The following is a 281,701-nucleotide window of genomic DNA, read 5'->3' as shown; positions in this document are numbered from 1 at the left end:
CCTCAGTCATCTCAATGAACTCATTTGCAAATAGGGGGTAAGAATAGAGCCTACCTTGAAGAATTGGGTGAAGATTGAATTAGATAACATATGGAAAGCAAATAACATTCAAATAATAAAACATCATTCCTGGAAGCTATTGCATGAAGACCAATACTTTATGTCCTGCCTCTTAAGGACTTCTTCAGTCTGTTTCCTCTGAAGATCAGACTACTTTCTTGAGCATACACCCCTTATAGGTAAGCACTCAGGCAAGTAAGTGCACAGGAAGAGAATAATGAGTCTAGAAAAGGTTTAATCAGAAAAGGGTGGAGGTTCCCTTCAAGCCAAACCTTGAAAGCAGCCCAGGATTGGAACTAGTAGAGGAGAGGCAGCAAGGAACATTACAAAGGGGAGGGTGTATGGTGAGGACAGTCATGGGGCCACAGTTCTTAACTCCCATTTCCTCTCAGAAAACCCATCTCATTCTAATTCAAACTCAGCGCTCACCTGCAGTTCTGTGTGCCTGCCCTGTCCACTCCCCTCTATAATTTGTACTGAGAAAATTATGCACTTTCTTCACAGGAAGGCATCTTCAATTTATTTTGTTCTCTTCATTTTATTTATTGTCATTATAAGTTTATCTCGGAAGCTCATATGTGTCTTCTTTTCCCATAGTGATTGTATATTCTTTGATAGCAGAGGAGTGACAAGATGAAGAGGATGTTTTAGGCAGATTATTAGGTAACAGAGCGTGGGGGACGGACAGAGGCTGAGGGTGAACATTTATGGTCAGCCAGATCAGTTTAATGTCTGTTAAAACATCCAGGCACCAGGAGATAAGGGTCTGGGTGGGAAGAAAGGCAAGAAGATATTCTGAAAACTGTAGGCCTCAGTATGGTACAAAATGCTGGCTCTGGAGCCAACTGCCTGGGTCACAATCCTGGCTTTCTTCTTCAAAGCTCCTTCCTGTGACCTTGGGCAGGTCATTTCATCTGTCTAACCTCACACTTCTCATCCACGAAGTCTGATAATAAAGTCCCTGCCTCAGAGGGTTGTGAGGATTCATTGAGCTAATACTAGTAAAAATGCTTAGGATACTGCCTGAAACACAGCTGCATTTAGTAACAACGCCTGGGCATTGGCATCTAGTAAATATTTGCAGAGCAAACAAATGGGGCAATTTAAACAGACTTGTGGAAGCTAAGGGTGTGGGGTGCTTCGGGCAGAGATGATGAGTTGTGGTGCCTAGAAGTTCAAAGAAGATGGAAAAGGAGGGACATCTGCTAAAAAGGGAAAACAGGGCCAAAGGAAGCATTTGGTCAGCCAGGAGAAACCTGTGCTTGTCTGACTGTGGATGAGAAATGGAAGGGAAGATGCTGTAAAGGACAACGCTTCTTGAGCCGGGAAGGGATGGGTTCCCTGGGCTGGACAGGGTTCAGAGGGATTGTAGGGGTGGGTGTCCACATAACAGCATCTGAAGTCACAAACTGTCACACCACAGCAAAGGCTGGGGTCTTGGTGGCTGGCTGTTGAAAACAACCTTGTATAACCAACCCTTCATGCCCGCAATGGCCGTTTCTGTTGTTACTGTGTAAAGGAATCCTTCTTCCCTGTACCTTATACTACAATAGAATAAAAACTAAATCTGTTATCAAGGAATTTTTTTAAATGTTCCCCCTTACCAAGTAACTGACTCATAGGAGGTAAAATTCACAACCCCCAACTGATAAGCTATTCAGGCAGTTGATTTGACTTATTGATTTGGGTGGCTTAAAAAAGTCACAAGTTCATGATCTCATCTTGTTACCTTTGCCCTGCCTTTTGCCCATTTCTTTTTTACTGTCTAAATCAGACCCCATAGCCGAACAGCGTGAAAAACAGTCTCCTAAGTTTTTCTAAAAACCTTCCCCAGCCCCAGGAGTCATCATCACCTTTCTCCAGATGCACCATAGATTGTACTTTTCTTCAATTAAATTAAGGAGGGAAAGAACTCAGGGTGCAGATGTTCACAATGCACCACTTCAAAGTGCTGGTAAAGGGAATTTGAATAACTTCAGAGTTCAACAAAGACAATGAAAGTCACTGAGCAAGATCTGATTTTAAGTACCCTGGTCCGGACAACAGAGGACGTATAAAGAGATAATATAGACAGATGTAACTCTGTGTTTGTGCCCGTGAGTGTGTACATATACTCACATACCCACAATCCCTCAGTTCACCTTCCAGCCTCCCTTGGTCTCTCACTTTCTGTCTGATCCTTTCGTTTACTCTTCTTCCTCCCACATAGATCTAATGAGCTAGTCTTTGTAAAGTACTTAGACCAGAGCCTGGCACAGGGTAAGCTCTCTGTACGTTGGCTACTGTTATTATTACATCCCAACTGACAGCATCTCCCAGGCTCAATCTACCCCTGTTAGCTCTTTACCTCTAAATACCAAATCTTTAATCTTCAACCCTTCTCTCTCCCCAGCTTCTAGTCTATGAGGCAGCAGGCTGCTGTCCCTGTAACTTGCCATGTGACACTCCTAATCAACCCCCACTGCACCTCTGCCACAGACGCATACACACTCGACACAATCAGCCTCTCCTTACCACTTCCCTATTGCTTTGGTCCTTCTGAGATCAAGACTTGCAGACATGACCAGGGAAACCCCTACAGAAGATGGAGTTGTCTCAACTCTGCTCACACCCATGCCCCTAGTTCTGTGCCCATACACTCCAAGGAGTTACATATCCCACACACAAGCATTCCTGGGCCAAATACTAGGAATATGCTATCACAAGCTGCAACACCTTGGAAAGGACAATTGCCTCCTTAACACAGAGATACTTCCCCAAGGCCAGGCCAGAACTAGGCTCTCTATAGCCTTTGCAAATGGCTCAGTACCAGGGGCTAGGGTAGAGGAAGAAATGTGTATGTAGACTCTGCCAGATGGCAAAAGGATCACCTTAAGGGCCATAAGTTCAGATCCTGCTCTATCACCAATATTTCCTACCTCCCCCCTTTGAAAAGCAACATCTTGTGAAAGGTGGCTGCAGAGTGCCTGCCTATAACAGGGCTCCATGCCCTTTCCCTCCTTGTCCACAGTCACCATTCTAACTTCATTCCTGAGTGCTGTTCTGGCTATCCCGCAGACCCACAGGGCATCCACACTGGGTGACACCTTACCAATTTGGTCCTATGCCCTCGCATGACTTGAGGGTCTAAAAGAAGCAGCCACCTGCCATTTGTTATCTGTGCTTCTCTTGTACAGTTCCTATTATCTCATGTGAAGCTTTTGGCCCCAAACCTGCTTGTGGGTTCTTCCAGGATGTACGAAATCCTGCCTCATTCCAGTTCCCCAGCACCTTCCACAAATGTGCCTGGTATTCAAGAAGTTTGAGAATGGTGATGCTATTGTGTTGAAATATTCAGTGGGCTAAGGTTTGTGGGATGCTCTTAATAACTTTAATAAATCTAACATGGGAGAAAATGGTGTCAAGAAAGTCTCGTGTAGGTGGTACAGTATGATTGGAAGATCTGGTTGAGGGAAGTAGATCCTGGAGCCAGACTGCCTGAGTTCAAGTCCTAGCTCGCCACTTAAAAGATGGTACTTCAGGCAAACTACTTAATTTCCTGGGCCTCAGTGTCCTCATGTATAAAATAGAAAATATACACACACGCTCCCTTCCAGAAGCACGCCCACGCCTTTCTTCCCCCACAGGCACGCATCTCCTAAACTCCAAGGGTCCCCATGAGACCTGTAACCAGAGGAGCAATGGGCAGCAGCAGCTCATCCGGGCTAATTCCCTGAACCTGTCTCCGAGGTCCCCTTTTCTCTGACTTTCCAGTAAACCAAAGAAGCCCCATCTACATCTCTCCTGTTGCTTCTTCTGTCCTAAGCCCTTCCTTGTTTCACTGTCCCCAGCTTTAATAAATTATACTCTCCCATACCCTGGCTGGGTAGCTCAGTTGGTTAGAGCATCATTCTGATACACCAAGGTTGCTGGTTCAATCCCAGGCCAGGACACAAGAATCAACCAATGAATACATAAATAAGTGGAATAATGTTGATCAATGCTCTTCTCTCTCTCTCTAAAATCAATTTAAACAAATAAATAACTCGAAAAAAACTGAAGAAGAAAATAGTGCCTGCCTCATGGCAAAGTCATGAAATAATGAAATGATCTAATAAATTAGAGCACCCAGAACAATACCTGGTACATGTGTGCTCAGTAAATGCTATCCCCCTAGTATTTTGAAAGCAGAGAGAGACCGTTTGGAAGATGTGTGGAGATGGCCTTCTGGAACGTGTTTAGGAAAAGGAACGTAAAGGGCACAGAAGCAAAAGAGAAAGGGATAGCTTGTGCTCATAATGGAAGAGAAGCAGTGGTTGAAGTGTAAGATGGGGTGAGTGGGGCACATTTAGGAGACATATATGGGCCCCCTGGAGGAGGAAAGGCCAATGGTGGTGTCAAGAATCAGCAGCTATGCCCTGGCTGTTGCGGCTCAGTGGATTGAGCACTGGCCTGTGAACCAAAGGGTTGTGGGTTTGGTTCCCAGTCAGAGCACATCCCTGTGGTGCAGGCCAGGTCCCTGGTTGGGAGTGTGTGAGAGGCAACCATTGATGTTTCTCTCCCTCTTTCTCCATCCTTTCCCTTCTCTCTACAAATACGTAAAATAAAAAAATAAAATGAGCAGCTATCACGTTTGGGGCACTTAAGTATTCCAGATACCTCAGACCCTCATAGGACCCTCTCAACTACCTTATTACGTATTGTTTTATAGATGAGAACAGGGAAAAGCAGAGCAGTGACTTGCCCCGTATGACACAACTGGTGAGCAACAGGGCTGACTCAAACTGTCAGCGAGCACTAGCCTTCCCCTGCAGCTCCAGCGTGGGAGGGTGCCAGGCAGCAGAGGTCCCTCAGGGGGCTGGTTAGCTGGGCTGCACCAAGAAATGCTTCCTTTAAAAGGGCAAGGGAGCTAGAAGGAAGGGGCTCCACAAAGGTTCCATGACTGGGGAAGATGAGGCTGAGGGCAGGAGAACGAGGAGGTACTGCTTCAGTTCGTCTAACTCCTGCCTACAAAAGTCAGCCATTTTCCTACCAAATATATTGCTGAAAAACCATTTTCCTTTCCATAGGCCACGGCTCACAAGTGGGTCAGTCTCTTAGGGGGGGAACAGGCTGGCTTTGCCTGTGCCCCTCCCATTCTTTACACATACACACACACACACAAAATCAGTTGAAAACACACCCTCAACCCCTCTCCTTGGCCCCTGCCCTCCAGCCTACAAAGTGTTTCTGGAATATGTTCTTCTTCCCCAGAGGGAGTGAAAGCCCACCAATTTTCTGATCTTGTGGACCATCAATCCAGAAGCACTGAAGTCCTGCACGGCTACCAGTATTCCGTGCTAGGCTGGTGTCCCCAAGTGCACTCTTCATTATCAAATGTAATCCCCAAGTTCTTTTCTTTCCCCCAGTCGGCAGCCGTCCGTCTCGAGAGAGGATGGTGTAGCTTCTTAAGAGTCTATCTGCACCGCCGAGAATGGCTGTGCAGTCCGACTCGGGAGTGACACGGTATCTGTCTCCTCCCGTGTTGAATCGACATCTTGTGATGACGCTGAAGCTACAGAGCCTGGGCAGGGTGATATGGAGGGTCTGCTGTTGCCCATGCAGCAGAAGGGTCCAAGGGAAAGACGGAGTCAATACAGCTTGGCTTCAGGTGCGCCGCAGGAGTTGCCGGTGTTGACTACAACGTCGAACCGCCTTAGGGACTCCGGCTCCGGATTTTCTGTCGGGGTTTACTCCCTTAGCCTTTCCCCTGAAGAGGTATGCCGCAAGGCAGCGGAGGTTTTTTGGAGTCAGAGTTTTCCTTCTCTGATGTGCCCTGACTGGAAGATCGAACCAGCGACACTTAGCTCGCAGGCCGACGCTCAATCCACTGAGCCAAATCAGCCAGGGTTTGACTCTCAAACCAGTAGGAGATAATTAACAGATGAATCATGGAAAAGGGAGGAGGAAATGACATTCCGCAGCTCCTCATATCTCTGGGATCTTTCCCCCACCTCCCACCAAAAAGCCAAACCATGCTCCAAAACAAAAAACAAATTTATTCAGCAGACATTTTAATTAAGAAATCCTATAAATCAGGACCACCACAATTTCAGACACTCCGGTGCGAAGTGTACGTCAATAGCTACATCTGGAGGATGACCGAGCCATTGAATCTTTTTTTAAAAAATGGGTTTAGCTACCTTAAAGTCTGGGGTCAGGGGGCGGCACCTTATTTAAAATGCCATCAAGTTTCACAAGGGTAAAGCCAGCGGTTTCTCCTCTTGGAGAGTCACATTTTAAAAATGGTTTCAGTCACTTACAAAGAAGGTTGGTGGCAGGAGGAAACTGAGGGGTGAGGACCCATGGAGGCTCAGGCCCACGGATCCACAGAGGGCCAGAACAGAGCAGAAAAACAGCCAGGGTCACATCCTGCCATGCAGACACCAGAACGAGTGGATTAATAAAGGCAGAATAGGGAGACTGGAGAGAGACTCAAGGAGATTGTTTATGACCATTACTGAGAAAGCTCATGGCATGGCCAAGAGTGGCCTCATGGGAGGAGGAGGAGGAGTTCTGGAAAGAGGAAAGCACAGAAAAAAAACAAATAACTCTTCCCACAAGTCCCTCTCTGCCCGTGTCTCCCAAAAGGCAGGAAAGCATAGACTGGGCTCGTCTTGGAGCAAGAGAATGGACGAACCTGGGGATGAGTTAGCTCTCCCAGGAACCCCACAGCCTTCCACGTACAGCAAACTGTGACCTTGAACCACAGGTGGCAAGGTCAAATCATTTAAAAGTCCAAATTCAACTCTGATTCTACCCACCTTCAAAATTCTCCACCTCCTTCCCACCCACTAACTGGACTTCACATCTCCCACCTCGACCAGTTCGGTGGGAGGAAGGGGACGATGCCAACCACCCACCACCAAGCTTTTACATTCCCCTTCCCTCCGGAATTTCTTTGCACAGCAATTGTAGCACCATTTTCACTAAGCTCCTCCACCGGAAAAAGAAAATGTACGCGTGTCATTAAGTTTTCAAGTATTGTTCTAAAGCCCTCACGATTCCCGCCCCCTTGGGGCCCTATCTTTAAACAACCCAAGCACACGACGCCCCCAAGGGTTAAGTCAGGTACAAGTCAATAAAAGTAGCTGCCATAGTTCTCCCAGTTTATCCCAGGTCCTTGACCCCAAGGTGGCCGGGAAAGTTCTCATGCGGCACAGACGTGTCCTGGCCCGTGCATTTCTTCACGTTCAAGTTTTCTCCGACAGCCTCGATGGGGCCGGTAACTTCTCAGCTGGAGGTCTCCCCCCAACACGCCTCCCTGCTGCCTAGGCGGTCGCTCCCAGAACAGCGACTGCGGCTTCAGCTCAGGGTGGGTGAGGGCAGGATGCTGATGGGTCTGTGCAGCAGCCTCCTCTTCCTTCTTCAGGGGCCCCATATCAGTGCAAGGCGCCCGAGGGCTGCAGAGCGACGGGGTCCGGTCCGCTGCGGCTGCTCCCAGTCCCGGAGGTGCTGGCCGGCCCTGTGGCTGCAACTGCGGCAACAGCTCGCTGGAGCCTCCGCACGGCCTCCTTGATGAGGTTTCCCGAGAGCACGAGCTGTTGCAGGAGCCGATGCGGGTCGTCGTCGTGGGCGCGGGCCCCGGCTGGGGGCCATCGTCGCTGCTGAAGGCGCCGGGAGGCTACAGCGCCCCGCAACCATCCTCGCCGGCACGGCCCGGGCAGGGCGCTGTGACCTGCGGCGAGCTCGGCCACAAAGTAGGGCGCAGCCCGGCCTCTCACGCGGCCGCGGTCCCCGAGGGCGCAGCGAAGGGCTCCCGGGGGCACTGCGCCCACAGCCTCGGCCGGAGCGGGCGGCAGAACCAGCGGCAGAACCGGGGGCCGGGCCTTGTCCGCCCGCACCGGCGGCCCGGGGGGTGCGCACGGGGAGGTAGGGCTGTCTTGCGCCGCGTCCAGCTGCAGCGTCTCGCCGATCTGCGCCACCAGCAGGTCCACCTCTCCTGAACCGCCCAGCGTCACAGACCGCTCCAGCAGGAGGAAACTGTCTTCCTCTTCCCCTTCCTCCTCCTCCGCTTCCTCGCCGGCTTCCCCTTCCTCCTCCCTCCGGCACGGCATGGCCCCCGGCCCGGGAATCTGGAGCTCTGCGGGCGTCGCGGGCGTCGCTGGCGGCTCGGTGGGCCGCGGCGGGGCCGGGTGCGGTGCGGAGGCCGAAGCCGGGGCCCGGGCCGGGGCGGGGACGAGGACTGAAGCGAAAGTCGGACCGGCTGGCACCCTTGCCGCCCGTTGCAGCAGTGGTAGCCGAATCCTACCGGCTTGGGTTGATTTGTAAACAATGGGTGACGTTGCGGCCGAGCCCTACCATCGCGCCGGGGCGGGAGGAGACAAGCGAGCAAGTACCGGGTCGCGGGCCATCGGGGGCAGCGCAGGGCCGCAGCTGGAGCCTCCTCTTGTCCGCTCTCAGTATCCGCCTATAAGAAGATTCTGAGCATGGGGAGACCTTCGTAGGTCCTCGGGCGGACGAGCAACACCAAAAAATGGAGACTCTGAGGAGACCTGGGTTGGTTTCTACCACTTGCAGAAACACCCACCCACACGCCTAACCCCTCCTCCTCCTCCAACACTCGCTCCCTCCCCACGTGTCATCAACGCTTGAGACCGCCCAGCTCCTCCCGGGTAAACCCGCCGTCACCCAGACGGGGAGTGGTGGGGGAGGGGCAGGCCCCAGTCCGACTTCCGAGAGGTGGGGGCGGGAAAGGGGAGAGAATTGGGGGTGCTGAGGAGCTATCCCAAAGAGGGGCGGAATCGATCTGAAGTGGACACTGAGCTTTTTTCCTTACACCCAGTCCTCGAACACTGCGAGAAGGACGCGCCACTGCCTGGCTAAAGAAGACTTGACTTTGTTCATTAATAAAAGAAAAGATTCAAATAGAAATATAGGGCGATGAAAAAAGTCTCTCATAGTCACAGGACTCAAATGTGATTAACATTAAAAACATTTTTTCTTTCTAGTTTTTTCTATGTAAGTGTTATACGACAGCCACATACACAATGTTGTACGCTTCTCCATTTGGTGTTACACCATAAACGGTGTTTTTGTTATTGCATGCACTTTGAGAACAGAATGATTACGTAAGTTTCCACCAAGTGGCTGTACCATAAATTATTAAACGATTACTTTAATGTTTACTGTTTACCTAATCTCACCGTTGTAAATAAGTTTGTGACTGATATTTTTGTGTGTAAAACCTCCCATGTTGATGACTTTTTTTAAGTACATATTCCCAGGAATGGAATTTTAGGTCAAAGGATGTGGATATTTTAAGGTTTCTGATAAATGCGCCAAATTGCCTTCTAGTTGGGCAAATTTCCTCTCACATCATTAATGTGGGAGCACACATTATTCATGGCATCTTCACTAGTATTTGAGTACTACTGTTAAAAACTTCTTTTGCTGGTTTCATAGATGAAGCTGATATCTTTCAATTTTTATTTCTTCTTTCTTTTTCCTTTTTTTAGTTCATTTTCACAGAGAGGGAAAGGGAGGGAGAAAGAGAAGGAGTGAAACATCCATCGGTTGCCTCTCACGCGCCCCAAACCAGGGACCTGGCCCACAACCCAGGCATGTGCCCTGACCAGCCAAACCAACAACCCTTCAGTGAATTCACAGCTAGTGCTCAATCTACTGAGCCACACCAGCCAGTGCTCAGTTTTTACTTCTTTGATTTTACTTAGGTACAGCAGTTTTAGAAATGTTAACCAACTATATTTTCCTCTTTTGTGAATTGTTCCCTAAGTTTTCCCTGTTGAGTTTTCTTATATGCATGACTCCCAGGAGTTGACTCTTTTCTTTCATATTTTAGTATGAACATTTCAGGGATTTTTGTTGTTGTTGGCTCTGTAAAGGTTTTTTTTTTTCACTAACACGTAACAAACTTTAATGTAGTCAAATCTATAAAAATCCCTTTCTTTGAGACTTCTAACAGTTCTAAATTTAGAATCTTCTTGCCTCCAGAAAACTACTACTCAGTTCAATTTTTTTTTTTTTTTAAGATATTTTTCAAATCCATCTGGATTAATTTTGCTCTAGGGTGCAGGGAGAGGATATAAAATAATTTTTTTTTTCCCCAGAGAGCTTGCCACTCAGCGCTATATTTTTCATTAGGACAGAGGTGTGTGGGCAATATAAACACAAGTTCTGTGGTGGTGAACTCCCAGCTGCTGATAAACTGATGAACGTGAGGACTGGGTGGGGCTGGGAATATTTTGATCAGTCTGTGGTGTAGAGTCAAAAGAACCCTGAACAGGTTGTACAGAGACCTAGATTCAAGTGTGGTTCCTGCCTTGTCTGGGGTGTGTGGATCCTGGCAAATCAGTTTACAAGTGTTTTCACTTGTAAAATGGAAAAAATAATCCCTGCCCTACCTCCCCCTGAGGATTGCTTTCAGGATCAAATGAGATAATGGGAATAGGCTTTGTTAGGCATTACACAAATGTAATGTGGGATTAGCTTCAATGTTTACTAACAGAGGCCTGGCTCAATTCCAGCGATTCCCCCAGGGAAACAGCTAATATAGTAATAACAAAGGTTTCCCCTTGCAGCCCACTAAGTAGAACATATTCTAGAGGCATTACTTCCTTGAACTTGCTCAGTGCCTTGTATTCTGCCTAACCTCTACCCTGATTTGGGATTGTTTAAGGCCCTCTTGGAGTCAGCCCAGAGGCTGCCAAATCCCAAGGTGTCACCACAACCAGTTCTGCAGGTTTTGGTGACAGATCCTTTCCTGACAGGCAGCCTTCCTCCTTCATCTCCGTGGAGGGCTCTTCACACAATTTACTGATGAAGATTGGAAGCCATTCCCCCCAGAGAGAGTGATTCTCATTTTCATTCTGACAGTACTTACTGGAGAATTTCAAGGGGAATGAAAATTAGGGGAGGTCTATGGATTGCAACAGAGTTAAATGGTAATTTTTTTTCCTCCTCTCTGTAAGATGATGCTGCCTGTAAGTAGAGAAAAGCAGTTTTATGCTCCATTGACTTTAAACATTAATGGGGCTGGTGTTATTGTCTCTAACCCAGCATCCCTGGAAGTCCTTTTTGTCTTCTTGTCAGGATAATTCCCATAGTGTTCTTAGTACCATAGGAAATGGAGCTTTTAGATGGCATTCTTTTTAAAGTCTTTCCTTTGTAATGTTGCTTGTGTGCCGAGATTGCTATGTAAATATGCCTGGAACTTGGAAATTATACTATTCATTATAGAGATGAATTCACTACAGAAGACCAACTCCACATTCTGGGGGCACTTCTCGAAAGCTCTGAGAGAGGGAAGAGCTGTGTTAGACTAGTGCAGGCAGAGAAATGCCCTGGATTATGAATCAAAATATGAGATACTCAGATGCAATGAAAAGTAATGAGAGGGTAGCCCTAACTGGTGTGGTTCAGTGGATTGAGTGCTGGCCTGCAGACCGAAAGGTTGCTGGTTTGATTCCCAGTCAGGGCATATGCCTGGGTTGCAGGCCAGGTCCCCAAATGGGAGTGTGCAAGAGGCAACCAATTGATGTTTCTCTCCCTCTCTCTCCTTCCTGTCCCCTCTCTTTAAAACTAACTAAATAATTTTTTTTTTTTTTTAAGTAATGAGAGGGTATCAGAAAGGGAAGCAATGAGAGCTATGTGCCTGGCATTCTGGCTGCCTTTCTGGAAAGACACAGAGGGTGTTCAGAATTACCGGTGGAAGGACACAGAACTCAAAGATTTTCTCTATTAGTCCTGGCTGGTGTGGTTCAGTGGACTGAGCACCAGCCTGTGAACCAAAGGGTGCCAGTTCAATTCCCAGTCAGGGCACATGCCTGGGTTGTGGGCCAGTTCCCCAGTTAGTGGTGTGAGAGAGGGAACCGATTGCTGTTTCTCTCCCTCTCTTTCTCCCTCCTTTCCCCTCTCTCAAAAAGTAAATAAATAAAATCTTTAAAAAAAAAAATGATTTTCTGACTTCCGGCCAAGATGGAGGCCTCGACAGACATGCTGCATCTCCCTCCATAACTAAGAAGGAATACAACTACATAAAAACTAGAGACAACCAGAAGTTCCAGAAAATCGAGCTGCATGGAAGTCCGACAACAAAGATATAAAGAAGAAATACTCATCCAGACAGGTAGGAGGGGTGGAGCCAGGGCGGAGAGGACATAGTGTGGTGGACGCAGTGTGGTGGCAGCAGCGGTGGCGGCGGCGGCAGTGGCAACGGTGGCAACAGCAGCAGCAGCAGCAGGCTGGTGGAAAGCACAATCACACATTTTAAAATGTAGGGAGGGACACCTGGGGAGCTCTCCCAGCACTAGACCAGACCACACAGCCCACAGTTTCAGCACCAGGGAAAATAAAGCCTCATTGCTTCTGACTGAAAACCAGTGGGGGCTGGGGCAGAGGAAGAAACTGCCAGTCTGTCAGCAGAGTCCACTTATATAAAGGGCCCCCACAGTCCTACAACGTCCGAAGACCCACCCACTCTGGGAACAATGGCCAGGGCAACAACTAGAGGGGCGCCAGTCCCATACAGAAGTGGGAGAAGTGCCTGGAAAAGAAGCGAGTGATGAGTGAGCACCATTGTTCCCTCTCAGACCTCTCCCCCACATACACACCACAAAGTGGTGAAACAGGTCACCCGTACTGATGAATACCTCAGTCTCTGCCCCTTACAGTGTAACAGGTGTGACAGCTCTACCTAAGACACAGGCAAACACAGGAACCTGTCAAGATGAGGAGACAGAGGTATGACCCAAAAGAGGGAACAGATCAAGGTTCCAGTGGGAGAACTAAGTGATGAGGAGATAGCCAACCTAACAGACATAGAGTTCAAAACACTGGTGATAAAGATGCTCACAGGCTTGACAGATGTGCTTAAGTATGGCAAATGCATAAGGGAAGAAGTGAAGGCTATGCTAAATGAAAAAAAGGAAAATCCACACAAAACCAATGGTGAGAGGAAGGAAACCAGAGTTCAAATCAATGATTTGGAATATAAGGAAGAAAAAAACAGTCAACCAGTACAGAATGAGGAAACAAGAATTGAAAAAAATGAGGAGAGGCGTAGGAAACTCTGGGACAACGTTAAACGTGCCAACATCTGAATCATAAGGGTGCCAGAAGAGGAAGAGGAAGAAATTGAAAACTTAGTGGAAAAAATAATGAAGAAAAAGTTTCCAAATTTGGCAAAGGAAATAGACATACAATTCCAGGAAGCTCAGAGAATCCCAAACAAGCTAGATGCAAAGAGGATCACACTAAGACACATCATAATTAAAATGCCAAAGGTTCAAGATAAAGAGAATCTTAAAAGCAGCAAGAGAAAAGCAGAGAGGTACCTACAAAGGGGTTCCTTTCAGACTATCAGCTGATTTCTCAAAAGAAGCTTTGCAGGCAAGAAGGGACTGGTAAGAAGTATTCAATGTAATAAAAAGCAAGGACCTACAACCAAGGTTACTCTATCCAGCAAAGCTATCATTTGGAATGGAATGGCAGATAAAGTGCTTCCCAGACAAGGTCAAGCTAAAGGAGTTCATCATCATCAGCCATTATTATATGAAATGTTAAAGGGATTTATTTAAGGGGAAAAAATCAAAACTATGAACATTAAAACAACAACAAACTCACAACTATCAACAACTGAATCTAAAAAGTCAAAACAAAATCCAATTAAGCAAACCAGAATAGGAACAGAATCATAGGTATGGTTCTCAGCTGGGAGGGAGGAGGGGGAGAAATGGGGAAATGGTGAAGGGATTAAGAAGCATAATTGGTTGGTACAAAATAGACAGGGGGAAGTTAAGACTACTATAGGAAAGGGTGAAGCCAAAGAACTTATATGCATGACTCATGGATATGAACTAAGGGGGGTGGGATAGCTGGAGGGAAAGGGGTTACTGGGCAGAGGGAAGCGAAGGGAAAAAATTTTGGGAAAAAATTTTGGGACTACTGTAACAGCATAATCAATAAAATATACTTAAAAAAATTTTTTTAATGATTTTCTGCATTAGTTTAGACTGCACTGAAATTTTTCCCAAGGAGTTTGCTTTCCACAATCACTTTGTTTTTCAATTACCTGCACTCAGAGATGCCAGCTGCGGTCAGTAACGTGAACACTAGGTTTGGATTCTCACCTGGATCTAGTCACTTCACCCTTCTATGCCTCAGATTCCAAATCTGTAAAATGGGGAGAGGGTAATCCCTTCTTTACACAATTGTTATATTACATGAATGGGAAGGCTTATCACACAGGATGATATTAGAGTTAGGTTCTGGAGAGTAAAAATAGTTTTGAAACTGAAAAGCCAGTGTTGGTGCTGCCTGTCATCTACCAGACCCAATACACAGAGACAGGGATTGAATTTTTACGGGCACTTTATTCAGATAGTCCGTGGTCTGAGAAGACAGCGGGTTTGTACCCTAACAGACTGATTTCAATTCCATTGTAAACGGAATTTTTTTTAAGAAGAAAGGTGTAGGTAAGGGGTTTGGAATTCAGGGAAAAGGTTAATCAGATAAATGCTGCAGCATTCCTTCATCTGTGTCCTGGGCATTGGTCTTTCTGTCCTGGGCGGTGTTCGCCTCACCCTGGAGCACAATGGCTTAGATACTGTATTGATTGCTTGCAGTCCTCCCGAGGCACAAAGGTGGAACTGCTTATGGTTTCTTGGAATCAAGGTGGGTCATACCTCCAGTTCCTGAAACAATAGCTTTTTACATACATTGATTACTAAGCTTATTAGCTGTTAGATGAAACTAAAATTTTCCAGCATTTGCGTCCCCCATCAAATATACCCAAATATTTTCATCTCATTTGAAAGGAATGAGTTCTCCATAACATGAGGTTAAACAAAAAGTAATGAAAAGAATATAAGTAATTGTTCTGAAAGATGGTGTTCTTGAGGCTCAGTGGTCCATTGTTCCTCTGGTGCTTTCTTTACTCTGGTGCAATGAATCCAAGGCTTTATTCCTGCCAACTTCACCACAGTGGGGGTGGTGAGAAGTACATCCCAAGGTCCAGTCCACTTTTCTTTTAGTTGGCTTTCTAAAAATCCTGTCTTCCAGGTCTTGAGTAGCGCCTTATCTCCAGGCTCAAAGATCCGTAGCGAACCTATAGGGGAGAGGCCTCTAATACAAGCAAGGTCATTAATTATAGCTCAGGTCTGACTTAAAGGCTGTACATTTTCATTACCCATACTTCTTGGTCTACATACATACCTCCCAACCCAATCAGAGCCTGAAATAGTCGCCCATACACAATTTCATAAGAACTCTTCCTCCCTTCCCCACTCTCTAAAAATAAGTAAAATCTTAAAAAAAAAACAAAACACCCAAAAACTATGGTATACCCATGCACTGTAATATTACTCAGTCATAAAAAAGGAATAAAGTACTGATGTGCTACAATGTTATGCTCAAAAAACATGCTCAGTTATAGAAGCCAGGCACTAACAAGGCCTGTATTCTGATTCCATTTATATGAAATGTCCAGAATAGGTAAATCCACAGAGACAGGAAGCAGTTTGGTGTTTGCTTAGGTCTGGGGGCCTGTATGGGGGAGGGTGGCTGCTAATGGATATAAGGTTTTCTTCTGGAGTATTGAAATGTTTTGGAACTTGTTAGAAGTGACACAACATTCTGGGCCACTAAATTGTACACTTTAAAATGGCTAATTTATGTTATGTGAATTTCACCTCTATAAGAAAAATTCTATGCTGTTTCTGCTACTTGATCTAGTTTTCTTTCTCTCTTTGTAATTGTGACTGTCATCTCTTTGCTGATGTGAAGTAATTGTCTTCACTGCGCTTCCAAAGCAGCTCACTGATGTATTTCAACTTTGAGGTCCTCTGATTCCCTCACTCCGTTTCCATGGTTTTCTGCCTGAGATGGATGGGGTCGTTGTTGTTCCTCAACACGGAAGTGAAAGTAGGTCCTGAGGCAGCCAGTGGACCACAATGGGCCTGAGGAAGATCTGCAGTATTCTTCCCATCCCAAAGTTTTCTTTCCTGGTCACCTGCTCCTCTCCTTTGTGCTAAGAATGTAGGTTGGGGAAGTGGCTACAATATAATGCATAAAGGGAAACGGATTTTTTTTTTAATCTTTACTTAATTCAGGAAAAATGGAGACAAACCTTTTTTTCTTTAAGGTTTTATTTATTTACTTTTAGAGATGGGAAAGGAGGGAGAAAGAGAGGGAGAGAAACAGCAATGTGCAAGAGATACATTGATCGTTGCCTCTCACACCTTCCCAACTGGGGACCTGGCCCACAACCCAGGCATGTGCCCCGACTGGGAATCAAGCCAGCAACCTTTTGGTTCTCACTCAATCCACTGAGCCACATCAGCCAGGGTGGGAGTCTTTTCAATAAAATTATTACCTAGGTAATCATGATTAAAATTTGCCTTGGAGAAAATTATTGGTTCAGAAAACAGATTAGTGGTTGCCAAAGGTTAAGGGAGTTGGGGAGGCTATTGTTACAAAGGGAACACAGGTAAATTTGGGAGGGGGCAGTGATGGGACTGTTCAGTATCTGATTGTGGTGATGGTGATACACATCTATACAGGTCTTAGAACTATACACAGAAGCAGCAAAACAAACTGTCAACACACACACCATATATTGATAATGGTGGTGGTTGCATAGGTGAATAAATTTGTCAAAATGCAATGAATGCATAAAACAACAAAAAGAAAAAACTCAATGAACACTTATAATGGGTGAATTAATTATTTGTTAATTATACCTCAATAAGGTTTTTTAAAATTTGCCTTGAAACATGAAGGACACTTGCCCTGTGAGTTCTCTGTAAGTCACATTATTTGGGGAAGTAGGAAGGATGACAAAGGGGCTGCTGGCTACGTGCCAGACCAGGCCTCATGGGAGAGAGAAGTCCTATCAGGGACCCAGCTTCAGAGGCTGTAAATCCACTCATGCTATCACCCAACATTGAATGGTACCTGCACTATCCCAAGGACTGTGCTCACTTCTAAGACCACAGCAAACAATGGAGGCCATCCTCACAGAGCTTCACAGTCCCTGGTGGTCAAAAGAATGGCCATCTAAAGATGTCTGCGGTCTAATCTGTGGAGCCTGTGAATGCTACCTTACATGGCAAAAGGGACTTTGCAGATGTAATTAAGTTAAAGGTCTTAAGATGGGAGATGATTCTGGATTATCCAGGTGGGCCCAATGTAATAATGAGGGTCCTTATAAGAGGGAAGCAGTCAGGTCAGAGTCAGAGAAGATGTGATGATGGAAGTAGAGGCCAGAGTGCTGTGGCTGCTGGCTTTGAAGATGGGAGGGGCCATGAGCCAAGGAATGTAGAAAACTCCTGGATGCAGGAAAAGGCAAAGAAACAGATTCTTCCCTCAAACCTCCAGGAAGGAACACAGCCCTGCTGACCCACAGTGACTATAACCCAGTGAGATCCACTTCAAGCCTCTGAACACCAAAGCTGTAAGATAATAAATTTGTGTTGTTTTAAGCCACTAACTTTGTGGTGATTTTTTATAGCAGCAATAGGAAATTAATACACAGTCTAATACAGAAAAATGTGTTGTCGTTGGCAGCCGTCCGTCTCGAGAGACGATGGTGTAGCTTCTTAAGAGTCTATCTGCACCGCCGAGAATGGCTGTGCAGTCCGACTCGGGAGTGACACGGTATCTGTCTCCTCCCGCGTTGAATCGACATCTTGCGATGACGCTGGAGTGTCCTCTCCAGTGAAGCTGAAGCTACAGAGCCTGGGCAGGGTGATATGGAGGGTCTGCTGTTGCCCATGCAGCAGACCCCCCCTCTCTTCGCAGCTGAAGGGTCCAAGGGAAAGACGGAGTCAATACAGCTTGGCTTCAGGTGCGCCGCAGGAGTTGCCGGTGTTGACTACAACGTCAAACCGCCTTAGGGACTCCGGCTCCGGATTTTCTGTCGGGGTTTACTCCCTTAGCCTTTCCCCTGAAGAGGTATGCCGCAAGGCAGCGGAGGTTTTTTGGAGTCAGAGTTTCCTTCTCTGATGTGCCCTGACTGGAAGATCGAACCAGAGACACTTAGCTCGCAGGCCGACGCTCAATCCACTGAGCCAAACCAGCCAGGGACTAGAAAAATGTGTACATAACCAGTTATTGTACCTTACCTTAAAAATGGGTTATAAAAGGATTTGGTACCAAGTGTGATCGTTCAAAAAAAAAGGAGTAACTCCACCCACTCATAATGAGTTAGGGAATACTTTTTGAGAAAGTGACCCAGGCTGACACTTCAATGATGCAGTGGCAAAATGTTCACAAAAACCTATTCCATCTTCCCTGGGAACACGGCTGAAATGTTTCCCAGTCTCCCTTGCAGTTCAGCTCTGCCAGCGACTGACTTCTAGCCAGTGAAAAGTGAGCAGATCCATAAAACCTCCTATGATCGTCCAGTTCTCTTTTCTATTGTGCCACTGGGGTGTCAATGCTAAGGGCAGTCTTGGAAGCTGCGTGTGGAAGATGGCACCCCTACCCCGCCCCCATTGCACAACATCTAGAAACACCAGTACAGAGTCTTAGCGAATCTGAAAACAGCTGAGTTGAGCACTGACAATTTGAGATGTTACAGCATCTAGCATAATGCTAATAGGGATGGAGAAAGGTTAACAGGGCAAAGAGAAGTGAAGCCCTGGCTGCGGTGGCTCGGTGGATTGAGCGCTGGTTCAATCCCTGGTCAGGGCCCATGCCTGGGCTGCAGGCTGGGTCCCCGGTTGTGGGAGGCAACTGACCACTGTTTCTCACAGCTGTGTCTCTTCTTCTCTTTTTCCCTCCCTTCCCCTCTCTAAAAATAAATAAAATCTTTATTAAAAGGAAATGGAGAGAGGGTACATGCCAAAGCAACTTGATAGAACTCAGTGTGGCTGGAACAGTTTCTGGGGGAGGTGAAGAAAAGGGGGTATGTGAAGGACAGGGGTGAAGGCTGAGCTGCACTGGTAAGTACTAGGTTGGAGTGTGAGCACAGGTGGGTATGGGGACCTGATTTGCATTTTAAAACAAGCAATATCCCAGGGGTACCATGGCCCAGAGGAGGCCAACCCTGAAGAAGTGAACATAGTGGCCAGACGCCAGTTCAGATTCATGGTGAAATAGAGGCCTCCCTACAATAGAAGGGCGCCATGGTCTGATGGGGTGTAGCCCCATGCCTCCCTTCCCACAAACCAAAGGTGGGTTGAGTTATCTCCAGCCTGCCTCCTTAGCTGCCCACAACTGTTTCCTGAGTCTCACAGGCCCTCTGTTTCATGCAATCTTGGTGAGTTTGTCCTAGAGAGGGCAGGTTGCTTCAATTAGGTCCTTCTGAGTTTTCCTCCCCAAGTAGTTTTGCTTCTGGTTTCTTGGGGGTGGGGATGGATAGGTGAGTCCATGGACCTGTAGACCCCGACAAGCAACTACACTTGAGGCCTTCTCTTTCTCATTTCAGACTCCTGCAGGCAGACACCGGGGATCTCCTTGGAGACAGTGCTGTTCTCAGCCGCAGAAGAACCACATGGCCTCATTTGGGAAAACATAAAACCCTCCCACCTGCCTGCCCATCTGGAAATGCAGACCTGAGGACATGGAATACATTATTCTTACCTATAACAAGCCTCTGACCTTAGGCCTAGTGAGCCGTCTGTGGCCCACAGTCTCCCTGTGTAGTCCTGACCGACTTTAGAGGGGCCACTGGGTGAGAGCTGGGTGACCCAGGTTCTAGTCCTCGTTCCTCTGGTCCCCAGATGGTGGGAACAGCAGTCCCCATTCTGGGCCTCAGTGTTCCCATGTGCAAAGCCGCCCTGAAGGCTGCCCTGGCTCTAAGATGCCGGGAGAGAGCAGCTTGGCTGTTATACCCACACCCGTAATTTGTAGCCCTCTCTAATATTCCTCTCACGATTAGGAAGCCCAGTCCCAAAAAAGTGGACAAGATGCCATGAAGACTTACTCTGTTTCCAGCTCTGTAAAATGGACATAATGGAAACCTCCAACTCAGCAGCTGCTCTCAGCAGGGGAGATCAGCTCTGCAGCCCAAGTACACCAGGGTCGGCCCTCTTACTCCAGGCCCACCGCCCACACACTTCTAGAAACCTATTAGCCTCAATTTGGGGGCTCACACTTTTCTCTTATACATTATGTAGTTTTAATATTCTCCTTTCCATCAGTCTTGCTATATATCTGGCTTTTATTTTATAAATTTGTGGATAAAATGGACTATGCAACTATGCATTTAAATAAATAAAAACTGCTGTCTCCCCAAAAGAACAAACCCTGCAATGTTAAATTAGATAAGAATTCAGGTAATAATGCCTAACATTTATTTGTAGTTATTACATGCCATGTACGGAGCCTCCTGTCAGTTCTTTGGAGAGGCCAAACTCCTTCTGGCTCAGGGCCTCTGCACATGCTACTCCTTAGTCTGGAGCATGGTCCAAAAGTGGGTGAGAGAAGCTTTAGCAGCCCTCTCCCCATCCTCCCACAAACATACAACCTAAGTTAAAACAGTGAGCTTAGTATGCAACAGGGCGTCAAGACTGATCCCTGCCAGAGCCCACTTTCAATCAGATCACTACCCTTACTTAGACCCTGGGGATCTGGAAATTTTGGAGTCTTGGTTGTTTAGGCAAACAACCTAACCTAAAGCCTGCTCACTGTTCTGGTCTTCGAGGCTCTCCCACCATGGCCTCCTTGAACAAATCGGGTCCCTTCATGACATCTGCACCTAGCCTTCATAGCACCATTTATCTGTCCCCTCCTCAGAAACTTCGTGACGGCAAAGATCCTGTCTGATTTGCTTGCTGCTGTATCTCCCATACCTCATAGGATGTTTTTCTTTTTTTTTTAAAGAAGTCCTTTGCTCAGAATAAATGCACAACGCAAGTGTGTGTGTGTGGGGGGGGGGTGGGCAGATAAAGAATATGGAAGAAAACGACATAAAGGAAGAAAGGAAAGACTTGTGGCCCAGCTCCATCTCCCTCCATGAAGGGAAAGAGAAAGCAATGCCCAGCAAGCAGCCCCACCCCTCCCTGCCCTACCCTGCTGCCCAGCCCCTTACTGTCCTCAAGAAAGTCATTCCGGGGACAACTCCACCCTCCTCTCACCAAGTACAAAGAAACCTGTTGTGTAATTGGTTTTAGTGCCTGTTGCAGGGCTTTAGGGGTGAAGAGACTGCAAGAGGATGAACGGGAAAGGGAACAGACGCCAGTGTCCCAACTGCACCAGGTGTTTTGAAATTCACGGCCAAGCCTCTGCTCCGTGTTCTCCGGGGCTAAGTTGCCTAGGGTGCAACCACGTGGGCTTGTACTCTGGAGGCCTGGGAGCTACCTTATGGCACTTGCTTAACTTTGCCTTTAGGTTCTCAGCTGTCAAGAGGGGTCATGTTCATAAAAACCACAATCAGCCCTGGCTGGTGTGGCTCAGTGGATTGAGGGCCAGCCTGTGAACCGAAAAGTTGCCGGTTCAGTTCCCAGTCAGGGCACATGCCTGGGTTGTAGGTCAGGTCCCTGGTTGGGGGCACGTGAGAAGCAACCGATCGATATATCTCTCACACATTGATGTTTCTTTCCCTCTCGTTCTTCCTCCCTTCCCCTTTCTCTAAAGAAAAATAAAATCCTTTATAAAAAACCACACAATCATAATGTGATGGTCGTGGGGATCAAGAGATGATGCATGTGGCTGTATTTGGTAAATCAGAGGGCTCTGTACAGCCTCTGTACCTGCACAGGAGATTTGAATCTGATAGGTGTGGATCAGGTATGACTGGGCCCATGTTAAGTCCTGAGGGGTCCACATGGTAGTCCTCGTGTGGGCAAGAGAGGATTTTGTTAGAATAAACACTGGATGTCAGCTTTGATCGTTATTTGTTTTGGAGGTGGGCCCCACCCATTTGCCAGGAGTTGGACAGCCCCTGGAATGACTAAGGCATAGAGTTTTAGATAAGTATTATCTCACAACGACCCAATCAGTTTCCACAGCCGTGTAAAATCGTTTGGGGACTACTGCACCTCATCATGTTTATGAGCATATTTACAACTGAGGGCTGGTCCCAGGCTATCGGCCTGGTATGTACTTCAGGCTCAGTGGCCTCAAGTCCAAAACGTATGGCACAGCAACTGTTCTGGTTCAAAGCAAGACTTCTCAAGTGCTTACAAAACCTGCAGAGGAGCCATAGGGACTGTACAGGCTATTGCTGGCACCACTCACAAATCCATCTCCCTGTCATCAGTGCCTCAGATCCTCCCTGAAATTCTGATCTAAAATCCTATCAGCTTTCCAACTGGTACCTATGGGTCTCCAGGGCAACATCCCTGGAATCTGGAAATCAAGCTGCCCTGTAGAAGTTAAGCCCCTCAAGTCCACACATGATGAATAGAATATCTGTACAAGGTCCCAGGGAACAGGATATCTTCCTGGTGAAAGCCAGAAGAAGAGGGCTCGGAAGTGCACTCCAGGCATGCCTGCCTGTGAAGAAGCAAGAGCCAGATGAAGCCTCAGAAAAGCTTCGGGACAGCAGCAGGTAAGTGGCAGCTCCAAAGAGCCTAGAAGACACCAGAGGGGTGGGATCTGGCCAGTTCGGCAGCACTAACCAGAATAAAGGGGGACCCAGAGGACCTAGAGCTATTCTACCTCAATGACATTTTAGATATACCACTTGTGTATTTCCCTTTGCCTTGTTTCATGTTCACTAAAGCCTTGAATTTGGACTTTCTATGTGGGGGAGAATATATACACAGCTGTCGCCATGACACCAAGTCTTGGGCCCCTTGGTGGTTATATTTCTCATTACAAATTAATAAATTGCCATTTTGACTAAGCCTCCCGGGAGTTGTTTTCCTCTCCAAATGTGACCAACTCAGATTTTAGACTTCCAAAGCTGGTATCCAGATGGAGCCCAGAATGAATATGTAGCCTAAGTACATGTTGGCAGGGGACACACCCTCCACCCACATTCTTTTTTTATTTTAAAAAGATTTTATTTATTTATTTTTAGAGAGAGGGAAAAGGAGAGAGAAAGAGAGGGAGAGAAACATCTTGTATGTTTGCCTCTCATGCGCCCCCAACTGGGGACCTGGCCCACAACCCAGACATGTGTCCCTGACTGGGAATCAAACCAGTAACCCTTTGGTTCGCAGGCCGGCGCTCAATCCACTGAGCCACACCAGCCAGGGCCACCCACATTCTTAAACCTACTGATAATTGACCACAGCCTTAAAATCCTGTACTAGGCCCTTTCCTGACCAATCATGAGATTCGGAATGGGAGAAAACCTTCTGCCACCACAGCTATGGCCCTGGATGACTCAGCTAGCCTCTGACAGGTTGGTAAATGTTTCTAATGGCACTAACAGCTACACTAAGTATGATTACAGGAAATTGCAACCAGCTTATACTGCCCCAAATCAGGGTTGTTTTCTGGAGTACAGTTCTCTATCTACCCATAATAATGTATACCAATAATAGAACAAAGAGTAGTCATCATGTCATTTTCTAAATATTGCTTTGCACATGTTCCAGCATCTAGTGATGGCATTAAATTCCTGTGTAACATACTTATGGACTCAAAGATTTCTTTGTAAATAACTAAGCCAGGTCCACAGGGCCGCTGTTTAAGCCGGGCCTTTGAAAACAATGTTTATGAAGTATGTACACTGGTAGGGTAAAAGCTTTGTGAGAGTCAAATGCAAATTTAGAATATAAACTTGTATTTTAAAACTCTATGTTTTGTATTTAAAAAGAGAAAAACGCCCTGTTTATAGAAAAAGAAAATAGAGATGAAATATACTAGGGTTAACAGAAGAATCTGGTAGGTTTCCAACCCCTTTTATTTAAGTTTTGTCCAAATGTTCTGTGAATCTTTATTACTTTTATAGTGAAATACAAAATACATTCTAATTTTCTAAGTTATCCTTTGAAGAAGCATATGTAACCAAGAGGAATGAAAACAGAGACTACTTCAATGTCTTGAGTAATTTTCTTACTTGATGCAAGCAATACAGAGAAACCATGACTGAGCATGTGGACCAAGGATGTGGACTGAGGCAGGCTCGCAAATAAGACAGTAGACCTAACATGACAGCCTCTGCAAGGGAAGGAAGGAACTGTAAGGACAGTTACCACCAGGCCTGCTGCCCGGTGCCTGGGGTAGGGTTGGCTTAACCTGACCCACCAGTGTCCAGGCATGCCGTGAGCAAATTGCCTTTGCAAATCCCCAGTGTTGACCAAATCCTCCACAAACACAAGGGTTGCTGTTTTGGTACCGTCAGGTGCGGTACTGTCTTTCATTTCTGAGAATGAGTGGAGATGGTTGCCAGAAAAGAAAGCCTGGAGAAGTCTCTGAGTCCGGCATTGCCAAAAGCACAAGGAAATTAGAGGTAAGTCTGGATTGTAGTTGCCCTGAAATGGAAGGAGCCTTGCGCGAACGCTCCCGATTCCCTTCACCCCCACTGCTCAAACAAAAGCAGCACTGACTTCCACAAGTGTTACAAACACCTGAAGTTCATGGGACAGGTTAATTCCTGCCTCTGCAACAAGATAACTTGCATTTGAAGTCTACTTCCAAAATTGAGTTCAGCACATCACTAACACCAACCTTTCTCAGTCACCTGCCCCTCCCACCTTTGAAGAAAACAAAGCTTCTTAGAAAATATGCTATAAGCAAGTTGGCTTTTTCTTTTTTTAAGACACCAATACTGGGCAACCAAAGGACCCATGGACATGAACAATGGTATGAGGATTGACTACGGAAGTGTGGGTGGAGGGCAGGGTGGAAGAGAATGAAGGGGGTAAAAATGGGACATCTGAAATAGCATAAAAAAACAAACAAACAAACAAACAAACAAACAAACAAATACTGGCCCTGACTGGTGTGGCTCAGTGGGTTGGGTGTTGTCCTGCAAACCAAAGGGTCCCAAGTTTGGTTCCTGGCCATGGCACATGCCTGGGTTGTGGGCCAGGTCCCCAGTTGGGGGCATGTGAGAGGCAACCAGTTGATGTCTCTCTCACATATCGATGTTTCTCTCCCTCCCTTTCGCCTTCCTTTCCCTTCTCTAAAAATAAATAGAATCTTTTAAAAATTGTAAAGGGCTGGATAGGCTTAATTTGACCCACCTTGTGTCCAGAAGTGTGACATGGGGGCACAGGTAGACCACCTTTGCAAATCTCTAGTACCACCTCTTTTCACCTTTCTTGTTTGCTGTCCCATTTCCAGACTGTGGACAAGGAATGTAAACAGTGTCACCTCTGGGCAAAGTGTGGTTCCTTTAAGCTTCCTAGCTCAAAATCAGCAGGAGAAAAAGTCCTAATTTGGGGCCAGGGGATTAAGACAAGACCTGAGTGACCTCCGAGGATGAGTGGAACAGTGCCCAGGGCCTCCTGGGAGCATTATCAGACCCAGAATGGAAACCATTAAGCAGTGTTTATGTGGTCTCATCTCAAATGGGGAGATCCTGAGAAAGGAAAGCTATCAATCAAATGCCAGGGGACAAAGCATAATTCCTCCTATTCTGGGACAGGGATTAGCCCTGGGTTCTTTGCTTCCTGATGTCTGCTGGGAAAGCATACACAAGGGGAACCCTGCGCTGATGGACAAGCGACCTGAGGAGCAAGGGCGGTCTGCACCACTCCCTTCTCTGCTCCAGACCAGCAAAGCTTGGGCAGAAGGAACCACATGGCTCTTTGTACCACAACCTGATCCACTTGTCTGAAAAGAGAATGTGAAGATCAGACAGGTGGGTGATCGGGCTGCGCTTGGCAGATGGGTGGACTCATAAACACAGGTGAGTCAGTGAACAAAGTGGCTGGGAGAAACGTGAGCCCATGGGCAGCCCAAGCTGTCTGTCGCTCCCTTCCTAGTCTGAGTCCTTGGTGCTCAACCACAGCTCCACAGACCAGTCCTGGAGCATTTGCTGCCTTTCCCAGTCCCCTAAATGTCACTTCTGACTGCAACTGTGAAGTGAAGTAGGGGAGACCTCCTGGTACAGTTAGATGTCCCGAGCAAGATCCAGAGCCTGATCCAGGGCTGTCATGCTGTGCCCCAGACTGAATGCCAGGATTGAGAAGAAGGGGTCATGACTATGATGCCAATGACCAGACACTGTTTTTGTCCCTGAAGGGGGTAGGTAATGAAACATGGGACAACGTATGGTGTGCATGTTTATTCTATGTCTGGTCGCAGCAAATCACACACAGACAGCAGCCAGGCTGAGAATGCCACGTGGCTTCAAGCAGCTGGAGAAAAAGGAGGACCATCTCCTCTGTTGCACAAGGGCATGCTTGGCAGAATGCACAGACACCTCACTGGCCACCTCAGGGGCACCGAGGCCATATCGCCATCTCCAGGTCCCAAGGACATCTCTGGAAGACGATTCTCATTTGGAACTTCCAAAATCCTGGGTGTCTCTCGAAATCAAGCCCTGGTTCCAACAAGTCAATCAAGTCCAGGCTCTGCCACAGACTGGACCGCAGAGCAGCCCTGGCCCTGGGGTTCAGGGCCTACGATCCTTTCTGCGGAGTTTGTGTCCCACCTGGGATCCCCGCTGGGCAGCTTTCACTAGGCCTTTGAACTGTCCCTGTAGCTTCATCTTCTTCCTGCAGGGACAAGGAACAGAAGGGTCACATTCACTGAGAACAGGCAGCCCTCTTCCCCATAATGTCAAAAGATGGCTCCACCCACACCGGCAGGAATAGGAGAGCGGGAGTGCTGCCCGGCAGTGGGCCGTATGTGATCTGGGCAGACCATGTGTTACCTACCAAGTTTAAAAGGGCAGTTCAAGTTAACTATCCATGTAGGTACCAACTACACGAAATTTCGTGTTAAAAAGTAAAAAGAATAAACTGGAAGAGATGAGCAATTGCGCGGCGGGGTTAATGGGAACAAGGCCCCCCAGAGCACAGGTCCCCACCCACAGCCCCACCCTGAACAGCCCCACACCTGCGGTTCAGCTTGGTTCTGTTGAGGGGGATGTAGGCATAGGGGTCGAGCCGGCCTTTCTTCTTCACGTCACCCTTTGCTTTCTGCTCAGAGAAACAGAGTCAGCTAGGAGTTTGCGGTTCCCCTTCTAGCCCCTTCCCTGACTTGACAGACCCCACATCCTTCCTTCCCTTCATTCTCTGCCTTAGGTGGCACCAAAGACTTTCTGTGGCTCTGGGAGGCCTGGACAAAGGCCTGGACTTTAGACGCTAACAAGTCCTCCTTGTGCCCCTCAGTCTGGCTTCACAAAGGTGCCTCTGCGGCACAGGGATGGGAGCAGGTTCCCGTCCTTTCCCAGATGCTCTGCCAGGAGACCCCTTGCCTCCACGACAGCTCTTACCTTGGCCTTGTATTCAGCCCCAGGTGCAGCCTTCTTGCCCACAGGGCGATGGATGCCAGAGCCCCCAGCTAGAGGGAGAACACAGAGGCCAAAAGTCAGACAAAGCCCGTGCAGCCTTCTCCTGGAAGAAGGCAATGGGCACCTTCTCTTCAGAGAGCTGCTGGGGAGATGGGTCATGGCCAGGAATCTGGCTCTGTCCTCTAACAACCAAGGACAAAGATCTTTCTCAGAAGGACTGCCCACTGACTTGAAAGACCACTGGGTTTCTCAGACTGACTCGAATCCAGAGGCCTCCCTGTGACCTCTGGGAACACCTATTCTCCACTAACATAAACTTCCCTCCACTCTTCAGTGCTAAATCGGCCTCATCTGGTCTACAGGCTTTGCAGTCAGAGAGACCTGGGTTCAACTCCCAGCTCCACGTCAGGCAAGTCTCTTAACTTTCTGGAGCCTCTTAAGCTCTTCTGTGAAATGAGGCACTACATATAGGCTTTCTCTCCTTCAGGCTTCGCACCAACATGATGAGACAGAAGGGCAGCTCCTATTGCACCACACAGACGTGAAAACTGCAGCTTAAAGAGATCAGACACTTTCAAGATCAGTGTCATTCCCCAGCCTGTACTTCACCACAGCTGTGGATGGAACCCTACAATGCTGACTTGGGAGGACATATCAGCCAATTTTTGCAGATACCAACTGAGTGCAGCCAGGCCATGCAACCCCATGGCTCTACCTGCAACAAACCCTTCCTAATACAGGTGACAGAGAACAGAGTTCCCAGAAAGAAGAGTGGAAGCCTCACCTTGGTACTGAGGGGGCATCTCCAGCTCCTCCTCATCATCCTCTTTCTGATGCTTGAGCTTCTGGTGTTTTTTCTATAAAGGGGTAAGCAAAGTTTGTGAACAAGGGGGTGTGAGCATCCTCACTAAAGGTAACAGTAAAAGCAGTCATAACCTGCATTAGCAGGAAAGGCCCCCTGCCAAGCACCTGATCTCCTATATACAGACAAGAACCCGGAGGCTCAGAGAGGGCAGGTAACTGTCTAAGATTATACAGCTGGGCAGCACAGAAGCCAGCTTCCAGCTCAGGTTCTCATGGCTGAGCTCGTCTCCGCTGCTCCACTGCTCTGCCTCTCACACTGAAGCCCTCCCACAGCGCGACAAGTGCCCATCTGGGTACCTTGACCTCAGCTTAGCCTGTCTTCCTAGCAGGGTCAATGAGGTCCCCAGTCTCTTTGAAGAGAACAGCTTCACCAGTTCTTTGCTTTACATGAATTCCACTCTGACCTCCCTGGGAGTCAAATACTCACTGATCCCCTACTAAGTGCAAGGATGGAGACCCAGGGCACAGGACCAACTTCCTGTGGTCCAAGGGCTCTCAGGCAGGTGGGAGACCCCTGCTCATGCCAGTCATCCCAGTCCCTCAACAATGCTACTGTCCCGGGAGCTGTGAGCACAGGGCAATGAGATAAGTCACCTCGCCCAATTATATCCAACAGGAAGTGACTCAGCACTTGCTACACGCCAGCACTGTGTTAGGTACTCCAAGCCAGAGAGGTGGGTCTGGCAGCAAGCAGCCTGCCCACTGGGAGATCTGAGCCTAGAACAGGACAAGCAGGCCAGGCAGAGGAATGCTGTGCAGGAGACCTCAGATCAAAGGGTCGGCTGCCATGCTGTGGTCTGTGCCACAATGCCCAGAAGCCCCTTCAAACTACAGGTTCCTGGGGCTCAAGCTCCCCAGGGGATCCTCAGGCCCCTATTCTGAGGAGCATTCACTGGCTTAAAGGACAGGTGGAGTGGAAGGTGTGGTAGGTAAAGGGAACAGGCTGGAGTACACACAGGGTGTGTCTGGGGGACGGGGGCACCAGTTCCACTGGCTGAGGCCCAACAGAGTGGACTCCTAGAGGAGAAACAGAAACTGGCTGGAAACGGAGCTCTGGCGGAATCACAGAGGGTGACAACTCAGCTTGTTCTTGGTTCAGCTGGCACCTGGCAACAGCTGTGCCCACTGGCAGCTGCAGTTGTCAGTTATACCCCAGGCATCTTAACATTGCCATAACTGCAGGCAGAGGAGTGGGCTTCAGCAACTGCCATGCACAAAAGCGTCTGGAGATCTTGATGGCAGGCGATAATCTGCCATGAGCCAACCCTGGAGTGTGGTCACCCCAGGTCCTTCCCGATGCCTAGGGATAAGGAGCCCAGTCCTGCTGTGCTGGACTGCTCGCCAAGAAGGCGAGTCGGCTGTGGAAGGACTGCAAAGCCACGTGTTAAGATGTCCTGAAGCAACCAGGGAGGCTTTGGCCAGAAAAAGATTTCCAGGAAACATGCAGTAATAAGAAGAACTTATTATCACACACTTTCCATATAAGCCAGGATTTGTTCAGACCTGAAGACACAGACTTTTAACCACCCCTATGACCTTGGGCAGAATACTTATCTTTTGTGAGCCCCTCTGGAAATGGGGATAAGTCTCCCCCATCTCCTGTGAGGTAATTCGTGGGGCCCGCAGCACCCCACAATGGTGGATGCCTCCACCACATGCAGGAGCTAGCCCTGTGGAGCATGCAGGCCAGCTTGCTGCCCTCGCAGCCTGCACAGCACTTGTCCTCAAGGAGAGATGAGGGCTTTAGCTTTTTCTTCCTTCAGCTGGACAACCCAGCCAACCCTGAAGGAAGCGCCAGAGCTTCTGAGCCCCACAGAGAGGTTAGCCACGACACTGCCCCAGCACACGCCCCCACACCCCATGGACGGCCTGTGTGCACATCCCTGCAGCTCTGCTGAGTACACAGCGAGCAGTACAGGTGACACAGCGAGAAGCTGTCAGGCCAAGGCTTAGGTCTGAGGGCCCCGGCCCTGCATTAGCAGGAATTACTCACGTTCCTGACGCCCAAGTCTTCGATCAGGTCAGCCATCTCCTCATCCTCCCCTGGAGCCAAAAGGAAGAGCACTCAGAGGTCTCATTTCCCCAGAGCTCCCCCCAATATTTCATCTTGCCTCCTCCTGGCTCATCAAGCTGAGGAAGCTGCCAACTCCAGACCCAGAAACCTGTGTCCTTCTGTGGGAGACGAGACCCCCTGAACACTGATTCTTTCTCCTTCCCATACTAGGTCCCAGGGGCAATAGCCCTTTAAGGAAGTGCTGATCCCACTGCTGGCGTAAATACCGCTTCCTCTGCAACTCTAAGAAAACTCCAGGTTTCCAGGCAGCCAGGCACTTCCGCAGCCCCACATACTCCACTTAGCTGGGAGCACTGTTTTATTCTCCTACCTGGGAACCTTTTTTTTGCCCTGCGCATGCTGGGCATTCTGTGGGGATATACAGAAGTATGAACCAACAAATTCGTTCTACATCAAGAAATTGTACTGCATTAAAATTTTAAAGCTTCTGTGTGTCAAAGGACACATCAACAGACTAAGAAGCAACTATGGAATGGGAGAAAATAGTTGTAAATCATACATCTGATAAACGGTTAATAGCTGAATATATAAAGAAACTTTATGACTCAACAACAAAAAATAAGCAGTTTAAAAATGGGCAAAAGGACTTGAGTGGACATTTCTTCAAAAAGATATGCAAGTGCATAACAAACATAAAAAAGATGCTGAACATCACTAATCATTAAGGAAATACAAATCAAAACCACCATAAGAGACCATCTTACAACAATTAGCATGGCTACTACCAAAAAAACCCCAGAAAATAACAAGTGTTGATGAGGATGTGAAGAAACTGAAACCCTTGTGTCCTGCTGGTGGGAATGTAAAATGGTGCAGCTGCAGGGGAAAACAGTGTGATAGTTCCTCAAAAATTAAACACAGAATTACAATATGATCCAGCAATTTCACTTCTGGGTATATACTCAGACTGAAAGCAGGATCTTGAACAGGTATTTGTACATTCACATTCACAGCAGCATTATTCACGATAATCAAAAACAATAGTCAAAAAGTGGAACTTCCAGTCAAGACGGAGGCATAGATAGACACACTTTGCCTCCCCACTCAACCATAGAAAGAATTACAACCAAACCTCAAAAACAAATAACCAGAACTGTCAGAAAATTGAGCTATATGGAAATCCAACAACTGAGGATTTAAAGAAGTCACACTCATCCAAATGGGTAGGAGGAGTGGAGTCATGGAGACAGGATGGTTTTGCAGTGTGGGTCTGTGGCTCTGGACAAGCGGTAGCACTGGCAGCAGGGGAATGGACGGTCCCACATTCATGTGTGGTAGATAAAAACCAGGAGGGATACCCTGGGAGCGAGCGGTCTGTGCCCCAGAACAGACCACACAGCCCATGGTTCCAGCACCAGGAAGATAAACCCCAATTCCTCTGCCTATAAAACCAGTGGAGGTTGGGGTGGCAGAAGAAACTGCTGGATTTTCCCAGCTTAAAGTGCCCACACAGGCTGGCAGAAGAAACTGCTGGATTTTCACCAAAGAGCCCGCATGGTCTTAGAACATAAGCAAACACCAGGGTAGCAACTGGAGGGACGCCAGTTATGTACAGGAAGTGAAGTGACTAGAAATGGGGTGAGTGCTGGGCAAAATGCCAGAAGCCAGACAACGGCATTGTCCCCTCTCCGAACTACCTACCACAGAGCCACAAAGCGGTGAAGCGGGTGGCCCCACCCTGGCAATTACCTAAGGCTCTGCCCCACACAATTAACAGGTGTCTTTGCTACACAGGCCACACTACTAAGACAGGGAGTAAAAGCAGCTCTACCTAATACACAGAAACAAACACAGGGAGGCTGTCAAATAGAGGAGACAAAGAAATATGGTCCAAATGAAAGAACAGAACAAAACCCCAGGAAAAGAACTAAACGAAACAGAGACAGCCAACCTATAAGATGCAGAGTTCAAAACACTGGTGATTAGGAAGCTCAGAGAACTCAATGAGTATGTCAAAAGCATAAGGGAAAAAATAAAGGCTACATAAAGTGAAATAAGGGAAAATCCGTAGGGAGCCAACAGTGAAGGGAAGGAAGCTGGGGTTCAAATCAATGATCTGGAACAACAAGAAGAAATAAACATTCAACCAGAACACAAAGAAGAAACAAGAATGCAAAAAAACGAAGAAAGGCTTAGGAACATCTGGGACAACTTTAAACGTACAAACATCCAGATCATAGGGGTGCCAGAAGGAGAAGAGGAAAAACAAGAAATTGAAAATTTAGTTGAGAAAATAATGAAGGAAAACTTCCCTAATTTGGTGAGCAAAACAGACATACAAGTCCAGGAAGCACAGAGAGTTGCAAACAAGTTGGACCCAAGACACATTATAACTAAAATGCCAAAGGTTAAAGATAAAGAGAGAATCTTAAAAGCAGCAAGAGAAAAGCAGAGTTCCCATAGGACTGTCAGCTGATTTCTCAAAAGAAACTCTGCAGGCAAGAAGGGAGTAGCAAGAAGTATTTAAAGTGATGAAAACCAAGGACCTATGACTAAGATCACTCTATCCAACAAAGCTACCATTTAGAATGAAAGGGCAGATACAGTGCCTCTAAGACAAGGTAAAGCTAAAGGAGTTCATCATCACCAAGCCATTATTACATGAAATATTAAAGGAACTTATTTAAGAATAAGAAGATCAACACTATGAACATTAAAATGACAATACACTCACAACTATCGATTACTGAATGTAAAAAAACAAAAATAAACTAAGCAAACAAGCAGAACAGGAACAGAATCATAGGTATGGGGATCATTTGGAGGGTTATCAGCTGGGAAAGAGAAGAGTGAGAATGAGGAAAAAGGTGCAGGAATTAAGAAACATAATTGGTAGGAACAAAATAGACAGGGGGATGTTAAGAACAGTATAGGAAAGGGAGAGGCCAAAGAACTTACATGCACGACCCATCAACATGAACTAAGTGGGAGGACTGCTGGAGGGAAGGGGGTACCAGGCAAAGGGGGGCAAAAGGGGAATAACTGGGACAACTGTAACAGCATCAATAAAATATACTTTAAAAAATACACACACACACAAAACAAAAACCACCCCAAACAAACAAAAAAATTAAAAAGTGGAAGCAACCCAAGTGTCCAACAGATGTGTGGATAAACAAAATGGGGAGTATACATACAACAAAATAAGGCCAGCCTTAAACAGGAAGGAAATTCTGACACATGCTACCTCATGGATGAACCTGAAGGACATTATGCTCAGTGAAATAAGCCAGCTGCAAAAGGACAAATACTGACATATGTATGACATACAGAGATTCAATTCATATTTAAATTCAGGAACCGTAAGTAGAATGGTAGTTGTCAGTGGTTGGTGGGAGAGGAAATAGGAAGTTGTTTAATGCATACAGTTTCATGTTTGCAAAATGAAGAGTTCTGGAAATTAGTTGTACATCAATGTGAATATACTAAACAGTGGTGATCGTATACTTAGAAATGGTTCAGATGGTAAATTTTATGTTATATGTATCTTACCATGATTTTTAAAAAGCTACCAGTATATTTTTTAAAAACAAAATGAAACTGACCAGGTAGAGGGAAAACAAACTCAAATAAAGTCAATCTACAATCAAATGATGTCAGAAGAGAGCATGTGACTAAGTGCTGAAGACTGGGCAGTCCTTGGACTTGCTAAGAATTCTGAGGCAGCAAGGCCTGAAGGCTGAAGGGCCAAGAAAAGGTCGTAAAGAAGGACTTGAGCTGGACCTTAAAGAGCGGGGAGGGTTTAGGAAGGAGGGAAAGAGGAGGGGCATTTTTAGCATTGGGATACATGTACAAGAAGGGAGAAAGAGACAGGAATTATCAAGGGAGAGAGGGGAGCTGTGAGGAGACCATACCAGGCAACAATGTGGCCACATTTGTCCCTGCACACACAGTGCTGTTCAGGTTATGCGTTTCATCTCCACCATAGCCCTCTGAGGCAGGTACTGGTATTAGACCCCTTTTGGTCCACAGCCACACAGCCTGCAGGCAGAGGCAGGGGCAGGGGCAGGGGCAGTGGGAGAGCACTGTTTAGGAGGCTGCAGTGAGTCAAGGGCCCAGGGATGATGGCAGTGGGAACCCAAAAAAAGAGAAGAAGCAGATCTATTTTAGAAGACCTAGGCTTCTGTGATCTAATGGACGATATGCGCAGAGGGAGCAGGAAAGACAAAGCAGTACCCGGAGAACTTGCATGGCTCCTGGACAACAGAAGACAATGGAATCAGAGACATGGGAGTGTCTGAGTCTGGCTCTTTCTACCTCTCAGTGAGATTCTGGGCCTCAGTCAAGTTCACGCTTTGTGGGGAAAAAACAGAAGGAGAAGAAAGGGAAGAAAAGAAACAGAACAGAATACAGACCAACAGAGTGTATCACACACGGTAAAGGGAAGTACTGCGTTTGGAAAGTTTTGTTAGAATTATAGAATTGTATAAATGGCTGCATTACAACATAAAAAGATTCCTTAATGTGGTCAAAATGGTTTGAGAGACTCGACAAGTTTGAGAAAGTTCTCTTAGATACAAGCTGTTAGTACCTCTGCTCCCACAGTAAGTGATCTGAATGAACAGTGAATGAACAGGTGAGTGAGTGAGTGAATGAGTGACCGAGCGAGTGCAGCTGCATTCCCAGAGAGGGCAGGCGGCCCCACCTTTAGTGCCTTCCTCTTCCTCCATCTTGGTGGTGGTGGCATCCTCTTCCTCCTCCCGGATGATCAGCCGGCCATCGGTGCTCACTTTGAAACCATGGTCCTTCTTGCGCCGGCCAGTCCCAGGCTGTGTGGCTAGCATGACAGAGCCGGGCAGTGAGGAGGTGGAAGGCCAGTCCTAACCCACTCAGACCTTCATCATAACCAACAAGACCATGTCTGTGCCCTGGACAGGTGCTCACTGGCTTCCATGGAAGTCACCGTCACCCACCCATCCTGTTTTCTGACCTCACGGGCCAGCTGCTTCTTGCTTACCTAGGACTCGCTGGGCCACCCTGGGGTCCAGGAAGTTGAGGGGCTCGTCCCCGCCACCCTCCTTCAGCCACGCCCGGCTCCTCTGCCGGGTCAGCCTCCGCTGTTCCTTGCCCCAACCCCTTTCCTCCTCCTCATCATCCTCGTCCTCGGAGTCGGCCAAAATCTCCTCGATGCTAAAGACAGAGAAGCCCCAAGTCAGGGTATTCCCAGGATGGGCAGAAGCAGCTGGGCACTGTCTGGGCAGGCTTCAGGCTGAGGGAGACCAGACCACCAAGACCCCATCTTGGGTCTCACCTGTCACCTTTGCCCTGGGTGGGCTCCTCCTCCTCCTCTTCCTCCTCTTCCTCAGCAGCCCGGCTCAGAGCACGGTGCCTCTTGGCCCGGGCCTCGGCTTTCCTGATGTTGGCCAGCACTTTGTGGTACTCTTCAGGCAGTAGCCCCTTCACCAGCTCAAACCTGTGGGGGCATCAAAAGGCAGGTGAGGTGCACTGGCCAGAGCATGCCACCCAGAAATAGCAGGTGTGCAGCCAGAGCCCTTCCAGCTACAGGGGAGAAACTGGTCCCCTGGCTCAGCTCCTTCTCTGCAAGGTTTTGGTGGGATGAAAACCCCTCAACTCCTCCCCTGCTTCCCCCCATTCAGCTCACAGACCCAAACTTGCGGGTGAACTTGATGAACAGGTTCCGAAGCTTCATGCGGAAGTGCCGCCGCATGTCATCTGAGAGCTTCCCGATGGCTTCCATCTGCAGGACAGGGTGCCAGGGTCTCAGGGGGGTGGGTGCCTCCCACCCTGCCTGCCCCTGCACTGCTGTCCAGAACAGGGACATGACGGGACCAAGTCTGCTAAGGGGTGAGGGCAAGTGTGGCCCTGCTCCTGGCTCGGCCCTTGGTCCAAACAGGCTCCACAGTCTGGGCAGCCCCCCCCCCTTTCCCCTAAACCCTCCTAGGTGATAACCTCTGACCACAATGCCAAGGTTACAGCTTTAGAATCCTTTGAACACTGTTCAGCACCTAACATGCATTATCTCATTGCATCCTTAGAACCGCCCAGTGAGGCAGATATTATCATTATCCCCAATTTACTGAAGAGAAAACTGGGGCAACAGAGAGTTAAATGGCTGCTAAGTGGCCACAGAGAAAGGAGTCAGCCCAGATCTATCTAATTTCACGGTCCGTACTTTGCCCCCAACACCACCAGGTTTCTCTTGGTTCCATATGTCCCTTCTGTCGCCCTGAGTTAACCTCTGACTGGACTGCTCTCAAGTCTTCACGCAACCTGGTCTGGGAAATGTGTGAACGGCAAACATTATCTACAGTGTTTCTAGGTGCGGCGGGGGGGTAGGACCCCATCGATCCTTTGAGGGGCTTTTATTAATTCTTGTAACTCCAGAACAGACCCTCGCTCTGGCTGTTCTCCCATCTTTGGTCTCCGGTTAGGCTGCAGGCTTTTGCAGGTGGGGGCAGGCTACGCTGACTCGCCTTAACCCAAGACCAGGTACAAAGATGACAACCGAGAGCCCCCTAGAGGTCTGAGGCAACGTGACCCAGCAGGAAGAGGGAAACAGGCATCGGCCCCTGCAACTGCAGCAAGAGGGCCTGAAAGAGCCAGCTTGCTACATTCCGCATGCCCGGCAGGGGGTGGGGAGGGAAGGGGACCCGACACCAGAGGGCTCCCAGGCCCCTCTGCCGCCAGCAGGGGTGTCCAGAGGAGCCTCCTCAAACCCAGAAGGTCAGAATGCAAGAGGCAATAGAAATGAAAGCCCTGCTGGGGAAAAGCTCAGAGTCTCAGTCCTGAGCTTGGGTTCTGTGTCCAGAGCTGCTCCCACTGGCACTGTGACCTGAGGCAATCTCTGGCCCGTTTCCCCATCTACAAAATGGGGGATCGCCCTGTCCACTGGCCTTTGCCCTGTAGAGCCCTTGCTTCTGTGGAGGGGCTGAGAAGGGGGTGATAAGAGGCAGCCTGGGCACTGTGTCCCTTCCCCCACCAGCATGGCATTCCCCTACTGGTCCCTTTCAGGGGCTCCTGTGTGACCTTTTGTTGCACAAGATAGCATGTAGCTAAAAAATAGAAACTTTTTGAAAGTTGCTGGCCTTGAGGTTTGTTGGTTCCATGACAGCAGCCTGGAGGCCATGTTGCCACCCACAGAATGGAAGGAGGGCACTTACCACCAGCTGCACATGCTTGGCCAGGTGAGCCACATCCATGACAACCACGGCCACCTTGATGAAGCCCAGCGCTGACTTGACCACATCACGGGTACGGGAGGCCAGGAGCAGGCACACATTCTCTAGCAGCTGCTCCATCGTGTTGGTCCCCAACAGACCTGTGGTGGCCAAAGGGCCACTGTCAAAGACACCCAGAACCCCACCCAGACCCAAGGCCCTACCAGGTCACATGGTAAGAGCTAACACTGGGGGACTTCCATGTGCCTGGCACGGTTCTGGTCACTTTCCATGGAGTATTTCCTCTGGCCCCTCAGCCACCCCAGGAGGTGTTGCTTTTCTCCCCAAAGAGGATCCTATAAACTTGCTGGTAAGAGGGAGAACCAGGACTGAAATCGGGCATGAGACCCACCTCCTCTGATGCACTCCGAGCTGGGCAGCAGAGAAGGGAGGTGGTGGGCTTGGTTCCAGCTTTTCCATCCTCCCTTGACCTTTCCCCTATCTGGGAACTACCCTGTCCTGATCTCCTCGGCATTTTCCTATTCTGAGGGCCTCCCAGGCCTTCAAGACACAGCATTTACCTTTAAATTCAAAAAGGAGGTGGGTCAGGGCCAGGATACTACAGCTGACCATGGTGACAGCGCCGAGAAGGCCAGGGTAGATCAGGACAAGGTAGCGCTGCAGGGCCTCTGGGAGGGCAAAGGGCAGGACAGATTGCACCAGGTCAGAGCTCAGCCCACACGCTGCATCTCAGGCCCACCTGGGAGGGGGATGCTGGCCAGAGCGGAGTAGCCTGCCCAGATCCAGAGCCAGCAGTTCTGAGGGGTGCTCCCCAGGCCTGGAGCAGAGCGTCCACCCCAGCCCTGCGTCACCCAGACCTCACCTTCCTGACTTGGGCCAAACCGAAGGAAAGCGTGGCCCATCTCCACCAGCAGGGCGAAGGCATTTTTCCGAGCGCCCACTGACACCTCCTTGGTACACAGGATCACCTGCCCGGACAGTCCCATAAGCACATCCTCCCAAGTTGGCCACCCTGGGTGGGGGCTGGGGGGGTGGCCTGAGGCAGAATGGGCAGGTAAGGGCACCAACTCTCCCGGGCAGTGAATTGAGCCCACCCCCAGGTCCAGTACTGCCCTTCCCTGATTTTGACAGGACTTTAGGAGCCCCACTCCAAGAAATCCCCAAAACACACATACCCCACTCTCTTGCACTCCTCACCTCTGGCACAAGGGCAGTGATGAACTCCTCATGCTCAGCTGTGAGCTTCTTCACGATATGTATAAGGCACTTCAAACGGGGCTGCAGGGCAGCGGGGACAATGGTCAGGACCCCTCAATGCCGCCCTAGCCCCTGAAGCCCACTAAGCATCTCCACAGTGGTCGTTTCCTGCTGTCGCCTGTCCTCCCTCAGGCAGAGTGGGCCTGCCCCTGGGGTCCTCACCCTCTTGGCAGGAGAGGAAGTGGTTTGCAGTGAGTCCAGCAGGGTCTTCTTCAGGTCATCCAGGTGGCTCTGCACGAAGCGGGCCCCGGGGCCCTGAGGGCAGGCACACACCTCCTCCAGCACGCGATAGGCCTTCTTCTGTACCCCATGGGCCTTGCTCTGGGAGGGCACATGGGGCAGAGGGATGGGTGAAGAGGGCTGGCTAGGGCTCCACCACCTATCTGACGACATTCACAGAGCAGTCACCGTGAATGGAGGCTAGCACTGGAGGGGATTCAAAGAAGCTGGCCTTGCTCTCTGGAGCTCATGAGGTCTGACAAGAGGGCCAGCAAGAGGCTAACTCTGGCCCTGGTTGGTGTGGCTCAGTGGGTTGAGCCCCACCCTGTGAACTAGTTAGTTCGATTCCAGTCAGGGCACACGCCTGGGGTGTGGGCCAGGTCATCAGTTGGGGGCGTGCGAGAGGCAACTGATCGATGTACATCTCCACATTGCTGTTTCTCTCCCTCTCTTTCCCTCTCTCTAAAACTAAGTAAATAAAATGGGATTGTTTAAAAAAATATATTTAAAACAATTTTTTTACAGAGGCTAACTCTGTGCCAGGTGGAGATGCTGCAGGGGGAGAAGCCAATCTAGCCTTCCAGTCCCTTCCACTGGCCCACCTCTAAGACCACCACGCAGCAGCACAAACTCTCAGTGCCTGGGATGCACCAAGCCTGTTGTGCCTGCTCTTCTTTCTACTCTCTCCTTCGTTGCCTAACCCCTTACTGTTCCTAAGGCAGTCACTCCCCCACGACACCTCTCCTGAGGTTAGGTGACCCTGCCCTGGACTTCTAGGTCTGTCTGCATGTTCCTTCCCAGAGCACCTCTCACACTGTTGAGTGACTGCTTATTAAACTGTGGCAGTGGTGACAGCTTTCAGGAGGTCCCTGCTGGCCTGAGTTTTGCCTGGTGACTAGCCACAGCATACCAGGCAGAGGACCCAGCATGTGCAAAGGCACAGAAGGGACCCATTATATCTGGAACTCCTGAAACAGTTTAATGAGGCCAGAGCGGTGGTGGGGAGATGAGGGGGAACAAGGAGGATGGGAGTGACTGGAATGAAGATCAGGCTGGGCTGGGCTGGGCCAGTGAGCATCCATGCAAAGGAGTATGGCCTCATTTCTACCAGACGTACCTTGGCAGGTGAGGCCTGAGCACGGTCATGCATTTTAGTCACTTTGGCATCTATGTGACAGACAGGCTAGACAGAGTACAAAGGGCTGCCACACCATGAGAAAGCAGATGAAGACCTGATCTTGGGCAGCAGCAAGGGATGAAGAAAAGACAGGCCCCACCTTTCCAAGGAGCCCACTCCTCCCCCACGTGTGGCTGTGTGGGGCTCCTAGCCCCAGGGCTCACCTCTAGGTAGGGCTGGATGGTGAAGTACAGCTTGCTGATGGCAGCTTCGTCAGCGTGGGGAGCCAAGGCCACAACTAGGTCCAGGACAGACAATCTGCTCAGGGCCAGGAGATCAAGAAGCAGCTTAGCGAGGGCAGGAGAAGGGCACAGACTAACAGTGTTTTTATGTCTACTGGGTGAGCGGCAGGTGGGAGAAGTCAGGAGGAGGGCAAGGAGCCCCCAAGGAGCCCCCACAAAGTCTGTGAACGATGATCATAGCTGGCGCCTAACTGAGTATTCATCAGGTATCAGGTGCTTTCCCCGTGTTAACCCCTTCAATTCTCACAGCCACCCTGCTGCAGGCACTGTGAGCATGTCCACAGCACAGATGAGGACACAGAGGCAAAGAGTGGGTAACTCATCCGAGGCCACACAGCCTGTGGGATCTGACCCAGACAGTGAGTCCGCAAAGTCCTGGCCTTTCCATAGAAGGCTATACTGCTGCTTCAGGAAGGAGGTGGCGCAGGCCTCGCTGTAGAGCTGGGACAGTCACTATCTCAAGCCTTTCCTAAACTATTCCAGAGAGAATCCACACACCCTCTAGCTCCCTGGGCTGTCCCAGCTCAAGTGGGGCATTTTACCTGGTGAAGTCAGAGCTAGCAGGGTCGAGCACCTTCTCACTGGCTTTTTCGAGGAAACCATTCACCAACTGGCAGCCCCAAGGGACGAGAAGGAGGGAGTTGTTGAAGAGAGAAATGCAGAGCAGCAGCAGTCACAGAACTATACCTCCCCCCTCCCAGTTAGCAGCCTGAAGCCCAGGCATGCTGGCACATGGTCTCCTGTTCTCCAGAGGCACATGTGCAAGTGGGCCGTGGTGAGAAGCGTCTGGGCCTTCCCAGCACACCCGACCCAGCCCTCGCCACCTGAGAGCACTCCTTCCCTGATCACCGGCTCACCTGAGGCTCGGTAATGGTGAGGTAAGTTTTGATGGTTTCCAGCACGGCCCGGCGAGGGGCTGGGGTGTCCCCAGCTACAACAGGCTGCCCATACAGGTTGAAGAGAATTGGCAGAAAGTTCTTGGCAAAACGGCTCACTTCGGCACGGTCAGCCTCTGGCAAGAGGACCAAACTTTGCATAAAAGGGGCAAGAGGTGACTCCGCAGGCTGCAGCCCAGGGTCATCCTTTCGGAAGACCCGTGACAGCACCATGGATGTGGGCCTTCTGTGGGACAGGAGAAGCTGAGGCCAGAGCAATGACCTACGCTCCCCCATGGTTCCTGTCCCTGGAGCCAGTGCAACCCTTCAATGCTGACTGGGTAACTCCTCAGCTGTCAGCACGTTGGGAGTAAGGAGAGAAAAGGGGCAGTTTTGGGATCCCTGGGTCCCCAGCAGAAGCCCCAGGTCCTTGCAAAGGATGAACTATGGCCCAGGCAATGAGCCTTAGCAGGCCAGGAGATGGGGGTCAGGGGACTCCTGCCATCACAGTCATCCTCCCTCCAGCCCCCGACCCCAGAGCCCACACGTACCCGCCTCACAGCCCTTGGTGATGAGAGTGCGCAAGGCCTGGCACACTGTGACCCTCAGGTCTGGGCGCTCGCTGATGGCTGTGCCCAGCGTCCGTGCCAGACCTTTAAAGGAGGCAGCCACATCTGTGGGCCTCGTGCAGAACCCAGGCAGGAGGGTCCAGATCTAGGGAGGGAGGGGACAGTAAAGGAGAATGACAGCCAGCAACCCATGTCCCTGCACTGTCCAACCCATGTTCCCGCAGTTGACCCCATACCTGCCACTGCAGCGTATCGTAGATCTTCGACTCCACCATGCTGCCCGCCTGGGCCAGGTCCATTGCTAGAGTGCGACGGAGGATACAACGTGACCTTGGGTGCCCTCCCAGCCACCAGGCCACATTTTCACCAGTACCAAAAGCCCAGTGATGAGGACATCGGTGATTCCCTCCTCCCCATAGATTGACCTGTTCCTTCTAACAACCCGAAGAGCTGTATAAAACGAAAGGCAATGTCTCCCCATGACCATCCTCCCCCAGGCCATGCCACTGTCTCCTCTGACATACATTTCTTTAAACAAACATACACTTTTAAAAATATAAACAAGGTTGTACTATATATATATATATATATATATATATATATTGTTCTGAAATTTGTTTTAATTGGCAATTAAGTTGATAACAATTTATGGAGCAATTTCCATGTCACAGGCTATATAAGCCCTTAGATGATTATTTCATTTAATCCTCATGTAGTAACTATAATCCTCATTTTACAGATGAGAACAGACCCAAAGGCATTGAATAAATTGCCCAAAGTCAACAACCTAAAGTGGACAAGCCGAGATTTGAATCTAATCTGTTCAATTCACCATCTACTAAGCATGCCCATGTAAGGGCTTTTTCTCTGTAATCACCGCATTGTGTTCCACACTGGGCTTCACCGTAAGGAACTTCACTGAAACCCCACCGACAGATACGTAGGTTGTGCTAGCATTTTTGCTAGGAACCGCTCTGCATACATATAAATCGCTGTGTGCTTGTGTGATTACTTTCTAAGTGGGAGAGGAGGTCAATGTCTGCTGCCACAGGGCTCCACTGAGCTAGCCTCTCAAGCACTGGCTGGCCACCTGTTTGACAGAGGTCGGTTGCCAAATGTCCCAGGGCTGGGACGCTGGACAAGGAGCCTTTCCTGGCCCCTTCCAGCTGAGCTCGAGGACTGCAGTAGGCCCCATACCTTTGCTCTTCAGGGTATTAGCCAGGGGCAAGAAGTAGGTGGTGAAGAAACCAAGTCGAGTTTCCTGAACATGGTCCCGGATGACAGGCAGCAGCCAGCTCCGCGGGAAATCCAGAGTCTCTCTAGGAGGAGGCAGGGAAGGTCCAGTGAGGAAGAGGTGACAGTCTGGAGGGCAGAATACCTAACAGAGCATCCCCTGATGAGTGGAGGAGCACATCAAGCCCTGCTCTGGCCTCCTTCACTGACCCCCGACATGGCACGTGGAGACTTTACCCGAAGAAGTAGATATGCTCCTGGGAAGAACAAGCCATCTGACCCGTCTGGGCTCATACAGAAACCAGCCAGGGTCACACTTACTCAGAGCCATCAATTTCCAGAGGCACAGCCTGTAAAACCACCTCAGGTCCCATGCTGGCCACCGCAGCCCCCACGGCCTTATCCAGAGCTGCCGTGTGGGGAAAATGAGGGGAGAGACGCAGGTCACACAGGGACTGCAGACACTGGTGCAAAGAGATGAGAGATGACACATCAAGACATGCTCACAGGACAATCACACATGGTTGAGTCTGAGCCAGAGTCTCCAAGATGATGGGGTCAGGAGCATGGGCCCAGGTTAAGCTCTGGATCAGAGGTCACCAACTAGTAACCAAATGTAACCTATTGATGTGTTTGAACACTCCCCAATGCCCCAGGATTAAAAAAAATTCTGTATTTGTTAGTAACATATAAAAGTCAGGAGACCTTACATAAAAATGTAAATTTCTAGTTTATCTTGAAATCTGAATCTGGCACAGACAGACCTGTGTACAACACGTAGCAGAAGAACAGGCACCAAGGAGTGGCTGGCCCTCGAGGCAGAGCTGCACATTTCGGTTCAGCTCAGCTCCCAGAGCCCCCTGCAAGCTTCACTCCTCATGGACCTCTCGTAGAAAGCCAAGTCTGCCCACCTCACCCACTAAGAGCCCAGGCCTGGCCCCCTGAGGGAGCCTGCCGTCCTAGGTGAAGGGAGCAGGCTCAGCGCGGAAGGCACCATGAGGCCTGCCGACGCGGTGCCTGCGGCCTGTCCTCGGGTCCCACCCTCTCCCTAAGCTGATGCCTGATCCTTAGATGGTTGCAGTCACCTCCCTGACACCAAAGGCTGCTTAAAACACTACACTCATTCTTTACAGAAAATTTAGAACCCTGGCTGGTGTGGCTCAATGGACGGAGCATCAGCCTGTGAACCAAAGGGTCACTGGTTCGATTCCCAGTTAGGGCACATGCCTGGGTTGTGGGCCACATCCCCAGCTGGGGGTGTGCAAGAGGGAACCACACATTGAAGTTTCTTTTCCTCTTTCTCCTTCCTTTCCCTGCTCTCTAAAAGTAAATAAATAAATAAAATCTTTAAAAATAAATTTAGAGAATTAAAAATTAAAAGATGAAAGTAGTAGTGAGAGAATCACACTGGTTCCTATTTAAAACCATCAACTCCAGCCAATGCTAGCGAACACTACTGAGCAGATGTGGGGGCTCCTGCCCCCCTTCTTGCTCCTCCCACAATGGCCCAGCCACCTTCCTGAGGACACAGTACTGGACACCTGCTACAAGCACTGTGGCAGTGGGCAGAGCTGAAGTGCAGAGATATCAGAGACACAGGCCTTCTCTAGGAGCCCAGAGTCCAAAAATCCAAGTGCCACTTCCCGCCCTGGCCCCAGCAGCCCCCTAACTCACCTTCTTCATCACAGGATGAGCCTGCCTCCCACACGTCTCGAAGAAGACACATAGAAGCTGCAACACAGAGCTCCAGGACGCGTGGAATTTGTACGTCAGGCCCTCCTCCACTGCCCTGTCAAGGGAGCAGGCAGTCAGGCCGCAGCTATGCCCCTGGGCCCCCACCAGGAAGTCAACGGCTGCCACCAGGGGCTATAGGCCACCAGCCACCCACTAAGGTAGGGCCCCAGGAAAGTCCAAGGGAAGAACTAGCATTTATGGAGTACCCACATGGCTCCCTATGCTAAAAGTTTAATTTATGTAACTCTCGCACGTAAAGGAAAACAGGTAGGTTATTTCTTCAATCTTCAGACGGTGAGACTGAGGCTCATCAGAGATGAACCATCCTGCCAGGTTTATCTGCTGGTAGCCAAACTGGGCCTCTGAAACCCATGCTTCGTCACTGTGCTGTGTGTTCTTGGCCTGACCCAGCATGGGATGGCAGGGTAAGAACAGGTGGTCTAGGCATAACAGGGAAACTGCACCAGGGACGGCTGGCCAGCCACCAGCCCTGTCCAGCATGTGCACTCGCTGGTCTGCTCCATCTCCTAAAACCTAGCCCCGGGAGATTTTAGGCAAGAATGGCCAATAGGAGTCAGTGTGGGAAAAGGGACAGGCTAGGGGTGGGGCAGCTTTATTCCTATTTTCCTGAAACTTCATTCCAAATGTGCCCACAGGAAATGGGCCTATTTCCTCAGGAGGTGTAGTACCCAAAGCAATACCTTGGAGCTAAGCAGAGGGACCCAGAAGAGACACCAAGGATCCTAGCCCATTTCTTGGGACCAGTCAGCTTGGTGCTCCAGGGCTCCTCACTGTCCACCAGGAGAATGGCTCCTCTTGGAGGTGTGGAAAGCAGGCCACATGACTAAGAGTGGACTCTGCGATCAGGCTGTCACTCACTAGCTGGTGACCTCAGCTTGTCCATCTGTAAAATGCGGTCAGTACATATCTCTTAGAACAAGGACTACTAGTAGGTTCTATTTATTGAGCACCTAACAAAGCACCAGGCACTGTTCTGAGCACTTTACACATTATTACCTCATTTAATCCTCACCTGCGTTAGTCCCCTTTAACTGATGATGACCCTGAGATATGGAGGGGGAGGGACGAACCCCAGATGACTGGCCTGAGTCCACACTCATGAGCACCCCATTATGGCACCTGGCACGTGGCCAGTGCTCAAATCAACACCAGCTGCTCTGGCACTGTGCACATGGCCCCAAGTAAGGGGCAAGCAGTAACCTTCTACAAGGTGCACCTTGTGCCTTCTTATCTCAGATGTTACGGTCTCACCTGAACATCTTGGCGACACACTGGGCAGGGCCTGAGGCTGAGGAGGTCACGGAGCCAATGTCTGCCATGTGGGGTGCGACACATTCCTTCAGGATCTCCTGTAAAAAGAGGCTGCAGCTGTCTGGACCCAAGGTAGCCCCCCAGTGCCACGTGGCCCTCCTAGGTGCCTGCTTCCTGAAACTTTCAGGAAGCCTATGCCACCCCCAGAACCTCCTCCCCAGGATGCAGCTGGAGGTCTGGGGTGAGCTCTGGGATAGACAGGCAGCTGGCAGAACCACTGGTGCTCTCTGCTGCTCCCCTTAAAGGTGGGGCTCGGGGTGGGGGCCTGCAGTACCTGAAGGCTCTGGGTGGCAGCTGTCACCACCTGCGAGTGGGGAGAGAGGAGGCAGGTCGTTGCAGTTCCAAAAAAGCGAGGGAGGTGGCCCAGGCCCAGGTCCCGCTGCAGCCTATCAAGACAAGACTTCTGTGGGGCCTGCCTGGCCCTGGGCCGGGGGACCGAGATGGCCCAGGCCCAGTGACAGTCACTGGCCTTGGGAGCTCTAAAGGGCCCTTCTTGTCAACAATTTTAAAAACTGCTGCCATTCAAGTAACAGCTACGGGTGGTAAAAAAAAAAAAAAAAAAATCCAACAGGTCCTCAGAGTGTAAAATAAATGTCTCCCTTACCACATCTTTCTCCCAACTGACCCTTAGATGTACTTCCCAGGGGAAAATCAAGGTTAACTTTCTCAAGTGCTCTTTCGTAAGTTTTTATACATAAACAAGCATACAAAATAATAACAATTGCCAACATCTATGTAACATTTATCACATGCCAAGTGCTGATGTAACATGCATTAATTCATTTAAAACTTGCAAAAAACCCCCTTATAAAACAAACAAAAAAACAAAACCTTGCAAAAACTGAGATGAAGTCTTATTACAATTCCCATTTAGTAGGTGATGAAACTGAGGCACAGAGAAGTCAAGTAACTTGCCCAAGGCCACCCAGCTCGCAGAGGGAGAGGCCAGGATTCACACCCTGGTAATCTGGCTCCAGAGCGTACAAATAATCACCACCCCTGATGCTCTGCACTTCTGCTTTTTCTCAGTACATCTTGGAGGTCTTTATATCAGCATGCACACATCTACTTCAATTATTTCTAATGGCTGCCTAGTATTTCACTGTTTGTATTAACCAGTCCCCTCCTGAGGCACGGTTAGATTGTCTCTAGGTTTTTTGCCATTACCTATGTGCTACAACATCCTGACACATTAGGAGTCCTTCTGTAGGCTTAATCCTGAAAAGTGGAGAACGAGGCTATTTTGCCATTTTCCAGCACCTCCAGGTGACAGGTGATTTAATGCAGGAAAGACGTGGGCCTGGCAGACTTGGCTGTGCCCCTTAACAGCCTCCTGACTAGCTGGCTTGCAGTGCTTCTGGTTTACGAAATGGATAAGGGCTCCTTCATGGGGTGGGGGTAATCACGGTGACACATGGAAGCACAGAACCCAGCACAGTGGGTGCATGCTGGAGAGCAGGCCAACGGGAACCCTTCAGTGGAGGGGAGGACAGACACACCAGGGTGGAGTCCCGAAGGCCTTAGAGACCCTTCCTCCAGGTGAAATGCAAGTCACCAACTGACACACCTATTTCCTTCTTAGCCTTAATTATCAAGAAGCTACTGCTATTAAATGGCCAAGTTCAACTGGGAGTGTTATGACAGAGACACAAAGGAGAAACTGGGTTTGCAGGACGATCCCAGAGGAGGGGACTGTTAACCCAGATGGGAAGTGGGGTAGAGCTGCAGAAAGTGGATGTGGAAAGAGCTGACAAGGAAACCCACTGCACAGGATAACAGCCAGGGGTGACAAGATCAGGATGACAGTTGGGCCCCACTTGAGGGGGCAGTACTCTTGGTGGCAAGGCATCAGCTCCGGCTAACAGAGGCTGTGCTACCCAGCTCTACGCCTCAAAAAAACAGGAGGTGGTCTGTCGGACACTCAACGTGGAGCTGCCACCATCCCCAGGGGATGAAACCCTCTCCAGCTTGCAGATCATGCCCTTCCCATCTGTGACGCAGGGCGGGTAGTTTGCCTGGCGGCCCTGGGATGTTCCTCCACCTCGCCTCACCTGAGCAGGCTGCTGTGTGCTTTCTCCATGACCTTAAGCCAGGCCAGCAGGGGCTGTAAGTCATTCTCACTGGGAACGTAGTCGTACAAAGCCTAGAGATAAGGCAAAAATAAGCAGGTGTCTGAGCAAGTGCATTCAGCAGCAGCCCAATGGCAATGACCCCTCTCATCCCTAGGCACCAGCATGTCCCAAAGACAGGCCTATACAAGCAGCCTTGGAACTCACAGCCCCTTTGCCTGGCCTTCCCAGCTCCATGAAGCCCCTCTAGTTCTGCTTCTACAGAAAAAAGTGTCTAGGAGCTACCGAGTTTAGTAACTTGGGTCACACAACCCATTGTGAACCTGACAAAAGCCACAGAGCCCTTCTCCGGAAAAAGACATGTGATCCCATACACACATTTTGCAAACAATTTGGGGGAGTTCTGCACCTTTCTCCAAATCCATTCACAGATCCCTAAAGGTTGAGAACCCTTGTTCAAAATACCATGACACCATGCTGGAACCTTCTGTTAAAGTCCAGCTCCTGTGGATGCTGATGTGGCTTTGGTGGCCAGTCTCCTGGCTGGCTGTCTACTGGTCTTCTGCAGTGGGGCAGCCCAGCCCAACCCATTCAACCTCACTCTGCAGACAAGTAACGGCACCATCCCACGTCAGCCCAAAAGAGCCAAGCACCACCCCCACCAGGCCTCACCGTGATGATCTGGGCATTGAGCTCTGCAGGCAGGGTACCAGGGCCAGGCTTGGCATGGAAGAGGCTGTGAAAGGCCTGCATGGCACAGGCTGTCACCAGCTGGAGAGGACACAGAGGCTTAGTGGGCAACCAGCAGAGCCCTGGGCTCTTTAACCCCCTACTCCAGCCAGTGGGTGGGCAAGAGACCCAGGCCCCTTGAGACTCAGACATGCTCCCCACGCTGGGATACTCAGGGCACTGCCATTTAGTCAATCTTGGCAGTCAGTACGAAATTCAAATGATTTAAGCAAAGACAATCAAGAAACATGAGCAAAGTATTTTTCACGGTAAAGAGCCAAGGATAAAAGAAAAGGCTATAAATGGCTTGCAAACTATAATTACAGCTGTATTTCATGTTTTTATGTACTTTAGTTTATCTAAGGAGAAAATGTCTAAAAGGATACATAGCAAGTTGTTGCTATTTACCCTAGGAAATGAGACTTGGAGAGAAATGAAAGACTTGTGTTTTTTACTTTATATGTTTCTGAATGGTTCTTTCCTTTTAAACAAGGATCACGTTATAACAAACACTACAAACTTGGAGCGGTTAACACAACATACAGATAATATATTATAGAACTATACACCTGAAACCTACATAATTTTATTAACCAACTGTAACCCTGATAAATTCAATAAAAATGATTTTTAAAAAGCACTATAAGAGAATATATAAAAAGTAACAGAATTGTGCTAGGATGGCAGAAATGTAGGGGATCATTTCTCACTTTTATGTGTCTCTGAAGTCACTGCACAGATGTAAATCAGGGAAAAAAGAGAAGTAACCGTGACTGTGGCTAGAGTGGAGCTCGAGGCAGGGAGAGAACCGGCGCTTCACCAGCCCTGCCATGGTTCCACCCTCACTCTGCCCTGTTCTCTGAGAAGACAACTCCCAGCTGGACCAGGACTTGCACCAGGGCCCAGCCTGGCTGATAGCAGGGATGACGTGGCGTCCTTGGTTATAGCTAAGTGCAGAGTAAAGGCAGGGGCACTCAGGACCTACTTTTGGCCTAACTAGGGAGTTCCCCAAGAGCCAGCACCATGGGCCTGCAGTCTGCAGCTACCCACCCCCACCCTCAGTGTGCCTTTGCTTGGCGGCTCTAGAGCCTGTGCTCACCACATGGCCCAAGGTCATGACCCTGAGGAGAGTCTCACTGCAGTTCTTCACCAGGCCTTCCGGGAAGCAGGGCAGCAAGTCCTTCAGCAGTGTCAGCATGTGCAGCGTGGTGGTGGCCTCCTTGGAGCCTGGCAGACAAAGGGGAGCTGAGATTCCAGCCCACTCTCTGCAGCTGGCACTGTCTTCCCCCGCCAGCCCCTGCCCACCCTGCCCTCAACCTGGCCCTCACCTCCAGACTTCTCAATCTCCTGGATACAGAACTTGGCCGTGGAAATGGTAGCAGGGTGATGGGCAGGAGCCTTCTCACCAAACATGAATTCACTGCCCTTGATGACGGAGCACACTCCATGCTGGGCAGCCTTCCGGATCTGAGGGGCAAAGTAAGGGGATCAGGACGGGGTCAGCCTTCAACCAGCAGCTTGGGTGGTTGGCACAGCCGCCCACCAACAAGCAGTGACCACACACCTTCCACATGTCCGATGCTATACATTGGGCTTTGAGTGTACACGCCTGGGCTGTGGAGTGAGATAAACACTGGCTCCAGTTCCTGTTGTCCTCCTAACTCATCAAACGGCCCTAAGCAGGCCAAACAACTTCATCTCTGAGCTTCCATGTCCTCACCTTTACAACAGGGATCCACTCACTCGTTCAATCACCAGCAACACTGAGTGTCCACCTAGCCAGCACTGTGGCAGTGAACAGAGCTAACAACTCATGTTCTAGTTGGGAGGCAGGAAACAGACTACTGTCCACCACAAGGTAACAGTACTTCGCAGACAATACAGCAAGGACCTTATCTCTTATATGATAGTCAGAAAAGTGTCACTGCAGTAAAGTGACATTTCAGCAGAGACCGGAAGTGAGGGAAAGATTGCGTGGATACCCAAGGAAAGAGGCATGAGCCACCTAGGATAACAGTGCTCGATACAATGAGCAATTACTATGACTGTTACTACTATTACATGCTCCCTGGACTAAATCTCAGGGGAAAATTATGGCCAACCATCACTTGCTGAGCACGGGCCATGAGCAGGAACTGCGCAGGCCTGTGAGGAACACCCGAGTCTCCCTGTCCCCTCACAGCAGGTTGGTATTATTATCCCTCTTTGACAGCTGGGAAACCGAGGCTCACAGACTAAGTAACTTGCCCAAGGTCAGAGTACAAGCTGTGAGTCCAGCGTCCAACTTAGGCCTGTGTGGCTCCAAAGCCCCCTCCGGCCTCCCCCAACCCTTCTGCCACTATAACTAACATGTCACTATGCAGTAAGGCAGCGGAGACTCAGAGGGCCTGACCGGGAACAACTCTCCCGTAGGAGGAGCTGCCCCACACCTCCTGGAGCTAAGCACATCGAGCCTTAGAGGGAAGAAACAGAACCTTGGGGCAAGAGCCCAGGACTCCAGGCCAGCTTCCCATCCCACTCAGACAGGCCAGCCCAGCCCTGCCTCTGGGAGTGACTGGTCCATTCCCATATTCTTGGGGCCCCGCAGCCTCACCTTGGGCTTGGTGTGCACAGTGAAGCTCAGCAGCCCGTGGTACACCTGAAGAGTCACGGGGTAGCCCCAGGCCTCCAGGTCCTGCTTCCGCAGAAGGGTGGCCAGGCACGAGAGAACCTTGAAGAGGAGAGTCAGAGTCTCTCAGTTCTACCCTCTTCAACCAGGTGGGGAAAAAGCCCAGCTTCTTAGTGACTCCAGAAAATCCCAAAGGGGTCCATCTGCGAGTCCAAAGAGGAGAAACTGAGACCGGACTACTAACCCATCGGAGGGCAGAGGTGGAGCCACTGCTGGCCTGGGCCGACATGACATCCATGAAGGCCTTGGAAGTATCGGAGAACTTCTTAATGAGCACAGGGCTGGGCACACTGCAGGAAGAGAACAGAGCAAGTTAGAACCCCAGAGGGGCCTCGGAGAGCAGCTGGTGCAGTCCCAGCCCTGGTCTGAAAGAGGAAGCTGGACAGAGGAAGGCAGCGCTGGCCTGTCACCTCAGCAAGTTAGCAACAGTCAGGACAAGAACTCACCCTTCCTGACACCCAGTATGGTGAGTGCTCCATGGCACCTGAGCTCCCTGCTTCCTTCCCCTCCTCCACTACCCATTCCTGTACTACCCACAAGACGGGCCCTTATAAACTCATGCCATCCTCTCCCCACCTTCCCCCTGCTGGTCTCCAGACAGCCTGGCACCCACATTCCACCCCATCCCTCCCACCCCATGGACTGAACCAGGGCTGCCCCTTCCCAGGCCCTTGCACCCACACTCAGTCTACAACCTCGCAAGCCACAACCCCGAGACTGAGGCAGAATGCCACCCGGTACTCTAGAATCTTTTCATTCTTCTAACAGTTCCCTGATTCTGTTCCTCCCATCCACACTCCCTTCTCCTCTCCACAAAGAACCCTGGGATTCAGAGAAGCCAGGACTCACCGCTTCAGGACGAGGTTCAGCAGGTAAGCCACAGCAGCCAGAGACTCTGGGGACTCCACCACTTCCATTGTTGTCATCTGAGGGCAAAATCACAGGGTGTGAACGGGAAATGTGCCATGCTAAGCAAACTGGGTGCCAGGGAGCACCATGTGCTCAGCAGAATGATTATACCCAAGAAAGTGTCAAAGGATCAAATCCCAGCATTGCCACTGTTTGTCTTTGGCCAAGTAACTTAACCTTTCTGTGATTCAGTTTCCTCATTTGCAAAATAGGGATAACAGTACTTACCTATAAGTTGTTGTGAGATTTAATTGAATTAATATATGTGAAACAATGAGAGTATTGACTGGCACATGATAAAAACCCTGTATTGCTATGTAATTTAGCTCACTATTCTAGAGCAGAAACTGGCAAATTCTTTCTGTATAGGGCTAGATAATAAATAATTTAGGCTCTGCAGGCTATCTGTAGTCTCTGTTGCATATTCTTCTTTGTGTGTTTTAATAGTCCTTTAAAAATATAAAAACCACTCTGAGCTCACAGGTTGTACAGAAACAGGCCACAGGTGAGATTATGCCTTTGGGCAGTAGTTTGCTAACCCCATTCTAGAATAGTGGTTCTCAAACTTTTACACCCTTAAAAATCACTGAGGATTCCCTAAGAAGGTTTTGTTTATGTAGGTTATACCTACTGATATTTACCATAGTAAAATTAAAACTGAGAAAAATTTAAAACACAAGAATATGCAAGCACAATTTCACAAGCTGTCAAAATCATTTCATCGGACATCACATAATTCTGGAAAACTCTATGGGACACTCATGAGAGAGAGAGTGAAAGAGGTATATGATGTTCTAGTATTATTTAGAAATAATTTTGACGTAGCCAACTCCTCAGAAGGGTCTTGGGGATCCCAGACCACATTTTGACCTATGAAGTCTTAGTCATCTTCATAGATCAAGGGGATTAAATCCAGAGTAGTGGAATTTTCAAAAACATTTTATTTTATTTTTTAAGAGAGAGGGGAAAGGAGAAATAGAGGGACGGAAACAGTGATTGGTTGCCTCTAGCAAGCCCCCCAACTGGGGACCCAGCCCACAACCCAGGCATGTGCCCTGACTTGGAACCGAACCAGTGAGTGACCTTTCGGTTTGCAATCTGGAGGTCAACACACTAAGCCACACCAGCCAGGGCCACAGTAGTGGGTTTTTGTTTGACGTGAATAATGCAGCAAATACCACCTGTCTTATCAAGCCACCAGAGAATGACTGAAGTACTTACATGTGTTCAAGGCAGCCATTCCCTCCCCACATGCTAGAGGCACTGGTCTTCTCCCGACAGCCTGCATAACCTGCTGCTCTTAATACCCACCCCCACCAAGTCACGCTCACTCACCAGTGCTGCAAAGTACTCAGTCTCAGTCTCCTTCCCTCCCTGGGAGCGAATCACCTCTGTGACAGCAGCCAGAACAGCACAGATCTGCACAGGAAGAAGAGGGCACCTTTGACATCTATTTTAGATCTAACCCCACCTAACAGCAGCTTCTTTTCCTTGCTCCTTCACAAATTAACCTTTGGACAGCCCAGAGACTGACAGGATGAGCAGCATTCAGAGCCAGGGGTACACACCACAGGGCCACAGGCATAGGAAGCTCAGAATATGTTTGCTGAAATTCCACCCCTAGGATGCTATCTCCTATAGAAACACCTGCACAAATGTGCAAGTATTTATGTACAAGTGTGTTCACTGCAGCAACAAATTGGAACAACCCAGCAGCTACCAACAGGAGTTTAATATTATACTATTAGTTAATAAATAATGATACTCAAATACTATGTAACTATTGAAAAAATAAGGAACAATTATGTATATTAACATAGAAATACTGTTCACTGGGGGGGAAAGTTGCAGAATACTGTATATAAAATATAATCGTGCTTTAGTAAACCTAAACAAAATGCAGATAAAATTATATCAAAAGGTCTAGAATAGTAATGTTGACAAGAGATTTCTGTGCACATGAAATCTGGCTAGTGTGACTAAGGAACTGAATCTTTAACTTTAAATTTTAATCAATTAAATGTAAAAACAAATACCTGATCCAGTTATTGGAAAACAGAGATTTAGAACAACTTGGGTGTATCAATCTATTTTTGCAAGTATAAGTTTTATGAACTCTAAATACAAATCAAGTATTTCTAATAAAGATATAGCATCCAAATGGAGATGTTAAGGGTAAAAATACATGCTAGATTTTGAAGATTTACCATGATAAAAATAATGTAAACATTTCATTATTTTTTATATTGATTATATAGTGAAATGATATTTTGGATGTATTGGGTAAAATAAAATATATTATTAAGATTAGGTACAGGAGAAGAGGAAAATGTTTGGAATATATTTCTACAATGAAGGGCTTTACACTTGAGCGGGGGAGATGCTGTTAGAAAAAGCAGAAAGTGGACCTGCCATAAGACAAATAATAAGTAGGGGACACAAAGGGTAGGAGAGGTGACTCATCATCCAGAAATACCAGCTGCTGTCATCACACAGCAAGAAAAGAAAAAACATGAGTCTGTCCCCTCTTCACTACCCCACGCCCTCCTGACCCTCCGTGATACCTCTTTGTGGGCAGCTGAGTTGGACTCCCAGAAGCGCTGCACTTTGCTGAAGGTGACATTAGTGCAGTCGGAGAGACCGCTTAGGAAGGTGGCCGAGGACCTCTCCGTGAGAGCCGGCACCTCCTCTTCTTCCATGGCCGCCTCCTGGGCTTCGCTTTTGCCCAGGCGCAGGGACCCTGACTGCAGCTCATTATGCAACTTCACTGCATCAACTGTCAGGTCGCTCTTTCCTGAAAACCGGAGGCACAAGGTAAGACCTTCACTTCTACTCTTCTGGCCAAGAGGAAAAGAACCACCTCTCCCAAAAGAACCGGTGGAGTCCAGGCCCCCAACCCGAGAAGCTGAATCTGCACGCGGTCTTCCTCATCAGCCCACTGTATGCCTAGAACTTAGAAAACTCAGAAAGGGAACCCTTCAAGCACAAGTGTCTGCTTCCCTGTCCTGATGGTATAAGAGCCGGTAGGAATCGTCTGGGGGCTGCATTCAGGGGGCATGGAAAATAAATGAAGGTGAAAGCGCTTTGAAAGAGCCGCCAGGTTAAGGATAGTCGAGAGCCCTAACTCTGATACCCCCGGACGAGTCATTCTCCTACTGTGGACTCAAGCGGGTGGACCTTTACAGCAGGCTCCAGATCCGACGACAGTCTAAGAGAGGAAGGGTCCAATGCCTGGGCCAGAGAGACCCAGACCCGCCCAGAACCCCGCTGCCGGCCGTGCCCGGGGCTCGACCCTACTACCTGAGGGCCGGCTGAAGAAGCGGCTGCGGGCGGCCTGGCGGTGGCGGCAGATGGCGGGGTTGCTGTCGCTGCTATGGCCCTTCTTCCAGCGCTTCAACTTGGCGGAGACACCAGAGGGCAACTTCCCGGAGCGACCCATGCCGACTAAGCTTAATGGACCGGCTGTCAGGGACGCAGACACACGCGCAGAACCCACGTGGGCCCGTAGGCCGCCTCACTTCCTCTTCCTCTGACGCCACTTCCGGATTTGCGTCCGTTGCTTTGGCAAGAGTCTACATCCGGTTTTATGTTTCTTCCAGTCTCAAGATGTCTGAGGGCCTCGCTCGACCTCGGTCGCTTGGGAGGAAGATGGGTTGCTTGGGCTGCCCTCGGCTTTTACCCCAGAGCCACGGTTCTTGGCCACAGGAGTGAGCCATATAAAACTGGAACTCCTTTTCAGGTCAAAAAACGAACGAACTTACATTTATATTATATCTTACAATCTAATTTTCAAAGGTTAAGCATACAAATTTACTTAAGTCAAAACCTAGCCAAGCCTGAAAAAATCAGTTTGGCCTGAAAAGAAAAAAAGGTAGCAAGTGATGCTCTAAACTTGCTTAGTTCTTTTTTTTTTTTTTAATTAATTTTTTAACAAGGTTACTGTATTTTATTTATCTGTTTTGAGAGAGAGGGGAAAGGAGAAAGAGAGGGAGAGAAACATCAATGTGTGGGTGCCTCTCACACGCCCCCAACTGGGGACCTGGCCCGCCACCCAGGCATGTACCCTGACTGGGAATTGAACCAGCGACACTTGGTTCACAGGCTGACGGCTTAGTTCTTTTCATTTATTACTGGGGATACCCAGTTGCTAAGCCACCCTTGCCTGATGAACAACACTCAGTTGACTCTTGTTTATCTCCCAGTTCTACTTCAGAACTGGCAACCAATCCAGAACTCATTCCCCATCCCCTGCAACCCTCCCCGAAATCCTATAGCCAGGACCCAAACCTTACAAAAGAGCTTCCCTCACCTCTCTTGAGAGGAGTTCCCTGCCATGCTTCAAATGAATAAATCAGATTTTTACAGACTAAAGCTTGATCCTCGTGGGTTTTGACTGGTTAGGCTTTAAACATTCATTTTACAATTTGTTTTAGCTTCCATTAATAATACACTTCGAAAGTCAGTCTTCGAAATCAGCAATTTTTATCTGGTGTGTCACAAGAGGCACACCACAGAATTTTTAAAACATGCAGTACCATCTGACTATTTAGTCAGGGGCACTGACCTCTTTCCCCTTAGATAGTCAAATAAAAAATGACAACAGCCAACATGACAATAACCCTCTGTGTCAATGAATCAAAATTATACCAGTTTTTTTGTCAGGTACACCAAAAAAAATTTTTTTTTTTTTTTTTTTTGTGTGTGCCGCAGAATTTTAGTAATTAGCCTATATGGGCCATGAGATGAAAAAGGTTGAAGATCGCTGCTCGAAAGGAACCAGGAGTTAATAAATTTTTGCACCCAACTTTTTTCGCTCGATACAATGCAAGATTTCCCCCTTGCTATGATCTAAATGTTTGTGCCTTCCCCCAAATTCATACGTTGAAATCCCAACTCACAAAAATAACAGTATTAGGAGGTGGGGTCTTTGGGAGGTAATTAAGTTGTGAGGGTGGAACTCTCATGAATGGAAATAGTGCCTTAGAGCCCAGAGAGATCCTTAACCCCTTCCACTATGCAAAGACACAGTGAAAAGACACCGGCTATGAACTAGGGAAGAGGTCCTTATCCAACCATGCTAACACCCTGATCTCAGACTTCTAATTGCCAAAACTGCAAAAAATAAATTTCTGCGGTTTATAAGCTACAAAAATGAATAAACTAAAGCTGCCATACTTCAGGCACATCCTGGGAAGGCAAGGTTCTTTGGCAAGACAATGATGCTGGGAAAAATTGAAGGCAGCAGGAAAAAAGGAAAACCAAATACAAGATGGATTGACTACATAAAAGAAGCTATAAGCACAAGTCTACAGAAGCCACGCAGGGCTGTTGAGAACAGGACATTGTGGACATCACTAATTCATAGGGTCACTAGGAGTCGGAGTCAGAGCCAACTCAATAGCATGTAACACATACATAGCTGTCCAACCTGTGGTATTTTGTTATAGCAGCTTGAACAGAAGAGACATCCCTTGTTTTCAAATACCCTGCAACAAAGTTTCTCACAATTGGTTGCAGCTGATCTATGTGGAACTTGTGAAGAACACAGACTCCTAGAATCCTCTCCACAATATAAATTCCACAACAACAGAAATTTTGTCTGTCACTTTCATTCTCAGCACCTGGAAAGTAGTAGGCATTCAACAAATTACTGTTTAATGAATGAATGTATGAATGAGTCTATGTATGTTGTGGAGAGAAGAGGGACTAAAGGGCACAAATGATAAAAATTCAAGAATAAATGTAAATACCAATGATTGTAATTAGTCTTTAGACAAACTGAGATAGTCTTTCACCTCACAGTTTGAAACTGAAAGCTCAAAACATACATTTCTGAGGAAGTTATGAGATACCAAAAAATGCGTTTTGGTCCAGGAACCAAGGAGCTGGGAATGGAGAGTAAAGGGGAGAATGGAGTGGAATTCATGAAACTACATCTAAGTAGAATAATTGGTGCTGGAAGCAGGCATCTGAGGGGTCATCTAGATCACAGGTCACATGCTGGTCAATATTTTCACTGTTCCACAGTAAAATAAGTCCAATATAAAGATGCTGGTGTTCAAATGCCTTTTCTTCCATAAAGCAATAGTGAGACTAAGTGGCAGGGTTTTATCAAACACTATAATTTGCCAGAATAAAGAAGAGTTGGCAACCTTTTGTCAGGCACCTCCTTTTTAAAACAAGTTTACTAATATATGAAACCACAAATTATCTGTAAACCAAATATTTATTTGAATATCTGAACCAACTGTTCATTTTTCCAAGTCCAGAAAAGGTGAAGTGACTTTCACAAGTCCCCACAGCTTGGTAGTTTATTCAGTGAGACACAGAAAGTGCTGACCACGAAGGAAAAGAATGGTAAACTGGGATACATTACATGTAAGAGAGTCTGCTCACGAAAATACACCATAAAGAACATTTAAAAAGGAGCCAAAGAGTGGGAGAAGATATTTGCAGTACATATAACTAATAAAGTACATCAGAATATATTTTAAAGCCCTGGCTGCTGTGGCTCAGGGGATTGAGCGTCGGCCTGCGAACCAAGTGTCACTGGTTCGATTCCCAGTCAGGGCACATGACTAGGTTGCACGTCAGGTCCCCAGTTGGGGAGGCATGAGAGTCAATTACACAGTGATGTTTCTTTCCCTCTCTTTCTCCTTTCCCCTCTCTCTAAAAATAAATAAATAAAATTTAAAAAATAAATAATTTTTAAAAAAGAATATATTTTAAAACTACAAATCAATAAGAACAAGGCAGACAATCCATTAAAAAGAGTGGGCAAGAGACATGAAAAGGCACTTAACAAAAGTGGATATCCAAATGGTCAACAAATGTATGAAGAGATGCTCAATCTCATTAACTAACAGGGAAATGCAAATTAAAACCACAATAAAATACCACTGCACACCCACCAGAACAGCTAAAATTAAAAAACAAACAAACAAAACACAGCAATACTGCCCTGGCAGGTAGCTCAGTTGGTTAGAGTGTTGTCCCAATATGCTAAGGTTGCAGGTTCATTCCCCGGTCAGGGCACATACCAGCATCAACCAATGAATGCATAAATAAGTGGAACAATAAATCAATGTTTCTCTCTCTGACTCTCTCTCTCTCTCTCTCTCTCCCTCCCTCCCTCCCTCTCATCCTCTCTCTCTCTCTCAAATCAATTTTTTAAAAAAGACTAGCAATACTAGTGTTGATAGCAGTGTGGAACAACTGGCCATATGTACTACTGGTGGGAGTACAAATTGATACAACCACTTTGAAAAACTGCATGGTAGTAGCTACTAAAACTGAAAATGCTAATTATACTCCATAATCCAGCAATTCACTCCTGGGTATATACTCAACAGAGATGTATATTTATATGCATAAAAGACATATATGATGACATCTATAATAGCCAAATACTAGAAATGACCCCAATATCCATCAACAGTAGAATGGGTAAATAAATTGTGGCATATGGGTAAAATGGAATATTATAGTACTCAGCTGTATACAGCAACGAGAGTGAACAAATGACTGCTAACACCACAGCAGGTATGATCTAAGTTGAACAACTCCAGACACAAAAAAGTACATATTGTGTGATTCTACTTAGATGAAGTTCAATACCAGGCATAACGAATCTATAGTATTAGATGTCAGGCTTGCAGTTACCATGGTGGTAATACTGAGAGTAGGCACAAGGGGTGTGGTAATATTCTAATGTTTTATTATCAGAAGGGAGTTTTCATGGATATATTATTCACTGTGTGATAATTTGTTGAGCCCTGCACTCATAATTTGTGCACTTTTTGGTTTACTGAAAATAAAAGCGGTCCTCACACATGGAGCAGAGAGAGCATCAAGATGATTAATGCGAGAAAGTGTCACTGCAGAGGAATCAGAACCCAGTGCTGACACAGAACCCAGCCCTTCAGGCCACCAGAGTCAACACCTCCACCCTCTGGTCGGGCTCCACTCCTGGGACACAGGCTGAAACCTGGCCAGTAAGACGGAAAAAGGGAACTGGTGGCCTGTGGAGGAAGAGGAAGCCGAGTTTGGAAACTGTTGTAAGCAAGCTGGTATTCATGACCAGAGATCTAGATGTGAGGACAGTTGCTCAAAGTAATGGATTTGAATTTGCACTTTACCGCAGGACACTGAGCAAGGGTTTAACTTCTCCGAGTCTCCATTACACATTCTCAAAAGTGTTGATAATAATACTGACCCCACTGGGCTACTCTGAGGATTCAGTATGAAAGTGTGTGTGTGTGTGTGTGTGTCAAAATATGCATGACTCCAAAAATGTTAGTGATACCTTGTGAAGTATGCAGTGGTGCATCTTTGCCACGAGAGGGAGCTCTACCAACAGTTAAGGCTAAAATCCTACAAAGAGGCAGCAATACCCGCTAAGCAGGCTGGGACTTTGCAAATCAGATGGGGAGATGTAAAGGCCCATGGTCATGGCATCCTTCCCATCCTTTTCCTAGGCAGTAAACACCTGCTGGCCTCCAAGTGAGTCTCCTCCAGGAGGTGTGTGGTGGGGGAACAAGAGCATCCAGATGGCCTGAGCACAGACTCTCCCAAACCTGCACCACAGGGTTCACCTTGGTGAAGAACCAACCTCCTCATCCCTGAATTCCAACAACATCTTCCACCTGGAGGCATTAACCTTCTGCATAATTAGCCACTCTGCATATGGCTAACGAAGACCACTCACATCTGTACGGGTCCTGTGGTTATACCCTCTGGGTTGTAATCCAAGGACTACCACTTGCAGTGTGACCTGGAGCAAGTCACCTTCCTCTCTGAGCCTCAGTTCTCCTCATTGGTAAAATGGTGATAAGAAGCCTGTCCATAGGGTTTATGAGACCTAAATAAGATAACACATGTTAAGTACGCAGCACATTGCTTAGCACATAGCAAGCAGACAATAAATGTGAGCTAATTATTATCTTCCAAAAACCTCTTCTTGAGATCCAAAACACCTTCTCACCTATTATCTAAGTGAGAAGGACAATTCAAAGGTCCTCATTTCACAGATGGAGAAACATGGGGTTCAGTGACACCCCCAAGGTCACACAGTCGGTCGATGGGCAGAAGCCAGGAGATCCAACCCTTAGCCCAGGAGCCCCCTCTGTAGCACTGCTCTTAAAACCATCTGTGAGGCTCATGTGGAGGGAACAGGGGTGCTGCACCCAAAGCACTGAGCCCAAGGGGAGCAGGAAGACCATTTTTAGGTCAGTGGGGCTGTAATCTGTTATGACACTAGGCAGGAGGAAGGGGAATTGAGGCCTAACCTCTTGCCCCAAACAAAGAGGAAGTGGATGGTCTGGGTGCCCACGCTCTGGGGGAGGGAGAAGAGCTTTATCACCCTGGCAGCCCATCATGATCAGGTGGTGGAGTTGCAGCTGCTCCAGAGGGTTTCCCTGACTTCTGGAGCTGTGCTAAAGCCCTGGCTTTGGACTTAGGCAAGCCTGCCTTTGGAACCACATCCTAGGTGTGACTGGGAGCAGGTGGTTGAACTTTCTGAGCCACAGTTTCCTCATCTAAAAATGGGGCTGCTGTTCCAAGGCTAAAATGAAATAATGTGTGCAGAATGGTTAGCACCATGCTTAAGACATCACTGTTGCAGAAGACCATGTGGCCCTCAGCTTTGAGGCATTAACATTCCATTCAGCCAAAGAAGAGCTTCTGGTAAAAGAGCTGGTTTTCTAGAGTAAGTCTGAGGGAACGAGCACATGGCCTGATGGGCTAAAGAAGAAGCATGTTTCCTTCCCAGTGTGGAAAGGACTGAAATCTGGGATTGGCAGATGTGCTCCTGTTCAAAGGCCGAGACTCTCCCCAAGGTGAAGTCTACCCTTATTCCCACCTGACAGGAGGTATCCATAACTGGCAGAAGTGTGTCTGGGTGAAGAGAAACAGCATGATCACCACTCTAACCTGGCATCCTGATGCTCAAAAATTCACCCTTACCCCAAAATTTAACCTTTCTTCACTTACCACTGCAACCCTGCCCCCATTCTGGTCAGGACCCTCTGTTGGTATGGAACCGTGTTCAGCTGCTATAACAGAGACCTGGCTCCAGTGGCTTACACACACAGGGTTAATTCTTCATATCCAGGAAATAAGGTGGTAGATGGGATGTTCAGGATGGCATGGTGGCTCCACAGTCTTCAGGATCCTGGGATTCCTCTACTTTTCTGCTTTGCTGTCCATGCTGTGTGACTTCCATCCTCAGTGTCACCCAGTGTTCCAGAGATAGACTGCAGGAGCTCCAACCATCATATTCACAACCAGGCTTATGTCCGGACTCAGTCAGAAGGAAGGGAGGAAGAGCCAAAAGGCTCACTGTCCAGCCAAGTTATATCCCCTTCAACAAGTTCCACTTACAGCTGATTGGCCAGAAATTAGTAAGTTATCTGAATTTAGCTGCAGAAAGGGCTGGGAAATGAAGTCTTTTAGTTTAATACATTGCAGCCTTCCCCCATCTCCTCAAATGAAATCCAGTCGCCACTGGGGCCTTGTCTAGAAGAAAGGTTGGTACTTTTCTAATTCACCGATGACACGGTAGAGGCTAGCAGTAGCCCTAGAAGTGAGGATAAATTACTCCCAGGAAGGCAATGTTCCAGAATATGAGTGTGTCTGAGGAAAAGACCACCTCTCAATATGTGAAAAAGCTGAATCTATTACTTAAGGAGGCAGAGCAATGCCTATTAAATGCAATCTCTTTGAGCAGAGGAAAACAGTGATCTGGGTGTTGGGAGGTGTGAAGGTCAGCGGTGGGCACATTCAGATGAGGGGAGTTTAGGGATTGGTTGATAAACCACAATGTGGCTGTTGCTGATTGGCTGGCTTACAGTAGCATGCCCACTGAGGCAAATTGTGATTGCTCAGTTAAAAGATGATTTGTCACTGATTAAATGGTTTAAAATGTGGGGGTGATTACTCATTGCCATGGTAACAGGAAGTCTTTCCTTGGGTATGAGAACTTTTTATTTTTTCTCAAGTGTTCGCTAGCTCAAATCATTCACCCTCCCACGGTTACTTTAACAGTGGACCATGTTTGCTCAAGGGGATAAATCTCCAGAAGGATAAGAGGCTGCCTGGGGTGGTGAGGCACCTACCTGGTCCAGGCTGTGGCAGTAAGCCCCAGTTCCTGTCATCTCCCTCCAAGATCCTGGGGTGGAGGGTTCCCAATACAGGGATCAGGGAAATTCATTTTATAGCAGGGTAGGGCCCTGGCCCAGGGTCACATATCAAATCAGAAATGGGACCTAGGAACCTAGACTCCCAGTCACTTGTCTGGGAAAGAGATGTAAGGCACCACCAGACAGAGTGTGGCGCCCAGACGTCACAGTCAGTTTTTGTCCCTGCCTCCACTGGGGCCTCTTCTTCATCCCTCCTTCATGTCTCTCCCTTGGCTCAGCAAGAACCACATGTAGAACCATGTGTGCTTGACTAACTGCACCCCCAATGGTCACTCCTGGAACCGTCTGGGGAGATTCGAGCTGTATCAGGACTGGCACTAAAAGGAGACAGCCGTTTTGCTGCAGCACAGCAGCCATTTTAGATCCCTCAAAGCTCTCCGCCCACACCCACCTCCCTGCCATTGAGCAATGGCTTCTGGTGGCCAGGCTTATTTGGTTTTACTGTTTTTTTTTCTTTTCTTTTCTTTTTTTTAAGTAATCTTTAAAGCTTTTTTAAAAAACTTTATTGAGATATAGTTCACATACTATCTACTTCACCCACTTAAAGTGTACAGTTTAATGGTTTTTAGTATAGTCACAGATATGGGCAATCATCACCACAGTCAATTTTATTTAATTTAAAATTTTTTTCTTTTTTTTTTAGATATCTGAAGTACAACTTTATTCTGATTCTAAACGAAAAGGAATAGGAATGACAGTAACAAACAAGGTTTCACCACTGAATGTTGTGATGTGGCTGCGGCGGTCTTAGAGCTGACGCTCAACGAGGAAACAACTGCACTCCAAGACAGCTAAGTGTGCAACTCCAACAAAGGAAGGTATTTCTAAACTGCCACATTCACTCAAAACCCATTCATCTTTCAGCATTCCAAAGATCAAGCACAGGTTCTGCTTAGCGATATAATAAAGCAGCAAAGACTCAGCACCACTGACATCACAGGACAGTTGCCTATAAAACTAGACTTCTGACGCTGGGCTCCAGTGTCCCATTCTCACAGGTCGTCATCCTCACCTGGGAGAGCAGTGGTCTGAGCAACCTCGAGGTTGTGCTCCTACTGTGCTGCCAACACAGGGTCCACGACAACTTCTGGTGGGGTAAGAGCGGGCATGGTGACAAACTCTAAGTTAGGGTCTCCAACTAGTTTTCTAGCAAGCCAGAGGAAGGGCTTTTCAAAGTTGTAGTTACTTTTGGCAGAAATGTTGTAGTACTGAAGGTTCTTCTTTTGGTGAAAGACAATTGATTTTGCCTTAATCCTTAACTTTTCTGTCCTTGATGTCCACCTTGTTGCCACACAGCACAATGGGGATATTTTCACACATGCGCACCAGGTCTCTGTGCACACTCTTGTATGTAACTCTTGAAGTGACATCAGACATTATGATGGCACACTGGACTCGGATGTAGTAGCTATCGCACAGCCCATGGAACTTCTCCTGGCCAGTCGCGTCCAACACGTTGAACTTGATGGGCCCTTGGCTGGTGTGGAACACTAGCAGGTGCACCTCCACACCCAGGGTGGCTACATACTTCTTCTCAAATTCCCCCGTCAGGTGGTGCTTCACGAAGGTGGTTATCCCCGTGCTGCCGTTACCAGCCAGCACAAGTTTGAACTGAACTTGGGGTTCTCCTTGGGTGGCCATGGTGCTGGGACTTCCAGGAGCATCTCCGAGCCCATCTGACTGAGACTTTTATTTTTATTTTTAAATGATTTTATTTAATTTTAGAGAAAGGGAAACGAGGGAGAAAGAGAAGGAAAGAGACATCAATGTGCAAGAGAAACATCAATTGATTTTCTTTCGTATACCCTCAGCTGGGGACCTGGCCCACAACCCAGGCATGTGCCCTGACCAGGAATCAAAGCAGTGACCTTTCGGTTTGTGGGACGATGCCCAACCCAAGAGGCACACCAGTAAGGACACCACAGTCAATTTTAGAATATTTCATCATGTCACAGAGAAACCCAATATTCTTTATTTATCACCCCTCAACCCCCCAGCCCTAAGCAACCACTAGGCTACTTTCCATCTCTATAGATTTATCTATCCTGGATATTTCATGTAAATTGAATCATACAATATATCACCTTTTGTGTCTGACTTCTTTTTTTTTAAATTTTTTATTTATTGATTTGAGAGAGGGAGAGAGTGAAAGAGATCAGGGAAGAGAGAGAGGGGGAGGGAGAGAAAGAGGCAGGGAAGAGGTGAGGGAGAGAGGGAGAGAGAGAGAGAGAGAGAGAGAGAGAGACATTAATTTGTTGTTCCAATTAGTTATACATGCATTAGTTGACTTTTGCATGTGCCCTGACTGGGAATGGAACCCACAACCTTGATGTATTGGGACAATGCTCTAACCAACTGAACTACCCGGGCAAGGCATGTCTGATTTCTTTTACCAAGCATATCTTCAAGGTTCATCCATGTAGCATTTATCAGTACTTCATTCTTGTTTATGGCTGAATAACATACCACTGTATGGAGATACCACATTTTGTTTATCCATTCATCAGTGGGTGAACATTTGGGTTGTTTCCACCTTTGGCTATTGTAAATAATGCTGCTATAAACATTTGTGTACGAGTTTTTGTGTGAACGTATGTTTTTGTTTCTCTTGAGGACACATCTAGGAGTGGAGTTGCTAGATCATATTGTTACACATGTTTAACCATTTGAGGAACTCATGATGGTTTCTGATGGTTTTTCTTTCTTGCCCATGTTTCTTAGGCTGGACAAACCACAGTGTGGCTGTTGCTGATTGGCTGGCATCCTGATGCCTAAAAATTTATCGAGGTCCTGTTGTCACCTACAGGAGACAGGCATTTTCCTCCACTGCAGTCAGAAATACTGCCCTGACTGGTGTGGCTCAGTAGATTAAGTGCCGGCCTGCAAACCAAAAGGTCACCGGTTTGATTCCCAGTCAGGGCACATGCCTGGGTTGCAGGCCAGGTCACCAGTTGGGGGCATGCAAGAGGCAACAAATCTATGTTTCTCTCCCTCTCTCCCTTCCTCTTCCTCTCTCTAAAAATAAATAAATAAAATCTTTAAAGAGAAAGAAAGAAAGAAAAAAATATAACGGCATCCTTGCTCTACTTCTAGCAAAATCCTTAACAGGAATATTGAAAACCTGGTCACCTTGCTGTTTGCTGACAGTACCATCAATAGCTTTCCTCAGGGAATAATCACTAAGTGCTGACCTACAAACATTCTGACAAATTTATTGAATGTACTTGTGGCAGCCATGAGAATATGTCCCTAGGATCTCAACCAGCTGACTGACCAAGGGCCCCAGCTGGGTCACTCTGAAACCCTTCATGGGATTTAGACAGAGGTCCTGATGCCCAAGAGCTGTCCAGCCATGACTCAGTAGCCCTACATCAAGGATACAAATGCTGGCCTGGTCATGGGAGACCAGGGCCTGCTCTGAAGGGTGATTTTGGCTCAAGGATTCCCCCAACAGCCTGGCTGAATCTCCCTCAGAAATGCACTACAGCCTAAGATGCTTCCACACACCCAACCTTCCTTCCCTCCACCCTTCACTTGGGCCACACCTACTCTGCCAGCCCTGTCTTATTCCCTCCCCATTTCCTGTCTCAGGCATTTCCTGGAATACACTTTCTGCAAATTCTGTCTTGGCAACTGCTTCTCAGAGATCCTGGACTAATACATTACTAGTTTCCCAGCCGTTCCCTAAACATAATACAAATTATTCCCAAATAACAAACTGTCTACCTGTTTTGTACTTAGAATTAAATTTTTTAAAAATGTAGACTAGGAAAACAGTTTTATGTGAAGGAAAGTAGAAGAATCAAAAGGGTTTGCTTATTGCCCAACTTTGAGCATTTTTATCATCACAGTTATCACATGCAGGGTCAGGAGGCAGAAGGCCCAGAGTGTCCCTGATGGTTTCTTTTTAGAGACTGAATGAGTTTCATAATCCAGAGAGAAGGGCTTGTACTATGTATGGCTGGGCTAGGTTTTGTGTTCAGAACAATGTGGCTGGGTGGGTGCGGTTGTTCTCAGCAGAGTCCTAAGAAGCCATAAGCCTGCAGCTGAACTCCCCTTTTTCTTTTCCAGTAGTATCAGTTCCATCTCGGTTTATCTTCAGGTGGTGACTGGAGAGGGCTGGAGTATGCATTAGACCTCTCCTTGAAGCATTTCTTTCTTTCCTAGGAGCTCAGAGGCTTGAGGCCTAAGCCACCATCATCTGGAGTCACTCCCTCTCCAAGGTAGAAATCCTCTCCTCCTCACACACCCAGGAGATCCGAACATCAGGCAGCGTTTACAAGATGTTCAACAAGTAAAGACATGTGGTGTCTTGACAGGGAGTCCTGTGTGTGGGCTGAATGGCAGCTGCCCCTCCTTCTGCTCAACAGAAGACTTGCTTTGCCCCACTGCAATTCTGAATTGGGTCTTTCCCTCAATGTTTGGCACTTGAAAAGGAAGATACTGTTCTGTGGCAAAAATAAATGGGAAGGGAAGGCTTAGAGGGACCTTTATTGTTTTAAGGGATAGTGAAGGGTAAATAGTCCGAGGGTTTTTTTTTTTTTTTTTTTTTTTTTGCTGCTTAACCAATAAGCTGGCTGAACGCTGTTAGAGTCCTGGGAATTTCCCTGAGGCCCAAAGAATTAGAGCACTGAGGTAGAAGGGGAGCTATCTGCCTGAAGGGTTTAGAGGCTGACTGGAAGCCCCTGGCAGAGATGAGGGCTCCTCATGCATGAGTGCCTCTGGCTCAGGAGATGACAGCTAAGAAGACTCTGAGAGCACAGATACCCAGGACCACACGCCATGCAATAAAGGGACTTATTGGCTACAGTTGCTCCCTGAGGAAGGGCAATGACCTGGTTAGGAGTCTCAGGCTATTCTGTGATCAGAGCCTCTTGCACCTGCTTTGTTCTCAGACTATGTGAATGTGTCTGGAAACAGCCCAGAAATCAGCCTTGACAAATGTCTGTGTGTCTTGTGTTCAGTAGAGATAACAATTAAAATAAAATAAAATAAATTAGTGGCAGGCAAAAACACACTGGTTTATCCTTACCCTTACTGACATTTGAGAAATCACCTTGGCTTTCTAGGCTCTAAGCTTCTTCCCAGATTTGTGTTGCTGTGATAGATGCTGAATGGAAGCCCATGAATCCTGACTTCCTGCTGCAAAGCCTTGATGGTCCTCACAATGGTCCTTCTTATCCCTCTCACTCTCTTTATCTCCCCGGGGTCCTGCCTCTCTCTTCATGACACAGAAAGCCCCAGCTTAGGGGCCCTTCTCTGCAGATCATCTCTGGCTTCTCACTGATGAACATGGTCCTCTTCTTATCTCCTTATTTTCTGAGGGGCTCACCTCACTTTCCTCATCTGTTACATGAGAACTAGGGATGCCAAGAGGTGGGGACTCACAGTTGAGAATTTTCAAGGTCTCTTCCAGTTCAGACCGTCAGGGATACTGAAGGAGTCTACTAAGGGAAAGGCATCATGCTAAGTGCATGTGCCCATCCTCAGTGAGTTTCTAGTCGAGTAGATCTGATGCATACATTAAAACAAAACACAAAAAACAAAAAACCACCCACAAAACTCTAATGATCAAGACAGATATCCTGTGAGGCTCATAAAATTATCAGAGTTCCTTGGAATTCCAAGGAGATGATAGACTCCTTCAAGGCAGAGAAGGTTGGTGAAAAATAAAATAAAATAGGATTCCTGAACTCCTTCCCAAGACTGATGGCACAGATGCTCTTGGCCTCCTGCCCAAAGTATCCTAATTATCCCAGTTACAATCCCATTGAGCAAGCCACCCCCTTCCACCCTGTTGGCATGGAAGTCTGTCCATGGACCTCCAAACTCATACCCTTTTTTAAAAAATTAATTAATTTTTAAAAGACTATATTTATTGCCCTGGCTAGTGTGTCTGAGTGCATTGAGCGTCAGCCTATGAACCGAAGGGTTGGGTCACTGGTTTGATACTTAGGGCACATGGATGTTTCTCTCCCTCTCTTTCTCCCTCCCTTTCCCTCTCTCTAAAGATAAAATAAATAAAGAGTTTTTCTCAAGACTTTATTTATTTTTTAGAAAGAGAGGAAGTGAGGGATAAAGAGAGAGAGAGAAACATCAATGTATGAGATATACATCAATTGGTTGCCTCCCGCATGCCCCATCCGGGGACATGGCCTGCACCCCAGGCATGTCCCTGCCTGGGAATCAAACTGGTGACTCTTTGTTTCACAGGCTGGAGCTCAATCCACGAACCATACCAGCCAGGGCTCATGCCCTTTGAAATGGTGCCCTTCATTAAATCTTTTTTGCCTTCTTGATCACAATATATTTATTTATTTATTGTTATTTATATATTTATAAATTTATATATTTGTTATTTATGACTATTTGCCAGGCACAGCGCAAAATGCTTCCCACACACATCATCTCATTTATTTCTCACAACAGTGCTTTAAGTGGATATAAATATGCTTATTGTCCCAATTTACAGAGGGCAAAACTGAGGATGAGTAGCTGAGTGACACATCTTAGGCTCCACAGTTAATCAGAAACAGAGGCATATTTGAACTCAGATCTCTCCTTTCTCACACTTTCTACTCATTGGAGAAATGTGAGACCTAGCTACACAAGAGCATAGAAGTCTTGAATAGAGGCAGAGAGTAGGGCAAGGAGAAAGGAGCATGGCAGGAGTTAGACTGGGAGCGAGGCAGGGGACAAAAAGTACAGTCTGAAATGCTAATGTTAAGCTCTCCCTGAGAGGGCCTGGACATTAGGGTTAGGAGGGCCTGGGCATCAGGGTTGGGATGACCAAGCAGCAGAAATGACCAGAGGGAGACCTTCGTCAGAGGAAGTCTTTCAAGGACTCTCATTTGGGCCACACCTGGAGTTTGAACATGGAGTCCTTCCAGCACAGTTCTTGCTTTGCAGTCCTGGACTTTTTGTATGGCTATTAGTGCTGAATTCATCCCAGTTACCTCTCCAGTCATGAAATAGCAATTTCTCCCAGCTGCAGAGGACAGAGGCAGTGGAACATTGTGATTAGAGCCCTGGTTTGTCATCCACTTCTGAGCTGTGACTTTGAAGAAATTATTACTCTCGGTCTCAGTTTTCTCATCTGTGGAATGGAACTGTAACAGGCCCTACACTATATGAATTGTTGGAGCGTTGAGCTAATGCATTAAAAAACTTGACACACTAAAGAAACAGTAGCACTTATTTTGATTTATCTACAAGCCAGTCTTCTGTGTTTTGGTTCATGTTGTTCCCAAAGTGCCTTTTCTCTGCCTCTCAAAGCCTTCCCACTCTTCAAAGTCAACAAATGATTAAAATGTGGAGGCCATAGAGAGTAGCAGGTAAGAACATGCATGGATTTGGGAGCCAGTCAGCCTAGGCTTGAATCCTGGTTCCTGTAACCTTGGACAAATGACCTCATCTGTTTCCTCATCGGTAATGAGAAAACCTGCGTCATAGGATCATTACGATCATAGGAGTAAATGAGTTAACATTTGCAAAAACACTTATAACACTGCCTGGCACATAGTAGTTACTTCATGAATGGAGGTTAAAAACCGTTCTAGAATCTCTGTGAAAATATATCACACAACAATTTCATTGTGGCACAGGCAGCACAGAGCTGTCCACATAAGCACATATTTAAACTGCTGATTGGGTGGAGGAACAGGCGGAGACTCTCCTTTTTCTGGAATATTTGAAGGGTTCTAGGGCTTCTCTGTTGGAGACCCAGGAGGTCTAAAAGCTGTGAGAGGCTAGATGTGGGATAAACAGCTCTGCCGTTGAAAAGCATGGCTTGGGAACCAGCAGTCAGCGCCAGCTTTCTTATGTGTAAAATAGATCAGTCCACTGAAATGACATCAGTACAACTATTTACCGAGCATGTTCCAGGTGGACGGGCACGCGCTAAGTATTTATGCTGTCCATTTTACAGATGACGCTAAGCGAGGTCTTACGAACTGCTCAAAGATACAGAGCAAATAGAATGAAAGCGTGAAGATTCGCGTTTGAATCAAATTCTGCGTGTGGCGGAGCTAAAAGCGATTCAAGTGACAAGGGCTATTACAAAGAGAGGCTTATGAATGATAGCCCGTACTAGAAGGGCAGCCTGGCTCTGGAACACTCTGGCCGGCACGCGCGCCCCAACGTAGCCCAGAGGTCCCGCCGTCCGGAGCGCTTACGTGCGCTCCGTGACCGCCGTGGCGAACGCCAGGCCCACGGCAGAGGTCGCATGCGCCTTGGCGTATCACAGCTCACCCCCTCCCTGCAGCGGCCCCATTGCCTGCACAGAACGCATGCGCACATCCGCCGGGCGCCCGTGGTTCCCAGCGACTGGAAAGATTTAGGGCTAGCAAGTGTGTTCGAGCTGGTTGGCGGGGCGCGAGTGCGCAGGCGCGGCCGGGGACCGGGACAGGCCTGCCACTCCGGAATCTCGGCAAGCCCTAGTCTGCATCGCACTGGGAGCTGCCGCCATGGCCGCCTACAAGCTGGTGCTGATCCGGCACGGCGAGAGTGCGTGGAACCTGGAGAACCGCTTCAGCGGCTGGTACGACGCCGACCTGAGCCCGGCGGGGCACGAAGAGGCGAAACGTGGCGGGCAGGCGCTGCGAGGTGCGGAGCGGGCCGGGCTGTGGGTGGGGGTGCGAAGGCCTGGGCGGGCACCGTTCGGTCAGGGTCTCCTGGCTCGTTCCCGCGCCCTCCCGGAGAGGGTCCCTAGAACTTGGGCTTCGTCTCTCCAGCAGTTCATTTCGCAACTGAGAAATTGGGTCCTGGGTGGGGGCATCGACTTGCTCAAGGTCACCTAGTAGAGTGTGAGGGGCCGCGCGCCAAGAAGTGGACCCGGGGGGACCGCCTCGCAGCGGGTTGCTCTATTCACGACACCGCCTTGTGAAATTCTCCTTTCTAGCCTGAGCATTTAGTAACTTGGGGACAGGTTGTTAAATTGGATGCCCGATGTCTTCCAGAGTCTGTAACCAAGCCTTTTTAAGAGGCTGCTGCGGATCCTGTGAAGCGATAGGCCACACGCTTATCTCCCACTGTGAAGGGAGTTATGCGGGGCTGGGAAGGATTCAGCAGACATTAAGATACCAAGAAATCCATGTTCTTGTGTAGGCCTTTGCTGCTCAGCAGCATTCCACAAATCTGTGCCCCACATGTATCCGCAAATGTAATTGAATGAATGAATAGATTGAGTTGATTCTCTCCGCAATCCCACGAAGCATACTACAGATTTTTGCCCCTCCCCATCTCATTCCTTCCTGGCCCTCTTTAATAGTTGGGATAGTGAGAATTGGAAAGATTAGTTGTCCCAGGTCATACGCTCTTATTCCTAGTCCAGTACCTTGGGCTCAGTTCTGGGGTTGAGTAACGGTAGGTGTGAGAAACTGGTAGGCTGCAGGCCAAGGAGCTGGGCAGAGGTGGAAGTGGCAGTGAGATAAGCTTGCCTAGGCAGGGTTGCTCCCTGTCGCAGACAGGTCTGTGATTTTGAAATGCTAATTGAGGGAGCATTTCCTGCTGCCAGCAAGCCAAAGAATCTTTGGACTGAGGAGGCGCTTTGGCCAGGTCTGGCCCTGCTCCCTTCTAACTTCTGGACAAAGAAACAGTCACTTAAAAGGGTCACTGATGCCTCGTTGATGTGGAACCGGTATTTGGCCCCAGGTTGCTCTCTAGCTTCTTGTCTTCACTGCACATGCTTCTGAAATAAAGCAAAGGTTTGGAAAGCCTGGGAAATGTAATCTTGCTGCAGGTGTGTGAATGCTTTGGGATGGCTGGTGCGACCTCACACTGTTTAGGAGAGGCGGGGAAAGGAAAGTGCTGGGCAAGGAGGCCATTTTCTTTCCTGCTGCCTGGCAGGAAGAACTGTATGGGTATGCGGTGGCTTCCTGACGGCAAAGAAGTTGTAGCTGTCCTCTAAGACTGATCAAAAGTTTAAATCTGTAATCTGTTAACATAACAGACCCTCTTTCAGTTTTTAAGTAAATGTTGGTAGCATTAGTTTTATTTTATTTTTTAGCTAGCATTACTTTTAAAAAGTCCCATTAAAAATTTTAATACCTACTAAAGGCATTACAGATGTGTATATTAAAAAATGAAAGAATAAAAGCAAAAACCGATTAAGACCTTTATAGATAATCTAATATAAAGACCTTGCGCTGGTTGGTGTGGCTCAGTGGATTGAGCACCAGCCTGTGGACCGAAAGGTTGCTGGTTCGGTTCCTGGTCAGGGCACATGCCTGGGTTTCTCGGTGTGTCCTTGGTTGGGGGTCTGCGGGAGGCAGCCAATCAATGTTTCTCATATTGATGTTTCTCTTTCTTTCTCCCTCCTTTCCTCTCTAAAAATAAATAAGTCTTAAGAAAATAAAAAGAATTGGCTCAAATACATTGTGATTACTTAAAAAAAAATGTGTAAGACCTAAAATACATTAATTCACCAGAGCTTTTAAGTGATAGTAGGGTTTTTCGACTCTTGAATCTGATTTCAGGAGGAAGCTAGTGAGAATTGAGTTTTCCCTTGCAATCTTGCTCCTGGGGGAGGATGGAGTCCCTACCACACCATACTAGCAAATCCATCCCTGGGAGTGTCCTAGACTATGCTTGCTTTGATGGGCAAGTTAAAGGAAGAGGCTTTAGAGTTCTGTTAAAAGAGTCCTAAGGGAAACTGCTTTTCTCCTTGGGGACCTACTTGTGTATCCCATTTTTGTATTCCATTGCAAGTGGAAATAATTATGGTGAAAGAACCAGTGGCTTTTCAGCCAGCATGGGAGCTGAGGCTTGCACTATGGGCCATTGCTTCCCAGTGACTCAGCCTTTTATTGGGGCTCTTTTCCTCCCCTTAAGGTTAGGGAGGAGATGGTAGCTGAGTCTACCAGGACTTGTCCTGAGGCTCAGTGATGAGCTCTGTCTTCTTCCCTTGTGGGTGGTGGTGGTTTCCTGGTGATTAATCCTTTCTTCTCTCATCAGGGAAATTCTTATTGGCCTCATTCTTAGTTGAATGGCAGGAGAATTCACTTCACATTTCATTAATGACTGTTGGCAACCTCAATATGAGGCAATATCCAGGAAAGTGTGCTAAATTTCAAAGAGGGCCTTGTAGCCTCATGGAGGAAAATAGGACTGCCTTCTTGGTCTAATACATAAGGAAGGGCCATATCCCCCTTTAAAGTGGGAGGGAGAATTTTTCATGAAACATGAACTGAGGTTAATCGTTGTAACCTACTGGTTGGGCCAACATAACTTGACTGCCACTCCTCAGTACCTGCTGTGTGGAGATTTGCTTTTAAGTGAATCAGACAGGGCGCAGCATTTGCTCTCTCCATTGAGTGGATTCTTTTAAACTTGGTTTATTGACCTACGTATGTATATTTCCTCTCAGGATACTAAGGAACAGGCTGACACTTAGACTATCGCAGAGAGGAACTGTGGATGAAGAGATTGTGATGGGAATTCCACTCCATAGTAAAAATATAATTTCATGCAACAAAGTTTTATCAGCATCCTCTAGGAGCCCTTGCTGTGTCCTAATTATTGGGAGTTCAAAAATCACATTTACCCTAGACCAGAGGTTAGAGAGGACTGAAATATATTAGTAATTATCCATCAGAAGTGACAGTTCTATCTAAAATACCAACATCAGGATCCTTAGGGTTTAGGAAAATATGAAGGTAGCTAGAGATGGTGGTTTTTAGTTGGATTTTGGAGTCACACACAGCCTGGGTTTTAATCTCTTTAAGATAATAGCTGTGACTACATAATTTGCTTAACTCTTCTAGTCTCTATTTTTCTTATCTGGTAAAATAGGTTTTAAGGATTGTAACCTCAGGATTGTTATGAAGACTAAATAAAATACAAGTACCTAGTCCAGTGCCTGACCGATTATAAGCCCCCTATAAATATTATTAAAAGAGATTCTAAGTTTTTAGGCCTTTTCTTGAAAGAACTGAAGCCAAAATAAATTCTTAAAATGTGTTTAAAGCACAGCATTCTGGGGATTAGGGAAAGTTGCACAGAGGGCAGGTTAGTTAGTTGACAGTACATTTAGGCCTTGGGTTAAACATGTTATTGGGGAACCATTGGGAGGTATGTCGTCAACTGTAACTAAGTCAACAAATTTCGTCTTCCCTGAAGGCACAATATTGTTTTTCCTACTGGAGTATACAAAGTTAAATAGTTAGCCCAATATTTTTCACTTCGACTACTTGTCCAGATATTATATGTAAGAAAATTCTGACTCCAGAGTGGACCTGATTAACTTAGCACTTTGAACTTACAATTTCCAGATGCCGGCTATGAGTTTGACATCTGCTTCACCTCTGTACAGAAGAGAGCAATTCGGACTCTCTGGACAGTGCTGGATGCCATCGACCAAATGTGGCTGCCTGTAGTGAGGACTTGGCGTCTCAATGAGCGGCACTATGGGGGTCTGACTGGCCTTAATAAAGCAGAAACAGCTGCCAAGCATGGCGAGGCCCAGGTAAAGATCTGGAGGCGTTCCTACGATGTCCCACCACCACCAATGGAGCCTGACCATCCCTTCTACAGCAACATCAGTAAGGTATGTAGTACAAGTATATATACAGTGAGGTTTGGCTCACTCAACTTGGGGCCAGGGGTGAGACTCTGGGCCTCACTCTTTAGCTTTTATAAGTGCAGCCTAGTCCCATTGAGTTTGTAATCCCCTCTCCAAGGAATGGCCTTCATTTGTTAAAAGATTTAATTGATCCAATTATGTTACGTAAAAACAACATATCTATTTATTTATTTTTAGAGAGAGGGGAGGAGAGGGAGAGAAACATCAATGTGTGGTTGCCTCTCATGTGCCCCCAACTGGGGACCTGGCCCACAACCCAGGCATGTGCCCTGACTGGGAACCGAACCCGCAACCCCTTGGTTCGCAGGCTGGTGATCAATTCACTGAGCCACACCAGCGAGGGCGCAATATCTCTTTTTAAAAAATATCTCCATTGCCATATTGTGTACAACCCCTCTATAAGATAGGGCCTTCCTAAGCATAAGATAAAATCAATTGGGAAGAGTCTTTTTCTTTTTTTCTATGTTGTGTTTCTTGTGAACTGTTAGTTTTCCTAGTAGTGGGTGACGGGGGAGAGAGGGGCAGGGTAGTAAGGATCTCTTTCCCAAGCTCTCAGCTTCATTCTATGCTCTGGGGAGAGAACTTTGCCTCTCATTTTGATCCGTTAGGGGGTGAGGAATGGGTAGAACAGATACAACTGCTAATAACAGGTGAGCCTGGGGTTTTTGTTGTTGTTTAGGATCGCAGGTATGCAGACCTCACTGAAGATCAGCTACCCTCCTGTGAGAGTCTGAAGGACACTATTGCCAGAGCTCTGCCCTTTTGGAATGAAGAAATAGTTCCCCAGATCAAGGAGGGGAAACGGGTACTGATTGCAGCCCATGGCAACAGCCTTCGGGGCATTGTCAAACATCTGGAGGGTATGTACATTTTTTAGAGGGGTCCTCAAGGAGGGATAAAGTAGAACTGCCACTAATCAGAGATTTACTTACATAGTATGAAGGAAACCTGGAAAGGGCTGGACATATTGTTAGCCTTAGAGATAGTCTGGATTGATTCCTAGAGGAAACACACCCCACACCCTTGTTTCTCAAAGTGTCTTCTGGAGAAGCAGAGGTGGCCAGACCCCCTGGGTACTTGTACATGCAGAACCTCCCATCCCACTTCAGACTTGATTCAGAAGTTGCATCTATTACCCAAGTGATTCAGATACACATTAAAGTTAGAGATGCCTACCTCTGGACTGGGATTGCCAGTTGAAACTGCTGATAAAAATCCTCCTTAATCACACTTTAATCACAGCCTGGCACAATTTCACACATAAATCTCAATTTGTATCTTTAAAAAAAATCCTCACTGAGGATATGTTTAATATTAGAGTAAGAGGAAGTTACGGGGGCTGGAAACAGAGAGAAACACAAACGTTAATGTGAGTGAGAAGCATTGATCAGCTGCCTCCCATATGTGTTCTGACTGGGGATTGAACCTGTAATCTCTTGGTGTGCAGACGATGTTCCAATTAACTGAGCCACCTGGCGGGCTCCAATTTGCATCATTTTTGTTTCACCTGAGGATCTAGAGGCCAGATGTGCTGATTTTTGGCAGCCTGAATGGACTACACAATACATTTGAGATACATTTAAGTCCTTCTCCACTGTGGGCTTCTGGATCCCACTTTGGGAGATAGATCTGTGGTACACACTTTTCATACTTTTTCCTGCTTTTCAGTGGCTGAGAAAAAAGTATTGGGGGCATTCCTTGGTGATTGATCTATATAATACAGATCATTATTTCAAATATCAGAAAGGGCATCTTGTTTTAATTCCCACCAAGGCCTTTTGTCACCTGGAGGATAAATAGTAAACTTTAAGGGGTGCTGTGGAGTTATATCTTGCTTGGCTAATCATGGTGGGCATTTTCAGGTCTCTCTGAAGAGGCTATCATGGAGCTGAACCTGCCGACTGGTATTCCCATTGTCTATGAATTGGACAAGAACTTGAAGCCCATCAAGCCCATGCAGTTTCTGGGGGATGAAGAGACCGTCCGTAAAGCCATGGAGGCTGTGGCTGCCCAGGGCAAGGTCAAGAAATGAAAGTGAACAGGCAGACTACTTTCCCAAGGGCACCCTCCCTGCCCATCCCATTCCTCTGCATCTCTCCTGTGCACATGTCACACTGACCACATCTGTAGGCATTCTAAGTTGTAGCTGCAGATGGGACCAGTGGCTCCTAATTTCGTTTTAGCCATTTTGTCTCTCACACCTACTCCCTTCATGCAATCTAGTCAGAATGGCACCTCTGGGGCATGGATCCTCAGTCCAAGCCGAGAGAACACTTAATCAAGAGTCCAGAAGTAGTAACTGATTTTTCGCTAGTGCTTTTTTTTTCTTTTTAATTACTAAGGACCTGCTTGAGTAGAGGGATAGGGAGGAGCTATGCTAAGGCGTGACCAATGAGGAGAGGCAAGAGAGCCTTTCTGTGTTCCCAAGAGTAGTCCTGTGCTATTCTGTAGTCAGGTGACTGACTGGGGGGCTCTAGTCATTCCAGTGGAAGATGAATGCATGGTGATTCACAAATGTTTCCTCCCTGGTCTCAGAAAAGCTGGCTCCAAAAGATTGGGATCAATCCTGAATGTTTACGTGTTGCATTTACTTTTACAATAAAAGTGTATATATATATATAGAATACAAAAACCCTTCTGGGGTTTCTAGTGGCGGTTGAAATATTCCCACATGTGATCATCACAAAGTAAGCCATTCCTCACATCAGGGTGGGATAAGCTCCCTGACGTGTACAGGGTAGGAGTTCATCCTGCTGTGTGTTTTAGAATTCCTCCCCTGCCTTATTGTTTCATGGCAGTGAAATGTCTCCTGATCATGTCCATGTGTGTCTTTCACTATCTGATTTCTGAATCGTGTTCCAGTTGCTTGGCCCTGCCCTTTGGGTGCAGCACGCATTTTGAGCATAACTACTAAATATTTTCCAGACCAGTATAATAAAGGAGTCATGTGCAATATTTTCTGTGTGATGTGTAGTATCTCTTGTCTGAGGAAATCAGTTTGAACATTCAACTTGAAACGGCTCATTACTCAAGTCCTTGTGTGACAGATGAAGAGCTTCAGGACAACCAGTCACAACTTTCTACAGCCTCATCCAAATTTGTGTATCTTATTAGGTTTTCTACCTCAGGCTGGAAAGCTGAGGGTGAGGGTGGGCAAGTCTTCCTGGTTGAGTTCTCCATTCCTGTAGCCTCTATAGCTCTTGCTCAGTGGTGCTAGTTACCAGATACTCCTTGACTGTCAAGTCAAATTCTGAAACTTGTGCCCTCTTTAGAGTAAGGTAAAGGCTTGACCAGGTTTTTCAAAAAGCCAATCCTTTTCTATTAGTAACTTGTAGACTTGATTTGCATCTTTTGGCCCTGGAAGTTTTAACCCTGTCAATTAACATCCTCAAAAATAACCACCTCATAAAATGGCTTGATGCAGGAGAATTACATTTTACACACAACTGCGGAAGGGCATCACATTTACTTTCTCTCAGGCCTTGAAGAAGTTGCTGGAATATAAGGGCCCATAAGGATTTTCTCTAATCTTACTAGGAAGAAGAGATGTGTTAAGCTAGAATGAAGTTTCCCTGTGCCAGCCACTGGGAGAGACATGTTACAAAATAATGCTGACAACCACTGAAAGGTCTGTTATCAATTTACAGAAAACAGGCTGAAAGAGATGTAGAAACTTGGCATAAGGTATACTACTAAATAGTGAAACCAGGGTGAAAAATGTTAGTTCCACTAAATCAAGGTCCTTATTCTGAAATTTAAATACTTTTAAGCATCTTGCCTTTTAGGTTCAGTTTATCTGATCTATACAGAACCTTAGGAAGACTTTGCGTAATTTAAGTCTCCAACAGCCTGGTGGGATGTTAGTTTACTTAGCCTGTACTGGACCTTATATGAAGTTTGTAATTTTGTTTGATCAAGTGCTCTTCACCCAAGTCAGACATGGTCATCTTGGATTAATATTACTCTTATGTCCTGACATCTCTTGAGCCTGCTGTAGAGCAGTCCCCATTCCTTGCAACTTAAAAGAGATTCTCACTTTCACTGCCTTATGGGCGGGAAATAACAAAGCCTGCACCATTTACTATTATCACTAGGACAACTTCAATCCTTCCAAGATAGTGCTGCTTAGCTAGCACATCAAAATCACCTGTCGAGCTGGAAAAAAAAAACCTAACCACCTGCTCTGGGTTCATCCTGTGAGATCACCCTGTCCGATGAGAAAGCAGAGCTGGGGCACCGGTTTTTTGTTTTGTTTTGTTCGTAACCCCCTTTAGAGCTTATAGGCAATTAAAAAAAATTTTATTTGTTTATTTTTAGAGAGAGGGAGAGGAACATCCATGTGGTTGCCTCTCGTGCACCCCCAACTGGCGACCTGGCCCACAACCCAGGCATGTACCCTGACCAGGACTTGAACCAGAGACCCAGGTCTGCGCTCAATCTGCTGAGCCACACCAGCCAGGGCTTTATAGGCAATTTTGATGTTCACCTAACCCAGGCTGAAAACGACTTCTCCAGTATCCTCCTTGTTTCTAGAACCAATTTTAGATTAGCAAATATCACCATCATTAAACATCACTGTTTAGGCACGGTTCAGTCAGCTCTGAGTACACATCAACATTTTTTATTGAGTATTTGCTGTGTGTTAATCATAGTACCAGGAACTGGAGGTTCAAAGATAGATAAGAGGACCCTGCCCTAAAAGCTCGCGCTGGGTAGGGAAGACAGGGACATAACTAATTTGTAATACACTATCGGATAGTTAAGGATAAGAACACATAGTCTGCACTATATCAAAGAAGGCTATTATCCAATTACTTCAAATCCTCTTCTATAGGACACTTAAAAAAACTGTATAACATTTGCATTAGTTTCTATCTCTGTAAAATGAAAATGATCGCTACTTTCCAGGATCACTGAAGTTCCAAGATACTGGGTTGGCCGAAAAGTTCATTTAGTGTTTTCCATATTGATGGCTTTAGTAGTGCTTAGCTGTCTTTAACTTCATTTAAAAAATATTGTTAAGACTCTATTGTGACAGCTGTCGTATCAGCACGCATTAAAAAAAAAACCCAAAACTGGTGAATTTTTGTAAAGTCATTTTAATATTGAAGATGGAAGAAAATATGCAATATTTTGGCATATTATGCTTTATTATTTCAAGAAAGGTAAAAATGCAACTGATATGCAAAAAAAAAAAAAAAGATTGGTGCAGTGTACAGAGGGTGCTGTGACTAATCAAACATGTCAAAAGTGGTTTGTGAAATTTCTTGGTACTATTAACATTTTGGCCAAATAGTTCTTTACTGTGGGGCTGTCTTATGCATTGGAAGATATTTAGCAGCACCCCTGGCCTCTACCCACTAGAAGCCAACATACTCAAAATATCCAAAAAATAAAGTTACTGGTGAAAATTAAAAACGTGTCTTTAATTATTTTCAGAGAGTAGAAGGGAGGGAGAAAAGGAGAGAAACACGATGCATGAGAGCTACATCGATAGGTTGCCTCTCACATGCTCCCAACCAAGGACCTGGCCCACAACCCAGGCATGCGCCCTGACTGGGAATCGAACCGGTGGCCTTTTGGTTCACAATCTGGCGCTCAATCTACTGAGCCACACCAGACAGGGCTGTGTCCTATTTTATGGAAGAAACCAAATGGACTTTTAGGCCAACCCAATAAGTAAAATGGCTAACACTGTTGAGAGAATCAATTGGTAGCATTTTTCTGCAAGGCGATAGGGAGAACCTAAACAAAATTAAAAATGTGCATATTCTCACCTTGACTGATGTGGCTAAGCTGGTTGGGTGTTGTCTTGCAAAGTGAAAGGTCATTGGTTCGATTCTCTTTCAGGGAACATGCCTGGATTGTTGGTTTTGTCCCCAGTCAGGATACATATGAGAGGCAACTGATTGATGTTTCTCTTACTCGATGCTTCTCTCCCTTTTTCTCCCTCCCTTCTCCCCTCTCTAAAAATAAATAAAATCTTTAAAAAATGTGTATATTCTCTGATCCAGCATCCCACTTCTAGAAACCCATTTTGTGAAAGAATCAGGCATACACAAAGATATAGGTGTTTTCTCTGCAGCATTGTATAAAAAAATCTGTAAAGTTTAAAATACCTATTAGTAGGGTAGTGACTAAATAAACTATACCTAAGTGTCCAGCATATGGCCTGAATTTAGTACACTTCATAGAAGGCAATAAGATACATAACAATACTATTGGCATGTACTGAACACTTTTATGCATTTCTTCCTCACAATAATCCTATGAGGTCATACTATTTCATGAGAGGAAACAGACTTAAATAAAAAGTAACTTGTTCAAATATCAATGTCACCACTCTGATTGTTATAATTTTGCAAAATATTACCATTGTGGGAAACTGGGCAAAGTGTACAAGGGATCTCTCTGTATTCTTTCTTTTTCTTCCTTTTTAATTGAGTCCAAAGAAAGGGGAAGGGAGAGAGGGAGAGAAACATTGATTGGCTGCCTCTTGCACAAGCCCCAACTGGGGACCAAACTCGCAGCCCAGGCATATGCCTGAAATGGGAATCAAACCTGAGACCCTTCGGCTTGCAGGACAATGCCCAACAAACTGCACCACTCTAGCCAGGGCCCTGTCTTATTCCTTAAAATTTCATGTGGCCCTACCATTATCTGAATAAAAATTTTAATTAAAAAAACAAAACAACCTAACCTGCTCAAGGCTAGAACTAGAGGCTAGACCCCAAAGCCCACCCTTTAACCACTGTCACTACACAGAGAAAATGTGGGATCCTCTAATTAAACACCTCAAAAAGTGACATCTTGTGTATTGAGCATCGGCCTGTGAGCCAAGTGTCGCTGGTTCGATTCCCAGTCAGGGCGCATGGCTAGGTTGCACGTCAGGTCCCCAGTTGGGGGCGCAAGTGAGAGGCAACCACACAGTGATGTTTCTCTCCCTCTCTTTCTCCTTTCCCCTCTAAAAATCAATCAATCAATCAATCAATAAACAAATAAACTTAAAAAAAAAAGTGGCATCTTACAGTTCATTGTTCCATCCATTCCCTCTGCAACCACTCCATGCTTAACCCTCATGCCTTCCTCCCCCTCAAACTTATGTTTCTATTTCTGTTTCTACGTTTTTCTTGGGCTTCCCCTGACTTGAATATCTCCATTTATCTAAGTTCTTTAATTCCTTTTGTCTCGTGCCACAAATCTTTTCCTGACCTCCTTACATTAGCACCATGTCCATTTCCTAGAGTACGAACTCTACCAGTAACACTATGGTTACCAAGTAACTTTCAGAACTATTCATATGCTACCAGAATTACCACATGTGTCCTATAATTTTCACTAAACCATAATCTCTCTAAATGAGGGGATGTACATGAAGTGCTTGACCTAGTGCCTCGCACATAGTGAGTACTCATTTAGAGGTACTTAAAAAAGAAAATAAAAAATATAAAGAAGTCTTGGCTGGTGTGGCTCAGTGGACTGAGTGCCAGGCTGCAAAGTGAAAGGTCACTGGTTCAATTCCCAGTGAGGGCACATGCCCAGGTAGTGGGGCGTCCGTGCAAGAGGCAGCCAATCAATGTTTCTCTCCCTCTCTATCCCTTCCCCTCTATTTGGACTCAGTTAAAAAAAAAAAAAATTAATACAGAGATCCCTTGTGCACTTTGCCCAGTTGGAGGCATGTGATCGATGTCTCTCTCACACTTCGATGGTTCGCCCCCTCTCTTTCTTCCTCCCTTCCCCTCTCCCTAAAAATAAGTAAATAAAATCTTTTAAAAATATATAAAGATGATTATAGAGTTTAGGCATTGTCCAGAGTAAGCATGCACTTAACACATGTCAGTTAATGGAGGCCACCAGGCAAATTCCTGCTCCAAATGTCATGACACTGTTTAGATTCCTTTCCCTACTTAAGACAATAGAAACCATAAAATCCTTTTAATAAAAATGTTTTGTGACAGCAAAAAAATATGTATTCATAAGATTGTCAGGAGAAATAGGCTATTCCTAACATTATACAGTTTGTTTATGGAGCCCCCAAAAGAGAAATTTATCACTCATGAGAATGAAATCCACGGAAAGGGTCACAAGAAACATGTCCCACCTACAGAGTAGCTTCTGGCAGACTTTTCTGGAACTGGTTGCAGCTGACCCCAGGTATATCAATAAAGACAATGGCATCTTACTGTAACTTTCATACATGTACTCTTGGAAACAGCTTACCCCCCTCCTTGGGGTCAAATGTGGTTTTTTAGGTTTGCAAGAATTCGGGCTGTACTCGGGCCACTTTCCGGAATTCTTTAGTGTGGGTCTTAGGGCACTGCATCTCACACCAGCTGATGGGAATCATCTGGAGACCTAAAGGGAAAAGCCGGTGTTGGAACTGGTACCCCAAATATTTATCTGAGACCCTTCTCTTTTCATCTGGGTATGAACTGAAGTATCACCAAGGTACCTAGTGAACCTCCTCACATACAGAAAAAAACCTTGTTTATCCCACTGACGTATGGAGGGATAAATAGGGGTTATTCCCTTTTCCTTAGATTTATATAAGGAGAATCATTCTAATCTTAGCAGTACGTACCTACATTCACAATGTGTCCTAAATAATTATAAAACAAAGGAAATGAAGGAAAATAATGGGTTAATTCCAAACCATAAAATCCAGGAAAAGGTAAGAATTAGAAGCATGGCCCCACTCACCTGCTTCACTGTGGGCCACCACCACCCCGAGTTCATTTTCAGCAGTGGTCAGGAGGTAGTTGGACTGTGCATCACCTAGGGAGATCTAGTCACGTAACACTGGTGAAGGAAAACAAAGGGTTATAAGTCTTCCCTCCCATAGCCTCTTGAGTTGTTTCTCTACATCCATTTCTTCTTTTCCCAAAGGACCACAAGTCTGCTGGGAATAAAGGATACCACTTTGGCCAAGACGATGTCACCTGGGCGAAAACTCTTATATATTTCAACCTATAAAGAAGGACCAGAAGTGTTAAATGAAAGCTCTAGATTAGGTCTACAAGAAACTATTAACCCCTCTGGTAAAATCAGTCTACTTTCTAATCCCAGAGGGTAGAAGTCATCATTACTCAAGTCAACCAATAACTTTTATTGCTTCTACAGTGCCATCATATAAATCAAAGATTTTGAATCCAGTAACCTGACCAGGAATCTGATTTGAGCAAAAGGTGGCTCTGAACAGGTCCAAAGTAAGTCTGGGGAAATTGCAATAAATAAATTCCAGTAAGGACACCTTCCCATTCCTTGGACCCCACATTCCCACAAGTCTTTAAAATTCATTGGAATAATGTAAAAGGATTAAGAATCCTAAGGCCAAAAAAAAAAGAACCAACCAACAACCTTGTCTTTTTCAGTAGCTCGAACATCTTCCTTGCTATAAAAAAATTAACAGAAAGATTAATTACCTGTGAGAAAGAATTATCCTACAGAAGCCTCGTAGACAAGGAACTGTAAAAGCCGAGATCAAGTCACAATTAGGACCCAGCTGCCACCCAGAGGAGTGAGGTTGAGAAGCATCCCCAGGCCGCACAAGAGGGGAGAAAACCACATTTCACATTCTTGGATCACACAGAGCATCAGTATCAATACTTCTGACTAGAGAAACGCTGATCAGATTTGACAAGAAAGGATAAGGAACTTTGCTGCCTTAGGAGAGTTTGAACAGAAGCAACAAAGAACCACACAGAATCCTGAGGGTAGAAAAGGCCTCAGAAGTTTAATTAACCTGGCTCACAAAATTGTTTGTCCCTTTTCAAAGAATCCACAGGAAAAAAAATCTACAATTTTATCCACAAACCTTTGTAATGTCCTATAATCCGTGGGTTTGACCTATATTAAATTCAAGAAAGGTACTTCCTAAAATGCTTTCTATTTTGATATGAATCATCCCACACTGCTAATCTCTAGGTCAGCTCAATTCTTTTTGCTTTATCCTTAAGCCCTACCTCATTAATATTTTCCTTTTGTCCTAATTCATACATTACAGTATTTTCTTAGGACACTACCTGGGGCAAATCAAAGCACAAAGAGGATAGAAATAGGCAGGAATGGGAATTGCAATTGCTCCTAAAAATTCCAAACTTATTCCAGGTGCTGAGGCAAATGTGAAGACAAGAATACTTCTTACCGAATAGTTCCTCGAAAAGAGTTCTTAAGTGGTGTGGACCCCACATACAGGATGTGTACTTTGGCAAAGCGTGAATTGATGCTAGAGACCTATAGAATAGAGAAAAGATCAGCATTAGAGTATTAGCAGTTGTTAGCTTAAGGAGGCAGCAATAAACTAGGAATTACCAGGATTTTAGTCCAAGCAACACTACTAAGTATAGAATTTAAGACAAGTTAACTCCTACTTGTCCCTGCATAAGTGATCTATGCAGAGTGGAATTAAGAGCCACTCTAGCCAATGGAGTTACTTTAGGAATCAAATGAAATAGTATGATACAGATTTTGTAAAATATAGATGTCTAACATAAGTAGAGGGCATTATAGTAAATCTAGACCTTTAACAGATCTTACTAAGAGGCCTACATAGTGGATGTACTTTAAGTCTACATTTCAGCTGCTGCATAATATCTGGATCACTGCCTCTCCAGTTATTTTCAGTTACACATAGATTTTCCTGCTGGAGCAACTTATAGAGAAACTAAGAGCTCCAAGTTAATGTAACCTGGCAGAGGGTGGGATGATGTATTATAGCTACTGATGAGTTACAGCATTAATTTGTACTTCCCATATAATACCCTAAAAGACTACATTTAACAGGAATGCTACAGTATCTTGCTTCTCTGTAGAAAAAAAGTCCCACTTCAGATATTCAAAGATAGGCCTCCTTAGCACCCTTTGGAGCCCTGTTTTCCAGATACAGGTAAAACTACATACTCAGGAAACCTGTTCTGTGAAAGAACTATGCAAACCTGAATTTCCCCTCCTTGATCATTATCCTAGAAATCTCCAGACCAGCAAATTCAATGAAACTTTCTGGGATAATAGAAAGGTTCTGTGATGACCAATATGACAACCACTAACCACATGTGGCTGTTAAGCACTTGAAATGTGGCTAGTGGAACTGATGAATTTTAAATTTTACTTTACTTAAATCTATATGGCCATATGTGACTAGTGGCTACCATATTGAACAGTGTAGTTTTACCATGATCATGGATTTTAGCATTGGATGTGAGTATCCTAAGTAGGGAGGTTAGGACCAACTTACCTTACAGGTTACAATAGCTCCCACATCTGGTAGTAACTGGGACTCTGTTTCTCTCATCACAGACACAACAGGAAGCTGAAAAAACAAACAAACAAACAAAAAAACCAATAAAATGTGAGTATTCTGGCTAAGCCTTGGGTAAATGTATTTGTGAGTTGAATGTAATACAGAAATGCCTTGGACCACAGTTGAGGCCATGAGGGCAGGCGGACTGCAGATTTATTTGTAGCCCAGAGCATAACGCCTTTGAAATTTTAAGAAATAGGAGGGTCACAGGAAGAATGCTGCTAGAAGACATAATCTAACCATTTCAGATTAGTTCTAACAAGTTGTTTTTTGTGTGTGATTTTCCTGGAATTTCTTGCTATCCAATTTCTTGCCTGTAATCATGGATAATTTGACTCTTTCCTCCAAAGTTATACTCCTTCTTTCTGTTCCTCATTTTATTGTATAGGCTAGAATATCCAAATAGATGTTACGTAACAGTGGCCATACTTGTTTACTTTTTGCAGTTTTCTCTTTGAGCATGGTATTGGCTATTGGTATAAAATAGATAATTTTTTTTTCAAAAGACAGTATTTTTTCAACCTCATCTTTTATTAATCTCTCCCTTGCTCACTGTGTTTTGGCTCTCCTGGTCTTCTTTCTGTTTCACCAACTCAGTAAATTTCTTCCCATTTCAGAAGGTCTATTCAACCTGTTCTTTACTCTAGGCCTGAGCTCTCCTTATTTATCCTTTAGATTGGTTAAATGTCACTTCCTCTGACTACGGTGGGTTTACCTATGACATGTTCTCATGGTACCCTGTAGTATTCCTTTCAAGCAGGCATTGCATTTGTAAGCATACATTTATTTGAGCATTTATTTATTTACAGTTGTGTCTGTGTCCCTTGAGAGCAGAGACCATGTGTATTTGGCTCACTATCATATCCCTAGAGGTCAGCACCAAGCCTGGCATCTGAACATGCTCAACAGATATCTATTAAATGAACAAATTTTACAATGTCAAGGACGTTCCCCAACTGAATAAAAAGTCTCTCAATTTACAGATGAGGAAGAACCTGAAGCCAGAGAGCGTGTTTCTTACTTAAAGCAGAATTAAAGTTTAGTTAGCCAATACCTAAGTGTTCTAATTCGGAGTCCTCTTTCTACTGTGCTACCTGTTTTTAAGCTGCTCCTTCAAAGACTGCTTATCTGATCCTCAGTTAAGGCTGTGTTAGGCTCTGGAACTGGGGAGGATAGTATTACTCATGCATTTAACAAGTGTTTATTGAGCATTCCCGCCTTGTGCTAGGCAATGAAGGTTGGGTGGTGGGGCCTGCTTTCATGAATCTTAAAAGTCCAGTAGGGGTTAGAATCTAGTGGGGAACATAGAACTGAACGTTTAATATATGCTGAGGTAAGTGCTTGGAAGAAAAGGAACACAATTCTTTGTCTTTAACAAAACAAACAAAAACCGCAATTCCGTTCCTCAGTTAGTGGGACTAGGAGGGCTTCTCTGAGCAAGTGATACTGAGGCTATCTGAAGGACAGGTAGGAATGAAATGGGCTGAGGGGAAGATGTGTTCCAGGTAGATGACGTGCGTCTAAACGCCCTGTGGCAGGAGAGCTTGGCGCATTAGTGACGCTGAAAGAAGCCTGCACGACCAGAGGTGGAGATACGGATGAAGCCAGAGAGCCGGCATTCGGACAGGATTCATTCAGCTCAATAAAGGGCTGAGTTCGCCTCTGCTCTTCCCGCAACATCCTTCCCCGAGCGTCAGCCGCACAACCAAGCGTGCCCAACACTGCTGGTCTGTGCTGGCTAAATGCCCAGTAGCAGGGACCACAGCTGCAAGAAACTCCAAGACCAAGGCCTCCTGGTGAGGCATTCAAGACGCGCCCACAGTGCGCTCGCCTAAGGACCGCGAAATCAAAGGCAGCCTAAGAGACATAGGTGATGGGAGGCCGCCCCCTTTACCGCGCCGTTCTCGCCGCTCTTCGTCACGCAGCCAGCAAGCGATGAAAAGATGTAGCCGTGACGGGTGTAGGTGCCGCTGCCTGGGCTGCCCTCCTCCAAGTTGCACAAACGTTCGCCTGCAGGAAAAAACGCTGCATCAGCCACGGCTGCCCAAAAGCTGTTGGCAATCGAGCTTGCCTGCCTCTGTTCCTATCCAGGACTCGCTATGGGTTCCATTCACTCACCGGGAACGCAGTACCTCACGGGTGGCGCCATGACTGCCACTCTTCCAAGCCCAGAGAAAAAGGAAGCCGACTTCTCATTGGCCAAAGTCCAGGAGCAGTTTCTCAATAGGAAACGCACCGATTGGTACATTTATCACGTGGCCTCCGCGGTGCTTTTCTGTGGAGGTAAACTACATGTCCCAGGTTGCCCCGGGCGAAGCCAGGGGCGGAGCTCCTGGAAGCCTGTACTTGCGCTTGCGCCTGCGGTTGAGGATGGGTTGGCGGAGGGTCCGGGTCTGCAGGCTGGCTCTGTGGGCAGCGGGCCATGGTTGGTTGGATTGAGCCGTGCCGGCCTGGGACTTTGAGCTGGAGAGGGTGGCAGTGAGCGGAGGCTGCGGGCTAAATTTGGCTGATTGGGAAGTCGGCAAGAGGCAGGTAAGAGTGAAGCCGCGGCCTTTCCCCCTTAGTTCTGTCCCTTTTCCTAGGGTCTGGACCTATTCCGGGGCCTTAAGGCGAGCCCGGATTCCTGCTATCTCCTCGCCCAGCCCTGCACGTCCATGCTGTCCTCTAGCCAGGCGGGGCACACCTTCCGGGCAGCCGTAACGCGCGAAGCTGGAAGGGAGCCAACCAACTCATCTCGCCCATTTCACAGATTTGCAAGCTCAGATGCAGAGATAAGACTTGAATTGCCCAGTGTCTCGAAGATAGTTTAAGGTAGAGCCCAAACCGGAACCCAAGGTTTTTGATTTCCAGTCCACTGCACTTTGACCATGCCACCCCGAGAAACAAAACCTTTTCCAGGTTTTTGTAACTAGCTTCCGATCTCGATCGAATAGTGAGATTCTCTCAAGAGTCGTCTGAGTCCATCCGTAACTTTTTCTCTTCCTATTTTTCGCATCCTATTTGTCTGGAAGGGAAGTCTGCACATGAATAAAATGATGCTCTTTCTGATGATTGACACCTGTTGCTTGAGATTGCAAACATCCTGAGAGCAGCATCTTTGTCCGGATGAGATTTGCCAAGACTTTCATCACAGTTTCCTCTGCCTTCTGGTGGCTTTGAAATCCATCTTTCCCGGTATACGTCCCCCACCCCCAATCCAGTTACCCTTTGGGAAACAGATGGTGACTTAGAGCCTTGGGAAGAGGGGATTGCCATGGCCTGCAATCCCCTCTAATCTGGTGGCAGATGTCACTATGGCTTGTAGCTACTACCGAGGGATCAGAATGTTCAGGACATGTGCTCGGGGTGATAGTGAAGTTATACTTTGCTCTGTTTTCTCCCCTGTTCACTCTGACATCCCCCCTTCTCCCACCCCAGCCAACACAATATTTTGAGTTCTGTTTTACCTCAATTTCGTGAGATGAAAACTCTGTATTTTCAGTTGCTCTTCCCTGGCCTCCCCATAGTTCTCAAACCCCAGTAGATAAAATGAGAGGAGACTCGGCTTCAGATTTTGTTCACTCAAATCTGATCTGTTGCTCTCTGCATCTACAAGCTATTTACCTATTTGGGTTGATTTCTGGTTGAATTTGTTTTCTAAAATATCTTCTAACTCTTAAATGCTATGATATTTGACAACGAAGAATGATAGCAGCAGACACTTATCTAGTGTTATCACATTGGCAGGAATGCCCTTGCTGTTATTTGTAGGACAGATAGACATCTAACCAGCCTCTCCACTTCTGCATCCCGGGTCATTCATTCAACAAGTATTCATTGAGCACTTTCATGAGCCAAGTATTGTGCAAAGAACTTTATAGACATTTCATTTATACCTTACCAAGAATGTATATGGAATCATAAAGGGTTAGAGGCTAGAAGAGACCTTATCATTTACTCCTACATCCTCATTGAATGGGAACACAAGAAAATTGAGTGCAGGCAGGATCTGATGATTTGTCCAAGGTCACAGAACCACTTAAGGGCAGAATTGGACCCTGAGTAGTCAAATTATGAGGCAGATTAGAGTTGGTAAATCTAGTTCTTGAAGCAGGCATTTCCTGTAGAGCTCAAGTGGGAGGTGGTTGAGAACAATCCAAGAAGTTGAGAATCTGAGAAGGAAGTTTTTTGTAGACAGGAGAGATAACATATAATTCATGTTTAATAAAGATGACAAATGCATTTTTAAAAAGATTTTATTTCTTTATTTTTAGAGAGAGGGGAAGGGTGGGAGAAAGAGAGGGAGAGAAACATCAACATGTGGTTGCCTCTCACACACTCCCAACTGGGCGCCTAGCCCACAATCCAAGTATGTGCCCTGACTGGGAATCAAACCAGTGACCCTTTGATTCACAGGCCAGCACTTAATCCACTGAGCCACACCAACCAGGGCGAGAAATGCATTTTATTTGAAAGCTATGGCTATAAAATGCAAGCTATGGCTATTGTGTTTTTAGCAAATAGGAAACTCCATTAGCTATATTAAGGGAGGAAACAGTGGTGTGGACAATCTAAGTCACTTGGATTTGTTGTGGGGTAAAATGTTTTGTCCCACTCACATTTGATTGTGGTGACTATATATACTATTTTGGAAATTGATGCTTTAAGTGAAATCATGGTTCCAAACAATGGGAGTCCAACTCCAAGGAGGTAGGAAGTTTGAGCTTTTCTTTTTTCTCTCTTCTACACTGCCTTTTAATTCTCTAGCTTCTAGGGGTGATATGGGAATGGCCATTTCTTTATCCTGGTGCAGAGAGTAGGTCCCCACTGAATCGTCCTTCTTTTTCTCTGCTGGCCTTGTCTGCTGGACTTCTTTTTCTCTTAGGTCATGGGGCTTGTGGAAGGAGGTAATTAAGTGTTTTCTTTGAAAGGCTTTTTGTGGTGATGAGCCAGGATGCAAGGAGAGTACCTTGCTCCAGTTACTGAATTGAAACCATCTCTACGGTGGAGCAGCCTCCTCCAGTTTCTGGTAGGTTCTGAGCTGCCTGTTAAATAAGTCAATGGAGCTGCTGAGGATAAAGTAGGTCTAGGGGAAAATCAGGTAATTTCTTTTCTGGTAAGGGCTTTAATCTGCAGAATTGATGAGATTATCATCAAGGGAATCTGTGTCTTCTGGGCATTGTCTGGGCAGCTGACCTTCCATGGCTGTTGAATGAGGTAGAAACCACATAGAGGAGACAAAGGCACTTGCCGAGGAACCATGACAAGGGCTGAATAGCTGGGAAGGCTGGCTGGGATGCTTGGGGCCATGGGCAGCAGCTTAAGAAAAGGCTCCTGTCTGTTCTATTAGAACAGGCAATGGAGACTCAGTGGAAGGGCAGGCCTTCTGGTCTTCATGAGTCACCAGCACCGAGGCTCCCCGCCCACTGCCAGTGTCTTCCTGCCTGTGGTGCTATTGTCTGAATACCCGAAGTTGTCTTGGTTTCTGTATCCTTGGAGTGGGGCTGGAACTGGAATTGGAGACAAAGCAACTTATGTCATTCAAGGGGTAGCTGAGCTGTCCTGACAGGAGACAGGGACTCTCGTGCTACCCGGTTGGGTCTGGTGGCCTGTAACATCAGCCCAGAAGGAGTAGGAAGGATGAGTATCTTTTACCAAGACTTAGATGGCACCAGGGAGGATCCAGGTGCAGGGTCCACATGCTATGCACTCATCCCACCACTAGCTTTTCCTTGGTGAAGAGCAATTGTTAGGAGGTAGGTCACTGCGCCAGGGCAAGGACGTGGGGAACCCTCTGCCACGGTGGCCATGCTCACAGACAGTGGGCAGCTCTGTGCATGTGGCTTTGCTCCACCCAGTGATCTGCCTACACAACAGAACTCCAAAGACCTTGCTTTGTCTTGGAGCCGCCTACCTCTCTTTTGCCCCTCTACCGTGGCCCTTTACTCTAGGCATGTATCATCTTGGATTTGCTGTGTAACCATGTTGTGTAATAGCGTTTCTGCTCAATTTGAACCTCCAGACCCTACCCCCTACAGTCTGGTGGGGACAGTGGCACCCCACGTTCTGTAGAGAATTGCAGTGACTTTCCTACTGCCCGCAGCTGGTAACTGGCCCAGCTGGGCCTCCCCACTGGTGGGCTAGGGAGGGACAGAACCCAGGCGAACCCCTCACAATGCTGTGCTCTCCTAGGAGCCATGCGGGGCCAGTGGAGCCTGCTGCGGGGCCCCGCCCGCCTCTGCCTGCGCCTGCTTCTGCTCCTGGGCTCCAGGCGCCGCTGTCCCCCTCTGCTCCGGGGCCTGGTACAGCGCTGGCGCTATGGCAAGGTCTGCCTGCGCTCCCTGCTCTACAACTCCTTCGGGGGCAGTGACACTGCTGTCGATGCTGCCTTTGAGCCCATCTACTGGCTGGTGGACAACGTGATCCGCTGGTGTGGGGTGGTGAGTGATGCTGAGGGAGCAGGAAGAGGGATGTTTTGGGGTAGCAGAGGGACATGCCAGCCCTACCCTGGGGATATTCTGGAGTTACTCTGGGCATTGGCATGCTCTCTCACTGCATCTACCTGGCCTCACTGGTTTTGGCAGGTGTTCGTGGTGTTGGTGATTGTGTTGACCGGCTCTATCGTGGCCATCGCCTACCTGTGTATCCTACCCCTCATCCTCCGAACTTACTCAGTGCCACGGCTCTGCTGGCATTTCTTCTATAGTCACTGGAATCTGATCCTCATCGTCTTCCATTACTACCAGGCCATCACCACTCCACCTGGATATCCACCCCAGGTGGGTCTCCACAGGGGGTGGGGGCAAGCAGACGGTTGTTGGCTAGGGGAGACAGTCCCAGGAGTGGGGAGAAAGAGTGCCTTTGTACCCTTTAAGGTATGAAATTGGTGCTGCCACAGTTGTCATGATGCTTTCCTCTCTCTGTACAGGGCAGGAATGATATTGCAACAGTCTCCATCTGTAAGAAGTGCATCTACCCCAAGCCAGCCCGAACACACCACTGCAGCGTCTGCAATAGGTGGGTCTTGGCTTTGTTCTCTGTGAACCTTAGGTCTGACCCTTTGGCTGTAGTCCTAGGGCAAAAACCTAGACCTGGAGTTGGGTGAGATGTTTATGAAGCACCTGTCATATGCCAGACAATGTGCCCTCTCTTATCATGACACATGGTCCTCAGGATGATCCTGTTAGTTAGGCATTATCACCACTTGTAGAAACTGAGGTTCAGAGAGATGAGTTGGCTTGTTCAGTATCATAGAGCCAATGAAGTAGGGTTTGAAGCAAGGCCTGGCTGTCTTCAAAGTCTGTGCCTTTTCCACCTCAGCAGGATGCTGGTCCTTGTAGGAAAGGATTGGCACTGACATCTCAAGAACCTTGGCCACCGTAACAGAGCCTGTGTCCCTCCCTCACAGGTGTGTGCTGAAGATGGATCATCACTGTCGTATCCTTTTATTATCTCTTCTGCCTGAGGCCTCCTTCTTTAGCTTCAGAGCACTGCATGGGGGTAAGGGCCACAGACCTGAGACTTATAGCATCACCCTGCAGAGAACATTGGGCTCATGAGAAGTTAGTGGGAGAGTAGTGGTGGGGACTGACCATCTAGGGGAAGCAGGAAGCTCTCTGGAACAGATCTTGGAGCAAGGCATCTACTCCAACAGCTCTTTCTTTTGTAGACTGTCATGCTAACGTCTATTGGATAGAGAGAGATGCTGGGCTTCAGGTGGTTGCCCAGATAGAACCATGGGTTTTCCTTTTGCTGTCCAATACAGATGTCTGGTTAATTGTAGGTAGGTCGACGTATTGGCAGATTCATTTTAATGAAGGGTTTCAATTTTCATGATTTCCGGGAGGGACTTGTGAGGGCTCTGGAAAGCTTTAATACTTTCACCTCAACCTCTGGAAAGTCCCATATTTTCCTGCCTTTGGAAAATAGTTCTTGGTGACTGGAAGCCCTGGGCTTGGATGATGTCGTCATGAAGCAAGAACGAACCAGAGAGGCCCGGACATACCCTGAAGTTATGTGTTTGATCTTGTCCTTAATTCTTCCCCCACCAGCCTGGCTAAACAACTGTGTGGGCCACTATAATCATCGGTACTTCTTCTCGTTCTGCTTTTTCATGACTCTGGGCTGTGTCTACTGCAGCTATGGAAGTTGGGACCTTTTCCGGGATGCTTATGCTGCCATTGAGGTGAGTCCATAGTTAGGAGCAGGGCTGCTCAGTAGAGAGTACTTGGGGTGTGGAATCTGTCCCTAAGGAGCAGGGCTGGCAGCAGCTTCATGCTAGAGGCCTGAGAGTATAACCAGCACTGTTTTCCATCCCCTTAGAAAATGAAACAGCTCGACAAGAACAAACTACAGGCTGTTGCCAACCAGGTGGGCCGTCCCCACCCCACTGCCTCCTGCTGCTCAGGCCAGGGGTTATAGAGTTGCTGAGGCAACTGGGGCCCACCTGGTAGAGTTGTAGAGACTGGCTGAGGGGCTGCTGGAGACTGGATCAGTGGTGTTCTGGGAGGCTGTCTCTGTGGGCAGACTAAGTGATCTGGGGGCAAGCTGGAAGTCCCTGGTATGTGAGTTTTTGGCTCTCTATCCCACGATCACCTTCTTTGGGCTGAGTGAGGACTCTGCCTTGGTGATGGCCTGAGCAGCAAGGAGTCTATGTTAGTCTGTGTACTGGGGCTCCAGGGGACAGAGATCAAGCTGGGCCAGTCTGATCATCCTTCACTCCTGGTCTGTCTGCATCTATATCTGGATCAACCCTTCTCCCAAGCTTTTTAGGACTACTTATTCTGATCAGATCTTGGACTAATGATTGTACCTCTGCTGCCCTTTCTGTCCTTAGTGGAGCTCACAGTTCTCCCCTTGCAGTCATTCCATTCTGGGTGTGGCTGTGGGCCTGGTCCCCTCTCTTGGGGATTACAGCCACAGGGTGAAGGAGTGCTAGCTGGGGAATGGAGTGGCTTCCCCTGGAGTCCCATTTGTGTTGTCAGGTCTAAAGGTCCGGGGTCAGCTCTTCCTGTGCCTTGCCATCCTGTCTAGACCCGCTCTGCCCAGTGTTTGTCTACATGATGCTGCCGGGCTCGGTCCACCCATCTGGCTGCTACCCTGACTCCTCTGTGGCTTAACCCCCTATTTTTCCATCCTGGGCTTGGATCACTTCCCTGCCTGAAGTTGATGGGGGCTGTGGTGGAGACCAGCACAGCAAATGAGCCAGACTTTGCTGTTTTCTTTTTCTAGACTTATCACCAGACCCCACCACCCACCTTCACCTTCCGAGAAAGGGTAACTCACAAGAGTCTTGTCTACCTCTGGTTCCTGTGCAGGTATCTAACTCTCATATTTGACAACTTAAGGGAGAGGCAGCTTCAGAAAAACCTTTTTAGGTGCCCACAGAGACACCTCCCTGTGTGAACTGCTGCTCTTTTTAGTCTAATTTAGGTTGGCAAAGAGTAGGCATTTAATTTTCTTCAGCATTTTGGTGCAGGGAATACTAAGGATACTGGCATTGTTTGTTATGTGCCAAGGTTAAATTAAACTCCTACCTAAATGGTAGGTGACTACATTTTATAGATGAGGAAATCTGAAAATTAGAGGGTGATTTGTTCCACAATACACAGCTAGGAATGAATGGTAGAGCTGGAGTCTGAATTTTGTGCCATCTCATTCCAATCCCTGGTGCTTTCACTCCCCTCTGCAGTCTCCCAAGTATGGATAAGAAATACAGAATAGTTTTATCACTAACACACGTATTCCCCCTCCTTTCCACATAACTTATTCTTAGCGCACCTAGAAGCATTTTCATTGATGCTTTTCATAGACATAGTGAAGTAAAAGTTCATTTGGATGTGTAGGCTGGGAGATAAGGAAGACAGGCAGTGAGGTCCCCAGCGAATCATTCTCGCTCAGCTTAATTTCACACATAGCCTCGAATCCTCTCTATACTCACCAATCTCTGCTGCTTTTCTTAGTTCTGTGGCACTTGCCCTGGGTGCCCTAACTGTATGGCATGCTGTTCTCATCAGTCGAGGTGAGACCAGTATCGAAAGGCACATCAACAGGAAGGAGAGACATCGGCTGCGGGCCAAAGGCAGAGTGAGTAGAGCTGAGGGCCGGGGTGGATCACTGGGAGGGTAACTGAACTGGCCATCCTGTAAACAGGCTGTGGTCAGGGCCAACCAAGGCAGGCGCCATAAAAGGCCAGAACTTGCCTCACTGAGCTTTGCCTTAGCTAGCTTAGGGTCAGAAATTGGAAGGGGATTAAGTAAAAGGGGTTTGTAGAAACATGTTTTTCTTTGGTCTTAGGTTTTTAGGAATCATTACAACTACGGCTGCTTGGACAACTGGAAGTTATTCCTGGGTGTGGACACAGGAAGGTAAAGTAAAATACCTAGACCAGTGCTGTCCAGTAGAACTCTGTGATGAGAAAAATGTTTGTACCTGTGCTGAGACATTAGCCACTAGCCAGCCACATGTGGCTACTGAGCACCGACAAATTGGATTTTTAATTTAATTTTTATTTTCACTAATTAAAAAAGGCACATGTGGCTAGTGGCTACCATATTGGACAGTAAAGAACTAGATTCTAGAGTACAGATCATTGCTAATTTGAGCCAATGGAGCTTAAGGCCAGCATTATGTGGTTTTAGTAGCAGATGAGGCTGACAGATGACAAAATAAAATTCCAAGAAAGCTATTTTCAAGAAGGGACTTCTCGGTAGAGAAGGTGGCCACCAGTCACCTCTCATTTGTATGGCAGTGTCTGGATCAAGCCAAAAATTTCTGGGATTTAAGTAATCTATTTGTGACAGATCCTGAGACAATAAATGAAGCTAGCTCCTTTCACCCGAGAGACATGGGAAAAATCATTTTTCAAATTGCAGTGACTGAGAAGGCAGTAATAAGGTGACCATAAGTACCTGCCTGCCTCCCTTTCCCATCCCCAGTACATTCCTGGCTGTCACCACTGTGCATGCTGTGGACCCTTAGACGTGTAGTTGAAAACCTCTAAAGGCCTTCAAGACACCAGACACATTTATTGGACAAAATTAGGACTTTTATTCCTTTGAAATTAATGCCAAGGTAGCTTCCAGGTAACTTGATGTGGCCTTACTGAGGAATGAGGATCAGGAAGCCCAAGAACTCTTGGAACTCAGAGATATTTCTATCTTCTCTTGTAGGCACTGGCTTACTCGGGTGCTGTTACCTTCCAGTCACCTGCCCCACGGGAATGGAATAAACTGGGACCCCCCTCCCTGGGTGACCGCTCAGTCAGCCTCTGTGATGGCAGTATGAGCTGGATTCTGTCAGCCACAACTTGAGCATCACTCTGCTTCCTGCATTATCTCAAGGCCTCCAAGGGTAGCTTCTTGGAATCCTTGAGCAAAAAGAGCCAGTGGGCCTGCCTTAAGGTACCATGCAGGGACAACTCAAGGACCTATCCCCTGGCCACTGTAGCAGCAAGGCACGATGTGGAAAAATCCTAGGTCTGATGTTCCTCAACTCAGGCAAACAGAAGTTCCAGCCACACTGGAGATTAGGCAGCTAGCAACCCTGCCGGGTGCTGACCCCAACCTCCAGATTATAGCACTGGAGTTGGCCACCACCTCTTCTACTTGCTATCTGAGAAAATACCTGTATGGTTGAACTGAGATCCTGGCTTCTCAACAGGGCAAAGGTACCAGGCCTGCTGCTGAGGTCACTGCCACTTCTCACATGCTGAAGGGAGCAAAAATAAAGGTATTTGATTTTTAAAGATCTGTAGCTACTTACTCTTTGTCACTACTTCAGGGCAGGGAAGGGGAAAGTAAGGGTCAAGGCCTAGTGGGTAGGTGTTCTTGTCATGCCACCTGTGCTCTACTTGGAGGAGTTGGATGCCCTGAAGAATTTTTGGCTAATCCGTGTCATTTTTGTTCTTCTAGCTTATACAGTGACAGATACTTCTGGTTATGTGCTACTGAGGCACAAGTGGGCACAGCAGTGGGGGAGAGAATATCTTGACAGTACCATTATCAAAAGAAATCTTTATTCTCCAGCAGATATACATACAGGCACCATCAGGGCCACACTCATTTGCATTCACCCCTCAGCAGCATCTCTCTTTTTCTGACATACAGATATGGAAGAGCCTTAAGATCCTTCTTCAAGCACAAGTAGTCTCACACTCAGTTACTTCACAGGTCCATTAGAAATCAGGAGTTCTGTTTCTTGTACAGCCGTGCAACAGAGGCCCAGCATTTATGCTGTATCTGGGAAAGGCAATCAGAAGCCAGTGGTCTCTCTGCCTTGGCAAGATGGCTCAGTAGTTAGTAATTCCAGGTTAGATTGTCAGAACAGTCTAAGCCAGGACTGAGGGCTCAGGTGCCAGGGCTTCCCAGCAGAAACCTGTAGGCAAAAATAATGTTGGCAGCATTAGTGGTGAGGCTCATTTCAATCCCCTCTCCCCACAACCTAGCAACTCACCATTCTCCCCTGGCTGACACTGCTTCCTTGCGCACCAGTCTTTTCTTGTCATCCAGAGGTTTGGCTAAGGCCCGGATCACCTGTGGTTTGTACGGCAGCAGCTATGGAGTAAAAGGAGGTAATCTTAGCCTTGTTCAGCCAATGCAACCAAAAGAACCCCTTTTCTCTGACTCTACAACTAATGATTTTCCTATTTTTCTTTAGTGATTCCAGAGGATGCTAGGTGGCAGATGACCATCCTACTGTAATATATTCAGGCAAATCCTTGCCTATCTGTATGTACCTTGCAGTTCATACTTCAATCACACAGCAGGGTGGCCCGTCATGACTGACTAAGACAAAAGGTACTTCTCTGATTCTTAGAAGTTTCTGGGCGGAGAGGGACATGTGAGGTACTCACCACAGGGGTGGGCAGGTGAGTGAGCGCATGCATACACTGCAGTGCAGCAATCCGGACAGCCTGCAACACAACCATAAGGAGGTGAGGGGAGACCCAAGAAGGAGAGCTGCAGATGCCAAAAAGTGGCTGGGGCTTGCCCTGGCCAGGTAGCTCAGTTGGTTAGTGTTGTCCCAATACGTCAAGGTTGCGGGTTTGATCCCGTCAGGGCACAGACAAGAATCAAACAATGAATGCATAAATATATGGACAACAAATCAATGTTTCTCTCTTCCTTTCTCTCTCTAAAATCAATAAATTTTTAAAAACATTTTTAAAAACGTTGCTGCTGGGTCTCAACATACCATGGAAGGGCTAGAGCTGAGGTTCAGGAACTTGGTAACAAGGGTATCAACGTGAAGGCTCATGACTTGGGGTGCTTCTAGTAGAAGAGGCTGAAGGCAGCTGAGGGTGGAGAGCTGTACCACACAGTCGGGGCAGGACAGGGCCTCCAGCAGCAGGGAAAGCAGCTAAGGGGCCACAGGAAAGGTGGGGGTGACCACATACATGAGAATTAGGCTTTCTCGCTCTTTAGGCCAGCTGGGGGAACAATGGCTTAGTCCCTTGCTTAGAGGCTCTGACTGCAAGGCTTACCGTGGGCAGCTCTGGCAAGAGCACAGGCTTAGGCAGCCTGTTAAGTACATGAGACAGGCCTTTCAGGTAATTTGGCTTCACATCTGTAAAACAAAAAAGCTTAGGGAAGAAACTGGGCTCAGACATAGGGCTTGAGAACTCAACTTCAATCTAAACCAAAGGAAGAGAGTGGGGCAAGAGTCTGGAAGTTTAGCCCTTTAGGTACAGACCACACTATCGCTCTGAAGAAGCAAAGATGAGGTCCTAAACCCAAGCAAAGGAGAGGTCTATAAATCTGGGGCCTTTCTTTTAAACTCTCCTCACCTTGGGAAGCAGCATGGAAGCCCTGGACCAAAGCCGGCACATTATCTGTGAAGAACCTCTGGCGGAACATGATCCGCACTTCAGCATGGCCAGCACGAGTCAGTACGTCAGTGCAGTCAGACATGAGCAGAGAGAAGCCATCAGCTGCTGTTGGGCCAAGCTCTGGATCACTCAGGAGGCCCATGAGCTGGAGAAAAGAGAGCCTTTGAGGTGTATCAGGAGAAGAATCTTAAATACCCAAGAGGGGGATGGCACTCATTTTGGGGCAGGAATAGGATCAACAGGAAGTTCCTATTTAGGTCCTTGATTCCCCTGTCTCCAGAATGGACTTACCCGGTTTGTAAGGCAGGAGCTGAGAGGATGATATCTGAGCACTAGAGCCTTTGTTACCTGTAATCAGAGAATAGATAAGGGAATGACACTCAAACCCCAGAACCCTGAGACGCATGCTTATGGTTCCAGGTCAAGAGGAGAAGTTTTATTTAACCAGACAAAATTATCTCTGTTTACTAGAATCCATTATGACTTCTTACCCAGAGAAGCAGTGTGAAGACCTGTCTACGACAGGGCCCAGAGCCCAGCCCAGCCTCCACTTTGTCCACAGCCAGCTGTAGGAATTCATCCAGCTGTTGCCCTACAAAGGAGGAAGGAAATGCTTATGTGAAGGCCACATATTTCTCCTTTAACAATGAAGGATGTAAAGCATTTCAGTGCAGAGCTCCCTGAGAAGCCATTAGCAAATAACAGTATCATTTGGCTATGGGCTTTGCCCACTCAACTATGAGACACCAGCATGAGAGCCTGGTATCCTCATAGCACAGAGGTGCTGGCATTTGAAGAGTTGTCTACTTATTAAATACATATTTATTTACTTATTTATTTATTTATTTTTAAAGGAGAGGGGAAGGGAGGGAGAGAAACACTGATGCAAGGAGAGAAACATCAACCGGTTGTCTCTCACATGCCCCCAACCAGGGACCTGGCCTGCAACCCAGGCATATGCCCTGACAGGAACTGAACCATACCAGTGACCTTTCGGTTTGCAACCTAGCACTCAATCCACTGAGCCACACCAGCCAGGGCAAGAGTTGTCCACTTCTATAAAGAATGACCCCTAACAGCTCCCTGTAGGGAGTAGGATGACAGAACTAGACAAAGCACTCTGCTTGTACCCCCTTATCTTCTTATGCTGTGCCCAACTCTGGTCTTAACGCTTGTCCCAAGGGCTGTCCCCTGGGAAACCCTATTATATGTATTATGAGCAAGCTACTTTTTAAAATAAAATGAGGACTCAATGTCAAGATTTCATCAGGGAGGATTCCAGTACCTGCAGGGTGCTTGTTGAGGAGTCCTGCAAAGCACTTGGCAGCAGCGGTGGAGGAGAAGGGGCAGCTGGGGCAGCAGCTCAGCTCTAAAAGCTCCCACATGAGTTGGTTCAGCTGAGGGATTTCCACCTACAGAAAACATGGTCATGTAATAGACCCAGAGAACACACGAATTCAAAGAGATAATACCCCCTAGAAAGTGGTGGTAGGGGCAAGGATGGATGAAAACTACATTCCAGCCCAGTCACCTGGGATCCAACCCTCCTTGTCAGGGTTAAACTAGGGTACTCTCTAAACGTGTTCACTTACATTTCGAGGCAAGGAGCAGACAAAGGCCATAAGCAGTGCAACCAGCCTCCTCTGTCCTGAGGAGCCATCCTATGAAGGAAGAGCGTTATCAAGCCAGCAATAGGCATATCTGCTCTGATACCCATCCCAGATTAGCCCTAGAAGTTTGAAGGACAGAAATCCCAGGATTCCACCCAGTCTGATCCATCCTCACCTGGAATGGCTGGAATCTGCAAGGGAAGCTGTTTTCAGGCAGAAAGGAGATGTTGCCATCCAAGAAGAGGGGCACAATGTGGGCGACACTCTGGGCAGCTAAGCTAGGGGTAGAGCACTTGGTATCACCAAGGAGCCAGGGTTGTAAAGCAGCCCTGGGGTTCCCATTGGAGTCAATGGGTCAGAGCATGATCATTCACACATTCCATAATTATAATTCAGCACATATTATATGACAGGAACCATTCCCATTCTAGGCCCTGGTGATAGAACAGCAAGCGAGACAGAACAAATCCTTGCTTTGGAGCTTACAACCTAGTGAGAGAATTCAATGTATATTTAAAAAATGGTCCACAGGTGATTCTTATGCACGTCTGCAGCTAAGAACCATCAGCCCATGACTCACCCACCCCACAGTCCATGGTACTAAAAATCCCTTTCTCTTATTTTGCCAGTAAAACATATAAGACAAATAGCTGCGTCTGCATTTGATTCTGGGTAAAAGCTCAGAAGGCAGCTACATGCTGTTTCTTCCAAGATTCCTATCCTTCTGCCCAGGATTAAACTACATCCATGATTATACTCACTCAGGGCTTAAGTGGGTGGTGGCAGTGCTAATGACAGACACCATGGCGGCCAAGACCTCATCCGTCAACAGCACTTTCCTCATAACTGAGTGCTCCTTCTCTGCAAAATCAAAACAACACACATACACATACACAATCACATGGCCCTGACTCTGGTATAGATGATTAGGTCCCATCGTTGTGACTGGGGCTTAACTCTAGTCACAACAGCAGTGGTTTCTGATCCATCCTGTAGTAGAGCTGTAGACCAGAGAATCAGAAAGGCACCAGAGCAGTAGTCGTCTAATGTGGGCCAGAGAGAGCTCTCGAGAACTTTGTGTACAGTCCTTAAGACTGGGCAACAATGGAAAATAAGGCCAGCTAATATGGACATTTTTAACCTTAGAAAGATGTTAGCATTTTCAAAACCTTAAAAGATAACCTGGACTTAATCTTCATATATATATACACACACACACACACACACACACACCATATATTGAGCTATGATACCTACATACATTACGGTGTTGCCAGCTACTATGCGTTATTTAATCCTTAGCAACTGTCTGTGATATCGATATTTCCCTTTATCTCCCCCTTAACAAGGAGGAAACACCTTAAAAAGGCTAAATATCTTCACCTAAGTTAGTGAGTGGTGGAGTTGAAGATGAAATTCAACCAGGTCTATTTAACTCTAGAGATGAATTCTAACTAAACTAATTACATAGCAGTTAAACAGGAAAAAGGTGTGCATCCTTCTGACCACTGCTAACACTAATGGATCTTGGTTCCTGTTACTGGTCAGGTTAGCACCCTTTGCTTGAAGTGAAATCTTAAAATAAGCCTCTGGTATAAGGGGACTAAATGGTAATGGAGAAAAATTACAAAGATTCAATTAAAAAAAAAAAAAAAAAAGGCCTCTGGTGGCACAAAATGCAGTACCAGCAAAACCCCGAGGGTGGCAGTGCTGTTCAACACTAGTGGAAGGCCAAAGTCTAGAGACGGTAGGAGGCAGCGGGTGGAGAAAGTTACCTGGCATGGAAGCCTGCACAGCCAAGGCAAGCAGGCAAGGTATAGCCGTCTGATGGAAATACCAGCAGCTTTCAGGGTCCAGCTGGCATTTTTCTGCCACCTGCTGGAGGCTCTGACAGACAGCAATAACTTCACTTGGTCCTGCAACCACATTCCCTGTGTCGTGAGAAAGTATTCTCTGTAAGTTTTCCCTAAAAGTACTTCTAGATATTTCAGATAAAGCGGATGGAAAGAACAATCAAAGGTGAGTGAGACCAAGAGTATCTTATGAAGGAGCCAGTTCATTTTATTCTTTTGGATGTTTTTCATCTATTCAGATTTTGAAGCTGAGACCTGCTCTATGTCAGGCTCTGCAACAGAAGCATTCATACACATTTTCTCATTTTTCATTACTCCAGAAAGACCATTTCCCCATTTTATAGAGGAGGATGTGGAAACTCAATTAAACTACCAGTGGTTTTTCTAGGGTCGCAGAAAATGCAAAGTCAGAAATGTAACCCAGGCCATACTGAGTCATGTTCTTTTTACTGTGTAACAGTAGATCATCCACTGTTAACTGAATCCACTGCAAAGACTGGGCAATGCAAAGTAGCGCCTATGGTGAGCATGTATAGATTTGTAGAACCAACTGCTGCAGTCACTTAAGCCTTGGAGTATATGATACTCTCAAACTAGAGAGTATGTGTGAGTTACTTAGAGATCCTGTTAAAATGCAGATTCTGATCAGTGGGGCCCGAGATGATTTTGAGTAGTATGGCCTAAAGAGTGGTACTTCTCAATTCTGGCCCCACATTAAAATCACCTGGGCACTCTTAATAATTACTGTTGCCCAAATCCCATCCTTCCTCACAGACTGATTTAGTTGGACTGAATGAGGCCCAGGAAATGTGACTCTTCTGTACAGCCACCACTGGAATTACTGCCTTAGAGGCATCAACTCTAAACTTGACCATGGCTCCCCATTCAGCCCAGCTTGACCATTCCTGGTAGCTACCTTTGTTCATCTGGCACAGATGCTGCAGCAACAGAGGCAGGGTCTCCTTGACAATGCTGGGATGTGTTGATACAGCTGACAAGGCTTGCAGACAGCGCAGATGCCGGGAGCATTTGGTGGGCCCATCCCCTTTAGCCAAACCCGACTCCCCTGAAAGCAACCCAGGAGACAAGGTTTCCTTGTGTGATGGCAAGCATGAAGACCCCCCGAGTCTTCTGGGGAAGGTGGGTTTCAGAAGATCAGAGACACATACCCCCACACAGCTCCTCTGCAAGCTTGGGCACTAGGTGGCTGCTGAAGGCCACAGGGTAAAGAGTGGCCAGGGTTCCTGATGCTTCCAGTGCTGCCACCCTGCTGGGGGCACAGGACAGATGAGCATTAGCTGAGACTTGGCCCACCATTCTCTTGCCTAGACCTGCCATTAGACAGATTCAGGAGCATGATCTCCTAAGACCACCTTGCTGAAGAGCAGGACTCAAGCACCTAGTTGGACAGGGCTTCTTAATGCCCAAGAAAAGAGCCCAGTCCCAAATCTCCATCCATTTGGCAGCCAGAGCCAAGCACAAGGCCCACCTCCCCTAGGGAGAGCCAAGGGTCAAGTATAGAGCCCTGGAGCAGCTTGCTCTATCTCACTCTGTAGAATCTCACCAACTCTGGGAATCCTCCTCTAGGAAGCTCAGTCTGTACAGGTGCCCCACTGCCAGCTCCACGTCCCCAGAAGACAGAAGATCTGTGTTACAAGGGAACACGAACCACTTATTTCTTTCTGTACAGCCCCCACAACCCTTCCAAAAGATCCACTAGAAATCCCAAGTCAACCGGGGTTTTAGTGAGAACCAGGGAATTAAGACTTCTTTTTACCCGAGACAGAAAATCACAAAAAAAGGGACTAAAACTCCTATCTTTACTCTTTCTCTTAAGTGTACCTGGCTGGGCACCCAAGACAGTGAGAGTACGAATGCCAACAAGCTGAAGCTGGGTGTTAGGGTCTGTCAGGGCTGTGAACACCAGTGAGCATAGCTGGTCCTTGAAGCCACTCAGAGGCCTTTCACCTAAGGAGAGACAGTCCATGTTAGAGGGAAACCCTGACTCAGCAGTGATGCTAAAGACAAGATGGGGCAGATTTAAAGAGCTTAATCCACTGAATGTCCAAGAAGTACACTGGGACAAAAATAAAACAGGTTGCATCTGTTAAGTGGTTTTTTTGTTTGTTTTTTTTTTTAATGCTAAAACCTTGTTCTAAGACTACTTATCCATGACATTCTTTGCCTGCTCTGGAAGGTGACCTTACCCTTGTCTTCATAGCTCCATTTCTGTTGTAGCTTCAAGAAACCCAGGATCATTTCAAGGATTGTTCGCCTCTGGTTGCTCTGTAATGTTTTAATGGATATTAGAGTCAAAGAATACAGGGTGGGGCAAAAGTTGTTTATTCTTGTATTGTTTATTAATTATTGTATTATTTTCCATATGAACAACTGTAAATATACTTAAAAATTTTTTAAATTTATTTTTAGAGAGAGGAGAAGGGAGTGAGAAAGGGCGAAAAACATCAATTGGTTGCCTCTCACACCTCCCCAACCGGGCACTTGGCCCGCAACCCAGGCATGTGCCCTGATTGGGAACTGAACCAGTACCCTCTCGGTTCACAGGATGACACTCAACCCACTGAGCCAGTCCAGTCCAGGCTGTAAACCTACTTTTGCCCACCCTGTATGTTAAAGAATTTCAGTCTTGCTAGTTTGGAAGTGGGGTGAATTATTCTTTTATTTTCAGGAAAATTGTAAACAAGGGCCTTGGCTGTGTGGCTCAGTGGATTGAGTGCCGGCCTGCAAACAGAAAGGTCAGTGGTTTGATTCCCAGTTAGGGCACATGCCTGGGTTGCAGACCAGGTCCCTGCTTGGGGGAGTGCAGGAGGCAACCGACTGATGTATATCTTGCACATTGCTATTTCTGTCCCTCTCTTTTCCCTCCATTCCCCTCTCTCTAGAAGTAAAATAAATAAAATCTTTTAAAAAATAAATAAAAGGGAACCAGCAGCAGCTAATAGGAGCAAACCCCAAGTCTATCTAGGCCTATACCCGACGCTTAGGTCTCTCTGTGAGAAAGGGGTCCTAGCAAGGGGTCCCATCATTCCCTCAAAGGACTGTGCTCCCTTACCTGACTGTGCTTGTGGAACTGTTCCAGCAGCAAAGGTAGTACGTTGCTGGTGATGTGGTCACAGGCCCGGGCAGATGCACCTGCAGCTGCCTGCAACAGTTTGGCACTAGGCCACACCAGTTTCATGTCCGGTTCACACAGATGGTGCCTGCAGTCTAGAGAGGCAGTGTATCACATACCTGGGAGCAGGCTGAATGCTGCCTGCTTTCCCTGCAGTCCATAAAGGTTGGAGACTGAGATTTGGGACAGTTTGCTAGCAGTTACCTTTTTAAAAAAATTTGAAGTAGGGTTCTAGACCCCAAATCACTGAACATGATAGGGCTACACATGAAAGGTCATTGACCCTTAAGGAATTTCTCTCTATTGTGTTCACTCCCCTTTCTGACTTTCATGGCTCCATTACCCTGTAGAATGCTGCTAAGGAAGAAGTCAAGGAGGTCCTCAGCATCAGCCCTCAGCACAGAGCGAGACAAACACGCAGTCAGGGAGTGGAGAGCTGCCAGGCCCTCGGCCTCCACCCGCTCACTTGCCGTCTGGAACACCTGTCAGGGAGGGATCCCATGGCTACTGAGGTGAGCCTGCACCAAGTGAGACCCCATCCACCCACTGCCTATTTTCTTAGGTAGTGGGGAGGTTGAGAACCTTTAGGGCACAGCAATAAAAATTAATGCCTCAAATGAGTTTCTTCTTGATTGGAGTATTCTCACCAAGTCCTCAGCCCTACTGGGATTGATACACATACTTTTTGAGAAACAGAATGCCAACTTTGAACCACCACTGGGATTCCTTATCTAAGGTATCTTCCTCTCTCCGTCTATTCAGCATGGTGCCAAGGCACCATGATTATGCTTCTTACCATGGAAGGACAGGAAGTGGGCACGATGCAAGGGTGATCAAGTGCCATCACCAAGCAGCTGCCCCTCACACGGGGATTCTCCCCCTTGTCATTCAACTAAAGGTATGACCCATTGCTTGCTTGTTGAAAAACCAGGCACAGCTTAAGAGAGCATATTATTTCCCCTGATGCCTGACAACTGGGAGTTAACAATAGTGAATTTATCTAAGTAATACTCACCTCTCTGCGGATAGAAACCCAAAGGCTGGGGAGGAAGTCCTTCAGTTCCTTCTGTCCATACACAGCGCAGCAAGCATTCTGCCAAAAAAGTGCAGGTCTCAACTATCTACACACTCAGAGTTTCTAAGATATGCAGGTACCTCAGCATAATGGCACCCGAAGGAGCCTGGCTCTCAGCAGAAAAATCAGCAGGATTTTATAATCATAATAACCAGGGCAAAAAAAATAGGCACTCACCCTCACTGATGAAAAACAAGCATCAGGAAGTAGTCCTGGTCAGCCTTTCCTTGGCTGCAACTCAGTTATTACAGAACAACACAATATGCGGCTGAGGCCTTTAGGTCAATATGTAGGTTCAGATCTTGGTATCCTTCTTCTGAGGCCCACTGAATTGTTCCCTGACTCTCCAATTATCTATAATCCCTTAGCAATCCTAATTTGTCTAAAGACAGCGGGACCCTGGAAGAAGAAAAATCACTCACCAGAGTCTGCAGAGAATCCAGCTTGGCACTCAGAATCTCAGAATCCAGCTTCTCAATCAGCAGAGGCAGCAGGAACTGTGGGAGAAACAGAAGAACTGAAGTCTGAGATAGGTAGTGTTGCAGCCTCACCAAGGCCAACCATGTCCTTACTGCCACCTGTCCCCAGGGGCAGGTGCTATGTCAAGGAGCTATTCTTGAGTCAGGAGTGGTGACTTTAAGCCAACCTTCCTGCCAAAATGATGCCAGACTCCCAGTTACCTGAAAAATGGTCGGCAAATCTATAGGACTTTAAAAAATAGCACTAGATAGGGATGGGATTACTACTTTAAAGAAGCGATGGTAAAGTTTTCTACACTGAAGGTCTGAAGACACTTGCAGGATGTCATACCTTGAAGTGTATACTGGATCTTTCTTTTCCCCTCTGCTTTTCCTGTTCTTATTCAGAGCAGTCTATGAGCTGAGGCTATATACTCTGACTGTGGCTAGACCTACCTCAGCAAATTGTGGTGTGGAAGCCAGCACAGCTCGGAGACTCAGGATGAGATCTTCTCTCTGGATACCATGGGGATCATTAGGTGGCTGGAAAAAGGAGAGGGGCCATGGGTTTATATAGCTCTTTGGACACAGGCTTCAGTCTGACAACCCAAAGAACAGGGTGATATTTATACCTAGTCTGGCAGAGTTGTGTGGCATAAGGCTCCAGCAGGGAGACATGCTCACTCTTACACATTCCTTGGGAATGTCTGTCTTTGGAGCATTTATTGTCTATATGATCACAGTTTCTGTCTGCTCTATCATCTCATCACTCTGAGATAAGCACCATTAACTTTCTGGTGCATTACTTTCTTCTCTATATACTATGACTATGTGTTAGTAGACACTGTTTCCCTTTAAAATACTTTTGAAAATATGATTGTTTTGTATGTATCGTTTACAATTTATTTTTTCATGTAACACATTAGGAACATTTTTCCATGGTATTGTTTTTTCATAATATTAGTTTTAGTGGCTGATACTATTCCGTTGTGTCATTGAGCTACAATTTATTTTTAAAAACCCCTTTTTACTCTAATAAAACTGTAATTCTGGCAACATAAAAAAGTATTGATGATTTCTGCATCAAGATGGCAGGCTGAAACATGCACCAAATTTTCCTTTTCCTTTTTAGAAACCCCATGAAAAATACAGTTCAAGGGGTCTTCTTTTTAAAAGACATCAAGTTAAAGGTTGAAGAGAACAGGATAAGAGATGTTAGCAACAAGATTTCAGAAGCTGAAAAGCAGATGGATAAGAAAAAAATAACTTAGCAAAGACAAAAGCACACAATTCTCAGCAGGCTTGGGGCAACTAGATAATCACCCATATACAGTCCTTAGAAAGCTTAACAACTAGCAGCCCAGGTACACCTAGAATTGGGAGTGGGGTTAGAGAAGCAAACTGACCTCCTAGATTGCCTCCCAACTCCCCCCCTAACTGCAGCATCTGAAGATTTAATTCTCTGATGAGGGCAAGACAGAGGTCTCTAGTCTTGGAAATATAAGTGTAGTCGAGGGCCTGAGTACTGTACCCAAAGAGGAGGTCCAAGTTATACAGTACTAAGTGCTGAATTTTTCTAGTCTTTACAGCCCTAGCTGCTTGTAGCCAGACCTCTCCTCTAGGTAAGTCTAAGGTCTTTTTCTAGAAGAAGCTGACTAGCCCAAAAAGGAGAACACACTGGGGATTCCCCAAACTGTCCATCTAAGCCACTCTACAGTGAAGCTCATACTTGACAAGCCTGTTCCATGTACTCAGGGCTCCCACTTTGATCTTTTTATAATCCTCACTTTGAAACATGTGTAAACTCCCAAGGACTACCAGTTATCTGAAGAAAGCCTCTAACCTGGAAATAGAGACCAAAATAAATTGACAAAAACTTGGAGGAAACAAAGATCACATATGTGGGGAGAAGAAATATTTAAAAACAATATATCAATGTTTTCAAAAAAGATAAAACAATTCATCAATGAATTAAATAAGAACAGAATGCTTTAACCTTCCGCTGCTCCAAATAAAAAATACTCAAAGATCATCATCAACAACAAAAGGATGTTAGAAACTCAAAGCATGAATGCAGAAAGGAAAAAAAAAAAATTCAGTAAAAGGGGTTACAAGGAGATGTGCTAATCCTAGGCCTGAGGTCCATTCCCTGGGCTGACCACGGCAGGCTGCAGGCTGCATCTCCCAGGTTCCCATATGGGCTTGGGTTCAGCCAATGCAAGAAACCTGGAGAACCTGGAGAAGAATGCAGGGCAGAAGGGAAAAGTCAGGGTATTTCTTCCCATCCCTCTGATTGAGTTGGCACCTTTGGCATTGATAGTACCTCCTTCATTGCTTCACCTGTCGCTGATAGGCCCACTCTGCTTCCAGTTTTTGTTAAGTACTCTCAGTCCCTGGGATCCAGTAACATCAACTCTTCCCTTTGTCCCTCCAGCCTAGAGGTGATAATTTCTTCCGGCTATTGATAATCTCTGGGTTGCCTCATTATCCCTATTTGGCTTCTCTGCTCTCCCATCATGTGTATAAACAATTTTCTGCATTAAATCATTTCTGTTTTAAATACCAAAGTGGTTTCTGTTTATGGCTTGACTGATATGACTGACAGAAAAGATAAAATTGTGGAATTCTCTCATAAAGTAACAAAAAGGAAATAGAAGTAAAAAATATGGAAGAAAAGGTAAGAGAGTCAGAGGTCTGACAAAAGATTAATAGGACTTCCAAAGAGAAGAAATAGAGAAAACAAAGGGGAAGAAATGCAAGAAAATTTCCCAGGACTAAAGGACACGAATTTCTAGATTGATGGAGACTACCAAGTATCAAACACAATGCATAAAAACAGACCCACAGGAAGCCATATCACTCTGAAATTCCAATACATGGGGGCAAAAGTCAAACTTAAAAGCTTCCAGAAAGGAGGGAGAAAAGTAAATACAAAGGTTTACAAGTCAGAAGGAATTTAGATTTCTTCAAGGAACTGAAAACCAGAGGTAAATGCAGAAATGCCTCCAAAATCTTAGAAGAAAAAAAATTTCCATTCTTGAATTTTATACCCATATTATTATTAAGTGGGAGCAAAGAAGACATTTTAGATTCACAAAATCTAAAAACTTTTCACTTTTATATACTCTCTCAAGAAGCTAACAAAGGATGCACACCACCAAAATGAAAATATGACACACGCGAACATAGGAAATAGAAAATCTGATCCAAGAGAAAGGATAAAGGAATCCCTTGGATGACGGTGAAGGAAGACTCAATATCTACTTTGCAACAGGAGTAGGAAGCAACCAGTTGAGACTATATGGACAAGTTAAGAACAGTTTTACATTTTTAAGTGGTTGAAAAAAAAAAATCAAAAGAATAATACCTGTGCCATGTGAAATTACATGAAGTTTAAATTTATATGTCCATAAATTAAGTTAAATTTTTTTTATTTTTCAATTACAGTTTACTTTCAATATTATTTTGTATTGGTTTTAGGTATACAGCATAGTGATTAGACAATCATATACTTTACAAAGTGATTCCTCAGTATTTCTAGTACCTACCTGGCACTATACATAGTTATCACAATATTATTGACTCCATAAATTAAGTTTTATTGCAATAAAGCCACTGTACCATATTCCAGCTTCTACGGCTGTTTTCGTTCTAGAATAGCATAGTTAAGGAGTTACAGAAGAGACCAGATGATTTGGAAGCCTAAAATAAATATTATCTGGCCCTTTACAGAAAAAGTTTGCCAACCTCTGCTCTAGAGTGAGCATACAGGTATTAGTGAAAGTCAAAGGAACTGTCACTTATACTAATGTGATCCACTATGATGATGGTATATGACCAATATGGATTGATAAGACCATAAAAAATATCTCTAACACAAACAGTTACACTAAAAGCCAGGTGGTGTCTCTCTTTTTCTTTTTTCTTTTTAATCCTCACCAGAGGACTTTTTTTTTCACTGCTTTTAGAGAAAGTGGAAGGGCAGGGGGGAGAGGGAAGGAGGGAGGGAGGCAGAGGAAGGCAGAGGGGGAGAGAGAGAAAGAAAGAGAGAGAGACAAGAGAGAGATATCAGTGTGACAGAGAAACATTGATGTGTTTCCTCTCATACACGCTCAACCAGGGATCGAATCCACAACCTGGGTATGTGCCTTGACCAGGAATCGAACCAGTGACCTTTTGGTCTATGGGACAACACTCCAATCAAATGAGCCACACCGGTCAGAACCAGGTGTCTCTATTTCAATTGACAAGAGCTTTCCTCTTCCCGTAGACTGCTTTGCAGAACACACAAAAATCTGCTCGAAGAAGAGAAATTCTCCTATCATTATCTATAACCCTATTTTGCCTTGAATATGGTCAAGAAAATATATAAGCTGTTGGGAGCAGTGATTATCTCCAAAGAGAAAAATGTGTGGTGGATGTAAAGGGGTATATAGAGGCTTAATTCTTTATCTTTTAAATGCTGAATCATGCTCATTTGTATTACCTTTCAAAAAAATAAATGACATACTCTTTCCTGCCCTCAAATTATAAATGTACATATTTCAATAATTTCACTTTTATGAATTTATCCTATTGTTATACTCAGGTATATCTGAAATAATACACATACAGGGTATGTGAATTGCAGCATTGCTTGTAACAGCAAAAGGTTGGCAACCAACCTTAATCCCATAGAGAACTAGTAAAATTAATTAGGTATTTCCATACAAAGGAATATTACACAGCCATAAAGAATAAAGAGCTAATTTATATACTGATATAGAACACTTTCCAAGATATACTGTTAAGTTAAAAGGGCAAAGTACAGGAGAGTGTATATATGTGCTACCACTTGCGGGGGGAGAGGGACATAAACCATTTGCATATATGTGAATGAAAGAAGTTCTGTACCAACATAACTGATAAAAGTGGCTGACAATGGAGAAAGAAACTTGATAAGTATATACTTTTTCACTTTTTGGACTTTGAATCATGTGAATGTATTCTCAAAACAAAGAAAATAAAACAGCAAAATCAGAGAAGCCTGGCAACCAATCAAAAAACTTACAAGATTTCAAAGATATAAGTTCTGAGTTAGAAATAGTGATACTGATATAAGAGATGAAAAGAATTTCAGCAGAGAGGTGGTCCCAAGCAACATAATGTCAACTGGAATAAGCTGATAAGAAATTCCCTATGGCAAAGATGGTTGTGTAACTTTAAAGGCAATGAGATTTGATACTCAGATATTACAGTATTTGGAATGCTGTGATATAACTCCTTTCATTTCTTCCAAGCCACTAATGCTTGCAGTGATGAGACCCTGAGTATATGGAAATAGAAGGGAAATCAAGATGCAGAATAAGAGGAAAGTCCAAGGGGGTCACAGCAAACACCTCCTGTATATACTGTGCTCAGATGTGTCTTGTTTTGTCAATTTGTTTCTATTGCCTGAGGTGCCCCCTTAGACTTCAGGATCATAGCCTAGGCATCCCTCAGAAATCAACTGAAATCCTATTTATCATATCTGTGAAGTTAGTTCCTGCCTAGTCTAGCTCACACTGAACTCTGCCTTCTCTGAAAAACTATAGCATCACTTGTTTTGGGTCTATAATCTCATATTGTTACTTAAATGTTTCGATCTTCAAGGGCAAGAACCATGTTTTACAATCCTGTAGCCCTTAGCACTAAGTACATTGGTAAAGGTCTTAAGGATCCCCCTAAATACCTGCTGGATTGAATCTCTCCTCTGATGGCAAATGCTTCTCCATTTCCTAGTTTACTAAAATGTAAGTTCCTAAGACAGGGATTGTCTCTTTTGTTCATTGCTATATCCTCAATGCCTAGAACTAGGACTGGCAGAGAGAAGGCACTCAATGAATATTTAAATAAATGAACAAATGAATAAAAGGTGCTACTTACAGGGGTAAAATCAATAGGGAAATAACAGGATGTCACTTCAAACAACTCCTCCACAAAGGGTCCTAAAACAAGAGAAAGAATGAGGTTGACTTATAAGTTTCACTCATCTGACAAGCCTCAACCAGCTAATTCAAGGCTACAAGGATATACCCAGGCTATAATCCTTGGAGATGAGGTCATGGACGATGCGGAAGGCCACCAGAAGATTACGGGGATCCTTTTCCCCATCCATCACCTGGATGAAGCCAAACGTGAAGTCAGCTCCTAGGCCCTTCAGCTCTGGGGAAGAGAGAACAAGGTTACTGCTGTCCCATGCAGTAGAGTTGGGCTTTCTACTGGCCTGTGTTCTCCCTTTATCGCTGCCTCCCCTTTCCTGCCTCCCAGAGAGGACCTTTTTTGTTTTCCTATTCCAAGAGAGTATTCAGTGAAGAAGAGATGTGCAACAACATGTAACTGTTACAGATATAAGAATCTAAAACATCAGCCCAAGTTCTACCCTTCTTTTACTTTAATGGGGAGTGAGTAGACCCGTTTCCCTTCATCATTCTCTCAGAGTATTAGCTTTTCTATATAACCCCCAGGCTAAAATGAGTCCTAGTATTGGAGGAAATAAAAGGGTGCTCGCTTTTCAGGTTTCCCAGAGAGCCCTGCCTCTTACCTTCTTCCCGAGTTTGCATGAAGTTGGTGATAATACTGTAGACTGTGTGTCGGTCCACCTGTGGCAAGGACTTGGAGGTGGGAGAGAAAAGAAAGAAGTAAAGAGAAGTGCTCAAAGAATAACTCAGCTGACAAACTACTTTCTGCTTTACTATCTCTAAGAAGACAATGTTCTTTATACCAGTATAATATGAACCTAAATAAATGCAGAGAAAAGATATGGTTATTAGTCCAGCACTACAGCAGTGGGACCAATAACCAAAACCTGTCTGCTATATGCCTTACTTTCTTCAGTTATAAGAAGACACAGGCCAGACATAATGGCATGCCTCCCTCTTCTTATACAGGACCAAGGAATAGCATGCAAACATGGTCAAAGACCTGAAAGAGTTAAGAACTTTGAAGGCTCTGTGTATTTGCTGTATAATTCTAGTTACATGAAGGGCTGGGAGATAGAAAATACCAAAGTGACTGTTACTACTCACCTGTACATGGACCTCCTGGAAGATAGCTTTAAGCACAGAGACAGCCAGGCCTGGGGGTAGGGCCACACACAGGCTCTGGGGGAAAAGAGGAGATATGTGAGTGCCCAGGGAATACTAGCATGGCCTTCAAGACACAACCCTAAAACAGGCCTAATTATCTACAGTGGGAATCACAATATATGGTTCAACAAGAAGTGAGAAACGTGATCCCTTTTCTCAAGTTGATTAGTTCTTTGCAGTACCTTCCAGGTTGGCTCTGAATTTCAGACCCCAAAGGACAGTTTTACTTTCTAAAGTAAAACAGACTAAAAACAGAAGGGAAGCTGGCTGACACTAGCTTAGTCCCACATTTGGGCATGTGCGCCTCAGCGCTCGAAGTCTTACCCACAAAGGGCAAAGGGAGAATGCACTGGAAAAGGACTCCTGCAAACATGATGTGTAATGAAAAAAAAAAAAAAAACTCACAAGTGCCCTCAAACCCCGCAGGACAGATGGGATCACAAGATGATGGTCCTTCAGCCTGTTCTCATAGAAAAGGATCAGGTGTACCACTGCACAAACCAGAAATCCAGCCATTAGTTCACATAGGCCTGAGGAAGGCTCATCAGGTTTGCTCCTTCCCAGAGTATCTTAGGGCTGTTACTGCTTGGGCTTCACTATAGTTTTTTTCCTTCGCCAAGAAGTATGTCCCATGCCCTCCCATTTGAGGGTGCCTTGATTAGACAGGAAAATAGGCGAACACCTTTTATTACCCATTCTCGTATTGGTCCACTGTCAAACCCATTCTCAACCCCAGATATGCCTTTCATAGAACTGGGGCTGGCAAACGTTCTCAGGCTTGCAGGACATAGTATCTGTCACAACTACTCAACTCTGTTCAACTCGCTGCTGTAACATAAAAGCAGCTTGAACAACAGGCAAATAAATGGGTGTGGCTTTATAAAAAACAGGCTGCAGTTTGCCTACACCTGCTATAGAAGATAAATAAGTTGTTGGCTTTTTTCCTTAGGACTTCAAAGCACTTTAATATTTCATTACTTTTCCACTCCATCTATGAGACATTACCTAATTAGTCCATTTTATAGAGGAGAGGATACAGAAAAAAAGAACTGTTTAAAGTCCAAAACTGTCTTGTCTTCTGTCATTTCTGTGACATATACCATGAGGAATGAAGACCCTGAATTAGTAGTTTACAAATACAAATACCTCATTCCCTCTCTCCTTCTCTCCCTCCCTCCCTGTAAGGTTGGCTTGAATAGACAAGCAAGGCCTTGCTTGGCTCAGCAATCCAGGGAGATACTTCTACTAGTGATGCCAATACCTTCCTTTTCCAGGAGCAAGGAGTGACACTGGAGTAGCACCTGTGACAAAAGCTGGACTCCTCGTGCCCGAGTTCGGGGTTCAGGATTCTCTAGAGAAGACCTGGGGGGAAGTAGGATAGAGAGCCTGCCATTACCCAGTTCAAACTTTCAAAGAAGTAAATACTATGCAATTATCATAGTTACATTCACCCCCTGGGAATGGAAGCTAGCGGAGGAAGGTATTCTGGAGGTGCTTAGTATGAGAAATAACAGTAAGGCCAGAGCCTAAAGAGCCAATCCCCAGATGATTTGGCATTATTAGAGGGACATGTGACACCACAGCCATAAGAAGCACCCATCTCCAGGCAATGACTGGGCACTGGGCTTACTCTTTCTCCCCAGTGGTACAACTGTGACATTCCTCTGAAACACAGCTTAGTGGCTACCCACAGGGCTCGGGAGATGATTGGCAGCTGTAGTTACCAAACATGAGGAGAATAAATATATTACTGCTAAAGAAAAAAGCTGAGCGCACCCACCAGAGTCTTAAGGGGAAAAAGAAAACCAACACCTTTGTAACTGGAAGTTTACAAAGTAATGGCAAAAATAAAGGTTTTAACTATTTAGGATTATTGAAGTAACAAGGAGGTGATTTATTGTTAACATAGCTCTATGGAGATTATATTTCAATATACTAAAAGGAAGGAATCTAAGCCAGCAAATGTAGGAAGAAGAAGATTCCTGAAGGAGAGATGGCCAGGATATTTCAGTGAAACCTCAAGGATAAGAGTATCTCTGTACCTAGGGGTGAAGGGGAAAAAAATGAGATCACTCTTGGCAGGATCCCTAGGATGGGAACTTGTAGAAAGGTCCCTGCTCAGAAGTAGAAAACTGTGCATTTAAAAATAGATCAAGGCACACAAATGCTCATAGCAGCATTATTTGGAATAGCCAAAAAGTGGAAAAACCCAAATATCCATCAACGGATAAATGGTTAAACAAAATGTGGTATATCCATACTACAGAAAATTATTCAGCATGAAATGAAATACTGATACATGCTACAATGGGGATGAACTCTTCATGAAAACATTATGCTATGTGAAAGAAACCAGACACAAAAGGCTATATGTGATGTGATTCCATTTATGTGAAATGTCCGGAACAGACAAATCGATAGAGGCAGAAAACAGATTAGTGGTTGCCAGGGGCTGGGAAGAGGAGGGAATGAGGAGGACCTGCTACTGGGAATGAGGTTTCTTTCTGGGTTAATGAAGATGTTCTAAAATTGCACAAATCTCTGAATATACAATTTTAAATGGTGAATGTTATAAGTGAATTATATCTCCATAAAGGTGTTACTTAAAAAAAGAAAAGCAAAAAGGTGAGCCAAGGCCAGAATAACATGAGTAGAAAGGCCAAATGGTTGCTTATATAGGAGAAATGCATAATAGTTACTTATGCTTCCCCCCCACAATTTTCTACTTTTCTATTTTAGAAGACATGGCCAACTGTTAACAACCTTTGCTAACACTTGTTAATTTAACAGGGGCAGGTGGCTCTAATTAAATAATAGTTGATGGCCTTCAACCACCCACCTCACTCCAAATCTGTGGGCCCGTGCAGCAGCTAGTATGGCCCATAGGCTGTGTTCCCCAACACTTCCTTAGGAGCCTCACTTAGGTGACACGCAACTTCTCAGGAGCAAAACAGGTTTAGCCTGAGGTACTGATGGGGAGGGGGCACAGGGTAGGGGGCTACAGTAGGAGAAAGTCAGGACCAATTAGTTCCAGGAAAGCAGCAGTATACAAAATAACTTTTTGAGGCTGGGCTAGAGAAGTGCATTCTAGAGCAGAGGCTCTTTCTTACCCAAGGGCTTCTACCACTTGCAACACAGTATAGCTTCCAGATTTCACATCTAGAGGAAACAAAAGGAAGAAATAATGAAAAAAACAAAAATAAAACGCCATCCCAGGGTTCAACGGCTCCAATAGCAATGTTACCCACCTATTCTAGGTTTGCACCATGGGGCCCACTATGCTTGCCTAGAGCACCCCCACCCCCACATGAGAGGCATTATTCTAACACTTCAAATATGCAGCTTCAAGTATAAAAACTGAAAAGAAAATAAACATATATATCATTTGTAGATTACGCAGGTACATGATTTTATACCTAGAAGATACAAGACAAAAACTGAAAAAAACTACATACAGTAATTTGGGTGGCTGGATAGAAAATTAATATTATGAAATTAGGAACCTTCACACAAACACCCCTTTAAAATAATATAAAGGAAAAAAGATACTATTTACAATAGCCCCTTCTTCCAAAAAAATTAGAGAAATATCTGGATATACTTTAAAAATGTGAAGCTCTGAATGGTGAAAACTTTAAAGCACCACCAAGGATCACAAAAGAAACCTCACAAACACAGAATTAGACAGGCAAATTCTGAAAAAGAATAATGGGGGAGGAAGGGAAGTTAGACCTTCAAGGTATCAAGATTGTTATACTTTTGAATATACTTGTACATTTCTGTAAAAAAAGTATAAAAAGTCCAACCAGTGTAGTATGAGTTGATATTCAAAGAAGTCAATGGTGCAGTTGGGCATCATCCCACAAAGCAAAAGATCACCAGTTTGATTCCCAGTCAGGAGACATGCCTGTGTTGCAGCTTTGGTCCCAGGTCAGGGTCAGGGGGCACATATGAGAGGCAACTTATCAATATTTCTCTCTCACATTTATCTTTCTCTCCCTCTCTTCCCCTCTCTCTAAAAATAAATAAAATCTTTAAAAAAATAAACTACATTAAAAAAATGGATTTTCTGCAAGGCAAAATATCACAAGACAAACTGGGAAAAATATTTGCAATTCTTATAACAAAAGGCTATTTTATAAATATATAAAGAGCTCCTATACAAATCAATAAGAAAAAAAACAACAAGCAATTTTAAATGAGCAAAAACAAACAAAAAAAGAACAGATATTCCACAGAGGATGCTCAACCATGTTCACAATAGAAATGCAAATTAAATTATATATAAACTTTTTGTTTTTAACTTACTGGATTGGCAAAGATAAAAAAGCTTTGTAACACTTATGTTTGTGATGGTATGCAGAAAAAATGCACTCTTATACATTGTAGGCGGAGTATAAGTGGATAAAACTCCTTTAGGGAGAGCAATTTCACTATTACAAGTGTACATATGCATATGATTTAATACAGGAAACCTCAAAAATTTATTCTATATACTTGTAAAAGTGCAAAACAATGCATGTACAGGTTATTCCTTACAGAATTACTTACAATAGCAAGTGATTACAAATAACAAATGGCCATCAATAAGAAACTACTTATATAAATTACAGTACATCCATATAGCTACTTAGAAAAAAAGAAAAAGTAAAAAAGGACTTAAACTATACACGCACACAAACACAATGGGACAAAATCTAAAGGCAGAACAGTGTACATAAATAGTATGATTTTGTACTAATGCCATTTTTCTGTTCTAGGACCTATTGATAATTAAGGATACCACACTGCAATTAGCAATCATGAATCCTTAGTCTCCTCTAGTCTGTGAAAGTTTCCCAGTCTTCCTTGTTTTTCATGCCCTTGACATTTTAAAGAACTATTTTATAGAATGTCCCTCAATTTGGATTTGTTTGATGTTTTCCTCACGTTTATACTGAGGGTATGGATTTTAGGAAGAACAAGACAGAGGTGAAGTGCCCCTCTCATCATGTCATACCAGGGGTTACTTATTACTGATGATTTTAACTTTGATCAATAGGTTAAGCTAGTGCCAGCCAGGTCTCTGCGCTAGTTACTATTATACTTTTCCTTCTCCTGTACGCTTTTCTTTGGGAGTCTTTTTTTGAAACATCAATGTATGATTGTTTCTTGCATGCCCCCAACCAGGGACTTGGCCTGCAAACCAGGCATGTGCCCTGAGTGGGAATTGAACGAGCGACCCTTTGGTTTGCAGGCCGGTGCACAATCCATTCAGCCACATCAGCCAGGGCTTCTTTGGGAGTCTTATTATATGTTTTCCAATACCATTTAGTTCCCTTACATCCCCCTCCCAGCCCACAATCACCACACTGTTGCCATGTCCACGGGTCCTCTTTCCTCTCTCTCAGTTGTTTAATCTATTACTAGGATTTTTTTTTTTTTAATTTATTTACCTTTTAGAGAGAGGGGAAGGGAAAGAGAGAGGGAGAGTAACATCAATGTGTGGGAGATATATCAATTGGGACCTGGCCTGCAGCCCAGGCATGTGCCCTGACTGGGAATCGAACCAGTGACCTTTTGGTTCACAGGCTGATGCTCAGTCCACTGAGCCACACCAGCCAGGGCATATTACTAGGATATTCTGATGCTCATATTACCCTATCTCTAGCCACTGGGAGCTTTTCTAGGTTGGCTCCCATGTCCCTTTGACATGGCCCATCCTTTTATTTTTTTAAAGCACTTTCTTACTTCTTGGCATTACAAATACAGCAGGTCCTCAAATAATGTCACTTCATTCAGCATTGTTTCATTATAATGTTCATGAAATGCAGGAGGACTTGACCCTTGTTTATATCAATTAGCCTATGTAAAATTGGTTTCTTTGTAAGTCATTTTGTTTAAAGTCACAGAACCTTATTGAAGACATTAGAGGACTTATACTGTACTACAGGCTTATCTTGTAATTTCCCTGCTCCAGCCCTACATTCAGCCTTTTCTCCAAGCCCTGGTTCCTTTTAATAGAGAATGGTATTAGAAACCAAGATGTGGGTATGGCTATGCTCATTGCTATTGTGGTGGTCACTGCTTCTAGGCTTTCCTTAGCAGAGGGAGCTGGGAAATATATGTATGTATTCTAACACACATATCTATTGTTATTTCTGTATCTATACAGTAGTCCCTCTCTCTATTGCGGTTCACTTATCACAGCCTCACTGTATCACGGGATTTTAAAAAATATTATTTATTTTTTAGAGAGAGAGAGAAAAACATCAATTTGTTTTACTTATTTGTGCATCCACATATATAAAACTAAATATAAGATCATATTAAAGTATCACAGGGCCCTGACTGGTATGACTCTGTGGGTTGGGCATCCTCCTGCAAACTAAAAGGTCAGGGCACATGCCTGGGTTGTGGGCTAGGTCCCAGGCTGTGGACATGCGAGAGGCAACTGATACATGTTTCTCTTGTACACAGCTGTTTTTCTCTCTCTCTCTCTTTCTTCCTCCCTTCCCCTCTCTCTGAAAATAAATAAAATATTAAAAAAAATAAAGTACCACAGCATTCCTTTCCCTGACAGCGAGAAACCTGATTCCCATTACCTACCATTATTATTTTTTCAACCCCAGTAAAACTATAAATTACTTTCAGAATTGCCAACCTCTGTGAGAAACAAGTTGATAAGCAGAGTGCAGTGTTTGTGCCGTTTTGTCTTTAGCCTTATAGTTTCTGGACAAAATATTGTTTTCCAAAGTCACTTAGATCAGCTTTTCCCCTAACCCCCTTTACACTAGGTAAGATAGTAGATTCACTGTCACAGTTCACATTCTATCTTGGGATGGAAGGGAGATGTCTCTCTGTGTACCTGTTTGCACTTTTTGAATGTTGTACAATGTGAATATATTACTTATTTTTAAAAATGCAATTTTAATTCACCTAGATGTAACAGTAGCATCTTAGGATATATTTTTAAGGAAGAAACAAAAAGTAAAAGGTTAGCAATCTTCCTAAGGGTTTAGTTAACACAGAGGAGTTGTAGCTCAAGAAGGTGTGAAATCAGGGAATTACTTTCAGCAGCCTGTTCTGGGTTCCTGACCCATCTACATCTAAATGCAGGACCTAATTAGTTAGCTCTCACCAATACCAAACTTTGGGTACAATGAAACTTCCAGGTCCCCTTAAGTTTGTGGTCTCAGGGCAACAGCTGTGGCTGAACTGTGCAGAGAGGCCCACGCAGGTACTCAAGTCAGTCCAATCAGATGGAGGAAAGGAGCACTCTAGTTGGGATTCATAGCTCTCGACTAGCACCAATTTAGGTATCAGGCACTCTTAGCCCTACTTGTGCCAGGATGTGGAAGGCCCAGTTGCTGCCCCTGCTCCTGAGGATAAGCCAAGGGGAAAAAGCACAAGCTGTAGGGTAGGGGAAGGGACAGCACCCAAACTAACAGGACAAACCAAGGAACTGATATTTGGATTCTATACCCCATTCCTAATGGTAACACTTGAGTGAAGAGAGATACCCTTTTCTGGGTTACACACCATAAGAGTATTGCACCATTCAGGAGGGTGGAAAAGGATACTTTTTTGGACCTCCTGGTTAGAGCTCAGGAAATTGCTGAAAAATCCATCTAAAAATTAGTATCAGTAGCAGCTACAGAAGGAGTTAGCAACTATACACAGAAAGCTGACAATTGTTACTAACAAAGTATATCACTGAACTGAAACATCCTTCTTCAGCAACACCATCAAAGTCTTCTGTGGATGCTGGCTAGGGTCTATCTTTGGAAATAATTCAAGTGCAGGCCCTACTCAATTGCATCTAATACTTTCATTAAAAAAAAAAACTCAGGTATAATTTACACATTGAAATGCATAGACATTAACTATAGAATATGAGTTTTATCAAAAATATACCTTGAGTAACCAACACCCCAATTAAGATACAGAATATTTCTATCACTTAGGAAAGTTCCCTCATGCCTCTATTAGTTAATTTCCACTCCTAAAGGTTGCCTCAAATTTTATAAATGAAAAGCCTTCTTCAGCATTCAGCATACATCATTAAGAAACTCGCTGCTGCTTTTCCTGTGGGAGCTGCCATGTTGAAAGGTGTGTGGCTGTCTCCTCTCCACACCATGGCGTGTACTCGTCCACTGATATCAGTGTATTCCAAAAAGGGGAAGTCATCTGGCAAAAATGTCACTTTGTCTACTGTGTTCAAGACCCTCATTTAACCAGATATTGTGAACTTTGTTCACACCAACTTGCACAAAAACAACAGACCTGTGAGTGAACTGGCAGGTCAGAAAATCAGTGCTGTGTTTTGGGGTACTGGCAGAGCTGTGGCTTGAATTCCTAGAGTTCGAGGTGGTGGGAATCTGGCCAGAGTGGTTTTGGAAATATGGGTCGTGAGGGCTGCCATGTCTGCATCAACCAAAACCTGGCGCCCTTTGGATCGCAGAGTAAACAACACAGAAGTGATATGCCATCTGCTCTGCCCTGGGTGCCTCAGCCTTACCAGTCATGCCTACAGGTCATCCTGCAGAGGAAGTTCTTGAACATCTTTTGGTGGTTGAAGACACAGCTGAAGGCTATGAAAACACCAAGGAGGCTGTTTTGCTTCTTAAACCTAAGGCCTGGAATGGTATCAAAAAGGTCCATGCCTCTCAGCGAATGAGGGCTGGCAAGGGCAAAATAAGAAACTGTCATTGTATCTAGCACAGGGGAGCTTGTATCATCTATAACGAGGACAGTGGTATCATCAAAGCCTTCAGAAACATCCCTGGAATTACTCTGCGCCATGTATGCAAACTGAACATGGTGAAATTTGCTCCTGCTGGGCGTGTAGGCTGTTTCTGCATTTGCACTGAAGGTGCCTTCCCAAGTTAGGTGATCTGTATGGCACTTGGCATAAAGCTGCTTCCCTCAAGAGTAGCTACAACTTCCCGTGCACAAGATGCTCGATACAGACCCGAGCATACCGAAAAGCCGAGAGATCCAAAGAGCCCTCCAGCTCCATGCAAAAACATTACTCGGAGCCTGAAGAAGAATCCACTGAAAAACCTGAGAAGCTTGTTGAAGCTTCACCCATATGCAAAAACCACATGCCGAAACATCATTCTTCGCCAGGCCAAGAACCACAAGCTTCAGGGTGAATAAAACAGCAGCAGCACTAGAAACCAAATCAGATGAGAAGGGGGTTCCAGGCAAGAAGCCTGTGGAAGGGAAAAAAGGAAAGAAGGCTGTTGGCCTTGCGAATCAGAAGCCTTTGGTGCATAAAAAGGCTGCAGTTACCAAGAAACCAACAGCTGAGAAGGAGCCCAGAAAAGAAACCCACCACAGAAGAAAAGAAGCCTGTGACGTAAGCTTAAATGGACTTATTCCATTAAGGTTAAATCACTTGGGACAGCTAATTTTGGGAAACAAACAGACAAACAAAAAAAACACTGATCAAAGGCAGTAAGAAGAAGAAAAAAGAGAAGGTGGCTGTTTTTTAGTACAAAGAACCATTCATTTTCCACTGACTCCTTGAGTCCCAGTACTTGAGAGAACACTCCTGGCAGAGCCCTTCAGTGCTCATACCTTTCACAAGGATCCCATCTTGAATTAATGCAGCACAAACATAAAAAGTGAAGTACAAAAGTAATACAAAATTAGGGGGGGAAATGAAGATATGATTTACATTAGCTTTATATCTAACACACAATAATAAACAAGAGTAAGGAAAATGATTAGTAAGGTGGCAAAAAACTAGAACAGTATTTTGAGGATGTTTTCAACAAAGGTGACTAAATTTAACACCTTATTCTAGTTCTGCTGAACCTACCTCAGAGATGTCTTTCAAATATGACTCCTTTTCATCCCTGTGACCAGAATATATAACGACAGGTTTCAAAATAGCCCTCCACTTTTTTGTGTGATGATAATGTTCTGGAATTTTTAGATAGTGGTGATGGTGGCCAAACATTGTGAATATACTAAAAGCTAATTAATTGTGCACTTAAAATGTTAAAGTGTGAATTTTACCTCAATTAAAATTAAAAAGCCTTCTAACCCATCCATATTCTGTCTAGAATTCCCTCCCTATCCCTAAAATGCACAATTCCTTTGCTCTTGTTGCCTAAGACTTAACTCCTTTGGACTTGAAGTCTTTCACAATTTAGCCCCTAAATCACCTCTAGCCTTACCTTTCATCATGACTCCCATCATTCATTCACAAGATATCCCAACATGTCAAGTTCTTCCATATCCTGAATCCCATAAACATTCACTGGGTTTGGAATGCCTCTTTTCTGCCCTTGGCAATCCGAGGAACTTCAACTCTTCAAGACTCAACTCCAATGTCAACTCTTGTGAAACCTTTCTTGATTTCCAAGAGAACTACTCCCCCTCCTGTTTTCTCCATAATTGTCACGTGCGTTTGCTTTCATTTATTTGTAAAACATTTGTTGAACACCTATTATAAGTCAGGTACTGTGTTAGAGAGCAGAGACAGAAATACATATGGAGCTTTTAATAAAAAGCCCACAGTCTGTTGGGGCAGAAAGACATGTAAAACATTACAGTGTAAGAAGTTCAGTATTACCATAGGGATATAAACAGAGACTGGATTAACATAAGAAAGGAGTAAAATTCCTGGGTTTATGGACCATTCCTCACTAACTTTAACTGAGTCATTCTCTTAACACTATAAGTTCTCCCAAATGAAAAATATCTGGAAGTACTGTTAATTACATACTTGGACTCCTGGGATGAAAGAAGCTAATAAATAGTTAATTTAACTAGGGTACACTTACTGGCATTAAGGAAAATAATTCAAAGTTCCTTTCCCTAGGTTTCTCCAATGATTCCAAGATTTGCTCTCTAAAAATGGACCTATTAGCACCTCCTAACTACCCACACTTTCCTCAGCAGGGCACCAGTTTGTGTGGGCAGTGTTGTCAAAGGAGTATTTATACAAGACTGACACAATCAGACCTCTGTCTGACGGAGTTGCAGCCACTTGAGAATCTGGAGTAGCAGCCACGGGATGGGGGTGGGGGCGCTGTACATGACGGAGCAGAAGAATGAAAAATCCCAATCAGGACTCAGTTTCAATCAAGCTCTCCAACTGTCCTTTCTGCTGAGGATGTCACACACTTCTCATAACTATTATTTTACTGTCTTGTAATAATCTAACAATCTTTTGGATTCAGGAATAATGTCCTCCTCAGGGAATCACAAACGTGGGACAATTAGAGACTGAAATGAAGGAAAATCCAAATGACTAAGAGGAAGAAAATTTATATCCATCACCTGTAAATTCAACATATCCAAAAATCACACTCTTCAAAACCAGCTCCGTTCCCAACTCCATTTTTTGAACAAAGCACTTCTCTTTTGCTCATCCTCAGGCTCAGAAACTTGGAGTCATCTTAAGAGTCCTCCCTTTCCTTCAAGCCCTGTAACTAGTTAGGCCTCAAATTCCATGGACTCCCTTTTCTTATTTCCATTCACTTAGGTAGTTTTTTACTGCACACCTACTTATGAGAAGGACCCCTCAAAACCGGGATTTATCTTCTGGAAGGCAGGCCCCTTGCCGTACAGGCTTCCCCCACTAGGGGAGTGTTCTAGGAACCAACCCATCTGTATCAGTGTACCAGCTGGTGGTGGTGTGAGAGGCTGCATTCAGCTTCAGTGAAATTTCTTCTGAAGACTCTTTCAACACATTCGCCTATTTAATAACATATCTACCCACACCACGCTGAGTATTCAGCAGTTTTTGACCAAAAATGGCATGACTTCCGTGCCCCACCCTTCCTATTCACCTATCTCACCACCAGCAAGCGACATCACCCCCCACAAAAAGTCCTCAAAGGGAAACAGTTGCTGATGTAGAAGTGAAACAAAAATGGCAGAAGCACTAAAGGGCATCAAAATCAATGAGTTCCAAAACTGTTTTGAGTGGAAAAATGTCTTGATAGGTGTATTGCATCAAATGGAAAGTACCTAGAAGGTGACTGAAGTTTAAACATGTAAGAATACACAAATTTTTAAATAAATAAACTGCTTTTTTTGGGTCTTCCCTCATATGCTAGTCACCAGGTAACTCTGGTGGTAGGTATAGGAGGGCAGGATGTGGAGATGTGTACAAAAATAGTCAGCAAGTCTGCTAATAAATATATAAGTGGTTGAGAAATAAGTACCACAGAGATTATGAAGTGTGAGATGATGTCTGGCTGAAGTAATCAGGAAACACTTGGGGGGTAGGCTGTGAGCACTCAAACTGGGTCTCCACTCCTAGGTCTAACCGATTAGACAGAGCTAGTGGAGGGAACTGGGAAGGAAAGCACTCAGGGAACAGCAAATGAAGGTGGCTGCAGGGAACTAAAGGTCCAGGAGAGGATTGGTGAGAGTAAAGGCTGAGGCCAGGTAGGCTTAGCCTTAGAATGCCTGGCTTAGAAGCCTTTAACCCCTAGATTGCCAGATGATTTCTCTTCCATTACTTACACCTTTGCATCTGACACCTACTTTCATCAGGAACCCAAGTGAAAAATAAAGTTGTTGGAAGCTGCCTTTGTGCTCACTGGATGTTCCTTCTGCATTTACAACTCGTAGGAGAGACTGCTGCTGTGAGTGGCTGAATAGATGCTGGTTCCTTTAGCACAGACAAAGCTTGATTTGGGATGAAGGATTAGAAAGCACATCTGATTCCTGGGACACTTCAAAACTGTCAGCCCTCAACGACCCTAACTAAGGCTGTGATTTAAGACTGAGGATATGAATTTAATCCTTCTCAAATTCTCTTTCATTATGTGACTCCCTTGCTCAAGGATCTACAATGACTTCTATTACTTACAATAGGTCATTCACATCTCTACCTGGAATCCAAGGTTACGCATAATTCAAATCCACCAAACCTTGTTTCTACCTGTTACTTATCAGTTACTACCAACCTCCTTTCTTAGTCAGAAGGGTTAAATTACAACAGGGCTGGTGTTACAGTCTTAGCTGAGCTGAGTTAAATTTAAACTAGATAATAATTTAGGCCATTTATTTCAAGCATAAAAATATAAATTTTACAAAGATATTTATAAGAATTGGCATTCCTTATTGCTGTCTCCTCAAGTGTTCTGAATTTTAAAAACTCAAAATTATGGTTTATAAAAGTGGGAAAGAATGGTTACAAATAACACTGATATAGCAAAGTTCTTTATCTTGTTAGGGAGTAGGTGTATGTATTTTTCAAAATCAGTAAACATACACTTAAAATCTGTACACTTCATTGGACATAAATTTTACACCAAAATAAACTGTAAACAAACTCTAGTTAACAATATGCCAAAATACTTAGGGGGAAGTGTACTGAAATCTACTACTTAAATGGATGGAGAAATATGTGATACAGCAAGTCATATTAAAATGTTAACGGTAGAATCTAGACGGTGAGTGTATGTGGGTTTCTTATGACATTCTTTAGACTTTGCTGTAAGTTGAAAAATTTTAATAAAACACTGGGGAAAATGACATTGATAATGCACTGTACTTGATAACTGTAAGCACTGATAATACACTATTCTTCATAATGTTGTAAGCAGTTGAACTTAGTGGAATGGCAGCATCAGGCATTTGCTCCTTGATGCTTCGATGCCACTTTGCACAGACCTCTTATAGTCCTTTTCATGGTGTAGTGATGGGCACATATCTAGTCTAATGTATTTATATTCCTATTGCTTTGCATCTGTTTGGAGAGTAATATGTGTTCAATAATTATGAAATGATTGAATAAAAGTGGAATTGCTAAGGACTAAAGTATTATACTTCCTGCAAATTCACTATAGTCATTCACCACATATTCTAAAAGTTAATATGTTCAATTTTCAAGAGAACTGTATCCTTTACTTTTATCCAAGCATGAAAAATTTCCAAAAATACACAAAACTCATCTGTACTCATGAGATTATTTTGCATTCTATTACTTAACACGAGGTCTGAAGGTCTCCTAACATTAAAAATCTTTTATGATGATTTTCTAAAAGAGTGAAGTCTCAGAATTCCAAGGAAATCTGGAATTTCTTTCATATAAATCTTAGCTAAGCTGTCAGAACTAAGAGATCCTTGAACTAGTCAAAAGCAGGAAACTGGAGATCTGGGAAAAAGATAAAAACAAACACCACATAAAAAAGTCATGAAGCAAATTAATCAAGAACTTTACCAAGAAACGGAGCGAAAGTCTTAAGGAGGATACGCAGAACACAAACTCCCTGAGGCTGGCTTCTCTTCTCTCTCCAATTACAGCAAGAGATCTGGTCGCCGGGCCACTCCCAACATGCCACGCGACTGGAGCTGATGCTCCTGAATATGCTTCTTCTCATGTCAACCTCCCAGAAACGACGTGCTTTCGCGGCGTCAGCACCAGACTCTAAACTGGAGAATCTGGGTCCGAGTCTCGGTTTCCCCACCTGCCTAATCCGCGAGTCTCTGGGCCTGGTTCCTTATGTGTGAAATAGTAATAACTCTCCTAACCCGGGCCGGCGCACAGGGTGGCTATAAAAGATGAGGGGAGTAAAGGGACTTTAAGGAAGATGCAAGTGACTATCAGTTTGTAACGGCTCTTAAGTACGCGATGCTCACAACCTGCCTCAGACGAATCTCTCAAAGTCACCGCTGTCCCTCATTCCCTTGCCGCCCGTCCCCAATGCTGAGGCCGCTCCCTTATGTCGGCCCCCTACGAGGAAGCCGCGCGACGACGTCTGCCGTACCTGCAGCCACTTGGTCAGCGGGGCCTTCCTGCTGACCCATGACGAAGTCGTGCACGAGGCCCCACAGGGCGCCCGTGGGCGCCACCGCCTCCAGCTCGGCGGCGGCCGCCATGACGCGAACTAGAGACCGTGGGAGGGGAAGTGGGCTGTGGCGCGGGACTGGACTCTCAGCGCACGCGCCTCCTGAACCAATCGCCCGGCGAAGGCTGAAGGGGCGGGGCGCTCTCTGGATCACGTGCTTGCCAGCTCCTAGCCAGGCAGTTCCAGGGAGGGATGGGACAGTCCTTCCCCGAGGGGCGGGGCTTGGGGTCGGGGTTGTGGGGCTGGGAGGGAAGGCTGCTCCTGGGCACGCCGCCGGGGGCCATTGAGGGCTAGTAATTCCTGGCCCTGCTACCCCGGAGACTGGCGGCGGGGCGGGCACCTGGCTGGGTGGAGCCGAGGGGCGGTACGCACCCAGGGGAAACCAATGAAAAAATCAGGCCCTGCTCGAGGGGGCGGTGCCATCAGTCACATGCGCACCTGCGGCGGGCGGTGGCAGCGTCGGCGCGGACACAGTGAGCCGGCGGCTAAAAGCGGGGCTGGGCTGGGGCGGGGTTAGGCAGGTGAGTGACAGGCTCCCGGGGCCGGCCCCAGCTGGGAGTCCTGAGCTAGCCGGGTGTAGCTGCGGCGGTGCCCGCCCCCTCTCTCCGCCCCTCCAGTGGAGCTGTTCTTCGGCAGGGCACCGTCGCGGGCCCCCCTGGCTCGGCCACCTGGGACTGTGCTGGGGAGTCGGCCACCTCACTCTCTCCCCTCGCCCGCAACCGCAAAGTTTGTGGCGAAGCCGGCTCTGGGGCAGAGCGAGCCCCGGGGGGGAGATCGGGGAGCAATCGATGAGGGGCGGCAGGAGCCGTTGACCCCGGACGCCGCCGTCCGGGGCAGGAGCGCGGAGCAGTTGACCAGCCTACCGCCTCCGTTGCATGGGGCCCGGCTGAGGAGCCAGCATGGGCAACTGCGTGGGGAGACAGCGCCGGGAGAGGCCGGCCGCCCCGGGACACCCCCGCAAGCGAGCAGGTAACAACCGGGAAGGGAGCAGGACTACGGGCGCCCTGCTAGTTGTCCCCCTCCTTGCCCGAGCGAGGCTTCCCGAACGACCTCCCACGGCTCCTGGCGCCCGGCTTTCCCCGAAGGCTGCTCCGGAGCCAGACGATGGGCCCCCTCCCTAACCCTGGTGGCTGGGGAAGCCGAGTTGGGGCAACTGCGAGCGCTGACCCGGCTTTGAGCTCAACTCGCTCCAACTGGGAAGCTCTGGGTGGGAGTGGGGGCGGGGGCAGGAAATGTTTGCAGACCGCAGCGGGGCCGGAGGAGGGGAGGAGGGCCCGGGGCTAGGGCGCCGCTGGCCTGGCAGCCCGGCCAGGGGTCGGACGCCGGCCGGTTGGGGCACAGCGCTGGCGTCCAGGCGTCCCAGAACTCGGAGCGAGCGAAGCGAGAACAGTCGCTCCTTCCAAAAGACTGTCTGTGTCATTATCCGGCTGCAGATCGTGTCTGCCGGAATCCGACTTGCTGAAGCACCGCAGGACTCTGGGAAAGAAATCTTTATTTTTCCCGCAGGGCCTTTTAGAGCCTCCTTGCCGTCTGGGAGTATCGGAAAAGTGGGGTGCGGGGTGGGAATCGCCTCAGGTTTGTTGGGATCTTTCCCAGCCAGGGGAATGGGATCTGCTCGCTGGTGATCCGCGAGGGCCGGGCAGCTCCTTCTCACTTTCTTGGTATACTCCTATCCTGGCACTGCGCCCTGGGAAGAGGGCTGACCGTCGTTTCTCCAGGTCTGGTACTTCCTTCCTTCTCTGAGGGTGTTGCAAGGACCTTCTGAGAATGATAAAATCGTGGCCTTTAGAGCTGAAAGGCACCTTTAAACTTGTCTAGAGTCCAAATAGACCCTACCTCTACCTATCTATGAAAAAGCTCAGATCCAGAGAGGTTGAGCAACTTGCCCAAACCCACACAGCTAGTTAGTAGTACAGCTGGGGCTAGAACAGTCTCCTCTTCCACCCAATTGCCCCATATCCCTTTGTGTAAGAGGAGCCACAGGCAGAGTAGTAAATGAAGTGGAAACTCAAGTTGGAGTTTCCTGTCTGCTTTAACACCAAAGGTGTGTTGGTGGGTTGCGGAAACTGGGAAGGAGGATGAGGGAAACATGGGGGAAGCAAGGAAGGATGTCTGTGTGGTGGACAGGATGACTTACGGAAGAAGAAATGTGTTTTTATAGGGGGGATGGGTAAAATTTAACATTGAAATCCTCTTGGCAACCCTGGCCATTCTGACTGAGGAAAGTTGATTTTCAAACCCAAAGGCTTGCTGCCATTCATTTGTACATTCATTCCATAAATATTTATTATTTATGTACTCATTTCATAAAATTGATTTTGTTGCATTTGTCACTGTTGATAACCCTCTCTTACTTGAAACTTTTCCCCCTTCCCTTCTTGGCATTAAACTATCTTGCTTGTTTTTTTCTCAGATCACTCCTAGGTGTGAACACATTCATGAGTCAGTTCGACATTCTCTTTTTTCCCTCATTATACTCCTTCCCAGATAAATCCTATTCAGTCCCACAACTCTTTGTCCATTGGGAAGACCCCTATGCTGTATCTTCAACTGTTTTCTCTCAAACATTAGACTCAAATCTAAATGCCCATGGACACTGATGTAGTTATCCTCAGATTCACCACTTCTAAAACCAAACTCTGCATCGCTCCCCCTCAGCCAGCTTCCCTTTGCACTTCCATTCTTGCAGCTGCCTAACTTTATACTTTGAAGACTTCTCTCTGCTGACTTTCTTTGCTTCCTGGCCTCTGCCTCCCAACCAGTCAGTCTTTCTTCAGCAGGTCTTACAAATCTGCCCCTCCCCACTCTACTGCATGCCCTTGTCACTTGAAATGCAACTCATCTCCCACCAAAGGCAAGTTCATCTTCAGTCATTCATTCATTCAGTGCCAGCACGTACGTGGTAGGCCCCCCAGAAGATGTTTTGTTAAATTAACCTGCTTCAAACCACAGTTCTACGTTCAGAAAAAATTTTGCACCTCTCTATGTCTACAAGAACTTTGACTCTCCAGGCTGTTCAAGCTGGGTCCAGTCCTTTTTACGTGGTGATGTCTTTCTCTTCCCTGACAATAGGCCACCAGTGTTTGTTCATGTTGTTTCCCTCTGCTTATCAAGAGCCTGTCTTCCCTTCAAATCCACCTCAAATCCAGTAGTGTTTTAGAAGCACCTTGTCTGACAATTTTACCCCCACCCCAGTGGACCTGATTGCTGCTTCTGAGAACTTCTTCAGACACATTATGCCACTTAATTAACAATTATCTACTCCATATTATTAGTCATTTCTTTGATGTTTACAGTCTTATATCAGCAACTACATTGCAAGCCTTGAAGACCTGGGTTCTGTCTTATCCTTGTGTGTGTGTGTGTGTGTGTGTCTTTCTTACTCATAACCATACATACATACGTACTTACACATACTCAGCACTTAGCACAGTGAGTGGTACAGAGGAAGAACTCAATATTTGTGGATGTTAGAAAGCTAACCTGACTTCATCTTACCATCTGAATTTTTCATGTAAACATTTTACTGAAATAGATATCTGCACTTTTTACCTCCTAATGTATCATTTTTGCAATTCTGTGGGTCTCAGTATGAATAGCTTTATTAATTATATCCAAAGCCAAGGGGAACTCTGTAAGATGACAAGTTTGGTATAAGGGAAGGAATCCTTCTTAACTCAGTGTGCACCTGGCATTCCTGTAACAGCTGCATCTTACCTTTGACAAGGACACAGTTTTATGTTGTTATACTAATGCCTTAACCTCCCCTAGCTCCCAGTGTAACGCTTACCTTTTCTCCATCACTGATGTACTGGAAGAGAGCCTCACAGAAAGCTAAAGTTAGCTCTAGTCCTGGGTCTATGGTTGGGTGACCCTGGGCAAATCATCAAGCCTCTCTGGGTCACATTTTCAATATCTTAGAAAAGGAAAGGGTTATACTACATCATTAGAGCCGTAGTAATCATCTTTACAAAGGCAAGTATTCAAAACTAGAAAGTTATTCAATTGAAGCCTTGTCACCCTTTGGCCTTAGTTCTGTCTTCCTAGTCACTTGATGGATGAAGCAGAGACATGACACCCACTGGTCAGGCAGTGTTAGATTAGCTAGAAGAATTAGGTGGTCTTCTCATCTCATCAAGTTCTGTGATTGTCACTTTTTTTTTTTTTTAAACTAATACTTTTAATGCAAATCCAGTGGTCTGTGTTCTCCTCTTCAGGTGTTGAGTGGTCCTTGCATACTTTAGAGAATACTTGGGGATTTACTCCTTTGTTGGTGAGTGGGGCCCTGCCACCTCATACATATACCCTGGATAGATCAATATCTCTGACCAAGAAATGAGTGGATGAGGCAGCCCCTCCTCTGGCCACCCCAAGATGAACTAGAGGTGGTAGAACAAGCCAGTCTCTTGCCCAGCTCCACCCTTTGAGAATGTGGCAGGACTGAAACCCAAATATCTGACCCTGAGGTGCCAGGCGTATCCACTTACATTCTGGTATCTCAGGCTCTGGGTGGACAGACCCAGGGTCCTGTTTTGGGTTAGTTGGGCTTGGCAAAGAGTCAGCTTCTTGTTGTGTGGGCTGCTGTTGCTATTCTTGAGAGAGTAATTGGGCTACTTCTGTGTTTGCTCAGTAAATATTTACTGAGTGCCAGGCATCTTGCTGGCTATGAACAGACCTGGTCTTTGGCCACATGGAGCTTACAGTTTAGGGGGCAGATAATAAACATATAGCAATAGCCATACAAATTATGTGTGATCGTACATGGAAATCCTGTATGATTATATATACAGTTACGTATTATTAGATATGCTGGAGATGCTCACATTTATAATTTCAGCCCATCCTCTCCAGCCATATATATCTTGCTGCCTACTCAACACATCCAATGTCTAAAAGGCTTCTCAGTTGAACATGCCCAAAACAGAATGAGCTCTCATCTCCACCCCTGCCCCTTCCAGACTTCCTCATCTCAGTTAATGGTGATTTTATCTTTCTAGTTGCCCAAGCCCCTAAAATTCTAGAGTCATCCCTGACTTCTCCCTTTCTGTCACATCTTACATCCACTTAATCAATAGACTTTGTTATCTTTGCCTTGAATATATCTAGTACCTGCCTCTCACCATCTTCACCACTTTCACCCTGGTCTAAGCTACCATCAGCCTCTTAACTGACCTTGCTACTTCCTCCCTTGTCTCCCGACAGACTATTTTCAGCACAGCAGTGAGAGCGATGCTGTAAACTGTAAGTCAGATTTTGTTACCCCTTTGCTCCCCATCTCATTCAAAGTCCTTGTGCTGGCCTACAAGATGTGATATGCTTTCCACCAGCTTAACTGTCTTAAGCCATCTCTTGCTCTTCGTTCCCTGTTCCAGCCCCTGATATCTGATTAGATCCCTCCCTCCCTCTCCTCCTCCAGGTCTTTTCAAACATTTCTTTTCAGTTAAGCCCTCCCAGGCCATCTTTTTTGAAATGGACCCTCTTCCCTCCACCACCTGTTCTCAGCATTATCTACCACCCTTCCCAATTTTATTTTTCTTTCTGGCACTTATCATCATCTGACATTGGCTGTCTCCCCTACTGTGTGTGGCCAGAGATTTTTATTTACTTGTTCCTTGATACCTAGAGCAGTGCCTGGCATATAGTAGGTACCTGATATTGCTGAGTGAAATTAGTGTGACTGACAGAGTTGGTGAGGTTTACAGAAAAGCAGGAATGAGCAGACCTGATTGTGATCCCATCTTAGATGGGTGTTAGGGCAGGTATCTGATGAAGGGACTTAAGCTGCAACCTCAGAGTGGTGTTCTGTTCCTGGAACTCTTCTCTCTCACGAAAGGCCTGGGGAAGGTCTCAGATGCCTGGAATATAATTCCCTGTGGTTGTGACAGCTGCTTGCTAGAAGATACCGGGACTGAAGCAGGAGAGCAGAGTGAAGCCCTCTAGTAGGGTCCTGGCCAGGGAGTAGCACTTTCTAGTCATTTTGTGTGTGCATCTGTGCAAGGGTGACACCTCTCCCAGGTACACGTAGTATTTGTAGTCATAAACTCAAGGGGAATGGATGGGGTGACCTAACAGACTAAGGCAGGGGGGAAGATGATATGGATTCCAGGCCTCTCTACCCAATTGACTTGTTGGGGAATTTTTAGAATCATAGAATGTTAGAGCTGAAAAGGAACTTAAAGATTTCTTTAACCTCTTTTTTCTTTTCCAGCTATTAAAAAAAAAAGAGAGAGAATAAAGGCATCTCTACTCCCTGCTGAGTTCACAAAAATGTGGTACAACCTATATAAAAACTGCCTGGGCTCCTTTAAGTTTCAAGTGTGCTGAGGCCAAGACATTGTAGGGAAGTGGTCAAGGTCAAATGTATTGAAAAGGGAGGAGGAGGTCTAGTCTCTTTGCCACTTTTCTGAGTGGTGATCTTGGGCTAGTCATTTGTGCTCAATTGATCCTCTGTTTAATACATAAAAAGATGATCGTATCTTCAGTTGACTTCACAGAGATGTTATGGGGACAAAATAAGCTGACACTTTTAAAAATTATACTCATTGTTGCACGATCTGCTCATATATGAGGTCCCAACCCTGAGCCTCATTTGGCGTTGATGGGAAATAAAGCCTTCGTTCTCTGCTCCTTTCTAATTGTGTGTTACTTTGGACAAGCCTCTTGATCTCTCTGAACTCAGTTTCCCCATTTGTACAATGGAATGACTCTTACCCTGCTGACCTCCTAGAGAGGTTGTAAGAATCAAGTGAGATCCTGGATGAAAAGAGACTTTGTGAACTTACAAAGTTTCTAGTATTCAAAGCTATAGGATTTTTACATATAAAACCATAGCCAGTGATTCCCAGCCCCCTCTCCACACACACACACCATATCATTGAAGCTTACTCTTTTTTAAAGAGCAAAACTATAAAAGAAATGTTGAAAAACGATTTTGAATGGAAATCTTTCTGAAATGGATGATATACTTCCAAGCAAAGTATGCTGAGCATGAATAACTTCTCTTTGCAACTTGACAATGCTGAGTTCGTACTTATATGTACAAAGCACTTGCTTGGTGGAAACAGGGACCACAAAAGCTTCTTTCCCTCAAAAATCTTTATCTCTGAAAGAAGAAGGGAGGTGGAAGTGAACTGGTGGCAGGCAGAAGGAAATTGCCAGGGTAGAGCCTGTTCAGAAGACTTACCTCCAGATCCCCGGCAGCAGCATTGATGTGAGGAGGCTCTTGAATCCCGTTCCAGACCAGTTATTGTGCTTATGACAGCGTGGGGCCTTTGGGCAGTGGGCCCCAAACTAAATGGTTCTCTGCTGCTGTGCTTTTGGGGTTCGTGTTTCCACCTATATGTCTTGCTCTGTTTTCTCCCTGGTCCCTTCCTCCCTCCATTAAAAAATTTTGTTTAAATATACATCACATAAAATTTACCATTTTAATCACAGTACTGTGATTACAGTACTTTAATTACAGTACTGTAACATGAAGTACAATAAGTATGTGCAACCATCACCACAGTCCACCTCCAGAACTTGTTTCTTTTTCCTAAACTGAGTCTTTGTACCCACTGAACTGTAACTCCGCATTCTCTTCTCTCAGCCCTTTGGCAACCAACTTTCTGTTTCTGTGAGTTTGACTACTGTAGGTACCTTATATAACTGGAATCATGCAGTATTTGCTCTGTATCTGGCTTATTTCACTTGGCACAATGTCTTCAAGTTTCGTGCATGTTGTAACATGTGTTAGAATTTCCCTTTTTTAGGACTGAATAATACTGCATTCTATGTATATACTACATCTTGCTTATCCATCATCCATCATAGGACACCTGGGTTGTTGCCTCCTTTCGGCTATTATGAATGATGCTGCTATGAACGTGAACGTATAAATATCTTTTTGAGACCCCGCTTTCAGTTCTTTTGTGTATATATCTTGAAGTGGAATGCTGGGTCATATCTTAATTTCTGAGGAAAATAGCTTACTGTTTTCTTCAGCAGCTACACCATGCACTAAACTACTGATTTCTTCATACTTATTATTTTCTGTTTTTTTTTTTTTTTTCTTCTTCTTCTTGATAATAGCCATCCTAGTGGGTGTGAAGTGGAATCTCATCAAAATAGTCACTTCTTAAGAGCTCATCTGCTGGACTCAAATAGCAGCCCCTCTAATTTGTTGAGCTTGTTAGAATTATGCCTAGAGAAAGAGTAGATGGGCTCAAAGTGAAGCCTGAGGGGTCCCCCAGAGACGCAAATATAGGAACTTGGGTGGCGAGAACCTGTGACATTTTTCTCATCAGTCAGAATTTGGTTTCTTACTATGTGGTCAATGTTTGGGCTGGATGGATGGATAGATGGCTGGCTGGGTGGATGTCTCCAGTTAAGCAAAGCATTTCTATATTATCATTTATCTGGCTCCCGGAGAATGTTAATTCTCTCTTACTCTGAGCGCCACTTTTTTTAAGCTCCCTTTGTACATGAGAGTTGCAGGACTGTGGTTCACATGGAGAATGTAGGGATGAGTGAAAGGTACAGAGCATTACAGTGACATGGCAACATGGCACTTGTCTGCCGCATGAGGCCGTGGCCGTGTGCTTTTCTCTGAGCTGGTGGGGACAAGGTCTCTCTGCTTTCTTAGCCCACAAGGAAGCGGGACCGAGCCCAATGTGTACCCACACCTCTGACCAGCCCCAGCTCCTCAACTCCTGCATCTACTGCCTTTGAAAAGAGGAACCTGTCAGGAAAAGGGCTGGAACACCTTTTTTCTGCAGGGTCACAGGTGGGAGGAGAGAGGGATGGGGATGTCCTCATTTGTATCTGTCTCCTCTGGGAGGCTGGCACCAGAAGCTAGCAGCCTGGATCCTAGAGTCAAGCCTGTGGACTTGGAGTTGTGTTGGGTTTAGGGCTTGAAGAGATGCAGTAGCAACAGCTCACCTTTGTTGGGTGTTTACAGTGTGCCAGGAACATCACTGTGTAGTATCTTGGTCAGTCCTCACAACCACCCTATGGATGGACACCTTTATTACCTTTTTACAGATGAAAAATTAAATCTTAGAAAGGTAACATCTCCTGCCTAAGGTAAACAACAGAGCCAGGACTGGAACCCAAGTAATCTGATTTCAGAGCCCAAGCTGTTGGCTTACTATAGTTTATTTTTGCTGGAATTTAAATGTTTTTTAAATAATAGTTTACTATTGAATACCTTCATGCAACATGCTAGTCCATTCAGACAATCATCTGATTTGATTCTCCCCATTTTGCATATGGGAACATATTTACCCGTTTTATACTTGGGAAAGCTGGTGGTCATGATGCTGAGAAGAGGCAGAGCAGGAAATGAGTGTAAGTACTTTGACTCAGTTCCGGTGCTTATGCCATTGTGCTGTGAGCTCCCTCCTCCAACTCCCATGAGAAGAACCTGGGGTGTCAACTGTGAAGTCTGTAGAGCTTCAAGGATAGTAAGTGTTCTGCTGCCTTCCCATTGCTGTCACCTTCCCCTTTAATTTCCCAGCCCCTACATCCCAGCCTGCTCACTAGGAGCCATGTATACCTGGCACACAGTAGATGCTCAATAAATATGCATTGAACGGTGTTTGAAGGCTGAGTGCGCTAGGAGCAGTAGAATCTCAGCCAAAATTGTGTTCCTAAAGGGAAACACAAGTAGAATGCAAACATAGTTGTTTCCTCCTCCTTCTCCCAGAATTAACCTCTACTTTCCAACTCCGACATGCCAAGGACTTGAAAAGAGGGCCCTGGCTCTGCACACTTTGAATTACTCCCAAATTCCTAAGGGAAAAGAGGCAACAGAGTCACATTAGCAAAGTGCTTGCAGGATCAGGTGTCACTCTTTGTAATTAATAAGACTAACGATCCTTTGCTCTGCTCAGCATTTTACAGTTTTTCAAAGTGCTTTCTCAAGTGTAATATATCATTTGATCACCACAGCCATCCTGTTAGGTAGGCAGGGCAGGAATCATTTTTCCTGGTGTATGGAGGAGGGTACTGAGACTTAGTGAGGATGTAAAGCTGCCCAAGATTATTGACAAATAAGTGACAGAGAGGTAGAACATGGGAGGAAATGGCTCCACTGCTTTCTCACTGTGGTAAGAAAGCCTCATGTCAGAGCCTCAGTTTCCACGTCTGTAAAATGGGGGCCAAGGCAGCGTAGTCAAGGATTATTTGGGTCGCTATGTATGAAGTGATCAGCAAGAATGCCCACACACAGCAGATGCTTATGAACAATGGCAGTGGGTTGTTAATGACAATAAATCAAGGATAAATTCAGTGTTCCTTCCAGGACTTGTATTCTACTGACTCTTCTTCAGCCTAGAGTGTTGGGACGAGCAGAGTATAGCCTTCCCTACCCTACCTGGGAAACCTGATTTTGGCCAGCCTCTTGCCCTTCCCCTAGAGTCACTATATAGAAAGCAAAATCTGAGATCTTTCAAAGAGGATGTTTATAAGATGCAGTTTTCTTTTTGTAGCTGGCAATTATGACCGTTATGACAAGTATTTTATTCATGTAGTGTCCATTTGCATTTATTATCCCAGCACCTCCAGCTCATTAGCCTTGGGCAAGTTGTTTTGGATTTGGGGGGTCTTACATTCCTTATCTGTGAAATGGAGATAACAGTATCTACTCCATAGGTTTGTATGAGAATTAAATGAGTTAACACACATAAAGTCCTTAGAATGGTGCCTGGGACATATTAAATACCCAATAAATGGTAGTTATTATTTTTTACTATTACCACCACGTTTGTCACTGTATTTAAGCTAGCTGTCTGCAACCTTCCTCTTCCCCTCAAGTTGAGAAACATGGCCTGTGAAGTTTATATACAAAACCTAATTTCCACTGCATATACTGACTAGTTATCTATCTTTCTTGTCATTACAATCATTCATTCAGGAAAGCAAATTGGAAGCAAGTTGCCCAAGACTGATGTTATTATATAAATAGCCTTGAATCCAGCTTCATTTTTAAAAATGTGAATCATTCACAAAAACTTGAGAACTTCAATTCTTGTCAGTAACAAATCTCTTGCAACACCCCCACATTCTTGCTGATTCCAGCCACAACGAGTGGCCACTTTTCTGGGCTATCTCCTTACAGATGCAAACATTACTTGCCTGATAGGTCAAGGCTCTCAAGTGCCCTCAGTCTGCTAGTCCATATTCAGCTTGGCAGACATCTCTGCCTCCACTAGGGATTCCTTCCTGGAGCCTCCTACATTTCTCTGTCAATTGCAAACACCTCCTCCATGAACTTCCAAGAAACTGGTGATAAACATCCAGAGCAGAGCCACTTTTCTATACTTTATACACAGCCCCTGCAACTAGAATTTTTTTTTAAGTTTTGTTTTATAATTATTACATACTGCTATTTATTGAGCCGTGAATGTGTGTCAGGTGGTGCAGCAGACACTGCATACACCTCTCATCTCATCCTCTTCATAATTCACTGAGGGTGCAATTGTCCTCATTTAAAGGGAGAGGCTCAGTGGTATTAACTATCATGTGCAGGATAACACCATGAGAAATGGAAGGTTTTGGATTCCAGATCACTGTTTTTGCTTCTCAGTCCTGGGTTCCGCCCATGCAATATCTACCTCATTGTCAATGTCAGCTTAAAGGTTGACTGGACTCTAAACAGGTATAGCTGGTTTACTGACGTCATTGCTACCCATGACTAGCACGTAGTCCACTTCTGCCAGTTTTCACACTGTACATCCTGAATATGCCAGCAAGTGCACTTGATGACAACCTTCATGGATTTGTCTGTTCTTCCGCCTCTCCCCACCCCGCATGCTGTGTCTGGGAGACAGATCACTCTGTCCTCTGTAATATGGGGTGTTGCGTATGATATTGGTTATTTACTTAGAGAATGCAGTCTGTTCCCCCAAAATAGACAGTCGCATTACCTGAGCATTTCATTTCCTGAGCCCTCACAGCAGCTCTAGGAATCACCATCACTGAAACCTGTACCACTTACTAATTTTCTGCCACCTATGTGTTAGGCGCCCTAGTAGGTATTTGACTTCATTGTTTTCAATTTTCGCATTAGTCCTGTAAGATAGGCATAATTTCCTCCACTTTACAGATGAGGAAACCAAGGCTCAGGGAGGTTAAGACGGTCACCCATGAAAGCTGAGGAACTGCTGCTTGAATCCTGGTAGTTGTATCCCAAAGCCTGTACCTTAATCACTATGGGAAAGTGCCTCTAAATATTTACTGCATCTGCTTTATCCTGGCACTGTGCTATACACAGGGCACATCACAGAGTTCATTCTTTTCCTCAAGGAGCTCACAGTGTGATGGACTGAATAATACTGGAGCTTCTGTGATTTGTTTTCATTTTTTTCCAAACCCGTTTCCACCTGGGCACCCCGGGTGGGCAGACCCCTGACACAGTGCTAAGGGTCCAGGGTGAGCTAAGGAGCTGGGGAGCTGGCGATGCTCTCAATGCCGTGTTGATACCCCAGGCTGTCTTCCTGGCTGCTGTTTCCCCTTCTTTCCTCTGTGCTTGAGAGGTTCACAGAACTCAGAGCTCATCCCAGTCTGGCCTTATCCTGGTCTGGCCCAGTGTGATAATCTTGTTTATGGCCCAGTCTAAGGCTGGCTGCTGAGAAGAAGCAGGCCCTTATTTGGCTTGAAACTGACTATTACTATGGCTTTTTATAAGGCCTCAAGTGAAAATTTTAAAACCACCACATGCTATATACACCGTTATTTGGACCCTCTCCCTGAGGAGCAGGATGGGCTAGTTTTTGGAGTCAACAGGCAGAACAAAAGCTTCATCAAGCCCTTTTAATCTGCAACTGACCCCTCCTGCTTGAAGCTGAGTCTAGCTCTGTCCTTCTGTGACATGTGTCCCATGGAAGATCCAGGGCAGCCTGTTGCTGATTGTCAAACACTTTTCCTGCAGCTCTGGACAGAGATGCTCAGCTTGCTACTTCTGACAGCACCATTCCTTGGGCGTTTGTGTATGCCAGGGGGCCCTGGGCCAGAGGAAGTGTCCAAGGGGAGACTTCAGCCTACAGATCCTATCCTGCCTGAGTGCCGCCCTCCACCTGGTGCTAGTTTGGGTATGGTTGGCTGGAAGCGCCCCCCCCCCCTTTTTTTCACCAAAGGACATGCTTATTGATTTTAGAAAGAGGAGAAGGGAGGGAGAAAAACATCAATGTGAAAGAGAAACATCTGTCGATTGCCTCTCATATGTGCCCCAACTGGGGCTGAACCTGCAACCCAGGCATGTGCCCTGACTGGGAACTGAACTTGTGACCTTTGGGGTTTTGGGACATTGCTCCAAACAACTGAGCCACACTGGCCAGGGCTGGAGGCCTCTTTTGTAGGCTGGATCTGGGACCTCAGTTTTAGAGATAAAATGATCCCTTCAAAAGCTGTGTGTTTGGCAAGCTTGCTCAGAACCTATCCTTATCTTTTAGGGGAAGGGAGGTCAAGACTCTGGTCAAGCTATTGGTCTGCCCTGTGAAGTTAGAGGTATAGCTGGTATTTGACCCAGGAAATCTGACTTCATTTCCTGTGCCCTTTCTATTAAATCTTACCTCATTTCTGAAAGTATGTGTACACATATTATACATGTATGTCTCATCATCCATGATGGTTTTCCATCTATCTGGGAGGAAGCAAAGACAGAGATGTGATACTATTTCAAGCAAGACAGTGTGCAGACAAGTAGAGGTGAAGGTAATGTGTAGACACTTTAGGAAGAGTCAAGGTGGAATAGGGCAGGTATTGGGGGTAAATGAGGAGAATTTGGAGGGTAAAATTGAAGAGAAGCAAGAAAAATAGTTTATTGGAAAAGTAATATGTGTTCATGTAAAAATGTAAATAATACCAGAAAACCCAAAGAAGAAAATCTTGTATTTCTACCACCCAGAGAGAGACGCCCATTCCCCATTTGGTGTTCATCTTTCTAGCCACTTCCTTTTCTTTTCTTTATTATCGTTTTCTTTTCTTTTCTTTTTTTCTTTTCTTAGGCAGTAGAATCAAATTGGCTATATACACCAAGGTAGGGATGGTCTTGATAGTAAATTGGGGTATTTAGGTCAAAGGGAGCCTCTGCTGGTTCCTGTAAATGGGGTGCAGATGAATGATATGGTTTGGGAAGAAACACCCAACATCTGTGAGCCATGAGGACTAGAGCCTGTGAGGAAGCAGGGGCTCCAGCACCCCAGACTTGGGACTCATATTGCATCATCCACTGCCCAAGTGGCTCAGGTTTGCTCCTCTCTGCTGCTGCCCAGGGGGTCAAGGGAAAGAATTTCTCCGGAGTTGTCTCAGAAGCTGGCTTCCCTGCCCCCATCTTGGAGACTCCTTTCTTTCCCATTTACCACCTGGATTCTTCAGCAGAGTTCTCCTTCTGTGGAGTTGGGGACACATAACCAGTTTTGCCACATCACAAGCTTCACTGCTGCATGAGGTCATTTCAGGGGAGAAACTATATATAGCGGAGGACTAGCATAAGGACAGCTCCATATTGTTCGGGCTGTTTAGCATCGCCCTTCCGCTGATGCAGCCAGGGTCACTGTGGACTCCATGCCTGATGGTGGGCACTGCACTGTGTCTTCAGTGTCCTCTCTGTGTTCTCCAGTAGTGCTCACCCACATAAGGACCAGGGTTCCGGCCCCACTCAGGCCCAAATGAGCTTTTAAAGAAGCAGCCTCAGGATAGAGGCAGTGGGGAGAATCAGGTGGTCAGAGTTCTCTTCCAGTTCTGCCACTTGACACCTGTGTATATGGCCATATACCCACGATTCCCTGGCTTCTCATCTGAGTGATGAAGGAGTTGGTCTGGAATAGGAATTCATACTAATTGTGTAAGCCACTAGAACCCCTTCAGATGCAAGCTTACAAGGTAACTTGATATATACAACCAAGTGGGTGGTAACTTGATATATACAACCAAGTGGGTGCTGCACTGGTTGATGTCAGGGAGACGGGGGCTGCAAGAGGTTCCACCAAAGTCCTGGGGTCCTGCAGAGCACACAGTTTGAAAACCGCTAGTCAAGATGACCCTCTGAGGTTTCTTCCAGCTTTGGGATTATGGGCCTGGCTTTGTGATGGCCTCTGGAATAAATGAGCCATCAGCAGGTTACAAGCTTTGTGACCTCTTGGAGACTTTGATGGTCATTTTGGGTAGGCTGGGGGTGTGGCATAGGACAGAGATCTTGGAGCAAAGTTTTTTGTAGCAGGGCATTCAGGGGGTAGCACAGAGTTTGCAGATCCAATTTGACTTGCTAGCCTGTGCTGCCATCTGCACTGCTGTTTCTTCTGGCCTTCTCCCACCTGCTCTTCCTTTTAGTGCTGGTTTTTTTCCCAAAGAAGAGATGAAAATGAAGATATAATGCGTTTTAGACAAGGAAAGTACATTTAATTTAAGTTGCCTGGGGCTGAGTTACACATTTTATGTGTGGAGTATTTGTAGAGCACAGCAGTGCCTTTGGCAGAAATCAGAAAGCCAAAATCTGGGGCCAACTTTCCTTCATTCAGCAAGATTGTTTGTTGAGCCCCTGCTTTGTATTCCTGGAGGAGCATAAGGGAGATCCCAACTGTGTTAAGACCTCTTGATTGCAAGTAACAGAAACCAACCAAACCTAGCTTAAGCAAAAAAGGTGATTTGTTAGAGGATTTGAGGGCCCCATGACAGGATTGCTGGCCTGCTTTAAGGAGGGATTAGAAAAACCTTGTTAGATTCTCCCTTTGTCTCTTGTCTCTGCAGCCTGGCTTCCTGCTTCCTCAGCCCACATGTTCCCAAGTGTTCCTGCTCCAGTTCCAGCCACACTCGGGGACTCAGATCTCCCAGTCCAAAGTCTAATTCCTGGGGGAGTGAGTTCCATTGGCCCAGCTTAGGTCACGTCTCTACCCTTGGTCTCCTCCTTCCTGATTGGGATGAGGTCACATGCAACAAGACTTGCCTGGCAGGGACCACTCCTGACCCTGTGTGGATTTGGAGCAGCTTTAGAAAAGAGCTTGTGAGCCACACCGACAGCCCCAAAGCTGTCTGCTCCTCCAGTTCAACAGAGGAGCTCTAGTCCAAGGAGCAAACCAAGTGTATGTGGAACACTTACTAGCCATACAGGGGAGACAGGAAAAGAAGTGACCTTTGGTAGAGCCTGCTTGTTGCTGAGTACACAGCTCTTCCTTTTGGGGCTGTCACACGGAGGGCACCAGGCTCCCTGAGCTGGTGTCGGCAGCATTCTACACAGAGAACAGAGGCCCCTCCAGGTTAGCTCAGGGAAAGAGGGTTTGTTGGCAGGGTTGCAGCAAGTCAGCCTAGGTTCATGGGAACTGGGGCTGGAAAGCAGCCAGGAATGGAGGCGGCTCTGTATTTTGGGGGCTGGTGGCCTCTCTGCTTAATCTGAGCATCTGTCTTGGCTTCCCTTTTGGTAGACCCAGCCTTCGCCTCTTATTCATTGGTTTGTTCCATGGCTGAGCACTCCAATGCCAAGTTCTGGCAGCCAGTGGATTAGCTTCTCTAGGTCATGGGACCACCCAGGTACAGGTAGCTAATGGGGGGTGCTGATCACATGGGATGTGAGGCTGCCCTTTTCAGATCTTGGGGTGGGACAGATATTAAGAAACAATCTCCTTATATATTCTACAGTCAGGGGATGCTTGTGGACATAGGAAAGCAGAGCCTTGAAGGATGGAATAGAGTAGGGGACTCAGGAAGTTGGACCAGCCTGAGCTAAAACCAGGGGTGCAGGAAGGGGTCAGGGGCAGGTGTGTATTTCAGGGAGGGGGCAATAAAGACTGAAAAGCATCTCAAAAGCTGACTTGTGGAGCAGGGGAATGGAGGTGATGGAGAGCCACTGGGAACATGCGACCAGGGAAATGCTGGGGACTTGAGAGGGTGCTACTTGACTCAAAGGATTAAAAGGATGGCTAAAGAAGGGACAGGGCAGGACAGAAGACAGGGAGGCCAACTAGGAGGCCGGCAGTATGCATAGGCAAGAGGGAAAGGGTCTGTGTTGACATATCCAGAGTGCAAGTGCAAGAGGTGTGGAAGCGCCTTTGAAAGAGTCCACGGGATTGGGTGACAGGTTGACTAAAACAGAGCTAGGGCCAAAGATGTGGCAGGCAGCAATAGGAGCATTGGGGAGGCCCTGGCAACACTGGGGACTTGGGGAAGGGAAGTTCTTTGAAGGAGAGGGATTGTTAGCCTCCGGAGCAGGGAGGCTGCTGGAGCACTTGTCATTGCTCTCAGTTGCGAGAACTGTGTACCCTTAGATCAGAAAGGGGAGTATTGAGGTGGAGGAGGAGGCTGCTGGAGAGTGGGTCGTGGGCGCACCAGCTCTTCTGCTCAGGAACTATGACTCTGCCCAAGACATCCCAGCTTCCTCATCTTCAAAATCTGCCCAGTCCCCTCCTAGAGATGTGGAGGAGGTCAACGGTTATGTACATGACAATGCTTTGTGCACAGAAAAGGCTGGTGCAGATGTAGGCAACCTTGTTGTTGTTGCCTGTGTGACAGCCTGCATGGTGACCCCTCTGCGGGGTCAGGGAGCTTTTCTTCCTAGACCTGCCATGATGTGACCTGATGCTGGCTCTGTGCAGCCAGCCCATATTCTGGGTGGGTGACATTACTGCTGACTCCATGTCACCTGGGGTTATGTCAGTAACAGTGCCTGTCTGGAACTTGAATCTGGGGGCGTCTGAATGATTGATTAGGTCTAGGATTAGTTCACCCCCTCCAGCGACTTCCAGCATCCCCCTGATGGGTGCTGTGTGTGGGTAGAGGCCAGTGGATAGGACTGAGGCTGAGAGAAAGAAAAGAATAGTTGGGGAAGGGGCAGCCGGGGGCAACTTAACCCCTGTACATTTCAGAGTGGAACGGGGAGGCTTTTTCTGCTCCACATGGACCTCCTTGGCCTGTTCCCCATGGAGAAAGCCATGGAGCACTTGTTCCAAAGTCCCAGGAAAAGGGGAAATGATGAAGCCTGCATCCTGTTTTGCCGCCAGCCTAGAAGAGGACTTGGACGGGGATAGCAGGTGTTGGTAGTGATGGGAATACTGGCAAAAGCCGGGTAACAGGGGGCTTCAAGAGGGGTACCGAGGTCAACCCACAGGAGAGCAAGTGGCCCTCCTTCTCATTCTGTCCTGACCTTTCTCCACCCAGTAATGTCCAGCAGCCTGGTCCTTTCTGCCCAGCTGCCCCTTCCTCAGGATCTGGCCCAGCTTTCCCTGCTGCTCACGTCCTGCTCTTCCTGACTTCCCTACTGCTCACCTGCAGGCTGCCTCTCTCCTGGAAGGCCAGCTTCCTGTGCCCACAACGTCTTGGGTTTGGGTCTTTTCCCTTGTGCTGCTGCTTCCTTTCCCTACAGCCCCGCTGGCCTCCTTTGGAGTCGCCTGCTTCCCCAACCCGGAGGAAGACTGTATTCTCCTGCCAGCCCGTTTCAAACTCGGGCCCCTTGGAGTATTACTTTTCCTAAAACACAGCAGCTGTGCATTTCACTGGCCTGCCCAGTTGTTCTTGTCCTCAGCCAGAGAGGTCATGTCATTTGTGACAATAAATAGGAAATGAGAATGAGAGGGTTGCCAGCTGCCTCAGTGCTGCCCATCCAGCTGCCTGCGTTCCTACTAGGAAACAGTAATAGTAGTAAAATAATAAAGCTCACACTTACAGATACTTTCTGTATTCACTTGCCATTTTCTAGATGCTGTGCTAAACATTTTACATTACTCTTCATAATAACCCCATGAGGCAAGCTTTAGTACTATGTTCTCATAGTTGAGGGAAATTGAGGCTCAGAGAGATTATGTAATTTATCTAACAACACCAGCAAGTCAAGTGGCAAAACAAGACTTAGAATTTGTGTGGGTCTGACTCCCATGCCCATCTCCTAACTGTGGCAGTGTATCTGCCTCTCCCGGGGGAGGGAGTTTTTGGCCCAACATCCCTCGACCTCCCACGTAAACTTCAACTTCTCCCTCCCCTCCAGTTGCCTGTTGCAACTAGTAACAAGTCCAGATCAGGAAGCTTGCCACTATCTTCCCAGAGCTGTACTTTGTTTCTCTTTTCTCCTGCTGCAGAGGATGAGAAGACCTTTGGATGCTAGGGGTCATGGTATTTCTCTTTGCTTTTGACACCCCCATACCAGTGCCCCATTTTACAGCTGGGAAAAAATGTCCTCCTACTCTTAAGAACTTATTGGATACTATCCTGACAAAGGAGCTTCAGAACTAGAAATAATAGCCTAATCTCTTGACTTTCCATCTGGTGGTCTTCCCACTTATATCATGTTGCCATTCTATTCTCAGTATTAGAAATATTCCCCCAATGTGTCTCTTCTACTCATCCTGTATTGACTTAGAACATTGCTACTCTTTGTGGTAGGCCCTTCATGTTCTATTCTAGTTTGCCAGTGATGGTTGTCAATGGGAAAGAGAGAAAGAGAATGAGAAAATATAAAAATCTCTGGCATATGTGAAATTTGAAAAAGTATGTTCAGTTTCATAATCACATTTTAGGTATGGAAAAATATGTATATTGTCTTTTTAAATGTAAACCATTGAAAGTGGAATTTAACAGAAATCTTGCCTGATGTTATAGTAATTCTCAAGTGGGGTCTGACACAGTTTTGGGTGGGGGTGTGTATGTGAAGCCTGTGTTTATCCAAAGGGGGAATGTGTGCTTTAAAAGGCTGAGAGACATGGTCTTCCAACAGGAGAACATAGTATCCTGTCATTCTGTGTCCTGTGGCCCCTCAGTTATTGACTGGAGGTTTTGAGAATGGTCCTTACTATGTGAGGACATCTTGCCTGCCTTTTCTCAGTTGGACCAAACCCTCTAGGGACTCTGGGTGGCCTACTCGATGGTTTTGCCATTTACTTCCTGCTGTATCCCAGATGAAGGCAATACCTAATGTAGAGGCCCAGTCCTGGAGAGTCCAAGGCTAATCTGAAGCATAGACCTCCATAGAAGCTCAGGTGTACATGGAGTTTCTACATGCCAGGCTCTGTGCTTGGCCCTGGATATGTAGCTGAACAACACAGATATGCCGTGTCCTCACATTACCCACATGCTACAAAGGACAGAAGAGGATGTTGGGAGGGAATTATGGATAGGAAGTATGAATTATTTTGGAGGGGAAGATCAAGAAGACTTTCCTGAAAAAGATACCTAAGCTGACACCTGAAGGTTGAACCTGAGGTAAACATGTTTGTCTCATGTGGCCTCGCCTCTGGCCAGAGCTGCCTGCTGGCCCATGAGATGCTTCTAGGTGAATTAGAAAAAGATGCCCATCCTGGGCAGAGGCAGCCCTCCCAGGGCCCACTGCTGGTGAATGAACATGAGCTAGATTTCAGCCTCTACTGGCCCCTGGTTCTGGCGGTCATATGCTGAGCACAATCCTGGGACAGGGGGCCCTTGTCCAAGCTGCGTAGGAGGAACTGCATGAGTGAAGGCCCTTGGTGAGCAAAGAACATGATGCCTTCCAAGAAGGAAAAGAAGCCATTGGAAAAAGCAAGTGACCACCTCATCTTTTCTTTCCCTGGTGAGGAGGTGTTTTCCCTGTCAAGGAGAAAGGAGAAGGAGGCCAAGTCTGGAGCACTGTCTAGAGATACTAGGCTGGCCAGCAAGCATTCAGAGTCTGCCTTCGATGGGGATGCAGTTGGTGAACCTCAGCTCTGACCTTCTTGCCTTAGTAGATGTCCCTTCCACAGTGTCCTAGGAAGAGCAAAGAACCATTAGGAGGGGAATTCTGGGGAAGCTGGGCCTGAGACCGAGGCCTAGGGCCTGCCAGCTTTTATTCAGCCTTCCAAGACAACAACTTACTTTGTGCTGAGTTCTGTGCTAATCTCGTTAATTCGGAATATCATGGCCCTTTAACCTTCTTCTTTGTCTTCTCACCTAGGACACACTTTCATCCCACAGGTAGGGGTAATGGCCTCACATGCAAATAATGGCTGGTAAGGAAGAAGATACTGCTGGGTGGAGAGCTCTGCTCACCGTGGGGAAGGTAGCAGGGCATGCTTGAGGATGTGGCATTCTCAGTTCAGCTCAAGGTTCTTGGACACACATGGACCATTAATTTATGGAGTAGACTCCACTCTAAGCTCTTGGAGGGAGGGGTCATATCTTGTTGACAGGTGAGTCTGCAGTGCTTTGCATGATGCCAGGCTTATCACAGGTGCTCAGTGCGAGTTAGAGATTGACTAGTCCACTCCAGCATCTCTTCAGGAAGGCTGTCCAAGTTTCCAAGTTCTAACACAGTTTTTCAGTCTCCTTGCCTAGTGCCTGCCTTTGTGCTGCAGCTACCTAATGACAGAGCAACCAAAGGATGTTTGGGGAACTTGAAATCATGACTTGAGGAACTGGAACTGCTTAGCAAGAAAACACAAAAGCTCAGGGAGATCAGGAAGGCCGTCTTTAAATCCTGAGAGAACTGTTATCGTGTTATTATTAGCCTTTATTGAGCCCCTTCCTCTGCCAGGCACTGTGCTAGGGGCTTCATGTACACAATTTCATTTAATCCTAACAAAAATCCAAAGAGGAGCATATTACTGCCTCTACTTAATCAGGGAGGGAACTGGGCCTTAGATTAGATGATCCACCTAGGATGATCCCTCTGGGATTTGGAACTGGTTTCTGACTCCCAGGTTTATAATTGCTAAGAGATTTTAACCTCTGCACAGAGCTGCCTGGAGATTTTGTCATGTTGTTTCAGAAGATGGAGCTGGAACTCATGGGTAGAAGTTCCAGGAAGGTAGTTTTCTGTTCTCCATAAGGGCGGTTTCTCTTCCTGAAGGAGAGCAATCTGAAGTTAGAAGGGGCTGCCCTCCAAGAGCCCAGCTTCCACTGCAGGACCTTCTGGCTCCAATGGAATCTGGTTCAGCAAAAGTTGAAGCTCTCCTGCCCTAGCCTGATAGGGGCTTTTTCTGAATCAAGCTGTACAGCCCACCCTGAGCCAGGCGCAAGCACCCAGACTTCCTGTATGATCCCAGCCCAGATCTCTGCGTTTTGTTCTTTTATTCTTTCTGAAGCCCCAACTGCAGGGCTGGGTTCACTTTTCCTCCAACAGGAGCTGGGCAGCGATGTGTGCCTGGCCCATTTTGGAATGGCCCATACAACCACCTGGCCAAGTCTCTGGACCTTGGCATGGAGGCTGACACTCACAGGGAATTCAGGGGAGGGCATACTGGATGGGCATACCTCTTCTGGGCTCCATGGAGCTATAGATGTTTGCACGATTGCATTGATTGTCCTCTGACTTTTGCTTTGCCTCACTGACTTCCTATGGCCCCATGGTGATCTCCAGAATGCACAGGGGTGTGGTGTAGTTCCAGAGCCCCTGCTACAACATCAAGTGAGTTAATGTAAGTGAGAGCCCTTTTGCAAACCACAGACGGCTGTAGGAGCAGGTGACAACTGATTGGAATTGAGTCCTGCAAGACACAGATGAGATCACCTCTTCAACTCCACAGCATTATGGCAGGACAAGAGGGTTGAAAAAGCCTGAACCTGATGTTGTCTAGCTGCCGACCCAGTGTAGTTGTTCCACTTTGGCACCCTTGCTGAGTCAGGTCAGCCAGGTTTTCCTTGAGTAAGGCTAGCTTTTGATGGCTCTATTGAGGAGCAGACGTTTCTTGTGCTGGCCTGGCCCTCTACAGAACGTGTTCCTCTGTGCTGCCTCCTTGCCCCTCACCATGGCCAGGGGGTGAGGGGTTGGATCTGTACTCGGTGAGCTTGGATGAGCCTGGCCAGGCCTTCTTTGTGTCTTTCACTGGCTGGTTCTGCACGAGCAGATCTGCTTCCCTTCGGTAAACTTTTCCTTTTCCCACCCCTGAAAGTTGAGTCAGACTGAGCATTGGTGACCTTATAGCATGGTGAGGGTAAAGAGAGGGCATAGGCTTTGCCCAAGTCATCCCAAATGTGTGGCCAGGCAGAAAAAACGACCCCAGAGATGCTCAATTTTGTCTTTTGCTGTTCAGGTGTATTCTGCCTCCAGCATATTTTACTGGTAAGATTCTGGAAGTCCTTTCCAAACAACAAGGTCAAAGTTTTTGGCTTTCTCCCTCTTTAAAATGTACCCGGCTAGTGGGGTGAGGTGAGGATGGACACATTGGAGCCATGGGGCGCCAGGAACAGGATGTAGCAGCTGGGAGGAGGGATCTGGAGAGGGGCCAGTGTGTGATGGCTGAGCACCTTGGAGAAGGGTCACCATTGCTGGGGGCTGGGACCATCCTGGGGACTCCCTCCTGTTTCTCCTTTAGAGGATTTTCACCTTCCTGCCTCTTCCTTTTTCTCTTCTTGTGAGGCACCCCTGAGCTATTCTGCCTTCCAGCTCCTTAGCATCTTCTCTGCCCTCCTGGAGATTCCCAGATCTTAAGATTTGGTGTTTTTGACACACCATATTTTTTGTAATATCTCCTCCTCTGTGTTCTGCAGCCATGCCTGCTACTTCAGAGCAACTCCTGTCTGCACCTGGGAGCTTTAACATCAGCACCTCAACCAGACATTCTGGACGCCTGCCTCCTAGCCTGCCCTGAACATTTAAACGGCTCTTGCAGGAGGTAACATCATAATCCATAGGCACATTTCATGACAGTGCCTTAATCCTGAAGGACAGGTCCTATAACAAGAATTTTATATATCATGGCAGGCCAACGCAGAGGACACTTAAGGGCAGTGGATGGAAATGAGCATTTGTGGAGTGCCTTCCCTGTGCCGGGTCTCCTTACAGCGGCCCTGGGAGGTGACACTGTTTTCTCTGTGTTACAGATGTGAGAACTCAAGCTTGCTGAGGGGTCACAAGGCCAGTTAATGAGTGGGATCAGAATGTGAATCTTCTGCAGAGCCCAAGCTCCTTGCCCTGGTCTGTGCAGTGTCCCTGCAAGTCCCTGTCTTCTTCACTGTTTCCTCACTAGCGCCGAGCTCAGCACCTGGCATGGATGTGTCGACAATGGTTATGGAAGGTGGGATAGAGCTGTCAGGCAGGTACCAGAGTAGAGCTGGGTGGTTGGGCACGTGATTCAGGCACCTGAGAGCTAGGGCAGGCAGTGGCCACCCTCTGTGACTTGGTGGGTACCCAAACTCAGAGTTGAGAGATCCAGAAGTGGAATGAAGGAGAGGTGGTGTCCAAGTAGCAGACCCAGAGTTGTGCCAGGACTGTTATGTCTGTGGCTCCTTCTCTCTTTCTCTTGTTCTCCCCTTTCACCCAGTGACAGCGAGCAGGCTGAGTGTGAAGAGACCCATAGAGGGGCTAGAATTAATGTTTGTGTGCACTTGGTTTTGTATCCCTTAACCCTTTTCCTGCCAATGGGATTAAGGCTTTTAAACCTTTGGGAACCAGATTTGTCTTCCTGGTCCTTTCCATTGGCTCTGAGGCTGCCTTTTCACAGTGTTCCCACAGTGCTTTTCCACCCCATTCATGCCTCCTTACGAATTTCTCAGAGTGTGTGTCCTGACGTGTGCACCCCCTTCCTCCTGCCTCCTCTCCCAACACTCCTAGATCTTAATGAGTTGGCAGGGGGTCAGGACCTACCCTTCCCCAGTTGGCACTGAGAAAGATATTTGAGGACCATGAAGACTTAGGCCCTGTTGGCTCTTGGTCACCATGTGAAGGCCAGTCCATTCATTCATGTATAGCTGCACTGCCTGAGAGAGGGACGTAATGATCAAGTGGCTTAAAGTACAGAAAGTTAATTTTTCTGTCTCATGTAATAGCCCTGATGTCCCTCATGTGAACAGACCAGGCAAGAGGGGCATCTCTGCTGTTTGCCGTCATTCAGGGATCCAGTTCCTTTGGAGACATAAGTCCATTACAGGACGTTGGTTTCTACATGGTTAAAGCTGGGGTGCCCCCATGCTTGGGTTCCGACCAGCAGAAGGGACAAGAGAAAATAGAGAAGGCATTCCTGTTGTCCTTAGACCCAGGTCTTCTATGGCTCATGTCCCTAAAGCTTACATTCCATTGGCAAGAACATATTCACGTAGTCACCCTGAGTGCAAGGAAGGCTGGGAAATGTAGTCCAGCTGGGCTGCTGCTTACCAAGAAGGAATGGAGAATGGATTTGAGTAGACAACTAACAGTCTCACCACAAAAGATAGAGCGTATTTTTTTTAAAAAAAGTTTTTTTTATTGATTTGAGAGAGAGAAACAGAAACATCAATCTGCTGATCCACTTATTGATGCATTCATTGGTTGATTCTTGTATGTACCCTGACCAAGAGATCGAACCCGCAACCTTGGCGTATCGGGACAATGCTCTAACCAACTGAGCTAGCCGGCCAGGGCGATAGAGAGTATTTTTATGTGTGCGTACTGAAAGACAGAGAACATTTTCCTGCCAATGATATGCTCCCTCTCTTTAATAACTTGCATACATGCCTCCGTCTTTGGCAAACATCTGTGTGCCAGATTCAGTGCTGCACAAACTGGGTGAACCAGAAGCTAAGTAAGGCAATTCCTCCCTTGTGGTAACTCGGTGTAGTCTGGAGAGAGCCAGCATGGAGACCAGACAGTCCAACATAGAGATCCTTTTGTTCTTGTGTGCAAGGCACCCCAGGTATAGAGCTAAAAGACCACCTATGCCCTCAATCTGCTTGCAGTCATGTAGACTAGGAGGTAGAAACGAAGTGCTGGGAATAGGGCTGGCTTGGGGAATTAGGAGGGTGTCAAAGAAGAGGTGATGTTCAAGCAGGGTACAGAAGGATTCAGTTTCAACAGGTGGACCAGCAGCAAAGGCATGGAGACTTGGAGGTCCTTGGTGGGTTGGTGGCTTGGGTGAGCAGTGAGCATAGTGGGAGAGAGTAAGAGAGATGTCTGCCTGGCTCACTTCTTGCTCTGTTCTGGTCTCTGCACCTGTCTTTTTGCACCTGCCTTCCCTGGCCACACTTTCTAAAATTATGCACCCTCTTATCATTGTATTTTTCTGCTTTATTTTTAGCATAACCTGGCACATCTATATTGACTGTGTGTCATCTGTCCCTTCCACTAGAGTGTAGGCTCCATGAGAGCAAGGATTTTGCTTTGTAAATACCTGGCAAATAGCAGGTCCTCAGATACTTGTGGAATAAAGAAATGAGTGAATAGAAACGTGTACTGAAGATTATAATTTTGGAAAACCTTGATTTCCATGCTAAGGGGTGTGGCTTTTATTTTATAAGCAGAGGGGAGCCGTGAAAAGTTTTTGTGCAGGGGAGGGAGTGACATCAGTTAAGGATACCGGCAGCAGCAGAAAGATGAGGGAGAGCGCACCCTTTCCCTGGCCCCAGCTCAGCTCCAAAGCAACATAGCTTTCAGCCCGATGCCCTCTTGTGCAGTCTTGAAACCTATTCCTGAGCACAGTCATTTTGTTTGGGGCCAAACAGAGGATTCAGTCTCTGGCGAGTCTGTCCCTGGCAGTTGGGTAGATGTGAGCTGACCTCTGCCTTTCTTTTGGGGGCCAAAGAAAGTCTGACAAGCACTCCTGGGCACTGTTGGTGGAAGTGAAAATTGATAGTCTTTCTGGAAAGCAATTTGGGAAAGGTACCAAGAACCTTAAAAATATTTCTACCTTTGACCTAGAAATTTCACAACCAGGACTTTGTCATAGGGAAATAAGCCAAAGTGTGCAAAGCTTTATGTACAAAGACTTTCATTCAAGTATGAAAAATTAGAAATAATCTAAATGTGAGATTCAACTACCTCTTAAATCCATCCCCACTAAAACTCTGCCTGCTGTGCAATAGACACTCAATAAAACCTGAGTCCAGGCACTTATTTACTGTCTTTTGCTAACACAGCAGCCTAACTGGTCTTCCTGCCTCTAGTCTAGGCCCCCTTAAACCCACCCTGTCCATGGATTCCAGAGTGAGCTATCAAAAATGCATATTCTTCTCATGCTTCACCTTTTCAGAGGTCTCCTGTCTCTTAGGGGGCAGTGTCCACACCATTTCACTGGCCTAACAGGCCGCCATGACCTGTTCCCGCCTCCTCTTTGGCTTTATTTTTGGCGATCTCCTGCCTTGCAAGCTACACTCTGGTAGCACTGCTGTTCCTCAAGGTCTGCCATCCACTGAGCCCTTGTTGGCATTGTGTCCTCTACCTGGCTAACCTCTGCTCATTCCTTAGACTCTGAGTAGACTTCAGGACCTACTACAGGCTGGGTGAGACCCCATCTCCTGTGTTCCATGATTCTGTATACATTGCAGTCCTTATATTTGTACATTGGTTCCTATTAGCTTTTTATGTGCCTATCTCCCTTACTAGCTCTGACCTTGGGAGGCCTTTCATACTAACTTTGTGTCCCTGTTCTCTAGTACAGGGCCAGGTGCCTAGGAGAAGCTCAGTATGTGTTTTTTGAATAAATGAATGAATGGAGAGTGATGCGAGCTTTTTGTTGTAGAGAAATGCATCCCGTATAGTGCCCAGCACTGATTGATTCCTGATTCAAAACTGATCCGAGTCCATCTCTAGGGTTGGGAGACCTGGGCCTCTGAATTTTTGTGGAGGTTCCACAGGTGAATCTGATGAGCAATAAGGCTTGCAAATCACTGATCCAACATTTGGCGTCAGATTAAAATAAAACCAGGATCGCTGACATATTGACGATAACAGCTTGGATTGTACACACCATGTATCCCAGCAGTACGTGTGTGCATTGAGAAGAACAGAAAGAAAAATCTCTCAACAGATCAATTTGTTGGCTATTTTGGGTGATAGGATTTGGGTGACTTAATATTTTTTCTTTTTATATTTGTATTATGTATTTCTTTTTCCATTTAGCATATGTCAACTTTTAAATAGCTTAGAAAAAAGAAGGGCAGCTGGACAAGGGAGTCCTGATTGTGCTCAGCACAGCAGGTCCTGGGGCCAGTCCCTAGGCTGTAGCTTTCCCCTGGCTCCTGGGGCTGATTCCAGCATTGGGTCTAGAACTTGACCCTTTAGCCCTTTCTGAGCACCAGCATCCTGGTGATCTGAGAAACTGCCCAGTGACTGGTGGTGGGGGGGAGGGAGGGAGAAACTTGCAAACTGCTGTAGACAATTCCTAGGCTCTGAGTAGGCTGCTTTGTGGTTTCCAAGTCCTCAGATGAGATATGTGATGCAATTTTAGTAAGAATTTGCCACTACAGTGGGTCTAGAATAGAAAACCTAAGCTGGGTGGGATGGGGGTGGGGCAGTAGACCAGAGGGCCAAGGCCAGAGGGGCATTGTGACACCAGGCGCCAGGTAGCCACCCAACTGGCAGACATGAATGAGGGGTGAGGGGCAACCAAGTGAGACACGGAGAGTTAGGTAGACAGGTGGGGAGCAGGTGGCAAGGGACTGACCAGGTAGAAAGCAGCCAGCCAGAGGGAGCATTTGAACCAAGGTGTTCTCGGTTTGCGATCTCTTGGTTCTGGAGCTAACCAAACAGCTAGAGTTGTCAGGGGTGGGAGTTGAGGGGTATGTGTGTGTGCTTGCTTGTTTGTTGTATAACGCCATCTTCCTCCCAAAAAAGCCTTTATGAGTCTTTTTCCCATTGTATTTCCTACCAACGTGGTGGGCTCTTTCTCTCCTTAAAGCCCCATTGGTTTTTGTTCATGGCTCTTATGGCCTTCATCACTTTCTGATTTTTGTGTTCTTGTTTCCAGGCATGTCTTAGGCTCTCCCAAGGCAGAATGGGGATGCTTGCATCTTTCCAGTCTTCACGGGCCATGGTTACGTCCAGGGAAGGTGGCAGAGTGCTTTGCCTCTGCTTTCCTAGCTGGAAAGGTCAAGGCCAGTGCTAGAGCAGGGAAGGTTCTGCTCCTGGCCTTGTGGCTGGCTGCTGCCTGGTGCTGCCCTGGGTCGCCACTGCTCAGTGCAAGCAGATCAAATCCTGGCGCAGGGCTGCCAGCCTCAGCACTTCTTGACCTCCAGCTGAGTTGGAACTGAGAGGATGCCTTTTACAGCAGCTTGGGGCTGAGCCCACAGGGCTCCCTCCCTGTCCCTTTGGTGAATGTACTGGAAACAGATACCTTCTGCTGCCCCAGGGCTATCACCTCCTCCTCCTGACCATCCTACTGCCATAGGCTGCGTGGATTCATGGTTGGGAGGAGGCTTGGGGCAAAACAGGTGGTTTCCTCCTAGTTCAAAGCTACCACCTGCATCCTGTCTGCAAGAGAGCCTTCCAGGGCCTTGCTTTCTCCTGAGTCTCAGCGCTCCGGAGCCTACCTTTCTCCTGTGCTCTAGGGGTGGGGAGGGTGCATGAGGATGAGGAGGCTGGTCCTACTTGGCCTCAGGCTAGTGGAGCACACTTGAGAGAATGAGACCTGACCTGTCTGCCCTGCCCCCTTGCAGCCTCCTCCCAAGTCTGACTCAGCTCTTGCTTGACACAGATCTTAAACCCTTGTCAGATTGGTCTCAGGGAAGGCAGGTGATATGGGCCATGGCCCAGCTGCCCCAGATGGCAGTCCCTGCAGCCTTCTATGCTGAAAAACCCTGCAGACAGGGCCAGCTGCAGCCTTTCCTGGCCACTAGCTGTCTGCCTTCCCTTGAGGCAAAGACCTAAGGATGGCTCCACCATGATGTCAGCTGGCATCTGCTTTTGGGCAGGTCCTCTCCATTGCTCCTTTCCCATTATTACCCTCACTCCAACCAGGAGACCTGAGTTCTCCCCCATCCTCCCATGTATTCTTTTCCTTGGTTCCTTCTCTTAGCATTTATTTAGCACTTACTGTATGCCAGGCACTGACTGGCCAGAGCCCTCGCAATCCTGAGATAGGTAAGGCCCAGCCCTTCCCTTACAGCATGTTTGTGGTACAACCCACAGAGAGTGACTCCAAAGGGAGCTTTATTGGATTCAGGATGATTAGAAAGGGTCTTTCCTTAGAGATGCCTTAGGGGTAGAAGACACCCAAAGTTGCAGCTGAGCTGTTTTGGCCTCATCATGACAAGGATCTTTTATTGCCTTCCCCTGTAAGGCTCATAACGTCTTCTATGAAACCACACTTAAACAAGAGCTTAAGGAACACACACAGAGTCCTTTTTTTCTTTTGTAAAGTCAATGCATATACAAATATAGATCCTAGAAGGTAAAAGATCTGTCACCACACCCTTCCAGTGCAAAGACTGGTGTGTATTCCCCCAGGCTTTTTACTTGTAGATGCTGTAACTTGGGTTCAGAGGGAGCTGCCTGTTTTCTTTGGAAGCACGTGGCCTCCAAGGGCCACCATCTGATGTCTTGACAGTTACTCCAGCCATAGACCTCTGCCCAGAACAGAAATGGTGTCAAGTTCACAGTCCTCCTTTCTCCCTTACTCCCCAGGTTGCACCAGATCATCATCCAAAGCCCTGTGTTGACAGCCTTTGATTGGCCAGGGTTTCAGCTGCCTCCCACCTCTCTGCCCGTGTGCCCCAGGCTGCTTCTCCCTGGTAGAGGAAGGCTGTGTGGGTGGTGGGGAAATCTCGCCTGGATGTAGAGATTGGGGACCTCTCAGTTTTTCCACCCATTCTTCCTCCCTCTGGCCATATCTCCCAGCTCCTTTGTTCCTGGCCTCCAGAAACTGAGTCACAGAGCCATCCAGACCTTCCAGGTTGACTGGAACATGTTTTCTGGGTTGGCATTCTATCAGCTCAGTGTGGAACACTAGTTTCCATATGTTGATCAGCAGCTTTCATTGGTATGTCTTAGCATTTCCATTTAAAAAATTATAATCTAAATATAGTTGGAGAGAAAATTTTTTGAGACATGGGAGAGGGGAGAAGGTAATAAAAGGTCTTCATCATGACAAGGTTGGGAGTTGCCCTGCAGTTCCCCAGAGGTGGCACAGATGTTTAGAATCAGAGCCAGTCAGCCAGGGCAAAGGAATCTAGAAAAGAAGAAAGCTGGGCAATTGCGTGGGGACTATGGTTTGATTTAGAAATAACTTCTGCTCACTACACATTTCAGACTTCTGTTCAAATATTTATTTAGTCCTGACTTTGTCAACGAACAGTGAAACCCAGGGTTTAGTAGAAAGCCCGTAGGCCAGGGCAATGGGCACCCATTAGGCCTCCCTGCGTCCGGGTGGACTCATCAGGCCTCAGCCGGTCTTGCTGGCTGCACTCGCTGTCCCAGCCTAACTCCAGGTCTTTGCTGCCTCTGTACCTTCCACCAGAATGTGCCCTTCTCCCTCACCCTCCGTCAAGGCCCAGCTCACAATGTTTTACCACCTCCGTGAGGCCTCACAGATGTGCTTATGTCCTCCTTAGCTTCCCCACAGCCTTCTGAATCTCTTTTATGCCACTTGCTGCTTTGTCTGGTGGTGTAGTCCATTCATTCATTCATTCATTCAGTTACTTCTGAGGACCTTCTCTGTGTAAGGTGTCGGTGCCACTATGAAGGAGACCAGGGTCCTTCCTGCCTTTGAGCAACTAACATTCTAAGGGGTAGACACAGAAAAATGAGCCAAAAAACCACAACAAAATTGGGATAGACACTACATAGGAGAAAAGGGGCTAGAGTGGGGAGTAGGGGAGCCCACTTTAGATAGGTTGTCAGGGAAGGCATCTGAGGAGGTACTCTTTAAACCTTGAGATACACTTAAGGTAATTAAAATGTCATCTTCATTTTCTTAGGCCCCTGGAGTGTTTGGCAGGATCTTGAACACAGTGGGTGCTCAGGAATTGTGTTGACATGAATCTGGGCCATGACCTCTTTGTCTGGGCCTCAGCACCCTGGGAGCCAGAAATTGTTGCCCTCTTCCTCCTTAGAGCTCCCTAGCCCCACCTCCAGTTGTCATTTGACCATGAAAAATTGGGTTACCTTGGATGGGGTGGCAGGGTCCTGTGAACATGGGTGTGGACCGGCAAGTCTGCTCCCAGGACAAGCCCAAGAGCATCAGGGACTGATGACCTCCAGACAGCCTCAAGGCTCTGCATGTAACTTGTCCTCTTGCATCTGTATCCTCCATCAAAGATGTTTTATCTTCCCTGTCCCCACTATTATTCCAGAGATAATCTGAGGCCCAGAGCTTGGAAGCTGCCTCTTCCTCTAGCAATGGGGCAGGTCATTGTATGTGGGGATGAGTGTAGGGCTTGCCCCAACTTGCCCTCCTGGCCTGTTGGATTCTGATTATTCCAGAGTCCTTGTCATACATGGTCAAAGCTAGTCCAGCTCCTGCCCACCCCTTTAGCAGGTGCATAAACAAGGCCTGGTCAGTCAGGATGTGAGCCCCCAACACAGGCTTACCTTGTTTTATCATGCTTCTCAGATACTGCCTTTTTTACAAACTGAAGGCAAGTCTATTGGCACCATTTTCTCAACAGGCTCAAATGATGGTTTACATTTCACAGCAATAAAGTATTTTTAGACATAATGCTATTGCACACTTTAATATTCAGCTAGACTACAGTATAGTGTAAACATAACTTATATGCTCTGGGAAACCAAAAAAGTTTGTGTGACTTACTTTATTGCAATATTTGTTTTATTGCGGTGGTGTGGAACCGAACCTGCAATATCTCTAAGGCCTTTCCACATACCTCTGCTCCAGTGTGAGCAGTTTGCTTGCTTGTGTGTGTGTGTGTGTGTGTCAGGGTGGGGGGTGTAGAGCACCTGGGGGGGGGTGCTTCTTTGAACCAAATTTGTATGTATCGTTTATTATGCATTTATTTTTAAAAATGTGTCACAGAGTAACACATTCCAAGGTTTTCCTATCTATGCATTCAAGTATTATTGAAGTACTGAGTATGAACATAATACATCACAAAACCAGAAAGGATCCCCATACATCATTTGTGTGATTCAGCCCTGGCTCAGACAGTGATAGGTGCTTATCTGGTCAGGGGCTTGTCATACTCGTCTGGATGTCCACAGTGCCTAGCACTGGTACATGGCTGCATGAGCCTGAGCAGTTTCTGCTTGCACAGGGCCCCCATGGGTGTCTGAGGTCTCTGTCCTTGGGCTCTCACAGCATTTTCTCGCATAGAATCTCATAGGCTGTGTGTGTGTGTGTGTGTGTGTGTGTGTTGTGTTTGTGTTTTCGCATGTGTGGTTTGCCTTGCAGTACAATTTGCGCAGGCGTGGTAAACTTTTGGGGGGCAAGGATCTTGCCTTAACTGTCTTGTGTCCCTCACAAGTTCTGCACAGGTCTTTCCATGCATGGGTATGAATTGAGTCTTAGAGCTAGAAGGGGCCACGAGTCCATTAGTTTAACCTCCTCGTTTTACAAATGGTAGCCTAGATGAGGGGCCTCAGGGAGATGACCTACCCCACCCAGGTCATAGGGGCTGAACCACCCAGCCCTGGGCTGAGATGTCTGCACTGGAGGTGAAGGGTGCCTGCCCTGAGAGGCCTGGGTGGGCAGTGTGGGTGTGGGCTGAAGCTCACTTGTGCCTTCAGAGCCTGGGATCTCTGATAGCTTTCAGGAAGGTGTCCAGAAGGGTGGGCATGTGGGTGTTGCCCCTCCCCCTTCCCCACCAGAATCACTTTATCTGCCTCACATGGTAAGTGAGCTTCTCTGAAAGCCATTCACTATTTTCTTTGAAACAGGGTTTTACTGCTTAGAAAAGAGCTCCCCTGGCTCTCCCTCTCCTTGTTTAGTTTGGGGGCCAGCCCTTGTGCCCTGGCCGGAGGGTGGGAATGTGCTGTGTGGGAGGACTAGGGGGCCCTGCCTTTCCTGCCCTCCATACAGATGCCAGGGCCAGCTGCTCAGGCCCTGTGAACTCCCTGCCCTTCCTGTCCACCACCACCTTCCCCTCCAGCACAACCAAAACAAACTGCCCAGGAAGAGGTGCCTGGGCATCTGAGGACCTTTCACACAGCCACCCACCGTGGCACCCTGGAGGGTCATGCACAGCCAGCACCCTGGGCCGTTTGCACCCCCTCTTCTGAGGGGCTGGCAGCCTACATCTGGAACCTTCTCTGCAAGGGGGAAGGGCATGGAACTTCCAGGGTTGGGATCACTGCCTCTTGCTCTAGCCATCTGGATTCTGTTAACCTCCTGTGGAAGGGTGAGGAGGTCTCACTTTTTAAGAAGTTTTTTAAATTTATATTTCAAAAGAACTTCAAATAACTCAGCTAGGCTATACACAGAATAGGAATCAGTAATAAATGCTTGTGGACAGAAATGAAATTAGACCAAAAGAGGCTCATTCATTGGTTCATCTTAGAAATGCTTCCTGAGCACTTTTAGCTCCAATGTATTGAGCACTTACAACCTATCAGGTACCTGACACTCAGGAAAGGTGGTATCTTGTGGGGGTTTTAGAGCTGGGCCACCACCTAGCCATGTGGCCTTCGTATTAGGTGATTTAATACATATAAAGGGCTTAGAACAGTGTCTGGCATATGATAAGAACTTAATAAGTATTAGCTATGATTGTTAATGCTATGGTTATCCCCATTTTCTAGGAGAGGAAACTGAGGTTCTCAGAGGTTAAATAACATGCCCGAGTCATGCAAGTGGTAGAGCCAGGGTTCCATCTCAGGTCTGGAATCTGAGGCTTTTGGCAGCCTGACTGGACTGCTTTATCTGGCTCCAGGCTAGGGGCCAGGCATTCAGATGCCAACACTGAAAAGACCAGGTGCTGCCTGGAGAAGCTTACAGCCTGGCGTGGAGGCCCATGCTTACGGGCATCACTGAGTGAATGTCCGGAGCTACCACATGGATTAGAGTCAAGCCAGGCCGGGTAGGAGGCAGGGCAGGACTGGCAGCTATGCCATGCTACATGTAGGGCTCGCTGGTCAGTAGTGTTGCCAGCCAGGCCTTCCCTCCGGGGCTGGAAGCAGAACTGGTTCTGCGTCTGTCAGCTGCGTGTGTGTGTGAGGGGGGGTGTCACCTCCTCTCCCCACCTCCCCGGCCCCAGCCAGGAGGTTCTTCTCACTGCCTTGGGGAGGTGGCATACAGGACAGCAGCTGGGACAAGCACTGGGCTGGGTGTAAGAGGATCTAAACCCACTCACTGGACTCCTGCCACTCACTGCCCCCAGATCCCTGAACCTCAGTGTCCTCATCTGTAAAATGGCAGTAACAGTACTTGCCATGCAGGGTTGTTGTAAGGATTAACTGAAATTATGTCCAAAAAAAAATCTTTATAATACTAATTCTTGTACTTATACGAAATGGTAATAATTATTACCATTTTTGAGCTCCTACTTTGTGCCTCACACATTACTAGGTGATTCTATACATTAATGTATCTTGTGTAATCATCACAATAGTCCTTCCAGAGATGGTATGATTGCTCCCATTTTATGAATGTGTAAACTGAAGTCCAGAAGCTCAGCAGCCTGGGGTCACACCTGTGAGGGGTAAAGTTAAACATCACACCCAGATCCTCTCTATTTCCAAAGCCACCTCTCTATGTTCCAACCCTTCTAAGTCCTGTCTCCCTCCCAGCTTCCATCCTCACTAGTAAGTTACTGGACCAGCCCCAGCTGTCAAGGGGCCAAGCTGAGTGAGGCTCTCCTGCCAGGCCAGCCACCCAGGCCTGGCCGCGGGTGGGAGGCATCGATGGAGGGATGGGTTTTACGTGCCCACTGCCCCCAGTGTGGTGGGAGCAGCAGCCTTTCCTCCCTGCCAGTCTGGCAAGTAAGTTTTGTCTGCCTGTGAGTCACACAGCACTGTGATGAGTCAGATTTTTCCCTTCTTCTTGCCCAGAACAGCTGGGGAGGGGGGTGCGAGGGTTTTCTTAGGAAATAGGACCTCCCTCGCTCCCTCTCCCAGCATCCCCCTTGCCTTGGAGCTGCTCGTCTTCTATCCATAAGTCTGTGGCTTTGCCCTGGAGACAAAGTCCTTTGTGTCCTTATAGAAAAGGGTGTCTGGGTGCTGGCCACACAGGCCCAAGAGATCAGGCCTTAGGCTGAGCAGAGTTGGGAGGGGAAGGGCTCTCCTTGTTAAGGAGAGTAAGGTGACTTGTCCAGGGCTGTCTGACTCCAAAACTCCTGCTCTTGGCCTCTTCGCTTGGCTCCTTTATCTCCTTTCTGCAAAGAGGGGCTTAGCCCTGTTTCCTCTGGACGGTGCAGCCAGATTTCTCCAGGCACAGGTCCCCTGAGCGATCCACTTCTTGCCTTATGACCAGCCTGGCTGAGAGCCTTGAAAGGACTCTCCAGATGGCCAACCTCAGGCAGGCGTGGGGTTCTCCCTGAGCAACCTCCTGCTATGCGATCTCAAAGGCCTAATTAAACACAGCTGAAGCAGCCAGCTAGGCTGGGCAGCCTAGTTCCAGATCAGTGCATCTTAGCCCTAGACACATGTTAGAATCATCCAGAGAACGTTTACATGCCTCTGATGCTCAGGCCATACCCCAGAGCAATTAAGTCACAATCCCTGGAGTAGGTGCCAGGCAACTGTGTTTTTTGATACACTACACTGTAAGACCTCTTGAGACCCTGCCCCCCAGGAGTTGACAGTCAGGTTGGAAGGACAGCACAGTCTGAAGGGTACACACACGTGTAACTCAGGCTGGTGTGGGATGCTCACGGCCCCAGGGGAGAGGTGTGTGTGGACCCCTGTGTCCTGTATCCTGGTGGATGGAGGTAGGGACCAGGCAATGCTTGGGAAGGAAACCAGTGAGGCCAGTGGCCTGACAGGGCTGTGATTCACAGACTGTAAGAAGGAAGGGGAAGGAATGAGTCAGACACAGCTGCCTGTGGGGCCAGAGCCTGGCTTTGGAGGATAATGAACATGCTTTAACGAGGATTTCTCTGTTGAGGCACAGACCAGATGTGTGGGTCCTGAGCCGTGCCACATGAAAAGAAGGGGTTTCAGATCTCAGGGTGTCGGGCATCTGTGTGCACTTTGCCCTTGACCAGGGCACTTCTCACAGAAACTCCTGCAGCATTTTGGTGTCTCTGGAGGACACAAAGAAGAGTAGCATTTGCATTTGGCAATTGTGCTTAGAGAGGTTAAGTGCCATGCCTGGGTCACACAGCAGGAGTCACAGTGGCACCAGACCTAGTCTTCTGACTTCCAAGTTCACGCCATTCAAGACGCAGACCTGAATATCAGTGACTGAGGGCCAGCTGCTGGGGTGTGGACTGTAAACGAACACTGGGTCTGAGAGAATGTAGAGCCACTACCAGGGGAAGGGTTATAGGCCTTTTCTAACTCCAGCCCCAAAAGGTCTGGGCAAACTTGCTGTTATATTTGCTGTGGAGGCAGAGGGGTCAGTTCTCAGACTGAGAAAGCAAGATTCTGGTGGGACTTGGTGCTGTGCAGACCTCACCTGGGCTTGTGAGGTGAAATAGGTTAGTTGGAAGGAGAGTGGATAAAATAGGAGCAAAGAGGGATCTTCAGTCTGGAGAAGAGCAAAATGTCAACCCTGTGATAGCAGCTGTGTTATTCCAGACAGCAGAGCCAGTGGATTCCAGGTCAAAATAGTAATGTTAATAATAACAATGGCAAAAAACTATTTCAGTGACAGCAATAAGTGCCTACTCTGTGGAAGTATGGCGCTGGAGTGTGCGTGTTCAGATTGAGGAAGCAAGAGCCATGTAAGGCGTGGTGCTAGGGAGGTCACACCTGGGGTGTTAGGTTACTTGATTATATATAATCTCAATTCTATTAGTTAATTTAGTATATATGTAGATATCTTCAATCGTCCCAACCTCTCTAAGAAGGGGGCTGTTAGCACTCACTAATTCCCAGGAGAAGAGACTAGAAAGCTTAAGGCATTTACCCAAGGTGACTTAGCTGATTTTATGATGAAGTTGGTGTTCGAACCCAGATCTGTCTGCTTCCAAAATCTGTTTCTCTGTTCTACAGCCCGCTACATAGTGCTCAGTAAAGGATAACTAGAAGTCTATTAACTTTCTAACCATTTAACAACAAAATAGGCTTCCTCAGGGCATAGCGAGTGCCTTATCCCCAAATGGCCACAGAGGCTGAACTGGGCTGGGAGGTTGGTCGCCACCCCTGAACCCTAAACCAGCCATGTGGAATTAGTCTCGGGCTAGTGCCCCATGTCTGTGTTTTTATCAAGCCCACAGGAGCCCTGGGCACATAGTTGCGCCCAAGTGTCCTGGGAGGGCCCAGCTCTTAGGCCCTGCTCTTCCCTAGTGGGAACTGGAAGGTCAGGCAAACTCGGAACAACTCCACTCTTAGTCGCAGTGTGTGTTCGGCTTGCTGCTTAGCCCATTGGCTTATTTGTCTACTCTGTGTCATACTACTAACATTTTAATATTCTAGTTGTATGCCCTGACTGGTGTGGCTTGTTTGGGCATCATCCTGCCAAGCAAAAAGTCACCTGTTTGATTCCTGGTCAGGGCACATGCCTGGGTGGTGGGTTCAGTTCCTAGTTAGGGTGCATGCGAGAGGCAACCGGTTGATGTTTCTCAAACCTTCTCTTCCTCCCTTCCTTCCCCTCTAAATAAGTAAATAAAATCTGTAAATGACTTATTTCACCTCACTAATATCATCACATCCTTATAAGAGAGGTGCTATTAAAAAATAATCTAGTTATAATTCAACTTTCACTGGCAATGGAGTGGTAATACACATAACACGCATAACACACACGCAAACACACACAACGGGCAAGAGCTGTAGGGTTTGGGTCAGGTCACATCCCCTCTCAGAACCTGTTTTCTCATCTGTAAAATAAAGAGGCTAGAGTAAATGACTTTAATGTCACTCTTGGCTTTAGGATTCTGCCATACTCTGGGGCACCTGCCCTGATGGGGTCACATATGTCTGAGTGAAGCGCTGTGGCAGTTGGCACCCAGTGGGTGTCAAAAGTCAGGCTATGCCATCTGGCCTCCAGGTCGCTGGCTGCAAGACTGGGACTAGCCTGCACTTCCCCACAGGGAACCTTCTTTACAGCATGCCCGTGGAAAGCACAGTGACAGCAATGACCTGTCTCTCCTCTCTGGAGTCCTGAGGTAGCAGGGGGAGCTGGCCAGATACCATAGACCTTTCTAGCAACCTCTGGGGAGTTCCTGCTTTATTTATGAGCCGCCATCCTCCCTCTTCTGCCCCAGGAAAAGTGCTGACCCTGTGCCGTGCAGCCGCACGGGAAAGTGGGCATTCATCAAGCTTGCTCTTGTCCCTGTCAAACTTAACCTCACTTAACCCCTGCATCCTCCTCCACGGTGAGGCAGAGATGAAGAGTTCTCTATAGCATGCATTTTCAAAGTTTCCAAAATCACAGCAGCTTTAGGAAAAAAGACAAGACGATAACCTTTAGTTCTTTTTTTTTCTTTTTCTTTTTTTTTTTTTATTAGAGAGAGAAAGGGTAAGGGAGGGAGAAAGAAAGGGAGAGAGAGAAACATCAATGTGTGGTTGCCTCCTCCACACACCCAGCTAGGGACCTGGCCTGCAACCCAGGCATGTGCCCTGACTTGGGATCGAACTGGCAACCCTTTGGTTCACAGGCCACACCAGTCAGGGCCTTTGGTTCTTTTAATTGCACAATTACTAACTGATTACTAATTACAGTAGCTACTGTTTTTTTAAGCACCAAAGCAGAGTGGTGTCTGTAATCCTTACAGCAATTCATGAGATGGGACTTATGTCCTCTTTACAGATGGGAATTCTGAAGTTTAGAATGGTAAGGTCGTCCGCCTGCATCCGCTCGCACTCACACAGGTAGTCAAAATAAACTGCCCCCCACCTTTCAGTCCATCTCTGAATCCTGTATATAAGTGAGTAGCCAGATTGGAGAGAGAGGCTGTGCTAATGTGGCTGTTAACTCACCATTATCTGTGAAACTACGTCTAATCAAGGTTCCCTCTAGAGCTGGTAACCTGGGAACTCTTCACATTCAGGCCAGGACTTTGTTGCACCTGGGAACAAACACATCAGAACATGATGAAGACGGGAATATATTTATTACAAGAAGGAAATGGGCTGTATCTTATTAAAATTTCATATGGACTTGAAGGGAAATGCAGGAATTTCCCAAACACCTGAAGTTTGAACTCCACCTGTGAAGTACAGTGTTCTCTCCCAGCCAGCCTCAAAAAGGAGCTGTCGGTTATATGGCAGGTTAGACCCCCGAGTCAACCCTGAGGATTTGGGGGTTCAGTTGGGAGTCAGGATCAGATTGGCCAGTTTTCAAGCAGGAAATAGGACAGGGGGACTGTTTGGCAAAGTCAGCTCAGGTCAGGGGAAGAGTTGGTTACCTGCCCAGCTGCACACGGCTTGGGCCCTGGGCGGGAGGCACAGGGCAGAGAGCAGATGAAGTCCCTGCTCCCCCCAGTAAATGTGTGCATTGTGTGCAAGCACAGAGAAAGCACACTCTGTCTCCAAGGTATGTGTGCCCCTTGTCCACACCTGCAACCACCGTGCAGGGGGCCTCTGGCTAGGTTTATTTTTCTTGGCTGCACTTCCATCTCTCCAGTTGCCATGATGGTTCCAGGCTTTCGCAGGGTGTGGTGGCTGACATCCTCCTGGACTCCCACCTCTGCCACCCCCTCTCTTCCTCCCCCTCTTCCTTAGAGGGGTTTCTTCCAGGCAGCCCCATCTGGTCTCCCACAGCCTCTGATCTCGCCTGTCCCCTTTCCAACTCTTCTCACTTTTCCCAAACTGCCTGCTCACTTCGTTAACTCACTCATTCATTCGGCAAACAGTTCTTGAGTCTTCCTGCATGCCAGACCCTGAGCCTGTCTCCAGGATCCCAAAGATGAGCTGGGGGTGGTCCCAGCCTCAGGGGGAAAAACAAGGTCTTGCACAGAACTGCAGTTGCCCTGGGCTGAGTCTCATCACAGAGCCAAGTACAGAGCTCCCAGAGGAGCCTAGAGTCGAGTCCTTCAACCTGCCCTGGGCCACCTGGGACCCAGTGTGCCCCATCAGGGGATGCAGTTTAGGAAGCCTGGTTGTCACTTAGCAACTGGTTCCACCTTTTCCCCTCTGGGAACTCCGGAGCTGGGCCAAAAGAAATGTGTGAGAAAGAAGGGCTCATGCCAAGTAAAAAGGCCACGTGGAGAGGCCCCAGCTGAGCAGAGCTGGGCCAGCACTTTCCCCTTCGAAGGCTTCCCAGGCTCTGAGGGTCATCCTGAAGGGATTGCCTGAGCTTCACTTCCCCCTGCTGATTCTCCCCAGGGCCTGCTATTCCTCCTGACCTCTTACCCCTCCACCGGGTGCCATCCTTTAGTCCTGGCTGTCCAGCCTTCTGCATGCCAACTGAGGTTAGCAGGGGGAGGGAGAAAAGGAATGACTCGAGCCTGCATCTTGGCCAACAGGCCCATGCAGCCCTGCCTTCTCTTTCCTGGAGCCTCATCTCTCACACCAGCCAGAGCAAGCCCAGACTTGTCACATAACCAGTACTTCTGGGGAGGACACTGTTGGCCCGAGCCCTGGAGTAAGGGCCTGGGGTTGGAGCTTGTTAGCAGTGTGGAAACAGAGTTAAGGGATTGTTGCAGGTATAAATAGGGCCGTCTCCTGACTTGGGTCGACTGATTGTCCTGGGAAATCTCTGGTTCCCTTGGCTGGTGTCAGAATTAGTATCACATCCCAGTGGCTCAGTTGTGCCAGTCTCTGAAGCCACAATAAGGATCTCCTGGGTCCGAGATCAAGAAGTGAAGGGACTGCCTGACTTCTCCCCCATGCAGACTTTCCTGCCCACCCCCCGCCCACCGCCTGCCACTTCTGCTCTCAGTTGTAATTCCTCCACCTTGCTCTCTGCCTGCTCACGGTGCCTTTGTCAGTTCCATTTTCAACTCAGCAGACAACTTGCTGAAAACCTGCACTGGGCCAGGCATGCCGTGAGGCCCTGAGATGTTCAGAGGGAAGCAGCCAGGGCCTGTCATTCTTCTGTGGTTTCTTGAGGGTCCCCTCTTTTGTGTAACCATTCTGAATTCAGAAAGAAGTGCCTGTGCCCAGTAAAGAGGCCACATGGGGAGGCCCCAGCTGAGCAGAGCTGGGCGAGCACTTGTGTGTGTCAGGTACTGCGAGTAGTACATGTACACACACACACACACACACACACACACACATGCATACACGCACTCTCAGAAATGCAAACCTGCTCTAGGCAATTTGGAAAGGATGGTTAGTGTTCTGTCTCCCACTCTTCTTTCAGTGCCCTCCCTTGGGGGTGGTATGGCCAGACACCATTCATTATCGGGGCCAACCCACAGCGTCCACCATCATTATCCTCCCCCGACCCAGACAGCGTGCCCTCCCAGTGTCCAGATCTGCTCTCAGCAGCAGCTTTGGAGATGATCTGTTGAATGAACTTAGATTAACATGTAGATGAGCCTGCCATTTCCCCTCCTGTTTTGCTGTGTTTACAAGGGGGCTTTTTCAGTCAGAATCCCTACATATCCCAGCCCGACCCCTGCTGCTCCAGTTCAGTGATTGAGGTGGCCCTGGGAGTCTGCCTTTTTAACCAGCACCCCAGAAGATCCTAATGCAGGTGGTATTTTTAACCCTTCAATACCACAGCTTTTGCCTCTATACTCAGAAACAGACACTCTCTTCTCAGTCACAAATATCTTAGTTGTTCCTGCCCATCACAGTCACAGAAACCAACTTTCATGGGTGTTTTGGAGCTCCCTCACAGGTGTGTACCTTGACTACAGAATGATCTTTTGTTTTTTAAATCTCGCCTTTGTCAGCTTCACTGGGGATAAACACCATTTCTGTTACTCTGTCTTTGACCTGGAACTTATCTAGGACAGGTGGGGACATAAGTAGAAGCCACTAGATGCTCCTGCTGCTGAAACCAGCAGAGCCTGTCCTGACCCTGGACAGAATGTCACTCAGAGCAAGCTGCCAGCAACTGAAATCTTAGAGGCTGTTGACCTTGAGCTTTCTGGATCATCTTCACCCTCAAACCCCCTTACTCGGCTCTGAAACTCTTCCTAATTTTTTGAAGCTGCTCCCCCAGACTTCATGCACCTTTTTTTTCCTTGTTAGCAACGTTCATTGTATTATTCTTATTATGAACAAGTTATTAGTAACAAATACTTGTTGCAGAAAACTTGGAAAACATAAGAAAAAAAAAAAAACCACAGAAAAACAAAAACAAAACACTTGTAACTGCCTATCAGATATAACCAGTTAACATTTTGGTGTCCTTCCAGTCCTTTTAGTATATGATTTTACATTCTTTTTTAGAAACAAAAAAGCTGGAGCACAAAGCACTTGCTGTTCTGTAACCTTTTTTGCTGTATTCTGGACATGTCCCCATGCTACTCCGCATACTTTTGCCCCATCACTGAATGTCTGCCACAGAGGCACAGGTTTTATTTAGCCTTTCCCTGGATGTGTGCGGTTCACTTGTTTCTAGCTTTCCCCTGTTTACAACTGTGCTGAGTTAAACAGCTTTGTAGATAAGCCTTCACCACATACTTGTGATTATTTTCTTAGAATGCATTCTTAGAAACCAAATAACTGAGCCAAAGGGATGTACATTTTTAAGTTTTGGGGTACATACCAAATGCCCTCCAGAATGCTTTTACCAATTTGTTCAGCATGTAAGTGTATTCACACCCTTCCCAATGCCCACATTTTTTGACTCAACTAACTATAAAACATTTTTTTAAGTAAATGAAATTAGAAATATTCATCATCAATTTGCTTTTATGTTTGGATAAAAAAAGCTTCTTTGTATCTGCACCTAAGATTGTGAGCATCATTGTGGAGGGATCCAGACATTTTAGAATGTCTCTTACACATGTTTGCCTTGGGCCTGGAAAACTTACGTATATTTTTATGCTGAATTTGACTCACTGCTGAAGGAAGCCAGCACCTGGCCTAGAGTTGCTGCAGCTGCCCCCTGCTGGCTGTGATGTGCAGTGCTGGCTGAGAAGGCATGGCAGGGCTCCTGCTGCCCTTTCTTAAAAAAAAAAAGTATTTAAAAACGTTTTTTTTAATTTATTGATTTTAGAGGAAGGTGGGGGGAGAGAAACATTGGGTTGTTGTTCCACTTATTTATGCATGCATTGGTTGATTTCTTTTATGTGCCCTGACCAGGAATCGAACTTTCGATCTTGTCGTATTGGGATGAAGATCTAACCAAGCTAGTCAGCCAAGGCATGCTGCCCTTTTCTAATAGCATCAAGCCCTCCCCCTTCCCACCATCACCAACCCATTCTAATATTTTCTAGTAGTTTCAGCCTGAAAAGACCAGAGTGCAGGGTGAGGAATTTTTAAATCGTCGTCTCCTGGGTAGTGGCAGATGCTGTTAATACTTGGAGAGGCTCACTGGCATTGTGTCTATCTGTGGGGGAAAGTGTGTCTATAATAGGAAGGTGTGTTGCTGGCTACGTGGAAGGGAGGGGACTCTGAAGTGAGGTGTTCAAGCAAAGCATCCTCAGTACCCGTGGCCTCCTGAGATGATGACTTTGAAAGGTGACACCACGGAACTGTGTTCATTTTAAAGAGAGAGCAAGATGCATGCATACACAGTTATGCTTCAGGTGTCCTGGGGTCACTGGTCCAGCAACCTAAATTGTTAGGAACAGAACCAAAACATGACCATTGAAGGGGGCGGGATCGAAGCAACAACAGCAGCTGTCGCAAAGCCTGGTCTCTCTTCATTAGGAAGCCTCTTCCTCACAACTGGGTGCTCTTGACTTCACAGTGCTGACAAGATTTCTGAACCCTCTGTGGATTAGCAGTGGCTCATTAGCTGGATCTAACTTCTATCCATAGGAGGAGCAGACAGACACAGATGGAGACCAGTACGAAGTGACCTCCAGCACAGAGGAAGGAAAGCTAAACAAATCAGCTCAAGAAGTTGAGAAGCCCCCAAGGCTGGGGTCACTGAGTAGAGGGGCAGACCTACAACACCCTAGAGGTCCCTGAAGGTGTGACTGCACCAAGACTGTGAATCCTGCTGGATTGAAGTTCTTGCTAGGGAGTAATCAATACTAAAGGACCAAAAAGAGAAGGAATCAGAAATGACGTAGTAGGATCTAGGCAGAAACACCTCTGGGCCAAATTTCCACAAAGTACATGGACAAAACTAATCTTCTGTTTCTGCAGTGCCTCCTTTCTGTCTTTCACACTTAAACCTTCCATTTGATTTGGTTTTGATTTTTGTGGCTGGTGTGAGGTAGGGATCTTGTGTTCATTCCTATATGGAGACACTTTACCCCAATACCATTCATCAATAGTCCATTTTAAGAAAAATCTATGTTTCTCCTCTGCTGCTCACACAAAATACCTCTGATGCTAGTTGTGTGGGTTTTTCCCACACCAAGCAATTCTTCAATTCTCTATAGACACCACCTGGTGTCCTACAATTCTATTCAATTTTCATACTCTCCAGAATTAGCATAGACCCCACAGTTTTAGGGCTGAGTCCCACAAGACTGTCCCTCACTTCCTGTTACCCACAACTTCTGTTCCACTTGGCTGCAAATTGGAGGTTCCCACGACCTCCTACTTGGGTTTGATAATTTGCTGGAGTGCCTCTCACAACCCAGGGAAACAGTTTACTTACTATTGCCAATTTATTACAAAGGATATTTTAAATGATACAAATGAACAGTCAGGTAAAGAGATACAAAGGGTGAGGTCTAGGTCTATAAGGGTCTTGAGCACAGGAGCTTCTGGTCCCTGGACTTACTTAGCGCCACCCTCCCAGCATGTGGATGTGTCACCAACCTGGAAGCTCTCCAAACCCCATACTTTGGGGACTTCTGTAGAGGCTTCATCACTTAGGCATGATCAATTATTAATTCAGTTTACAGCCCCTCTCCTCGCTCCAGAGAATAGGAGGCACAGCTGAAAATTCCAAGCGTATCATGACCTAATCTTTCTGGTGACCAGCCCTCATCCAGGATCCCACCAAGAGTCTCCTCATTAAAACAAAATATACTTGTGTCACCCAGGAAATTCCAAGCAGTTTAGGAACTCTGTATCAGACATTGCTATCGCTCAGGAAATTACAAGGGTTTTAGGAGCTCTGTGTCAGGAACCAGGTCAAAGATAAAATACTAGCAAGAACTGAGGGCAGAGCCAATATATATATTTCTAATATTATTTCACATTCACTTCACACACACACACACACACCCCACACACCCTGTCTGCAATGTTCCTTCTTACTTGAAGCGCGTTTCTGTGTATGCCTGGGTCTGTTTCTGGGCTATTTCATTCCACTGGCCCACTTGTCTGTTCCTGTTCCAGTACTACACTCACTATAGCTTTATAATTAGTGTTAATAACTGTAGTGCAAGTTTTCCCACATTATTCTTCTCTAGGATTATCATTGTGCTTCTGCATAAACTTTAGAATCAGCTTGCCAAGTTCCTTGAAAAAAAATCTCCCAGTTAGGAATTTTATTGGAATTTCATTACATTTATAGATCAGTTGTTGAATATTGCTTCATCACCATTCTTCCTATTGTGTTCTCCTGGAAATTCTGATTAAAAATGTCAGGTCATCTGAATTTCAGTTACTATATTTTTCATTTCTAGAAGTCTATATGATTCTTTTAACTTCTGCTTGGTCATTCTTTATAATCTCTTTTTCATATTTTTAGGGCGCTCTTATTTCATAAATTGGTATTTCATAATCTGTGTCTGGTAAATCCCATATCTGAAATTTTTGTGAGTCTGATTCTTCCGTTTGCTGTTTTTGCTGGCTCTGGCTCACGTTGCTTTCTTTCCTTGTATGCTGTGATTTAAAAAAAACAAAAACAAAAAAACCTATGACCTTATTATTTGTTTTCCTTGGAACTTTATCTTGGAAATTCTTTGAAGCCGTATTTGAAGATATTTTCTTCCTATGAAGAATTGGACCTGCATTTCCTTCTGCTAACCCAGGGACACTTTAAATGAAATGTCTGACCCAAGAGTTTTCTGCCTGTACAGGTATCAGCAAACCCACAGGCGGGCTGTTTGTGGATTCAGTCTGACCTGAGGTGAAATCCTCACTCTGTCAATTAACTGTGTGACCTCAGGCAAGTCATTTAATCTCTCTGCCTGCCCCATCATCTGTGAAATAGCAATAATAACACCTGTCACCTAAGGCTATTGCTAGGATGAAATGGGGTAATGTATATAAATAAAGTGCTTGCATGGGGTACTTTCACACAGTTGGGGAATGTCATCCTCTTCCCCAGAAGAGCTCCCCCTTTCCTGCCCCAGCTAACGGGGTGGCCTAGTGGGAGCCCCCAACTTTAGTCTAGTCTCCTGTAGGATCCAAGTGAGAGTGGGAGCCAAATGCTTTAGACCTTGCTCCTGTGGCTCATCCTGCTTGCAGCTTTGAGATGACTGAGCTTCCTAAAGCCTTTGAGAGATACTGATGTTTTGGCCTTGACTGTGGTCCGGAGTTGTCTAGCAGGCCACTAGTTGTCTTGGGGCTAGATAACAAGAAAAATGACATTTAGCATAATTGCTTTCTGCTTCAGATGCTGCAGGATTTTTTTGGCTCATTGGTTATGGTTTTCTAAAAAAAGTTTTTGTAATTATATAGAGAAATATGAAAAAACAGTAAAATTGTTTATAATTTTAATCATGGTACTATACAGTGACAATATAAATGTGAAGTAAAAAGAAAGTTGTATATTGGCATGAAAACATTAAAAATGCTTCGTATAATAAGGAATAAAAAATATTTAATAATACAAATCGACTACATTGAGAAAAATGGGGGAAAAGAAGATAGATAGGAATATGTCCAGGTGTCAACAGTGGTTACTTCTGATGGTGGAATTCTTGAGTAATTTTTTTCCGTAATGGCAGAATAGTACAAACAGTGGTCCAAGGATGGCCTTTGGAGTCATAAAGTCTTGCATTAAATTGGTACCTGTGTGGCCTTAGACAAACAACAACCTCTCTGGGCCTTAGTTTCCCCACTAGTGGGTTATTTTGAGGATCAAATGAATAATGGGTCTAAAGTACCTAGCCTGTGATCTGGCACAAGCTGAAAACCTAAACAACAGCAACAGCAGACAGTATATGCTTTGCTGACAAAGTGTTTTATGTCCCTAGGTGTGTGTGTGCAGTTTCTAGACTCTTCCTAACTCCAAGGATGGGCCCAGAGATCTAAATACTTCAGAGCTACTGCAAGGGGTGGGGGGTGGAGTGAGCCAGGCAGTGGGTCCTGGTCCTGGCCTGGGGAGGGCAGGGGCTGGGAAGAAGGTGGACTGCAGCCCTGGCGTTAGAGATGCTGAGCCTCTCCCGTCTGTCCTGCCCAGGACGCAATGAGCCCCTGAAGAAGGAGCGGCTGAAATGGAAGAGTGACTACCCCATGACGGATGGGCAGCTGCGGAGCAAGCGGGATGAATTCTGGGACACAGCACCTGCTTTCGAGGGCCGCAAGGAGATCTGGGATGCCCTCAAGGCCGCTGCCTACGCAGCTGAGGCCAACGACCATGAGCTGGCTCAGGCCATCCTGGATGGAGCAAGCATCACCCTGCCACATGGTGAGCGGGCACGGTGGGGGGCCATCAGCGCCCTTTAGGGTAAAAGAGAGCCAGTGGCAGCCACACCAGGAGTTGCTGTCCAAGCTAGTGGGTGGCAGGTGTGGCTATTCACTGGTTTATTCAGCAGTCCTTATGACCAGGGACCAGGAGTGATGATGCAAAGAAAAATGAGACACAGTTCCTGTCTGCCCAATGAGAGAATGAAAGGCACCAGCAAACCTCAGAGCAGTGTGATGAGAGCAGGCTGAGGATTACTCAGGGCACTTTGGAATCCCAGAATATCTGAGGTACCAACTTTCTGTTGGTGCTTATGTGTGGGGCACTGAACTGGAAGCTTCTGCGTCATCTAATTTACATTCATAACAGCCTGTGGGACCATATAAAGAGGGGGTACCAGTAGAACTCTATAGTCTTAGATCTAGGCTTAAGGTTTAACATTAATGTCTCTGTTTCTCTACTTTGTGACCCTGAGCTGGGAACCTTGAATTTAAAGCCTCAGTACTTACTTTAAGTGGGATGCCTACCTCATAGGCTAGTTGTTAGGATTCAGAGAGATACTATTTAGTCTCATCCTAGCACTTAGTAACTGCTCGAGGCACAGTAAATATATTTCTACATGCAGTACATTATATAAGTAAGGAAATTGAGGTCCACCAGGTATACTCTGTAGGTAAGGCCTAGGCCTGTGCTATTTCATTCATTCTTATAACCCCAGCACCCAGCATATATGCTGAGGAAAGAGCTGTTGAATGAACAAATGGAAAGTTAAATAATTTGCCAGAGTTTTACAAGCCAGTACCTGGTGGAGCCAGAATGCCTGCCCAAGTCTTCCTGACTCTACCTTGAGCTCCTCCCAGTTCATCCAGGGACACATGACTATAGGATTGGTTTGGGACTATGGAGTCTCCATGATAGGTGTGTTAGATTGCTTGGGCTGCTATAACAAAATACCACAGACTGGGTGGCTTATTAAACAACAGAAATTTATTTCTCACTTCTGGAGGCTGCAAAGCTCAATACCAAGGTGCCGGCTGAATCAGTTTTTGGCAAGAGCTCTCTACCTGGCTTGTAGATGGCCACCTGCTTACTACGTCCTTACATGGTGGAAAGAGAGAGCGAGCACTCTGGTGTCTTTTTATTTATTTTAAATTATTTTTTATTTTTAAATTTTTTCCCATTACCTTTTAGTCCCCTTATACTCCACTCCCCAGCAATCACCACACTATTGTCCATGTCCATGAGTCCTTTTTCCTTTTTGATCAATGTCCGCCCCCGAACCCCTGCCCCCAACTAGCTGTCATCCTGCTCTCCATCTATGAGTCTGTCCTCATTTTCCTTCTTAGTTCAGTTTGTTCATTAGATTCCACATATGCATGAAATCTTATGGTATTTGTCTTTCTCTGACTGGCTGATTTCACTTAGCATAATCCTCTCCAGTTCTATCCATACTGTCACAAAGGATAAAATTTTCTTCTGTTTTTACAGCTGAGTAGAATTCCATTGTGTAAATGTCCCATAGTTGTTTTACCCACTCATCTACTGATGGACACATGAGCAGCTTCCATATCTTAGTGACGGTAAATAACGCTGCAATGAACATAGAAGTGCTTATGTTCTTTCAAATTAGTGTTTTGGGTTCCTTCAGATATGTTCCCGGAAGTGGGATCAGTGGGTCAAAAGGCAGATCCATTTTTAATTTTTTGAGGTAATTCCATACTGCTTTCCATGGTGGCTGCACCAATCTCCATATTCACCAACAGTGCACTAGGGTTCCCCTTCCTCCACATCCTTGCCAGCATTTGTTGTTTGCTCATTTATTGACTGTCATTTTGAACGGTGTGAGATGGGATCTCATTGTGGTTTTAATTTGCTTTTCTCTGATGATTAGTGATGTTGAACATCTTTTCATATGTCTGTTGGCCATCTGTATGCCCTCTTTGGAGAAAACTCTATTCGGGTTCTTTGACCATTGGGTTGTTTTTTTGGTGTTGTTTTGTAAGCACTTTATAAATTTTGGATATTAAACCCTTATCAGATGTATTGGCAAATATGTTCTCCGATTTTGTGGGTTGCTTTTTTATTTTGTTGATGATTTCCTTTGCTTTGCAGACATTTTTTAGTTTGATGTAGTCCCATTTGTTTATTTTTTCTTTTGTTTTTCTTGCCTGGGGAGATATATCCAATAAAAAATTGCTACGAGCAATGTCCGTGATTTTGCTGCCTAAGTTTTCTTCTAGGATTTTTATGGTTTCGGGTCTAACATTTAAGTCTTTGACCCATTTTTTATTTATTCTTGTGTGTGGTATAAGGAAGTGGTCTAGGTCCTTTTTTCTACACATTATCTGTCCAGTTTTCCCAGTACCACTTATTGAACAAACTAGCTTTAGCCCATTGTATATGTTTGCTTCCTCTGTCAAATATTAATTGACTATAAAGGTGTGGGTTTACAGCTGGTGTATAATATTTTATTAGTAGCGGGTATACAACCCCATGGTTGGACATTTATGTTAATTTAGGAAGTGATCACCCCAATAAATCTAGTACCCCTCTGACACCAAACAAAGTTACTATACCCTATGCTGTACTTTACATCCTTATGACTATTCTGTAACTCTCTGGTGTCCATCATAGGACACTAATTCTTTTGGATCAGGGTCTTACCTGAATTGATCTCATTTAACTTTAATTACTCTCATAAAGGCCCCTGTCTCCAATTACAGTGACATTGAGGGTTGGGGCTTTAACATAGGGGTTGTATGAGGACATAATTCAGCCCCAAGCAGACTCGGACAGCCCTGTCTTTCCCACAGGCACCCTCTGTGAATGCTACGATGAGCTGGGCAATCGCTACCAGCTGCCAATCTACTGCCTGTCACCACCCGTGAACCTGCTGCTGGAGCACACCGAGGAGGAGAGCATGGAGCCCCCGGAGCCCACACCCAGCGTGCGCCGTGAGTTCCCACTGAAGGTGCGCCTCTCCACGGGCAAGGACGTGAGGCTCAGCGCCAGCCTGCCCGACACGGTAGGGCAGCTCAAGAGGCAGCTGCACGCCCAGGAGGGCATCGAGCCGTCCTGGCAGCGATGGTTCTTCTCCGGGAAGCTGCTCACAGACCGCACACGGCTCCAGGAAACCAAGATCCAGAAAGATTTTGTCATCCAGGTCATCATCAACCAGCCCCCACCACCCCAGGACTGAGGAGCCCACAGACCCCTGGGAAGAGAGGCCAGGGAGGGCCTCTGCAGGGCTGAGAGCCCCCCAGGCTGGAGCACCAGGCCCTCCCACCCCACCCTTCTGCTGCCTTTGAGTGCTGGTATTTCCTTCAGGGGCGCCTCCCTGTTGTGTGGCTGCTGGGTGAGCCTCGAAGGGACCCTGCCTCCAAGGGACACTGCGGGCCACAGTGCTCAGCACCCAGGAAGCAGTGCTGCCACACAGGCCTTGCCAACCTTGTCAGAGAAAAGGAAAACTGGGCCCCTTCACCCTGCCTCTCTTCCACGGCAGGCTCGAGCCATGGGGGCCACCCCGGGGGTCCCTGAAGCCCAGATCTTCATCTGGTGCTGCCAGCTGTGCTCACTGCGGTTTTCTGCTCAGGGTCTGAAGCAGCTGCTGTCTCCCTCCCCTGCCCTCACCTCCTGACTGCCCTGGGCAGAGTGCCAGTCCCCTGGAGGGGAGGGGACCACTTGTGAGCCCTAGGGGAAGGGTACCTGAGGCCAGCTTCTGTCTCTCCTGCCCCCAGCACAATTGGCAGAGATGAGGCGGGTGGCTGGACAGGTGGGCTGCTGTGGCAGGGGTCTGCACAGGGCCATCCCTGGCTGTCATCCAAGTGGTGGGGGGTCTGCAGCCAGTCATGGCCCCACAGCGGGTCCCTGTGTACGGACATATCTGCATATTTATCAATAAAGCCTTTTGTTCCTTCTCTCTCGCCTGGCTTTGACTTTAGACGTCCCTGCAGCTCTGTGAAGCCCCAGAAGCCAGCTCTGGTGGGGGAGCAGGTGGGTGCATGGCCTCCCCAGCTGCTCTGGGTGCAGCAGAGAGTACAGTGGAGGATGCTTGAACTGCTAGTGTCTGGGCTCTGTGTTCTCATGAGTCCTTAGGAAAAACCACTAAACCTCTGAACCCACCTAGCTTATTTTTAAAGTGAATAAGAAACCCCTGCCCTACCTCCTCGCCCTCTGAACCCACCTAGCTTATTTTTAAAGTGAATAAGAAACCCCCTGCCCTACCTCCTCGCCCTCAGTTGCTGGGAGGATTCAGTGGGCTAACAGATGTGAAGAAGGGAGCTTCTCAGAAAGGTGGTGTTAGTTACCCGCTGGTCTGTTCTGCAACAGGAGGTTGCCGGCTCCCAGCTCCAGCGCCTGAGGCAGGCCCTCGGGACTAAGGTGTGTGCGTACATCCTGGAGACACTACGCACTTCGTGATGTTAAAGCCGAATCTCTGACAAGTTTAGAGCATGTGTTGGCTTGCTCAGAGAAAGAAAGGAGCTGTTCCTGTGTTTCCTTAGGGAAAAGTGTGCATATAAGCAGAGAGGGGACTCTTAGATAAGGTGGTTCAACTAAGGGCCGGCCACGTGAGTGTTATGGAACTGCAGAGCCGCGGTGTCTGTGGTTCACTGGCAGGTGAAACGTGGTCACAGCTACCCAGGGCTGGCTCCCACACTTGCACGTGTGGGGCTGAACAAGTTGAGGCCTGCTTCTCCAGTGGGGATATTTTTCTTTCTCAGCGTGGCTGGTCCCCCCAGTCAGGGTAGCTTGACAGGAAAATTGGAGAAAAGGACCGTCATTGGAAGCTGGTGTCATCAAGTGGGCTTGGCCCTGCACTCTGGCCCTTCCCCTGGTTTCCTGAGGCCCCTTTTGGAGCAAGACCCTGTACCTCCCGCAGAGGCCCCCTGAAACAGACAGGTGGATGGGGTTTGTCAGGGACTCAAGGACATAGAGCCAAATGCAGGAATGCTTTGCTGCGGGGCACTGTAGAGTCCCAGAGAGGAAAACGCCTACATGAGCTTCGGGTAAAGAGGGAGGCAGCTGCCCTTACCCCCATCAACCACCCTGGTACCCTGGCCCAGATGAAACAGTCTTCCCCTTTCCAGAGCCAGCAGGGCCTGTTCACAGGACAGCCGCGGGACATAGGACTGTCTTGGGTCCCCACATTTGGCTCTCAGGCCCCCTTACTAGCACTGGCTGGGTACAGTTTCCAGGCGTCCAGCAGGTGGCACTGCCATCAGGGCTAGGGGCAGCCAGTGGGTCCTTTGTGCAGCCCAACTGCCCTGGCTAAGCACCAGCTGGGCCCAAGCACTCAAGACAGAGGCTGGGCAGGCTCCTTCCTGTAGCCCCTGCTCTCGGGGTGCTGTGCCCTCTGTCTCCAATAGGCCAGGGCTTGTGGGGGGGCAACTGTCCTTGCCGCCCCCTGCCTTCTGGGGCTGCCCGGGGTGAAGATGACAGGTGGGGGAGGCAGGTGGAGAATTGAGCCGGTGAGCTCATGGCAAAGGCGCCCAGCAGGGCGGGGGTGGGTACCCTGGTCTATAAAGCCCCCGTGGCTCTCTGGCCTGCAGAAGCGGGTCATGGACGGCACCATGGCGGGCTCCGAGGCGGTGCAGAGGGCCACGGCGCTGATTGAGCAGCGGCTGGCGCAGGAGGAGGAGGAGGTATGGGCAGGGGTGTGGGTGCCCAAGGTGGTTCTGAGGACATCCAGCTCTGCTCTCAAGGGAAGGAAGAGGCTGGCTGCCATACCTGTGGTGGGAAGGACAGGCTCCCCAGGGCTCCGTTCCAGCCACACGGTGCCCCTGGTGGAGAAGAGGGTTGCCGGCAGTAGGAAACTGAGGCGTCAGCCCCAGAGTGGAGGGACAGTGGGGTAGGAGAGCTAAGCTGGACCCCCCGAGACCCTGCCTGCCCATCTGGGCCTTGAGACTAGCGGCTGCACAGTCAGACAGCTAGGGAGCTGCCCGAGGATGCAGGAATGTGGGTCCCCGAGGTCTCCCAGTTCCTGAGTGGGAGACTGGGACAGAAGAAACTCCAGTGTTTGGTCACTGAAGAAGAATAAAGACTGGGAGCAGAGGGAGGAAGGAAGGGGTGCTGGGAAAGGAAGCGTGGGTTTCCCCAGGACTGCCAGCCACACTTGGGGAGGTCTTGGGAGCATAGGGCTCTGGGCAGTTGCATTTTCTCTGGGATAAAGAAATCGAGGAGGAGCATGCGAACTTGTCCTACTCTTCATTTTATTTTAACTCATGCTTGGCCTGGGGTCTGCTCCGCCAAGGGCCCAACGCTGTGAGGGATGAGAGGACAGTAAAGGCAGGCTTGCCTCCTTTTTACCAAACTGCATTCATTTTAGCCAACACCTGCCAGGTGCACAGTCGTCTAAGAAAGAAAGCAGAGTGAGGACATGGTGAAATAGAGGTGTTAAATCGGAAGTGAGGGAACACAAAGGGTGGGTGAGCCGTTCTGACTGTGGGCCTCAAGGACTTCCTTGTGGACAGGCTGGCATTTGAGCTGGGCCTCTGAGTGGGGAGGGTATTCCAGTCTGAGAAAAGGCAGGTGTTCGAGTCCAGGTGAGTGAAAGCATGACTGTTACAAGAAACTGGAAGTAGGGGATGAGGCTGGGAAGGGAGGCAAGACAAAACCAGAGAGGGCCATGTGAAAGATACTTATTCTGTGGGCAATGGGGAGCCACTAAATGTTGAGTGAGGGAGGGTGGTGCCACCTGACCTATTTGGAAGGCAGCTCTGATTGCCCTGAGGACTTATTGGGGCGCGGGGTGGGGGTGGGGGGACTGGCCCTACCGGGAATGGGAGGGAGAAGATAAATCAGCTTAGAGGTAGACTTCATTCAAAGAAAAAAAAGAGTGGCTGAGTGGGGTGAGGCAGAGGGAAGGAGCAGGACTGCAGTGGAAGAAGAGATGAGGACTGGTGGAGGGAAGGTAGGCCTATAGGGGAAGAGCTTGGACGGCGCCTGCTGAATCTTGGCCCAGGCATCCCAGGATGTCCAGGAATGCCACTTGTCACTCCCCCTTGGGTGCGTGCATCAGTACTGGGCAGGTAAGTCATGTCACTGTGACATTTTTAGAGTGCTGGACACAGAGACCTTTAGCAAGGGGACACGGAGCAGTCCTCATCCATTCATTCATACAACAAATATTAGCAGCAGGACTCTCAGGACTGTGTGCCCACAGAGCCAGCCTGCCCATTAAGTACATCTAAGTGCCAGGCTCTGTGCTAAGGATTGTACAGGCATTATTCCATTCAATCTGCACAACCAGCTATGAAGTAAGGTGGAAGTTTTGTTATATGTTACCTATTAGCAGCCAATGCAATAATCATTTTTGAGCACCTGCTGTATGGCAGCCCACAAAGACAAATTTGAAGGTGGAGGCCATACAGTCTAGGTAAGACATGGATGGGCATTAGAGTCCCCAGTTGTTCCCACCAGCCCTAAGCCCAGCAGGGTCCTCAGAAGAAAGCATCTGTCCAGCCTGTGCCTCCTTCTTGGGTTGGGAGGGGAAAGATGATCCTGAAGACCAGCCCAGGGAAGGAGGTTCTGTTGTGAAGCCTTTACCGGGTCAGGTCATCACTGAGAACTTAAGGGTGGGCAGAGATGCTAAGCCCACCTGCGATCATCCATTTACTCATTCATTCATTTATTCTCCAAACATTCACTGAGCACCTGCCATGTGTTAGGCCCGGTCACAGGTGCTGGGGGTACCAAGATGATTAAAATCCAAGCCCACCCTCTCTGGCTGCTCCATGAGGAGCCTAGCCAGGGTCCCACATGCAGTAGTAGCTGCAGCCCTAGGTCATCCCTCGCCCCTGGGAGACAATGCGGTATTTCAGGAGGGGCCAGCACTGGGGAGACTTTATGTAAGCCCGACATGGAAGGGAGAAGCCAATGGACACAGGACCCCCAAAATAAAGACCTGGGAAATCAGGCCCAAAAATGGCCCTTGAAGAGTATAACATTGGAACTCAATGGGAAATGCTAAAAAGTTAGCTGAGAGGTCTGTAAGGATGGCCATGCCTCCCCAGTGGCCATCTCCATCAGTGCCCTCCAACCTGGCTAATGTTCCGGGTGCACTGGAACTTCTTAGATGGGGGCACCAGCTCCCCACAAAGGACGGTTTCCTTTAAAGTCCAGAGGCGGAAGTAGTCCAGGCAAGTCAGAGCTACAAGTGGAGAGGAGAGTTGCAAGGCGTTCCACCTGTATTTCACAATGAGAATAGGGTTAATAGAGGCCACTTCGGGCTGAAACCTGGGGCCTTTTGGCTCCGTCTCTTAGGTTCCCTGAGAGCAACGATTTCTACACGTTAGGATGTCACAGATCAGTGACATCTTAGGGGGGAAAAGTTGGTATCTCACATAGATTTGTAAATTTTTATATTGCCAAGTAAGCCATTTAAAAAAATAACTACCATCTCTTATCACAATTATTTCATCAGAGTAAGTTTTTAAAGCCAAAATATTTATCGTAATCTTGGTGCTTCAAAAACTGAATATATGTAATTTCATATATGCGTTTAATTTTGTTTTGCTGGGACTCAGGGATGTCAGTGGGCAGGTGTTTGAGCTGGAGCTGGGATTGAGGTTGAGGTGGGGAACTGAAACTTGCCCCCTTTTGGGGGGGTGTCTCTCCAGGAGCCCTGCTCTGGCCAAGGGTCCTCCAGGACGAGGGAGGAGTGGGGCAAAGGGAGGGTTTTGAGGCCACACAGGAGAAGGTCCTCGGAGCTGTCCTTGGAGTGGTTAGGGGAGAGGCTGCCTGCCTCCCCAGGCTCTGCAGACAGACCCTGGAGCACGTCCTCTCCTTGGCTTATCAGAAACTCCGAGGAACCGCCAAGCAGAAGTTGCCCATGGACATGCTGATGCTGGAGGATGAGAAGCACCACGGGGCAGCTCCGAGCCTGGCCTTACAAAAGGTTAAAGTAAGTGGCCTTGCTCCACCTAGTGTGGTCCCTGAGTAGTAGCTCAGCACCCCTGGAAGCATATTAGCAGCGCAGCATGTGTTAACCCCCATCCTGGTCTGAGCCTCCTGTGTCTGGGTCTCCTCTGCTTCTCCGAGTCCTGGGAAGGAGAGACAGACCTAGATTTTTTCCCTCTTGAAAGTTCTCCCATCCGCCCCCTCCAGCTTAGCTCAGTGGTCCCCAAGCCCCTAACGTGGAGTTGATGGGCCATTCCTACGCAGGGCCAAGAGCGTGTGCGCAAGACATCCCTAGACCTGCGGCGGGAGATCATCGAAGTGGGCGGGATCCAGAACCTCATCGAGCTGCGGAAAAAACGGAAGCAGAAGAAGCGGGCTGCCCTGGCCGCCCAGGAGCCGCCTCCAGAACCCGAGGAGATAGTAAGCGTCATGGGAGGATACCTGTGTGGGCCGGGGGAGCCCTGGGGGACCTGGGGCACTGTGGGTGGCCCTCCACGATGGCATTTATGCCCTCCAGACCGGCCCTGTAGAGGAAGAGACATTCCTGAAAGCGGCAGTGGAAGGGAAAATGAAGGTCATCGAGAAGTTTCTGGTCGACGGGGGTTCCCCAGACACCTGTGATCAGGTGATGTTCCCACCAACAGCTTCACTTGTGCCTGCCTCCCTTTCAGAGTTGCCCTGCCACCCCGTCCACTCATGCGCCTGTTAGAACAGACATTGGGTGTCCTTTGGGAGGCGTGTCCTGGAAGATTTGGGATGCCTCCTTCCCGGCACAGGACTTTCTCTAAATAGCCTCAACCCTTTCAATGTGAACCCCATCCAGAGTACCAGGTGTCACCGGCTTTTTAGGGAAGAAAGAGGAGTGGGATCAAATAAAAAGAGTCCAAGCCCAGGAGTTGAGAGTTTGAGTCTCATCTCTACCACACCCTAGCTATGTGACCTATAGTTAGATCTGTCACCTCTCTGTGCCTCAGTTTCCTCCTCTGTGAAACAGCCTACTTCCCTTGGAGCATATTATGGAGATCAAATGGAACAATAGTGCTTTGATAAGTATTTATTGAATGAATGAAAAAGCAATAAGCATATGCTATGATATGATATTTTTGTGTCATATATCAGAGTCCTTTAACATTTTTAAACTTTTATTGTGATAAAATATATATAACACGGACCAAGCCATTTTAAGTGTACAATTCAGCAGCATTGATTACTTTTTAATGTTTTGCAACCATCAGCACTATTTTCAAAATGTTTCCATCACCCATCGTACTTTTTTGTTTGTTTCCTTGAAACAACATCTGTCTCACTTTGTAGGGTGTTCCCCCAGCTCATAAACTGGGATTAAGTAAATTAATGGGCACCCTCTTTAGCCTGCATTATTACAGGCTTAGATGACATGTCCTTTCTATTCTTTAGGCTCCAGGGTCTTAATATTCTTGTTCTATCTAAGCATCTCCTCCCTCTGAGCACTGTGCTAAGTGCTGGGAGTACAAAAAAGAAAAAGACAAGGATTGAGAGTAGCTGGGAGACTGATATTTCAAGAGACCAAAGTGGAAAGCCAACTGCATTGGGAAGGGAGGAAGTGCACTCTTTTCTTGAATCAGTAACTGGGTGTACCTGCCCGTCATGGCCCTCGGCTAGTAACGCAGGGGAAATAGTCAAGTAAGATTCGGCCTGCCCTCAAACACTCACGGCGAAGGGTGGTCTGGGTGCCTGGGATGGCTCTGGCTAGAGGTTTCAAGAAGATGATAGCACTTGAGCTGCATCTTGAAGGGATGTCAAGGATTCATCAAACACTCAAGGGAGTGAGGGAAACATGGGCATTCTGGGACAGGGAACAGCCTGAGCAAAGGCCTGGCTTGACGTGCTGGGGGTCAGTGAGAAGGTCGGAGTCTCCAGGGCATAGAAGGGATCCAAGGCTGGTCTGGATAGAGCATGAGGAGCTGGCAGAGCATGGAAGATATGGAGACACAGTGCAGGGTCCAGAATCTAGCTGGGGTAAGGCCTTGGCCTCAGCTTGTGTGGGAGATGGGTTCAGGCCTGGGGCCAGAGGTCAGGCCTTCACAGTCTCTATGGGGACAGTTCCGAAGGACAGCACTGCACCGAGCTTCCCTGGAGGGCCACATGGAAATCCTGGAGAAGCTTCTGGAGAGTGGGGCCACTGTGGACTTTCAGGATCGGGTGAGCAGAGGACAGGTATTGTGTGGGAGGTAGGAGGTGGGTCTAGACTCCCTCTCTGTGTGACAACCTGGGACACAGACAGGCATCCTCTAGTGAGCTGGATGACCTTGGGCAGGCCCCATCTCCTCCTCTATGAGTCTGACTTGGACTAGATGGGGCCCCCAAAGGTTCTTATGTTCTACTTGATTCATTGTCTAGGCACTGGAGTGCCCCATTTCTTTCCTGTACCCTTCTCCTGGATACCTCCCTGCCCTTTTGGCTGGGGGTCCTTTCCCCCAGGGCACTTTCTTCCCTGAAGCTCTGCAATTAGGCTCCATCCTTCTCTTCTAGCTGGACTGCACAGCCTTGCATTGGGCCTGCCGTGGGGGCCACTTGGAGGTGGTGAAACTCCTGCAAAGCCAAGGAGCAGACACCAGTATGAGGGACAAGGTGGGGCAATATGCTTACAGATATTGGGGTAGTTGTGCGCAGGGAGTGGGCAGAGGGCAGAAAAGCCAGGGAAGGCAGGAAGGCAGTCTGATTTCTGGAGTGGCTGCAGAGCCCAGGAATGGATAGATCATTTCCATCAACTGCAGGCCCTTGGAAACCATCGTCTGAGGGTGGGAGCAGGAAGAGCAGAGAAGTGGGGGGGAGAAGAGATTCACTATCTTGGGGGCTTTGGGATCACCCAAAAGATGCAGGATTTGTTCATCCATGCACTCCTTTATCATCCTTCCATCTGTCTATCCATCTATCCATTTATCCATCTATTCACTTATTCATTCATTTATTCATTCATCATCTTTTATTTATTCTTTTGTATGTGACCTTGAGCAAGTGAAAGCCTCTGACCCTCTGTTGCTCATCTATAAAACGTCTTTCAGGGTTCTTGTATAGACTAGGTGAAAAAAATATATGCTAATGTTTTATAAGCTTTTGCCATGCCCATCACATAGTCATCTCTCAATAAATGATATCTCTTATAATTATTAAAAGTATGGCAGAGGAGTGAGCAGTTGCTCATAGCCGAGTGAGAGGAGAATCATGGAAGGCTTCCCAGAGGAGGCAGCATGTAATACTTCAGAGTTCGGCCATTGGATAGGATGGTGAGAACTGTAACATTCCCTGCCTCTTCAGGGCTCAGAGGTATAATGCTAGAGTTAAGGCAGCCCCCCGCTCCCAAGGCACACAGTCCAGGCCCCTTCAGCGAGCAATTCCTGCTTCCTCCCTACCCAGCTGCTGAGCACACCCCTGCATGTGGCCGTTCGAACAGGGCACGTGGAGATCGTGGAGCACTTTCTGTCCCTGGGCCTGGACATCAATGCCAAAGACAGAGTGAGTGTCTGAGTTCTTTCCTGCCCAGCCCCACTATAGGGGTACAGGCAGCGGAGGGGTCCCACGTGCCCATGTGGGCCATGCTGAGTATCCCACTGGCTCTAGGAAGGGGACAGTGCCCTGCATGATGCTGTGAGGCTCAACCGCTACAAAATCATCAAACTGCTGCTCCTGCATGGGGCTGACATGATGGCCAAGAACCTGGTAAGTTCATTCCTTTCCTGATTCAGTAATCAGTGTGCACTGCAGTCCCAGGCCTCGTGCTGGGCACTCAGAGGAAATAGAGACCTGGGCAACGCTCAGCCTGCCAGCCCTTGGAGCACGTTCACAGTGCCGTCTCTCTGGGACCCTGGGGTTTTCAGGCCCACCCAGCTTTTCAATTCTTTCTATGCTTGTCTATGTCCAGAGAGCAAGTGCAGAGAAACAGCCTGGAGGGGCAGTTAGGGGACTTCCTGAAGGCCCCCAAATAGACCAAAGGGGGTTCTAATGCCCAGCCCCAGGGAGGCCTAAATCATGGAGGGACTCAATTGGAAGGAACCTAAGCACTAGGTTGGCATGACCATTCCTAGCACACCGTGTGGGTTCCTGGTGGTCCTTGAGTTCTCTTAGGATCCCATGTCCCCTAGTCCAAGCTCTTCTTTGGGATCCAGAGCAATCACAAAAGAGAGGAGAATGAGGAGGGGGTCCCCCTAAATCAAGAAAGACTAAAGGAATATGGGCAAGTCAGAAAGATATAGGAAAGGTGTAAATAAGGACTTCTCAACCTTGACATTACTGACATTTTGGGCTGGATAACTCTTTGTTGTGGAGGCTGTCCTGTACATTATGGATTTTTAAGCAGTATACCTGGCCTCTACTCAAGATGCCAGTAGAACCCACCCCGCCACCTACTTCACCTCCACCCCCCAGTTGTGATAACCAAAAGGTCTCCAGACGGGGAGCCACTGACATAGAGGAGGGCGCCTTCTGCTGCAGACTTCTGAACGGTGACCAGATCTCCTCTTGGTTCCCCCAGGCAGGAAAGACTCCCACGGACCTGGTGCAGCTGTGGCAAGCTGACACCCGGAATGCTCTGGTGCACCCTGAGCTGGGGTCAGAGCAGAATGGGCTGGAGGGGGCTGCTGAGAGTGGGCGGGAGACCCCCCAGCCTGTGCCAGCCCAGTAAACACCTGAATGACCCCCAGACCTGAGCCATTCCTCTGCAGAAGACTCAGGAGCACCCACAACCTACTGCAACAGAAAAGTCATTTTGTACCCTGACTGGTGTGGCTCAGTGGAGTGAGTGCTGGCCTGAGGTCCCAAAGGGCGCTGGTTCCATTCCCAGTTGGGGCACATGCCTGGATTGCAGGTTAGGTCCCTACCTTGGGGTGTGAGAGAGGCAACCGATCCCTGTTTCTCTCACACATTGATGTTTCTCTCCCTCTCTTTCTTCCTCCTTTCCCTTCTCTCTAAAAATAAGTAAATAAAATATTTTAAAATAAAAATTAATAAGTAATTTTTTTATGTGTGGTATTTGTTTCCTTTTGTGTCTGAAATATTTAGAAATGCAAGAATGAGCTGGGGAAGAGGGGACTTGGAGCTTTTTGGACCCTTGAGCCAGCCCTGCTGCTTTTCCTCTTCTCCTTCCTTTTACCCTGTCCCCCCTCTTCCTGAGTCCCAGAATGGATCAGTTTCACTGTGCACTTGTCCTGGACGTCCCCCCCTCTGCCCCTGTGACTGCTGTCCTGTGGGGCTGTGTATAGCCAGCACAGGCCTGCCACCTGGCAGCCTTGACAGGAGGAGCTGATTGGGAAGTGGGGCAGCCAAGGGGCTGTGGATCACCCAGACCTGCCACGCCTCCCACAGGCTCAGCCAATCAGTTCCTCCAACCAACCACGGAACTGCCAAGGGGAAGCTGGCAGGGATCCTGGCTTTGGGGCTGGAAATTGTGGAAGGAGGGTCTAGGCCCCACTAGAGGCACCCTTTAGTGTCAGGACCCCAGGAATCAGCCCTCCATCTGGCAGAGGGACATGGGGTTGTGGCCTTTCTCTAGCTGCTCTGCAGAGACAGGAGGACCCCCCTGGGACCTATAGGCCTAGCCTTTGACCCTGGGGACACCCAGCGCAGCCTGCCCCAGGGCTGACAAGTCAAGGGGCAGCAAATTTTTAACTAGACACATTGATCATTAACAGGGGTAGTAAGGAGTCCAGAATCAGCCTCCCCTAAGGGCAGAGCCTAGCTGGGCCTCAGGCCTCCTGTGGAGATGCTGGGTCCCCGAGTCTTGTCCTCAGTGAGGCAGGGGCTGAGCAGGGGCTTGTGTAGGAATGTGGGGAGCCGATCTTCAGGGGAGAGGAGGAAGGTAGACATCGCAGGCATCTACCCTCCTGTGACCACCCCCTTCACTGCCACCGCAGAGGTGGACTATGGGAAACTGGAGGAGAACCTGCACAAACTGGGCACCTTCCCCTTCAGAGGTAAGTGGGCCTGTCCACCGTGGGGCTCAGGGGAGATGGGAATGACACGGCTCTCTTCAGCCAGAGACCAGAGGCAGATACACGGGCTCTGTCAAGCTGCTCAGGAATACTGGACTACGCTGGGGTCGTTTTATTATGAGACAGGAACAGAGGGCACTGGTCTGAAGTCGGGAAACGGGGGAAGCTGGCTTGTGGCCTTGATTGAATCTCTTCTGCTTCACTTTCCCCCACTGTAAACGGCTAAAGCACAATCTCTGCTGTCAGCATTATATGGAAATCAAACTAGAGAAGGGGCGTGAGAGCCCTTGTCAAGCAGGCGCTCTGTGCAGGGGAGAGGGCAGCCAGGGTGTCAGGTGGCAGCCCAGCCAGCAGGTTCATTTCCCTCAAAGCCTTGTTAGCACTCTCTCTTCCTGGCAAAGCCACCCTTGGCCAAATTAATTCCTGTTCTGGGTCCTCTGACTCATTTCCCTGAGGCTCATTGGTCTTCCCTCTCTGAGACCAGGGACCAAATCTTAGTTGTGACACTCAACATACAACACAGCCACTAGTGCAATAAATGAAGGTAGAAGTGGAAAAGTCCTTCCATCCTGCCCTGCCCACCCTCATCCATTACTCACGACAACTCCCTGAGGCTATACTCTCAATGATCCATTTCACAGATGGGAGATAGGGCTCTGAGTGACACAGGCACTTGCCCAAAGTCATTTACTGGTATGTGGCTGGGCTGGGCTTTGAACCCAGGTCTCACTGCACAGCCATGCTGAGTTCAGATGAATTCTACAGCACCTGGTCAGCACCAGCTTTGGGAATGGAGTGGCTCCAGCTAAGGCAGTGAGTGGAGCAGTTAAGGACATGGACTCTAGCCTTAGCCGGATGGCTCAGTTGGTTGGAATGTCATCCTGTACACCAAAAGGTTACAGGTTCTATTCCTGGTCAGGGCACATACCTATGTTGCGGGTTCGGTTCCCCATCAGGGCGCACATGGGAGATGACTGACCATAGTTTATCTTTCACATCAATGTTTCTCCCCGCCCCCCCCCCCCCGCCACTTCCTTCCTTTCTCTCTAAAATCAATAAATGTTCTTGGGTGAGGATTAAAAAAAAAAAAAAGAACAGGAGTTCTAGATTCAAATCAGAGCTCTGCCACTGACTGCCATGAGCTAATCTCTCTAAACTTCAGTCCCCCATCTGACACATGGGAGTAATAATGTCCATCTCATGGGATGGTTGGGAGAAAAATCTGAGAGAATGCAAGTGAAAGCATGCTGTAAGGTGCAGAGTGACACAGTGGAAGGTATTGGTTCCAGTAGTGACAATTATTAGAGTGACAGTACTATTGGTACTGTGGGCAAAGCTGTTTGGGGACAGTGACTGCTGCCCTGACTGAGACCCCATTGTCTAGATCTCAGTGCTGAGGTGATGTGATCCTTCCTAAGAGGACAATGAATGTCCTGTGGGCACCTCCACATTGAGCTGTGACACAAATTCTAAGTAAATTTCTGCTGTGGCTCAGGGCATTGGGGCCCAAAGGTCTGAGCTGAGGCCTGTTCTCATGTAGCAAAGTAAGAAGCTCCTTGAAATCTCTAAGAGGAGAGAAGATTCTGCTTCACCTTCCAGGTTCAAGGACACCTTAGTGAAGGGGGTGAGGAGGGTAGACTTTGCATCTGCTGTCTGCCTGCTACCCAGAGATTCCACAGAGACCCCCAGGTTCTTTGGACTCTCCTACCCCCACCCCTTAACTCTTGCAGAGCGCACGGCAGTGCCCGGGAGCACGGCAGCAGTAGACTCGGCAGGCTGCTAGTTCGTCTCCCATACAATGCACACAGGCGCCTGCTCCCACCTCATCTCTCTTGTACCCCAACACAAGTGAGGGGTGGGGGGAGAGGCAGTGGGCTGTGTAGAAAAAGCCCAGCATCTAGAGTTAGAAGACTGGGTAAGGATTCTGGTTCCACTAGTTACAGCAGCCTGGGAGAAATCACTGAACCTTTCTAACCAAGTTTCTTCATTTTAGAATGGGGATTGAGCCGTAGGGTTCAACGCATTTCTACCAAGGAGCTCAGATGGGGCCTGGCACACAAAAAACAAGAAGCCATAGGGTCCTATCACTGCTCCCAGGACATGGCCAGATGCCCAGGAAGCTCCAGAGCAGCGAACCACTAGCTGTCAAATCTGTTTCTCTTACCGGATCCTGACCCCACTTTGCAGCTCAACACACAGGGCCCAAGGAGAGAACCATCCCATTTCACTTTGGGCCTCCCACAGCAAGTTGAAGGTCCTCCAAAGAGGGGAACCTGCACTTGACGAGTCAGTGAACAGCTAGAGACTGTTATGGGAGGCATTGCCTGAAACTCTGTAGTTCTTTTTTGTTTAATTTTTTATTTTCAATTATAGTTGATTTACAATATTATACAGTGATTAGACATTTATATAACTTACAAAGTGATCACCCTGATCAATCTAGAACCCATCTAACACCTTACGTAGTTATTATAATACTATTGACTTGTAGCTCTTTTTAGTTTTTCATCGTTAATTTGTACTGATTATTTGAATAGAGTATTCTTTGAAATACAAGTTATAACTAGGGACTAGTGGTGGAGTTGTTGCTGAGGGGACATTTGGTCCTGAACTCACTCCCACAAACAACCTCAGAGATGAACTTTGAATTGTTATTCCCAAATGAGGTCATTGGACAGCCACAAATCTCCCCCAGCCAGACTGGGGAGTTGATGTTCCCATAGAACTTTAAGCTTGTGTCTTATTCCCTCAGTATGTGGGCTAGACAGTGGTTTCTTGTGATAAGATAGAATATTTTTGTGTATGTTAAAGCCATTACTGTGTTAAATAAAATGTTTTGCTTAGAATATCACAATTTTTTACAAACCCATTTCGGCATTTTTTTCCTTGTATAAACATGTGTTAGCCCTGGCTGGTGTGGCTCAGTGCATTGAGCTACAACCTGTGAACCCAAGGGTCTCTGGTTTGATTCCCAGTCAGGGCACATGCCGGGGTTGCAGGCCAGGTCTCCCAGTTGGGGGTGCACGAGAGGCAACCATACATTGGTGTTTCTCTCCCTCTCTTTCTCCCTTCCTTCCCTTCTCTCTAAAAATAAATAAATAAAATCTTTAAAAAATGTCTTAGATGTCTCTGGGTGGAAAAACATAGTGGCCCAGGCCTGTTTCCACCCCCAGAGGCCCTGGGTAGAAGTTGGGGTTGTAGGCCAGGCTGTCAGTTGTCTATACGTATGGAGAGCCTGGCCAGCTGGCCGACCTGCTCACAACATGCACTGTGCCCATTTATGGGGGTAGGGTGGGTGGCGGCGGCAAATTCTGTGTTTGTAAGTGCATCACTAAGGCAAGAGGTAGCAGCTCCATCCTGGAATGGCTCCAGGGATCTGGGCCCCAATGACATCTTTTGTCCTATCTGCTCTGCCTTCTCAGCCCTGCTGACCCCCACCCACCAATTTGTGACCTCATGTTATTCCGGAATGAGCTCCTTGCGGGGCCCCTTTTCCTTCTGGCCCCTGCTCCGTCATGGTGCTGGGGGATGCAGGTGGAGCTGGAATGCTCTGAGCTAGCAGCAGGTGTAGGGCCTGGAAGGAGGGAGATGCCGGCCTCATGCAGCCACGAATGGATGCCACTCCAGTAAATGGTGTCCTTCAACCATGGCCAGCTTGACCCGGGAGCCTCTGCCCACTGAGGGCCACGGATGGCAGGGAGAGGAACCAAAGACTAGAAGATAAGAAAGACTAAGTTGCAGAAAGTGTCACAAGCAGAAGATAGAAGGGACTCAGAGTTGAGGAAGCTGCCCTTCCACTGACCTTGGGGACAGCTTTCAGGGTGAGAGATAGAACCTGGGCCCTCAGGCAATGCCTGACAAGTTAGACATGAGGGATGCTGTGGCCTCTCCCCACCCTGCCCCCCAACCAATGAACCTCATAATGGGGTCATTGCTGAGGCGGGAGGGGCATCCTAGGAAGGGTGCAGCAGGGGGCCTGCCTGCCAGACACCCACAGGGAGCCTGCCCTTTCAAGCATGAAACATACCATCTGGGCTCCCCCACTCCCAGTGTGCTCTTAGCTCTGCCTGCCTGGAGTAGGGTCCTGGAGACCTTCTGGGAGCTCATCCAGCAACCATCATGCAAGGTGGTGCTGGGGACTGTCCTCTTACTTGGAGGTGGAGGCCTCGTGCTGTGGCATCAGAGGAAGAGGAGAAGGAATACAGCTTCTGAGTCTCCACAAGACGAGTGGGAGCCACAAAACACGCAAAGCTGCAAAGCACAGAATGAGAGCTGGATCAAGTCTCACTTTAGCCGCCTTTCCGAAGAGAAGCTGGCAACCTGCAGCAGTACTGCCACTCCCCAGCCCGAGAGTAGCAACAGAGAGGTCAGCACCGTGATGCGCATGGAGACCTCCACCTCGAGACAAGAAGAAGCAGGCGCTGCTCATCACCAGGAGCCCTTCACCAACAAGCAGAAGCTATCTGGGTCCTCAGTGGTCAGAGAGACCCGCAAAGAGTCCTCATCCACAGAGGAGGCCACGTGGGCCGCCGTGGCTGCTAGCACTAAGGAGATTGACGCCAAGGGCCGGCAGCTGGCTAACTCCATGATGCAGTGTGCCGTGGTTTACCAGAATTCGGGCCACGTGGAATCCAAGGACATCAACCAGGAGGAGCTTAAGGCCCTTGCGGAGGTGGAGATAAAGCTGAAAAGCAATTTCCTCACCCAGCAGGAAACCACTGTAGCTGGTATGAACCACACACACACCTCCCACGGCCAAAGTCACCATGGCCACCAGGATCACCCAAGCCACCTGAGCCACCAGAGCCATAGCCTGCCCAGCCGCAGCCATCAGACCTATCACCCATTTGAAGCCACCTAACCAAGGATGGAGATGCCCCTTCCCCCAGCAGGGCTGGCACACAATCACAGGCCTGTTTTCTCTCCTATGGGACAACCTGTGTGGCCCAGAGTGAGATGCTCCACCTTCATCCCTTCTTCCTTAGGCCCTTGCAGGGGTCCTGGGGGTCTCTGACATCATGAGTGGGGTCTGCCACAGAGGACAGCCCCTAATGGAGAGAGAGCTGGGGAGAAGCACAGCAACTGAAACGGATCCACAGACCCCTGTAGACCCACTGAGAAAAGACAGATGAGGCTGATCACAGGGGCAGCTGAGAGCGTCACACTGATGCCACATGCCTGGAATGGAGCCAATAAAGCCTTGTACACCCTCACTCTGAGTCTGGGGCTCTGTGGCCAGCCTCAGGGCTGGGCAGGAATATGGGGAGAGGGTTCCTTCTCCCACAGCCCTCTTGGTGTGGGCCTTGATCTGGGGCCTTTCCACTGGGCTGATTTGAGACGCCATAAAAAGGCTTCCTTGGGTCTCAGGTTCTGGGGATGGGATATCTCCAGAGGGCTTCACATCCACCAACCTGCTGTTGTCAGGGAAAGAGGAAGCAGCCTGGAATTGGGGGAAGGAGGCAAGACAGGCTTCCAGAAGTGAGTAAGTAAGCGGGGTGGGCTCCAGATCCCTGTCCCGTGGATGCCCTCTTCACCGGGTCCCTCACTGCAGTGTCCTCTCTCTGCCTGCCCCTGGGGTCCCTGTAGTGCTTCCCCCTCACCTTTAGAGCTATTGCACTGTCTGTTCTCCCTCCTTGTTTATATTAGCATTGCCAGGCTGGGATTGCTGCCACTGCTAGTACTACCAACAGCTCCTTCTTGAGGGTTTGTGTTTTTTAGCTTTTAGCGTATGCCATATTCTGTGCTGAGTGTTATGGCACAGACCTGTGAGGAATGTATCATATTCTCTCCATTTTGCAGACGAGGCTCCTGAGGCTTAGAGATGTAATTCACCTGAGACAGCTTAGATGGCAGGTGATGTCACTGGAGTTAGATCCTCTGTCCTGTTCTGATTCCAATCCCACGCCCACCGTCCCCAGATGGGTCCACCTCTCTCATGCTTGTCCCTGTCCTCTTCCCACATGTCCTGACACTTTCTGTGCTCTCCAACAAGCCTGGGTCTCTGCTGCTTCCTCTTACGGGGTCCCAAGAAGCCATTTCTGGGGCAAGGAGTGACCCCCAGTTAGGCAGTTAAAGGGAGGCACTGGTCTTCCCCAGGGAACTTGAGAGAAGTCAGTCACACGGCACTATCTAACCCCCAGCAACCCTTTTACATATAGATTTCTTACCATTTTTGTCTATTATGGGTTTACCAGTGGTTCTCAACCTGCGGGCCTCAAACTCCAGGGAGAAGGTGCCCAGAATCATTACAAAGAATGGAGAAATTTATAAACATCCTAAATATTGTCTTTGAGATCTATGGTACAGAGTTGGGAGTATTTAGATATCTTTGACATCACTAATAAGTGACTTTATATAAACACTGATATATATTTGTATATTTGAAATACTTTATAATAAAAATTTTATTTGGAAAAAATGGGGTCAATCAAACTGGAAAATATTGGAGGTTGCTTAATTAGACAAAAAGCAAGAGTGGTGAGATTTGTCTTCTAAAAGTGATTGTTAGGATGCATAAAATGTACGCCTTTATCTGGAAGACCTAAATCTCTTAGTAAACGCTTATTACATAGCCCTGGCCAGTATGGCTCAGTTGGTTGGAGTGTTGTGCCATAACTAAAAGGTTGCGGGTTCAATTCCCAGTCAGGGCACACACTGAGGCTGTGGGTTTTATCCCCGGTCTGAGCGTGAGCATATGTAACCCCTGATTCCAGCACAGATCCCAGTCTGAGCGCGTACAGTGAGGCAACCAATCAATGCTTCTCTCTCCCATCAATGTTCCTCTCTCTCGCTCTCTCCCTTTCCCTCTCTGTAGAAGCAATGAAAAAAATGTCCTCAGGTGAGGATTAAAAAAAAGATTATTACCTAAAATTCAAGAGTAGCTCATTGTGACTTCAGAATCTTCACTTTTAAAAAGTTTCAAGTTGTCAAAATTCAAATAAAATCTGCAGTTAGCATGGTACCAAGGTTAATTCTCTGGTTCTGATGTTGTACTACCGTTAGGTAAGACACTATCATTGGTGGGGGCTAGGTGAGTGATCTATGGAAATCTCCTATACTATTTTTGCAATTTTTCTATAAATTTAAAAGTAGTTCAAAATTAAAAGTAAAAAAATGTTTTCTGACAACTTAGCTATGAATGCATATTAAAGTTTCATTACAGTTGTACTTTAAGGAAAATGGCTTCTAAGCAGCCAACTCAAGTATATACTCTGGTAAGGATGTTTTTGTAAGAAGAGAGAATAGTTAAATCATTGTTAGACTAGCTACAAGAAGGATAGTTAACAGCCACTAGACTCTTGCCTGAGAGTCAGCTGGGGAGGGGAGTGGCTGGTTGCCCAGATCAAGGCTCAATTCCATAGAAATTGCTTAAGCATTCTGTCAGGAACGTTCATTTCTTCCCTGTGGGCGGTTACTATGAATCATATCACGAAAGAGTTCTGCTCTAGACCAGGTTTGAAACAGTTTTTCTTTTGCACAACCTATAGCCAGCACACACCTCAACTGGCAGTGTACTAAGGTCATGGAGGAAGCCAGAATGAGGGGGACACCATCCCTGACCTTGATGGTTCTAGGCAAAATGGGACAAGTGCTCTGTGAGGAGAACAAAATGCTGCGGAGAACAAAAGGGCAGGGAATTGACGAAAGGCCTTGTGGCCCTCACTGCACCTGAGGAGCTGTGGCCAGGAAGCTGTTCTAGGCAGGAGGGAACGACTCGCATGAGCAAAGGTAGCAACATGTGTGGGTGATCTGGACTGTCAGTTTGGCTGAAGGGCAACATTTATAGGTAAAGGAAAGGTAGAAGAAAAGGCCAGAAAAGGGAATACAAAGCCTAGAGCCCAGGAGGATTTAGGAGACCATCCATTACAATTTCCTCTTTTGAGAAAGTTTGCCTAATCCCACAGGTTGGGGGGAAAGAGATTAAAAGGTTCTGAGGACCTTTGTGAATTTTTGAGCAGGCAACAGGGAAGGACAAGGAACAGGTAGTGGAAGTCATTCAGAGGAGAGATGTCCAGGAAGACTTCTCAGAGGAGGTGGCAATGATGATGGGCCAAGAGGCACAATAGTAAGAGAGCCTGTGATTCCTTTTGGCTACAGTAAGTCACTAGGCTGCTTGCGCATCCCCAACCCTAAACACCCATCCCCCTTCCCAGACCACTCTGGCTCCCCAGAACAGTCAGCATAACCAAGGGAGAGTAGCTTTCCAAATGGATGCTTTTGTTTTATAGTTGGAGGGGCCTGAGAGGTCCAAGGGCAGCCCCACCCCCACCCCCAACACACACACCAGCCATCCTCCTCACATCGAAAGCTACCACCCTCCTGATTTAAGGCTTGAGCATCTTCTCCTGACTCTATAATAATTACAGCTAACACTGAGTGCCAGGTTCTATTCTAAGCACTTTACAAATAGTATCTCATTTAAGCTTCACAACAACTCTTGGAACAGGGTATTATCCCCATTTTTCATTTGATGAAGCTGAGGTTTGGTTAAGCCATTGGCCCAAAATCTCATAGCTGATAAGGGGTCACTCTACTGCCCTGTTCCATCTCTCACTTTCCTCACTCCCATTTGGGACTCTGGCCTTTTCTGCCTCTCTAAGTCCCCTCTCTACAAGAGCAGAGACACATAGGGCCAGAAACTGGACATCTAGCCAAGAAGGAGAAGACTCCTGAGGCAGCAGTTCATAGATTTCCAAGGGCTTTCTTGTACATTTCCTTCTTTGTGCCTTTAGGGACAGCCCTCTAGGATTGAAAAGATTTTATTGTCATCCCATAGAAAAGGAAATGGAGACTCGGAGGCATGATGTGACTGACACAATAGCCAGAGGTGACTTGGGTCCAGGGCTTCCCTGACTCTACCACAGTCCCTCTCCCCAGCCTGGCATGTCTTCCCTCTTAGGATTCAGGACTGGGTCAGATGCTCACTTGAATGACTCAAGGAAGAGGCCACTGGGATTCTTAAGCATAGCAGCCTCCTTCACCCCATAGAATGCAAAACCCAGCTGTCCTGCTGTTGAGGCCCCACTGGTGGCGGGGCCTAGGAGCCTCTGGAACTGACCACCCAGAATGAAGGGATACTTGGGAATGAGTGGCTATGCCTGAAGAAGTGGCTGGAGCAAGAACCCACCTCAGCCCCCTTTGAGGAGGGCTGGCAGATACCATCGGGGAGGGAGATGTTCTTCCATTTGAATAGAGGGAGTAGCAAAAGCTTGATCTGACTCTAAGTCAGAGGGTGCTGGTCCAATCATGGCTGCACTGGGGCCCTCCCCAGAGTTGGCAGCTCTACAAATCGGGATGACCCACTGGGAAAACACTGGGGCCTTACGTAGCAAGACAGAAGGAGGCTCCTATCATCGGCTGCCAGCCTGACATAGAGGGATTGCTCCTAAGGAGGCAAGCCAACAGAAGCCAAAAGCTATTTGCCTCAAGATGTTCCCTGCAATGTTAGCAAGACAAACCAAAACAAAAAAACCTGGGAAAAAAATGTAAAGTATCCAGAGCTATTCTGGAAATCTACTCAGTGGAATCTAATGATGTAGTGAACAGCATGGAAAAGGTTTGCGGTGTAACAGTGACTCTACATCACATTCTGTCCCCTGAAGGATGACTCATGGGAACAATCTTTCTTGGTCCCAGTGCCAGGAAACTCTGTGTTTCTCCAGGGCAGCTGCCTTGCTTTTATCTTGAGTTCTGCATATCTGTCAGCTGACCATATTTCCCTTTTAGCTTTCACTGTTGGGAAGCTCCAAGTCAAATTCATGGTCCATTGCTTACAACTGTATGGCAGGGGGTTTGAAATCAATATCATTCTTGGATTTATTTTCTTTCCTTCCTCCCAAACACTTCTATTTATTAATAATCTTGTATTTTATGCAGTATTTGTCAACTATTGAAGAAAAATATTTTTTGGAATAACACGGGGTAGAAAAGAGAAAGAAGAGGAAGAGGAAGGCAACCCTGGCTGGTGTGGCTCAGTGGATTGAGTGCCGGCTTGTGAACCAGAAGGTCACCAGTTGATTCCCAGTCAGGGCACATGGCTGGGTTTTGGGCCGGGTCCCTGGTTGGGGGTGTGCAAGAGGCAACCAACTGATGTTTCGCTTGTGCATTGGTTTCTTTTCCTCTCTTTCTCCCTTGCTCTTTCTCTGAAAGTAAATAAATAAAATCTTTATTTAAAAAAAAAAGGTGAGGAGGCAAATGGTTTTACTAACATTCCCTTTAGATTTAGCTGAATAGCGGCAATTCTGCTGGTCTCTCGTGGATATAGAAGGGTTGACACCTTTAACTGGTAATGTTAGAAACCATTCCAGTGATTGATAAAATAGGAAAATAGGGAAATAAAAAATATGAGAATGAGATATCACTTTTCACCCAGAAAATTGGCAAAAATTAGTACTGACCATCCCCAGGGTTGGGATGCTGAGCAGCGACAGACTCTTCTTTGTGCTGATCACATGTGAACTGGCTGATTAGAGAGACGTATGGCACATGCAGGTGCACATACATGTTTCACTCGGCAAGTATGCACCTAAGTAAACTGTAGGGAAACTCATAGACGTGGGCACCAAAGGCATCACAGGAAATATTTGTTTCAACATTGCTAGCAAAAATAAGGAAACATTCTGCCCTGGCCAGTGTGGCTCGGTTGGTTGGGCATCGTCCCGCAAACCGAAAGGTCACAGGTTTGATTTCTGGTTGGGGCACATTCCTGGGTTGCAGGTTCGGTACCCAGTTGGGACACGTGTGGAAGGCAGCTGAATGATGTTTCTCTCTTACATCAATGTTTGTCTCCTTGTCTTTTTTACTCCCTTCCCCTGTCTCTAAATTCTTTTTTTAAGTTTTTTAAATAAATAAAATACGAAAACATTCTGTCATCAAGGGGAGAATGAAAAGTAAATTGTGGTCTAAGCTCACAGTAGAATACTATATAACAATGAAAAATGAATGAATCAGAGGGACATGTCTTGCTACGGACAAAGCTTGAAACACAATGTTGGGCAAAAACAGCAAACTGCAGGAGATATATATGTTTGATTTCACGTCTATAAAGCTTAAAGTGGCAAAACCTGTATAATGTCTCATCTATGGGTCCAAATGTATGTCTTAAGGGTATAAAGACATGAATGGGAACAATGACACCTGAGTCAGGATAGCAAGAGGAGGAAGAGGAAGATGACCAGAGGAGGGTTGCCATGGGTGCTGAATACCAACATGTGGATTATGTTATTATCTCTTCTTTGGGGTATGGCTAATAGAGGTCATTAAAACAAAGAAAAAATGGTGTGAACACTGTTATTGCAACTAGGGAAACAAGATGGGAATGAAATGTGTGAAAAACTATGGTTGGGGGTAGGTAGGAACCTGGGTGAGTGTAACACTAATGTCCCTGTTGTTCGTAAGATGATGCGAAGGTGACTATTGATGTGATATGATCTCTCCTGCAGGCTTTGTGGTCCAGGGCTCCAACGGTGAATTCCCTTTCCTGACCAGCAGTGAGCGCTTGGAGGTGGTGAGCCGTGTGCGCCAGGCCATGCCCAAGGACAGGCTCCTGCTAGCTGGCTCTGGCTGCGAGTGTGAGGCCATAAGCCCCTGGGGGTGGCTGGGGGTGGAGGGGCCAGGCTCCATGGCCCAGGGCCTGGGTCCAGTCCCTTCTGCACCCCTTGCTTGCTCCTGGGTCCTATACCAGCCTTTCTTCCTCCTCCTGTTCTCACCCTCCATGGCCTGGAAGGGAGACCCCTTCTTTCCTCCTGCAGCTACTCAAGCCACAGTGGAGATGACCGTGAGCATGGCCCAGGTCGGAGCCGACGCTGCCATGGTGGTGACCCCTTGTTACTATCATGGCCGTATGAGCAGCGCTGCCCTCATTCACCACTACACCAAGGTGGGTGTGAGGGCTGGGCATAGGTTTGAGGTCAGGGACCAAGAGGAGGCTGAATGGGGGGGGAGACTTTGCCTGAGGAGAGGAGGCTGAGAAGCTGGGAATGGAGTGGTGAGCCTGGGAAGGGGAGAAATGCCACCATGTACCAGCTGTGTGACATTGGGTGACTGCCGAAACCATGCTGTCACCGTTTCATCCCTTCTCGAGTGGGAGGAATAAAGGTATCTTCTCCATAGACTTGTGAGGACTAAATTCTATCAAAACACAAAGAACCGGGGGCTGTCCTTGACACATAGAAAGCACTCGCTGATTATTATCCACTATTACTGCTTATAAGCAGGGCATGTAGCATGGTGGCTCCTGATCCAGGAGGTGGGCCAGGCCAGGGCTCCCTGGCCTGGACATGTGTGGCCTGGGCAGCTGCCTCTCCCCTCTTCTTTTCGTCCCTCAGGTCGCTGACCTCTCTCCAATCCCCGTGGTGCTATACAGTGTCCCAGCGAACACGGGGCTGGACCTGCCCGTGGACACGGTAGTCACACTTTCCCAGCACCCGAATATCATTGGCATCAAGGACAGTGGTGGTGATGTGAGTGGCAGCAGCTCCTGGCTGGGGGACCATCCATTTCTCTTTTGCTATCAGCTTCAGGGCAGCTCTGGGACCTGCTTCATTTTGGGTTCTCTCCTTCATGTGGGCTTTCCCAGAGAGCCTTGTCTGAATGGGGGAGTATCTCACTGGGGCCTGGGCTCTCATTCACCCACACTGGCCCAGTCCTCACCCAGGCTGGCCTGAGGCTCTGGGCCCCATTCACACCAAATTTGCTCTTGCAGGTGACCAGAATCGGGCTGATGATCCACAAAACCAGGAGGCAGGATTTCCAGGTGTTGGCTGGATCAGCTGGCTTCCTGCTGGCCAGCTATGCCATGGGTAGACCTCCCACTGCTCTCACACTGTGAGGGGTGACCCAGATACATCCAGGAAGCTGGGGTCTGCTGGGAAAACCAGAGGGCTGGGGCTGGGTCTGCAGAGGGCATTTGTCATCTTGCCTGCTTTGAAACCTCAGAAGTCCAGCATGCTGCTTGCTTGTCTGGACACAGTGCTTGTGAGTGACCTTGTTTTGGGTGGAGGTGGAGGAGGATGGACGTGTACAAACCCTGGCTTGTCATAGGAATGCCTGCAATTTGCTCTAAGTCCCAAGCTCCCTGCTTAGGTGACAAATTTAGTTCCTCTAATCTCACAGAGGCCTTGAAGCCCTCCCCTGTGTTCCAGAGTCGATTTTCCTCTCTCTCTGGTTCCAGGCTACAATGAATGGTCAGACCTGCAGACTTGGGCTAAGGATCTTCAGCTGCTTGATCAGATCATCATTAGATCAACTGTTCTTGTCTATTTGGGGTCAAGGCCCTTGGGTTCAGGTTGAATTTCAGGCAGAGGGAGCTGGGGTGGGGTGGGGAGATCATCTGCTCCTTCAGGTTACACAGATTTAAGTTACTTTTCAAAAAAAAAAAAAAAAAGCTGCAGGGTCCTATGCTCTGTGGTCTGTGTAGGCTTTGGCTCGTTGTCTAGGTCCTTGCAATCCCCTTCTGCATATCACCATTGCTAAAGTACAGGGGAAGAAGGGGGTACTCAGGTATGCCTCATTCCTGAGAGTGGAGTAGATGGACAAAGCACAGGCTCTGGAGGCCAGGGGATGTGAGCTGGAATCTCAGCTCTGTTGTTTATTCACTGAGTATCGGTGAGCAAGATAGTCAACCTCTCTGGGTCTGAGTTTTTACTCTGTAAAGCAGGTAGGTGTTGTGAGAGTTAGAGAGCCCTGGCCTATGTCTGCCATTGTGCTTTGCACATAGTAGGGATTAGATAAATGGCAGCTATATTAGCCCATTCCTAACTGCCTACTCTCTTTCCAGTTTTGAAGCCCCTCTGCTTAGGGGCACTCCTAATTAGCCTTAGCATCACACTCACAGGCTGGCAGAAGTGGCAGGGCCCTCTGCGCCCACAGCTGGCCCATTTTCATTGCCCAGATGAGAAGAGGACCAGAGGGTCTATGACTTGTCCAAGTTTATCCAGCCAGTGGGAGGAAATTCTCATTTCCCCACCGCTGTTCCAGACTGAATTCACTTGGGGGGAAGGGAAATATGATTTCAGAAGAACAAAGGCTTCCCATCCACTTCACCCCCTTCCAGGACTGGTGAGTCAGGGGGCTGGTAGAGGAGTGTGGAGGTGTCAACTGCCAGATGGAACTTCACTTTTGAGGGGGAGTGCAGGGAAGGAACTGTCCTTGAGTTAGCCTTCAAGCTCTGTTCCCTGACCCTCAGCCTGCAGGATTCCACTTCAAACATGCTGGCAGCTTTTCTCTCTGTACTCTGTGGACTCTCAGAGCATGCCTTTCGCATGGCTACCCAGGGGCATAGAAATCCACATTCTAGTTCCCCAGGACAAAGAGGTCCTGGGGACCAGAGTTTGAAATTCTCTGTGAGAAGAGGCTCTGGCTGATGTTTTGCATCTTACTCTGGGGCAGGAGGTGTAGGGGGTGTGTGTGCCCTGGCCAATGTCCTGGGGGCCCAGGTGTGTCAGCTGGAGCGACTCTGCCTCACAGGACAATGGGAAGATGCCCAGAAGCTGCAGCACCGCCTCATTGAACCAAACACAGCGGTGAGCTCCCAGCCAATGGCAGCAGAGGATTGGGGGTAGGGGGTGGTTCTGTGTCCTTACTGGAGTGGGAGCCAGGGTGGGCACAGGGGTCCCCACTCGGTCTCTTTCCTTTCAGAAAGTCCTTTTAGAGAACATCTTGTATGGGAACTCCTTGTGCCTCCCCAGGAAATCTTGACTTCAGACAAAGTTGAACCCCAACTTTAGTGTGCATCAGAATTCATGTAAGGATCTAGTTAAAATTGTAATTCTTTAGGCCCAGGAATAGGTACTGAGACAAGCATCCTGTGTGATTGTGACGTAAGTCATCCTGGGACCTTACTTAGAGATGCACTACCTAGAGAAAGGGGCCACGGCCTTTATGCCGGTTTCATAATGGGCCAGATCCTAAAACCAAACCAAACCAGACCAGAATGATTGAGAGTAGTAAAGAAGAAGTTGGAATGCTGGAGATATTTAGAGCCCAGATTTCCCAGGAAAGTTCTATCTTCAAACAGTTTTTTCTACAGTCACATATATACCCCAAGTCTCTGTTGGGCAAGTCAAGAAGAGCCAAGGTAGAAAGCCTGTCAAGTGCCAGGCAATGCTATGTGGTGCCATACTGGAGTCTGAGGCAAAAAAAAAAAAAAAGTATACCCCTAGAAACATGTTTTTATGTATATTTTAAATTAAACTTATAATACAGGGAAATCCCATGTACCTACCTACTACCCAGTTTCCCCCAGGATTCCACAACCAGGATTTTGACATTGATATGGTCAAGATACAAAATATTTCCACCACCACAAAGATCCTTCAGGTTACTCTTTTATAGCCACACATACTTCCCTCCTGCTCCTACCCTGTCTTTAACCTATGGCAATCACAAATATGTTCACCAATTTGTTAACTTTGTCAGTTCAAGACTGTTACATAAATGAAGTAACATAGTCTATAACCTTTTGAGATTGGCTGTTTTTCACTCAGTATAATTTTTCTGGAGATTCATCCATGTGTTGCATGTATCAATAGGTTGTTCCTTCTTATTGATGAGTAGTTTTCCATGATATGGTCATATCACGACTTGTTTAACCAGTTACCTGTTGAAGGACAGCTAGGTGTTTCCAGATTTGGCAATTCAAAGCTGCTATGAACACACACACACGTGTTTTTGTATGACCATAAGTTTTCATTTTTCTGGGGTAAATATACAATTGCTGGGTCATATGATCACTTCATGTTTAGTTTTTTAAGAAACTGCCAAACTATTTTCTAGAGGGGCTGTACCATTTTACATTTTCATCAGTGAAAATGTATGAGTAATCTAATTTCTCTGCATCCTTACCAGCATTTGTTCTTCTAACTATCTTTTATTTTAGTCATTCTGATAGGTGTGTGGTGATATTTCATTGTGGCTTTAATTTGCATGTCTCTTATGACTAATGCTATTGAGCACCTTCTCATGTATATATTTGCCATCTGTATATGCTCTTAGATAAAATGTCTTTTTGTCACTTGCCCATTTTCTAATTGGATTATTATTTTTTTAACTGTTGAGTTTTAGAAGTTCATTACATCTCCTAGATACTACAAGCCCTTTGTCAAATATGTAATTTGCAAATATTTCCTGGTTTGCAACCTGTAGCTTGTCTTGCAATTCTCTAAAATGTCTTTTGGAGACCAAAAGTTTTTTATTTTGATAATGTCCAATATATCAATGTTTTATTTTATGTTTATGCCCTTGATGTCAAGTCTAAGAACTGTTTGCCTACCACCAAATTGTGAATATTTTTCTCCCAAAAGTTTAATAATTTTTTATTTTGCAAGTTTTTGAGCTATCTTGAGTTAATTTTAGTGTAAATTGTGAGACTTAGATAAAGGTGCTATTTTATTTTTTACTTTTTTTTGCCTGTAGATATCCACTTGTGCCAACAGCATTTTTGGAAAGGTGATCTTTCCTGCGTTGAGTTACTTTTGTACTTTTGTCAGAAATCAGTTGGGCATATTTGGGTAGGTCTGTTTATGAGTTTTATATTCTTTCCATTGATCTATCCCTCTGCAATACCACACAGACTTGATTTCTGTAGTGCATCATAAATCTTAAAATCAGGTAGACTGATTCTTCCCAGTTGGTTTTCTCAATACTGTCTTAGGTAGTCAAATTCCTTTTCCTTTACCTTTCCATACAAATTTTAGAATAATCTTGTTCATATCTACAAGTATTCTTGCTGGGATTTTTATAGGAATTGTGTTAAACCTGTATACCAATTTTGGGACAACTGACATGTTTACTATGTTGTCTTCAAATCCTTGAATGTGATATGTCTCTCCATCTGTGTGAACTTCCTTTGATTTATTTCTTCAGCATTTTGTAGTTTTTGGCAAATAAATCCTGTGCAGGTTTTGAGAGATTTACAACACCTAAGTGGCCTATATTTTTTGAATGATTATAAGTGGTACTGGATTTTTTATTTCATTATTTATAAGTTCATTGTTAGTATATAGAAACACAATTGACTTTTGCATGTTTATCTTGTATCTTATGACTTTGCTGAACTCATTAGTTCTAGGAGTTTTTTTGTAGATTCCTTGTGATTTTCTACCCAATTATATCACCTATAAATAGAGGGAGTACTTATATCTTTCAGTTCCTTTCTTGCCTTATCGCACTGGCAGGAACTTCCTGCACAATGTTGAATGAGAGTGGTGACAGTGCACATCCTTGCCTTGTTCCTGAGCTTAAGGGAAAATATCCAGCCTTTTACTGTTACGTATGTTAACTAGTTTTCTACAGATGTTCTTGGTCAAATTGAAGACGTTTCCCCTCTATTCTAGTTTTCAGAGAGTTTTTAAAAATTGTTAATGGGCATTAAATTTTGTCAAATGTTTTTCTGCATTGATTTATATAGTTATGTGATTTTTTTTTTCCTGTTTAGCCTGTTAATATGGTGGATCACATTAGTAATTTTCAAATATTGAGCCAGACTTGCATCCCTGGAATAGACTCCACTTAGACATGGTGTATAACCAGTTTTATATATTGCTGAATTCCATTTGCTAATATTTTATTAAGAATTTTTCTGTCTATATTCATGAGGAATATTGGTATATAGTTTTCTTCTCTCCCTCCCTCCTTCTCTCTCTCTCTCTCTCTCTCTCTCTCTCTCATATTATCTTTGTCTGATTTTGGTATCAGCATAAAAATAGCTTCATAAATCAATTGGAAAGTATTCCCTCCTCTTCTATTTTCTCAAAGAGACTCTGTAGAATTTATATCAAATCTTTTTGAATACAGTTTTTGGAATTTGCCAATGAAAGCATCTAGACTGGGAGATTGTTTTTTGGGGGGAGTTTAACAATTTTTTCAGCTCTGCACTAGGTCTCTACTGATACAACTTGGGCTGGGGAGGATGGACATGCTTCCTTCCTGCTCCCGCGTGGCCTCCCCAGATGTCACAAGTGTGCCTGTGGGGATTAGCCTCCTTAAGGCTAGACAGTGGTGAAAGGGGTGACTGACTCCTCACTAGGCCTCTTCTGGGACCATCCCTCATGGATGGGGAGGAGCACTCTTTTCTGCTGAGTTGTGGAATAGAAGATCCGGCTTACCATTCAGCCTTGCTGGCTGGGTGATGGTGGGGCCAGTTTTACGGAGGGGTGGAGTATGGCTGGAGTGGAGTGGTTAATGGTCTCAAAGTTTTCCCTCTTGCTAGGCTGCTCCCTTCCTGGTCCTCAGCTACAGGGAATGGCCTTTTGTTGGGGCTTTCATTGTCTGTGTCCCATGGCATTTCAGGGCTGCTGGCTCCTTCAGCTCCAAGTCTGGGCCAGTTAAGCCCCACTGTGTTGTTCTTCGGTGCTGAGGTCCCCGGTCAGTCTTCCTTCTTCCACCCTCAGATTCTTTTTATGTCTGTTTTTATATAATGTCCAAAGATTTTTAGTTGTACTTTTTGGGAAGAATGGGGAAAGATACATCTATTCCATCTTTTTGGAAGTAGAAGCTCTTACTAGTTTTCTAAATGTCGATTTTATTTTTCACATCCCCTCAAGCATTAAAAATATTGAAAAATTTAAAAGTAGGTATATTAAAGCTCTCACACAGCATTCTTTTAGTTTTAAATATTTTATCTACACTAAAAACATACTTTGTTATAATTTTACTTCCCTGGCTTGAATGGAAGCAAACTTATGAAAACAATCTTTCCTCAAATCTACTTCTAGAAAAAATTAACCATTAAAAATAACAGGTTGCACGTACAATCGCCGGTCAGGGCACATAAAAGAAGCAACCAAAGAATGCATAAATAAGTGGAACAACAAATCAATGCCTCCCCCCTTTCCTCTCTCTCTCTAAAATTAATTTAAAAATATATACAGGTCCTGTCTGGTGTGGCTCAGTGGATCTAGCACTGGCCTATGAACTGAAAGGTACCGGTTTTGTTCCATGTCAGGGCACATATCTGGCTTACAAGCCAGGTCCCCAGTTGGGGGCAGGTAAGAGGCCACTTATCTATGTATCTCTCACACATCGATCTTTCTCTCCCCCTCTTTCTCCCTCCCTTCCCCTCTCTCTAAAAATAAATAAACAAAATCTTAAAAATAATACACAAAACATATATATAAGAACCTTATTGCCTTACTTGTTCACTTTACCTCAGGTTACAATATGGCAGGGCACGGTTCTGTTGGATCCTGTCTTTATTTCAAACTTTGACACTTTGTTCATAGTGGATATTTTTGCATTGATTTTGATTTTTTTAAAAATTGCATTAACTATTTACCTTGATGACTGAGTTTTCTGGCGCCCCCTCAGGTTTTGCGTCTGAGACGATGATAGTCCCAGACTGAGCTAGGCCATGTGTTTCGTTTGGGTAAAGTGACAGGAAGGCTCCAGGTCTCCCTCGCAGTTTATACCTTTACCTCAAAGGGGCAGATTAACTCACATTTAGAGACAGGACAGCTGAGGAGGCAAGCATGAGCCTCCCTGGATGTGAAGGTTTTCCTGGGATAGGATGCTCTGTAAATAGGAAATAAGAACTACAGAAATGAGGCCGTTTCAGCTGGGCCCCATCAGGGCACGGGCTGTACCATTGGACTGGACAGTCCATGAGGGTGGGACCTCTGCTTTTCCACTCCCATCTACCTGCAGGAGAGAAGGTCCCAGACCCTGTATACCACTAGCACAGGAAGAGGAGGAGCTTCCAGGACTTTGGGGTTCTGGTCTAACAGTGGCATTTTTCTCATTCAATTCTTGTGACAGGGAATAGGTGTTGCCGTCATGTCGTTTTATAGGTGAAGCAGCTTGGGTTGCCCCTTGGGAAGACAGGATGCTTGCTGCCATCCAACGCTCTACATGCCATCCTGCCTTAGCCATCCCTCTGTGCCCCTCCTCTGCCAGCTCTGGGCACACACTCAGGAATTCCTGGAACACCTTTCTGCTGCCTGGGCTGTAGGCTCAGCCACCCCAAGAGCAGCTTGATGTCACCTTATTTCCCTGCCCTGCTTGAACACAATGTCCTTCCTCGCCTTCCCACCCAGTCAGACTCCTGCCCTGGCTATATTTAGAACTTTGCAGTCTTTACCACCAAAGTATTCAACCCTTTCTTGGGGTCTGAAGAGGGGCAAATCAGAGATCTTCAGGCACCCATGGTGGGAGAAAGCTTTTCTATAGGTACTTCTTGTGTCCACCCTCTCCGCTAGGTCTTTCCCACCCTATTCAGGTTTCAGATGAAATGCCTGGGTTATTAGAACGTCATGGCTGGCTGGGGCCAGGTCTGGGAAGAGAAGAGGCTTGCTAAGGCCTACAGGCCTCTAATGATGACTAGTTATGAGTAATCTTTCATCAGGCTGCCAACATTTTAACCCCAAACAACCTTTTTGTTTGTTCATTTACCCTTCATGAAGCCCATACTTCTAAGGTTTTACCTTCCCTCCAAATAAAACTATAACGTAATGCTTACTTTCCTAGTTTTTAGGGAGTCCAAGATTCATCTAACACTTCTGATCAGCATGAAATCACCAGTTGCTATGCTAAAAAGCACAGAAACTTGATGCATTATTTTCTGTAAAACTCCAGGCATGATTTTAAATTGACAATAGCCTTAGGTTCGTCATGACAACAGAAAAGACTTCAGAGTTCATGTCCAGCCCTCTCATTTTTTCAGGCAAGAGAACTTCCTCAGAGCTAATAAGTTAATGATGTGAGGTTATACAATGAAACATCTTTGGACAAAGATGCCTTATTTTTCCCATGAGAGCATTTAGAGCTGGGTCAGGGAGGACCCTGATGCAGGGCCACTAGAGGTCTGGGCTGTGCCTGACTTCCCAGGTCTGCCATGCCCTGAGTTAGATTCCAGGGAACTGGGCTGCAGACCAATCATATTCTAGCGCCCAGACCTGTAATGTTGCTTTCTCTCCTCCCCATGGGATGGATTTTTCTCTTAAAACCAAAGGAGGCGTCTTCCTCTCTTAATTTGAGGTTTTGGCATTGTGTTCTCTACTGCCGACCTACCTTCTGGTCTCTAATCTGGATTCCCAATCTACCCTGGGTGTTATAGACTTGGTGGAGTTACTTTAATGGGGGAGGAGGATAGAAACCCCAACTTTCTCAGAGTGACACATGTCTGGGTCTTGGGTACATCTGTGCAGGGATTGCCCAGTCTCTTCTAACAGGCTCTGCTTCTCAGGTGACCCGGCGCTTTGGGATCCCGGGGCTGAAGAAAACCATGGACTGGTTTGGCTACTATGGAGGCCCCTGTCGGGCCCCCTTGCAGGAGCTGAGCCCTGATGAAGAGGAGGCGCTGCGCATGGATTTCACCAGCAATGGCTGGCTCTGAGGGCAAGGATGGGACAGGCAGCCCTTGACTTGTACCTGCAGCCTGAAGAGGAACATGGGCACACAGGGGTTGAGGCTCCTTTTCCTACTGCAGTCCTCCAGGTGCCTCTCACCAGGTCATGCATGCTCACTTTCTATTCTCACAGCCCCATGACTTCTGAGTCTCTAGAAACCTTCAGTCTGGGCAGGAGAGCTTGTTTACTTGGCTCTCTGCCGTGCGTTCCCATGCCCTGAGACATGTAAGCCAGGACCAGAGGGGACCGGCAAGGGCCGCTGGGCACAGGAGGGCTACGTGTTTGAAGGGAGGACTACATAGACTTGAGGGTACAAACCTGATTCTAGCACAACACAGGGGAAAGCCACGGCTACTCTCAGGACCCACGTTCGGACTCTTTCCAGGGGATGTGATCAGGAAAATGTCACCTGTCTTTGAAAGCCATCCCCCTCGCCCCAAGATGCATTCCAGCCGCAGTGCCCTTTTCTAACTCCATTTTGATTCATTTCACGTTCTTGTCTCTCACTTTGATATTAAGGGGCAAGTGCACAGAAACAACCCAGAACTGGTAAATAATGACACCTAGTGGATAAATGTTACATTGTAGAAGACTACTGTCCTCCACCCAGGTCTGAAATATTAGGGAAGGGGCTTGGCCTGAGACAGGACCATCCTCTGGCCTGTGGGCACTCTGCTTTTATTGTTAAAAATAATTACTTCGTTATTGCAATAAAGTTTAATAAGCTAAACTAGTGTGGCTGTGTAGAGATTGATACTTCACTGCTATGTAGTTCCTTGGGTTTCCTGCCCAGATGTCAAGGAACTACCTAGAAGAGATTTAGTACTCATGGTCTGCTGTTTCCCAGCTCTGAGAGGACCTCACAATACTAAGCAAACATAGGCATTCAATTAGCGATGACCTAGGGTAAGACGTATTGAAGTTTTAAATGGGAGAGGTAAAAAGGTTCAACTGATAATTTAGAAACACTTAGCACATATTCAAAAAGGCTGCTTTCTCCAAAATGTTTAAACTTACTCAGTGATATCTGACAAGTAGCAGAAAACCTGAGATGAAATTTTAAAAAATTGCTCTGGTTAAAAGAAAGGTAAACAAATTGCTTGCTCAGGGAAAAAACTAGGAGAGAATATAAAAATTATCAACCTTCAACTGAAACTGGGCCTATCTGGCTGGCACTGAAGCTCGGCGCTTAGCACCTAGACTTTTCTTACAGGCAACTTCTAGAGCAGTGGTTCTCAATGTGTGGGTCGTGACCCCTTTCGGGGTCAAATGACCCTTTCACAGGGGTCGCCTAAGACCATCGGAAAACACATATATAATTATATATTGTTTTTGTGATTAATCACGATGCTTTAATTATGTTCAATTTGTAATAATGAAAATACATCCTGCATATTAGATATTTAATTACAATTCATAACAGTAGCAAAATTACAGTTATGAAATAGCAACGAAAATAATTTTATGGTTGGGGGTCTTCACAACATTAGAAACTGTATTAAAGGGTTGCATTAGGAAGGTTGAGAACCACTGTTCTAGAGCACCTGGGCTTGGAGGAGAATCAGGTTCCCGGATGGGCCAAAAAGCTGGGGCTAGGAAGGCAGGCTAGTGTACTGGTGAAGTGCTCGGCCCCTGCACTTACACAGGCTGCGTTGAAGTTCTTGGACCTGCCCCTTAGTGTCTACAGGACACTACCTGGGAAACTACTTAACTGCCATGAGCCTCGTGTGTAATGCGGAGACAGCAACAATACCTTTTTCCCAGGACTATAGAAGCCCAGGCATGTAAAAGGGTTAGTGTGGCACGGAATGTGAAACCCAGGCAGGAGTGACTTGCCTAAGGTAACCCAGAAGGTGTGACAGTAACTGGTCTCAGGACTTGGGAACTCTGATGCTTCAGGGAAAAGTGCTGTGGAATCAGAAAAACCAGGAAATAAATCCTGCTCAGCTCTGCCACTAGTTTGGGCAATCTGAGCCTAATTTTTTCTTTAATTGAATATATTGGGGTGACATTGACTGCTTAAACCTGATTTTGTTTTAAAATGCTCCTACTGTGCCAAGGTTTTGAGTCTCAGGTGATATTATGTAGTAAAACATACAGTGTCAGTTCCAAGCCCCCTCTATCATTAATTTTTGGAAAGCAGCAAATGGGTTAATGTGGAACAAGAAAGTCAAGAAAACTAAGTATAGGCAGTTCTGGTGATTTGTTTATTCCTCATAAACACTTGTTTCTACAGTACAGTTCAGAGAATAAACAGAGGCACACAGCTATAATTTCCACCACAATCTGCTGTTGAGGAGACATTCAGTGTGAGGATAAGGGATTGGGCATGTCTGGACCACATGGTAACTGGAGGCCTCTGTGATCAACTGTGCAGGGAACCTATCAGTCAAGATCTGATCCCTAGGCCTGATGGCCAAGGCTCATGGTGGAAGAGTTACAGTGACCCAAATGTAAGGAGCCAAATGCTCGTTTAGTTCACCATGGTTTTAGGATGGGTCCAATTCTATGTAAACTACTGGTTCACTGGGAAGTAGCTGAGTCAGCCCTAAGGATTCAGTTCCCTCTATGATAGGGCCTGAAATGGCCCCGAGAGGTCTGCCCTTGGCCCCGGAATAAGTAATAAATACAACTTTAAAGATGACTGTTTACATCCATTCTTTCTTGACTATCCCATAAAGGGATCCTGTCCCATATGTAATGAAGGAGGGAGGTACAAATGGGGATATCTGCTAGACCTCAGGTAAGGAAGACAGCTTGTAAAGTCAGGGAAAGGGGAATAGCACTTTTTAAAAAATACTTTATTTGTTTATTTTTATTTATTTATTTTAGAGAAAGGGGAAAGGAGAAAGAGAGGGAGAGAAACATCACTGTGTGGTTGCCTCTCACTCGCGCCCCCAACTGGGGACCTGACGTGCAACCTAGTCATGTGTCCTGACTGGGAATCGAACCAGCGACGCTTGGCTCACAGGCCGACACTCAATCCACTGAGCCATAGCAGCCAGAGGGAAATAGCACTTTTATCTAATCCTTCACAGGGGGAATAAGCAGACACAAGTACCCAACTGGTCAAAGTGCAGCCTGGAGCCATGATGCCAATCAGCAGTGAATGCGGGGGGGGGGGGGGGGGGGTAACATACAGAAAAGCTCTGGCTTTGACTTTCACAGGATCCCTATCTTTTTCTTTATTTCTCCAGGGTAGCACAAAGCACTGGCCCTAATTTGGGTCTAGGATCATCTGCCCCGAATATCAGCTGAATGAAGAGTTTCTGCAACCCCTGGCAGAAAAGGAAGTAGAGGCAGTGGCAGGTCTGCACTGGGTAACCCAGGGTGTCAGGGACAGAGAATACCAACAAGGGAGACAAGGCAGAGAGAGAGAACTGGTAACCACCACTGCAGGGCCTGGGGCCCGAGTCCTCAGCACTTCTCTGTGGTCCCATCCCTGACTGGCAGGTGATGGCGCACAGCAGAGGGCTTCTGCTCCAAGGTCATCTCCTCTCCTCTCACATCCGGTTCATTTGTTCACCTTGAGTGAATAACGGGGCATCTGCTTTACCCAACACTTGTCAGCTGGCACACGATGCCCCGTCAGGCGGTGAGATTCCTGGCTGACTTGGAGGCACTCTGGGCCCGCTGAACGACGGCAGAACACTTCTCACGCCGCAGCAGCTTGTTGTTCTCAAACATACCTTCGTTGCGGGGTATTCCATGGGACCCATCGGGGAAAGTGAGCAGGCCTTTGAGGGGTACAGAGGGAATATGGGAGTGACGATGGCATTAATGACTCAGAAAGATCAGCTTGACAGGTAGAGGCTAAGGAAGAGAAAACCTTGCAGCCCTTCTCAGGAGTGCTCTGTCAGCAAGTTCAGGGACTTGGCTGGCATAAGGCACCATCACTAGGGATTGCTGGACATCCACAGAAAGATTAAAGATAACAAGGTATACTTCCACCCATGCTATGCTCACCTGAGTCTCCCACCCTTCTGGGCTGCAACTTACCAAAACCATCTACTCTGCCATTTTTAAATTCCCCCTCAAAGGTCATGTTGTCATGTCGAATGAAGACTCCGACGCCATTAAACTTGCCCTGGGCAAACTCCCCCTCGTACCTGCAGAAGCACAAGATGTTAGCTTTTAGGGAGGTAGTGAGCTGTCGAGGTTAATTGACTCAAGCAGCTACCAATCTGTGATTTATTAATGCCAAGGAGCACAGCTGATCCCGCTTATCTCAGAGCTCCACCTACTCCACTTCCAACCGGCAGAGAATGGTCCGAGAGCATGTATGTTGTGAGGTCCTTATCTCAAGGAAATAACAGGACAGCGGTGCAGTAGAAGGTCACTCATCTCTTGCCACTTCAAGTTTTAGATCTATTTATTAAATAACCAATAAAAAACTAATGCTTAATCCTTGGCTCTTTTCAGAGGGCCTGGGACAAGCTCTGGTTTGACCAGATATTTATCACTATCATTTTTAGATCAGACTCTCCGTAGTTTAAGGCTGAGAAAAGAATGACCTAGTACCTACCTTGAGCCATCTGAGAAGGTCAGTACCCCGAAGCCATTGAAGAGCCCATTCTCAAAATGACCTAGGTAGGTGCCACCATCTGCAAACATCAGTTGACCAAAACCATGTCTGCGGCCTGAGCAAAGAGAAGAACAGGTTTCAGGCCTGGATGGGGCAGCTTCAGGGTCCTCTCTCAGTGTCTAACATCCCTTGCCTTCCATCACCCCACCACAAGGGAAAGAAGAGAAGCAGGGACATTATCAGGGCAGAGAACTAATACCCAGAGTAATAACCTGGCTCCTGCAACCTTCCCACCTTAAGTCACAACCATCAGATTTGGGGCAGGTCTCTCTAAGTATGAAAAATAAGACAGCACTTTAAAAGATCACATAGTGCTTTTATTATGTGCCAGGCACTCTCCTAAGCACTTTGTACTTATCATCTTATTTAATCCTCATGACAGCTTATGAGGAAGGCACAGTACTATTACTATTCCCATCTAACAGATGTGGAAACCAAGGCAAAAAGAAGCTAAATAACTTACTTCACATCCTAAAACAATTAAGTGGTAGAGCAAGAAGGCAAACACAGCAGGCAGCCTGACCTGACAGCCTGCCACACTTAAATACATTGCCACTCTGCGAAAAATAAAAGTATACCTCTTAGCACCATGAAGCTATTGTGTAAACCTACCACCCTGCCTGGGACACTGGCTCGAGCTCTGTTACATCAGCAGGGCTGAGCTAACCCAGTGAACTAACTAGAAAACAGAGCAAGGTGCAGAAAGAGCAGCAATGCTGTTCAAACAGAGCAGAGGCAGTTCTTTCGGTGGGTAGAGACTCCCCAGCAGAGCCTCAGGAAGTCTCTCCTTTAAAGGTCATATTAAAGGGGACAGCAGGTGTTTGGGAGGCAAAAGAAAAGGCTGGAGCCCTGGCTGTTGTGGCTCAGTGGACTGAGTGCTGGCCTGAGAACCAAAGGGTCACCGGTTCGATTCCCAATCAGGGCACATGCCTGGGTTATCGGCCAGGTCCCCCAATTGGGGGCGTGTGAGAGGCAACCACAGATTGATGTTTCTCTCGTTTCTTTCCCTACTCTCTAAAAATAAACAAGTAAAACCTTTTTAAAAAGAAAAGGCTGGAGACATACAGAGGCAAGGTCCCCTCCTCTCAAGGCCCAAGAATCCATCAGCTGCACATGTCTGGAAGCAGCAAGAAGCGTCCTTCCGTTGGCACAACTGTAGAGGTGAGTCTCCTTGGGGCAGTTCCTGGCTTGCTAGGACGGGACCCATGGGACTTTTAAGTGGCCAGACTGTTTCCAAATTGAACATGATTAAACTAATTCCTGTATAGTCTCAGGCTCTGAAAAAATTTTTACCACTTCAAAGAAGAGATACTTCCAAATGTAATGAACTGTCACAGGAAATTCAAGGCAAGGAATGTCACTTGCTCCTGAGTGTCCTAATTTCCTTAAATTCTTAAGACTCATTGGAATCAAGTCATTGCAATAAATTCTGTATTTCCTGATTTATGAGCACTAAAATATTTCATTTTATTCAGCTGAGTACATTAACATTTAGAAAAACAATTCCCAAATAATATCACTAAAGGATAAAAGGGTTAAAATACAACTTAGAAGTGGAAAGATTTAACTTACTTCTGGAGGTTGGATTAACAATAGTATTTTTTAATTCTTTTATTTATAATCCTAAAATTAAATAAAGGCACTCTTGGAGTAAATCTTGGAGTTAGACTTGAAGATGCATAAAGCTGGCTTATTTATCCTGAGGTATTTGCCCTTCAGCCAAATGAATGTTCATTACTGGATACCCCCCGGGGTCTTCTCACCCTCCTTCCACTCGCCGCGATATTCCTCACCACTGGAGTAGGTGAAGGAACCTTTTGTCAGGGTCATGGTGACAGCTTCCAGCAGGATGAAAACTGCAGGACACAAGCAGGGAAGAGCCAGTGTCACAGGATGGCTGGAGGAAAGGCCTGCAAAGCAACTTTGCAGGTACATTCATTCTAAAGGCTACTAGCTCAGTAAGTATATACTACCTTGAGTACATGTAACAAAACTACCCACCTCTCCAACCATCACCAGCACCATCACCACCTCTGCCCAAGCAGTCTTATCCTCTTACTTTTCTTTAACACTTTCAGCAAGTTCCAATTTTCTATGACCTGAGATGGAAATTTAGGATTAATCTACAAATATTTGCTTGATACCTACTATATACTTAGTCAATGTGTAAAATACAGTCTCTTTCCTCAGTGAGTTTATAATCTAGTCGATAAGACTAACAATCAAGTGCCAAATTGGATGGGCTTAAAACAAGCAGTGAAGAACTCAAAGGGCAATTCCAGACTGAGAAGACATGGGGAATGAAATTTCACACAAAGAGCAACATAAACATGAGATATTCAGTAGGAAAATAAGAAGCGAGGTCTGACTGGAGTTGAAGGTATATTTAGGGAGTCATAGGAAATAAATATGTCTAGGTACACTCAGCCTAAATCTTAAATTTGCAAAGAACCTCTCAGATATAATCCAAACTCCCTCTTATCATAGATGGAGAAACAGAAGCCCAGAAAGTTAAAAGCTAGTCAGTGGCCAAGCTGGAACTAGTGCCCAGGCCTCCCCTGACTCTGCTATTTCTTTTTCCCATGTGCTATGCTCTCTATTTTAGGATCAGACAAGCATAAGAAGACCTTTGGCAGGTAAGCCGAAGTTTATAGCTGATACGGTGAGTAAAGAGAAGCTTCAGGGGTGTGAAGGGGGTTGTATAGGGATGTGATATGATGAAAGCAAAGTTTAAGGAAAATGAAACTGGCAACGGGAAATAGAATGGGTTAGAGCAGCAAAAACCGACAGCCAGAGAAGCTTACAAGGCAAGAGACGTGATAATTCAGTAGATTGTGAAAATGGGCATAAATTATTCTCCCTCCATGCACGCCCTTGCACCGTGTCAGGGCAGATCCTCCCATTAAGAGACACTTTATTTACTCCTCCACCCACTTGATCTGGGTGGGTTATCTAACTAATGGAACGTCAGCAAAGGTGATGTAGCAGAGGTTTGAGAAGCACTTGTACATGGCCTTGCCCTCTTGCTGCACTTGGGACTGTTCTGTCCCCATGTGAACAAACCCAGGCTAGATTGCTGGATGATCAGAGGCTACGTGGAGCAGTGGTCCTGGCTCACTGTAGATGCCTTGGTGAGCTCAGGCAAGACCAGAGAGCTGCCCCTTCAGAGCCCAGCCCCAAATTACTAGCCCACGGAATCACAGACTAAAGAAATGGTTGTTCTTTTAAGCCACTGTGTTTTGGGGGTGATGTTATTACCCAGCAAAAACTGACACCCCCAGATATGAGATCATAAAACCTGAGCTAGGGGGCTAGCAGGGTAAAGGGAGCAGAAGGAATGACTATGACAGATATTATCATAGGAGGAAACAACCACCACTATCACCCAATATATTCGGAGACTGACTGGGTATGTCTTCAGATGACTGGTAAACGAATGTTTATATTCAAGGATCTACTACAAAAAGAGATTTAAGATACCCAAAATATCACTAAATATAGAGATAAACAGAATCATTTGATACATTTAAAAACGCAATCTCTATTTCCTTTGTTAAATCCTCTAGGTCTTTTTTACTCACCCATGCACCTTTTCCAGATCAAAATAATACAATGTTTTCTCAAGTGATTGTGACAATGCAAAGTCCTAGGCCCACGCCCAGATCTGCTGAATCAGATTCTACAGTTAGAGCCTGGGCATCTGCAGTGTTAACAAGCACATCATTAGATTCTTACACACTTGAAAACTTGTGGACTCCCACTCCAATAAATGGAAATGCTGTGTGTGAAGAGTTCTCTGACCTATAAATCACTGTTGAAAGGTCCCCTGTTATTAATAATTAACCTAGAGTCTGACCCTCAGGCACCTGACTGAGTTCCAACAGGACAAGTGCACCTCTTATTCAGAGATCTGAGGCCAAACCTGGAGGGCAATTTTTAAAGAATCCCTGTGGGCCTGGTGCCAAATGCTAGCTTCCTTTTCCTTCAAGTCCCAGAGAAGCCCAAATCACACACAATGTTAAGTGTTGTATTGATATCTCCATTATGAAAATCAAAATGGGGTCATAAAGAGTAGCTTAGACAGTACAAGAGGGATCTGGCATATGTTTATATAAAAATGATGCTTTAAATATTGAATTAAAACAAGACATACACTGTTTTCTCCAACGGTGGTGGTGGACAGTGCTGGGTTTTTTATACTCCAGGTCAGCCAACACAAGCCTCTATAATCAACTGAGCTAGCCCCAGAGAAGCTATTTGACTAATAACAGCAACTAACATTTATTGACTACTTAGTGTGTGCCATAATTGTTTTTAAAGTACATTATTTATTTTTATCTCACAACTTCATGAGGTGGGCATTATTCTTATTTTCACTTTACAGATGAGGAAACTGACATGCAGAAAGATTAAGTTAACTAAGGTTACCCAGCTAACACGTGCAGTTGGCTCTAGCGTCCACATTCTTAAACACTATCCTATCCTATAAGACCTCCTAGTATAATACGGTGGTGTTGTGGACCTTGGTAGCATGAAGGCCTGGGTTCAGAGCCTGGCTCACTGCGTAACCCTGGGCGACTTATTTAAGTGTCTCTAAACTTCAGTCTCCTCCTCTATAAAGTGGAGATAATATATCTACCTCACAGAGTTGGCATGTGGATTAAGTGAAGTAGCATACATGAAAGTACCTAGAACACTGTCTAGCCCTGTCCTTTAAATGTTCTTTTCCCCTTCAGAGACATCTAAAGGCACAGACTTACTATAATTAACATTTTTCTAAAGTCTCAGTATAAAAATGCTATCAACATCATTTGAATAGCACTTTTTAAAAAAGTCAGCAATCTCGACCAATGAGGTAAATACTAAGTAGAGGAAATGCAAGCTACAGTTGCCAACCATCTGTTCTTTATCAATACCCTCTGGGATATTTGAATTTTGGCCTATGTTGTAGTAATTTTTTATTACAGATGCTGTATGCCTAGAAATGGTCTGATGTGAAATCAGCCGGCCTGAGTGCGGCAGGGCCCAGTCACATCTTCTAGGCCCTGGCTCTGTCTTAGAACTCTAGCTTCATCCCACCTATGAGGACAGATGAGTTCTGAGACACCCTGTGGTTTCACCCAAACATGGAGGAATAGTCATTTCTACCCCATAACGAAGGCCAGCTTTGTGGAAGCGCTTCTCAAAATGTTCGTGAGTCAATTCCACAGGTCCATCTTTCTCACTTTTCTAGTTACTCCAAAACTTCCTGTCCAGGGTCTTTCACACAATAGCAGGTAGTCTGAGGAAAAGATCGTTTTCTTTGGTCTTAAAGCCCCTCGAAAACCTGAGGCTATTTTCCCAGAGAGGTGGTGCCATCTGTGTCCTATCAGTGTTCCACCAGATCAGCATCCAATTTCAGGCACATACTCCTCTTATCATCAGCCCAGCATCAGCGTGTGCCTGGGGGAGAGGTCAACATGACTCCATTGCAAATACAACATTAATGAGAGGAAAAGAAACAGTTTTCCATCAAAACTGGCCCGGGAGAACCCTTTCCAGGGGAAAACTCTTTCCAGTTTAGATAGGCGTTGTGATAGCTAGAGGCCCTCTTCAGCTCTTCCCAGAACACATAAAGTCAGAGTACTAAAGCCAGATTATGGTACAAATCTGAAAGGCTATATCTTCAACTAACTCTTATGACTAAACAACCATTCCAAAATATAAACACGAAATCCTTATTTATACAGAAGATAAGGGCATTCCCTTTAAATGTGAGGCAGCAGTTAACTTGTCTTCACTCAAAACTCGAGGAGTGGCTGCAGTGCAATTTGAAGAGTCAGACTGACCACATGGGGGGTTGGGGGGCAGCCTCTTGTTTACTTTTCCTCAAGGCCAGGCGAAACTCCCAAGTGGTGGCATCCCACCTTGTTTCAGAGGGACCAGTAGAAGGTCCCTGAAAGAAAGAGAACATCAACTCTCGATCTAACCTGCCACCATCCTCTCTCATTTGTTTTCAAAAGTACATACTGTATAACAAATTTCCATTCCTTTTTAATTTAGGGATATATAGTAAACTCCCTTCAATAGTTGCTCGTCAAAATAAAACCCATTCCCAAGAACACAATCAAAAGTACTTTTTAAAGGGAATACATGTCGACTCCATGGGACTAAGACCATGGTTAAACACATTTGACTAGAAACTTCTACCTATATCCAAATAATTGGTATTGTCACTGCTTGGGATAGTGTCAGGATTTTCATTTATAACTTCTGTAATAAGCTATGCTAAGTAATACTCAGCTGCAGAGCCAATGACCCAAAAAAGTTTCACCAATTACCATGGTCACTGAGACAAATCTAGTTTAATAAAGTATAGTCAGTGCTAACGAAGACCAAACACCTAATACTTTAATAAGAATGCAAATCAGGACTTCCAGCGAAGATGGAGGTGTAGACAGAAACGCTGCGTCTCTCTCCACAACTAAGAAGGAATGCAACTACCTCAAAACTAGAGACAACCAGAAGTTCCAGAAGACTGAGCTTCATGGAAGTCCAGCAAACAAAGATATAAAGAGAAATACTCATCCAGATAGGTAGGAGGGGCGGAGCCGGGGTGGAGAGGATGCGGTGCGGTGCTGGCAGCAGCAGTGGCGGTAGTGGCAGGCTGGTAGAAAGCCCAGTCACACATTTTAAAAAGTCAGGAGGGACACCTGGGGAGCGTTCCCAGCTCCTCACTGGACCTTGCAGCCCACGGTCCCAGCACTGGGGATAATCAAGCCTCATTGATTCTGACTGTGCAGACCAATGGGGGTTGGGTTGGAAGCAGAAACCGCCAGTCTCAGCAGAGTCCACTTGTTTAAAGGGCCCCCACAGTCCTAGAATGTCCGCAGACCTACCCACTCTGCGAACGACAGCCAGGACAGCAGCTAGAGGGGTGCCAGTCCAATGTAGAAATGGGAGAGGTGCCTGGAAAAAGGGTGAGTACTGGGCAGGTGGCATTGTTCCCTCTCGGACCCCTCCCCCACATACAGCGCCACAACGTGGTTAAACAGGTTGCCCTGTACTGACAAATCCCTAAGGCTCCACTTCTTATAACCTAACAGGAGCAACAGTTCTACCTGGGACTCGGAGGCAAACAAACACAGGAGCCTGTCAGAATGAGGAGACAGAGAAGTATGGCCCAAAAGGGAGAACAGATCAAGGTTCCAGTGGGAGAACTAAGCGACGAGGAGATAGCCAACCTCACAGATGAGAAGATAGACAACCTAACAGACACAGAATTCAAAACACTAGTGATAAAGATGCTCACAGGCTTGACAGACAAGCTTGAGTATGGCAAATACATAAGTGAAGAAGTGAAGGCTATGCTAAGTGAAACAAAGGAAAATCCACACAAAACCAATGGTGAAGGGAAAGAAACTGGGGTTCAAATCAATGATTTGGAACATAAGGAAGAAAAAAACAGTCAACCAGTGCAGAATGAGGAAGCAAGAATTGAAAAAAATGAGGAAAACTTCCCAAATTTTGAGAAGGAGATGGATATACAGGTCCAGGAAGCACGGAGGGTCCCAGGCGAGCTAGACTAAGAGGGGACCACACCAGGACACATTATGACTGAGATGCCAAAGGTGAAAGATAAAGAGAGTCTTGGGAGGCAGCAAGAGAGAGGCGGAGAGTTGCCTACAGGGGGGAGCCTATAGAACTATCAGCTGATTTCTCAGAGGACACTTTGCAGGCAGGAAGGGATTGGCAAGCAGTATTCAATGTGATGAAAAGCAACCCACAACCAAGAGTACTCTATCCAGCAAAGCCATCATTTAGAATGGAAGGGCAGATGAAGTGCTTCCCAGACAAGGTGAAGCTAAAAGAGTTCATTATCACCAACCATTATTATATGAAATGTCAAAAGGACTTAAGAAAAAGAAGATCAAAACTATGAACACTAAAATGACAAAAAACTCACAACTACCAACAACTGAATCTAAAAAATGAAAACAAAATCCAACTAAGCAAACCAGAAAAGGAACAGAATCATAGGTATGGGGCTCATTTGGAGGGTTATCAGCTGGGAGGGGGGAGGGGGAGAAATGGGAAAATGGTGCAGGGACTAAGAAGCATAATTGGTTGGTACAAAATAGACAGGGGGATGTTAAGAATAATATAGGAAAGGGTGAAGCCAAAGAACTTATATGCACAACCTATGGACATGAACTAGGGGTGTGGGATTGCTGGAGGGAAGGGGGGTATTGGGCAGAGGGGAGCAAAGGGGAAAAAAGTTGGAACTACTGTAACAACATAATCAATAAAATATACTTAAAAAATGCAAATCAGTATTTGTATCCATTATTCAAAAAATCTTTTTAAAGAGAACAGATGGCCTATGAATTTAGGCTTCAGCTATACATATGGAATCTTGTCACAAAGTCAAGATAATTCATGCTTCTTCAAACAGATAGCTACCCTTTCTACTCTCTTATTGGATAGGCTACAAAGACTCAATCCAAACATTTTTCTAAAAGGAAATGCCTATTTTGTCCCTATAAGCTAATATATTATTAGTCTGCACAACAGATTATATCCTTGCTCTCTTTCTTTTCTCCTGACTCAGATATTTCCAAATAGAAGTCAGAGACAGGAGTAACTTTTATTTCCATTCTGTTTGTCTTTTTTAATTTTAGAAATCGAACTTGTTAAAAAGGATTTATGCATTCATAGTAACCTGTGTCCAAATTCAGAGGATTAAAAAAAAAAAACTAGCATAAAGAGGAATAAATTTTCAGTTTAAGAATATTATTTGGAGGCGGCAACCTTAACTACCCACATATACCTTCAACATTGTCCCTCTCCTAAGCAACCCTCCCCAAAGTATGACAGTCTTGTCAAAATTCCTTCAGTTATAAAGAAAGCAGTTCTTAGACTTTTAGAATCCTAAAGAAAAGAAAGTGAAGGCTTTGATTAACAAACAAGAAACCTAGAATAAAAATTCAAACGTTCTTTTGAAAGTGTTTTAAATGAACCTGGAGTAGTTTTTTATTCTAAGTCAAGTCTTTTCCATTAAGTCTCCCTTCCACAAGAAAAGTAAACAAATGTATCGCTATTAATTAAACCTTTTTAAGGAAACCTGTGGGATGGTTAGATTGAACAACCTAGAGGAAAATCCTTACACCAGAAAGAAGGTAAAAAAAATCAAAATAAAAAGGCAACTTGGGGGTGATGGGGTCTGCCAGGATACTGTTCTATTTCATGGTTAAGGAAAATGCCAGGTCTGGATTCTAATACAGCCCGGTTACTCCTGCTGATACCAAAGCAGTCCGGACATTCTAGACTGCAGGATGCTACTACCACCAACTAACTGAGGCACCCCATTTCCCCAAACCTTGAAGTGAGGGACGTCTCTAAACCACAGTGAGAGAGAGGCGGGCCCAGAGCAAATAAAGCCCTAGGTAGCAAAAGGGAACACTTCCTTGTCGACCTCCCCTTTCCTTCCATCACCCGTTCTTGCCTTCCACAACTGTTCTCGTCCTCTACCCCGTGTCTGCTCTCCCGCCCGGGCCGGGCTTTCTGCTCTCACAGGTCTGCCATCCCCACCCACCCTGCTCGCTAACCCGAGTGCCGCGGGGTTCTCTCAGGCCTCAGCCACCAGCGGTGGAAATGGGAGACCCGAATTTGGACCCCCGAGCAGCCGCCCTCGGGTCAGCGAGTCGAGCATGGAGCCAAGGTCCCCAGACCCTGTTATCTCGGGCTGGGGTCCTCAGCCCTTTCTTCACCGGCCACACCCTTCCGTCCCTCTCCCACCCGCACTGCCAAACAACCTGGGCTCTGTCTTTTGGGATGACCGTCACGCCCTGGCGAAGTACTCCAGCGGCTGAGACCTCAGACGAGCCGGGCTCGTCCAGGCCACCCGCCTCGCCACCACCTCCACCAGAGCCTGCCCCACTTAACGCCGCCATCCCCGGCAGCCTCACAGAGCACAATTCCCGCTGCCCATTGGCTGTTACCTAGGCAACCGGGAGCAACGCCACTTCCCATTGGCTCAGCCCAGGCTCGGTGCCATCTTTGTGCGGGGCAAATGTCTCGAGAGCTCCTGGCCAAATATCCAATGGAGAGGTGGGATGAGCTCCAGAATCCACCTTGGCAACCCTAATAGAAAGAGAACTCAGGCCTCGCCTACTCCGGGGCACCATAGCCGAAATGTCAACGCCTAACAAAGCAAAACAAAACTTGCGTCGGACGCAACAGTGAAACAGTGACCACCAATAGCGGCTCAGATCCTGCTCCGATCTCCACACTTGTAAACGGCGCCGCTGCGGAGCTGAAGGACAGAATATAAACACGGCTTTTGAGGTGCAGCTTTGTAAATTGTAAGGCGCTGGAACAGGCGCTTGTAGTTTTAGTGTCGACTCTGTGCCAGCACTGAGATATCAAGACAATTTTGCATTCATTGTAGAGATATGTGTTGTCGTTGTCATTACACAGATCCTTGATTTTAAAATGTGCCAAGATTGAAGCAAATCCTTTCAAATACCACGCACGCAGGTCAGTTTATCCATATGTTTATTTACTGAACAATGGGAACGCCGCATGATGCTCGAGTTCTGCCGGGCCAGAAAAGACGTGGTCACTGCCCTCAAGGGACTTACTGCCTAAGTGTGAAGAAACGATTTATGCATGAAGACTATATTTAATTATTAAGAGAAAGCAAATGCATGAAGAGAGTAAGTAAATTGCCTCTCTGAATTGGGATTTTTCTTCATTTGTAGGATAGAAAATTATAATAATGATGATGACAAAGGCGCCCAGAACTAGTTTGAGAATATAATGTCAAATGCTCAGTACTGTGTCTGGGACATTGTAAGTGCTCAATAAACAGCAGTTTTAAACTTTTTAAAAAAGACTTTATTTATTTTCTTAAGATTTTTTATTTATTTTATTTTTAGAGAGGGGAAGGGAGGGAGAAAGAGGGAAACATCAATGTGTGGTTGCCTCATGTGCGCCCCCAACTGGGGACCTGGCGTGCAACCTAAACAGTTTTTAAAAGACTTGGATTCTGTGTTCAAATCCAATCTCTCCCAACAGCTGCGCGTGGCTTCAAGCAAATTATTAAGCTTTCTAGCCTGTAAAATGAGATTGGACCAGCAGACCTTCAAGATTCAGTCTGGCTCTAACACTCAATGTTAAGCATGCTAAACTGTATGGTAATGACTATAGATATATTTACAGTAGTTGAGAGAATAGAGTGTCAAGAAAATAGATCCTATTAGGTTGGAAAATGTGTCTTAGAAAACATGAAAAAAATAAGGTTAATAGATTCTCAAATTATGGGGAGACCTGAAAAATTAGGGAGAAGCCCTGGGTTGTGTGGCTCAGTATATTGAGTGCCAGCCTGCGACTCCAAAGGTCACCAGTTTGATTCCCAGTCAGGACATATGCCTGGGTTACGGGCTAGGTCCCCAGTGGATGTGAGAAGCAACTGATCCATGTATTTCTCGCATATCGATGTTTCTCTTCCTCTTTCTCCCTCTCTTCCCCTCTCTCTAAAAACAAATAAATAAAATCTTTAAAAAAAGAAGAAGAAAAGAAAAAGAGGAAATCATGACCTTACCTTTGGAAAAAAAATTAAAGGGATGATAGGGTTTATAAAATGCAGTTTCTTGAATAGGCGAATTCATAGTCACAAAAATTAGAATAGAGGTTACCAGGATTTAGAGGAAGAGGGAGTTATTTGTTAGTGGGTACAGTTTTTGTTGGGATGATGAAAAACTTTTGTGTAGAGATAGTGGTGATGGTTATAAGCATTGTGAATATTTAATGTTACTGAATTGTACACTTATGAATGGTTATAATGATAAGTACAGTACTATGTATATTTTACCACAATTAAAAAATGCAGTTTCTTGATCAAAACATGACACAATGAAACCAGTGTTTTAATAAAATAAATATGGCAGTGGTACCCAGAGATGATCAGAGAGAAATTGGAAGCAGAAAAACTAACTCAGAAGTCATTGTAATAATGTAGCAAAGACATCCAGGAATATGGCATCTATGAAGATGGAAAGAAAGAGGGTAAATACAAGAAACATTTCATAGAGGTATTTAATAAGAAGCAATATAAGTTACAAACATGGAGTTAGTCTGCCTGGATTTGGATCCAGCTGTGCCACTTACCTACTTCATGACCATAGGCAAGTTACTTTACTCAGTTTCTGACATCACAGGGACTGTAATGCTGGTTACATGACTTAGTCCATATCATGCACTTAAAATAATGTATTGACATTGTTAGGTTTAGGTCTGTGAAAGTGATAGGAGAAATGACAGGAGAACAGGCAATGAGTTTAAAAGATTTATTTGGCCATGTGCAAGCAGGTGGGCTGAGACCAAGAAGGTGATGTCAGCCCTGAACAACAGCAAGGCAGGTATTTTTAAAGGGATAAAGGGGAGAGAGAATTGAAGGGACTTTCTGCAGATGGCTCTGGGGGAATGGGCTCTGAGAACAGAGAAGTTACTAAAACAGAAAAGTTACTAGATTCTTGCCAGCAGACTAAGATATCTTTGAAGGGCACAGAAAGTCACTGGTGTCAGCAGTTACTGTGGGGGCAGTAGATTTGTTGGGGCTTGCTAAAATTAGACCAGAATTCCTGGAACCTAGGTCTTATGCCTAAGAGACACTCTTTTCAATAAAAGGAAAGTCAAGTTCTAAGAGGTGGATACAGAAACAAATTCTGAGGATTTTCCATAGAGAAAACTCAGAATTCAGGGGAGAACTCTAAATCTTGGAGCTTTCCTGACCATAACTTGAAGCTCAGGAGTTAAATAAATGAATAATACAGGAGATCATCTCTATAACTGGGGCCCCCACGGCACAAGAGGCAAGTATTACTTAATTATTTTATGTTTGGGTAGTAAAGGAAAATATATGTCTTATAATCGAAATGGGTAATTGAACCATCTGTATGGACCTTTGCTAGAATGGTTTATTTGTTGAAATAAACATTTAAGGCATCCCCATACATATAATGAAACAATTCAACACTTCTAGTTAGCTGTGGCAATAATTTGATTCAAGAAACGTATTTCAGATGAACTTAAAAAGTCTGGAGGCTTTGGCTAGAAACAAATGATAAAGATTTATTCAAGGGTCTTAGAGTTTGCAAACCAGAAACACAACTAGGCAAAAACCCAGAAGTGTTCCAAACAATTAAGAAAAGTTAAGAGTTCTTGTAGTGAAAAATGCAGTCTTCGGAATAATCAGTTCTGCATTCTTAGTTCTAGTATTGGCCCAGGGTAGTTATCAGTCAGATGTCAGGAGATCTGGATGAGGATGCCAGGTGCTCTAGAAAATTCCAGGTGCCAAGAGGTCTGGTAACATCCATGGTCTGGATAAGAGATGTCATGTCTGTGTCACACAGTCTGGATACGTGAGTCCTTCAGGCATTATTAGGAGGTCTAGTGTATATCCAGGTATTGACACACAATGAATTGTAGTATATCTAAGCATTGGTGTAGGACTGGAAAGTTCAAAAGTTTCCAGACTAGTTGGAACAAGAATAGAATTATTTTCTCATGCCTCAACTGACTTGATTTTTAGTAATTTAGCAGTTTGACTATAGTGACTCCATTTTATTTCCCTACTCTATTCTTCAGAATGATTATGAAATATTGGTTACTATGTAGCTGGTCATCCTTTGTGAAAACCCACACTCTCTCTGCTAGTCACTTTAAGCACAAAATCAAAAACAACATCAATAATAACCTCAGCAATGATAAAAGTCTACAATTTGTTGACTTCTTTTTATGTACTAAGCACTATGCTAAGTTCTTTACATTCTTATCATGATTCTTATTTAATCAATTTAGGAAGAGATGATTATTTCCATTTTATAGATGAGAAAACTGAGGCTTAGAGAGCTAAACTCGTACAAAATAATAAGTGTGAAGCCAAAGTTCAAACTCTAAATTTGAAGGTCTTTGATTCCTTCTTTTTTCCACTCCCGCCTACCACAGTGATTTACATAGTTATTGAATACCTTCTTCCTTTAAGACTTACAGATACCCCCTTAAGGCCTTTACTGACTCTCCAACCTACCCCCAAGTCACTGAACTTCTATTAAGGAGTTTTCAGCTGATTGTTGTTGGCTCTTTACTTCCAACTGTCTCAGAGTTGCATGTCTTCAGCTTTAGGGCAGGGACTCATTCTTCTCTTTACCGCTAATAAATGTACTGAGCATCTACTGTGTCTAGACACTGAGATTTACAGTGATAAATAAAAGTCATGGACTCTTACCTCTAACTTTTTTAGTCTAATGGGACCATATCTTTCCTCAAGTAACAAATAAATAAGCACTGAATTTTGTGCCAGGCACTGTGTAACCTGCGTGAAGGCTGGGATTTTGAAAAAATCTTTTTAGGTAGAGCAGGGATTTTTATTTCTTCACTGCTCTCTCTCTAGCACCTAGAACATAGGTGCTCAATAAACATTTAATGACCGAGTGCATAATTGAATGAATTCAGATACAAAGATTAGATTTCTCCAGTCTTACAGCTGGTTCACAGTAGGCACTCAATAATTAGTGATTGACTAGGTAGCCTTGCTTTTTTGAAAACTCCCAAACATGGGTTAGCAATTGAAAGCTAAGAGCTGAGGGCGTGTCTGACCGAGAGTTTGGCTCCTGGGGCATGCGCAGTCCACACAGAAGGTGACAGGCAAAATGAGGAGGCGCGATTGCGTAGGCGCTGATTCTGATTGGCTACGGTTCACGCGCGAGGGGTCGTGCCTACTATTCGCCAAGTAAACAGGGAGGTAGGGGCGGGGCCAAAGAGGCACCGCGACCTGGTTGGCCAAGAGGGGGTTGGGGGATTTGGGGATTGGTCCCCGTCCGGAGTTCAGCTGTGTGGAACGCGCCGGGTCCCGGAGCCGGCGGCCTAAGGGATGGATGAAACGAGCCCACTAGTGTCCCCGGAGCGGGGCCAACCCCCGGACTACACCTTTCCGTCCGGCTCGGGCGCTCACTTTCCGCAGGTACCCGGGGGCGCGGTGCGAGTGGCGGCGGCGGCCGGCCCGGCCCCTTCTCCGCCGGGCTCGCCAGGCCACGACCGGGAGCGGCAGCCACTGCTGGATCGGGCCCGGGGTCCGGCGGCCCAAGGCCAGAACCAAACCGTGGCGGCTCAGGCCCAAGCCTTGGCCGCCCAGGCCGTGGCAGCTGCGCACGCCGCGCAGGTCCACCGAGAACGGAATGAGTTTCCGGAGGACCCGGAGTTCGAGGAGGTGGTGCGACAGGCCGAGGTGGCTATCGAGCGCTGCATCTTCCCCGAACGCATCTACCAAGGCTCCAGTGGCAGCTACTTCGTCAAGGACCCTCAGGGGGTGAGAGTTGGGTAGGGATCGCGGCCTCCGACTGTGGGGAGGGTGGGCCCATCCAGGGAGTTTGGGGCTTTGCACAGCCAGAGGGGAGGGGGGGTGCTGAAAGAAAAGCTGCAAAAGGGAGAAACTTTACAGTGTGGAGCCCCCTTTCCGGGATTTTGGAGTGCCACTGAGGACTGGAGATGGAGAGGCTCTGCTGAATGAAGAAATAAATCAGAACCTGTTTGGTGGGGGAGGAGTGAGCGAAAAATTAAAAGAGGAAATTGACCAGATACAGGCGAGGGGCACAGCGGTTTGGTGAGGCAATCTGCTTCTGGGCATAGACGCGCGGGGAGTTGCTGCTTTCTAGTAGGTTCCAAAGCTTTATACTGCAGACTTGAGCTTTGGGCCCATTTTTTCTCTCTTTCTGGACCAAACCAGTGTTGTTGCTGTTAATTGGGGGGGATGTGTAACACATCAGAGACTTGAGGGTTCAGTTCCAGCCTTCTGTGCTGTAGGGATTTCTCCTACCACCTTCCCAGGTCTCGTATTGGCAGACGACGATCGTGATAAGAGTGGATGGAATCACCAGTTTTCATCTGGGATTTCTTTTGGGAAGTTGTTCGACTTCTTCTTTTCATGGCTCCTCAAGCTTAGAATGGAGTTTTAGAATCATGGGACCGTCATCTGCCTTTTCACTTTCATTTCTCTCCCTGGACTATCATATTGATTTTTCAGCTAAGGCAGAGTGTTTGCTGACCTTTATTTTGCCCCTTGCATTTGATTAAAGGGGGGTGGGTGGAATGGGATGGGGCATGGAGTGATCAGGACAGCTGAGAGATGACCTTTATCCTTTTTTTTTTTTTTAACATGAGAAAAATAAATTTGATTTCCTAGGGAGCCCCATAAACCTAAGAGATCCAAAGGCAGTCAGGCAATTGAGGCTCATATGCCATCCTCAGCTAAGGAGTAGGGGTCTGGGGCTCCAAAGGGGAGGAGGGCAATTCATGGACAAATTAAGTAGAGCAGGTGTTTGATAACAGATGTTTTACCTGCCATGCCGTAAGTCTTACAGATAAAAATGTTCTCTCTGGTAATAGCTCTCTCTGGGCCAGGCCCCCTATCTAAATTCTTATAGGCAGTAAGGGAGAGGTAAAAGTTTTTCCTGAGTCTGCTAGGCCTTGATTGCCTTCAGCTCAAAACAACCCACACAATCCGCTCACTGCTCCCCTTTACGCCCGCCTTTGAAACTTCCCCAAGAAGTACAGCTCTAGAAGTTGAGTTGGTAGATTGTGCCATCTTATTGAACTAGCCTCTTACTCTTTAGAAGACGTCAGTTTAGTTCAGATTGTCTCATTTCAGGAGGCAATGTGCAGGCGGGCTCTCAAAGTTAGACTTACTATTCCACAGTTATTTAATAAGAGGCAGTTCTTTAGAAACAAAAGAAAAACAAAGGTTAATGACTGGAACAGACTATAATCCCAGTTTCTGAGTCCTGAAGGCAGCCAGCTGAGATTTCTAAATGTCCAACATGAAGCCGCTGGATGAGGGCAGGCAGTGGCAATCTGATAGATTTTCCTGGTTTGTAGTTTGAATGTCTGGTGATCTTTGAATGGCCTATCTTTTTTTATTTTTAAGATTTTATTTATTTATTTTTAAAGAGAGGGAGAGAAACATCGCTGTGAGAAAGAAAAATCCATTGGTTGCCTCTTGTACAAACCCACAACCCAGGCATGTGCCCTGAACAGGAATCAAACTGGCGACCCTTCATTTTGCAGATGATACCCAACCAACCAAGTGACACCAGTCAGGGCAGAGTGGCCTACCTTTCTTCTTTTGAGAACTGCGGAGGTGTCACTGGAAAATCAGTGGGTCAAAAAATATTGTCTTCTCAGCCAAAGTTCTCAGATGGGCTAGAATGGTTTATTGGAAAAATATACATATTATTGTTTTACCTATTAGAATGATGGTGTCAAAACTCTGTCATGTTTTCTCTGCATCTCTCCTGTGTGAACTCTTTAAATGGGTGATATGCTATTTTGATAGGAGTGCTGAGTGGCCAGGTTGGTCTGCGACTTGTAGCTCTGGTTTAGGTTCATTGAATGATCCAGTTATTCTCCCAGATCTTGTCATCCCTGAATTATCAAGAACCAGAGGGCAATTCTGCCATCACCCCAGTTAACATAGACTGAGTTGGGGAGATCTTTGAGAGTAATAGGTCTTTACAAGTCCCTCAAATAAGAGAGAATGAGTTAAATGAAAAGCTCAAAGGGGAACCATCACTTCTAGAAGAGAAGAAAGCTGGGTGTCCCGAGGTCTAAATGTCAGCAAGGTGCTTTCATTTTTTTTTTTTAATTGAGGAACCAGAATGACACTTAAGATATGAGTGGTTTTTATTTTAGCTTGATGACTGACTTTGCTAGGTACAGGAGCAGGAGGAAGGCTTTTGTTTTTCTCTCATGACACTGTTACAGCTCTGTTGGAAGTGTGTCAGATCAGCCGAGAAGTGATCAGGTGCTCTGACAGATCAGAGTAATAGGATCTCTCAATTCTGCCTAGCAGGTAAGGTACTACTAGCTCAGTATATAGGCCACAGAGAGTGACAAACTATGGGTATGTTTCTTGGTGATTTGCAGGATCCCAGTCTAATTTTCTGGCCACTGTCCTGTGTTAGAGGGGATATTGAAACACATATGCCCTGACAAAACTTACTAATGTAACCATCCTGCTCCCAGTGAGGAAAATGTGGTTTAGAGCAGAGGACCACTTTCTAAATGCTGTGGTGTCATAGAGCCTCACTGCAGTTGATCTTGTCATCTTTGGCCCTGCCTCAAATGTGTTTATTTTACTTAACAAATACTTAGCACTTATTATATGCCAGTTACTGTTTTAACTGCTTTACAAGTAATAACTCACTTAATTCTCATAATACCCTCAGAAGTAGGTACTATTATTATCCCCACAGATGATGATTCCAAGGCACACAGTATAAGTAATTGGCCCAGGTTTCACAGCTAGTAAGTGGGGGGCAGGATGCAGACCCAGGTGAACTGGCTCCAGGGTTCATGCTCCTAAATGCTATGATCTGCTGCTTCAGAGTTAGTCGTCTGAATTTCTGATTTCTCTTTTCAGTTTCCTTTTTGGTTAGAATTCAATTTCACTGAATATGACAGAAAATTTAAATAAATAATGACTCCAGTGAAAGTACGTTTAACCCTCACAGAAGAAGTCTGTAGGCCACTGAGGGCTGGTATGGCATTTCACTTTATCAGGGTGCAAACTCCTCCCATCCAGCTGATAAGCCATCCTTAGCCTGTGGCTTCCACTCAGGACCCGAGATGGCTGCTCAGACTGCAGACATCTTTACCTGCTCTTCAGACAGTCGGAAGAAGAAAACGGAGAACAAGCATATGTCCCCTCCCTTTAAGTCATTTTTTAGAAGTTGCCCCAGACTCTCCTCTCAGCCAATTGTCCAGAACTTAGCTGCAGTAGTATCTGGGAACTGTGGTCTTTATTTTGCCCAGCTAAAAGTCGGGGATCCTGTGTCCAAGGAGCGAGGGGGAACAGAGATTGGGGGAACAGCAGTTTCTATGACAGTTACATTTGGAGAGAGACAGTCAGAAATTGTTTGAAGATAACATCCCTGACACCAATTCTCAATTTAGGATGGTTTCTCCCTCAGGGTGAGCAAGTGGGGATCTGGACCAGTCAGATGGAAAATACTAGATCAGAAGTCATGGTAGAGACACTCCTGTTACCCTCCTCAGTTGCATCTTTGCACTTTAGGTCTCATACTCAAGCACCTACTAAAGTATTTTTTGAGCATTTTCCGTTTTGTGAGTCTAGTAATATTAGATGTTCATATTGCCAAGAATCATAGAATAGCATGTGATTCACTTGTTTGTTAAGAAGATTAAATGAGATATCACACCTGAAAGCCCCTGGCATGGTTCCTGTTAAGTCAGAGTGTTTTGTTTTTAAGTTATATATGCCCATTGACCTTTGGATTAGGTTTTCTTTGATACATTAGCATTGAGACAAAAATCATATGATTTTGAGAAGATAATTTCATGACTATTGAGAATAGTAACTTATTAGATAACCCTAATTGGTATTTGTATCAAAATTTTACATATAGTACTCACATGTTCTAGCAATTTGGCTTTATATTAGAATTTCAACCTTTTAAAATACTTTATTCACCAAGACTTTGTCATGATAACAGTATTTTTTAAATTTTTCAAATGTGAAACTATGTTACAACATTGAATGTGCATCTTCTAGCTACCTGCGCCCTCCAAGAAATTCTGATATCCGTACATTTGGTTGAGAACCACACTGATAGCCAAATAAAGAATAAAGATCGAATAGAATCAAATTTTTTTTTTTTTTTACTAAAATGTTAAGAGGCAGTCAACTCTGATTATCACATATAAATGTAGTTCTTGAAATTTTTAGCTATCAGCTACCAGGCCACCAGTTGTAATGGATGAGGCAGATGAGGTCAAAGGCAGTGGATACAAAAATAAATATAGACTAAATCTCTTAACTAAATTCTATTTGGATCCCATCTTCTTTCAGGGTCTCGTGATTTGGAATAACTCCTCCCTCTCTTTTGTAAGAATTAACATGTAAATAAGGCTTCTCTTAACTAAATAGCTAAGTTAGGGAGTGCTGTTTCCTTTCAACCTCTAATACAGAATGCAGAAATTTTCAGAGTGTGGCCCAAGGAGTCCCTTTTGGGGTCCACAGATCAAAACTATTTTCATAATAATTTTAAGACTTTGCCTTTTTCACTCTAATTTCCTTATGAGTGTGCAGTGGAGATTTTCAGAGGCTATATGAGGTATGATATTGAAACATTTAATGTTAAGGAAGATGTGAGAATCCACTTGTCTTATAAGCCAAACATTAGAGAGATCTGCAAAAATATAAAACAATGCCAATATTACCACAAACAATAAAAATTGTTTTTGAAAATACAGTCTTTTTAATAAAACATGTTACTTATGTTAACGTGTGGGTTCATTTTTATTATTAAATTAATTCATAAGTAGTTTTAACATTTTAGTTTTAATTTCTACTATAGCAAATATAAATCTTACCCCATATAAACAAAAGCTTTTGAGGGACCTTTAATAAGTTTTAAGAGTTTAATGGGATTTTGAGACCAAAAAATTCGAGAACCATCCACTTCATGTTTACCAAACTGAAACTTATTAAAAGTTATTTCTGTATATTTCACTGCATAATATGAGTGATATGCTTGAACTGTCTTAGATTTTAGGTTCCTGGAGGAAAAACCTCTTTAGAATAGTATAATACCCTCTACCTTGTGGCTTGAAGTTACTTGTACGTCACCCCGTTCTTTAACAGGGGGTTAGTAAGTGGATGTTAAGGAAAGGTGTTTTTAAAATATTAGTATCAGCCCTGGCCAGTGTGGCTCAGTGGATTGAGCATTGACCTGCAAACCAAGGGGTCGCTGGTTCAATTCCCAATCAGGGCACATGCCTGAGTTGCGGGCAAGGTCCCCGTTGGGGTGCATCAGAGGCAACAACACATTCATGTTTCCTCTTTTTCCCTCCCTTTCCCTTCTCTTGGAAGATAAATAAATCTTTTTAAAAAATTTAAAAATAAAATATCAAAGTGAAGCTTTCTTTTAAATGTAATTAAGGAATTGAAAGTATATTACAGGAGAAGCTGGTAAGAAAAATTAGACAGTGGTCATTCTCTTTCTCAACCAAATGCTGGTGGGTGTCTTTCTAATTTGAGTGGTTTTAGAGCTTGTTTTCTATGAATAAGGAGAATATTTTTGAGTATTCAGTAACACAATTGATTATGTGAAGTGACCATTAGCTTTGGAAATTAGGCCAAGGTGGTTTTATGTATCTTTCTAGGAAGTCTGCAGAGTGCTCACACAAACTAGGTACTGAGCAAATGTTAACAGAATTGAATTGGACTGAGGCCTATACTTAGTCCTGAAAGGCGCTTGTCTCTTCTTCTGCCTGAATGTTCTATTCTTTCATCCTTCCCACCCTACCATTCCCTCATTTGTCCAGTCTAAACATTATTACTTAATGAAACCCTTGTTCTGAGATAACCATTATTACTAATGCTTTTAGAGTTGATGAAATGCTCTCTGATTCTCCTTATAGTGGAAGGAAACTGAGAAGTTTGAAAGGTTAGTCTTTAAATGATGCTTGGCTGCAGTCTTGGCCTTCAAGCTCTGCTTTCTTTAAGTGGAAATATTTAAGCCTCAGCCCTGGCATTTTTTCAGACTCTCTAAGTAGTAGGAATGTCTTTTTTTCCCTTTTGGGGACCGACTTGCTGAACTCCACATTGTGCCTCACTTGAACTGATTGTTGGGTTCTGGAACATGCCTCACGTTGTCCTGTGGTTCACTGTCCAGATTCCATAGAGTCAGTGGACTCATCGGTCATTTTCTGATCAGCTTGCTGCTGTGTGATTCACTTCCTAGGATCCAGGGGAGCAGAGACTGAGAAGAAGTTGCTAACTTAAGTCCCTTGCTAGCCGCTTTGAATAAGAGTGTAATTCTGATTTACATATAAATATATGCATTTGACTTTTTCCAAGTGGTTAAGTAACTTTGTTTACCTTTAGAACAAAATTGATTCTTTTGGAGGGAGGAAGAGAGTTCTGTATTTTTCTAGCCCTCTCAAATCCTTACCAGGCTTCTTGAAGGAACTGGCCTCATGATTACCGAATATTGTTGGAGATATATGTGTGCCTAGCCAGTTCCTAATATGAATACTTACTTAATGCAGACAGGTGGGTGTATGTTCTCTGTTGCGACCTGTCATTCAGGAAGTGACACAGTAAAATGTCTTATGACCCAGAATAGCTTGAGTTGGCTGTGGGGTGAGGGGAGAGGGAGAGTCATATGATATGAAATGAGTCACTTGGATAGCATATTTACTTCTTTTCCATTGAAATGACCAGTTTAGGGACTGCAGGGAATGGGAAGAATGAAAAACCACCTCAGAGAGCTGACTGGTCTGGGGAGGAAATCTTCAAGAGGGAGGACCATAGTTTCTAGGTTGCAGCAGCATCCCATATGTCCAAGGACTTTTGAGGGTTAAGCTACTGTCTTCCAGAGAAGATGGATTTAATCTTTGTGGCCTCTCGTGTCCTGGCCTCTTGCCTATCAGAATGATTTAAGAGAACCCCATTCTAACCAGGTAACAAATTTTTTTTCTGCTGTGATTTTCTTTCTGTTGCTTTCTTATTTTGTCATTCCTAAACTTTTTATTGGGAGGTTTAATTAACATCCAGGAGGTAGGATAGTAAGGCTGGTAAAGGAAATCAACATCAATGAAGGAATTTTCTTATCCTCATTCCATAATACTTTTTGAGTCCTTACATAATTGATGTAGAGCAATAGTGTATATGTATGTACCTTGGAAGTTGGGGTTTCATGGTGTTAAAATTTGTTGTACCACATATACCAGACTTGGCACCTTCTTTGGCTACAGTCCTTTCTATCAGTGGACCTCTTAGCTGCATACATGAGCTGGTGTGTTCTCCTTATATACTGGGAAGAAACCAGTGTCTGACTCTTAAGTAGAGGTTGTCTGCCCATGCCCTCTTTCTATAGTCCTGCTGACCTGGTCTGTGAGCTACTTTAATCAACTTGCCTTAAACACCCACTTTTTCTTTTGTCTGTGTAGAAGATCATCGCTGTCTTCAAACCCAAGAATGAAGAGCCATATGGGCACCTTAACCCTAAGTGGACCAAGTGGCTGCAGAAGCTGTGCTGTCCCTGCTGCTTTGGCCGTGATTGCCTTGTCCTCAACCAGGGATATCTCTCAGAGGCAGGGGCCAGCCTGGTGGACCAAAAACTGGAACTCAACATTGTACCCCGTACAAAGGTCAGTGACCTGTCTCCAGGGGTCTTACTGCCTGACCAGAGTTTTCCTGGGCCTAAGCCCTGCTACCTGTTAGTGAGACCATTACGTCCAGTAAGGGCTCTTTATGCCGTGAACTTAGGGTTCTCAGCCTTTTTTACAAGTTTTCTTCACAGGTTTAGTTAGCTGACTCTGTACACAAAGAGACTGATCAGGAGACAGGAGCTTCCCTTCAAACCTGTTTCTTTGTTTATCCAGGATATTTTAGAAGAAAATGTGCTTGTTGTGGATGTTTAACTGTGTCAGCTCCTTTGCTGCCAAAGTCCAAACAATAAGCCAACTAGTTTGTAAGTCTGTAGGAGTCAGGGACCATTTCTTGAAATATCCTTCTCCCATTCTCAGCACCTAGGAGAGTGCTATACTTATAGTAAGCATTCCATAAGGACCAACTGAATCAGTGAATGAATATCGAACTATGAGAAACAATACCAAGATCCCCCAACTTCAGCTCTAGGAGAGAACGCTTGATCGCAGTTCTGGGTTTGTAGCCACCGTTTGACATCTAATTCACTGCCTGGCCTTGTGCAGCTCATTCTGTCCCTTCATCCTGTAGACCTCTCTGTGTGCATATAGTTAAATAGCACACTCTGACCATTGTGTATAATAATCAATGCTCCTGTGGTCTCCTGCCTAACCGGAAATTCTGCTAGGCCCCTCCTAAGGAACTTTTAAATACTCCTTGCTCATTACTCTGTAAGTTCCTTTCTTCACTAGGTGGATAGCAAAACGCCCCTGGCCCCTATGCCTGCCTACTTGCCTGTGCTTCTAGAGTGTACTGCCTAAGAATCAGAGGGCTTAAGTTCAGCTTCTGGCTCTGAAACTTTATAGTGGGTGATCCTTGGGCAAATCAATTCAGAGCCCCCCCTCCCATGCTGTTTCCTCACTATAAAAATAGAGATATAAATAGTTCCTACTTTATAAGGTGGCTATTAAGATTACACAAGATAATCCATTTAAATTACATAGCCCAGTGCCTGGCACAACATAAACACTCTATACTAATCTTAGCCTGCGGTATTTTTATGACTATTCTAATCTTCAGTGTCACCACCTCACACAGAATCCCTTTCTTCCCCACCTCTGGTCTTCTTTCCCTGTTAAAGAACCTTAATGAGGCCTGAGGAAACTTTGCATCAGAAAGTCAGCAGCAACAAACATACTTGTCTTTTATGAGACCAAGATGAGACAGAACTTGGCACACTTTTAACTTACAGCTGCTGGAGAATAGTAAGAGGAAGCCTCCTCCCACCCTGCTTCCCCACCCTGTGACAGGATTCTATGCAGTTGATTAGAGCATCTGTCCCTAAGGGAACAGGGTTTACGTTGCAATGGAGCCTCAAATAGTAAGGCTCTTATTCTCACTCTAGCTTTCTTTGCTCTCTGTTCCTGTAAAGTTTCAGGTTATGATCATTTCATTAGTCATAGGGACAAAGGGAGCTCTTAAAAAGAGTTATTGCAAATAAGTCTGATGTGGGAAAAGGTGGTTTATGGGTTTCACCATGGAAACTGCTAGGATAGTCTTAGGAAAGCCCTTTTCCCCCTTTATTCCTGTGCTTAAGTTTCCTGATGTGTAAGGCTGAGAGTGCCGTGCTACAATACCTTGCACATACATTTTGGGTACTCCTTTAACACTGGATGGAGACATTAAAGCAGGGAGGGAGGAGGGTATTATTTTGCCCTTTCTATCTCTGTTGTTCATGGGCAAAATAGTTCTTTGTAATGGATTTTACAGGGCTTAGAAAAAGAAAAAATTTTCTTAAAATTCGATTCCACGTATTTATATGCAAAAACCTACTTATTGCTGTCTCTGAAAGAAGCTTGTAACTCATTCATTCATTCTCTTTATTATTTTTGAGCATGTGTCAGGTGCTGTTAGGTACTGGGAATGCTAATGTGAATAAGATGTTCTTTTCCTCCCTTAATTTCATTAGTCTAGAGGGATAAGTTAAATATACATATGGATGAACACAAGACAGTGTGATAAGTGTGACAATAGGTATACATTCAGATTATGTTTATAATGATGTCATCACAATTTGATGATCAAGTATAATATTGATAGTCTATTAAAATTTTTTTTGAATAGGCAATGCATGCATCTAGTGCTAAAATCAGAAGGCACAGGAGAGTAATTCAGCCTCCCTCTACCCCTGACTTCCAGCTACTCAATTTCCTTCCTCAGAGGCAGCTGCTATTACTAGTTTTTTGTGTAATATTTCACATATAGTCTACATAAATAAGCATATAAATAACAATTCACTAAAAATTAAAACCAACTCTTAATGTTTATTTTTTAAATGTGAATGATTGCACATCATACAAAATTCAGAAGGAAATAAAAAGATACAGAGTAAATTGCAGTTTGTTTTTATTTGGAGAGAAAATAGGCATTGGGACATCTTCTCCTAACCCAAGAGGTAGCTGTACTAGTCACTGTAATTCGTGTCAGCTGCTGTGACAACCCCTGAGTCACAGTGCTTTAACTTAATAGTTTATTTCTTGCTCACATCATAGATAGATGCCAGTTAGGTAGCTCTTTTAGATCCTGTGTCATTCCATATAGTGACAAAGGGTCTTTAGGGTCCTTCTGTGATGTGGGTCTGCCATCTCAGAACCCTTCATTTTCAGCTGCAGAGATTGGGGAATATGATACAGATCATGGCTGATTTTAGGGGCCAGGCCTGGAAGTGATGTACTTATATTGCTTTGTTAACCTTCCATTGGCCCAAACTGGTGGTATACTCTTATCTTAGCTAGTAGGAAGGCAGAGAAATGTATTATTTCTCTGTGTCCTAGAAGAGCATCAAGCCATTCTCTTCCGTAGTAGGATAGTTCTTTAAACTTGACTCTAACCTAGGTATCTTGTCTCTTTCCACTGTATATAGGTAGTACACATGGCCAGTGAGACCTTCAACTATAGTGCCATTGACCGAGTGAAGTCCAGGGGCAAGCGGCTTGCACTAGAGAAAGTGCCAAAAGTTGGGCAGCGGTTTAATCGCATTGGGCTACCGCCAAAGGTACAGACTACACTTATGTGACTTATTATTTTTTGTTAGCTTTTCTTTTTTTTTTAAGATTTTATTTATTTAATTTTAGAGGGGAAGGGAGGGAGAAAGGGAGAGAAACATCGATCAGTTGCTTCCCTCACACGCCAGAACCTGGCCTGCAACCCAGGCATGTGCCCTGACTGGAAATCGAACTGATGACCTTTTGCTTTGTGGAATGACGCCCGACCAACTGAACCACACAGGTCAGGGCTTATGTGACTTCTTAAAGGTGATGATTTATAGTGGCCATGTCATCCAAGTGGTGAAGCAAGGTGCCTGTGGACTGGCATGGGCGTGTGACTAGCCTGCCCTGAGGCACCTTTCTTGATCATTTCTGTCAAGGCCTAAGACCCTAACTTTTTCACTTTACTTCTGTTGACCATTCGGATGGGCTTCTTGAATTTGGATGGGCAATCACCATCACAGCCCTTTTCTCCTTGCAAGGGAGATGAAGTAAATAAACATCTTGAAAACATTTTCCTACTCTGATATAAAATCCACAAGGCCTTAGTGGGTCCCTGGCTTACTCTTGGGATCTTTGAACTTGGGCTGTAGGGAATAACTTATCTTCCTCTATTTTGGTTTCAGGTTGGTTCATTCCAGCTTTTTGTTGAAGGCTACAAAGATGCAGATTACTGGCTGCGGCGTTTTGAAGCAGAACCTCTTCCTGAGAACACTAACCGGCAGCTACTGCTGCAGTTTGAGCGGTTGGTGGTGCTGGATTACATCATTCGCAACACTGGTGAGCAGCTGTGGGTGGTCTTCTCCCTGTGCCAGACCAGTAAGGCACAGGGGGAGGCCTGGAGCTTTGCAGGGCTTAGCATCAGAGGGCCTAATGAGGATGAGCTTTTACTAAGTCAAAAGGGTTATGCACATTTAGGGAGGGTCTCAGAACATACTTTTCCAAGACAAGCTTTGCCCAGGCTCATGATGTGCGTTTAACACAGGTGGTGAGGCCTGGAGCCAATATTTGCATTTTATTTTAACCTCTTTCCTGGTCCCAGACAGATGACACTTGGCCTTCCAAAGCAATGTAAAGAGTACTAGGAGTACCTTATCCTTGGTCCCTAGTCATTCTTATAGCAGCAAGGCCTATCATAGGACAGTTTTGTCTTTTAAGTACCTCATGTAAGTGGATTCTTGCAGTATTTGTCATTTTGTGACTGGCTTATTTCATTTAGTATAATGTCCTCAAGGTTCATTTATGTTGTAGCATATGTCAAAATTTCTTTTCTTTTTGAGGCTGAGTAATAGTCCATTGTATGTATACGCCACATTTTGCTTCTCTGTTCATCTGTTGATGGACACTTGGGTTGCTTCCACGATTTAGCTATTATGAATAATGCTGCTGTGAACGTGGGTGTACAAATAACTGAGACACTGCTTTCAATTCTTTTGGGTATATACCAAGAAGTAGAATTGCTAGATCATATGGTAATTCTATCTTTAATCTTTGAGGAACTGCCATACTGTTTTCCATAGTGGCCATTTTACATTCCCATCAACACTGCAGAAGAGTTCCAATTTCTCCACATCCTTGTCACCACTTGTTATTTTCTCGTTCTTTTGATAGTAGTCATCCTAATGGGTGTGAAGTGGTATCTCATTGTAGTTTTGGGTTTGCATTTCCCTAGTGTTTAGTTATATTGAACATCTCAAGTGCTTTTTGGCCATTTCTATATCATTGGAGAAATGTTCTTTACCCATCTTCAAATCAGGTTGTTTGTTTTATTGTTGTTGAGTTGTAGGAGTTCTTTGTATATTCTGGATATCAATGCTGTATCAGATACATGTATCTGATTTGCCACTTCCATTCTGTGGGTTGCTTTTTTACTCTGTTGATAGTATCTTTTGATGTAATAATTATTATTATTTTATTATCATGAAGTCCAGTTTATTTACTTTTTTGTTGTTGTCTGTGCTTTTGGTATTATATCTTAAGAAATCATTGCCAAATTCAATGTCATAAAGTCTTTGCCCTATGTTTTCTCTTAAGGATCTTATAGTTTTAGGTCTTAGATTTAGGTCATGGATCCATTTTGAGTTAATCTTTGTATATGGTGTTAGGAAGGGTCCAACCTCATTCTTTTGCATATGGACATCCAGTTTTTCCAACACCTTTGTTGAAATGACTGTTTTTTCCTCATTGAATGGCCTTGCCACCCTTGTCAAAGATATTAGATCAAGTATATGTAAAGGTTCTTTGCTGGACTCTCTGTTCTGTTCATTGGTCTGTATGTCTTTATAGTACTATACTGTTTGGAAATCAGGAAGTAAGAGTCCTCTAGCTTTGTTTTTTTTCTGGATTGTTTTGGCTATTCAAAATCTCTGGAGATTCCAAATGAATTTTAGAGTGGGTTTTTCTATTTCTGCAAAAAAAAATTGCTAAGGTTTTTATAGAAATTGCATTCAGTTTGTAGATCGCCTTGAGTATTATTGACATCTTAACAATATTATCTTTCAGTCTATTAACATGAGATATCTTTCCACTTACTTATATCTCCTTTAAATTTTTTCAACAGTGTTTTATAGTTTTCATTGTACAGGTCTCTAAACTCCTTGGTTAAATTAATTCCTAAGTATTTTATTCTTCATGATTCTTTTATAGATGGAGTTGTTTTCTTAATTTTCTTTTTGGCTTATTCATTGTTAGTGCATAGAAATGCAACTGGTTGTTGTGTATAGACTTTGTATTCTGATGCTTTGCTGAATATATAAATTAGTTCCAACAGTTTTTTGTGTGGAATCTTTAGGGTTTTCTACATACACAATTATAGCATCTGCAAACAGAGATCATTTTACTTCTTCCTTTCTTACTTGGATGGCTTTTATTTCTTTTTCTGGCATAATTGTCTTCCAGTAGTGGTATGTTGAATGAAAGTTGTGTAAATGGGCATTCGTGTCTTGTTCTAAATCTTAGAGCAAAAGCTGTTGGTCTTTCATCATTGAGTATGTTTGCTATGGGTTTTTCATATTTTACTTTTATTGTGTGGTAGGAGTTTCCTTTTCTTTTTCTAGTTTGTTGAATGTTTTTATCATGAATGGATATTGATTTTTGCCAAATGCTTTATAAAATCATTAATCTGCTAATGTGATATTTTACACTGATCCATTTTCATAAGTTGATCATGGTGTTTAATCTTTGCAATATGCTGCTGAATTCAGTTTGCTAGTATTTTGTTGAGGATGTTTGCATCAGTATTCATAAGAAATATTGGTCTGTAGTTTTCTTGTTGTGGCTTTGTCTAACTTTAGTATCAAAGTAATGCTGGCCTCATGGAATTAATTATGGAGTGTTCCCTCTTCAATGTTTTGTAAAAGTTTGAGAAGAATTGGTGTTAGTTCTTTTAATGTTTGGTAGAATTCACTAATGAAGCCATTAGATCCAGGGTTATTATTTGTTGAGAGATTTTTGATTACTGATTCAGTTTCCTTACTAGTTATCAGTCTACTCAGATTTTCTGTTCTTTTGTGGTTTATCCTTGGTAGGTTTTGTGTTTCTAGGAATTTATTTATTTCATCTAGGTTATTCAGTTTGTTGGCATAAAGTGCTCACAGTACTCTCATTATTTTTCTAAAAAAATTTTTGTAAGAATGTCCCTACTTTAATTTCTGATTTTAGTAATTTGAGTTTTCTTTTTTTTCCCCCTTAGTCTTTATAGCTAAAAGTTTGTCAATTTTATTTATCCAGTGAAACAACTGTTATATTTTAATTTTAGAGTATTTAGTTCATTTAGCTATAAAGTCTGTATAGATATGATTGGATTTTCATCAGCCATCTCATTTGCTTTCTGTATGTTCTGCTTATCTTTTTTTATGCTACCTTTTTCTCTATCTTTTTTCCCCTCTCCTTTCTTACTTTCTTTTAAGGTATTTTATAATTCTTTCATTTCTCTCCTCTTTTAGTTTAGAAGTTATATACTCTTTGTCTTTTCTTTGGTGGATACCCTAAAGATTACCATGTGAATACTTGATTTTCCAAATCTAATATTAATTAATACTTTTACTGTTTTCTTAGACAATGCAAAGAACTTAGAACCCCTTAGCTCCATTTACCCTTCTCCAACTTCTATATTATTAATGTTATGTGTTTTAATTATAATGTATATGTGTATACATATATAAGACATTTATATATAAATCTGTAAGACAATACTATTGTCATTTATAATAATTATAGAGACTTTTGAACATATACAAGTAATGAACCAGTCATCCCACCTCTTAGCCTCTTCTCAGATCTTCAGGTGCTCTATGAGAAAAGAAGCCACAAATACTGGACTCCTGCTTTGGATATCTTTTCTCCCAGATCTTGACACTTTAACTCTTTTTTTTTTTTTTAAGTATATTTTATTGATTATGCTGTTACAGTAGTTCCAGTTTTTTTTCCCTTTGCTCCCCTCTGCCCAGTACCACACTTCCCTCCAGCAATCCCACCCCCCTTAGTTCATGTCCATGGGTCATGCATATAAGTTCTTTGGCTTCACCCTTTCCTATGTTATTTTTAACGTCCCCCTGTCTATTTTGTACCAACTGATTATGCTTCTTAATCCCTGCACTATTTCCCCATTTCTCCCCCTTCCCCCTCCCAGCTGATAACCCTCCAAATGATCCCCATGCCTATGATTCTGTTCCTATTCTGGTTTGCTTAGTTGGGTTTTGTTTTTATTTTTTAGATTCAGTTGTTGATAGTTGTGAGTTTATTGTCATTTGGTGTTCATAGTTTTGATCTTCTTTTTCTTAAGTAAGTCCCTTTGACATTTCATATAATAATGGCTTGGTGATGATGAACTCTTTTAGCTTTACCTTGTCTGGGAAGCGCTTCATCTGCCCTTTCATTATAAATGATAGCTTTTCTGGATAGAGTAATCTTGGTTGTAGATCCTTGCTTTTCATCACATTGAATACTGCTTGCCAGTCCCTTCTTGCCTGCAAAGTGTCTTTTGAGAAATCAGCTGGTAGTCTTATAGGCACCCCTTTGTAGGCAACTCTTCACTTCTCTCTTGCTGCTTTCAGGATTTTCTCTTTATCTTTCGCCTTTGGCTTTTTAATCATGATGTGTCTTGGTGTGGCCCCCTCTGGGTCCAGCTTGCTCGGGAGTCTCCATGCTTCCTGGAGTTGTATGTCTATTTCCTCTGCAAAATTTGGGAAGTTTTCCTCCATTATTTTTTCACATAAGTTTTCAATTTCTTCCTCTTCTCCTTCTGGCACCCCTATGATTTGGATGTTGGCACCTTTAAAATTGTCCCAGAGGTTCCCAAGCCTCTCCTCATTTTTTTCAATTCTTGTTTCCTCATTCTGCACTGGTTGACTATTTTTTTCTTCCTTATGTTCCAAATCATTGATTTGAACCCTGGTTTTCTTCCCTTCACCATTGGTTTTGTGTGGATTTTCCTTTGTTTCACTTAGCATAGCCTTTATTTCTTCTCTTATGCATTTGTTGTGCTCAAGCATATCTCTCAAGCCTGTGAGCATCTTTATCACCAGTATTTGGAATTCTGCGTCTGTTAGGTTGTCTATCTCCTCATCTGTGAGGTTGGCTATCTCCTCGTCGCTTATTCTCCCACTGGAACCTTGATCCGTTTCCCCTTTTGGGCCATGCCTATCTGTCTCCTCATCTTGACAGGTTCCTGTGTTTGTTTGCCTCTGTGTCTTAGGTAGAGCTGTTGCTCCTGTTATGTTGTAAGGGGCGGAGCCTTAGGGATTCATCAATACAGGGTGACCTGTTTCACCATGTTGTGGCACTGTATGTGGGGGAGGGGTCATAGAGGGAACAATGCCGCTTGCCCAGCACTCCTCCCTTTTACAGGCACTTCTCCCACTTCCATATGGGACTGGTACCTCTCTAGCTGTTGCCCTGGCTGTTGTTCCCAAAGTGGATGAGTCTGTGGACGTTCTAGGACCATGGAGGGCCCTTTAAACAAGTGGACTCTGTGGAGAGACCCGCAGTTTCTGCCTTCGTCCCAACCCCCACTGGTTGCACAGTCAGAAGCAATGAGGCTTTATTTTCCCCAGTGCTGGGACCGTGAGATGCGCAGTCTGATGAGGAGCTGGGAATACTCCCTAAGTGTTCCTCCTGACTTTTTAAAACACGTGACTGCGCTTTCCATTGGCCTGTTGCTGCCGCCACTGCTGCCACCACCACACCGTGTCCTCTCTGCCCTGACTCCACCCCTCCTACCTGTCTGTATTATTATTTCTTTTTTATATGTTTGTTTGTTGGACTTCCATGCAGTTAGATTTTCTGGAACTTCTGGTTGTCTCTAGTTTTGAGGTAGTTGTATTCTTTCTTAGTTGTGGAGGGAGATGCAGAGTGTCGGTCTACACCTCCATCTTGGCTGGAATTGACACTTTAACTCTTAATGATCTTGTTAAAATCTCCAAAGCCTTCAAGAAGTTTAAAAATATTTTATCCATATTTTGTAGTTGTTCTCAGTAGAATAATTGGTCCAAGTGTCCAAAATACCTAGTCCACCGTGAAAATAAAAATCACTTGTTGTTTTTTCCTAACATTGTATTTTCTGTATTTCTGATCACAGATCGAGGCAATGACAACTGGCTGATTAAATATGACTATCCAATGGATAGTTCCAGCTCTCGGGTAAGACATTCATCTAATCTTGAAGAAGGGATAAGGTGGAGTATATGCATTCAGAAGAATTATGATAGCACATGTGTTTAAAATTGATAGGGTAATGTTTGGTAGAGTTTTCCTCTATCTGTTTTTTAAGGAATATGCTACTAAATGATGTTAATAGGAATAGAATAAAGACAAGTTCAAATAAGTTTGGGACTTACTTTATGCTTTTCTTAGAAATTCACATTGCACAGTAGCATAGAAAAGGTCTGAAAAGTTGTACATTAAGTGAATCTGTTTAATGTTTATTGGTCCAATGATTTCTAAACTTTTGTGACCATGGAGCACTTTTCACAACAGACCGTAATTCCATAGAATTCCATTCTTTCCATACTTCACCACACTTCTCTATCCCTGCTCAGTCTGCACATTTAAAAATTTAATGGGAAGGCTACTTTGGACAAAGAGAGTGAGGTTGTTTTTATTCCTCATAATGTTTTTTTTTTCTTCCAGCTTTATTGAAATATAATATAGAACATTGTGTAAGTTTAAGGTATACAATATGATGATTTGATACATGTATATATTGTGAAATATGTACCACAGTAAGATTAGTTAACACATCCTCTTAGCATTTTTATGTCCTTCTTTAATAATCATTCTTACATTTTGTGCATTAGAATTACCTGAAAAGCTTATTAAAAATAGTACAGATTCTTCAAGCCTTTCCCTCCCCCCATTATGTTGGATAAAACTCAGGATTCTGTGCCTGGACCAAGGTACCCCAGGGGACTCTGATGCAGGTGTCCCGGACCAACATTCCCTGTTTCTGTGATGGTACCAGTGAACCTAAAGCACAGAGCCAAGTAGATAGATAGTCATGAGAGTGTCGGACATGGGCAGCCATAATAGGTAGCCTGCCCCACTCTTTTTGCATTCAGCTCTTATCCTTTTCTTTTTTATGTATCACAGAGGCAGGGGAACAAAATCCCTTGTGCAAGAGCGGCCAACTGTTATCTTCCATGGCTGTTACTCACTGGAAAAATATGGTCACCACCAGTGAAGTGGCATCTGAATCAAGGTCCACAAAGAAGGACTTTGACCAATTGATATTGATTTGTTTTTCTTTTTTTCATACTCTCAGGAATCATTGCCTTCCCCTAGCGGGAATGGCTTATAGTTATCTTTTATTATTGTCATTTCCCTTCTTAGCAATGACCGTGGCAACTCCTGGGGAAGTACACCTTTTCTAAGATGAGAAAGGGACTCTGAGAACCTTAACCAAGCCAAATCAGAGGTATCATAAATGTGCTGAGTTCAGGCAATAATGTGGAAACCAGTTCAGAGGTTAAAGAAGGATTGATATATGAGGAGGATGAGATGAGGTGATTTGCTGCTGTAAAGGGCCTGAGGCACATGGGACCCTAAGTATTTAGTCTTTCCTTGCTCTTCAGGACACAGACTGGGTGGTGGTGAAGGAACCTGTTATCAAGGTGGCTGCCATTGACAATGGGCTGGCTTTCCCCCTGAAGCATCCTGACTCCTGGAGGGCATGTACGTCTTAAGACCACTTTGGTCTGTCTCTTCTTTTACTAGGTCTCAGTTTTCTCAGCTGTGCAAGGTAGATGATAATATCTGTTTTGTATGATTGTTCTAAGAATTAATAAAATGAAATACTGCAGCTCATGTGCATTAGTGCAATGACTGCCACATGGCAACGGCTCCATACTGTAAGCTAGTATTATGATTTTTACCTTCTATCATTCCCATTAGAAGCATGGAGTTGAGTTTTCTCATCTCTGCTTTGCATTTTTTTTATTTCGGAGGACTATCTTTAAAAAAAAATTACTCTATTTGTGTTTAAATATAAGCTGTTGTCAGTGTTCTGTCTTCCTTATTGACATTCTGGAAGCCAGCTCCTTCCCTATTATTACTGAGTATCTTTTAGAAGGAGGAAGAGATACAGGTAGGGGATCACTAGCCCCTGTGCAGCACTAGTTTGTCTTTCAGAAGGAGTATCTCAGTGTCTCAGGGGCAAGCCATTGACCCTTCTAGGTAGGCATGTGTATTGAAAGGTCCTGTAATATCTGGGAAAGAGCTCGAGCTCTGGGATTAGGCAGACCTGGGTTTGAATGCTAGGTCCTCCACTTACTGTGTATTCTTAGGGTTCATAGCTCTTGTAACTTTTCTGTTGTCTATCAAGGGAGAGGTGGAGGACACAGATGGGCAGGGATTTTTCTCAATACCAGCTTTGCTTTTGATCTTTCTTCTTTTCAGATCCTTTTTACTGGGCCTGGTTGCCTCAGGCAAAAGTTCCATTCTCTCAGGAGATCAAAGATCTGATTCTTCCTAAGATATCAGACCCTAACTTCGTCAAGGACTTGGAGGAGGACCTATATGAACTCTTCAAGGTTAGCCCTGGAAGGGTCAGCCTTTTAACCACATAGAAGAAGGAATTCTTTTTAAAAAATATTGTATTTACTTATTTTTAGAGCAAGGGGGAGGGAGGGAGAAAGAGAGGGAGAAAAATATCAATGTGTAGTTATGTCTCATATGCCCCAACTAGGAACCTGGCCTGTAACCCAGGCATGTGCCCTGACTGGGAATTGAACCGACAACTGTGAAACAGGGAGTTCTTGGGGTGAGAGTTATCTTCACTAAGCCTCATAAGCCTCGTGTAGGTTTTCTTTATCAACAAGTTCCTAATTGGGGTAGGAAAATGGGTTCTTCTGAGGAATTCATGCAGGTTCCATTGCCTCTGTCTGCCCTTCCTTTGCAGAAAGATCCTGGTTTTGACAGGGGCCAGTTCCATAAGCAGATTGCTGTCATGCGGGGACAGGTAAGCCTGGGACATCTCCTGGTGCCATCCCTGGGGTCTCTCTGGGAGGGTTATATGCTCGTGTTGGCTTGGTGTGTAAAGATGATATCTTATACTCTTTTCAGTCTATGTCATCCATATTTCTGACTCTCTATTAACACATGGGAGTAGAGGTAGCCTTCCCCAGTCTCCCCCCTCTCCCAGGGTATGTGGTGGTTCGTGATGCACTTAATGTGTGCCTACTTCTGTGCTGCATGCTGGATAGGTCACTGGGAAATTTACCCAGTGGTCCCTTGTCCTCAGGTTGCTTGAGGCAGACCATATACCTTGCTGGTTAAGAGTTAGCCTCTAGAGTCAAACTGTTTTTACCACTTACATGCTTTATGGCCTTTGACAAGAGCCTCTGCTGCCTTGTTTAGGAAATGGAACATTAATAATGCATTGCAGAGTTGGCCAGAGGATTACATGAGATAATGTCTATCAGATATTTAGTAAAAACAATGCCTGGCACATGCTAAGCACTCAGATACAGGCTATGGTTGTTATGTCATATTATTTCGACTCTTCCCACTCACCTTCAAAGAGAGCTAGGAAACACCCAGGGCATTCATTATCTGTGTCCCAAAGCCCTGTAAAAAATATGCTTGGAAAATTGTTTAAAAACTGTAGGACGCTGACATTCTACTGATCGTGTTGCAGTCTTCTTAAAGAGAGTTGGAATGGCCTAACAGTTAAGGGCACAGACTATGGTCAGAGTGCCTGGGTTTAAATCCTGACTCTGCCATTTAGCTGTGAGATCTTGAGCAAGTTACTTAATTTATTCTTTTACTGTCTTCATTTGTAATGTGGGATTAATAATAGCGTCTCCCTCACAGGTTAGTATGAGATAAGTGATTTAAAACAGTAGTGCCTGGCATATTGAAATGCTCAGTATGTGCTAGCTGTGCTGAACACCATCATGTTCCGTGACCATCTGGCTCCTCCCAGCATGGAGGTGGCCTGTACATTAGTCATATCCTTACTTGCTTACCAATCACACACGGAAGCAAAGTGAGCCTCTGCCTTACAGAAATCTGACATAGTGCCGGGAAAGGAGGTTACAGCTTTCTACCTATCTGAGCCCTAACCACAGTGAACTGAAAGGGAAGAGTGAAGAAGCCCCAGAGATGACATGAGTGGTAGTTGTTACCCACTATAAAAGCTTCTAACCAGCGGTTAAAGAATTCAGGATGTGAGGGAAATCCTCTTTAAATAACATGTTCTCTAGAAATATGTGCCTGCTATTAATTTCTCTTCAACTTTTTAATTTGAAAAATTTCACACCTCAGTAATGTGATCCTCTTCTAGAGTCACCATTGTTGTTGAGTCAGCCATGTTTGCTTTATCTCATATCTGTATATATTATCTGTCTGAATAATATCTATATATACCCATATAATTTCTCCCTCTCCCTCTCGCTCTCTCTATATATGTGTGTGTGTGTCTGTATATATATTATATGTATATGGTTTTTGTTTTGTTTTTTTACCAAATCTTTTGAAAGCTATACGTAATTGACATTTTACCCTAAATACTTCAGCATGCATGAAGGGTACTTCTAACTCAAAAAAGCAAAGGAAACGCAGGAAGACCCAGTTAGGGCAGGTTTAAAATCCTCTGTCCCTCTTTTTTTTCTTTTTTTTTTTTTTAATTATTTACTTGTTTGTTTATTTATTTGTAGAGAGAAGGGAAAGGAGAAAGGGAGAGAAACATCACTGTGTGGTTGCCTCTCACTTACACCCCCAACTGGGGACCTGACGTGCAACCTAGTCATGTGCCCTGACTGGGAATCGAACCAGCGACACTTGGCTCGCAGGCTGATGCTTGATCCACTGAGCCACAGCAGCCAGGGCTAAAATCCTCTGTCTCTTAAGTTTGAGTGATCTTTTGCACAATCCACCCCAATTCCATTTGAAGCTCCTTTTAGTTCTCTACCCTGATCTTGTGCTCAGGGCTCTTTGAAACAGTGTAGGATGCTGACAAGTACCAAGACAAAAGTAAAAAAGGGATGAATTACTGGCAGGATCCACTTTTGACGTCTGTTCCCAGTGAATCTCTGCCTCTTTATGGATAGCATTTGTAGGACAAGAGTATTTGGCTTGAGGGCTGTGTGTCTGTGATTTAAGGGTGCAGCCTGGCTTACCCTCCCATGTGTCTGTGGCCTGGATATGAAAATCTTCAACATCTAGTGGTTTAAAGAAGGCTATTATAGGACAACTTCAGCTTTTGTACTATCTTACCAGAGAACATAAATGGTGCTGATTCTAATTTTGACAAGGGAGAGAAAATGTGTTCTCATGGGTACATATCTGAAATAGCTCTAAGATATAGACAAAAGTTGATAAGGAACTAAATGCAGTATGTTATCTGAATGTGATCCTGGAACAGAAAAAGAACAGCACTGGAAAAGCTAATGAAATCCGAATTAAGTCCAGACTTTGGCTAACGGTCATGTTCCAACGTTAATTTCCTAGTTTTGCTAAATATATGATGGTTATGTAAGCTGTAAAAATAAGGAGAAATGTGGTAAATCATATACAGGAACTTACTGTACTCTCTTTGCAAGTGTTCTGTTGATCTAAAATTATTTCAAAGTGTATAAATTCTATTTAAAAGATGATGAACAGACAGCATTAAAGGGAGAATCCAACTGAAGTGTTGGCTTTTTAAAGTACATGATCTTTATAGGAAAATCAAAATAAGGATAAACAGTAATAAACAAATAAAAACACCTGTAATTCCTTGACCTACATAGAATCACTGCAAACTTCCAGACTTTTTATTTCTGCAGATAGTTAGATAGAAAGAATTTTAGAAAATAAAAGTGAAGTCACATTATAATACTGATTTCTTATGATCAGCTTTCTATGCTAATAGAATATCTTTTTTGTTTGTTTCTTATCCCTTAAATTATTAACCGATCCCATGCTTTTGGGCATTTATATCATTTTCACTTTATACATAATACTGCATGCGCCCTGGCTGGTGTGGCTCAGTGGATTGAGCGCTGGCCTGTGAACCAAAAGGCTGCAGTTCAATTCCCAGTCGGGGCACATGCCTGGGTTGTGGGCCAGGTCCCCAGTTGGGGGCACGCGAGAGGTAACTGATGGATGATTCTCTCTTGCATTGATGTTCTCTCCCTCTCTTTCTCCCTCCCTTCCCCTCTCTCTAAAAATAAATAAAATCTAAAAAAACAGAAACCAGGACTGCGTTGTATTGGTTAAAACTGTTTTGTGCGTGTTCAGAATTGTTTATATCTTTGTCCTAAAAATGGAATTGCTGAGTCAGAGGGCCTGTTCATGTTTAAGTCTTTGTTGTCCACCGGCCTTTCTGAGAGACTTGTCTCACCGTCCAGTCCTATAGCCTTCTCTGAACTGTCCCCAACTCTGAGTCACCATCTTATTCTGTATCTTTACAAACTGAAAGGGTAAACTATTGGAGATATTTGTTGGAATTTGTATTTTTAAAATGAGAGGTTTCCATTTTCTATATATTTCCCACTTATATTCCTACTCTTGTAAATAGACTATTTGTACAATTTTCCATTAGCATGCTATTTTTTTTAAAAATTGATTTCTAGGAGCATGCTGTCTGCTAATCTCCCTTCAGAAGCAGACCAGGATGCCTAGGCCTTTCCTTAACTTATCTCACTTTCCCACTGCAGATCCTGAATCTGACTCAGGCCTTGAAAGACAACAAGAGTCCCCTGCACCTGGTCCAGATGCCACCTGTGATTGTTGAGACGGCCCGTTCCCACCAGCGGTCTGCTAGCGAGTCCTACACACAGAGCTTTCAGAGTCGAAAGCCCTTCTTTTCGTGGTGGTAGCCTAAGAGGGAGACAAGGGCGCATTGTCTGAGACTTGAGCTGGGAGGGAGCCTGGGGATCGGGTTGCAGGAAAAGCCAGAGAAGCCAAGCCTGTAGAGAGCAGTGCCCTTGAGAGCCCTCCCTCTCTGCTCACCACCACCTCAGGCTCTCTAACGCACAGGGAGAAGCACAGGCAGAGGGGCAGTGAGTGCTGGTGGGCCCTCCTGGGTGCCAGGGAGAGCTGGACCTCCGTGCAAGAAGTCCAGGTTCCTGGGAGGGAGCATCTGCCTTCCAGCGTCTCCTGAGGGCAGGCTGGGAAATTCCCTTTCTTCCCTGACATCTTGCTCTGTTGCAATTCCTCATTATATTCTGCATCAGAAACAAACAACAGAAACAAATTCAAATTATTACCAAAACCCAAGCAGAATCCCAGATCCTTTCATGTCAGAACCCTCAAATCCAGACCTAGATTTGCATGGACCCAGATATTCAGGTGCCTCGCAGTTACTCACTCCCGGGGACCAAGGCAGCTGGGTGACCCAAAGGGCTGGAGCAGGCAGAGCCACACCTTTCCTCTGAGATTTTGCCAAGTCTTCTCCTCCCACTAGTGCAGTAGGCTGACTGAAAACCTTCAAATGTGATTCGCATGGTGGGGGTACTTCTGCTCTAGACCTCCTAGCAGTTCTGTACATGATCCTATAGATCAGCTCTGCTCTCTGTCCTGCCATGGAGCCAGCTGCTCTAGTTCAGGCCTGCAGCTTGCCTGTCACTCGGGCAAAGGCAGGAGGGAGGACATGGACTCCCCAGCATGTACAGATGACTCACGTATGTGCTGGGAACTGCAATAGATCTATGAGCAAACCTACTCCAGCCTTGCTTCCTGAGTCCTTGAAACTGCCCACAGATGATAAACTCTCCCAGTCCTTTCATTTGTTTCTGTTATTTTAGATGTTTCATTTCTCAGATCTTTGACTTAGGGGTTCAGTTTGGGTTCTGGAATGGGTCTTGGCTCACAAGAGGATGGGATATTAGGTCCGTGGACTTCTTTTTACGCTACCACTGCTGCTTGGTGGAGGTAACAGGACTTGTGTTCTGCCTTCTAATTGGTAGCTGTCCTTTTCTCCCTGACTTCGTGTTCCAGGCCAGTTTTTCCATTGCTGCTTGAGAATGGTGAGGCCCAAAGAAGAGAAGCCCTCAAACTGTTCTCCAACGCCTGTCCAGCTTTGTGCTTCCTGCTTCCATGTCTCTTTCCCTCAGCTATCGCCTTGCCAGGTGTCCAGACCCTTTCTACACCAAAGCAAAGAGTGGCCTCATGAGGGAGGAAAGAGGGTACCATCTGTGGCTCAGGGACAGCCCTGTGCTACTGGACGCTTCACATTTCTGGAATCCTGCAGCTTGGTCAATCAGCCTTGGAAAAAAACTATCTTGAAGGTTTGAAAAACAACCAAAGAAAGGGAGTGAGGACTGGCTGTTTGCCCTCTGCTTGCCCAGCTCCCGCCCTCCAGGAGGCAAAGCGGAGATGTGCAGCCCTCTTGTCAGCTGGGCCAGACTGCCCCTTCCCTTCCAGCCTCCAGGAGCCAGCTTGTCTCGGGCTTCCATCCAGCTGACCGGAAGAGTCTGGGAGTGGATGTGTGTGTCCTATGGACAAAGGTGCAACTCCCCGCTGGTCCCAGCCCTGACAATCCCCGTCAGCCTACCTGGGCACTAGCCTTGAGGACTATGTTTGTGAAAATGCCTGCCCTCAGACTGCAGGAGCAGCAGGCCTCCCAGAGGCCAGCAGGGGGCCCACGTGTGTTTAGCTCTGCATAGACATCTTGATGCAAACATATGTAAAGCTCCTCACCTGGGTGTCATGGGAGGCTGAAGAGTCTAAAGAGCAGCCTGGTTGCTGCCCCCAGCCAAGCACATCTGCCCATTGCCCTCATACAGACCAGTGTAAGGGGGCTGGTCCCAGTCCTGGCAGGCAAAAGTGGTGGTGGGGAATTCTTTGCTGGCCTCTGTCTGATCTCCTTGAAGCCAGTACTCAGGTTGCCTTGAATGTGGACTTGGGTAGAGCCAGGGACCCAGAGTGCTTCTGGGTGGCACTCATGGAACGACCCAGCCCTCTGCCAGCCATAGGCCCTGTCCCCCAATGTCAGGGAGTAGAGGCTGGGCTGTGCGAGTCCTGCTGCCTCTGTATTGTTCTAATGCACTGTAGAAATTGTATGTAATGTATTTAAATCAATGCAAATGTATGAATAACAAGTCCAGTTCTGACCTTTTTTGTCATTTGTGTGTGTGTGTAAGGAAGATAAGGTAGAATGGAATTTTAAGGAGAACCTTGTGTTTCTGTGAGTTGCTGAGGCATGGCTCTTGAGGCTATTTTCCTCCAGTAGGGGAAATACAGATCCTCATTTCCAAAGTCTCAGTGTTCTGAAAACCAAAAATATTTTCATAAGTTATTAGACACTAAAACTGACCTGAACCTACACTGAAGCTATTTGTAACCATCACTGTATCAATTCGTGGGAATATTTGTTGCAGAAATATTGTTTTGTTATGAGATACTCCCCTACTAGGGATTACACGGTATTTGCACTAACTGCTTCCAAAAAACTGAAAAAAATCTCTGAATTCCAAAATCATCTAGGCCCAAGGATTTGGAATAAGGAATATGGACTGGTTTCTCTTCTTGGCCACGAGAGGGCAGCCCTACTCCCTTGTGTGCTTGGAGCACTTTGAACCCTGGCTCCTTTAAAGTGATGCATAATCTAGCAGATAGGATCAGTGGGAGGGGAGCTGAAGGAGAGTGAATACATGGTATGCTTCTTCTGAGGCTCACCTCAAGGGTTTTCAGGCTGTGGAAACCTTGCATAATGTGGGAGGCTCAAGAATGACTGGTTCAGCTTTTGACCCACTTCTGGATGGTTGGCCCATGGGGATGAAGAAGCCAGCTGAGGAGCTGGCACCCATTACTTTGCCTGTAGGCTCACTGCCCACTTTGCAGGGCTGACTTAACAGCTTCCCTTCTAGAGCTGACCAGGGACCAAGAACCCTCTGCTGTGAATCAGGACTGACCTCTGAGATGCTTCCATCTCCCCATCCGACCGCCTCTGGAGAAGGAGGCTATACAGGATGGTGGGGAGAAAACAAAGGAGGCTGGCCCTATTTTCTTCTTCCTGGGAACCCATACACTGCCCTGAAGTGACCCAACTCCTCACCCACCAGCTCCAGAGTATTCATTTGGGGCTCCTCCCCTTCTGTGACAGACTCACACAGTTCTTGATGCAAATGTTTTATTTTGCCACTTAAACCAGGTTCCTTGCGTGACCTGATATGGGAGGGGTGTAGGACAAGACAGGCTTCTGGACCGTCAGTCGTAAGCAGTAAGGTTAGGAGCAGGAGTGGTGAGAAGCTTAGTTTGAGTGTCCGTCACTTGACTCCTAGGACAATATCATGCAGTCCAAGTATAGTGTTAGATGGGGAAGGGTCGCTGTTTCTCCTGGTGAGGGATGGGTCCCACACAATGTAGAGCTCAGTGGACACCTCCAGCCCTGTTCTGAATTGAACAGGCCAGCAGCAGCATGTGGGGCTGTCTGCCTCAAGTCTTTTCCTCCTCCACCTTCCCTGGCCCTTTGGCAAAAGTCCCTGTATTTCCTGGGGAAGATACTGCCATTCCCAGTGCCTTCCCTGGATCAGTGTCTGATCTGATGGAGGTAGCTTGTGGGGCCTGGCTTCCTCCAGTTCCGACGGATCCTGGCACTTGTCCTCCTAGTGTTCAGATACTGATCGCTGGAAGCCATCTCTGTGGCACTGCTCTGTGCTTCGGCCAGTGGATCACGGGGCTCTGGGATTCTGCAGGAAACAAGAGTATGCTAGGCTAACATCAACAGGAAGGATAGAATGGGGACTAAAGATTTTGATATGAAAACTATTAAAACACTGGGGCAAAAGGAGACCAGGGCTCTGGTCTCATCTGCCCCCAGAGTGCTACATGATGATGCAAAAGCTGTCAGATTTCTATCAAGAGAGTTGGACTAGATCAGGGTGTGCAACACTCAATATTTTTCCCAACTTCCTCATCCTGTACTCATGGCAGACATCAATGTGTCATATGAGACCGGAGGAACCAAGTATTCTTACCAAGGTATCTTAAGTAGGGATTACTAGCCAATTGGAATTAATAGGGACCTAGATGATTTCAGAAGGCCTGTTAAGGGCCCCAGAGAAGGAATGAAGGCAGAGTGTATCCATAGCAGTTGGTTGGGCCATGTGGTTCAGCTTGATCTCTGGGGAGCTCCCTGTTCCTGGGCTGGGAGTGACCTAAGCAAAGAGGTGGATGACTAGGGAAAGTAAAGGGTAACATTTCTTAGTTTTAACCTTTGATGCCTCTACAATACTTTCCTATGCTATATTCTCTAATTACACAGCCAGGATTCTCACCAGGCTGACTCTTGAATGTTACCTCCTCTTTAACAGGTAAATAGGATTCTTTTCCCCACTTCCAAATACTAGTCCCTCCTACCTGTTAAGAATCACTTTGACTGGTCATCATTAACAAATCAATAAACAACAACAAAGAATCACTGAAATGAGGTGGCACTGATAGGACCCTGGCACCCCTTCCCCTGGGAGTTCACAGGGTAATATATGACTCCAATAATAACAGAAACCTTTTAATTGCCAACCATGTGGCAGGCATTGTGTAGACCTTGTAACAACCCCAATGGCAGACACTTTACAGTGAGGCCAGGTCAGTAGCCCCAGGTCCCACAGCCAGGAAATGGTGGAACAGGTCTCCCTCCCTCAGCCCTCCAGTCCCAGGAACCCACCTGAGCCGGCTGCAATGGTGTAGTGAGTGGCCCAGAGGTTTCTGCCTTGGGGGCCTCTTCCTGCGCAGCCTCCTCAAAGCCTCTGCCATATGAGGGTCCCCTGCACACTCCCAGATGATCTGTGCCCGTTCCTCGGCAAGCTGGTCCCCGCTGTGCTGAAACAGGCCCTGGATTTGCAGCAGCTCAGCGTCCTGGAAGATGTTGGCTGATGCCTGCTTGCGGCCCCGAGCCTCTGTCGGGGCCTGCCAGGGGAGGGGCTCGCTCACCACAGAGGCCGGAGTGCCCATCCTGGGTGCTTGAGGAAGGAAAGCACGGACAGACATCAGCAGCTCAGCAGGCCCTTCCCAAACCTGGGGGTCCTGACTAATGCAAGGACTTGTGGTGTTGCTGTTCTGCAGCGCCAAGGTGGAGTGTCACTCTAATTTCCAGGGTACCTTGGGACATGTTAATAACGACAGCCTCACTTTATGATAGAGTGAGTGCCTATGTGTCTGACCCATGTGTTAACTTAAGTCACAGAAACCTGCGAGCTCAGGCTTGTTTATCCCCACTTGACCGACGAAGGAGTGTGACTCAGAGGCTCAATGATTTGCCCACAGTCCAAGGTCCTGTGTAAGTGCAGAGCCAGGAGAACCAGGTCTGTCTGGCTCTAGAGTCCAGGCAGACCCCAGGTACCCTGGTCCTAATGACACCACTAGCAGCAGCTGAAACGTGGTGCGCGCTTAATGTGTGTCAGGCGCCACTGTAAAGAGCTGTATTCACCTCACACCGTTGAAATGTGAGCACAGCAGCCCTACGAGGTAGGTGTGTCCATCCTCCCCACCCCAGAGGAGGAAACTGCGAAACCGAATCCAGATCTCTGACGCTGAGGCCCTGGTTCTACAGCACAGAAGTAGAGAGGGGTTGCAGAGCTGGGCTACCCCGGTTGGAATCCCGCTTCTGGCGGCCTCCACCACTTACTCGCTGGTGACCACACCGCAGGCGCTTCCTGTTTAAGTGTATTAGCTTCACAGGGTTCCTATGAGGACTGAGTGAAGACGCGATTGCTCAATGTCCTGCTATTCTGCTTTTCCATCCATAAAATTGACAAGAGTTACCCTACCTTCTATCTTCAAGCCCCTGGAGATGAACCAAGTCCATACAAGGTGGGGCAAAGGTAGGTTTACAATAATTAATAATTATACAAGAATAAACTGTTTCATGTACTTACAACTGTATAATTTAGCAAACAGTATGAAACAGACCAATCAGATCTAACTAGAGTCCCAAAAGACCACAGAGAGAAAGGGGCACAAGAGGCTATACACAGTACTAGAATACCCTTAGCAGGGCAGAGGCTGAAATGTTTAAGAAAAATTCAATGAAAGGCTCATGTCAATGTGCCTCTACCCCCTATCCAGGAAATGAAAATTAAATCATCTCCCTCAGTTCTAGATAGTTTACATTGAATAATAAACTCTCCAGAGTGTTGGGACCATCTCTCCATCCCATTCTGACTTCCCAGATAATGACTGTCCCTCCCTTACCTTGGCCTCTCCTCCTCCTCCTCCTCCTCCTCACCTCAATAGCCACCCTCCCGATTCCAGTAATTTCTACACTTCTCTGTCCCAGTTTCTAGGCCTTCTGTCATAGAAACCCACTCTCTTTTTTTTCAAAAGATTTCATAACTAAAATAAACCTGCAGAAGGGTTTCAGATAAATTACCTTTATAAGAATTGTACTTTTTATCTGGAAAATGGGAATTTTAAAACCTGCCTCACCATAGGCACTATTCTCGGAATCCAGTTAAAACCCAACATGTGTGGTAATTAAACTCCCAAAGCTGGATGATATATATATACTGTGACCAGAAAATAATAGTCTCCAAGTAACACTTTCAGGTTAATAAAGAGAAATCAAAGCTAACTACGGGGCATTTATTCTGTATTAGGAAATATGCTTGATATCATTTCATCCTCAAAACAATTCTAGGAACCAAGCACTGTTATCTTCACCCCAGTTCACAGGCAGCAAAGGGACACTGAGACACAGACAGGTACCAGGGGCTCAGCCAAGGCCAAAACCTAGTTTGACTGCAGCCAAGGCTTTTAAACAACCGAGTTGTCTTCATAGCCAAGCAGCTGAAATCACATTTCTTCCTGTGATTTCTGTGAGAAGTGCTAATTCACAGAGGGGAGAACCCACCAGCAGCAGGGACAGAACACTGAACATCCCACACTGGAGGCAGGGGCGGGGTGCAGAATTTATTTTAATCTTTTCACTAATGTCAGGGCTGTTCCCTGGGTGACAGGCTGCCCCAGCTTTGAACTTGTGGCAGTCTGAAGAGGAAGATCCCCAGCTTCCACAAAAGAAATCTGGAACTACAACCCAACCCAGGGCACAGAGCACTGGCTGATGAGTCAGAGGCCTTGGGTTTGAGCCCTTGTTCTACCACTCAGTGGCTGAGAGGCCTCAGGCACTTCACATGTCTCTGTGGGCCTGTTTTCCTTTACATCCCTAAGAACAGGTTGATGCCAATGGTCTCTGAGGGCTGGTATTGAGAGTCAATGATTCCATGACAAGGCTAGGTCTAAATGAAGAAGAGATGGTTTGCTTGTCTGCCAGGGCCTAGAAGAAACATGTGTGGACAGGTCTGGCTAATTAGGTGTCAGAAGACACCCCAACCAGTAGCTCTTCTCCTCAATCTTCCCTGGAGGCCAGACACTGCTTTGCTGCTGTGAGCTGTGGGGTTGGGGTCTGGTAGAAGACAGTGAACTCACTGCTGTAAAGTATTCTAGTGACCTCCGCTGGCTATGGCCAAGCCTGGGGGAGACTCCTGGAGGGGGTCTGGGTGGTGGGAGAAGGGGTGATGTCTCTTCTCTCAAACTCCTATCTCACCCTCCCCTTGAGAGAATGGCAACAGGATCAAATAGCAGCAGCTGCCTCAGGGAGGAAATGGCTTGGAGCCTAACTTCCCAGACAGTCCCAGCTACCTCTACCAGGGCTGCAAAGGCCCTGCAAGGCCCTACCTCCAGCTGCTCAGTTAGAGTTACAAACGGTCCAAAGAGAAACGGCCTGGGGAGAGTCTGAGCCTCCAGCCATACACTCTATGAGCCTCGGCATGGGAGTGGCACCTCCAGATTTTGAGGCCCCTACTCTTGGCTTTGCCTCCCACCTGGAGGTTCAGACAGCAGAGAGGATGAGAATAAAAATTGGTTGTATCAGGTAGACTTTAAACTTGGGGCAAACTGAATCAGAACACTTTTATTATCAGAAGAAACTTCCTGTATCATTCAATGTGTTCAATAGTTACTTTCCCCCTTATTGCCTGGATAAGACTTGAATCCAGAAAAGTCAGTATATACTCTAACAGTGGTATTTTTTAAACTGGAAGATAAAAACCTCACTGCTATTAAAAGATTACAATGAATCTTTCATTTCAGAACTGACAAAAAAGATAGCATGGGTCTGTGAGCAAATAAGTTAAGACTAATTGCAAAATCCATTTGACACACACTAGGTTAAAAATGAACCCCCCAAGTAAATACCAAATGTTTAAAGTGATAAAGTTCAGTTTTGAAACAGGCAATAAAGGAACTATAGAGCTCTAACAAAAAAATATATTTAAAAAGTGACTCACCATGCAATAAATTTACAATTTATAAATATGGTACACAACTGAGCATCTTTGTAATGTATGTAGCTCAGTTAAGACACCTATCTATGCACACTGTGGTCTTAGGGAGGCGTAAGTAAGCACAAGAGGCAGAACATACTCGTATGAGCTACGCAGCAACCGGCTCCTCACTTGGCTCACCACCTTTAGCTGCCCCTGTTGGTGGGAATAATCTGTAATCGGAGGCCAAGGGCCTCTTAGAAAAAGAACTGAAGGCTCTGGCCCAAGGCCCAAATCTACACTTGTGGCCCTGGCCTGGTTCCCTGCACAGACATGCCACTGGACAGCAGCCAAGATCTGTGAATCCTCAAGTGGGAGGCCCAGTCCAAAGGGATGCATGTCCTACCCCCACCCGGAAGGGCCTAGCCTCAGCCAGACATGCCTGAGAGAACTGGACATATGATGGCCTCCAAATCTGTGTCCCAGGAGGTGGAGAAAGGAATTGAGCCCTTCTCCCAGACCAATTCTCAGATATGGCCTGGGATAAAAGTCCTACTAGATCCAGGAATAACTCTTCAACAGTTCAAGAACCCTGAATTCTGGCTGTGCCAACTAATAACTGGGTGACTGTGGCAAGCCCCAGTTTTCCCTTGCCTCAGTGTGCTCATGGTCAGAAGGTTGAAAATAAATAACCCTTAAGGGGATAAGGGAGATAAAGTATACTGGAAGCATCCATCCCAATACATTATTTTATGGCTGCAGGGTGTAAGGGAAAGGCTGTTTAACCACCCATTTTTGTCATCCCACTATCATGACGCCCCCTCAAGAGAGGACTTAATTTTTGGGAGAAGAGGGTAAAGGGAGAGGGAGTCCTCTGTGGACTTTTAAATCTTTGCTGCCATTGAGGCACCTTGCTCCAAGTAAAGTACGGAATAGCACTTTCAGACGGGTAATTTCTTTAATCCGTGTGACACCCCTATAAGGAGATATTATGCTATACCCATTTTACAGAAGAGAAAGCTAAGCTCAGGAAGGTTAAGTAACTTGCCCAAAGTCACACAAGTAGTAGGTGATAAGGCTAGGATATGAAAACCCAGGTAGTCTGACCCCAGCTCCTGCGCTCTCAACCACTGTTATTTTTGTTCCCGCCAGATGGCTGCCGAGGTCTTCCGAGGAAGGACCCAGGAGGCTCTGAAACCTCTAGGAGACCGCTATCTGCTTCTGCAGGTTTTGGAAGGTACAGGGACCGAAAGTCAGGTCTCCACAGCCAGCCTCTGTGCCATCCTCACTCCATGGCCCCGCGCGTAATTAGAGCTATTACTCACCACGTTGAAGGGCTGCGGCGACAGACCTCAAATCGGGATGGGGCAAGCTAAGATCTGTCTATCCCAACCCCTACCCCTACCCGGCCGTTCGAAAGGGCGGGCGCAGCTTTGGGCTTCTGTCTCGTAGGTGTTCATAAGGACGGGGCGGCGTTCACCAACGGGACGAGAGCTTTGGAAGGGGAATCCTGGTCGAGGTCACAAGACGACATCCCTAGCCAAGGGTCAGACGTGGCGCTTTGCACAACGGGCCCTAGGTGGATCTGGGGGTTCGGGTCCCGGCGGCTCCCCGGCTCTGACAGCTCGCCCTCCTGCCCGCTCCCAGCGCAGTAGGAGCTGGATCGCGGACCTACGTACCTGGCTACCCGAAGCCGGCCACCTCGGTCACAGCCGCGACTCCCCGGAGAAAGCACTCCCCAGCGCTGAAACAGCCAATCCTCAGCCGAGCCCTGATGCGAGCTCCAAAACTAGCCTCCCCAAATCGAACGCGGAGGCTCCGTGGCCCAATCAGCGACCACAGAGAGCGAGGGGCGTGTTATGGCTCCTCCCCCTTCCCTCCGCCGGCCTCGAAACCAGAGTGCGAAGATTCCCGGGTCCAATCACCGGTGGAGTAGCGATGAGGGGCGTGCCCGTCCGGGTTCCGTCCCTCACCCCGCCTGCCCCCCTCGCGTCTTGCTGCGAGGCGCCCCGCCTTCATTGACGTCAGTCCCAGGGGTGAACGCGGTTTTGCTGGGTTTTGCTGGCTTGGGACTCGGGCGCGGCTGCATTCCGGCCCTGGGGTGCGGCGGTGGCTGGCCTTGCAGCATAAACGTGATGGGTTCCCCTCTCCCTGGGCCCGAGGCCTGTGCACCGGGCGCCGGTTCCTTGTGGCTTGCGGCCCTCAGCAAATAAACCTATAGCTCCTTAAACTCACCTCCCAGAGCACTTAACGTTCAAGCTGCAGCTTTGAGGGAGAGGAAGGGGCAGTCAGTGCGGTGGTCAGACCTGGGGCTTCAAAGCCAGAATATCTTGATTCGAATCTTGGATCAGCTGTGCAACCTTGGATCAGTTACCTAAAGGAGACAGTACTGAAAAGGTTTTTTATTCATTCATTCGACAGCGGTCCACTAGGGACCACCCTGTGCAAGCTTCTTGATAGGCAGTAAACAGGAAACACCTGTAAGTCCTTCCCCAGGGGAAGTTCACAGCCCAGTGGGAGGCAGACCTTAAATAGCCTAGGACCTGCCGGATTGGCGAGCATGTGGAGGTGCTGGGAGAGTGGCGGGCCTGAGAGGGCGCGGAAGCTCCTTTCCCTTTTCCCATGCCTTGCCCCATGCATCTCTTACGTCTGGCTGTTTCTGAGTTACATTTTTAAATAATAAACTGATGATCTAGTAAAAAAAAAAAAGTCTAAAACATTTAGTTGCAATTACAATTGTGATAAACATTATGGCTATAAGAGGGTAAAATGGAGGAAACTAAGCATTCTCTGGAAGGTCCTTGAAGGCAGAAGTAACAATTAAGCTGAGATATGAAGTTGTAACATGAAGAGTGGGTGTGGGAAGAGTGTTAAAGAAAGAGAGAATAGGCCTTGGCTGGTGTGGCTCATTTGTTTGGGGCGTCATCGGGTAAACCAAAAGGTCATAGGTTCCCCCGTTGGGGCAGATGCCTAGGTTGCGGTCCTGGTTGGGGTGCGTAGGAGAAGCAATAAATCCATGTTTCTCTTCCTCTCTCCCTCCCTTTCCCTCTCTTTAAAATCAATAAGCATGTTCTCCGGTGAGGATAACAAAAGAAAGAAAAGAAAAGAGAAGAGAAGAAAGAAAAGCATATGCTAAGGCCAGCAGGTAGCTTGACTAAAGAAGACATGAAATGAGGCCAGGAGTAAGACTAGCACAGGAGAGGGATGAAGAAAGAGAAGGCAGAGACAGGCAGTGAAGAAGTTTCCAGTTCTTCTGAAGATTCTCTGAGGGGAACAGAATTCGTGGGCAGCCGTCCGTCTCGAGAGACGATGGTGTAGCTTCTTAAGAGTCTATCTGCACCGCCGAGAATGGCTGTGCAGTCCGACTCGGGAGTGACACGGTATCTGTCTCCTCCCGTGTTGAATCGACATCTTGCGATGACGCTGGAGTGTCCTCTCCAGTGAAGCTGAAGCTACAGAGCCTGGGCAGGGTGATATGGAGGGTCTGCTGTTGCCCATGCAGCAGACCCCCCCTCTCTTCGCAGCTGAAGGGTCCAAGGGAAAGACGGAGTCAATACAGCTTGGCTTCAGGTGCGCCGCAGGAGTTGCCGGTGTTGACTACAACGTCAAACCGCCTTAGGGACTCCGGCTCCGGATTTTCTGTCGGGGTTTACTCCCTTAGCCTTTCCCCTGAAGAGGTATGCCGCAAGGCAGCGGAGGTTTTTTGGAGTCAGAGTTTTCCTTCTCTGATGTGCCCTGACTGGAAGATCGAACCAGCGACACTTAGCTCGCAGGCCGACGCTCAATCCACTGAGCCAAATTTATTTCATAGACATTTAACAGCACTTACTATGTGCAAGTAATGCCAGTCAGCACTTTACAAATATTAGTTCATTTCATCACATTTGTGTTTTTAGAAGGTCACTTTGGTGAGAGCTTAGGTTAGAGCGGATGCAGAGTCTCCAGTATGGCTCTTGGCAGAGTATCCAGTATGGCTCTTGATAGATACTTGTTTACTTCCTTGGAAGATGAGGGGTTGTTTGTGCACTGGTTCTAAATGGTCAGGAAGGGTGCCTGGAAATAATAGGCAGCTAGGTCTCCCTGACTTCTTTTTCACCACAGAGCTGATCTTCATAGTCATTTGATTTTTCTTCTGTAAAAGTTCCGAGGGAAAACGGGTAGGAGCCAACACACCAGGATTTGTGGATTCCTTTTTGCAAGGGGGAAGGGATGTTCGGGAGCTGTTCTTCCCTGTCCCTCAGTTTCCAGTTCCTCCTTCTGTCCTGCATAAAAACCACATCAGCAAGCGCATTGCTGTAGTTCAAAGGGTTTGAACAGTGGTTTCCTTTTGCTTTTCCTGAAGCCCTGGGGAAATTTGAAAAGAGCAAAGAAATCCTCAATGTTCTTCTCCAATAGGAAGTAGTGCTGCGAACCCTATCAGCCAACTGCTCGGCTAAGGAGCAGACTGTGCAGATTCATAAACTGGGAGGCTGGGCTTCTGAACCAGCGACTCCATCTACCCCATTCTAAGCAACAGAAAGGCCAAACTCTTGGCAAATCAATGCTTGGGGAGCCTAGGAATTCTGATGTCATGAGCTCAGATGAGCATACCAGCATAGGAACTGGGAACTTTTGGCTTTTGGGTCACATGTGACTATGGCTGGTTGGAGAATATCTGGTGTCTCCAAACATTTTTGCAGGCATGTGACCATGTACTTACCACATAATGGAACTATTTCTGTTGTTGCTGCTTTATGATTCAGTATTTCTGATGAGAAGATGGGGCACTTCCACAGTTGTGTGGGCCATGCAGGAGATGGGGATTGGGAATCCACTCCATAACAGGGCCCTTTTTAGAGAAGATCAACTCTGAGGATAGAGCCCTGGAGTAATTCAAGCCAAGACTTGGTTATATCTAGGAATCGGGTTAAAGTGAGGTGAGTGAGAAACACTCTTTGGACACAATGTTTAAGGAGGCCTCCAAAAACTCAGTAATCAAGTTCAATATTTTAAAGTAATATTTTTAAAAATAAAATTAATGCAAAACATTCACAGTGAACAAAATATCAATATTTAAAATAAAGACACGCTGTTGTTTGTTTTATGACCCTGCATCATTTTGTAACAGAAACAGTCATTTCTAATCAACCCACAGTTCCCACGCAGGTCACCATCGAGTCCCTTGCCAATTGGTTTCATGAGGTTTGACAATAGTGTGGGAACATATTGGGCAACACAAAGCTTTATATACAATCACTTTTTTATTTTAGAGTTTTAATCCTCTTTTTCTCTTTTGTTCAAAATATGAAGGATATTTTGGTAAGTACATATAGGAGCTCACATTTCTCTTTCTGCCCCAAGCTCCAATATATTGATAGCTAAGCAAGATGTTGATTTTTAGGGGAGTAGAGTCTAGAAAAAGGGGTCTAGCTGTTCACCCTTAAGCAAATTACTTAAACTCTCTGCCTCTATTTTCTCATCTGTAAAATGGGAATAATCATACCCATTTCTCAGTATTGCTGTGAAGATGAAGTGAGTTGCTAGAGGCACAGTACCTGCTTAATACACACCTTGCTACAGACACTATGCCAGCATTCCACTCCTTCCCTCTCTCTCTTGAGGGAGAATGTCTGGTGTCTCCAAACATTTTTGTTCAAATAGCTGGACAGTTACAAATGGTCCCCCAGCGGGGACTTGTTCCCTTGGGTTTGTTGTTGCTCTCTGTCCTTTTCTAGGGAGAGGAGAGGGAACTTTCACACTCAGCTTAAAAGCAACGGTGTGACTTCTGAATCAGCTCTGTTTTTCTTGATAACTGATCCTGGTTATTCTAAACTATTTTTTTTAAGTGCCCTTCTGCTCAGGACATTAGACATGGCAACTTACTACAGCCCTCTTCTCTGAACTTAGAACCTGAACAGGCCAAAAATAGCAAAGTCCTACAGGCAAAGGGTACATTATTGAAACACTAAAAGCGAACAAACAAAACTAACAAGCAAACAGACAAAAATACCAATTATGTACATTAAAGGTCAGCTTTGTATTAGTCAGTTTGGGCTGCCATAACAAAACTGGGTAGCTTAGCAACAGAAATTTATTTCCTCAGAGTTCTGGAGGCAAGGAAGGCCAAGATCAAGATGCCAACCCATTTGGTTTCTGGTGAAAGTTCTCTTTCTGGCTTGCAGACAGCCACGTGCTCACTGTGTCCTCACATGGTGGAGAAAGAGAGAACTCTCTGGTGTCTTTTCTTATAAGGACACAAATCCTGTCAGATCAGGGCTGCATTCTATGAATTCTCTCACTTAACCTCACTTACTTTCTTAATCCAAATACAGTCACATTGGAAGTTAGAGTTTAGATGTATGAAATTGGGGGGAACACAATTAGGTTCTTAGCAAGTATGAACTTGTGTTATTTAATATATAGATAAGTAGATATAGAAATAAATCTAGCCCTGGCTGGTGTGGCTCAGTGGATTGAGGGCCAGTCTGTGAACCAAAAGGTTGCTGGTTCGATTCCCAGTCAGGGCACATGCCTGGGTTGTGAGCTAGGTCCCCAGCTGTGGGTGTGGGAGAGGCAACAGATCAATGATTCTCTCACACATTGATGTTTCTCTCCTTCTCTTTCTCTTCCCTCCCCTCTCTCTAAAATAATAATAATAATAATAATAATAATAATAATAATAATAATAAAAAGATTTTCCTGCTCTAGCTCTGGGAGAATATTTGTTAAAGACATTTCTAAAAAGAAAGAAAGAAAGAAAGAAAGAAATCTAGCTATAAATGTATGTATGTGTAAAGGTATATATGTATATGTATATACAGGGACACACACATTCTCCAGCTGTGTCTGCTGAGAGGGCCTAGAAGCAGTGACATTCCAAAAGAAATAAGCACATCTATCACCCAGATACTGATTTCTCACTACCATTCTCCACAAAAGGAACCACAGCTTTTTGGAGAAATAATTGACTCTACCACTGGGGTTGAGGAAGTTCAAGATGCTCCTAGAACATCGTGTGCCACAATGCAGGGAAGGAAGTACTCAAAGAATGATGGAAACTTGTCGAAAAGACTAGGAGTCAGTTTATAAGGGCTCCCATTAGTCAAAGAGCATCAAAATAAAATATGACGGTAATGTATTATAACCCAATGAGTAAAATAAGAATACATTAGTCCCTAGTAATATAAATAAATAAACAAGAAAACAGTGGCGAAAAAAAAGGCCTTCCATATAGTAGAAGAAATGAGGCAGTTAGAAAACCATTAGTGACTACTAAAACAGCTTTGTGGTCATTATAAAAACAGGAACTGTGTTAGTTTTGTATATATTTTTTCTCTTATGTACACATGGCATTTTTTACATACTAAACTTATTCACTCTCTTCCCACTTTAGTTTTATATGTAACTTTTGGGAAGTTAATGTTACAACTTAGTCTTTATGTAATAGTACAGTCCAAGGGACTGTGTCAAACTCTGAGAAGTATTTAATATAGACTGTTGGGACTGTGTATCTCCTCATTTTGGAGATGGGGTGAGAACTTCTTCACTTGTAAGAAAGATAGCTGTACCTGGTTAGGTGGAAATATGGAGTTGTTTCATCATCGCATGGAAGTCTAAATGTATACAGAAGGTTGCATATGGAAGTTCAGTCTCCAAAGGGGTGGGCCGTGCTATTATCTCTTTGGTACTGGAGTAGTCCTTTAAATATTTCTCCTTTTCCAGCTGGCGCTATGCTCAGCTTGGTCAGCAGAGGGAGCCAGTAAGACACGATAGGAGGAAAGAGTTTCTGCCTTCGGTTGTGCTGTTCTCTCACCAGGTTCCTTCAGCTTGCTTCTCCAGTGCCCACTCCTGGAGCGCATGTGGCTTCTCAGGTGCCAGGCTCCTGCAGTGTGGGCAGCTTTTTCAGCATATGGGTCCTATTGATAGGGGAACCTAAGGGTTAAACATTTTATTTTCAGTTGATAGGCCTAAGTGATTAATGCATATGGAAAGATGTTATTCCAGGAACTAGAATGCATGACCTATTAGGAGACCAATAAGCAATTCAATCTTTGTGCCCCTCTGTGAACCATTGTATTCCAGGGAGGGCAGATGCAGATAAAGAATTGTTGATCAGCAGATAAAGAAATAGTAGGAAATTCACCACTGGACTACAACGCTTATCTGATTTTTTCCCAAACCCCTTATCTACTCTTTTCTTCTCCCTATAGAAGGGTTGGCTTGAGATGAGATGTTCAGCTGGTTTTTGAAGGTACATAACCTGCCATCTTCAGATCGCCAGCATCTGAATAAAATGTTCATAAAGATTCAATCTTTATCTCTACTTATTGGGTCTGGTAGTGACCGGCCTCACCAACTCCTCCTTTCCTGATTCACTGTAACAAATGGAAGCCAGCAACACACAGTGGCTAGAAGCTTCCCTTGGCACCCCCTTGGATGGTTTTGCAATAACCTTTGAGGTGCCTGCAGAAGCACCCTGTGAATGATTTCCCCCAATACCCCAGATTGCTGATTTCCAGCAAGTTCTACCAGCATAGCACCTCGGTGACTTCTTTGCCACCCAGTAAGCAACAGCTACATCCTCTCTAATGAGGTCTGAATCCCAGCCCTAGCGGGGAAGAGAGCTCCTTCCTTATAGGTGTCTATCTCAGCCCTAGGAGTATGTATATCCTTATATATTCATTTCTTGTATTCTTTAGAATTCTCTTCTTCAACTTCTTATTACCCAATCCTTCAGCACTCTACCCCCCTGTTATAGTAAATAATTCTTTACATTGAAGTTTTCCTGTTCAAATTCCTGTGTGGTTTCTGTCTCCTGATTGCACTCTGACTGATACAGTGCAGTACAGTAAGATTGGCAGGATGGTGGAGAAGGATGAAGAACCTCAAGTGAAAGCAGGTTTTTGTCTCGCAATCAGTGAGCTGGGTGTCAAACTCTTTTAGAAAACAACATTGATAATAAAGCTAGTATATATTGAGCTCTAATCACTTTACATCTTATTTAATCCTACAAAAGCCCTCTGAGGTAGTGCCATTGCTATTAATCTCTTTCTACAAGTGAAGAAGCTGAGGTTAAGAAACTGGAAGAATATCATATGTGTTCTAGTTACAACTGATGTGTAACAAACCAGCCCAAAATTTAGCAGCATAAAACAACCATTTTATTAAGCTCAAAGATTCTGTGAGTCGGGATATTTTAAAATGTACTCAGAACTTTGGTTTTATTCGGGAATAGTGAGGCCAGTGTATCAGGAGATGACTATCATTGAAAAAATAATTTGTTAGAGTTCCCAAGAGGAGGGACCATGCCCACCATGCAGGGTCACTTGGTGAAGCACCAGGTCAGTCAAGAGGCAGAAGGAGCAAGAGAAAACATGGGCTTGAAGTTTTTTACTGTAGATTTTGGGAGATGAAACAGCCCAGGCAAAGTAGGCAAGCTAGACAGGCTGAGGATTGGCTAGTTTGACTAATTCCAGTAGGCTCTGGGGCATAGGGATTGTCTCCAGTTGTCTGATACCTGGCCCTGGAGTGATTTAAGGGAGAGGAATACAGTATTGCCATTTGGAGCATAACGGCCACTGGAATTTAGAGGAGTTGGTGTCTGAGTTTATGCTCAGGATTTTGGTTGGTTTGCACATCAAGTGAGTTTTCAGGCAAGATATTTGCTATCTCCAGGAATTGGCTAACCCTAGGAGGGGCAGTCTCTCCCTGGATCTGCAAGGTCCCAAGAAATCAAAACATCATAAAATAAAATATGATTGATAACACAGAAATTCAGAGCACAGGGGGAACAGCCTGTCTCTAATCCACACTGTCAGGACTTCAACTGGAAGTCTTGAACGCTGCGGTTAATGGGCCAGTTGGGGGTTGGAATCATTTGAAAGCTGATTTCTGATATGCCTGGTGCCTAGCCTGGGAAAATGTGAAGGCTAGAACTGCTGACTGGTGTGCTTCAGTGGCTTCTCACTGTGGCCTCAGGGTAGCCAGACTTCTTCCCTGGTGGCTCGGGGCTGCAAGTGTGAACTCGAGTGAACAAGGCAGAAGCTGTAGTGCCCTTTTTGACAGAACTTAGACATTATGCAATGTTGTTTCTGCCATTCTGTTAGTTATAATCAACTCACAACTTGCCCAGATTCAAGGAAAGGGGAAACATAAACCTGACCTCTTGATGGAAGAGAGGAGTCAAAGAATCTGTAGCCATTAAACACACACACACACACACACAGTAAAACTAGGATTCAGACCCCAGTAGTTAGGCTCCAAGCCCTACTTGATTCATTACGGTGTGATTATAATAAATAGAACTCTGTTTAAGTTAGCTCAAGTAAAGAAGTGGGGAGGGGTTTACTTTAAAGCAACAATGAGTTCACAGAAATGAAGCCCAGCTGAATAACATGAAGCAAATTCTAGGCAGCTCTCATCATCTCTTGTCTCTGCATAATTGTCTGTGATAGTTATTATTTTTTTTTTTTTTACCCTCACCCGAGGACATTTTTCTTCATTGCTTTTTTAGAGAGAAAGGGGAGAGCAAAACATTGATGCAAGAGAGAGTATGTGTCCAGACTGGTGATCAAACCCGCAACCCAGGCATGTGCCCTGACCAGGAATCAAACCTGCAACCTTTCGGTTATGGGATGACACTCCAACCAACTGAGCCACACTGGCCAGGACTATGACGGTTAATTTTATGTGTCAACTTGTCTGGGCCATGGAGTGCCCAAATATATGGTGAAACATTATTCTGGGTGTATCTGTGAGGGTGTTTTTGGATAAGGTTAATATCTGAATTGGTAGCCAAGTAAAGCAGATTGTCCTCCCTAATGTGGGTGGGCCTCATCTGATCAGCTGAAGACCTGAATAGAACAAAAAGGCTGATCCTGATCCTCCCACTAGTAAGAGGAAATTCCTCCTGACTGACTGAGCTGGGACATTAGATTTTTTTTTTTTTCCCCTGCCTTCAGACTCAAACCAAAACTTCAGCTCTTCTTAGGTCTTGAGCCTGCTGCCTTCAGACTATACTACATCATTGGCTCTCCTAGGTCTGCAGCTTGCTGAATGCAGATCTTGGAACTTGTCAGCCTCCCTAAATGCATGAGCGCATTTCTTATAATAAATCTATTCTATCTATCTACCTACCTACCTACCTACCTACCTACTTATTCTGTTTCCCTGGAGAACCCAGATTCTTTTTTTTTTTCAATTAAAGATTTTATTTATTTATTTTTAGAGAGAGGAGAAATGAGGGAGAAAAAGAGGGAGAGAAACACCAATGGGCTGCCTCTCATATGTGCCCTAATTAGGAACTGAACCTGCAACCCAGGGATGTGCCATAATAGGGAATCGAACCGGTGATCTTTGGTTTTGCAGAACAATGCCCAGCCACCTGAGCCACACTGGTCAGGCTGGAGAACCCAGACCCTTTTGTGCAGATCAGCTTCCTCTGCCTCATTATCTTCTACTTCTTCTATTCTGTCCCTTTCTTTTCTCCTCAGACTAGTGTCCTCTGCCTTCCCAGAATTTCTACTCCCCACAGATCTGCCTGGTGCACTACCTCCATTCAGGAGTGACTACTCTGCCAAATTTCAGAAGGAGGAATCTGACAGGCCCAGCACGGTCAGTAGTAGAGCAGGGGCAGGGACAGGGCCGTAGAGTACAAATGTACCATCTATATCTCGAGCCACCACTTCCACAGGGGCTGCGGATGGGGGAGGTGACCATGGGAGAGGCAGGCCTCCCAAAGCATATCACCGCCACTGAAGATTCTTGCTGCTTCTCTTGATCCCTGAATGCTGTGATACTGGCTATTTTGGCTTCTTCCTGATGAGTCGGGGCAAGGTCCTCTTAAGTCTTCAGTGGCTTCTGTGACCTTTGACCTCTTTGAACTGTAGCAGCAGTACAGTATTCCCTCACTTATCATGGGTATTACGTTCTAGAACCCCCCGATAGGTGAAAATCCGCGAAGTAGGAACCTTACATTTTAGTATTTATATATATTTTAAAGCTTTATAAACCCTTCCCACACACTTATACAGTAAACCATTCCCAGTCCCTTATTAAGCTTTCCCACTCTCTTATTAACCTTTTTCACACTTTTAGAAACACTACTTATGTTCTTAAACATATTCTACACTCTTAAACCTATGTAACTTTAACAACATATGTATACAGTACTGCAAAATCCCGCGATATAGCAAAAAATCCGCAGTAAATAATTAAATATAATATTTTTTAAAATCCTGCAATACACTGAGGCCACGATAAGTGAACCGCGATATAGAGAGGCACTACTGTATTCTATTCTTACCTGTCTAGTTTGGGGAGGGGGTGTTTCTTAGCAGTAGAGAGAAAACCAGAGTTGGAGAAAACCTCCATGTTCCACCACATCTTTAAGAGGCCCCACTAGCAATGGGAGGTTGGAAACCCAAGTGGTAGTGGAGGGGAGACCACATTTGCTTTTGCTGTGTGGTTTGAGTGGATAATGTCTTATAAAGAGTATATTGTGAGACTGGACCTTTGAGGAAAGTTCACTGTTCAAGCAGACTTGGGGACTCTAAGACAGCTCTCTAGAGGTCTGGAAATCTAAATTTAGTTTCTAGCTTAATCCTTCTGAATCTTGTTTTCCTCAACTGCCAAGTGGAGATAATGAATTACCTATCTCACAAGGTGTTGCAAGGGCTAAGAAGGTGATGCGGGTTAAATGCCCAGCACAGAGCATCATTAGATGGGGACTCTGAGCTCCAGCCCAGCCCCTGGGGTTCACTCCTCCTGCTTTAAAATTCCAGCGGTGGGTGGGGTGGGGAGTTAAGGGGAACAAATCCCCCTCTCTGGGGCCTCTCGCATAGCCAGATGAGAAATGGAAACAGCATATATAGTCAGGCTCTCCAGGGGCAGATCTTGAGGCCTGTAACAACCACACACACTCTGGGGGCCTCTTGCCTGGCGCCCTATCCACTGGCCATCTCCACAGAACTGGAACCATTTTCTTTGTCAACACTAAGGTACATCCTCTGAGGTCTTACCTCCTGGGCCAAAGCCGAAGTGCCAGATATGTACAGTGATTGAAAGCTTGAATTCAGAAATCAAATATTTGAATTTCATTCTCCAATAGCTATGTGACATTAGATAAGTCACATAACCTCTCTGTACCTCAGTTTCCTCATTTTAAAGCACAGGTGTTTTTAATAGCCCCTATCTCACAAGGCTATTGGGAAATGTAAATGAAACAGGTGTGAAAACTACTTAGCATGGCACCAGGCACACGGTGAGTGCCCTGCAAATGTTAGTTATTACTATTGAGCCATGGCCACTTTTATGCAAGACTGACTAGCAGAGTGGTGTGACTTACTCAATCTACCCTGGCTCAGGTTATCCACGCTCATAGGGGAGGACTCTCCTTTCCCCCAGGAGTGTGGCCTGCTGGGGTCTGCATACCCCTAC

The 281,701-nt window shown here is 46.0% G+C and overlaps 13 protein-coding genes and 2 pseudogenes across 27 annotated transcripts; 8 read left to right on the top strand and 7 right to left on the bottom strand.

The window, feature by feature from the left end:
- Nucleotides 1-6,057: 6,057 nt before the first annotated feature.
- Nucleotides 6,058-8,604, bottom strand: FRAT2 (FRAT regulator of Wnt signaling pathway 2). Its single transcript, XM_090279231.1, has one exon. The coding sequence runs from the start codon at nt 8,133-8,135 to the stop codon at nt 7,461-7,463; it is 675 nt and encodes a 224-aa protein (XP_090135357.1). The 5' UTR covers nt 8,136-8,604; the 3' UTR covers nt 6,058-7,460.
- Nucleotides 8,605-26,196: 17,592 nt separating this feature from the next.
- Nucleotides 26,197-55,947, bottom strand: RRP12 (ribosomal RNA processing 12 homolog). Its single transcript, XM_090277904.1, has 34 exons — nt 55,734-55,947; nt 54,998-55,227; nt 53,769-53,852; nt 52,374-52,450; nt 51,709-51,814; nt 51,450-51,566; nt 50,185-50,323; nt 49,956-50,083; nt 48,800-48,898; nt 48,110-48,201; nt 46,333-46,444; nt 45,999-46,096; nt 44,667-44,781; nt 43,314-43,456; nt 42,957-43,078; nt 41,996-42,060; nt 41,742-41,904; nt 41,173-41,327; nt 40,858-40,925; nt 40,238-40,331; nt 38,840-38,998; nt 38,618-38,698; nt 38,283-38,388; nt 37,981-38,088; nt 37,403-37,560; nt 35,888-35,979; nt 35,533-35,694; nt 35,239-35,411; nt 34,927-35,058; nt 30,201-30,250; nt 28,128-28,200; nt 27,326-27,393; nt 26,947-27,029; nt 26,197-26,603 (listed from the first exon to the last, which is right to left on the bottom strand). Exons 1-34 carry the CDS (start codon nt 55,870-55,872, stop codon nt 26,501-26,503), a joined length of 3,894 nt encoding a protein of 1,297 aa, XP_090134030.1. The 5' UTR covers nt 55,873-55,947; the 3' UTR covers nt 26,197-26,500.
- An 8,676-nt stretch (nt 55,948-64,623) lies between these two features.
- Nucleotides 64,624-65,272, bottom strand: LOC150009905 (GTP-binding nuclear protein Ran-like; annotated as a pseudogene).
- A 6,673-nt stretch (nt 65,273-71,945) lies between these two features.
- Nucleotides 71,946-78,540, top strand: PGAM1 (phosphoglycerate mutase 1). Its single transcript, XM_090277903.1, has 4 exons — nt 71,946-72,235; nt 75,901-76,175; nt 76,891-77,071; nt 78,074-78,540. Exons 1-4 carry the CDS (start codon nt 72,097-72,099, stop codon nt 78,241-78,243), a joined length of 765 nt encoding a protein of 254 aa, XP_090134029.1. The 5' UTR covers nt 71,946-72,096; the 3' UTR covers nt 78,244-78,540.
- Nucleotides 78,541-84,130: 5,590 nt separating this feature from the next.
- EXOSC1 (exosome component 1) lies at nt 84,131-89,709 on the bottom strand. Of its 2 annotated transcripts, XM_090277901.1 has the most exons (8): nt 89,629-89,709; nt 89,405-89,520; nt 87,445-87,519; nt 86,356-86,444; nt 85,569-85,602; nt 85,128-85,178; nt 84,912-84,996; nt 84,131-84,566 (listed from the first exon to the last, which is right to left on the bottom strand). In XM_090277901.1, the coding sequence occupies exons 1-8, from the start codon at nt 89,657-89,659 to the stop codon at nt 84,460-84,462; spliced, it is 588 nt and encodes a 195-aa protein (XP_090134027.1). In that variant the 5' UTR covers nt 89,660-89,709; the 3' UTR covers nt 84,131-84,459. The 2 variants fall into 2 exon arrangements, with proteins under 2 accessions (XP_090134027.1, XP_090134028.1); XM_090277902.1 differs by lacking the exons at nt 89,405-89,520; nt 89,629-89,709 and having other exon boundaries at nt 85,562-85,602; nt 87,445-87,509.
- Nucleotides 89,710-89,844: 135 nt separating this feature from the next.
- Nucleotides 89,845-99,235, top strand: ZDHHC16 (zDHHC palmitoyltransferase 16). 3 transcript variants are annotated; one of them, XM_090277896.1, is made up of 11 exons: nt 89,845-90,042; nt 93,682-93,929; nt 94,074-94,268; nt 94,418-94,506; nt 94,898-94,926; nt 95,541-95,674; nt 95,812-95,859; nt 96,721-96,806; nt 97,452-97,575; nt 97,786-97,856; nt 98,661-99,235. In XM_090277896.1, exons 2-11 carry the CDS (start codon nt 93,687-93,689, stop codon nt 98,773-98,775), a joined length of 1,134 nt encoding a protein of 377 aa, XP_090134022.1. In that variant the 5' UTR covers nt 89,845-90,042; nt 93,682-93,686; the 3' UTR covers nt 98,776-99,235. The 3 variants fall into 3 exon arrangements, with proteins under 3 accessions (XP_090134022.1, XP_090134024.1, XP_090134023.1); XM_090277897.1 differs by lacking the exon at nt 89,845-90,042 and adding an exon at nt 90,103-90,321; XM_090277898.1 differs by lacking the exon at nt 95,812-95,859.
- A 253-nt stretch (nt 99,236-99,488) lies between these two features.
- Nucleotides 99,489-131,418, bottom strand: MMS19 (MMS19 cytosolic iron-sulfur assembly component). The gene is made up of 31 exons (XM_090277900.1): nt 131,276-131,418; nt 119,663-119,711; nt 117,814-117,914; nt 116,958-117,043; nt 116,493-116,567; nt 116,009-116,078; nt 115,501-115,629; nt 115,351-115,412; nt 109,903-109,989; nt 109,411-109,485; nt 108,929-109,006; nt 108,257-108,395; nt 107,854-108,008; nt 106,988-107,066; nt 106,623-106,748; nt 106,345-106,426; nt 105,950-106,050; nt 105,697-105,846; nt 104,703-104,858; nt 103,689-103,788; nt 103,103-103,205; nt 102,910-102,978; nt 102,603-102,729; nt 101,809-101,909; nt 101,609-101,665; nt 101,276-101,462; nt 100,973-101,055; nt 100,684-100,848; nt 100,343-100,402; nt 99,943-100,043; nt 99,489-99,864 (listed from the first exon to the last, which is right to left on the bottom strand). The coding sequence occupies exons 1-31, from the start codon at nt 131,385-131,387 to the stop codon at nt 99,837-99,839; spliced, it is 3,093 nt and encodes a 1,030-aa protein (XP_090134026.1). The 5' UTR covers nt 131,388-131,418; the 3' UTR covers nt 99,489-99,836.
- LOC150009901 (large ribosomal subunit protein uL4 pseudogene) lies at nt 124,670-125,899 on the top strand (annotated as a pseudogene).
- Nucleotides 131,419-131,644: 226 nt separating the features above from the next.
- Nucleotides 131,645-183,470, top strand: UBTD1 (ubiquitin domain containing 1). 3 transcript variants are annotated; one of them, XM_090277894.1, is made up of 4 exons: nt 132,261-132,325; nt 136,559-136,597; nt 179,329-179,556; nt 182,367-183,470. In XM_090277894.1, the coding sequence occupies exons 3-4, from the start codon at nt 179,382-179,384 to the stop codon at nt 182,750-182,752; spliced, it is 561 nt and encodes a 186-aa protein (XP_090134020.1). In that variant the 5' UTR covers nt 132,261-132,325; nt 136,559-136,597; nt 179,329-179,381; the 3' UTR covers nt 182,753-183,470. The 3 variants fall into 3 exon arrangements, with proteins under 3 accessions (XP_090134019.1, XP_090134020.1, XP_090134021.1); XM_090277895.1 differs by lacking the exon at nt 132,261-132,325 and adding an exon at nt 135,607-135,629; XM_090277893.1 differs by lacking the exon at nt 136,559-136,597 and having other exon boundaries at nt 131,645-132,325.
- A 1,610-nt stretch (nt 183,471-185,080) lies between these two features.
- ANKRD2 (ankyrin repeat domain 2) lies at nt 185,081-193,404 on the top strand. 5 transcript variants are annotated; one of them, XM_090277887.1, is made up of 9 exons: nt 185,086-185,195; nt 188,351-188,455; nt 188,716-188,871; nt 188,969-189,076; nt 190,534-190,632; nt 190,963-191,061; nt 191,848-191,946; nt 192,052-192,150; nt 192,962-193,404. In XM_090277887.1, the coding sequence occupies exons 1-9, from the start codon at nt 185,112-185,114 to the stop codon at nt 193,109-193,111; spliced, it is 999 nt and encodes a 332-aa protein (XP_090134013.1). In that variant the 5' UTR covers nt 185,086-185,111; the 3' UTR covers nt 193,112-193,404. The 5 variants fall into 5 exon arrangements, with proteins under 5 accessions (XP_090134018.1, XP_090134016.1, XP_090134017.1 ...); XM_090277888.1 differs by having other exon boundaries at nt 192,856-193,027; XM_090277892.1 differs by lacking the exon at nt 188,969-189,076 and having other exon boundaries at nt 185,081-185,195.
- A 464-nt stretch (nt 193,405-193,868) lies between these two features.
- Nucleotides 193,869-216,488, top strand: HOGA1 (4-hydroxy-2-oxoglutarate aldolase 1). 2 transcript variants are annotated; one of them, XM_090277882.1, is made up of 7 exons: nt 193,869-194,399; nt 205,859-205,987; nt 206,168-206,295; nt 206,744-206,878; nt 207,121-207,217; nt 208,806-208,939; nt 215,596-216,488. In XM_090277882.1, exons 1-7 carry the CDS (start codon nt 194,189-194,191, stop codon nt 215,743-215,745), a joined length of 984 nt encoding a protein of 327 aa, XP_090134008.1. In that variant the 5' UTR covers nt 193,869-194,188; the 3' UTR covers nt 215,746-216,488. The 2 variants fall into 2 exon arrangements, with proteins under 2 accessions (XP_090134008.1, XP_090134009.1); XM_090277883.1 differs by lacking the exon at nt 208,806-208,939.
- Nucleotides 198,340-199,561, top strand: CUNH10orf62 (chromosome unknown C10orf62 homolog). Its single transcript, XM_090278839.1, has one exon. The coding sequence runs from the start codon at nt 198,340-198,342 to the stop codon at nt 199,276-199,278; it is 939 nt and encodes a 312-aa protein (XP_090134965.1). The 3' UTR covers nt 199,279-199,561.
- A 2,397-nt stretch (nt 216,489-218,885) lies between the features above and the next one.
- MORN4 (MORN repeat containing 4) lies at nt 218,886-230,197 on the bottom strand. Of its 3 annotated transcripts, none has more exons than XM_090277884.1 (5): nt 230,138-230,197; nt 222,107-222,199; nt 220,284-220,398; nt 219,758-219,867; nt 218,886-219,495 (listed from the first exon to the last, which is right to left on the bottom strand). In XM_090277884.1, the coding sequence occupies exons 2-5, from the start codon at nt 222,171-222,173 to the stop codon at nt 219,347-219,349; spliced, it is 441 nt and encodes a 146-aa protein (XP_090134010.1). In that variant the 5' UTR covers nt 222,174-222,199; nt 230,138-230,197; the 3' UTR covers nt 218,886-219,346. The 3 variants fall into 3 exon arrangements, with proteins under 3 accessions (XP_090134010.1, XP_090134012.1, XP_090134011.1); XM_090277886.1 differs by having other exon boundaries at nt 222,137-222,199; XM_090277885.1 differs by lacking the exon at nt 230,138-230,197 and adding an exon at nt 222,345-222,408.
- Nucleotides 230,198-235,154: 4,957 nt separating this feature from the next.
- PI4K2A (phosphatidylinositol 4-kinase type 2 alpha) lies at nt 235,155-262,128 on the top strand. Its single transcript, XM_090277881.1, has 9 exons — nt 235,155-235,692; nt 243,357-243,557; nt 246,479-246,610; nt 247,229-247,382; nt 253,180-253,241; nt 254,672-254,771; nt 255,495-255,628; nt 255,997-256,056; nt 259,739-262,128. Exons 1-9 carry the CDS (start codon nt 235,258-235,260, stop codon nt 259,898-259,900), a joined length of 1,440 nt encoding a protein of 479 aa, XP_090134007.1. The 5' UTR covers nt 235,155-235,257; the 3' UTR covers nt 259,901-262,128.
- A 1,022-nt stretch (nt 262,129-263,150) lies between these two features.
- On the bottom strand, nt 263,151-270,066 carry AVPI1 (arginine vasopressin induced 1). Of its 3 annotated transcripts, none has more exons than XM_090277877.1 (3): nt 269,965-270,066; nt 264,691-264,985; nt 263,151-263,713 (listed from the first exon to the last, which is right to left on the bottom strand). In XM_090277877.1, the coding sequence occupies exons 2-3, from the start codon at nt 264,975-264,977 to the stop codon at nt 263,554-263,556; spliced, it is 447 nt and encodes a 148-aa protein (XP_090134003.1). In that variant the 5' UTR covers nt 264,978-264,985; nt 269,965-270,066; the 3' UTR covers nt 263,151-263,553. The 3 variants fall into 3 exon arrangements, with proteins under 3 accessions (XP_090134003.1, XP_090134004.1, XP_090134005.1); XM_090277878.1 differs by lacking the exon at nt 269,965-270,066 and adding an exon at nt 269,611-269,958; XM_090277879.1 differs by lacking the exon at nt 269,965-270,066 and adding an exon at nt 265,651-266,210.
- Between the last annotated feature and the right edge of the window lie 11,635 nt (nt 270,067-281,701).

Source organism: Furipterus horrens, unplaced genomic scaffold (assembly GCF_987537825.1).
Source record: "Furipterus horrens unplaced genomic scaffold, mFurHor1.1.pri manual_scaffold_5, whole genome shotgun sequence".
NCBI classification, from domain to species: Eukaryota; Metazoa; Chordata; class Mammalia; order Chiroptera; family Furipteridae; genus Furipterus; species Furipterus horrens.
The sequence above is the reverse complement of the archived record's forward strand: the minus strand, read 5'-3'. Positions and strand labels throughout refer to the sequence as shown.

Excerpts from the sequence above, each read along its gene's own strand:
- MMS19 (XM_090277900.1), bottom strand. The coding sequence starts at position 131,387 with ATGGCGGCCGCCGCCGAGCTGGAGGCGGTGGCGCCCACGGGCGCCCTG. Across the intron at positions 103,789-104,702 it reads TGTGCAGGCTTCCATGCCAG|AGAAGGAGCACTCAGTTATG; the intron begins GTAACTTTCTCC and ends TTGATTTTGCAG. Across the intron at positions 100,403-100,683 it reads TCAGCTCTAGCCCTTCCATG|GCTGTCCGGATTGCTGCACT; the intron begins GTATGTTGAGAC and ends GTTGTGTTGCAG.
- MORN4 (XM_090277884.1), bottom strand. The coding sequence starts at position 222,173 with ATGACCCTGACAAAAGGTTCCTTCACCTACTCCAGTGGTGAGGAATAT. Across the intron at positions 220,399-222,106 it reads TCGCGGCGAGTGGAAGGAGG|GCCGCAGACATGGTTTTGGT; the intron begins GTGAGAAGACCC and ends CTCTTTGCTCAG. Across the intron at positions 219,496-219,757 it reads TGGCAGAGTAGATGGTTTTG|GCCTGCTCACTTTCCCCGAT; the intron begins GTAAGTTGCAGC and ends TACCCCTCAAAG.
- ANKRD2 (XM_090277887.1), top strand. The coding sequence starts at position 185,112 with ATGGACGGCACCATGGCGGGCTCCGAGGCGGTGCAGAGGGCCACGGCG. Across the intron at positions 188,872-188,968 it reads CTCCAGAACCCGAGGAGATA|ACCGGCCCTGTAGAGGAAGA; the intron begins GTAAGCGTCATG and ends TATGCCCTCCAG. Across the intron at positions 192,151-192,961 it reads ACATGATGGCCAAGAACCTG|GCAGGAAAGACTCCCACGGA; the intron begins GTAAGTTCATTC and ends TGGTTCCCCCAG.
- RRP12 (XM_090277904.1), bottom strand. The coding sequence starts at position 55,872 with ATGGGTCGCTCCGGGAAGTTGCCCTCTGGTGTCTCCGCCAAGTTGAAG. Across the intron at positions 41,905-41,995 it reads ACGATACGCTGCAGTGGCAG|ATCTGGACCCTCCTGCCTGG; the intron begins GTATGGGGTCAA and ends CTCCCTCCCTAG. Across the intron at positions 40,332-40,857 it reads GCTAGCTCTGACTTCACCAG|ATTGTCTGTCCTGGACCTAG; the intron begins GTAAAATGCCCC and ends GGCCCTGAGCAG.
- EXOSC1 (XM_090277901.1), bottom strand. The coding sequence starts at position 89,659 with ATGGCGCCACCCGTGAGGTACTGCGTTCCCG. Across the intron at positions 85,603-86,355 it reads TCTTTTCGAGGAACTATTCG|CAAGGAAGATGTTCGAGCTA; the intron begins GTAAGAAGTATT and ends ATTTTTTTATAG. Across the intron at positions 84,997-85,127 it reads ACATCGTCTTGGCCAAAGTG|ATCTCCCTAGGTGATGCACA; the intron begins GTATCCTTTATT and ends TTACGTGACTAG.
- CUNH10orf62 (XM_090278839.1), top strand. The coding sequence starts at position 198,340 with ATGGGGTCATTGCTGAGGCGGGAGGGGCATCCTAGGAAGGGTGCAGCA.
- AVPI1 (XM_090277877.1), bottom strand. The coding sequence starts at position 264,977 with ATGGGCACTCCGGCCTCTGTGGTGAGCGAGCCCCTCCCCTGGCAGGCC. Across the intron at positions 263,714-264,690 it reads CACCATTGCAGCCGGCTCAG|AATCCCAGAGCCCCGTGATC; the intron begins GTGGGTTCCTGG and ends TGTTTCCTGCAG.
- PI4K2A (XM_090277881.1), top strand. The coding sequence starts at position 235,258 with ATGGATGAAACGAGCCCACTAGTGTCCCCGGAGCGGGGCCAACCCCCG. Across the intron at positions 247,383-253,179 it reads TTACATCATTCGCAACACTG|ATCGAGGCAATGACAACTGG; the intron begins GTGAGCAGCTGT and ends TTCTGATCACAG. Across the intron at positions 254,772-255,494 it reads TCCTGACTCCTGGAGGGCAT|ATCCTTTTTACTGGGCCTGG; the intron begins GTACGTCTTAAG and ends TCTTCTTTTCAG.
- HOGA1 (XM_090277882.1), top strand. The coding sequence starts at position 194,189 with ATGCTGGGTCCCCGAGTCTTGTCCTCAGTGAGGCAGGGGCTGAGCAGG. Across the intron at positions 194,400-205,858 it reads GGGCACCTTCCCCTTCAGAG|GCTTTGTGGTCCAGGGCTCC; the intron begins GTAAGTGGGCCT and ends TCTCTCCTGCAG. Across the intron at positions 206,296-206,743 it reads TCATTCACCACTACACCAAG|GTCGCTGACCTCTCTCCAAT; the intron begins GTGGGTGTGAGG and ends TTCGTCCCTCAG.
- UBTD1 (XM_090277893.1), top strand. The coding sequence starts at position 132,256 with ATGGGCAACTGCGTGGGGAGACAGCGCCGGGAGAGGCCGGCCGCCCCG. Across the intron at positions 132,326-179,328 it reads ACACCCCCGCAAGCGAGCAG|GACGCAATGAGCCCCTGAAG; the intron begins GTAACAACCGGG and ends TGTCCTGCCCAG. Across the intron at positions 179,557-182,366 it reads AAGCATCACCCTGCCACATG|GCACCCTCTGTGAATGCTAC; the intron begins GTGAGCGGGCAC and ends TCTTTCCCACAG.
- ZDHHC16 (XM_090277896.1), top strand. The coding sequence starts at position 93,687 with ATGCGGGGCCAGTGGAGCCTGCTGCGGGGCCCCGCCCGCCTCTGCCTG. Across the intron at positions 93,930-94,073 it reads TGATCCGCTGGTGTGGGGTG|GTGTTCGTGGTGTTGGTGAT; the intron begins GTGAGTGATGCT and ends TGGTTTTGGCAG. Across the intron at positions 94,269-94,417 it reads CACCTGGATATCCACCCCAG|GGCAGGAATGATATTGCAAC; the intron begins GTGGGTCTCCAC and ends CTCTCTGTACAG.
- FRAT2 (XM_090279231.1), bottom strand. The coding sequence starts at position 8,135 with ATGCCGTGCCGGAGGGAGGAGGAAGGGGAAGCCGGCGAGGAAGCGGAG.
- PGAM1 (XM_090277903.1), top strand. The coding sequence starts at position 72,097 with ATGGCCGCCTACAAGCTGGTGCTGATCCGGCACGGCGAGAGTGCGTGG. Across the intron at positions 72,236-75,900 it reads TGGCGGGCAGGCGCTGCGAG|ATGCCGGCTATGAGTTTGAC; the intron begins GTGCGGAGCGGG and ends TACAATTTCCAG. Across the intron at positions 77,072-78,073 it reads CATTGTCAAACATCTGGAGG|GTCTCTCTGAAGAGGCTATC; the intron begins GTATGTACATTT and ends GGGCATTTTCAG.